The 253481-nt window shown below is 39.8% G+C and overlaps 1 protein-coding gene and 2 long non-coding RNA genes across 4 annotated transcripts; 1 reads left to right on the top strand and 2 right to left on the bottom strand.

Moving 5' to 3' along the window:
* Positions 1-72095: 72095 nt before the first annotated feature.
* LOC122875087 lies at positions 72096-78311 on the bottom strand. Its single transcript, XR_006377745.1, has 3 exons — positions 78204-78311; positions 76079-76165; positions 72096-72921 (listed from the first exon to the last, which is right to left on the bottom strand). It is a non-coding gene; the product is annotated as an uncharacterized LOC122875087 (long non-coding RNA).
* Positions 78312-83252: 4941 nt separating this feature from the next.
* On the top strand, positions 83253-246306 carry galnt18a (UDP-N-acetyl-alpha-D-galactosamine:polypeptide N-acetylgalactosaminyltransferase 18a). Of its 2 annotated transcripts, none has more exons than XM_044193845.1 (11): positions 83253-83911; positions 175655-175862; positions 176000-176166; positions 184169-184355; positions 197285-197482; positions 200960-201074; positions 207473-207658; positions 209936-210073; positions 218621-218716; positions 229327-229494; positions 241779-246306. In XM_044193845.1, exons 1-11 carry the CDS (start codon positions 83668-83670, stop codon positions 241923-241925), a joined length of 1854 nt encoding a protein of 617 aa, XP_044049780.1. In that variant the 5' UTR covers positions 83253-83667; the 3' UTR covers positions 241926-246306. The 2 variants fall into 2 exon arrangements, with proteins under 2 accessions (XP_044049780.1, XP_044049781.1); XM_044193846.1 differs by having other exon boundaries at positions 83254-83911; positions 229330-229494.
* On the bottom strand, positions 105957-126045 carry LOC122875085. Its single transcript, XR_006377744.1, has 2 exons — positions 125986-126045; positions 105957-106582 (listed from the first exon to the last, which is right to left on the bottom strand). It is a non-coding gene; the product is annotated as an uncharacterized LOC122875085 (long non-coding RNA).
* Positions 246307-253481: the final 7175 nt, after the last annotated feature.

Below are 253481 nucleotides of genomic sequence, written 5' to 3'. Positions count from 1 at the left end.
AGCAATATGCTGTCCTATTTTCCATAGACAGCACATGTTTTTCACTAAACATGTCATCAATTACACTACATCATAGAGATGGACCACACTGACAGGCCCATATGTGGGGTCTTCACAACACCCACATCATTTAAAGTGGTACTCCAGCAATTTAGCATTGCACTTCCACAAGAGACAGATCAAAAAACAAGTCAAAGCACATGGTCGAAGCAGCAGAAACCGAGATATCCTGACTTTTACTCTCTAGTATAGGTCAAGCTCCAAAAGCAGTTGAACAGTACAGTTACACAGTGTCCTTGATTACAATGAAAGATGTAGGCTCAATACTCTGAACTGCTTCTTCAGTTTTCAGACATTGTTAAATGATTAAACTAGTCTATTAACCCTGCAGCTGTGTGAGCCCTTGAGTTTAAGATTGAAGAATTGAATATGAAGTAGCTTGAAAACTTGTTGCTTGACCAGAAACAAACCAAGGACACAAACACTGTTGTCATCCTTAAACAGCTGCTTTTTTTTTACCATGCTTTATTTTTTTACCATGGGCTTTCTCTATGGTTGTTGTGTACTATTATGTTTTATGCAAATGTATGATCACTGCTGTATCCTTTCATGTTCAGCTAAAATGTAATGATGGCTCACACTTTGCTTAAAGCAGTACAAGCTGCTTAATTGTCCGAGACCTTAGTTTACACAGTCATTTACAACAATGCTTAACTAACACACACACACACACACACACACACACACACACACACACACACACCTGTGCATTACATCACAGCACCGAAAACAAAGCCACAGCTTCCAGATAATGGTGTGCACATACCCAGTTACTGCTTTCCATGAGTTAGTGTAAGCAGTGTGAAGAAAAGTATCTCCCACAAATGTTCTACACATTAACAGATATTATGAATGTATTGTAAACCCTTAAAGGGTCAGTTCACCCAAATGTATCAAAAAGAAACATTACCTCGCTTATTACACTGTTGGTTTATTTTTTTTTTAAGTTTAAGTTTAAGTTTTTAAGAGATTTTAAGTTATCTGCCATTGACTCTTGCCCCAAGGAAGGCTGTTTTTAAAACTCACAGCTTTGAATAACAAATGACATTTGAAAAACTGAAAAACACTATGCCTTTCACAAAAACAATGTCCTTCTTACAACACATGGACATATAGAGAATACACATAGTTTCAGAGCTTGAAACTGTAACATGTCTTTTTAACAGACTAGTGAATGCCAACTACACAATTTAAATGGCAGTTAGTGAATTCTGTGGCCAATTTGAAAATGTTTCCACTTTCCCCCCACTCCTGGTGATACAGCATTGCTGTCTTTTGGAAGTTAGAATAACTTTTTGCCCTTTAGCTTAAATACATTTTGATTCCAGCTATTTACACATAGCACAGCCCTCCACTAAGCATCTCTGAGGTACTGATTAACAACTGTCGAAATCACAACAGCTGTTTTGTGCTTGGGGTATAATAAAGAAAGCTAAAAAATAATCAGCTGTTCTAGGAACTCTACTCAGATACCAATTTGGGACTCAGGCTCAGGAGAGCCTGAGCAGATGTGGAATAATGTTGCACCAGATTGACTTCATGTTTCATGTCAATATCCATAAAAAACAAAAGAGCAGTCCTACTGTTGTTGGTTTATGTACAGTTAGTACACAGATGTGACATTGCAGAAGGTAACCTCAACAAACAAGTAATGGCGGCGATCCAAACAGCATGTAGTTGAATCCTTTGAAGTGCTCACACCTCACTCATGAGACTGCCTCGAACAGCAGGAGCTCCTTTGATCACTGATTCTTTTGAACATGCACTATTCTCTCATTTGCTTTCTTGCTGAGTTACATGAGAAGATCAGTACCACCCTTACGTTGGTACACTAAATATGAAACTTGAGCAAGCAGATGGTTAGCTTAGCTTATCATAAGGACTGGTCTACCAGCATCTCTAAAGCGCAATAATTAACATGCTGCATCTTATTTGTTCAATCAGTACAAAAATGGAAATGTAAAAACGACACGTGGTTTTAGTGGGGGTTACATGCTGGACTATATCCTCGCAAGGTGCAGTGACTCCGCTGGTTGCCTGGCAACCTCACAGTAATGACAAGACTCCAGGAAGTCACTGCGTTTGGCCAGGAAATTGGCCAGGATTTTCTCATCTAACTCTTGGCAACAAAAGGGAATATGTATTATGCATTTCCCAAAATGTCAAACCATTTCTTTAAACACCCTGACAGAAGTAGAGCAGGAATTTAATGAATCAAAGCAAGATGGACACAAGTGGAAAAATTAAACCAAGAGATCCAGATAAGTGGATGTATTAAATGGTCCAGTGTGTAACATTTAGGAGGATCTATTGGCAGAAATGGAATTTAATATTTATAAGTAGGTTTTCATTAGTATATAATCACCTGAAAATAAGAATCGTTGTGTTTTAGAATAAGCAGTTTTTATCTACATAGGGGGCGGGTCCCCTTCCACGGAGGCCGCCATGTTGCACCGCTATGTTTCTACAGTAGCCCAGAATGGACAAACCAAACGGCTCTAGATAGGGCTGTAGTTTCTCCTACATGCTTGGAAGGGGAGGGTGAGGCAAGCAGTATTCAAATGTTGCAATCTATGCAATCTACAGTTGCACTGCTAGATGCCACAAGTCCTACACACTGGACCTTTAAATGTTTCCACATTAAACAAGAACATTAAGGTAGGTCTGAAGAGTATACAGTAATAACCCACCTGTGCTCCCTCTCCCTGTGTCCGGTCTGCTTTACCCTGAAGGCTTCAAGACATCATTGATGCTGTGCACAGGAGCGTGATAAATGAGGTTGACAGGCTTTCCATTATTGCCAATCTTCTGGAAACATTGAGAATAGGATAGTTTTGGATAAACCTCTTGAGTAATCTGATACAGAGGACCTTACAGTGATGCGTTTTCCCATCAGAACAATATAACTTATTGACAGGATCAATTAGGTAGGACACAGTGAAGCTGGCTTTGCTAACAATGCATGCTGGGATGCTTGCGGCCTTGGATTGACTGGGCTCATATCCTTGTCAATGTTGTCACTGGTGATAGATGCATTGAGACACTGAGTGGGTCAGGGGAAGAGAAGAGACTTGGGTGGGTTGGCTTCTGAAGCTGGGAAGAAGGATTTTTCAGGATTTGGAATAGTGCTGATGCCACCTGGAACAACCTGCATTTTGTAGTCAGGTAAAGATAGACGATTGTGGTGAATTCAAAGAACCAGAGTCAGTACTAATTGGAGCAACACATGGTACAGGGTTAGTGTTTGATATTTGCTCAGGAGCAGCATGATCAGTTTGAGCCCAACTTCCCAAAGAAGTGGCATGTTGTGTTTCTTGACCTGAATAGTTACTGCCATAAGAATATTGACTGTAATGAGACTAATTTATCCTTTTAACAGAGATGGGATAGTTGTTCTCAATACTCTAGTCACTTGTACGCTGCTGTGGTTGCGTTTGGCCAACAAGATATTGTCGGTTACTGGGACTAAAAGCATCTAGCATTGTGTGGAAGGTAGATTCTGAGAATTGTTGTTGGCCAAAGTTTGTTTGAGCCAGCATTTGCTCCCACATGTGAAGCATAGTTAGCCTGTCCAGGAATAGGGTCAGAAGTCTATGTGCGTTCCATTTCCATTTGTTTTTGATGATTGGTCTACTCCACTGTCCATGCTAGGAGTTGGGTTGTAGACAGGCATGTAGGTCTCAGATTTGAGGATGAAAGGAGAAGCGGAAGAGAAATCCATCTGCACCACATTTCCTGTTAATAATTAGTGGTGACTATTAGTGATAACGTCCCTGTTATGATAGGCAAATGATGGAAGTTCATATAGGGACGGAGCAACAGTCGGAGATGAAGGGTATACTGGACTCAGATGAGGTTCAGTCTCCCCATTCTGCTTGTGACCAAAGGATGGTTTAATCTGGCTGTAGTTATACTATTCTGTTCTATACCAGACTCTGTTCGGTGGGGATTTTACCCTGGCTGATTTGTTCAATGTATTCTGGTTAGCATGCCCAGGTGAAAAGGTTGGCACATAAGTCTGGGGTTGTGTTTGTTGCTGCACAGTACTAGCAGAATTTAAGAAAACCCATTCTGATCCACTCTGGGTTGAACTTGATTGTGGCTCCATGTACAGTGGTGTGAAAAAGTGTTTGCCCCCTTCCTGATTTCTTTTTTTTTTTTGCATGTTTGTCACACTTAAATGTTTCTGATCATCAAACAAATTGAAATATTAGTCAAAGATAACACAAGTAAACACAAAATGCAGTTTTTAAATTAAGGTTGTTATTATTAAGAAAAAACAAAATCCAAACCTACATGGCCCTGTGTGAAATAGTGATTGAGTTTTGGAGATGGAATAGTAGGAGGAATAGGAAATAATAAGCTGAGTTGAAAGCTTGGCTTGGACTTGAACTTCATGGGCCTTTTGTTCTTCATTTGGGTAATTTCTGGAACCTTTGTCTGAAAAATCATCCAAACCAGAAGGGCTGTTGAAACCACTGTAGATCTGAACACTGTTTGGCCTGTATAATTGAGAATATTGACCAGCACCAGCACTCCCACCACTTTTCAAATCAGAGCCTCTTGTGGATGGACTGGTTTCTTTGTTTTGGCTCAGGAAGTTGGCAAAAGGAACTTTTAGGCTGAATTCAAAGCTTCTGGGCTTGGACAGTGGATGGTTTCTCTGCGGTGGAGGCTGGGGTGGGGACATTTCTTGTGTCCATTTGGTGGCAACATCAGACCATGGCTGATATAGGCTCTGGTAGTACAGACCGGATTGATTTTGTATCTGGGCATGGCTACAGACCCTCAAATAACTTCCCTGAGGCTTTTGCCAGGTTTGCCTGGCTGCAGCTTTCTGTGGGGCTACCTCAGAGCCTGGATGTACTGGAGAGGGCGATGATTCCCATAGCCATATCCCTCTTGTTGTTTCTCCCTTACACACTCTGGCCACCTTTTCAATGTAAGCCCAACAATCACTCTCACTTTACCAACTCCCGAAGGAAATATCTGGCGCTTCAGTTGCTAAATGCTCCACTTTCTTCATAACCTAGTCGCTAACTTTGACTGTCGTTTGGTGTTGGGAAGGTAGCATATAGCAAATTGTTAGAGCTGTTTTGCTGAAAACAACTGTATGTTGGGTCTGTAGCAGTGAGAGTGAATCAAAACAGTTAAGTTACGGCCTGTAAAACAATAGCAATGAACAGCTGCACCCCATGTTCAAGGCTGAGTCCAGCATTGGCTCCCACATCCCACATGCAGCAAAGGGTTCGACTCCAACCCTTTGCTGCATGTCATTCCCCCTCTCTCTAAAATAATAAAGCTTCAAAGAGCTGAGGGCAATGTGAGTATTTCGCACACTATTTATACACTTTGGTAAGACTGGCTGATTGGATCAGAAAATGTTCAACTTATTCAATACTATATAGCAATATGTGAATAAGACTTACCTTTTGGAAAGGCTGAGGAGTAGTGCAGCTCACTCAACAAGAAAAACACTAATATTCTGTGAAACACTTAATATCAAATATTTATTACAGTCAAGACACATAATATTGATATCTGATATTATTTAATAATATCATTTTGAATATAACTAATGAATATATTTTTTTGTATTTATTTTTATAATATATGCTTGTTTTTTTTAAATTGACTGTTCTCAGGATTTTTATTTCTAAAAATAATCTAATTTAATAACCCTTCTCCAGGCAAGTTGGCTTAGAAAACACACAAAATCTATCCAGAACCAAACTGAATGAGGAACAATTGTTATATTCATGTAAACATACACTAGATTTACAAACTAGTGATCAATACCTCAAGTATCTTGTTGTGAGTATCAATACTAGCATAAATAGGATCAATACAAAAAAAGAAAATCTGTCTCATCACATTCTGGGCACATGAACACTCTTCTCACTGTGTCTTTGCTTCTTTGCTGCTGTTGTGTGTATGTGTGCAGGGTTAGTTCACAGAAATCACACAAGTTTATTCGCAAGTTTATTCGCAATTCGCAAAACCGTCTTGTGTTTTAAAATGCTTGTGATTAAGTAATTAACAGATAGTAAAAAGAAATGCTCAGTGTTTGGCAAATCACTCAGTAGTAATAAACATTTGTTCAGAAGTACCCTATTAATGGTGCATTTATTCATAAATCATCACACATGACTCTGTCCTACAGAACATGATAGCACATTAGCTGTTTTAAATACTAACATGTATCTGTATTGATATCAGTGATTCTGGCCCTCTTATTACTCAGTAGCAGATTGGAACAAAATGTTGTGGTATCGCCCACCTCTAGTACAAACTAGCGGGACTATCTAATTCTGACCTGCAGCTCAATTTGCATAATCCATATCTCAAAGATAAAAAATACTGCTCAGCTTCCCTTTGGCTCCTTTTCTTGTGTCCATTCTCAGTGTCCATAATGTAGTTTACATTCACATACACCAGACATACTGGGATTCTGAGTCTGGAATCTTTTATTCAAAACCTCTGTGTGAAGCTTACTGACACCATCCACAAGAGTTTGGAAAACATTATTTCAGCTCTGCAGTATATTGTCACTTCAGTTATTTTCTAATGATGTTTCAGAGTGACAGGTTTGCATGCAGGGTACTGCTAGTGTTTCAAGAGAACATAATTTCAAAGCATTTAGAAGCCACTCAGCAGCCCTCACAGCTACCGGCCATTCCTTCAGATGTTGTAAAACTACATTTGCATGCAGTCTAACAGGCTGTGTTTAGTACACCAGTCACAACAAGCCAGTGAGCCAACAAGCCAGTGGAGCATTTAAGATTGAACCCTGGCCTTGGTCATGCTTTCTACCGCAATGAGCTGAGCAACAACTGTTCCAGCCTTATGATGATGGATCTCCTCAAGGTGTTCACTTATTTATTTTTACTTATTTATTTATTTGTCTGTTTATTTATTCCCAAGGGTGCGAGGCAGCGGTGTCGGTGGTGGTACGGGGATGACCTCTTGCTTGATTAATGAAATTGATTTGAACAAGCACAGCATCGTCTGTGTAGTTGCAGGTGAAACCTTAAGTACAGACCCCTCTGGATAATAAAAATGACAAATAGAGAAACTGCAGAAATGCATTTTGATAGACTGTACTACTTCCCTCCCATCAGAGCCTCATTGCAATTCCTCACACCAGTTAAAGTGTCTTTCATAAAAGTGTTAAGAAAGTGAAAGTAGTCAATATTTGGGAGCCCATTATTGCCGCGAAAAGAAGGAAAAAATAGATGAAATATTATGCATGATAAAAATAAAAATACACTACATACTTTTCCTCATTATGTTGATAAAAGAAAATGCAACAGGGCAGCATTATGTGTTTTTGCAATGTATCTGCTATTTGCTGTATGTAATATGTAATTTCCAGGAGACAGGGTTGGTTACTAAGTCACATTTATGAGATTTTAAGTCAAAATTCTGACTTTGTTTTTATTTCTTGATGTAAATAAGTAAAATAAACTGGACCTTTTGAATTAGCTGCAAGATTTCTTTTTATGTCATTAAAAGTAAGGAATTGTAATCTACAAATGTTTTATGCTATAAAAATATGGCTATCATCATACATAGCCAATGATTCACACAGGGTCGTCTATTGAGTTACTTCTTATATCCTCCAACTCAAGGGTCTGGTACTACCAGGGGATCAGTATGGTCTTTATGAGTTATGAATTTAAGAGTTAGCTTATTAAATGTGAAATTCACCCCAAAAACACAGATAAAATATTTTCCCGAAGATTTCATAATTTTGAGCTACTCAGTTAAAATGATGAGATAAAAATACAGTAAGTCATAATTTTGACTAACCATGGGTATTTTTATTTCATCATGCCTAACTTTTCATGTATTTGCTCATCTTTTTTTGGTGGAAATGGCCTTCCATATCAAGATAATAGATATGCAGGGTGTAAGAGAGCTTTAGAAATGGAGAGCTGACACCATGAATAACATCCAACTGTTCATTTAAATCTCAGCAGAGAAAAAGTGAAGGTGTAAAGAAGCTAATTTCCACCTTAAAGCTGCAGCATTGTGTGAGAGAATCCAATGCAGCTGAGTCTGAAGCTCTTTTTGTTGTTCACTTTATCTCACCATCAGCAATAGCTTAGTTTACTGCTGCAACAGTCATTGTTTGGCCTTTGCTCTACCTATATGTGTTACCCTCTCCTTCTCCTCCTGATTGATTTCCCTGTGCTTTGTGTCATCCTGCTGTGGATGAATGATGTTGTTTGCCTCTCTGACAACCAGTCAATACCTCATTTTGTTTCATTTTCAGGTGCCTCGTGCTGTGTGTGATGTGTGCTTTTGTGTGTTTTCTATTTAGATGTGTTTACATATTTTTGAAAAAGCGCTTATTGACTCCCTCGCTAATTGCCCCCCTGATTAGGACCTCATCCACAGGACAAACAATCCTGTGTGTGTGTGTGTGTGTGTGTGTGTGTGTGTGTGTGCTTCTATGTGCTTACGTGCGCTTCAGTACTCATGCCTTTATATATGTGCAGAGTTGTTACGAGCAGCAGCACAGCACAGTGAGTGGGTGTTACGCTGGAATAATGATGACAAAGAGCCACCTGTCAGAGCTCAGGCTCTTTCAGAATGTCATTTCACACTGAATGGATAATCAGGTCGGTGGTGTGTGAATTGGAAGGCTGCAGAATTAATGTCTTTAATGTCAAGTATCCTCTCCTAGAGGCGGAAGGCAGGAACACTTACATGGGGAAAATAATACGGTATGGGACACCTGTCTGAGAGAGGGAGACATTAGAATTATTATATTTAGTGCAGCACAAAGAGGTGTGTGTTGTAGAATAATGAGGCAGAAACAACTGGGAGACCAGATTTCTGTTCCTTGCAGATAAATTACTATTACTACCTCGTGACTGATGTGGTGCTGTCTATCTAGAGCCAAGTTAGACATGAATTAATGTGAAATCAAAAGATGCGCCAGATATGTCTGCCAGATGACCAGTCTAGCCCTGGTCCAAAGTGAAAAAATACCCCTACCAACACCTCTAAAGCTCACTAATCCTATACCTATAACTCATATTTAAACATAAATAGAAACACAACAATTTTCGGTTTTAGATGGAGTTAATTTCTGTTGAACAGATGTACAGATTAAACTAACAAGACATAAGCATGTTAATTAGTGAGCTTTGGAGTTGCTGGTAGCCTCATATTTAAACTTTGGACAGAGCTAGTCTAGCTGCATCCAGTCTTTATATGCTAAGCTAGGCTAACCACGTCCTGACTCCACCTATTTTATCAGGGACAGACATGAGGTTGATATCATCCTTCTCCCCTCTCTCTAAGAAATAAAGCAAATAAGTGTGTTTTCCTAAATGTCAAACCTTTCCTTTAAAAGGTGCTATGTGGAGTTTTCTTGTAAACAAAATCTCTTTTTACATTCAGTGTTCACCAAAACGCAATCAGTCTATTCTTGAGGTCTAACAAACATGTTGAATGCATTTCTTTCCTCATAAAACATTTGCTAAGCAGATTTTTCTTAAAAGTTTGAAACCTGCATTGTTTAAATCTGCATGTTTGTATATGTGCTTGCTAGCAGTGTTATATCCCTGCCTTTGCCGGCACATTGCTGCGTTTCTTGTTGCATTAGCGCCTCCTGCAGTTAAGTGGGAATGATTGGTGGGAATGCACATGGTGTCACTGGCTGGCGTGTGCATGTGCGTCCTCCTGCACATGCATGAGATTAAAAAAAACAGGGACCTACTCGTAAAAACATTCCTCCATGCGCAAGGTCAAAAACTCCACAGGGTACCTTTAAGCTCCATTTCCACTAATGACCACTAGATACTACAAGACAGGGCATCCTCATACAAAGTTCGTATGATATCTTACGAAATGTTATACACAACTTTTTTGATTCCAAAAGTTTTGCTTTTGAACCCAAAAGTTTTGCTTGCTGTTGAGCTGACACTCGTCAGCGGGACCTACGCTGAAAGATGTAAGACACTTTTCTATTGGCCAGTCTCGATTGGAGTGACAGCTTGGCAACATCCACTGTTAGTACATGGGACTTTTGAAGTCCATGGAGAAGACAGAGTGGGAGCAGAGAAGCCAGAAAATCAATTCACAGGTATCTTTACACATAACTTCGCCTTAGCAACATTGTTATGTTTGAACTGTTGCACGTAGATTGCTTTTGTTTAATGATCTGTGATATTGTAATGGGTTAAAAAATACATAGCCTATTATTTTGTCAGCCTGTAGCTTCTAGCTTAGCTCAGTAAGCTAGTCACTACCGTTACGTGCCCAGGCTGCCTATTAGCCATTGGAAAAAATTGGAAGCAAGGCTGAGCAGCGTATCCAGTTCTTATTATTCATCCTTGCATTATACCATTGCAGAGTAAGAGGGCACAACAAGATGACGTAATTGAATGAGAGCCAATCAAACCTCAAATGGTGAAAAAACAATGTAGAAAACACAATGGAAATTTGACATTTATGTTTGTTTCATGTATTAATGTGAGGAAGGTTACATTCTCCTCATAGGTCCACACAGATCTGACAGATCACAGGTCTGCCGCTATTATTAAAATCGAAATGCGCATAAAAACAGGTGGACAGAGATAGAAACCCAGACATCTCAGCTAGTTTGACACCTAAGATGAGAAAGTGACTAACAATAATTAAGCTGGCCGCAGGCTGAAAAAATAATGGAACACATCACAAATATAACATTAACTAACGTTAGATTGTTGAACACATTAAGTCCTGTTAACTAGTACCATTAGGGAGATAATAAGGCTTAAAGCCCCTACACACCTATGCTCTACCCACACAGGTGTTTTCACTTAAGCTGTCTGATTAGACATTCTCAGGACTTCACGGGTATGTACAAACTGAGGTTGATCAATCTTATTAGCACAGAGAGTTTGGCGACATCACGTAATTACCAGCAGATCTCCCACCCAGTTTACACTTGACTAGTGGTCTAATTGGCTATGCAAATTGAAAATTACCTGTGCGGGTGTGCAGGGCCTTTAAAATATGTTGTCTGCATGCTTCATCCCATTAACTGAATTTGCAGTTTCTGGCTCTAACCAAGAGAACGACAAGAGGAAAACCCAAATTCAAACTTTAAAATATAGCCTCAAGTGGCAATTCCGGTGTTCAAGCCAACACGGACCGTTAGAAGTTTAAAGCTTTTGAACTAGACCTAGTCATATGTGGCCTAAACGTGACAAAAGCAGTGAAATCTCCCTTTTTTGCATTTTCACAAATACAATGAAGAAAACAAACAATTTATGATTCATACTCTGATTTGTGTTATGCCACGCACATTTTTTGCCCCTTGTAGCGCCCCCTAGCGGTCAATTTGAAGAAAACTTTCAGGGCATGTTTTAGGTTCTTCTGTGGACATATCCTGGCAGTTTTGTGATGATTGGTCCAACGGTTGTTGACTTTGGTCTATTTATGTGCTAAGCCACGCCCCTTTTGAAGTTCATTGGTCAATATCTTGAAAACTAAATAAGATATCAACAAGTTTTATACCACTTTTGATCATCCAATGATGATCCACCGAAACTTTGGTAGCAATTGGACCTACGGTTTAGGAGGAGATGTCAAATTTGTCAATTTGTTTTTCAAAAAATTCAAAATGGCAGCTTGAACACCTAATAAATAATAATAAATAAACTGGCACAAACTTAAAAGGGTTTCAGTCCTTTCAGGACTTGAACCCCTAAATATCCTGTTGGCAACATGTGGTGACATCACAGATTACTTTTTTTCCTATATTCTGTGGAGTTGACCCCTTGTGACACTGTAACAATGTTAAATATACAGGTGTTAACGATGTACATAATTAGTAAGATAGTTTCTTATTATTTTCATTGCTCCTGTAGCTAACTGCAGTTGAGTTTGATTGCAGAAAATGTTTTAGTAATCCAAAACATAAACAGTAACTTGCAGAGTTTTGTGTCAGTACTGGGGCAGACTGTCATAGACTCTGTTTAAAAAAAAAGTTTTTAATGACCCCATTCAGAGCTTTGTGATCTGTTACCAGTAGCATGCAAAAAAATCTGCAACTCCACGTTGTTAGAACGTTGTCTGCCTGTGTGTGTCATAAATATCTACATTTTCTTTTTTTTTGGAAGGGAAACCTGTTAGCTAAATCTCTGTCTTGCATGTGGTTGAAATCCTTGCATCTCAGTGGTAATGAATAGTTTACGTGAAGCTGCCTAAAGGTCTCATATTTTCAAAAGGACAGTTTTTGCTTTTATCTCTTCACTTGTGCAGTATTACATTTAAACCCAGTTGCATCATTTTGCCCTGCATCTAAATGCAGTGAACATTTAAGGATGCAGTAATTAGCTCATTATTTTTTTATTGAAGCAGATTAAAGAATAGGTTGAAATTTGTCACAAGTTCTTAAAACACAACTTTGAATTGCTTTGTATCCACTGCCTGACCTGCTGTTTCCCATAGTAACCACTAGGAGGCAGAGGCTCAACACTGCTGAACTGCAGTCCTCAGCTGTGTGCAGGAGGGCCAACAGTCTATGTTTTCTCTCCAGCTGAACTACCGCAGCTGATTTCACTAACACTACACTTGTCACAGGTTCACAATTTGGTACAAAAAAGCCTGCAACTTTGCAAGATACCCACTTGATTTTATTTACTCTGACTGCTGAAGACTACAAAGCATTATTCAGATATACCTCAAATAAACTTTGGAATGTACTTTTGCACACGGATTTCCCCCCATCACTTACATTGGAGGTGCATTAGGAAAGTATCTCTTAAACATGTCTTCAAGTGAGGTGAAAATAATTTACTTTTCATGTGACATCCCTTGTTGTGCAGGAGTGACAACTCAAGCCATGCCAACAGGCAGTTAGTGAGTTACCCAACATGTGAATATGCCCCACTAACGTTACGATCCACATCATCTTCACACACCACCGAAAATACAGTCTGATAGCTGCTAGAATGTAACTTAGTTTTGTTGATAATGAGTTACAAATTGACGAGCTACTGAGAGACTGTAAACCATTGAAAGGCTGACAAATGAATGAAAGCAATTGGGATGCATCTGGCAATCTGTGCGGTCTCTATGACAAAAATAAACCTGCTCATGTTAGAATAAGAGGTAGTTTGTGAAACCCAGCTGTTGTTTCTCTTCTTTCCATTGTGTTACTGTTGGACCAACGGTTATTCTTGTCTTATACCACCGTTTGTCACTTTGTTTTTTGGCCTGCTGACAATGATCACATTCATCAAAATAAATTCATTTAAAAAAGCTGTTTATTTCACAAAGCACTTCTTCAGAATCTTCTCCCTCTGGTGCTTGTCTCAATGACGGTCGCTGGGGGAAAAAAGAATGAAAGTAACGTTAATGTTGTAATGAAGCCAGCTACCGGTGTTCACCTACCGAATGTTCATTTGACAGCTAGCTAGCAAGCGTTAGCTAATGTTACATTTGTTTACATTACTGATAAAACATTAGGCTATAATCCTATCCCCATACTGCCCCTTCCGTTCACGTTTGGTTTGTTCAGATTTTGTTCAATTTAACACTGTTTTACTCTTTACACCTTTAATAATATTTGAAAAATATAGCATGTGTGCTATTAAAGCTAAAGTTAGAACATTTATAATATTTATGTATGCTTTTAAAGAAACACTACTATACTTTTTAAAGTTCATGCTGTGCAAGCTAATTGCCAATTATTATGGAGGCACTGCAATTTATTGTAATGGTATTTATATGTTCTAACACAGAGCTTAAAATACCATAGTATTGTGGCACTGGCCACAAATATCCTCACACATAAATGACAAAATTTGCGGTTTGTCTGTGCCCTTACAGAACGACTAGTATGATGTGTGATGTGTAATCTGCCTGGAGTGTTAACACATGTGGACCCACATATGTAAACAACATCACAAAGAAATAAAAGAAATAAGATTTTTTTTTTTTAAGTTTTCTGTAGATATGCTGGCAAATATCCAGTGAAATTTCAGATAGAGTGTAGAGCTACTGTAGTCCAGTTGAGGTCTAAAGGCAAGATGCATTCAGTGACCCAAAGGAGGTCAAACTAAGTAACTCAAAGGACCAGAAACTGTACATGCGTGAGATTAGTGGTGGACCAAGGCTGCAAAACCTAGCAAGAAAGCAAAGGTAGCCATAACGCTGATTGAAGTAAGAAAACAGAAGTCACAGTCAGGGTTGTGACAAAAAGAAAACTGGACAGACTGGACACAGAGCAAAAACAGATGGAATATACTGATCTACAGTGCTGCCAAAGTCTTGAAAAATTCATATTTTTCTTTGCACAAGATAAGAATAAATACATCCTTTGGACTTCCAGGGCTCCACAGAGATCTGCGGCTTTCTGGACTGACAATTCAAAATAAAGAACAGTAAATTCAGACAGAAAATCCCAGTCTCCAAATATACAGTACCTACAGCAAACAAATAAAATCATCGCACGCACAAACTGCATCAGCAGTCTTTTGGTTTCTGCACAGAGACCAAATTACAGACCGAGGATTTAATATGTGGGTCTGAAGCCTCCCACTTTCCCCTCCACTATTGATGACATCCTCTCTGATCTGTCAAAAGCCAAGTGTTCACAGTCTGTGATGTTAAATATTGTTGCTGGCATGCTAAATGAGCGGAGAAATCAAGTCATCTAATCACCTTTATCATCTGGCAACTTATTGCGGCATATGATGCCTTCTGGGAATCAGCTTTGCAGCTGAGATTTGTCAAAGAAAGTTGACTCAAGAGCCAAAAGGCTCACCCGACACACTTATATGCAATTTCAGGTGACTTGTTGATTCCAGATGATGGTGGAACATTGAAGTAGTCAAACAGGGATGATGAGAAACAGTTCCTGAACACACTCAGGGAAAGAACATCAAGCTGAAAGCTGAGGAGTTCATGTTGTGTGAGCAGGAAGTGCCACCTGCTGACAGCACAGGGGCTGAGAATTGACCCTGGAAAGGTGCTGTCAACGAGCAGCCAAGACCAACAGATGTGAAAGGAATGCAGAGAGTTGTTTGTCAAAAAAAGTTGTATGATCACGACACATCAGATGTCTTGACAGCAGGGCATTGAGAAGGCACACACACACAAAGAGAATATGAGACTGGACGGAGCAAGAGAAAGTATTACTTTGGCTGAAAGACAACGTAGCAAAACCTCCCATACTGAAGTACAGCAGAAAATGAAGTGATACATCATAGTTACACTTCAGAAACAGAAGTAGCAGCTGTTGTGGCACAAGATGGCACAACTTTTAGGAACAGAGCATGAACACACAGAAAGTAGCAATGCCCAAATTGAACAGGGATGTTTAGCAATTGTGTTTAGCATGGCAAAGTTCCCTCGGTAGACTTAAGGGAGCGAGCTTCCGTCCCTGATGTTATTAGAGACATCATCTGCTGTATTCACTCCTCCAAGCTCATATCATGTGTTCCATGTGTTATTACAGTATGTTTAGGCTACTAAAACACTTGGTTAACACATCATGATTGAGCCAGTGGCCCACTGATGAAATCATATGAAAGTTCTTTGCAGTATTACGAACTGGGTGTCTATGGCGACATTCCCGGAAATAAAAAGCTGTATTAAGCTGTATTAAGTTACTGCCTGTGTTAGAAGTACCATAATTCAGCCATTAGTGTGCTTGTTCTTCATTTGATCAATATATGAAGACATTTTTATGAAAAGCTTTCTGTCAGTACTTCATCACAGTTATCAACATTTGATTGAGAAATCATTTAATTCATCTTGTGTGTCTGTACACTAAGATCTGCCATCATTTCAGACCCTGCTCTCCTTCTCCTGCCCACCAGTGTTCCTACCTTACGTCGCCTGACTTCATACCTGCCTGCAGACATGATCGTCATTACCCCATCATCCAAAGAGTTTATACTGTAGACCTGCACAGTAGCCTAGTCATTTGCCACACTGTGTATCATGTCTGCCTGTCGTAGCGTTGCAGCCCTTTTGTTTTGCCTCAATCTGCCTGCCTTGTGATTTTGAACTATGCTAGTTTTTTCGCTTTTTGCCTGCCTGCATTACCTTTGACCTGTTTAACCTGTTGGTGTCCTGGTGGCCTGCTGACAAAGTAAACTCTGTTTTTAATGCTCCTGCTTTTTGAGTCTGTGGGTCTGTCAAAATCCAGAGCCTTCACAATGCACTCAAACATGCGCATATTACACACACACACTTACACCTATACATACATTTTATACAGTGGTGAAAGAAGTGGTCAGACCTTAAGTAAGTAAAAGTAGCAATACTACAGTGTACAAATACTCTACAAGTAAACGTCCTGTATTAAAAATGTTAATTTTTTCATTAATTCATTCATTAATGTGTAGGCATCAATAATGTTGCAGGTGGTAAAGGTGGAGCAAATTTTGATTACTTTATATACTGCTGGATAGCTTAATCCATAAAAATATATCATGATTTATTCCTTGATTTATATTTTGTATCAATAATCTAAATCTGCAAAGTAAGTAGTAACTAATGTCGTCAAATAAATGTACTAACTATTCTGGCGAGGGATCTCGTGGAGGTTGATTGATGGGGGAACCTGGCGAGTCTGTAACATGTACTGGAGTTAAAAATACAATACTAGCTTCCAAAATGTAGGGGAGTAGAAGTATAAAATAGCATTAAATGGAAATAATCAAGTAAAGTTGTTATTACTTCTTAACTTATTTTTGCCCTTTGTGTATTTTATCATTCACTGTGGTATTTTATTTCTCTCTCTGTGAAGCACTTTGGACCTGGTCCGATGTGGTCGAGGCATGAAATCGCCCTTTTTTCATTTTCACAAATAGAATAAAGGTTTTACAAATTTAAAAGTGGGTTTCAGACAGCGTTAAGGCTTTACCAAAGATGCTCCCACAATGTCCAACAGGCTTTCACAACAGTAAGAGGTCCAAAAAAGCAAAGGATCGGTCGCACAGCACTGTAATATGAAGATTCCCTTAACTTTCCCCTTAACTGCCAAATTGGAAGCTAACTTCAGCTTCGTCTTCTCAGCGAGGTCCTTTCACCCCTCCCTGCTGTTTGCAGACCTTGTGCAGCATAAAATCAGATCACGGTTGCTCACAGAATGATGGAAAAAGGACAATTGCCTGACTTCCTTATTAAAACATCAATAGTTTGTTTTGCTGCCCCCAGAATTCTGTAACCTGTAGAATTAAACCGCATTTGCTGTTACCACCAGTAACTAGGTGTCGCCAAATCAACCAGGACTGAAATCTTAAGGATAACCACTTTAAGTAAAAGTAGCAATACCACACTGTGAAAATACTCCACTACAAGTAGTGTTGTCCTGCATTCAAAACCTTACTTAAGTTCTCATTGTGCAGTAAAATGTTCCCTGTCAGTGTTTTACTATATCTGATGTTTCTGGGTTGATATTACTGCTGCATTAATGTGTTGAATTATATTGCTTTAGATGTTTAAGGTTGAGCTCATTTTAACTACTTTATATACTGTTGGGTAGTTTAATCTACAGGAATGCATCATAATCTATAAGATCATCATATGTTTGTAGCATTGCTGTCCTGTGAGAACCACGTATCTTTAAAAAGTTCACTTTTCAGCTCTGTGACAATGCATGGTTCACTCTCACCACTCCCATCAACCCATGTATCCAGCAGCAGCAGGAAGCATTTTTACAGTTAATGATAAACCTGCTGTACACTACATGTCCACCACCAAAAGGCAGACAGACACAGCAGGTGAACATTGCGGAGCATTGTTAAGAGCCAGACAAGATAAGATAAGACGAGTGAATGTTGGATTTCATTTTAATAGACTGATATAGATTTTTTAAGGTGGGCCCTTTTTTAGGTGGCTAAAACACGTTCTGCTGCTGACCCTGTCCACAACTGTAGGTATGGACTAATACCTCATACAACCCCACAAAAATCCGGACAACCCCTTTAACCAAGTGCTTTAGGGTTGACTAAAGATAACCATAAAAACTATACTCAGACTTTAGTTGCCAGAAGCGAATACTGTAGGAAAACAAATAAAAGTACATTGTCAAGTATGTTGACAGTGAACCTTTTGCAGATTCATTCAGCATCAACATTTTACGGTGGCAGTGACTGTTTGCAGATTTGTCCAATATGAATGTTTCCTTGTTATGTTGATAAAAATATATAGTCTGGGCGGCATTAAGTTTCCTGCAAAATGTATTTTTGGTAATGCAAGTTTGTTGTACATGAATGGAATTTGGACAGAATTATTGTCTAATGTAAAACACCAAACCTGTGTGGTTGTGTGCATGGATGCTCTTGGACAAGCCAGGAACCTCACATGGTCATGTAGAGTTGCGTACAGGAGGTATTCTGAGCACTTGTCAAGTATCTAGGCTACCAGAAAATTCGTAAATGATTGAAACACATTTTAACATAGAACAGCGACTCACAGCACAATGTAAACATCAAATCTGGCCCCATGGTTGTAATGCTGAACCACCTGAATGACAGGTGCTCGGTGAGTGTTCAGTGACTGACACTGACAAGGTCACTGCACAAATGAGTGATATATTAGTGGTTAACAGACAGCACAAAGATACACTGACATGGTCATGTAGTTAAGGAGGGATAAAGATAATGGACAAGGGAAGAGAAGGAAGAGTTGCTGGGCTAGACTCTAGAGATCAAAATGTACCAATGTGAGACTGTTTAAAGTTTAGTTTAGTTTAGTCTTTACCTTGTTGTCCCCAAGACAGAACAGAATGAAACATGGTCTAAGTTCAAAATTGCAGCTTTGGGGATAAGCCTCTCCCGACAAGATTTAATTTGGGGGAGATGGCAAAGGGCACAATCAATACAGAGAGAATATATGGTAGCCAACTAATTTATTTGTATAGCTCTTAGTTACAGGTACATTCCCATAGGCCCACACAACGCCTGTGATACTATAATAAACTGTATTTTGTCTGGAAAAAACACCTTGACGTGATACATTTTAACTGAACAAAATGTAGCTGGTTTCACAAATCTTATATCAGCTCAATTAATTCAGGGTCAAGGTTATCAATCCTTTGAGAGTTCAGCATCAAAAAACAGACTGATGCAGTGGTAGAAAAAAGGTTTTGACCAAACTCACTGGCTGAAATTAAATATATCTTTAAAGCCCCTGAAAACACTAGCTACTTATGACTAAATAGGCAACATCCAAAGTTGAGGTTGAGGTTATATTTATTAAAAGTATATTTGATTCAACTAAATGCTAAATGCTGATTAGTGCATAAAATTATGTGACATCACCTTTTTCCAACTGAGCCACGACCACTTTAAACCACAGAGAAAAACACAAATACAGTAAAATGACTTAAACTGTTCCAAATGTGGCAGGAAATTGCGTGTTCATGTAAGACCTCATTACTTATAGTAAGAGGCTGATTGATAAAATAGATCTTTAGGGCCTTTAATGTGTTTTGTTGCTGTATCAGTTTTTGGGTCATGATTTTCGCTGCCATTTTCCTTGATGCAGGATTAAATGAAGTTATTGTCATGTTGCTGATGGTGGTTCAATGTTGGTTGAACTGCTAGTTTAGCTTAGGGAGGTTTCAGCAGATGCAGCAGTGGCAATGGAGACTGACAGAAAAGGGGATGTGAATGAGTGGTAGGGAGGATGTAAATTAGCCCCAAACACTAACTGATCCACACCACAGCTTACTAGTAGTAGTAATAGTAGTAGTATTTTCACTATTACTACTCTCAGTTGCACAGTTTCAATCTCTCCATGTCTTTGCATACTCCACAATCTCCATATTCCATATCACAGTTTATTTCTGTGTTTTTATGTCGTGGGCGGGGTGGGTGAGGCTGTGATGGGGATAAACGTGATAAATGTTTGCTTTGTAGTTCGGGGTGTGGTCATATAGAGGTTTATAGTGAGTTACAGCTCATTGTTTAGCTGTCCGGCCCGCAGCTTTACTGTTTTGGTTCCCCTTTAGTGCTCTCATACTTAATAAACATAATTTCCCTTTGCCATACACTGACCTTACAGCCATATCTGATGCATTTGTTATTCTTTTGGATTTGGTTCAGTAAGTGGCTTTTGACCCCTGTGATGTTCAAATAGATGATAAACTATTTGTAAATTCCTGTTGTGCTTTTTTCCTCAGAGCAAACAAACACTAACTAATATGCAGCAATTTTCTATCTGTGTTAATCAGTGTTCATTTTCAGTGGTAATTATTTATCACTGTCAACTGTTGATTAGAGCGTTGTTTGCTGAATCAGAGCTGATAATGCTCTGGGGCAGAAGTTCAAAACTAAAGTGTTGAATTAACTCTGGTGAACATGGCTTTATTTGAACACTGACTATGTTTCTTTCTCAGAAATAAACGCAGGAATTGTCCTCATTGACCAAACTGGGTGTGAATTCAGATCACTGCTGGTCAGACTGGAAGACCTAATTCCAAAGATCCCTGCTGCCCACTGATAGTCACACTTGATCGAGAAGTCACGGCTCAGAAACACCACTCTTTCTTGGCTGAAGCGGTGATTCCTTTATTTATCAGAAATGTGTGCCTCTGTAATAAATTACAACCTACAAGTGAGGTTTAAGGGATTTGAGGCAGAGCAGCACAGAAGCCTTACACACAGAGGGGGACCATAGTGCTAAAACAAAGTGAATTGAAACAGAGTGTGGCGAGCACTCAGGGCAGGCGAGACTAAGGATATGAAGAACAGGAGTAAGGCAAAACTCCACTCAGAAATTGAGCGATTTACATTTTTGTGTCCAACAGTAAGTAAGTAAGTATAAAGAAAAGTCTGATGGTGAAAATGTGAGGCAAAAATAAACCCAAACCTGAAATCCTGGCGTTTTTTTTGTCTTCTTTTTTTACTCCCTTTACTGCTTTCCTCCTCACTTTCACCTGCACAGATAGCACCACTTTGCTCAAGTGACATCTCAGGATAAAATGACTCCTTCCATCTGTTTTTGATTTATTTATTAACTCCCTCACTCACCCTCGCTATTACTTTTCAATCTCTTATTTGCCGTTGTCTCTTTTCAGCTTTTCACCTCCCCTTGCCTCTTACAAGTTGGAGTGCATGACAGAGTGCAGAGAGAAAGCATCTGCTGATGGTCTCATTCTGTGTGAATGGAGCCCTACACACTTCCAATCTGACTACCATTTATGAGCATTTAGTCTAGCTCAGGCATGCTTCTATCCACCAAAATAGTGCATTTGCAATGTGACAGCAGCCTTTTACACCTAATTTTTGTCTTCTTAACAAAGTGAAGATATTCAACATCCATTTTAAAGTATTCTCAGTGCTGTGACAAAATCAGGTGGAATTTGGTGAGCGCAAGTTGTAGCGAAAACCAAAATGGAAGAGATATCTGTAGCATTTAGATTCTCGGTTCTAGATTCTAGGCTGTCTCTGATTTTGGCTTCTTAAAGTGGTCATATTATGCTATTTGGCTTTTCCTTTTTCCTTTACTGTGTTATATATCATTTTGTGTGCATGTAATAGGTTTGAAAAGTGAAGAAGCCCAAAGTCCACCCTAAAGGGAGTTACCCTCTTCCACAGATAACACTGCTCCTAAACTGCCTGAAAACAGCTCGACTGTAGTTCGTAACATATCTACCTCACAATGTAATGCGCGTCATAATGCACAAATTGAGCAGTTTCCACAGGTACACCTAAATATGAAATTAAAATAACATTAGATACCCTCCAGGCAGTGAATGGGCATAAAGTTTTTACTGTGATGTAGAGACAGTGCACAGTTATAAATTAATAATTTACCACTCACACAAATGTCTTGCTCCAGTCTTGGTTGTGAAGCTGGTTTGGGTTGTTGGAACATGTACGGCTGAACCGTAACGGTTGAACCAAAGCCATACAGCTACCAGTTTTGTTTTGGATCACACTACCTTGCTTGTCAGGACCAGCCTCTCACTCTGACACAACCATGTTGCTCCTCTTGCCAGAAATGGAAATATCAGGTCGGGGTTACAAACAGGGTTAAAAAAAATCTTTGTCTGTTCTTGTGAAGATTAAATTAAGTTTCAGTTAGTATTGCTTTAACAGTTTTTTTAAATTGCTTTCTTCACGTTCTTTTATAAAGCAGAAAAATGAAGAAAAACATGGAAAGAGATGACAAATAAAAGGAGTACATACACTGACTGGACACAAGATCTCACAGTAGGAAATGAGAAAAGTCTCATAGTGACCTTGTCAGTCACGTAATGGATAAAGTTGCTGCTGTATCTGCAGAAACACAGAAAGTTTTATGGAAATGCTAATTGAAACATTAATGTCAATGTTCAAGTAGTTATGGATGTAAACTAGACTCCTCAGTGAGGTGGATTTAAACGTTTTTGGAGCACAACTACATCCCCATTGGATGTTATTTACACGGCGATAAACTTCCACTTCCACATCCTTACTTTTCACCTTGCTTTAAAAAGGGGAAAACTTCTTCCTTCCTTCCATTTGTACTGAATGTTGGCCTTAGACATAAATTGCCCCCCCCCCTGCAGAAACATCCATTTAGAACTTAATTCTTGGCTGTCTTAAAGAATGTCTCCAAAATGATGACTGATTACCTCTTTTCTGAGGCCATATGCAGGTGCCTGACTAAAATGCAACAGGTAAAATTTAGTATTAGGTTTTTATTTTTTATTATTACAAAAGGCGGAGCGGTAATTGTCATGATTCATAAACATAAACAACAGAGAGGACCCAAATGGAAATACAGAGACAGAGCAGGTTAAATTAAAGTGACAACAAAACAAAGCAAACAAAAAATATTAACTCGTTCCATTTATTAGCTTTCCCCAGAGCTTTTGACCACATCTTACATTCTTAGGTCACATCATCTCAATGACAACTGAGCAACTTTATCTGCTGATGAAGACCATGAGATACTGTTGAAAGCTCAAAAAAGCTACTTCTGGGACTTTGAATCAAGATTTTACTGTACAACTATTTCTGTCACAGTCTGTCTCTCCTCTCCAGCCACATTCCATATTTCCCCGACCCCTTCATTATCATTTTCCATCCATCCACCAGATTCCCTCGAACTTTCCCTTTCCCCTGTCTCTCTCTCTTCATCTCCTTGCAGTTATCATGCATTAGTTCTGTGTTGTTGACTGTTGTTGATGTGGCTGCATTGTCATGCAGTATGTTGGTGTTCAAGTTTAGGCTACTGTCTGCTGTAGTGTAAAACTATTAGATATAAGTTATCCTGGCCATTCAAATGAATACAAAAAAACCCCCCATGAATATCGCGCACCATTTAGTATGATATCATTATATAGACTAACCTTCTCTCAGCGCCCCTGCCTGTATTCCTTTTTTTATTTCCATTCCAACCTTGTTAATTAAGTAATATTTTCCCCGGGTTATCCATGTTTATATTGCCTATACAAAACAACAGTATAACGCACAGGGCGAAATAAGATGTGCTTTTTGTAGTCCATCTTCGGAGCACAATAGTTTATCCGTGGCAGACTTATGTCAATAACATCCACTGTCCCATAATTATGTCACCTAGTCTAAGTGCAGTCGGATTCTCTTAGGAAAAGACAACTGCAGTGCTAAGTCCGAATTCTCCTTCACATCTTTCCTTGACCTTATGACGTTTTCCATTGAGGTCAAGGAAAAGTGTTTAGGAAAAGACATAGGATGGACTTTTCAATTGCAGCCCTGTTCTCACTTCCCTCATGAATCACTCACTACATATACCAGCCTCGATCCTTTGCCAGTTAGTCCTAGTTACTATGTTGCTGTCTTGCCTTGTGTTTTTGCTTTCGAGCTTCTGCCACTCCAACCTGAACCTTCATACCTGCCTGCCCGAACCTGCCTGTCAGCTATTTTGGTCATTAAACCACTGAGCTCATTCTGCCACCTCGATTGTCTGCATTTGGGTCCTTCCCGTTTCCGAGGTCAAGAATGAACTTACACAGTTAGACAATGCCTGACAAAGATCTGTTAGATTGAAGCACTATTAAATAAAGTGTATTGGGAACCATCAGTACAGTGTGAGGCTGACTTCTGACTTCAGTTTGTGCTTTGATCCAGAATTAGTAAAAGTTTTTGGAAAAAAACACCCCCAAAAAAACAAAAATCAATCTTTTAATCCCTGCGGTCTGATAAATTGGAGATATATTTGCGAGTCATACAGTCCTTTTATATACTCATGCATGGGTCGCAAGTAAGCCTACGGTGTTTGTTTTGATTAGTTAAACGTGTCAAAATGAACCAAAGAGAAAATTATCTTGATCCTGAGATGGGCTTCTAATTGTGGTGAAACATGGGACATAGATCGCAAACCCCAATCTCCAGAGTCAGTGTACATGCTAATTCCCTTATTTGATCATTCCTCACATGACCCGGAAATCTTTCTGGCTCACCATCATGAAGGATGTTCCAATGGGCTTATTTCTGCTCTGAGGAGCGAGGAAGCTGCCCGGAAGCTGCCCAGGATACATGAGACCCGGACCAATACACCCTTTTATTAGAAATCTGTTAGTGATTGGACACAGCAGCAGTTGCACTTTTGATTACGATGTCCTCAAGTGGCATTTAGGTGATTGGACACAGCAGCTGAGTTTAGACTTAAAATCACAGATGTAAGAGACTACATGATTTTCTTCCAGACTTCACAGATTTAAATTCCTATTAAACATCAAACCCCACTTAAGCTAATGGCAGAGCTAAAAGACCCGAAGCACAACTTCCAAAAAAGTCCTTTTTGAGAGAGTGTGTAACAGCCTTCTGAGGTCCTACTCAGAGGTCTGAGTATCTTTAGCATCCGTTCAGGATGATTCCTCAGTCATTCTGAGATGCTTGATAAAGTCCAAAATCTCTTGTGCTGCTCCACGCCAGCTGGGAGAAATTACTCTGCTTCACCTCTGTTAATAAAACATTACTACTGCATAAGAAGCTCTGCTCCTTTCCGCCCATGCCCCCCACCATCATCATTATGTCCAATTATTATAAAAAGGATTGTAATAGGGCCAGTACTTTGCTAGAAAAGTCTTTTTTCAAACATGAAGCAGAATCAAGCCGTGCAGCGTGATCAGGCAAAGCTGTTAAGTTTCTGGTGTCAAGCAAGAGAGTAATAAGAAACAGGATCCAAAATGCAGACTAAGGAGGCAGACCAAGTGCAGAAAAACAGTTTAATAAAGCTTACAAGGGAAATCAGGCAGGGAGGGATCAAACCAGGTGAGCAGTCCAAACAGGAAAATAAATCCAAGGAGAGAAAAAACAAAATCCAAAGATCCAGAACCTACATGTATCTTTGGAATTGGTTCCAAAGATACATGTAGGTTCTGGATCAATGACTAGCGGGTATAGTACCAAGGAAGACACTTAAATACACACAGCTAGGGGAAACACAGGTGAAACTGATCAAGACACAGGTGAAAACAATCAAACTAATCAAAGTCAGGAAGCAAAACTAAAAAGACACATGAGGGAAGGGGACTATTTTAAAATAAAACAGGAAATGACTGAACACAAACCCAAACCTATGACAAACAGAGGAAATGCAGACAAACTTCAAATTATCTTCATGCAGGGATTTCTGCAACAGGTCATTTTTGGTCAAGTTTTGCAAAAGAAACAAAAATTAACTCTACATTTATTTCAAGCTGATACAGACACATCATGATGTTAAATTATTATTAAGGTTCAAATCTACCCGGAATTTGACTTTCCATCTGACTAAACAGTTCATCTATCTGAATATTTAATTCCAAAAGGTTCTTATACAAACACACACACATACACATAAGCAAAAACTACCATCTGAAGATTCAAAGATCATGAATATGTAGAGCTTTGTATTGCCGCGCTCACAAAATGCACCTTGTGAGCGATCTCAAAGGAGCAGATTAGGATTTGTTTACACACTTACACACACTTTGGCACCAAACTTCCCAACATCCAAATCAAATGTCATGTACTATATGGAGCACTTTATAAATACTCATCTGCATCCACCACAGTCAAGAAACTGTGTGTTTCAGCTTTGTTACCATGGTAACAGGTGCCTGTAATGACCTGTCAGGTTGAATTTACACAAAGTAGTTAAGTAGAAGGTGGGTATATTAGTTGCCTGAATGTAATTACGCTCTTAAGATTTAGAGAGGGAAAGGAAAACATCCATATAAACGGATGTGGCTAATTGTTGGAGGGGCCAGTCTACTGCACATCAGGATGAATTGTTTGGAAATTCTTCAGTACTGATGGAGGGCAGACGAAGGTCACAGCGACTGCTTCTGTTCCATAGCAAACACTGTGTGACCCAGTTATGAAGAGTTTTCCACATCAAGCTTGAAATGAAGAGATCAAGCAGACATTTCTAGTCGCTGGATTATGTTTCTATAACTTCCAAAAGGATCAGAAAAAGAACTGTTACAGAGAAACGCCTCAGGGAAACAATTAGAAATATTTTGATAGAAAAATTGCTTTTAGTGCTGCACTTTATTTATTAATTTTTGTCACTGCTTGTAATATATTTTTGGATTCCTTTCTTTATTAAATGAGAGCATGTTTCAGCATGCAGTGGATTAAATCTGCAAATCACTTGCAGGTGCAATTTGATTTCTAAATACAATTACACTACATTCAGCTGACTTTCTACAAAAAATTACCTTATTTGGGGAAACTGAGGTTCCCCTCTATGGGACCTTTCTTTCTTTTCTTTATTAGGATCAGCATTAGCACCAGCATAAGCATTGGCTTTTCTCCCTGGGGTCCACCACACATACAGTCATACACATGTGTACACGCTATAGCCACATAAACTCAACAAACAAAACTCTCATTGAATTAATTATGGAAGAGAAACAAAATTGTCATTTGTCAAAACTGACCAAACACACACAATTATAACTCACTCACAATTTCTCAAGAATTCATAGCAAACTTGATGTGTTTTCTTCTTCAGTAATTCTTAATAAACATAAACAAATCCTTTTTTGAATGACCTTCTTAAATCATATATTCATCCATCCTGTGCTTTCACACATTTAATTCCAAGAAATGATGGTATTAAAATACATTTCGCATTCTCTGCCTAGGGGGATTTCTAATTTCACCCAGGTTTACATTTTATTTCTTACACCATATTTTCCTAGTTTACACAAACAAAATTCAATTATGGTTCCTTAAGTATTTGGAGATGCTGTTTTAACAATGTTTTGAACCGATCTTTAGTATTCTCTTGAACAAATTGCACTGGCAATGAATTCCACCTGACCATGGCTCTGTACATGACTGTTTTCTATAGTACTTGTTACTTGTACTTATTTCCGCTTTAGGTAGCACAAACCTTCTTTCTGTTGCATATAGTGCTTGATAATTATGTTTAGCAAACTGAGAGAGTAACCTTTCATATATTTGGTGATCGTGTCACCAGCGCATTTCTGACTAAATTTAACAAAGCATCGGTGGATCTCTGACTGACAGTTAGCCAACTCAGACTGTCATGCATGTCTATTACATTAGTTCTGTAAGAACACTGTGTAGCACAATGTGCCACTTTTTTTGAGCTACTTTCATTTATGCACTAGACTAAATCACGAAACAGTAATCAAGCTGTGAAGAACTAAAGCATTTAGAACTTATGCGATGACATCTGGTGGCATAACTTTTAAAACTCTTCTTACAACAGACACACCCTTTCCCATTTTGCTCACAATGTTATCAGTTAGTTTAGACCATGATCATTTATGATCCATGGTTACACCCAGAAATCATACTGTTTCAGCTTATCTAACAACAAAGAATGATCTATAAAATCAAACGTGGAACTGAAATCAAGTAAAACTGCACCCACTAACTTCCTTTTATCTTGCTCACTTTGCCAATCATCATTTGTGTCAGAGCCCTGCATGTGGAATGACCAATCATTTGACTAATACTGCAATTAATTCCAATTTATAATAATTACTGTATATTCCATTTCTTCCTCTCCTTAATAGCATTATCACACCATGTTGCCTGTCAGATCTCAGTAATATGTCCATTCATTGTCAGTCACTTAACACCTCTATTCCAGCTTGAGCTGCAGGACTGATTACTTCTTTGTAACAATGTCTCAGCTTCACTGCAGTCAGGAAATAGTCTCGTTTGTCCATTCTAGGTAACAATAAGCATGGCGGGGAACAGTAATCCGTGCCTCACCTCAACCTTGCACAGCTTCATTCTGATGTCGTTGAATTGGGCTCTCTTCCTGACGAATTCAGGTGTCACATTGGGAAATATCTTCACTCACATGTCTCAAAAAATAACCTCTCTCCTGCTTCTTGCCAGCTTCAAGATTGCCTCTTTCGCCTGATTTACCTCTGCATTCTTGCAATCATAGGCCTGGATCTCAACCTGAGCACCGGACCAATTCTGTGTGCAATCTCTATGGCTGGTTCACATGTGAGCTCCCCTCGGAACACCTCCTTAAAAAAGTTTGTCAATCGGTTTCTGATATCTTCTGTATTATTAATATAATATTAATTAACATGGGACATGTGTATCAACCACGAATATATTTCGGAGCCTTGATTATCACCTGACTAACTAGCCTACAAAACCTCCATACAAAGTAGTTTTCAGGCTTAAAGGACAAGTTCAACATTATCTGGAAATATGCTCATTTGCTTTTTTGCAGAGTTAGCCTAGATGTCTTTAATGGAATGAAACTACATTTACTCAAGTACTGTAGCCTACATACGTACAAATTTGAGGTACTTGTACTTTACGTGAGTATTTCCTTTTCATACCACTTTATACTTCTACTCAACTACAATTTAGAGGGAAATATTGTACTTTACTGTAAAATGCTGCTTATATGTTAATGTATGTAGCATTTTCAGTGTATGACAATAAATATTTTTATACTGGTATATTATCTAAATAAACTTTCATGTCTGTACACAACATATTAAGCTACAGCCAGCTGCCGACTAGCTTAGCTTAGCATAAAGACTGGAAGCAGGCGGAAACAACTAGTTCCAGCATGTATCTCTCTCCGTAAAAACACAGATTATTGTTCTTGCAGTGAAAGGAAGCCAACCAATTGCACAACACCGCCTCTGACAATTCTTGCTCGTCGCTTTGAGTAGCTTGCTCGTTAGCAAACATTGTGTAACAGTGATGGCTGGTGACTGCTGAATTGTCAAACTGCAAAAAGCTGCTATGAAGGTAGGTATGTGACAACCCTATCTGCCTATTGTTGGTTTTGTGTCTGCTTTCCATGCAGGTGCTGGAGGTGGGCATGGCAGAGGGTCATCAGCAGCACTGGCAACACCTGGGCCTGTGTGCCAGTGCTCCTTCAAAAAACCCTCTTGGAGCTCAGATGCTGTGTGCTCTCCTCCCTAAGACACTTGTTTGGTTTGATTTATGTTGATTTATGTTGTTGCATCATACACCCACACACTTCTCCACTCTTGCACTTTTAGTTGAAGTTCTCCTCCAATGTTATTCCTCTTTTAATAAATCATTTGTTAATTGACTTTTATAATGACTGTGTGGCCCAGTTTGTGACAAGTGGGGGCTCGTCCGTCCAAATCGATTTGTTTGAGGTTGTTGTTTAGTGCCCTCATTGATGTAGGGTTTTATTAGCAAGTGTATGGGGAGCCTGTTGTGCGCAAAGATGGTGGTGGTAAGTCGCTTGTTCACTTTGGGGATTTTTCAGGTAACGGGTCCCGGGGAGTGCATGAAAAAGGAGAGAATGTGTGAATTACTGCTGAGAGGCAGTAATTCACACATGTCCAATAGTTAGCACTAGGAAGCAGCATGCTGGAGGCGGGTGTGTAAAACCTGGTGCACTGGCTGCAAGCATTCCTGGTCCTGTGGAGTGTGAGTGTGGCAAGGTAAGGCAAGGGCATGCAGAATCTGTCATGGCTGATGGCACCGGTGAGTCCGATCTGCCTTTTGTCACGGAGGGGTTTGTAACAGTAGTGACACTAAGGTGCCTGTTACAATTAAATACGGGTGCTTTCAGCTCCTATGTTCTGGATTCTATTTTGCTATTTTCTGAGAAATCTGATACTGGGGATAAAATCCTCATGCGAGGAATGGGGTTGAATGTGTTGCCTGCCCCGGTGCATAGGATGAACCTAGATTGTTACTTGGCCAATCCTTTGCACACAGTAAGTGCAAGGTCTGTGGTTAAGGCCCAGACGCAATTCATATATGTGTTTGGCATCCCCAGGGTCATCCAGAGTGACCAATGATCAAATTTTTTTCCACCTGTTTGCCCCAAGTGTTAAAACTACTAGGAGTCAGACATAACCAGTCATCAGCTTATCACGCACAGAGTCAAGGCGCGTTGGAGCGCTTTTACCAAACGCTCAAGTCTCTTTTGTGGGCACATTGTATGTAGATGGATGGGGACTGGGAAGAGGGTCTGCCATGGTTGCTTTTAGCTGCATGGGAGGTAGTGCAGTAAAGTACAGGATTTAGCCCAAATGATCTAGTGTTTGGCCACATTGTCCAGGGTCCACTGTCTGTGTTTAAGGATCCGTTGGTGAGTTCACCCTTCCAGGCAAAGTTTTCTGGTCCTTATAGAGTGGTTAAATGTATATCAGACCAGAATTATTCGATTTCAACTCATGGTCGTAGGAAGCCTGTGAAATTGTTCTATGTCAATTAGCTTAAACCCTATTACGCTCACTCTTCTAGTGAGTCCGGTGCTGTCCAGCAGGGATCAACAGCGGTGAGTCTTGCCATGGTGCCTGGTACGGTGGGGGTGGTTTCGGGTGATGATGCTATTCTTGAGCCTGTCCGTCAGCATTTTTAGTTTCTTCTGAGAAGCGTAAATATTTAGATGCTGAGATAGAGTACATGGTTGATAATGATGTTGTGGTTCTTTCATCATTAAGTTGGGCTTCTCCATGTTTGTTGGTGCCTAAAAGTGACAAAACACCCTGTACTCTTCGAAAATCTGAACGTTCTGTTCAGATTTTCGAAAGGTCAATAAGGGGACAAAGCCAGATTCTTTTCCATTGCCTCACATGGAGGATTGTGTAGACCAGGTTGGTGCCGCCAAGTATGTCAGCAAATCTGATCTGCTGAAGGGTTACTGGCAGGTGCCCTTTTCAAAAAGAGCACAGGAAGTGGCAGCTTTTATCACTCCATGTGGGCTGTATTCCTATAAAGTGATGCTGTTTGGGTTAAGGATTGCGCTGGCCAACTTTTTAGTGCCTGATGATTTGTGAGCTGGTTCATCACCAGTGCTGACTGCACCCCGTTTTGACCATCCTTTTGTGTTACAGGTTGATGCAATCAGATGAGCAGGGAGTTAACAGGCCAGTCAGTTTCTATTCTAAAGGTTCAATCGACATCATTTAAACTACTCTGTGGTTGACAAGGAGGCCCTTGCTTTGATCTGGGCACTGCAATATTTTGCAGTCTATGTGGGGTCTGGGGTGACACCAGTGGTGGTCTACACAGACTACAACCCACTGACCTTTCTGCACACCCAGCGATGCCCTAACCAGAGGCTGATTAGGTGGTCACTGTTCCTGCAGTCTTATGATCTGGACATCCGACACATTAAAGGCCATGATAATGTGGTAGCGGATGCACTGTTGCAGGCTCCAGTTTTGGAGTAATGGCTAGGAAGGTTATCTGTTAATCTCCTGTATTCCTCTGCATTCCTTTTTTGCTCCTGATGGGTGGATGAGTGGTTGCTGTGGGAATGGCTTGTGAACTGGTTGTGGGGGGTAAGTTGAACTGTTGGTTTTTATCTGCTTTCCTTGCAGGTGCTGGAGGTGGGCGTGGCAGAGGGTCATCAGAAACCTTCAACAACTCTCTTGGAGCTCAGTTGTGTGTGTGCTCTCTCCCCTGAGACACCCCTTTGTTTTTTGGTTAATGTTTGGTGTTGTGTTGTTGCACCATACAACATTGCACCCACACACTTCTCCACTCATGCACTCACCTCCACTGCTGATCTTACTGATTACACAAGCCACAAGTTCTCCTCCTATGTTATTCTTTTTTTAATAAATAATTTGTTAATTTGCTTGGTTGCGTGCGTCTCCCTCTTTTATCATGACCGTGCGGCCCAGTTTGTGACAAGTGTATATACTACATTAAGTGTAAAATCAGTATATAAGAGTCACAGAATTCAAAAGCTCATTATAAAATTCTGCATTTCCAGGCAATGTTAAAGATTCTATCTTGCACCCTGTTGCCCTATACTAGGTAATCCTCTCTAGGCTTCAGAGAAATCTGTGGACCATCTCTGTTAATCTCTCCACTGCTGTATGGCTGTGTACCCAAAGCTTTCCTTAAGCTTCCCACTGCAGATAAGTCCAGAGAGAAAACTTGGTGGAATGAAAATCATGCCTGTTCTATTATCATATTATCACATCCTCCAGGTTTAAATCCCGGAATTGCTCAAGTCTTCGATCACAGGGAACTTCACAGCAACAGTTGGAAACATGGAGAACTAGAGCTGAACTGGCTGGTGAAGATTGCCTCTGACAAGCTGAAGTCAGTGCAGAGAGAGACTAGAAAGTACTCCAGTGTGCATATCTTTGCAGAGGGTGCAACATCCTATCACTTTATTTCAATAAATAGAAAATGCTTAAAATTTTAATTCAGCATCAAAATACATGTAATGACATTCACGCTGGTAGCTGTTAATTTTGGAGAAAACCTAAATCCTGAACATATCAGGGCTTTGTCCATAGAGGAAATAAGTCCAATTCAAGCGATCAGAATAATGATCACTGTTATGGCCATTTCAATTTGAATTTACCATTAATATCACTTTAGCCTCACCTATGGGTAAAATGTGCCTGTGTCATTTATGTTTGGTTACAATTGCACAATGCATTCAATAGTTTACAAAAAACAATAACATCCTGACAAGAATTTGGCAACCTAAAATGGTATGGAATAACAACTGAGAAATCAAATTGTTTTTTTTTTTTCAAGCTTGAAAAGATTGGATTAAATTTATAGGAGGACTAGAGAAAAAACAACCTTGTCTTCTAAAAAATTACATTATTTACTACTCATTTGCAACAGCAATTAAGAGAGAGAGAGACGTTCATGAGTATGTTCGCTAGTGGGAAGTCTGCTGCAACCAGGCCTATATTCTCTACCACCCCACCTTGTTCCCTTCCTGTAGTGTCTACCTCCCTGTTCTCCTCCTGTGTTGTCCACCTCCCTGTTCTCCTCCTGTGCTGTCCACCTCCCTGTTCTCCTTCAGTGTTGTTGCGAAGTTTCACAGCGACAGACATAGAGTGTCCCGGTAACCATAGTAACTCACTCTCACTCCTGATTGTGTGTGCACGGTGCAGTGGAGAGAGAGAGACTCCTGTGCTGCTGCAAGAAGAGCGCTGCAGCATGCAGGGGAATAAATTACAATATAATAGATTTGTGTATATTTCTCACTTTCCCCCTGATGGTCCCCCTAAGAGGGTCTGAAAAGTCGTTAAGTCTAGCGAGAAAGTCACAGAGACTGCAATGAAAACTGTTTGTGTGTCAGGTACCCGCGTGTGTGAGGGGGCAGGGATAGCTATGTTTGCCACAAAAGATTCAGTTGTTGTATGAGCTCATAATTCATATATTAAATATTTTGGCAGTAAAAAAAGACCCGTGATTAAAAAAACAAGACCCGTGGCTATAGGCAGTCAGTGAACCAAACCACTGTGAGGCACATGAGGGGGGAAGATGTAATCTTTCAAAACTTAAAAACGCACTGGATTTGTAGTAGAGAACGAGAATGTTAACTGATTATGTACCACATACTAGGTACTGACGGACAACAGTGGTTATATTTAAATGTTTTGATCAAAATTGTTGCTAGGGACATTTCATTGTTCGCTGGATATTAGTAGGGACATGTCCCTACCGTCCCTACCCAATTCTACACTCTTGCTTTCAACCATAGAGGGTAGTGACACACTGCTGTTCAGCCTGGTCTTAAGTTACTCTTAAAGGCTGGGGAAAGATCAAGGTTTGGTTCAGGTTAGATTGTCTTCTGGTTGCATATTGAAAAAGTCAACCATAACATAGGATGTGTTGACTTTTTCAATATTTACCCCTAACCACCTTCTTTCCTTAAACATACCCAAACCACATATGAGACATGGACCTTGGTCTCAGTTATCAAAGTCTTGGACTTTGTGCACCCACCATCCATGCTGACTGCCCTCCTATGACGTCTGTGCGATACAAGAATGTAGCACTTTGTGGACTGAAGAAAAAGCTTTGCCAGGGTAAACAATGAATGCAGCAATTACGTTTCCTGTCAAAACAAATTAGGCAAAAGCATTAAGTAGCATATAAATGTATTTTTTAGGAGAAAAAAACTACCCCTTTTGAAAAAAAAGAAAAAAGAATGGATTTGTACTGAACTGAAAATGTCTTTGTAAATCTATTTTACTATAATTGTTTGTTGCCACTACAACCACAGACATAAGTCTATAATCAATATAAGTAACCCAAAAGTAACATTTAAGCCACATTAAACAATACAACATAACTCCTGGTGTTGTCAAAGTGTTGGATGTAATATAAATCCCACTGAGAATAAACTCCAAATGTTGCAGTTCTTTTCAGCTTTTGACTTATGCAGCTTTTGGTTCTGCAGTTCATATGGCTCAGTGCTTATAACTCTCATATACTGTAAAACTGTAGGCAACCGCTACTACAGATAACAGGCAAGTGAATATGAGTTTCGTACTGTAGCCAGAAACATGTTGCTTTATGTTTGCTGGATGGACAGTTAATCATTCATATCGGTCACATTAACCATAAACACTTGAAAATCCAACAGTATGCCAGGGCTGTGTCTCTGTGAGTGTGTTTTGAGTATTTTGACATTTTATGAATTAGTAGACAGTTGTCAGGGAACTGCTCATGTGTTTCTGGACTGGACACATTCAGCAGATTATAAACCACTGTAAAAATACCTGAAAGGTACTGAGCTATGACTGCAGTGTGGTGTGACTTTAAGGAGGACTGATTGATTTACAGGTGATGAAGATAGCGTGTGCTTAATAATCTGATGGAAACCATCAGCAGACCAAGATCTTTTCTCATAAAGGAATTTCAAATGAAGGTGGCAGGTGTCAGAATCATCACTTATTTTGCATTTCAGCTCCAATATCCAGCATTATATTAAATATATGTTATATATTATGCATACTTCCAATCTCAGCTCAGCCAGTGACATTTTGTCAGTCCATTAATGAGGCAATGTGCAAACTGACAACAGAACTGTCAGTGTTAACTGAACTCTGAGTGTAATATGAGTTAGAGCTTGCTCACCAGACCCAGAGTCACATTAGCTCTATGAGTTGTCAAACAACTTTCCAATCAACACTTCAACACTTCAACTCAAAATAATTAGCTCTGAATATCAACATGTATCAACATTGGAACATTTGCTGTGTATGACCTATAAATAAAATATTTAATTAAAAGTGTAATGTGCTCAAATTTTCCCCTCATTTAAATAAAGCTAAGAGGCTACAGCCCCACTAGCATTGTCATAAACCAAAGTATTGGACAAATTAAGATTTTGACCTGACTATGACACTAGATGAAAATTTAAGGGATGAAGGTGATTACAATTCATCCTGAGGTGAACATGAAATATCTGTAGCACATTTCATGGCAAATCAGCCAGTAGTTGCTGACACAGTTATGTCAACCCGATGATGGCACTAGAGGGAAAGTCAGGGGATCACCAAAGTCAGTAGGATTCGTCATCAGGGGACAATGAATGTGCGTAAAAAAATTGATGGCATCCAACTGTCACAGATACGCCAGGCTCCACCGTCTGTTAATCAAGCACACCTGCTCCCTATCACACTCCTGCTCCCCATCAGCACCTAATCATAGCCAGTATAAAAAGCCCAACACTCACCTCAGCCAGTTGGACTTTCCCATCTCTATACCTGCACACCTGTCTTTTCTGGCAGTAACCTAATAAATACCCATCTGTCTCATATCGGTGTCTCCTGCTTGTCTGTCCGTAACAGAAGGTCGGACCCCTACCGAAGGATTGCAGCCATGAGCTCCGTGGACCCCTTCCAGGACCTGGTGGATGGTCTCCGACGATATCTCTCCACCAATCCACTTCCAGCCACTCCAACCATCACTTCCGTCGTTTCTGCAGTCACTCCTTCACCCGGTATATTCTAGCTCCATGGCCAAACAAGCGCCCTTCTAGCGCTGCTCGCCTGCACCGCCGCCCAGCGACCCGCCAGCTCCATGGTATCCAGTTCCAACCACCTCCTTTTCCGGTTGGATCGCAGCACGGCGCAGAACGTCTGCTGGGTCGCAGCACGCCGCTGAATCGTCGGCTGGATCGCAGCTGCAGCTGTACCCTCCTTCTCTGATAGAGTGGCAGACTCCGGATTCCCAGACACCACTGGTCCAGCCCACTCCTCTACCAATCTTCCCTGTCGCCGGCTCCCTGTCCGGCTGCCCAGCCGCTGGCTTACTGTCTGGCTGTCCCGCCGCCGGCCTCCAGAGGGTCCCCACTTTCGCCTCAGGCCTCCAAAGGTTCCATTCCGTCAGCTCCGCACAAAGCCAGCCCTCGGGTCGTCCGCCCAAGGTCCTCAGCTCCACCCAGGTCCAGCTACCGAGTCGTCTGCCCAAGGTTCTCCGCAACACACAGGTCCGCAACACACAGGTCCAGCCCCATCTGTCTCCATATCGGTGTCTCCTGCCTGTCTGTCCATAACACCAACTAGTAGGTGTTGAGATATTTCAGTCTGGACCTAAGTGGCACACTTCTCATCTCATTTTCTCTTAAAAGCTGGTTCTCTGTTCCATCGTTCTTTCTTACATTGTTCATAAGTCACATTGCTCTTTTTTTTCAATTCATAGCTTCTGACTTCAGTCAGAAATAATACAACCTTTTTTTAAAATTTAAAATAATTTACAACTAATACCATATAAAAATTTAACAGTCTGAGGAGGAATGATCTAAAATGTCAAGTTTCAACTGACAATGACCTGAATTTGCTGCTTCACACACTCTGACATTTAAAAAAAAAACAACAACACAAACTTGTTTTATTATTGTATGCAACTATCAGGGACCACGTTACTGAGATTCAACCATTGGGGAAAATGCTAAACTAGTTGTAAAAATGCTTGGTTTGACCTTGACTTTTCAGGTCCATACCCATTAAAGTAATCACTGTCATGATGGACCCAAGGCTGGCTTGTCAATCTGTCAAAGTGAGCAGTGGGCCCCTGACCTGCAAGGGCCCCAAAGGCCACAAGGTTGCAGTTATTAGATTCATTGCAAATTTCTTAGGTCCCATCCACCACTAAAGCAAAGGAACAAATGAAACAATAAGGTCCTTAAGGCAGCTCCTGAATGCTACAGTAGGTTCACTAATTTGGTAGTTTTTGGTAATTTTATTCATTGTAACTTTGGGAATATGCACAGCTTCAGCAATGTTCAAGATCCAGCAATATCAGGACCTTGAGACCCTGTCATGAAGACAGAACTTGGTTCTAGTTTTAAGACTTAAATTATTTCAGCTCATGTCATATTTTGCTTAAAAGGTGCATATTCCTATAATTTGTGTTAAATCAAATTATCACATAAGACTTTTTAAGATGGCTTATTCATGACATCATGTTGCTTATGAGAGTATCCGCCAGCCCTCTGGACAAAATCCCAACTAGGTTTTTAATGGAAGTTATGGATTGTATTGCGCCCCTTTCTACTGGCTGCATCACTGATTACTTTAAAACTGCTTGTGTCCAGCCAGTGCTAAAAAAACCTGGGCTTGATCCCACCCTCCTGGATAACTATCACCCAATCTCCAAATTGCCTTTTATTTCGAAGATTCTTGAAAAACTTGTATCTAAGCAGCTTCTTGCTGCTGTGGAAAACAATAATACCTTTGAAAAGTTCCAATCTGGCTTTCGTCAACACCACAGCACTGAGACAGCCCTTCTCAAACTCACCAATGACCTTTTAATGAATACAGACGCAGGCATGTGTTCAATTCTTGTGCTGTTGGACTTAAGTGCTGCCTTTGACACAATTGATCATGGCATTCTTTTAGATAGACTGAGGCACTGGGTGGGCATATCTGGCACTGCACTAGACTGGTTCTCATCTTATCTGTCCAATAGGAAGTTCTGTGTCAGCATTAATAACTTCATGTCATCTTTTTCCCATATCAATCACGGTGTGCCTCAAGGTTCAATTCTGGGACCAATACTGTTCTCCTTATACATGCTTCCCTTGGGTGATGTCATCCGCAGACATGGTATTTCTTTTCATTGTTATGTGGATGACACAAAGTTAATATTGCAAAATCCGATCTATTTTAAATCTCAGTGATGCAGAAACTGTTGTACATGCTTTTATCTCCTCACGCCTTGATTATTGTAACAGCCTGTTCACTTGTCTTAATCAAAAAACGTTGACACGACTGTAGACTGTACAAAACTCAGCTGCTAGGCTGTTAACCAGACCAAGAAGTACGACCACATCACACCTGTTTTAGACTCTTTGCATTCGCTACCTGTTTGTTTTAGGATTGATTTTAAGATCTTATTGATTACTTTTAAGGCTCTTCATGGCCTGGCTCCAGACTATATTTTAGACCTTGTAATTATGAACCTTCACGTAGTTTGAAATCTTCGGGCAAGGGTTTTTTGTCTGTTCCTGAGTCCAGGATGAAAACTAAGGGGGACAGAACTTTTGCTATCAGGGCCCCGAGGCTCTGGAACAACTTGCCCGAAGAAATTAGGTTGTCTGAGTCAGTGTCTTGGTTTAAGTCTCTTCTCAAAACACATTTTTATCTGAAAGCATATCCTGATTTTACCTGAGCTGTCTGTTTATTTTCTTGCTTTTGTGTATTTTATTTCTTTACATTTTGTCATTCACTGTTTTATTTCTCTTGTTGTGAAGCACTTTGTACTTTGTACTAAAGTTTTATTATTATTATTAACTATCACAACAATGCACAGAGAGGGGGAGGAATGAGAGTTTAATAGGGGACCAACAACTCATTTTTTTTTACCCATGGTGCATCATGCTGCTGCCAGTGTTTAGTTAGCTCAACTGCATTTTGAATCAGGTCTCCCCAGGTCTTTTTGGACTATCCTCTGGTTCTTTTTGGATTGTGTCTCTTTTGAGAATTAATTTATGCACATCAGTTTCCAGGAGTGGGAGGAAGGGGGGGATCAAAAGGATACCCCATTAATCCCCCCCCGACGAAGCACTTCAGCAGAATCAGGTTTCACTGGAGCTTGAAATAGCAAAGCTTTGAAAATGATCAATACGATTTTAAACTGAATTCTACAACTAACAGGTCACCAGGGTGGAGATGCTAACATGGGATGATGTGTTCTCTGCTTTTTAGCGTCACTTAAAATCTTACATCAGCTGCTGAATTTAGAAAACTGGAGGAGTTAGAGACACTTTTGACTAAGGCAGGAATAGAAAGCTACAAGGAGATCAAATCCAGACAACCTTCTCCAGATCAGCAGAGGGTCGAAGCGCCTTCATTTTGGAGATGTTTCACAGTTGAAGGAAGGTTGAAGAAGACAGTTCAACCCTCTTGACCGATCTGTCAAAAAAAACTCTCACTGTCAAAACTCCTGACATCCTGTGTGGTTCAGCAACTACAGATGAAATGAATGACATGAAAAATAAAAAAGTTGGTAAACTTTCTGACTTTCACTTGAATTCCGAAAGGAGTGACACCTCTTACCTCTCTCACTTCCCTTCCAGTGCGTCCCTGTCACGATGCAGTAATTGCCGCATCTGTCCTGCAGGAGTGTCTGAAGTGGAGGATATCCTGTTCAGTGTGTGTGTGTGTGTGTGTGACTATGGGAATACACCCCTGTGTGAGAACTCATTTATTAATTACAAAGTGTCCTCAAATAGGAAATCCTGTCCTGTAAGTTCAAGATCCACAAGAGCAAATTATCAGCTTTGACAGCTACACAGTCGATTCCTGACCTAACAAAGGCGTCTTTTACTCTTCCCGTTGTTATGGCAGTGCCCAATGGCTTTTGTTTTCTTCTCCATAAACTGCAAGTTTCTCTGGATTTGAGTACCCATTAGCTGAGCTTCCATTCTTTCCTCTGTTAAAATCCTGACCAGATTGTCAGCAATCAAAGCCTTTCCTGTTTTGCAGCTCAGTCAGCTATGTTGTATTCCAAAATGTTCAGAGAGATTTTTATCCTCCCACTCTTATTTTTTAGCAAGACTTTGTGCAGTGCATGCAAACAGACAGTACAGAGCCTCGTGGGACAAATTTTAGACATGGTAGCGGTGTGGCTCTATGGATGGCAATGTCGGTCCACTATTTTGATTAGATTACCATGAAACTTGTACAGACATTCATGGTCCTCAGAGGATGAATCCTACTGACTTTGGTGATCCCCTAATTTTTCCTCTAGTGCCACCATGAGGTTGACATTTTTGGCTTTTATTGAAATGTCTTGACAACTGTTGGGTGGATTGCTGTAAAAATTGCTACAGATATCCCTACAGGATACATTCTACTGACTTTAGTAATCTCCTGACTTTTCCACTATAGCACCATGATGAGGTTGACATTTGTGGTTTTAAGTGAAATGTCTGGACAACTATTGGATGGATTGCCAGGAAATTTTGTACAAAGATGAATCCTTTGGTGATCCCCTGACTTTTCCTCTAGTGCCATCAGCGGGTTGACATATCTGGTTCAGTGTGAAATGTCTCAACAACTACTGGATGATTTGCCATGAAATGTGCTACAGATATTTTATGTTCACCTCAGGATGAATTGTAATCACCTTGGTGATCCCTTAAATTTTCATAATCAGGTCAAAATTATTGTCAAAATTTGTCCAATACTTTGGTTTATGACAATGCTAGCTGTAGACTCTTAGTCTTGTTTAAATGAGGGGAAAAGTTGTGCACATTACACTTTTAATTAAATATTTTATTTATAGGTCATACACAGCAAATGTTCCAATGTTGATACATGTTGATATTCAGAACTAATTATTTTGAGTCGACGTGTCGAAGTGTTGATTGGAAAGTTGTTTGACAACTCATAGAGCTGATGTGACTCTGGGTCTGGTGAGCAAGCTCTAACTCATATTACACTCAGAGTTCAGTTAACACTGACAGTTCTGCTGTCAGTTTACACATTGCCTCATTAATAAACTGACAAAATGTCACTGGCTGAGCTGAGATTGGAAGTATGCATCACCAAGCTTAATATAACACTGGATATTGGAGCTGAAATGCAAAATAATAATTTCAATTAATTTGTCCAGTACTTTAGTTTATGACCAAATACCTGCCAAACTAATGACATTCCTATCAGCCTCAGCTGCACTTTGGTTTTAGTGCTAAGTAGTAGTTTAAGTGTTGGCATGCTAATACACCAAACTAAGATGGTGAATATGGTAAACATTATCCTAAACATCAGCATGTTAGCATGCTGGCATTTAGCCACTGTAGAATGGCTGTAGACTCTTACTCTTGTTTTATCATTCCTGCACAAGAATAATGTACTTGAGTTTTATTTTCATTGCTCTGGCCATCAGTTCTGTCAGTTATAATTACATAATACTCACCAGACTATTTGCTGAGACACCACAACATAGCTTAAAATAGGTCCAACTGGGCGAAGAACACGAGTGGTCAGATGATCAGACAGGTTGTAAACAAGCCGAAAGTTTTGCCAGATTATCTAAATCACTTTATGTGGAGGTTAAACTGAAAGTGAGCACACCTGAAATTGGTTGGTAATTGCACAGGAAAAAACTATGTTAAGTTTGGTAGGTCAAAGTTGAACCATGAAGTCAGTCTGTAAACTGATGATGATGTTTACAACAGACAGTTTGGGTAATAATTTTACAACCTGTCTAATGGTCTTACTGCTCGTGTTTCTTGGAATGTATTCCCATAGCAAGAGCTATGAAAATAAAACCCAATTTGTAATAAACTGTTATCCTTTAATGACAGTGATTTGTGGGAATGGCTCACTGCAGTATTTGGACATCACACTTAAACAGAGCTGCTAGGCAACCTCTAACATTGTCCTCACAAGAAAAACATTAACATTTATCGTCTGGTCAAATGCTTAAAACAACCTATATTTACCTTACAAGGACCTCTAGTAAATTGTGGGTTAACAGAAAACGTGACTTTGTTACAGGAAACTGCTTTTCACCCTCCCCCCGGCAGTGGGGCAATTGGTGAAAGAACTGTCAAGCAAAGCCGACAATGATCCAACTCCAACTGCTCCAAACATCACAGGTACAAAAACAAAGACAAGAAAATTTGATGAGGCTCAATACAGACTTTGTTGTTGGAGAAAATGTGTCCAGCTGGTGATTATCAAACATTCACCCTGATGTCTGACCTGCCGCACTGTCTGCTCTCCACTCAGTGTTTTCTCTGACACATCCCCACCTGGCAGTGACTTACTGAGCCATTTGCCTCTACTTTCCCCAACTTGTAAAAAGTCATGTTTTATTTACATTGCAACATGCTACTCTGATTAATTACGGCAAAGTCAATCAATCACTGTCACCTGCTGAGCTGATTCACACAGATCATGATGCGTCTCATCTTGTCAATCAGTTAAGTTACTAGATTACATTGTTAACAGCTGCCTCATTAAATATACAGCCTTCGTTGTATGATACACCACCTCTTCTCGTTCTCCCTGAAGCTTGAAGTTAAATAAAAATACAATTATTTCTTATGACGTTAATGCACCAATTGACATTATTAATCTAAGGGACCAAGTCATTTGTACCCTTTCATTAGTTAATTTGTGTATGTGAATTGTTATTGAACAGAAGAAACCATGCCATTGTATTGCGGCTTGAAGATTGAAGAATTCAAAGTGAGGAGTGACACTCAAATCTCCTCCTCATATTTACAGTTTTAAACCTTTTGTCTCACAGGGATAACTCTAACCAAGCCCTACAATAGTATGGGTATATTTTATGGATTGTAATGTGGAAGAAAATGATCTTATATTTCTTGGATGTATGGTAGAGATTTACTACATAAGGCAGTATATGTGGTGAGGTTAAACCTTTATCGTTGACTCCTGGACATAGCTTTTAACTGTGGACAGTTTTTTGGCTGGTCTCAGTCCATTATGCTGGTCATTGTGACTGAAGTGGCCATTTCAGAGAGATAGTTGAAAGAAACTCTGGTTATTTCCTGCAAATACAATCAGGCCAACATATATTCTTATCAGAAGAAATACAAAATAGATATCTTTACATTAAAAAAACAGTTAATACATGTCAAAGTCAGAAATCCTAGTTTACTTCATCGGTAAGAGGCTGCTTGAAGGAGACAGTACTACAGTAGATAACTGATTTATTTATGTTTTTCCATTTTTTTAATGTATGATGATTAAACTTTGATGATTCACACTTCAATATGCTACATGACATAATTTCATTTGAATTTAAATATTCTTTCATTTTTCCTAAAGCATATACCATGGTGGCAGGGTGGGGTATAATGTTTTGCTTTTGCACTGCTGTCTTCTTTAGACTCACTTTCTCCAGCTAAAAGAGCACTAAGCAGGTTCTTCTTTACCCTAAAAAGCAACTGAAATGACTGAAATATCACTACAGTCCGAGCCATATCCATTATTGACACCTACAGGCCTTTTTCACAGAAGACATTTTGACATGTCACAGTAGGAGCACTGGTGTAAATAATAAAATTAATGATGGCTGTATTCCATTTAGGTGCTTCAGTTATAGGGTGCTGATATTGTACATGCTGGGCTGTCACACTGCCATGCCTACTGTGAAAAAAGGCTTATTAGCAAAAGAAATCACATCATTAACTGTGGAAATATGTCTCAGTTTGTTACCTAACCCAACAGGAAACAAACAAGTTTGCCGTCACTCTAAAAGTCTTAGGTGTTCATCTTCAGAGCTTTCCACCAGTGTTCACCATCATTTCAAGCTGTTGCAGTCTCCAAGTTTTTCTTCCACCTTTTCTGATCTTACTAGCCAGTAAACACTGCATGCAAATAAAGAAGCTTTTTTACCCTGACCTGACCTTCTGTCAACTAGGACTGTCGCCCATACGTTGATGATTCGAATCATCGGTCGAGAAGCCACAGAGTTCAATCTCGTGTTGTCAGTCGTATCATGGCAATTATGTTTTAGCAGTGTCATTCTACACAGAGCAATGCAGGATAACAGTATGGCAGGCTGTAAACTTGTAAACCAAGACTTGTTTCAAAATGACCTAGCCACAAACCTAACTGTGATGGAATCGGAGGGCAGAGCAGCGTGACTTGTTTCTGTTCACTGCTACTGTGCTGAATGTTAGCAAAGTCGGCCAAAGCACTTTTGAACCAGGTGCAGGTATAATCTCCTCTACTGGGCTGACAGTGCTTGAAATGTAGGCTGTCATAGAGTTTAGTGAAGGGTTGCTGCTCTGCAGGTGCTCTGGACTGTAGTTTAACTGGGTGGGGGCCATGAATAATATATTTCTCATAATCAAAGATAAGGTGTATTGAAGAAAACATCAGTAATAATCCCACCCCTCCTCATAATGTTCCTCACTCTCTTTTTAAAGTTTATACCGGACGGTAACAGCTAGCATTTTACTCATGCGACCCGACACTTTTTTTACCGACTGAAATTGAAAGCAGTGACTGTGACTTCTCCTTATTCTTGTGAGAATAATGAAGTTAAAAAACAAGTGGTTTAGTTGTCTTTAAATGTGAAGTTTATATAGAGAAGGAGTTGCTTCACCCATAAGAGGAATTGTCTTGGGGGAAAAAAACATTTGTTTTCTTTTTTTTTTCAGGAGGAAGATAAGCCACAAAAATTGCAGCACCTAATTAAAGATTTCAATGGAACAACTTGCCAAGCGATCTCTCTCCCTGGCTGTACCATAGAGATTTTGTAAGGGATGTGCAGAACACGACACATTCAGTTCGTACCTTCATCAGTACACATGCAGACTTCATCGACCTCAGGCTGAAATATAGCACGAGAATAAATGGAAAACAATAACAGCACAAGGGGACAAAACTTGATGGTAAGGTTAATTGATTGCCCTGAAATTCCCGAAGACATTGTGGGTGCAGTGCTACAGCTGAAACACAATGGAGCTTTAACTCAGGGCAGTTATCTTTTTTCATTTATTCTTGAACACATTACCTGCCCCAGTCAGTGTGGCTGTGTGCTCTTCTTTTTCTTTTAAACCTAAAATATATTTCTGACATGTAGCATCTGGAAGTGCTCCAGATCTGGATGGAGTGCTGCCTCCTCTCATCTTTCTCTTTCTCTGCCCAACAACTTTGAGTCACGCCCCGACTATAAATCCCTACTCAAGTCAAGGACAGCACTGTAATTAACACAAAGATTGGGAATGTGTGGGGAAAAGCATAAGGTCTGCGTGTTTATGTGCATGTGTGTGTCGAAGCATCACGCCAAAATAAGAACTGTCACATAAATACTCTCTGAGGATGAATAGATTGTCATAAAATGTGACGTATGAAGAATAAACACTCTGCTCAATGCCAGAGGTTGGCTGCTGCAGCAGCTGGAAATCCTTCACGCTGGTTTATAGTGTTTTGTTCTGCGGGATAATTCTTCCGACATATTGTCATCATTTCTGAAACTCGTCGGCTCATATGTATTTACCAGGCATTGCCCCAGAGCTATTATAACTAAAGAGTGATGTCCTTTCTGAAAAACAGGAAGCAGAAAAAATAGCAGCGGTGTCCTCAAATGGGGTCAATCTGTCTTGAGAAATAAAGGGTGCAGTCTTTGCCAGGTAGTGTTAGCTTCTTGAACATTTTATTTTGAGCTGTTTTTTTATGGTTTAGTGATTTCAGTGAAAAGGCATGCTTACAGTGACAGAATAAATGGCCCTGACCCTGCCTGCTGAATCAGCAGTAAAGGCCATTTTGAATTTTACTTGTTTGGTTATATTTCTCTGGGGATTCCGTACTTCTTTACAAAGTTTAGCCAAACAATCAACACTCATCTCCTATGTTATGTTATAATCCTTTCACCATGGTACATTGAATACACACTACAATACATGCTGTTCATACTGATCAATATGTAACGCAAATTGTACTCAAGCCGCCATTCAACAGATTGTAAACTGATTTCAAGATTCTCCACACCCAAACTGCTGTTTTCAATTGCTTGAAAACTTGTTTGTTCTCTCCGAGGTTTCTGCCTCTTAAAGGAAGTTTTTTCTTGCCACTGTCACCCAGGGCTTGCTCATGGTGAGATTTGTTGGGTCTCTGTAAATAATATTATAAAGAGTACAGTCTAGACCTGCTCTATAGGAAAAGTGCAATGAGATAACTTATGTTATGAATTGGCGCTATATAAATAAAATTGAATTCAATTTGATTAGATCTGAGGTCATCAGACTCCATTTACGAATAAAAATATGACTTTTCCTTTGCTGGTACCCCTAACCTCTAGGAGTCTCAGCATGTTGCCTAACAACTGCTTTGTCTGCAGTGAAGTCGATAAGTTTTCAACTATTTTTCACTCGTTAGCAACAAAACACATTTAACAAGTTGGTTACAATTGGCTTCCTAAAAACTTATGGCAAATTAACTTTCCAACACACACTATTGATGGACTTGAAGAAACTCGCTAGTCTAACAACATAAAAGAGTTCTCCACCGATTTAGCATTGTACTCCCATAACATTGTCTGACTCACAATGGACAGAAAATATCAAAATTGATACAGCTTGACCAGAGATATCATCTCTTTTGTTCCAAGTTTGATTAGAGATTTGGGTGTGTCATGTAGTAGTGACTAATGTGGCCTTTATGGAGTTCTTCTTTAAGGCTACAGCCAACCCCTAATGTAACACTACCTGTAGGAGCTGGTACTCTCCCCGTTCAGAAAGAATATCTGATGTGAATATCTAAATGTGTAGTACTTGAATATAATATGACATTTTTTCAAATGTAATATGAATTTAAAAAAATATCCTCTTATATTTGGGCCAATACGGTATACACAAATTCTCGGCAGGGTTTGAGTATAGTATGTTCACACTGGAAAAGTATACTTAAAAAATATATATATATCTGTATGCATTCTCTAAAACACTTAATTTTTGATTGTGTTGTTGGTGTAACTATTGTCCCACAATGAATGCAAAGTATATGGAGCTGGTCACAGCTGGAAAAAAAAAATTGCATCTAATTGAGGAAGGTGAAATAGCTCCAGGAACTCCTCAGAAAAACAAACAAATAAACAAACAAAACAAACACTGCACTGACCAACTAGTGGCAGTGTTCACAATGATATTCAACCTATCCCTGACACAGTGTCAAGCAGGGACCTCAGGAACACGAGGAAATAGGACCCAAGCGCAGACTAGGAGGCAGAGATGGTGCAGTAAAGATAATTTTAATGACAAAAGTGAAAATACAAAAAAGCTTACAGCATGGTGAGGCAAAGGTCAAAATCAGGCAAGCAGTCCAAAAAAACATAAAAAATCCAAGGAAACAGGCATGAATGGACAAAGGCTAATGGACACTGAGATAAGGGAACACACAGACTAAATACACAGGTAAGGGGAGGATAACTAGACACAGGTGAAACTAATTAGGGCAGGGCAGACAATCAAAACCGGCGAGACACACACAAAGACAGTAAGTGAAGTTACCAGACACATGCGGAGAAGTGAGTATAACAAAATAAAACAGGAAATAACTATACACAAACCCAAAACCATGACAATCCCTGGCTGAGTCTGTCATACCCACGTGCTTCATGAAGTCCACCATCATTCCCATGACCAAGAAACCAAGACCAGCCTGACCGAATGACTACTGCCCAGTGGCACTCACCCCTGTGGTGATGAAGTGCTTTGAGCGGCTGGTCAAGGACTACATCTGCTCCTCAGCATACTGGATCGGACAGTATGATCAACTGATCAACGGAAGACCCCATAGCCCTATCCCATCTGGGACAAGCGAGGGAGCTTTGTGAGATTGTTGTTCATTGACTTCAGTTCAGCATATAACACCACAGTCTCCTCCAGGCTTGTCACAAAGCTCAAGGTCTTGGGATTAAACACCTCTCAGGTGGGTCTGTGACAGGCAGACCCCAGGTGATAAGGATGAGTAGACAAACCTCATCCACCTTCATCCTTAACACTGGTGCACCCCAGGGCTGTGTTTTGAGCTCCCTGCTGTACTCCCCGTACACACACGACTGTGTAGCCCCTTTAGACTCCAACTCATCCGATCAATGACTCATCCGTCGTAAAGTTTGCTGACGACACAGCTGTGGTGGGCCTGATCACAGATAACAATGAAAAGGCCTACCTGAAGGAGGTAAAGGGCCTGACCCGCTGGTGTCAGGACAACAACCTACTCCTGAACGTCAGCAAGACTAAGGAGCTGATAGTGGACTGTGATAAGAAGCAGGGGAGGAACTACACGCCCCTTCTAACTGCAAAAACTGTATTATATAAAGATTAGTTAATACATACTGTATACTGTTAGTATATAGTATGGAATTGAGACACAACACTTGTTTTACTGAGCCATTACACGAGTGGTCATTGAGCATACGACATTGGATACTCACAGATTTTAAGTCTCTGCACATCCAAACAGGTGTTTTCAATTGCTTTGCCTGATTAGACCTCTGCCAACTCTGTAATGCTAATAAGAATGATAAAGGTATAGAGAAAAGTTCTAACTAGCCAAAATAATTGACTAGGAGTGTGCAGGGGCTTTGAAGGGCCTCAATGATGACACAATGTGTTATTTTGATTGATTAAACTGGCTCAGTGTTTGTGACAAGGAAGGGTAGTTCATATATTACAATAATATGAAATAAACAAAATTATTAAAACTAAAGTATTTCTAAATAGACACAATGTGTGGCAGTTATTAGTTTCAGTAGAAAATGGCCAGAAGCTGGCTAAAATATTCCGGATGGAAGCTGACCAGGTGCCATCAAATTACACCTTACAACCCTACCAACCCTGACTGCTGATCTGCTGTTTCCTAGTAGAACTGTTTTACAGTGGACATTTGAACATGGCCTAGCACAAAGAGCACAGGTGGAACTAATAACACTATTACATTTGAGTGTCCTAGTGTAGTGTGATAGAGATGGTGATGATGTGATGATGAAGAATTTGAAATCTCTCCAGAGAGTTGATAAACCTCTCCCAGGAACCTCTGCTGTCACATGACCTTTGAAGGACTAGGGAGCTCGCTAACGGAAAGCTAAATGACAATTTCTCGATTTACAACAGGCCTGTAAAACTCACGGAGCATGAATAACAAAGGTTGAGGGCCAGTTCTGACAACCTAAGCCATCTTAGTAAATTACAACTTGCTTTCCCTGACCGAGTACAGCACAACCTGACACCACCCTTTTCAAGGAACATCTCATGAACTCAGGACACAAAGGAGAGACTGACTTGAAATGTTCATTAATTGATATGTTTGGTGTTATTAACCATATATAAAAGAAGGTGACCTGCTGATTTGGATGCAGGGACAATAAACCCTGAACTAACAAGAACCATTTCTTTATGTGAAGAAATTATGATATTTTTTACAAGACATGTCTCACCATTTTGTTGTAATTGACACAAAACTAATTTTCAGTGACATTTTTGATAATTTGGGACAGCATGTTTGGTAATTGGGGACACAGTTTCATTAGTGTAGGCCCTTGCTTTCAACCCTAATGACATATTTCAAAGAACATTTTAAACTGATTTCTTATCCTTAACAGTTTTTTTAATCTTAAATATATGTCTAAGGTTTCTTGATGTTGTGTATTATCCTATTATGATGTGTTATGATAGCTTCATTCTGTCCTCAATCCACTTGTTGTAGCCTGGATGGAGTGTTTAGACTCTTTGAGTAGATAATGACGTGAAAGTTGGAAATATCTAACCAGAAAAGTGATCATAGCTTGTAATAAAAGAAAATGTAAGATTGAAGTTACAACTCTGCAGAGAAGACTGTATATAAAGATGGACGACATGACAGCTCCCCAAAAGTAAAACCAGAACATCTTGATCGCCCCCTGGTGGCTGGCTGCAGTACAGGTCATAAACCCCGCCCCCTCCATGTTAGCGGATGGGACGTGAGCCAAACTAAAAAATCAAAGTATATGTCAAATAAATTTTTCTCAAAGATGGTTTCTGTCATTTTGGGTAGTTCTTATTACACTGATGTATGTTCAAGTGTTCGTTTTTCAGTTTGGTTCTAATTAGTTATTTGATGCTATGAAAAGGGGGTTACACGTCATGACTGACAGCTGAGGCCGGTTCACGATTGAGTTGGCCGGGTGTATGGGCGGGACCTCGATACCACGGCTCCAACTCCAAACACTACTGTGCAGACTCTGGCTCCAAATGATGTCACCAGCGCAAGATGGCAGCTCCCGTATCCGGGATATTTAGGTTTAATTTTTGTACAGTGGGAGGAAGTGGAGACGTGTCTTCCATCTACAGTCTATGGGACACACAGAGGACTGTGTGTCTGCTGTTCCCCTCCTCTTCTCATCCCTCTCAGGGAAGAGATAAACAGACACATTCCTGGAATATAATGGACACTAACTTGTATTGATTTGATTCTTCTCATTAATGTGACTATACTTACTGTCTATATATAACAGATGCTGTACATGATGCCAGATATGACATTTATACCTGATAACATGTTTGTTACTCATTTATCACTAAGTAGATGATATTATGTTCATTCATAATGTGTGTAATGTGTGCTACCTGTCAGCAACTGAGAGTGCCACGCTTTTAAACATGGGAGAATTAGACATGTAATGAACTCTATCAATTCTGTATAAGAAATTAGAACAAATAAGGATTAAAATAGCTGAGGTATACACCGCTGCCCTTCTCACAAAAGACTTTAAAGCAAAAAGAAGATCACTTTCTGGTTTTTGTTCTCTGGTGTCACGTTGTTAACTTTGGCTCCTCTCCACAACTCTGCCGCCCGCTCTCTGGTCTGTGGGCCAGAGGGTGAGACAACGCCTGCCCGGAGACAAGCTTGCTTCTCCCACCTGGAACAGCTGAATCCCGAGCTGCACCGAAGTGCTGAAGGCTGCCGGCAGCCAGCCAACTCCGAGAGAAAGAAACCTGCTCCAGTCTGGCTTCTCAACACCTGCATTTCTAACATGACAAAAGTCAGGAAAGTCAGAACTGTGACAAACTGGCAAAAGCTGCCAATGCGTCTCCAGAACTCCCGAGTGGGATGTGTGAAGACGTCTTCACCCTGCCGCCTGCTGAGAGAGACAGACAGCAGACACAAGCCGTGTTGCTACGTGGGATCGAACACGCCCAAAGATGGCTGACAACTCCATGGGGTCCAGCGAGAAACAGCACTGTCCTCTGCCCTTCTAGAGCAATTACTTCCCTGTCATCTAAGTCACCAGGTGAAACTTTACTTTCCTGTGATATTGGGGTTGATGCTATAGCTTAATAAGAGCAATCAAGAAACGATCAAAATTAGGATCTTCCATCAATATAGTTATATCTAAATTGCTTCAGATGATTAATATTTCCTAATAATAGTTCCCAGTACTCTCCTTCCTCTTACCAAAGTTTAAGTAATTTGCTATAATCAATTCAATGCCTTTTAAACCATATATCGCTACACTAGTAAGCCAGCATGCCCAATAGCAGGGCTCTGGAACACCTCAACATAAAGCAGCCATCATTCATGTTATTAATTATACATGTGCCTTTCTTGCTATGACATCTCAGAATCTATCAATTCTTATTCAAAACTTCGTCCTCAGGAGGATGTGGCCCAAAAAGGTTTGTACACAAATCAGTTTAATATATGTATTGTATTATTGTATTAAGTATGTGATAATGGAGCAGTATACATACCCATACACAAAGAACCTACACTGCATTTCACCTCACATATGATGAGTGTAGTATGCCTGGTACCCAGTTTGGAATGTCTCATTTTTACTCGTATGCATGTTATGTCAGTGTGCAGTGTTTTGCAAGAACACCGTTGAGTGCCGTTCATTGAACGCGCTCATGTTTTTGGTGAACTGAACGTATCCGTTGAACATGAGCATTGTTAACTCTTGCTGGAGTGAACGACGCTCGTGCACTGTGTTTAAGGAACCCAGCCACAGAATCTGATGTGTCACAGATTTTTGAAATGACACATTGAGCTGAAGCATCTGATCAGTCTCTGGAAATAACTGCGAGTGAATGATGATCACAAGAAATCATTAAAGGGTAAGATCATGAGCCAACAGCCGCAAAGTTCTTCCACCCAAGTCAAACTCACAGCATTATGTATAGAAAAAAACTCAGAAGAAATGAACATGAACTAGTTAATTTTTTGGTACCGCCTACATTTAAGATTCAGTGCCACTGCTGGACAGTGATGGGGGAGGGTGTGGTTGGGGGTTACCCCTCGGCCTTCCTGGGGGTTGATACACCCTCTGTGAATGTTTCGTAACTGTAATAAAAAGGATGGAAGTTGTAATTGTGTATCCACTGGTGAGAGACCGGTGCAGTGTATGTTGTGTCAGGGAGGGTAAACTCGATTTTCTCAGCTGGTGCAGGGTTGGCGTTGGGGTTTTTGAGTAATCAGAGAGACATAACAGTTACCTATTTTCTGAAGTTTTTTTGAAAATAGCTAGCTAGCTCGCTAACGTTACATAACACTCATAGTCCCAGAAAGTCCCAGGCTCTCCTGTTCACAAATAGTTACAAAAATACAGAGAAATTTCCACAGTTCCAAGACAATAATACATTATTTAGGTAGAGTAAATGTAATAGCTACATAGCCTACTCCAAATATTTTACAAATACCAACCTGTCCAAGAGCAGTAACATGACATCTGTGTCTGCCCTCAGTCCCTTCTCTTCATTCAGCGCTCTCCAACGAGGAAAAGCTATAACGGTTATCCGTGTTTGTCCTCAATTAATCCCCATCGAGTACGTTGTAAAAAGTAAAATGTAAACTACAATGTTTCTCTCAGAACTATGGTGAAATAAATACATGTGTCACAAATATATGCTCAAGTAGAGTACAAGTTGAAACTGTACAAATTTGTGTATGCGATTACACAGATTTGTTCACTACATGTATGTTGTTTTCCTCTGTTGTGTTGTGGTTAAAAAGTTCCTACTTGGATGATTTGCATACTGAGGACAAAGTGACATTCTTAAAACTCTTTACCTTTTTAACATGCTGCGCACATGACCTATTATCACCAGTGTGTAATACTGTATGCAAACAAGTATGCTGACATGGAAATATTTGCTAATGAATGCATTAAGTTTCATTAATGACCTCATTTGGCTGGTTATGCTGAATATATCATGTTGAGTATTCTGGTACATCAGGCAGCTCAGCTGATTCTTTATAACCAATGTCAACTCAAATGTCAGATTATTGATACTTTCAGCAATATGAACAGCAGAGGCTGCTGTGATATCTGATATTAATTTGTATATCATATGAATGGAAATATCTTATTTTCTTACACTTCATCTTACCAATACTTCATTGCAATTTCACAGAATTTACTCATAGTGAGGAATATGGATGGTCTGTATCTTTACTTTTGAATTTGAGAGTTTGAAGGCTGTTGTTGTTTGACATTTTATCAATCTCTCGTGGTCCACTTGCTGCTCTGGTTTTCAGCATGGGATGGGATTGTTGGCTCTTTCTAGTCAAAGATATGGAAATTTCCCTGCCTGCCATACTGTATGTGACTTCTCATTCCAGTATCTGTAGTGTCTTTTGCACCTGCTTTGGAAAACATCTTTTCATATTTTGCTGTTGAATCCAGGATACAACATTTTAGCTTTTTTACATAAATTTTGATGATGATTTTTTTCTCAGCTTTCTCTTTGAAATACAGTATGTGTGTATGGTGGGCAAAGATATTAGTTATGGCATCAACCTAACCCATACTGACCGAAAGGTTTTTTCAGTAGTTTAATATTAGATTGAATGTTCATTCTTGACCTTGTAAACAGTAGTTAAACAAAATGGGGACGATCCTGGACAACAGACTGAATGAACACTGGAAACAGACATCAGCTGTCTGTGAACACCAGACCAGAAACCTTTCACAGCACCGACTGGGAAGGGGTCAAAGGTCATCCACCAGGAGAAAGTTGATGGCTGAAAAAAGAGCAAGGCGGGGATTTACATCCAATGCCAGAGACCATCTTTGAACAGAGGCACACCCCCATATACTACCAACCGTTATCACTTGACTGAAGGTCCTGACCTGTCATCTGATGAAAACTAAAGGCCAATTCATGGGTGCTGCATCTACGTGGCTGAAAGGGTCCATGTGAAATTTATTTCATCATCTGCCCATGTCTGTGAAGGTCTGTGTGGACCCCTGTTTGGACATCAGACTATAGGCATCGTGCCAGCTGTGCATGTGTTAGACAAGTAAACTGGACACTTGTTTCTGTTCACTGTTCGCGTGCAAGTCTGCAGCTGTCAGCGTCCGAATTGAATTAAAAGCTTAAGCCATTTCCAAGACAACTGAGCAAACACCATCCACTTTAGACCATTAGATGCATTTTAAAGTTCCAGAAAAATCTAGTCAGCGGACCTTGAGTTTTTTTTTCTCAAAGTAGTCTATAACTTCTCTTTGCTAGACCCTGATGACATCATCAGAGTTACTTTTTGAGACTTTATATGTTCCACCCAGAACCACAGAGGGCATTACACAACTGTTTTCACAGGCTGAGTAGTACTCCCTATGATGAGTAACCAGAACTTGATGTGTAAAAGATGTGTCAATCATGGTCAACCTTCACTGCATTTCAAATCTCATGGAATTCAATTACCCATCGCAAAGATGTCTGTCTGTTTAATGATAAAGGTTTTCAGTAGGATTGTTTAGACAGATTTTCTTAACACCAGGAAATAGGAGAGTTTAGATTTGTTTTTACGATAAGAGCCCTTGTTCCTAAGCCATAACTGTAAATCTAGAGGAAATAGCTTTTTATTGGAAACCCACTGGCTATTTTTGCAGGGTCAGGAAATTGATTAAACTTTCAATGAAGGATTTCTTTGAGTGTACAGTTGTTATGCCTTGGTGAAGATTTTGTACTTCCTGTTTTCTCACAGAAAATGTTTCTCGGGAGAAATAAAGCTAAATGAAAGCTTTCATTTTTAACAAAAGAATTGTAGTGAAAAGAATGGCCTGTTAAAAATACTTAAAGATAAATACTAACAAAACTGCAAATAAAGGATAAGGGCAAAATGGTAAAATTATAAAGATGGACATCAAACCAGCACTAAATAAAATCTGAACACAACAACATGGGATGGAAGCCTAGTTAACCTTAAAGATCTACGCCCCAGTGGCTTAGAAGTTAATATGCTGACCGTGAACTGCAATGTCCCCGGTTTGAGTCTGGCTGGGGACCTTCATTATATCGCTCTCTGCCTCGTTTCCTGTAGTCTCTGTATCGTCTGCAATAAAGGCTTAAGATGCCAGAAAAATAATAATAATAAAAAAAATGTAACCATTACAGGTACAGGAATAGTCAGTGGCAGACTCAAATAACATTTTTAAATCAGCCATTAAATTATTCCACCTGAGTGGAGAAAAACATTTAAAAGGCTTTATCACCAAGCTCTGTTTTGAATTTGGTAACCTCCAGAATGAGACACTCCTAAGAAGCAGTGAGTTTGCCTATTCTGAGGTGATGTAAGATATATAGTTTTCCTACAGGGGCTTTATAAATGTGTACAGTACTACAGAGTGCAGCTCTCTTCTGACAGACAGAAGGAGCTAACCTACACACCTGTACAAGCCACAGTGATGAGTTCTAAAGCCATCTCCTGATATTAATCTCTATGATACCAAACATCTAATGACTATATTGTAGTTCAGACAAGATTGTAGACTGAATTAATTGTTGCCTGAGGCTGTGCTCAGAGTAACTTTAGCCCTGTGTAAAAAAAATGGAGCCCTTTGATTAATTTGAATGGAGGCTACTGGCAGCTGGCTGTGTGGATGTATCAGTAGGTGCCAGAGTGTTGTTGGGCTGAGTGCAGAGCAGAGAGGTTGGGACAGAGACAAGGCAGGGGTTTGAGTCACTGGCAGGGAGAATCGGTGTCTCTGTACTTGTCATTGTGGGGACTGATGAGAGTTGGTCTTTCAGGTGTTGGATCTGCCTGGTGAAGTTCCCTTCTCTATTCTCAGCATCCTCCTTCACGTTGTCTAACTGAGCACACTGTTCTCCTGTTTGAGTGCCTCTAGACTTCCTCTGAGGTCAGATGCCTGTTGTCTCTCTTTAGCTGCTGGAGCTCTTCTTTAAGCTGCTGTAGCGTATTGTCTGGGTGGTCAGACAGGAGCAGAGATGGACAAGGTGGTGGGGTTCCCTAATGGGCTCTCATCTTCACTCAGAGGGGACATTGATCCTCTTGGTGTCCCCCTTAGCTTTCAACAGGGGAAATGCCTCTTGAAAGGACTCCAGGTGTGCTTCATTCCCTTGGACCATGACCTTTCCTTTGGTGTAGGATGTGATTGTAAGCAGAGGGTCATCCTTGTCAAGGTGTTTTAATTTGCCTCCTGACCTGATGCCCGCACTAGATACATACTGCACAGAGCATCTTTCCAGATGTAGATGGAATCAGTGAAGAATATGAGGTTGTTCTTCTTCCTTCCTTCTTTTTGTTGGGCGTAGTCAGTGAAGAGGACCTCTGGGTTTTCACAGAGTGTCTTCTCCTTGTGTTTCTCCCTAGCTGTTAAACTCTTAAATTTAGCAGGGTACAGAATGTCCTTGCTCTCTACTCTGAGAGCTGTGCTGTGCTGCCTTCTGATTGGTTTCCATTGCGACGACTTGTTTACTCCAATTACAACTGTTAACTACAACTACAATTTACTTTGCAAGCTTTTCTAGCCTACAAACACTGGCAAAAGAAAAACTGAACTATGCACAGTTTACCAGATATATTAATGTTACCAACAAGGATCCTTTAATTTTTCCTTCTTGTCTTTATAAGAGTATAGACCTATAGTATAGAACTTCTGTTAGCTTCTTTAGTGCACTTTCTCCTTTGGAATGTTGGTAATAGTAGCAGGTAGCAGTTAACAGTTGCTAGCTAGCTTGACAGTTAGCCAGTTGTTTTGATATATAAAAAAAAATCCAAAGATATTTCCTTTTCTGTTCTTGTTGATTAATGCAGTAACCTCTTCTTTAGCATCCTTTCTGAAGATTATTTGAAGGTAATTTTGCAAAATGTCTCACTTTTTTAGGTCCAAGTTTGAGTTGTATTCAGGAGCTCATGTTTTTGTGCAACTCCTCTCATGGAATATTCTCTCTCTCCATCACTGTGATGAGCAGATTCATTCAGCAATTTAGCTGCTGAATCTAATTATGTGTATTCATGCCAGCTGAGTCCTGACAACTCATTAAGTTAATTAAGAATGTCAGGTACCAGGCCTAGGATTAAGGATGTCTATTAACACAATAGCTTGTGCAGTTGCCACATGGGACATGCTCTAGCAAGAACAGGAGCATTCAAGACACAGGAGAGCATAACTGCAGCATCAATCCTGTGTTTACTAGAGGTGATCAAAAGACAAATCTAATGCTTTAACAGTATTTAAACTAACACATCACAAATACAGCAAACACATTGATAGCTGTAGGTTGTCTAATCAGACATTAGCATTTTGCCAAACATAGCTACAGTGCATGCACCAGCCTAGACGCAAAAGGTGGAATAGCTCACCCTGGTAGATGACAGAAAGAATACATCATAGCCTCAGAATTTGTTGTCTGTGTCAAACACATTTGCATTAAATATCATTGCTCTTTGGAGTCCTTAATGTAGGCACATCTGAATTACAAAGAAGAAAATAACGGGAACTCACACTTGTACTGTTTCTCTGCCATCTCGGTCAGAGTATTTATACGTAATGGCGTTCAGCTGAAAGTCTTCTGGGAAGGCTGCCCTCGTGTATTCTCGCTCATGGCTCCTCAGAGATCTCTCCTTGCTCCTCGGAGCAGAAATAAGAGCTTTGGGACAGCCTGCAAGATGGCGGACCAGAATGACTTCCGGTTCAAGCGAGGAAATAGCAAATAAGAGACTTGGGATGTACCCAGTATGTCTAGTTGTCTTGTTGCCTATTTTGTCCCCTGAAGACCTATTTTAATCCACTGGCTGGTCTTTCAGTGTTTACAGTGGAAAGGACACACTGATGATGTGTCAGCATTGTGTGTGCTCACAATCGGGGGGGGGGTTAAACTATAAAGAAACGTGTCATGCATTCAGAACCCATCAGTATCTGCATGGGAGGAGGACAGGAGGAGCCAATATGGACACTTCATGCAGCACAGCTGGCTAATACAGGTGATGGTTTGTGTAGTCTGTGAAGTTCATTGGTGTCATTGAGTCATTTGTGATGAAGAAAATGGTTTACTTTTTTCCTTCAACATGGCTTGTTTATCAGAATGCCTTTCATCAAAAACAATCTTGGCTGGATATATCTCCATATGAAGCCACATCATCTATGTTTGGATTTTCAGTTATTCACAGGAAAATGGACCTAGAATTGTAAAGAACATTGCCAATTGATTTTTAAGTGTCAAAGCAAGCTGAAAATTAGATTTAGGAATAAGAAGCAATTTCCTTTCACAGCATCCCCCCTTGTAAAATCTGGAAAGAAAATCAACATTTATATAGGACATTATGTGCCTTTTTATTCTCTTTTCTAAATTATTCCATCAAGGTACATTGTATATAATAAGCTGATTTTAATGAGAGTTTGTGTTTGTTTTTGTGTGGACCTCTTCAAGTAGCGACACTACAAGACATTAACACTAATCGTGAAATTTGTTAGACTGGTGTGGGGAGTTTTTAGAGAAGGTTTTTTTCACGGCAAGTTTTTAGCAAGTAATGCAGTGGAATGAAATCTTGCAGCGCTGATGGACCCTTAGAGTGATATACAGTGTTTGTGCAGAATTATCTGCTTCACCCTTTAAAAGATCTGGGGTCTCATTTATAAAACAGTGTTTAGGATCTATACTAAAAGTGTACATGAGCTCAAAAGCCAAAAATGGTGTGCGCCAAAAAAAAATTCTGATTTATAAAACCATGCATACACACACCTGCAGGCAACTTTCCCTTTATAAATCATAGTCCAAATGTGCAAATGTGTGCAGGTGGATCAGCCTCAACCGTAAATGGTCAATGCAAAGCACCACGTGAATATTCATGGCCGTCCATCAGCCAAGAGGAAGACGAAAAACACGACTTTTTCTGACACAGAAATCAAGGTGCTTATGAGGTGGAAGTTAGATGCAGCGAGTTTAACAGAATTACTGTATATGATTCCCAGCACGGCTCTAGGGAATCTTCAATGGCGTATTAGCCAGTCATCATCATGGGCCAGAAAATCTTCGTGGTCCCTGAACACTCATTCCAACTTAATCCTTCCGTTCACATTGTCCTCTGCAGTGCCAGCATTACGCATGAGTGTCACCGCAGTATATATGTTTACAGTAATCAGACTGATTACTTTACACCTTGCCAAAATCATCATGTCAATCAGTGGTTTCTCCCACCCTGGGATATCATTTGAAGGAGGAAGTTTGACAGGGGAACACATTTTTCGCCAAATGTGGGTTTTGTTATGCTTAGCCTGCATTATGATTATGACTTATAATGAGGATATGGAGTGTAGCCATTGTGCGGTGTCGCCAGTGCGCCTGACTGCACAGTCTGCAGCAATTTCACACACAAAAACTGTATGAAAACTAAAATCGTACTTAGTGATATATGCAGTATTCAAAGATATTATTAAAAACTAATGACACTCTGTTCTGCAATTCTTTAATGCAACGGTTATAAATGAGACCCCAGAATGGTGTGGTATGCAAAGAACTACCAAGCAATAGGATGCCCACAGTGTTGGGCAGTTAGTAAAGTATTATAGTAATGTGATTACTTTTTTAGGTAACAAACTCTGTAAGAAATTACGATTTGAAATTTGAAACAGTTACTCATCCCAGTAAATCTCTACTTAGTTACTGCATGCAGTCACCAGCGAAGCTAGCTGTTGATGGCTGGTAAATACCTCCAAACCATAGGTTGACTGCTTAGACACAATATCTCATTTACTTGTTTCTACAGTGACTGCAATGCGCTCCAACTACAAGGCAGGTTTTTTTTTTTTTTTTAAACGCAGGCTACAGGACACATTATTCATCCTAGCATGTTAGCAAAAAGGCTACAGGCTAAACATACCAAAGAAGTTTGATACTACAACCAAACAGAAGCTGTGAAATAGTCAAAGATTTTATAAGATGTTGTGAGTGATTGAATCATTTCTGGCAGACCCAGGTTCAGTTTGCTGTAAAACATTACTGACATCCTTAACATATAATGAATAATGAGGCTGGTTCAAAATCAGCACTGACGTTTCACTATTAAGGACAAAAAACTTAAACTGTGGCATGTTGAAATTATTGTACATTTAATAGGTTTTTAGAATTATTGATCATACAAAGGGCTACATTGGCCGACTAGTAACTACCACAAGGGTTGAAACAACAAATCTGCGGATGAGAAGCCAGGGAAGATATACTGCAGAGGATGCGTTGATTGGAGGCAGGTGTGTTGGTTGAGTGGGAGCATTAGAGTCAAAAGCAAGTGGAGGTAGATGGGAGGAGCAACACACACACACACACACACACACACACACACAGAGCGAGAGCCTGACAGGGGAGAGACAGGAGACACATGGCAGGGGAATAATGGCTGGAAACACTTAGGGAATGCAGACAAACTGTCACGGCCATAACAATTAGAGGCTATAAGAAAAACAGAACATGCAGTTGTTCTGCAGTCATAAAAAGTCTATTGAAAAAACCACATCCATTCATCTTCTACACTTGCCCATCTTGTTCATAAATGCAGGTAGACGGGAACCTATCCCACCTTGCAATGAGTGAGAGACAGTATGCACCCTGGACAGGTCATACACAGCACCATACCTCTATATACACTAAACTTTGTGTGTGTGTGTGTGTGTGTGTGTGTGTCTATGTGCAAATATGTATGTGTAGAGATTTATAAGTCAAACTTTCTCTCCTTCTCTCTCCTCATAATTAATTAGCAGTCTTCTAATTACAGAACCAGCAGCTCATGATCCCATGTGCATGAGTGCAACCCACAGATGCATTTGCTTAATCACACACACACACACACACACACACACACACACACACACACACACACACACACTAAGATTTGCCACTGCCATGGGTTACAGCACACTCATTTGAAGGACTGAGTCGATAAAATCAGTGACCTTCAAGGTTTTTTGTTTTTTGGGGTTTTTTTGTGTGTATGTGTGTGTGTGTGTGTGTCTGATTGATTTCAGGATTCAGAGTGCCAGAATGGGACAGTCAATATGTTTCCTATCAGACAATGAAGTACCCCTCTCTATCTCTCTCCCTCTGACTCAGGGATATGAAATCTACTATACAGAGCTTGTATATTATGGTGTTTGGGAATCTATGCCAGGTCACGCTGCATTCTGGGTATTTCAGAGGCTAATTCTGCATTTGACAGCATCTAGTGTTTGTGTACATTAGGGAGCAAATGATACAGGTGTTATTTTTGGTTACATTTTTCTACATGAAAATGTAGGGCTTAAAAGAGGAGGTAACATGCTTGGACGAATTGAAGACGGATGCAAAGGAACAGAATGGAATAATGGTAATTTTAGGAAGCCAAGAAACAGGCAGTATACAGTTAAAAATTTGTGTAAAGATGTGTTTCTTTAAATAAGTCATCTTTAATGCTATATAAACAGTTTTATATAGCAGTATATAATCTTTGTCCTTGTTTTTATATTAATGTTGTGATTTTCTGATGGTATGATGAAGGAGGAGAATATTGTAACATCAATTTCATCTGCATATTAGGGAAATTAGTTTTTTTTAAAAACATTCACTTATGTCAGACATTAGACAATAGACTACTAGAAATCCTGGTAGAATTAGCTTTCTGCTTTTGTGTTTTAAAGTAATTCTCCGCCCAAAATGTAACTTTGAAGTATCAAAGTACAAAAGTATGTTTTGTCCTTTATGGAGCATGGAGACTGTGGTCAACTGGAATTCAGGTTGGTTACAATAAATTCCAATGCTGCAATGACCAGTTTTTGTGACAGTAAAAGCATCTCTATCCATCCATGCTGTATGTTGAAAACATTGATTTGCAACCAAAATATGGCTAAATACACTGTCAAGCTTTGAAGCAGGAGTTTGCGTTGGTTTCTTTCTCCCATGAAAGACAAAAGAAACCAAAGTTCACTGCTGGAAAACAACAGGACACAAACCGTGGTCTTTGGTGTTAGACTTCAAAGTCATACAGTTTGTAGCCCAACCACTCACCCATACCTCCTCTCTAGCTTTTTAGAGGTGGTATAATGTCACACTAGTTCTGCCTAAAGAGGAAAGTAGTTCTTGCACAACAGTAAGAGGTCGCTTGTCAGGATATAGTTCATATAATTAGTTGTCGTAGAAAAGGTTTCAGTTGTAGTCATCTGGACACTGTTTTCAGAATCAGGACGCTCCCATCCGGAAGTCATTCTCAATTGTGAAAAATGGACTGGGAACTCACAATTCACAATGTTCACTTTGAATTCATGCCAGGAAGATTTAAAAAAGCCTTAAAGCTGCACTAATCAATATTCTTATGTTAACAATGGATCAAAATATTACAAGAAATGTGAAAGGAGTCATGAACCCTAAGAGAGTTATCACCGACACTACAGTTTCCTTAGTTCCACAGAGCCTTTAAGCGTCTTTCAGCTTTCTGTTTTGTTGTTGGCCTGCAACTTTACTGTTTGGCTTCAGTCTCATTGCTCTCATCAACCACATTTCAAGCAGCAGCAGGCAGCTAATAGAAAGCTCTGATAAACCCACTGTACATTCTCTGCTCAGCACCAAACAGCAGCTGGACAAAGTTAGCATCTAGCTGGAGCATTTAGCAGTTAAAGAGCCAGATAATTCCCTAAAAGCTGAGTGAATATTTAACTTACATTCATCAGGTGACCAGAAACGCAACCGCAAATGAATGCAAATGTTGGTTCGTGTTTTCTGGATGTGTAAATAGGCAACTGTTTGCTAACGTACAGCAGATGTAAAAGGTAAAGACATGTCCAATGCTCTTTCATGGCACACACAGTTGTTTCTGATCACCCACCAAGTCAAATCTAAAAATGCTGATAAAAGTACTGATCAGATTTGCGTCAGTCTACAGCCAGACACAGGGAGCGATAATCCAATATAGAACACAATACGTATTGATATAATAGCTAATCGGGTTTAGAGATGACAATAATAATGCTTTTCAAAATTCAAATAACAGTCCAAAAGTAAATAACTGAAAGAAGAAATAATCCAGAGGATAATGCAGCTGATTACAGTGTTTCACAGGTTATCAGAATTGTGTTACATCACATTTATACATCAGCCTACTCCATCCTCCTGGCACCCTTAGTTTCATTCTGCCTCTTCTTTCTTTTCATATCTAGTGTCATTTTCTAAATCAGATATGCCTTCTTCCTCTTCTTTCTTTTATATTTCCATTATTTGATTGATTGTCTGTCTCATCGTTGTGACATCTACTCTCGCTTTGAGTTTCCGACAAGATGAGGACTGGATTTTCCTTTTACACTTTGGCAGCACCAATTTTCCTCTCTGATGAGATGATGTGAAAGTAATTGCACATTTTCTCCCTCTCTGTGTGTGAATGTAATGCTTGGATGGAATAGTCAATAGGTAGCAGGAAGGGTTGATTGCCTTCAGTCTCTTCAAACAAGTCCCTGTTAAAGTTCCCCTGATCAACATTCAGAGAAAAATAATTTCTGGAACAACCCAGAGCAATAGAGACAGAGGGAAATTTGCAAAGCACTGAAATTATGAAAGGAATATCAAGTATTAAAGGGCCTTACTGGTAGTTTGGCATTTTGTAGCCCATTACCTACAAATCCTATACATTTTAAGTGATTGCCAACCATTTTCCAAAGCATGAGATTTTAAATTGATTTACTGAGAGGTGGGTAAATGGCTTCTACAGTCATCCTCCACTAAACCCCTGATCGCAGTTGTCACCTTCATATTTTTCTCAGACTTGTCTATTTAATGTTGTTTCAAAACATTAAAATTCATCTTTAATGTATTGTAAATGTAAAGGGGTACTCCAGCAATCTAGTATTGCACCCCCATAAAGTCGGGGGACTCACAAGAGGTAAAAAAGAATGGTCAAAATCGAAGCAACACAGGTCGAGATATCCTGACCCTAGTATGGGTGAAGCTCCAAAAAAACTGTTTCACACTACATTTCCCATTATGCAACCAATAGCATCATTTTGTGCTCCAAAGTGCCTCCATGCATGGTAAATGCCCGTCTTTCAAACTCCACACCCCAAGTCCAGACTTCAAGACATGAGAAGGAGGGAGAGGTGCGGGCTTGAGTGACTCAGCAACTGTCTATCACTCAGGGCTCACAATCACTGTGTTCTGTGAGCGAATCACTGAACATGCACCGTTCCCTCGCAGTGAAAGGATCAGAATACAGTCTCAGGCTCAGCCGACCATTTTTTCATATGGCCGGTTTCACCATGAAATATAATCCACAAAAGGTGGGGAGATTTTTTTAACAAATTCAGGGATTGTCAAACATAACCTAGCTCATTTTAAATAACGAATACAGATGCAGCAATTTTGTTTATGGACTCTACTATGATACTATGCCCCTCTCATATTGTGTCACAATTTGGTCTCAGGCAAGCAACACAACAATGAAAGCACTCTATAAGTAAACACTGAAGGTACTGGATAAAAAATCTGATTTTATAAATCCAAATAGCTATCCTCTTGTCAAATCAATAATGTTATGTGTGTGTTAGATGTTAAATATTAGCCCATGCATATATATTAATCTAGATAATGTTATATCTGGATTGTAGTCCAAGACCTATGTTACTGAATCATTGCAGCTAAATGTTAGCAACCTGAATCAGCTGTGTATTTGCTGTCTTGAACAGACCCAATTCCTCCTGCAAACAAATGACTCAGTGAGTGACCTGAGAGCTCAACTGAACTGACTGAGAAATGAACGGATCGTTTCAGGAAGTGATTCAGTTCAGTTCATTAACCCAGAGGATTTGTTCTTTTGTATGAAACGTTTGTGAACGACAGAACACTAGAAGACATTATTCAACAGTCTTCACAGGACAAGTAGTATTCCACTTGACTAGTAAACTAGCCTTTATGTGTAAAATCAGTGGAGTGCCCTGTTGATGTTAATTTTGTGCCATACATTTTCAAATCCTACATATAGTGGCTTTAACTTCTTTTTATTTTACATTTACAAACATGTTCAAATTGAAGAAAAAAGAATTTGAAACCATTTCCATCAAATCTATGCTAAAATGGGCAGTTGTGTCACAAATAGGATTCTTGTTGAGTTTCACCATATCTTAATTATCCAACATGCAACAATTTATGTGCATGTGGCTGTGAAAGTGTAGCTTGTAATTCAGTGATAAAATGTCATTGAGCTGCAACTGTGCGACTACTTCCTGGCTTCAGTTACTCTGTGGTGATTACTGTGGTTTGCAGTAAGTCACATTTTTCAAACAGCCAATAAAAGTTGTTTTATCCCGTGTGTATCCTAGCCACATGTTTACATTTGGTAAAACATGCTAATATTTGTTCCCACAATAATTTCTTTGGTAACATTTCTTAGCATTAATACACAAAAATAAACAAAAAATAAAATAAAAATACACAAAAAACACATTGAAAAAATGCACGTTAAAAACAGGAAAGTCATTTCAAAGTAGTGTTCTTAAGTTGGCCTGTATGTAAAGCAAGAACCCTGCTATGAAACAAGTTGCTGCGCTCCCAGAAAGAAAAGCCATACATGTCACATCAAATAGTATTGCCAAAAGATGTTTTATGAAGGCTGTTTTATAGACGTATCATGAATAAAGAGGATGCTGACTTTGGAATCAACTCAATCTTGTAAACTCTGTGTATTTTGAGAAAAAACAAAACTTATATAGTCAAGTCAAATCATTTCGAACAAAACCAAAGGAGAAGGAGTTTCCTGGACAAACAATGGGGATCAGTGATTTGTTGTTAGGCACGCACATTCCCAACACGTTTCTGCTGATTTGTCGACTAAACGTGCTGCTGCTGTCCTCCACTCACTGAACACAGTCAGTCCAGAGAGCCACATACACATGAGAGCACATTCACTGAGAAATAGTGACTCAAGAGAGAGTAGTTGGGTCTGCCCAAAAAGATGCTAGAAGATGCAGAGCAACAATGTCATTCATTTGGAGTTATGTTTCTGTCTACCAGATGAATGTAAGTCCAATATTCACTCTCATTTTAGCACTAGTCTGGTCTCCACCAACTGCTCAAAGAAATATGTGGCTCTGCCAAATGCTCCACTTTGTTCACCAGCTGGGGGAACGGCAGAGTTGGTGATAAATCGCACTATGAGCAACACCTGTCACATTACGCATAGTCATTTGACCCATTGTTTGTTTAATAATGATTAATGCAGCTTCTAAATGTTTCTGTATGTATGGTATGGAGTGCACATGACAGTCCTCAGCCTGCTACTTTATATGCACAGTAAACAGAGATTATCATTTCATTGCTGTGGATGTAAGGGTTTTATTAATTAGCATTCAGCATGTGCTCTGTAGATTAATTATTGTAATCCTTATTGTCTTAATGTAAACACTCACCTCTATGCTTCAGTTGTAGGACATGTGCAGGATTACACACATCATTGTGTGTGTATCCGTGTGTGTGTGTGATAGCTAAGAGTGACAAGGGTTGAAAAAGACATATGGGGTGAGAGAGAGAAAGAGAGTTTTATAGTTAACTCGGTCAATCTTTCTATGAGGTTCTAAAGTGTGTCTCCTCTGACTCATGACGGCTGCCAGTGTCAGAGCCTAGGGAACCAAACAAAGGACTCTTAGGTGTCTGACTGAGAATGAAGATGGAGACAGAATAGAGTTGTGTTGAGTATGAGTATGTGAGAGAGACAGTGATAGAATGATACAGTAGACAGAAAGAAAAAGGAGTCCCATGTGCAGCATTTCTCTTAGGTTGAGTTTGGATGAGACAGTTCGTCTGCAGGGAGAGTGCGAGGAGAGGAAAGGCAAAGCCAGTGGGACTTACACTGAGCTCAGCCAGTTGTGACACATTCAGAATAAGATTCATTATACTGAATACCGTCATGCAAATGAAGGACAGGTCAGCTGGGGCTATTGGCAGCGTACATTTGAGATTCTGCACTCGAGAGACGTGACATTCCCGATGGGTCTGCTCTGGGCATAATTTGTTGAAGAGTATGTTAACAGGGAGTTGTAACCACTTTCCCCCACACTTTTCACTCCAACTACATAATATATATATATTGAGTGTTTTGTGAATATTTCCCCACCTTGGTATGACCAACACTTATTTCATTTACAACGTTACCTGGTGCCATTCAAATCATCTGGGATGCATAGATGTTGCAGGGGTAAAGCTCCTGCCCACCTCTGAAGATTCCCAGTAGTACCTCTGGTGTGGTTGTGAGCTCCAGTGAATAAACTATGTTCATTTCATGGGTGGGAAGCTAGAGAGGGATGATGCACTTGTCGTTGCATAAGCAAGCGGGGGGTTCTGAAATTACGACTGTCGTTAGCATTTTTTAATTAGTTGAGGCTAGCTCGCTAATGAACACCAACTCAATGAGTTGGTTGAAAACTCCATCTCCAACTTACTTTTTATTTTTTCCAGCTGACTCTAAAACAAGAACCCTGTAAAAAGGTCTTAAATCGTTAGCCCTGGTATTATAGTACAGTATTAGAAATACAAATGTTACTGAAGTTATTCTTTCTAACATAATCCTGTTTGGTTGCTATAGGTTTGATTTATGCTTTACTGTTAATATAAAAGGCTTTGAGGATGAAGACTAAGATAATGTATTTTTAACTAACATCAGGAAATATTATGCTCCTTGGCTTTAAAAAAGGCTTTGTTAATACTGTAGGTAGTAAGCTAGTTAACCAGACATGCTAACCTTTGCAATTTATGTTAGATAATTTTGCTTTTGTGTTTTTGGAAATGCTAAAAAACGACACCACCCTCCAAACTCTTGCGATAATTAGCATCACTTTTACTACCGCCTCATACACACGCGCTTTCTGTACCTTTGCCTATAGCTGGCGCTCTATGTTCATGAACTTTATTCCCTTGTTTGATTTAGTTAAACCCTTATTCCTGTGTTTACATTTTGATATTAGTGTATTTTAATATCAAAGATCAATAACTATTTCCTCCCTTATTTTTGTTGCTTCACTGTGGATATGTTTATACCTAACATAAGTCACAGAACAACTACGTTCCCACAAATTAACTCTCTCCCACACAGATGTCTTATGATGTGTACAGAGACCAGATTTAAGATGTCATTAGCCTATAGACTATTTATCCTGCCTGTTCACATGTACATTTAATCCTCTGTGGCATCTGTTTAAAAATTAATTGATAACTAGACTTGACATTTTTTCACTACTTTGTCACAAAATGACCACCATGTGTTTTCAGGTGCTGTCATTGTACATTGTACTTTAAAAAAAATTCTGGTGTTTCTATCTTCTGGAGTAGCTACTTTAATCGCCATCTTGTGGGGCTTGCTTTTTTCCTGCTGCTTGCTGACCAGCAGGTGTTAGTAATTTGAGTAAGTAATGCCTGTTTTCTCTTGACATTTAGCTGAGGACGATCTTGTAGATCGAAACGTTGTTTTAAAAAATTTAATAAAACTGTTTATTTGGAGTCCATCAGACCTTTCTCCTTTGTGCCCTGCAGTGATATTTTTTGTCTTGCACCTGCTTATTTCTTCCTGTATGTGCGCACACCTGGTCCCTCCGCTAGTCACTGCTGCTCCTTGCTCAATCTAATGCACCTCGCTAGCTCCCGCCCCACAGCCAGTCACAATACAGGAAACCAACAGGCTGTTGCGTTAATGCGTAACGTATACAGGTCCTGGCAGATAGTCACGTCCTTGCAGATATGTGGCCTATGTTTGCAATAATAATGTGTTTAAGAACTGATGAGGAGAACCCAATTTCAAATTTTTTATGGGTACCCGATTCTTGGCATTTTGGATTCGGTTCTAATTTGGAACCGAATTTTGGTTCCCAACCCTAGAGAGGGGTCAAGCAAACGGTTGGAACGGGATAAAATGTCATTTATTGATTTTAATGCATTTCAACCTTTCAAAGAACAAGCCTGGACCTGTTGCATTTATCTGCAAGTTATAAGGTTTTATAATTATTTTCAATTAGATTATGGTGTCCTCAGTCATGTCATTCATTGGGTTGGGTTTTTTTTTCTACAAATCCTCATACCTACACGACAAAATGGGTAAATGGGTAATTTGTCAGTGCTTTCCAAAATATTACTCTTCGAAAAATATCTCATACAAGCATGTTTTGATCTGGTCTCAAGGTCCATTTAGTAGCTGTCTTCCTTAGCAGATTAAGTTTGTTTGGTTGTGATGGAAATGTTCTATGCATATGGTAGATGTGTATGGAAGCTTGAACATCTGCATTTCGATGACATTTGAGGAAAGTCAATTTGCTGATGAAGGTCATGTGATACAGTAAAATCCTCCAGAACAGCTACTAAATGGACCTTGATCTGAGATTGTTCTGTCAACTTCTTGGTTATGGTTTAAGAGAAAATTATCAGGAGAATATTGCCTTCATGGATTGAATCATACACCCCAACCTCCTTCTGAAGAGGTTTTGCGGTGGTAAAACATCAGGTTACTTCCACCTTTGTTACTTTGTTACTGAAACAGGACAGTCATTATTCATGTGATCACAAGAGGTCTGTAAAATGTATAAATATATATATTTAAGCGTTAGAACAAACCATCAATTTTGTTATTTTTCTGGTGAGGACAGTCAATGTCTTTTACAATTTCTGACTGTACAGAGTGACTTTCTGACATCAGGAGAATAAGGCAAGTACATCATTACTGAGACAACTTTTGTCTTCTTGTTTTCACAACACAAATCTCTCTGGACTGATGGAAAAGATGGAAGAGGCAATCCATTGTGGGTTTTTATAGAACACGTTGCTTTTTGTTGGTGATAGATGTGCACGGTGGGAGCATACTTGTACTTATACTGTATCTAATTAAAATGACACACAATAAGAGGTGTTGAATCATGCTTTTTCTTCTTTGGAAAAATGAAGCTGTAATGTAACACAAGCCTCTGTTGCTTTACTAGATTTTTTCCCTCTATGTTTTGACAGCTGAATAGAGAACAAGATTAAAATTTCCTAACAATATATCTTGAAATTCACTCTTTTTGTCAGAGATTTGTCTGCATAGCAAGGATCATATTTTAGCATGCACAAAAGCTTCTTTGAATCAGAATCAGATGATGACTTGTTTTAGCTGCCAAGTGAGAAAAATGACAATTGTGAAAGAAATTCAGGTAAAGAATTATTACAGGGTGGTATAATCAGAAAATACAAAGAGGCAGAACACACCAAAATTGATTATGTGCCATCATGTATCAATATACCAACATACATGCAGGACTACTGTGGACATACTGTGGACAAAGGATCATATACTATATCAGTAGTACCATGAAACAACAGCATTCTGAGCAATATGGAGCTTGGGCAAGGTTCCTTAGACATTATAAGTATTGAAAAACAGTGCCAGCGACACTTAAAATAGATTGGATGGACTAGCAGGAATCCAGCAACAGTTTTGGGTTTCCTGTCAGTCTCCAGGCTAGGCTGTGGATGCATCATGGTAGAGTCTTAGCAGGACTGGTTGAATAAGTTGACAGCTCTTGGGAGGAAGTAGATTATGGTCCTGTAGCATCTCCCAGGGAGAAGTTTCTTGAACAGGTTTTCTAGGTGTGCTGGAGATACAGCAATACTGCCAGCCATCGGCGTCGTGCAGCTCCTTCATGGAAACCATTTGACAGCCAATCACCTGCTCAGTGGTGCACACAATATGCCGGAGCTTAGCTTTGGTTTGTCAAGAGGCAGAGAACCAGCCTTTGATGAAAGCTACTGCTGCTTTTATTGACGTACTACCAGAAGTTGGACTCTTATTTAGCCTCAGCCACCTTAGGGTGAAGATGCTATGCTGGGCCTTCCTGATTAGAAAGCAAGGTTATCATCACATTAAATGGTGTTAGTAGAACAAATTCGTATACCTAAATGACAAAATAAGTTTTTTGTCTTTCCCTATCGGTAAGAACATGCCCAACAAATCCTCATACCTATAAACACACAATAGCATTAAGGTTTGGTTAAGTTTAAGTTTGGTGAAGTTAAAGCTGCTGTAATCAATAATTTTAAGATTAACAATGGGTCAGATGACTAGGTGTAATACGAAAGGGGTCTCTCGTAGTGACGAACCCAAAGATAATTATCACTTGACTCTGCAGTTCCCCTGAGCTCAGAGGAGCATTTTAGTATCTTTCAGCTCATTGTTTTGGTTTAACAACCCATAACTTTACTGTTCTGGTTCATTATCACTGCTCTTACCAGCATCGTTTTCAGCAGCAAGCAGCTGTTTCAAGTGAAAAAGCTCAGATAAGCCGACTATACTTTCCCAGCACCAAACAGCAGACAAAGTTCGCGACTAGCTGGTGTAATAAAACATGTAGGGAAACAACAGCAGTTTCAAGAATTCTCCACCATAATATGTAGTTAAAGTTTAGCTCCATTTTTGGGGAAATATAGTTAATCATCATTAGGCTATTACACAGAATCACTTTCACTATTAGCCCAGTGATATAATAACATCAGTGAGCTGTTTCTCTTGGTGATCAGTCAAGAGATAACAAACAAATTAGCTTTGAGAGGGAATTAACCTGAACTCAGGTAGCAAGAGGTAAAATAAGGAATGGATACATAAAGTGACTGAAATTTAGTTACAGAAAACAAAGGGGCAACGACTTTATACATAAAACATTTATTACTCTACTAACAACACACACATAACTGCTAGACACACAAATGAATGGATAAATGCAACCATGAGTAAATGTTATGAATACAGCGATGAACAATTAATAACTGAATGAGGACCAGTGTATACCAGATAAAGCGGAGAATGATGGTAAGATGTCTTAATTTGTGGAAGCATGTGACAGTGGATACAACTTTAATGATGACCAGTGAAATTCACCATAATGCATTGTTCAGCAGCTGAGAGGTTTTGGGAAGCACTTGTGAAATATTTTACGATTCCATATCGTGATTATATTGAAGGGAGATCTTACTCCTGGTCTAACGCTAAATTACTTTTTAGTACTTTGTAGCATCAAACTCAAATATCACAGAAAAAAAATTAAGTTTCACCTAGTGGTTTAGATAGCCTGAGGACAAGTTGAGCTGGAAGGGTAGGGCAGCGGATGATCTGTGTTCTCCTGTGTGGCCCGCTCAGTCCCACGTAGCAGCTTGGCTAGCTGATTTCCTTTCCTTCTTGTGGAGCTCCCAGGAGTTCGGGAAGTTTTGGGCATTGTCAGTCCCACGTGACGAATTCAGCTTGAGTCGGCCGTCTCACTCTCCCTGCAGACAAATCATCACACACCCCGTTTCTTCTGTTCTAACTTTTGTTGTATTAGAAAACAGACGTTGAGCAGGCTTCTTGTAGAAGGTTTCTTTCTCTCAGAGTTGGTTGGTTGTCACCGGCCTTCAGCAAGTTCTGGGAGGGAGAAGCGAGCTGGTCTCTGGATGGACGGGCTGGCATCCTGCCGTCCAGGTGAGGCACAAGAGCTTTGAAGTCAAAGGTCTGCACTGATGATGAGAAGAGGAAAGAGAAGAAAAGCTTGGGCTTACTCTTTGGTGGTCTTTGTTGTCTTCTGTCCAGGGGGGTGGCTGTGTCTGATGTCAATGGCTCAAAACTTTACCCCCACCTATACTGTTCCTGGCTTACTTCTTTACTTGCTTTCTAAAGAATTTATAAAGTTAGCATGTGTCTAATCATCTTTGAGTCCTCACAGAGCTTGTTTACAAGGCTAATTCTTTTATCAATAAAAGATACAAAATGTTCATCAGAATCTGCGTTGATCCACCCTACACTGGTGAACATAATGGAGAATTTAGCAGCCTAAGAACCAAATATTTAGCAGCAATGAAAAACAAGATAAATAAACAAGACTGAACTATGAACTATGATGAGGTAGCGTCCTCTGTCTATATATAATTATTAAAGGAGCTTGGATGAGGCAGGTAAGCAGTGACAGTGCTATATTGCAATATAAAAAGGTATTGGGGATTGCATGATGAATTAGGTATGTGTTATTACATCACTGATACAATGTAGTATGAAGATTTAATATTACAGATTTTAATATGTATTGTATGTAATAAAGTGTTGTGACTGCATTAGCAGCAGTTGGGGGGTGGGGTGGATGGATGGGAAAGGCTTACTTGGTAATATTTACAGTTTTCAGTCCTCAGTCCTCAACAGCTAAGGGAGGATGGGGGGTGATGGAGGCTACAGCTCTGGGGAAGAAGCTGTTCTTCAGTCTGTTAGATTTGGCTTTGATGGCTCGACATCTCTTCCCAGATGGCTAGGGGACAAACAGACTGTGACCTGGGTGGATTGGGTCCTTACTAATGTTGCAAGCCTTCTTGTGTAGACGGCTAGCATACACTGTGTCCAGGTTTGGGAGCACATTTCCCACAATCTTCTGTGCCGTTTTTACCACGCAGACCAAGTCCTTCTGGTTCTTGGCAGTGCAGCTAGCATGCCACATGTGGCACAGTGGCAGACGATATTTTACTCTGGAGTTAATGAAAATTAAAACAGATCTAAAAGGAGAATGAATATTGGACTTACATTCATCAGGTGGCCAGACACACAACTTCAAATAAGTGCTCATGTTGATCTGTGTGTTCTGAAAGTATAGATAGGCACTTGATTTCTAACACATTTGCCATTTCAACTCAAAGGGTATTTTTCAACCATCACCCGGGGCAATTGCGCACCGTCAATGTATGTTCACTAAAAGTGCTTGTTGCTAAAAGTGTCTGACAACATTTTGGAAAGGATCCCTACAGAGATAGACCTTTTCTTGTTTAACCACAAAAGCCGTATATCGCTCTCCTCAATGCCACCAGACTCCATTGACAAATACAGTAATTTCACCTAGCCTTTATGAAAATGATAATATGCCAATGTTGTGTTCACATGTTGTTGTGCTGCCCTCAAGTGGCCAAAAAATCTGTGAGGGGTGTAAGTTAAGGCAACTGAAACTACTTGGTTAAGGTTAGGGTGGGGAAAGAAGATGTCATGGTTAAAAGAAACCAATGTGATATGTTGGTAGGACCTGTGGCCTCTGTTGTCAAAGTCAAATGCTTTTTAGGTCCAACCATCCACCTCGACCTCTTCCCTAAGAGGTATTATGATACTATAAATATGTCAAACTACTTCGGCTTTTGCTTCTCACACATCCCTAAATGCTAACGTTTTCATAAAACTGAAATAAAGGTTGTTTAAAGCTGTAGAACAAATGACCAATGCTGTTGTTTTTGTGGTGTGGACAGTCTCTCTTGGTAACTGTTGGCCCAAATAATTGATTTGTGAGTACCCAAATAAGCCGTTAACCTCAAGAGCCAAAAGGCTGTGACTTATTTTAGACAACAGATGTCATCATATCTGTAGTTTGGAGCATGTTTAGATCCAAGCTGATGGTAAAATGTTCTACTTTATGGTTGCAGATGTCCCATGTACTCATGCCCAGGGGAGTGCTACTGCCTGCAAGCAATTTTACAGAGAGAGAACACAAATGGAGTATTGAAATATAATATATTTAATATAATAATAAGAGGTCACATGGCAGAAATAGCTGTCATTAAGCATTAGATGAAGTTACATGTTAGTTATGTTTCAACAGCAGATGATGGTAATGTTAAAGGTGTGAGGTTAGAAATAGTTGTGTTGAAGTATGAGCTTAGAGATGGTGAAGTCTAGGTGTTAGGAATGCAGAAGGGAATGGAAGCTGGAAGAGAAGTCCCTGTGGTGCACCGCCCTAAAGCATCTTATTTCAAAAACTCTATTTTTGCTCTCAGCTGTCAAAGGGTGTAAGGATGATTTGGCAACCAGTTAATGGAAGGCTACGAGGCTTGTCTTACAGTCTGTCTGTTCACTTGTACTGTACAATATTTGAGAAAAAGTGGTGACGACAGCAGTACTAATGGAGGCCTGATTCATAATAGGTGAAAGGCAATGATGATCACCACTGTGCCACTAGTCACATTACATCCACTGTAGCCAGCACATCATAGCAGATTTAAAGGCAAGGATGAATGGGCAGACGATGGGAACAGGTAAGCAGGCTGCAGCTTTAGTGGGGAGAGGCATGAAGGATGACACACACATACTAATGCACACACAGAAAGCTATAATGCCCTGCTCTCCCTACACCATCACTGCACACACACACACATGTTTGTTTCACTATGCTGAATGTGGTGATCCCACAACTTTTCCTGTAGTGCCACCACTAGGTCGAAACTTTCACTTATTCAGTGAAATGCAATGGATTCACCTTCCATGCCACTGCACAATTACCTCCATTCAAGACTATAAAAAGATCACCTCTCAACATCAAAAATGGTCTTTGTAATATATTAAAATAAATTAATAAATACAAATTTTAAAAATAAATTATTATACAATAACAATAAAGATTTGACATGTTATATAACATATTATTGTAAGACATTATTACCATATAATTTGAGTAATATAAATAAAGAATATACATTGCATCCTGATTAATTAACAGCAGTTCCTTGTTCTAAGACTCACAGTTATGGCATAAAATCCAAGTTTCCTGGGTAAACAAGTTATATTCTTGAAAAGTAATAAATTTAAAGCTAAAAGAAAACATTCAATTCAGGCACCTGATAGAGCACGTACCACATATCAAGGCTGAGTCCTTACCGCAGCGGCCCGGATTCGAATCCAGCCTGGGCCCTTTGCTGCACGCCATCCCCTGTCTCTCCCTTGTCTTTCCTGTCTCATACTGGCCTATTAAATAAAGCAGAAAAATGTCACCAAAAAAACCCCCCAAAGAAACATTCAATTGAATGAATGGAGAGGCCAGACTGGAGCACAGATTCACAGAAGGGGGCGCAAGGAAGGGCGGCACATTTGTAAAATGAGTAAAAATGTGTTAAGACTAAAATTTAAAAGGTACAATGTGTAGTTCTTGGCCACATGCTCCAAACAAATAGGGGGCAGCATTTCACCTCCTCCCACCCTCATCCTTAGTTAGTTAGCAAACTATGTAACTAAGCTGTAAGCTGTTTTCTTCAGTTGTTAGACTGACGACGACCATTTCACATCCAGTCTGCCCAGTCAGAGACAGGGAAGATCAAGTGGTGGCAGGAGACAAAGAACGAGAGGTCGAGGAGCACGAGGGAGAGCAGCTAGTGCTGCCCTACTTCTTCGTCCTCTCATGTTTATTCAGTGTATTAAATGAAAGCCAAATAAATAACTATAAATATTCTAATATGAAATCATATCAGACAATAATATGAATTAACAGCTGCTTTTTGTAACTCCAAATAGCCTACAGACATGAACAGATTATGACACAATGAGCCCCTGGACACAGACATGTAAAATGTCGCCCAACCCTTCCCACATTACACCAAGGGGAACCTGTGCCACCCCTCGCCACCTCTCTGGCCCTGCCTGTGATTCCACTTTGAATTGGGATCAGTGCTAAAGAGAAGAAGACGCATCTAATGAATAAGCAACCTGCTAGACTTGATATAAAGAAAAAATTATTTAATGGAAAAATAAAGAAGACAAACTGAAAAAAAATATTTCCCACCACTTTTCACCACTGCTATTTCTCTAGTGTGTCTGTGCCAGGAAGTCAAATATCAGCAGAGCAACATCATTCTGCTCCAATACAAATCAAGAGCTTTCCATTTCATTAGCCCCCCCTGACTGATTGTAGAACTTTCAGCTCCACAAATTACCCTACAGTATCTGGCAGAGACTCAGCGCTTATAAAACAAAGTTCCCTGCAATTCCTGAGGGTCCAATTTTAGAAAAAGCCTACACATTAACAAAAGTACAGCTGTCATCACTTATGACAAATGTGCCCTGGCAAATCTCTTCGATTTATTGAATGATATTTCAATTCGAAGTCTAAATTGTAAAAAATATGCAGATTATTTCAGAGCTGAATTTAATTTTAGAGTAGTTAATCACTCAAACAAGAGGGAGAATTTTTTGTTTGATATATTTAACATCAAGCAGTAACCATTTTAGAGATTAATGGGAAAACTGTAATATATCTGTGTGTGTGTGTGGAGATGAAGACATACTGAGATCAAGAGATTGATTAATTATTAACAATAAACTCGAGCGCTTTTGCTTTGTGACTGAATGACACTCATTAGCGCAGGTCATCATGTCTACTAGTGTTAATCAGGGTTAAAAGCTTGTATATTTGTTTTGCAGCCTATACTGGCAATAAACCAACCTCCCTGCATCCTCCCCAAGCTGCAATCCCATCTCGTTAAACATCAGAACATCAAAAAGATCAGGTCTTAGCTGACTGAGTATGCCACTGAGTTAGATAAGGTATGCTTGTACAGGCAGTGCTCATCTCACACCTTGACCAGTGTAATGCCTTCTGCATGCACAGTAAAACCTCAGCTCAAGTCACTCTACTTTTCATTACTCTCCACCGGCTCCGTTGCTGCTTGCACGAAGTTCAGGTTACTAAAGTTGGATCTATAGCGTGGCCGCTAGCAGGCCACCCACCTACCTGATTCACATTAATGATCCTTCTTGTTCTCTTTGATCTACCCATGAGCGATGGGTAGTCCTACTGCGAGTCAGGAAAAACAAACTCTTCTCCTGTGTGGTCCTTTGGTGAAAGAACGAGTTACCTAACTCGATTCGTTTCCTGTACAAATACTTGTTTATATCCATCATGTGACCTTTTCTTCTGAATGGACAGAAAGATGACAGTGTTTTGCTAGAAACAGGAGTAGACAGTCTTTATCTGAAACTTCAAGTATGAATCTAAGACTCTAAATATTACCTGACACCTGGTTTTGCCCTGAGGCCTTTGATGTTCACCATGAGACTCGGCAGGACCTCCACTTTCATTCCAACATCTTCTTGTAGAAAGCCTTGTCCTCCTTCTCAGGTAGCAGCACTGCCATTTAGAAGGAAAAGCTTTTTATCTCGCCTAAATGTAATGTGCAGCAGGTTACAAAGAAAAGCATCTTCTAAGTGCAATGGTGCTGCAGGTTAGGATGAAAGATATTTTTCTGAAAAGTGCTTTTCTGATAAAGCAGCTGCTTCATTGAAAACTCAAAGACATACCAGGCCTGTCTAAACCACTCCTGTCTTTAATCTTCATTTAACATTAAGCCTGTTTTGCACAGAAAGTCTTAAAAGATAAGCCAAAAAAGAAAAAGTCAAGTACTTAAAACAAGTAATGGCATTTCGAACCATTGTCCAACCTGTGCTGCTCGGCTTTCCTTATGCCATTTATTTGAGCTGATTGTGCTATTAGCTTGCAGCGCAGGGGGCCGCGGCTCTCATCCTTTCCGTCATAGCAAACACTTGTCAACACAGAGGGCTTTTCAATTGATCCACCACAAACTGATTTAATGAAGCCCTTGTTGCAGCCAGGCATGGGCCCACATAATCAGAAAGATGGTGTCCATCGAAAAACTAAGATGTTACGCCAAAATCACAAGGATATTTTGGCAGTGCTCCCCTGGCAGCCTTCTTTAAGTCTTCTCATGGTGAAGTGTGTCATGTCACAAGAGATCCAGATGTATGCTGCACTTGCCATGAGCTTAGTTTCAGTTTGTTTTAGCAGTCATTTCCTGTCTTAAACCTTGCAGCTTTAAAATACAATCTTATTAGACTGGAGATACTGAATCCACATGAAACTAATTCCCCCTGTAGGTGGGAGGATCTGCATGATTTTTCTCAACAAGCTAAAATCTCTGAACTGCTGTTACAGTAGTTGCATAATCAACTAGCAGTGTTTTAAGGGCGCTAAGGGTACAAACATGGTCCAAGCAAGTAAGTGAAAGCAAATGACAACGTATGGCCCAGCCAGCACAAACTGGTGAACGCACTCAACACATCTTACACACAGGTGGAGGTAACAAACGTCGGTCCTCAAGGGGAACTAAAGGTTAGAGAAGCGAGCTTGTGACCGTGAGGCTGTCGGTTCAATCCCTGGACTGGCAGGATAAATCTGGGTGGGGAAAGTGAAAAAGCAGCTCTTTCTCCTCCCTCATTACCACCACTGAGGTGCCCTCGAGCAAGGCCCTTAACCCCTAACTGCTCCAGTGGAGCTGCTCATTAGACTGTGGTTGTACTGGGCAGCTTCCAGGTGTGAATGTGTGTAACTGTGCAAATGTGATCAGGGCATTCCTGCAAAAGAGGTCAGTTTCCTCTCAACAAAATGTATAAAATGAATAAAAAAGGGGGGAAAAGAGCATTTTCCAAGACCACAGTATATATACTTTTTCAATTGCATTCCTGTCTGAATTAAAAGGCGGCGAAGTGTCATAAACATGCCTATGCATACAGTTCTCCTAAATACAGCCATGATACATACATGTTCAGCTTCGTCAAACTGGTCAGCCACGGTTGTTGTCAGCAGAAGTGAAATCTCACAGAAGGGGTCAGCTTTCTCTTAATGTTTCATGCTATAGCACCCCTAGCTGCGATGTTCAGACTGCACTTGCGTTGCATTAAGATTTTGTGGTGACACACTCCAGAACTCAACGACGTGTGAAATCGAGCTTGCGTAGCACAAAAGCGTCTGCGTTCGCGTACTTGCATTGAGCATGTTTGTGCCCTAACACATTCCATCATCATCATTTTCATTTTTTGTATTCAAGTACCTGTAGCTTGTAGACGTTATACCATAGGGAAGCAACAATCAGGTTTCCCCTCATTTGTTTTAAGTACATTTACGTAATTGAGTTTAGTAGCAAACAACTGTGCTTCTCCCAAGCGAACTGAAATGAGTGTGATTGGTTGCCGCTCCCACGTGTTAGCGGATATCTGCATAAAGTTTAAAACTTTCTCATCATCGACAGTGTGCCACTGCCATTAAATACTCAATGGCGCGACCTGGGGAAGTTGAGAAACTCCCCTTCGGGGCTCATCTCTATGTTCCCAGAGCAATAAGTAAGGCCTATTTTCACAGTTCAAAGTGCAACAAAAAAAACAAAGAAAGATTGACGTTTCAAATGCAGTTTGAATGGTAAAAATCAATTCAGCTGTCAAAAAACAAAAGACAAAAAAACTGTCTTGCCCGCAAATTTAAGCGCATAGGTTTCAAGGAGTATAACATAGGCTATAAGCTGTAGGTGTGTGATTTCAACATATTGACCCAGGGAAACATACACTGAACATTTGACCTAGGGAAAAAACACTGTTGAGAACATAGACCCTTTGAAAAGTCTCCTTAATGTGTCATATTAAGAGGATATTGAGCTGGGGAACATAGGACCCTGGGAACATAGATACGCTCCCACAGTTGTTTTCTACTCCAAATGGAAATGGAATTTTTTGCTATGTGCTGGTTGTTGTCGTCTATCATACTAGTTAAGTTTTGTTTATTTTTAGTTTTTGTGTATCGAGTGCTAGAGAGCTACTACTGAATGTATGATACCATGCAACTATGTCAACTACTGAGAACTATTGTTTTACTTTACATTTAGCCTGATGAAGTAAACACCACTTGTTAAACACTCCGGCGTTGTTTTATTCTTTAGCCCAAACACTGGTATAGTGGCAATGGGAGAAAAAAAAGTAGGGATGGGACATGGACACGGAAAGCGGGTGGGGGAAAAAAATAACGCAATGCAAACAAGTTAAGTTTCAAATTCTTCCAAAAAGCATCTTGGCAAATGCTTTATGAGGGACAAAATTTATTAGGCCTCTAGGATACACACAATGCGTTTGGATGAGAAACAGTGAATGAAAACACAACTTTTGTGTGTTTACAAGAACATCTCAAGGTATTTTTAAACCTGGAATAACTGATTTTTTTGTCACTTGGGGGCAGCAGAAAGTTGTGAACACAACATTAACATATCATCACTTTTAAATTGATATGGTGAACTTGTTAGCAAACAGTTGTTTATTTATACATTCAGCCGTTATGAGCAACATTTTGCCTCCTTTTTTGACCAAAATGAGAGAGAAGACAGATGGAAGTGAGACAGACAGACTGACAGATGGACAGACAGACAGTCAGTCAGACAAGATTGAAAGCAGCATAGAGCAGAAAGCTTTAATATTTCAGATCTAATGCATTATTTATACCCTGGGTGAGTCGGCTGAATCTGCCAGAGTGCTCTTGGGTGAATGGAGAGTTTTCGATTCGGCGCCACGTGTGTGTACGTGTGTATCTGTGCGAGTGTGTGTGTGTGTATGATTGGCAAAGCAGTGGATGAAAGACAAAGATGAAAGCGGCAGCCTAGAGGCTCTAACTGCTAGATCCATCTGTTGGTTGTGTGAAGCTCTGAAGATACTTTAACTCTCAGGTAGGCACCCTAGGTGGTCAGCGATCAGAGGTGTGTGTGATTATGTGTGTGTGTGTGTTCATAAGAAGTCAAGGAGGCGGGCGAGCGATGCAGATGAGAGGGTTTTGGACAAACCACCTGCTAGCAGCAAAATCAGGAGGCCATACGTCTTATTTATTGTACAGTATACAAACACATGCTCAGATGCTCTAACACACACACACACACACTTAAGGACTGTACAAAATTATTGGGGTGGGGAGGGGGGGCTGAAACTTATCTTTCACTTTTTAAAAAAGAAAGACCTCCCGCCGCGTTATTAATATTTTCTTTGAACTCTCCCCTTGACTTAGAAGAAAACTGCGACACCCTCAACCCACTATCTCAAAAATAATATATCAGTATTGAATCGCTACAATTCAGTTAACCATTAATAACTACAAGTGCATTAAGAATTTAAGATAGTGTACTCCTATTTCAACCTTAGTATGTTAATGGAACAGTCATTTTCACATAGTCACGAAGATGTACAATAGAAGTGAACTTAGCTAACGCCATAGTTATGGCAAACATAACAAAATGTGCGTCCTGTTTACTGAGCAGTCCAGCTACTCTATTTTTTAATGAAAAGTTAGTAAATTAATAAAGTTATTACGACTATCACTAAGCAAAGCTGGCACAGGTCTGAAGCAATTATTGTTGCCCTACCCCTGACTCCAAATATCAAAAACAAATTTGAAATCGGACGATGTTGTAGCCGAATAAAAAAAAGGACTAAAGTGGCCTACAAATCTGGGATTAGAAAAGTGGTTTAGTGTTAAATGTGGTTTAATGAGTTGTTCCATATGAAAGAAAATATGTACTGTATGATTTCAGGAAATCCCCAATTAATTCTAGAAAGTTAGGGGTCCCCTGTTAGATTTCATGGAAGAACCGAATCCAGTTGCTAAAATGGTGTGTTGAAAAAAAGGCATTAAGCTACTTTTGTGGTGTTTAGCTTTTTAAAAAATCATATTATAATTTTCTCCTACTTTCTGAGAGTGTGTTTGCTGTTGTTGGTATATTTATCTTCATCTTTTTGTTTGTTTGTTTTATTTTATTTAGCCTACTTTATTGTGCAGGGACAATGCACAATAATCAGCATCACTGTAAACATGCCAATGTTAGTTAGTCAGAAGGCTCATTTTCAACTGTTGGAAATAAAGGATACAAAGAAAAAGTTAAGACCCTCCCTTTCTCTCCCAAAAAGGTAAGACTCCCTCCAGCCAGAAGAAAAAATGCATAGCATGCTAATCATTTTAACCCTTTCCCTACAGTCCCTTAGAGGTGCGGCAGCTACGTCTGCTGTTCCACAACTGAATCCACAGTGTTTGAACACACTCACAAAACTACACGCACCTTCATACCACAGACAAACCTATACATCTGTACACGTGGTTTACATCACAAACACTAATTTACGCACGCGCACACACACACCCCCAAAGACACTGATGACACATAGTCCAGTCTTTACATAAACGCACCTGTTTCATTTCAATGACCTCACCGCGCCTATCCATCACTGTCCGGGTCGATGCAGTTTCAGCTTCCTCGCATTACCCCCACCCTCCTCCGTGTACTCTAGCTGCGAGGGAGCCCGCCTCCTGCCCTCCTATTGGGCTGTATGAGGACTACAGGCTGGCGGGCGGGGGGGTTGCAGCGCTGCGTCTGACAAATTTGCAGCGGCTGAGCGCAGCTTGATTCGCCGGCTGCTCAGCAGGGACTCTCCTTCTTAGTATTATTATCAGAAAAAATATTATTACGGCAGGGTAAAGCGCTTAAAACCTCCGGAGGATTTAGGAATGCCTCAGCCGGGACCTGAGAGCGCAGTGGCGGACTGACTCCACAGCATCTCATCGCTGTAGTTATATTTGGACACATTTCTCGAGTGCGTCTTCTCCTCAATCCACCTGCCTGCGCGCGTCGGGATCAAGGAGCCCATGGAGGGATGTCGCGATGCTGTGCACAAGGAGAACTAAAACTTTGGTGTCGACATGTGTGATCCTGAGCGGCATGACCAACATCGTGTGTCTCCTGTATGTCGGCTGGATCACCAACTATGTGGCCAACGGGGGTCCCAAAGTTGCGGAGAGCGGCGGCGAGGCGGAGAGAAAGTTGGAGGAGGACAGTAAAGGGGAAACCCTGAGGATTATCGAGAGGCTGGACCGGCTGGAGAGCGTCGTCAACGAGCACATCAAAGGTCAGCGCAGCACGGTGTTCTGGTGAAAGTTGTTCTCTAAAGTCATCACGTGGCAAAAGCAGACTGAACCAGAAAAGTAGGAGTAATAATAGCTATATAGTTTATTATAAACTCACTGTAGATCACCAACACCTCAACCTTAACTCCCTGTAGGAATATTATACACAGGCTAGGAATTTGTCAATTAGTCAATAATCGATTTATCTTTTAAAGATAGTATCAAGCAAAACATCCAAATGTAATCAGTTTTATAACACTGTAAGTTGAATACATTTTGCCGTACGACTGTTAGTCCTACAAAACAAGCTATTTGAAGTTGTCGCCCGGGGCTCTGGGAAGTTGTGATAGACGTTTTACACTATTTTCTGACGTCTGATACACTAAACGTTTAATCAGTCAATCGGAAAAATAATAAACAGTTGATCAAAATATTCGTTAATCAGCCCTGAATGTTTCCCCAATTCAGCACACGTGAACCCTAATTGTCCCATAATTAGTCCACTTCAGTTATTTGATATTACTGCTATTGAAGTGAAGTCTGCTTTTTGAAAAAGAATCCAACAAAACATGATTACTAATTAAAGTATATCATAGTAATACCACTGGAGTTAAAGATCCCCCCCAACATGCTTGAAGAGATATAAGATTGTACTGCTTTGAATAATAATTTGTGTCCGATGGATTTTCCATAAAAACAATTAAGTAGTTTAAACTTCTTAAAATTACATCCACCCTTTCTTCCTCATTGGAAAATCCTGAATTGATGAATATGAAAATATTGTTTCTTTCAAAAGTTTATATATGGGACACAATATGTGCACAGGAGGTTTCAAGTTGCATGCTGGACCACAATTTGCCTCCAGACTCGTTGTGATGTCACAAATCCTGCTTGTACTCCACTTCTTAAACTCTGATTTAATGTGATCACAGAGAAACTTTCCCCCTTCAGCAGAGGGATGTGAAAACAGCCTTCTAGTGTTCAGTTCTGCACATACATCATTCTGCACAGTGAAACATCCACATCGAGTAACAATAAGCAAATCATATTACACAAGAGCCAGATATTCTATTATTCCCTTTTATAGGGATTTTTCTGAGTGTAACATTCTGTATTTGGGCTGCAACCAGTGGGGAAGAAAGTAGCTAGGGGGCCCCTAGCTGGCCCTAATGCTAATGTAAAATGCATGATGTGGAAAAACATATATACTTGATCATATACTGTATATTACTGTTCCATTACATCATATTTCATTTTTAAAACATGATTTGGGGCATCTGACAATAGTTTGTATAGTTTGTAAACGTCTGTGTGGTGTATATGGAAAATCCAGGGCTTTCAGTGGACTTTTTAATGCTTACTGCACAACCGTCAAGTTGCTGCCACCGCTGTTTTCCGAAGTAGCCCGTCCAATGAGGATGTCCCCTTGTCTGTGCAATCAATGCAGTTCTTAATGTGTTTATCAATTATTTTGCTAATATTCAACACTGAAGACGACTCTCCGCTGTCTACTCGGCAGGACACAACCTCTCAGCTGAGAGCACACACACACACACACAGACATTCATGTAGAGCATGTGGAGGCGGGACTGATACAGCCAGATAGGCATGTATCTCCATCATCATGCTCACATTGTTGTGAAGCGGAGGCTGGTGGTCTAAAATGTTCACGCGTAGCGAATCGCAACTTGTTAATCAAAACTATTTTATTAGAATCCAAAATATACATAGAGTCTGTTTACAAGTCGTGGGAAGTACTACTGCCTATGTGAAAAAGTTCTCTAAAGCCTATTGTGTCTCCAGAGGGAGCTGTGTTATGTCTGATAAATCGCCTTAAGTGATGTGAAGAAGTGAGCTTACCAGACCTCTGTAGCCCGCTCCTCATCTCTGCTGGAGGCTAGCAGCTCAAGTCTACATTCGCCGCTACAAGCATAATACACCTGAATCTCTAAGTCTCTGTCGGCGGTCAAGTTGCATTGTGGGTAACATAGGTCCCAGAATGAGTGGAATAAAAATGACGATATCTCTGGTTCTGCTGCGTTGATCTCGATCGTCTTTTTAAACTGTCCCACGTGAGTCCCACAATGTAGGAGAGCAATGCTAAAGCAGCTGATAAATAATTGATTATCAAAACAGTTGCAGATTAATTTCCAGTCAGTCGACTACTGGATTACTCAACTAATTGTTTCAGCTATATACCACATAAAGTATTCACAGGACAAAAGAGGTGCACAAAAGTTTCCATAAGGTATGAGGAGGTCGCTGTAAGTGCCACGCAGACACACTTTGAGTTCGGCTGCTGGTTCTTGTTGTATTGGGGGACTGCTGTTTGTGATCATGCTCACAGTTACTGTGATAATTAGTTCATCATAATGCTAAATTAGGATTTTGAGTGACGTCTAAAGTGAGTAGAGCATCAAATCCATTGACAGTTCGTGTCCCATTTTAACTATTTGTATTTGCATCATCGCATCCCATTTATAGCCCTCTCTGGCCAACTCTTAAAGTCCAACCTAAATTCAGAAATCAGATTAGGTCATTTGTCTAACAACACTATTCAGCTCAGAGTTGCACAAACTTTTTCATGTCATTCAGAATTTGCAAACATCTTCCTCCAGACAGCAGATGTGCACTTGTGTTGGTCTGTTTACTATCAGTGGGAGAGGATGGTTTTGTTCATTGATAAAATGTTCCAGTGATATACACACAGGACTAGCATTCCCCCGGGTCCTCCATGTCTTAATTATCCTCCTCAGAGCTGTACATCAGTGAGTGAACACACATTAAGAAGTGGGACAAACTTTTCCTTTGTCCTCAGCTAAATGGGACAGTACACGACTGAACGTAGGATTCAGGAGGAATATGCACTCTGTCGCAGCGCCGAGATGATTAACACTGGAGTGCTCCGCGGCGAGAGCTCTTCTATAATGCCGACAGACAGCGAGAGAACGCCATTCCTTGGAAAGATAAGAGCCGTAATTTATCAAACATCTCCGAGAAAGACCATTGATCCAGGATTCATTTTCTGTTTCAGATGAGCTTGTTGAGAACACGCTGCTAATCAGAGAAGCTGAATTAATACTGTTGAGAGGGAAAACATCATTTCAGATGCAGAGATACACAACTGCTGACACTTACAGGCACAGATATAACTATTACACTTACAGTGAATGGGATTTGTGCATTATATTTTAACTTTGTACATAGATACAAAAAAGATAAGACTTTGCATCAGATATTTCAAGACAATAAACCTTGAAACATATCTTCTTTTTTTGTTGCCATTTTTGCCTTTGCATCAGTATTCCATGTCCAAACACTCTTAAATACATACTGTAAATAATTGGAAAAATGGATTAAATCTGAGACTTCAGACTGAGGATCACTAGTAATCCGGTGCTGATGCTCAATAGAATTCAACAAGTAATACTTGAGCAGTAATTTTACACAAAGTATGTTTAATATATGCAAATGAATGGACATTTCATTCCTCAAACAGACAGCAGCCGGGCTGCGAATGATATTTGCCTTTCATGTACTTATTAAACCTCTAGTCCTAATTAATTTAGATTTCTGTATGTGCCCAGCTTTTAAGATGCTAAATAATTAATTCAAGCAATGATGTTCACATGGAGCCAATCAGTTACTGCTCAAGTACCTGCATTCTATACTGTATACTATTGTATCAGTTGCTCAGGTAATAAAGGGAAGTAAAATCCACAGTTGTTAGATCACAGTGTCACCCTACAACAGGGGGCACTCTGTTTCCACTCCGGATGGGGTTTGTAACATCCCACTGATTCAGCATCAGTTTCTTACAAGTGGGAAAAGATGAATAGAAGACAATATCTTGTCCACTGTGGTAAAGGATGACATGCCAGTTTAAGAAGATGCAAACCTTTACACACAGCTGTCTGTGATTTACTACCGTCAGTATTTTCTAATGCAGCACTTTGGATCCTCCTAACAGTTCAAAGTGTTGTGTTGGTATGATACAAAACACACTCATCATTAACATGGAGAATGGCAGACTGATGGTGTACTGAACTGTTCAGAAGTGCTAATAGAATCTGCATAGGCTCCGGGGTTACAGCGGTCAGTAAATTTAGCCACCGGAGTGCTTGGCACACTCCTCTCCTCCACTCCACTAGGTCCTCGGAGCTGGTGCCAGATTACATTATCAGCCAGGGGCTGATGTGTTTATGTGTTTATGCTTTGTCACTGATACAAAAAGACCAGACTGCGGAACCGACTTGCAGGTCTGAATGAGGATAATACAACGTTAGGTAGGCAGCAGAGAAAATATAAAGTGTACATGGATTTAAAAAAACTTTTTCATTTACTGGCATTGAACTGGGCGCTGACTCAGTGGTATTCTAATATCTGAATGAGTGTTATATGAATCTATTGCTAATACTCTCAAGCACTAAATGTTCCTGTACTTCTATAAATGCAATGATGTTGTCACAATTCACTGCATTAGATCTATATCACTTCATGACCTCAGACTGACTGACAACGATCATAGAAGTATGTGTTCAATATTAAATTAATACTTATATGAATACTCATATGAATACTCATATGAATAAATGAGTAAGATATATAAAAAATCTAATAAATTGTGATAAATTGCGATGTAATTAGTTTTTTAAATTCAACTCATTATTATGAAACATCATTTCATCATTCTGATTTTTATTGGAGTTTGTTTTCTTATAGAAGTTTTATTTTAAAACTCCCCTTTTTCCAAAGGCTGTTTTTATTTCATAGTGACACTTTTCCTTAAAAGAAATAATTTATCACACAAAACTGCCTAGCTAGTTAGCTGGCTAGTTAGCTGGCTGTTTAGAGTGGAAGGGTTAAAGGAAGGGTTAGTTGCCGTGTTTGTTTTTATTTACAGCAGTAGCTAGTTGGTTGATTCAGAATTACTACATTGGCCTGAATATAAGACAACTCTGATTACAGTTACTCTTCTGTTTTTGGAAAAAGACTTCTTGAGGATACAAAACGGCTTCAGATGAATCCTGTTGGGAAATATATCCCGAGATACTATAAGTCCAAAGAGAATAGAGTCCTCAACCATGAAGCCTTTTCTCTTATAAAGTGAAACCTGAAATACTTCAGCAGAACCTAAATCCTACATACGTGTAGCTTGTCTGTCAGTCACATGCTCACACTCTCCTCTCAGAGTCTTCTGACTGTCAGAAGCGGTCAGAAGGATTTTCGCTGGTAACATTTTTCAGACTGTCTTTTATCTTTTTGAGGTCCTAAACCTCTGTGACACTGTCTGACTTGACAGTTTGACAGACTCGGTCCTTGGTCTGTTTCTGCAGTAAAGACATTCGAAGACAATTTCACCTCGTTTTCACTCGTCTGGAATTTATTTCCTCTAAAACACTTAAACTTGGCTAACTAAACACTTCAAAAGCTGACTAACTCTAACAGACTATAAACAGACTTTTTAAAACGTGCTAGTATAGCAACATTAAGGCTGCAAATGATAATTGAAAAGTCTCTGTAGTAGCCCGTGTTACACTGAATGTCTTCTGTTAATTATCTAGTTTTTCAAACGTAATTTCCAGAAGGAAATATTGTCTTGTAGTTGGAAATATACGGTAATGCCATTGTTGTTGTTCTAGCTAACATTAGCTAGCTGGCTGAATTTGGTAGCGGTTGTTGAGCTTGCTGGGAGAGGCTGAGGCGGTGGTGACTGGTGACAGCACCAGTGTCATGAAGAGTGACATCATGTAACATATAAAAGAAAAATGTCATTGGGGAAAAAACAACATTATGAAATAAAAACAGACTTTTGAAAAAGTAATTTTTCTATTCTATTTTTAATAATTTCATATATTATTTAATTTATTGGTTCATTTATATATTTGATTCTATTTATTCATATGATTATGTATTTCATAATGTATTTCATTTATTTACTATTGAACACTTTGGGGCTCCATATGGAACAACATGTCCAAATTCAGTTTTAAGGTGGATTTTCCATTTAGTTAGCTTAGCAGAAATGAGAAGGCCTGGCTCTGCTGAAGGTGTCAGGTGTCCCCTCTGCCTGGTGCCGTGTTACGTTGCTGAGGCAGAGGCTCAGTGAGGAGGAGATTCAGGTCATGAAGTGCATATTTGAACACATTTGTTTGCAGCCATTCATTTCCACACTGCAGGGCTGCTTAGATATGAGATACACCTGATTAAGTGTGAATAATTATATAATTATTAAGACACAAAATGGATTCTGTCTCTTAGTCTTATGTATCTTCAGAGGATCTGTCTCCTCACATGTGATGATGTGTTTTGATCCGTGTTCTGCATTGTTTGTTTCTATCTTGCCAAGTGCAAGTCTTATTTTTAGTTGTCTCTTTATGAGTCAATGCAAGCTGATCCGTGTTGACAGTGTGCTGAAGAGGAGGAGTGTGCAGCGTGCAGGGTGGACTTCTGAGTCTGTGTATGTTTGTGTGTGTGTCACAGTGTAACTCGTGTGTCTAGTGTGTCATCAAATATGCATGGCAGTGGCATGAGATCTGATGCGGATGTCACCGCCTGCCTATAGAGCCTGTGTATCGTTGCGTGAAGAATACTGTCACTGTAAACATCCTGACATCAGTCGGATGAGGCTGTCATGACACTGTAACACACAGTTGCACAGGGACGTTTCTACAGAGAAATCAATCCTTTTTTGGCTCTCTGCTCTGGATTTTCCCTGCCAGTTGTGCTCTAAGATGCCTGAGGATAATACAAAATAAAGCAATTTAGAGAAAGAGCAAGGAAGAACAAAAAACACTGATGCAGGTGGACATTGAAAACTGCTGGATCATCCCTAGAGGTAAAGGGGTTACATATTAAATCAAGAGTGACTTCTGTTCCTGTGAATGTTAAAGACCTCCCCTTCTTCACTCTCACTCTCACACCGCTGAAATTCAAAGGAAAGGTGCCAGGATGGGTGTCAAAATTTAGCGACAAATTCACCTCTATATTCTTGTTTTCATCTATCTGATGGAGGAGGTGCGACGCTCACAATTCTAGAAGTGTTACTTTCTTCAGATTAAAGCTCTATGACTTTGTTGCACCTCCTCTGTGTGGTTGCATTGATCCTTGACAGCGGTGTGCAGATTATTAAGTTATGTTTCTGAGGATCTCAGCCCAGTCACTGGATGTTGGAGATTTGTGAGGCAGGATCCAAAATGTACTTTTTGCCTCACCTGCCCAACTGATGACCTAGAAAAAGTAAAATTTTACTGGACAAAAATATAACTGTTTTAGACCCCTTGTCAACAATTCCATGTACCAAGGAGCCACAGGGACTAATCTCAGAAAGTCTCTTTTGTGCATTCCTGTTTCGTTTTGGCATTACTGCAAGCGTGGAACTTATCTAATCACTTAAGTAAATAAAAAATAAGGCAACAGATAGTAATTTATTGTACTAAGCCTATAAATTATTCCAGATACTGTAGTTGCCTCAGTGCACAGATATGTCTATTTTTATGCATGGACGGGAATTTCAGTGTTTTGTGAACCATTAATTCAATACAATAAATAACACTGTCACCTCCGCAGGTAAATCAATCTTGCTGTCAGGTGTGAGTGTTACCGTGCCATTTTTTTCCCCATCTCTTCCAGGTCACAGTTCATTTATTTCAACTTTGCCCTCTGCACCGCCTGCTATCTGTACCCGCTGGCTTTCCCTACGTGTTCCTTGAAAGTGATCCGCCGCTTCTAATAGAAAATGATTAAGAGCTAGCTCTGCCCAGTGTGCTGTATTTTGTGTGTTTCTGCCCTCAGGCTGCAAGAAACCACTGCCTCCTTTGTTAAGATTAGAAGTCTAGACTCCAACCATGGCCCTAGCCCTATACATTAAAGCTAGAGTGCGGGACTTTTACATATAAATGAACGTCCATTACATTCAAGCCCTTGTTGCCAAACGAGTTCACACAGTGCTGATAAACCACCAGGTAAATCTCTCTGTATTTTGTAGTATACTGAGTTTTTAAATCTGGTGTCTGTGGTGACATTCCCGCACTGGCGCATCGGTAATGATGCATTTCACACTAACCAGCTATGATTGGTTTGGTTTGCCAGAGCAGAATCGGAGAGCAACGCAGAGCCATGTAGAGAGCTCCACGATCTGCCATTGCTCTCCATTGGAGAGAACGTTTATTATTGAGCATTATTTATTATTTATTTTGTTTATTATGATTGTCTAGTTTGTGTTAATATGCTTTGGCAACATTGTATGCAGTCATGCCAAGAGTTGACGAAACTCTCTGTGCATGGCTCTGGAGCAACCGTAGTGACGGAGTAGGCTACAGCAACTAGGAGTAAAGGACTACAGTCAAAAAATGAAAGTGATCGACGGCGAGGACAAACATGCATAACCACTGGTGTAGCTTTAGCTTTTCCTTGTTGGAGAGCACTGAGAGAAGAGACTGAGGGCAGACACACATGTCACGTTACTGCTCTTGGACAGGTTGGTAAAATATTTGGAGTAGGCTCTGTAGCTATTACATTTCCTCTGCCTAAATAATGGATTATTGTCTTGGAACTGTGGAAATTTTTCTGTAACTGTTTCTGAACACAAGTCACTTTAGGCGTACAGCATCAGCATACGTCGACAGTGTTTGTGTAATTACTCTCACTGCCAGAAGGGGGAGACAAAAGTTTCGCACTCCAGCTTTAACCATCTGTAATTTAAAGTATTTGATTGGTAGAGCTTTATAGGGTGATATACAGGGAAGGGTGTGCTGAATGGGAGGCTCAGTTCAGACAAAAAAAATTTGAGTCAATTTTATTGACTCAATGTACAGTATTGATGGTGTCCAATAGGGACATTGAGAAGGAAGCCTGCAGTTGCCAGGAAGCCTACATGGATGACCATGATTATTACTCATAACCAACCCGACAATGCTGTACTGTACATGCAGTTTTTCCCAAAGCAAGAAATACAAGACTCAAGGCCAAGATGGATTCAGACAGGAGTTTGTGTCTCTGCTGCACTGAAACCAGACTAGAAAGCAGCTCTGTTGATTTTTCCAGGGGCATGGCTCAGAACTGTTGAAATGAAACTGCTTTTGAAACATTGTGTGGAAGTGGGTTTAAGGTCTCAGCAGCTGAATGTCCTTTTAAAAATGTTATGCCATACTGTGACATAAGGCAAACCAAAAGAATGTTTGTGCAAGAACATCAACAGCCTTCAATCTCAATTCTTGAATCACAAGACATTCATGAATAACAGCATCAGTTATTTAATTAACAGAGACATTATCAATTTAAATCTGATCACCAGAGACTGTGTACACTTTGGATAAACTTTCATTTAATATTAAGAAAGCTCATCTTTTATTTGGGCCAATATCGGAAACTATTCCTTCTTGTTTTGTATTCCTCAGAGATTTTTACAAAAAATGTCAATACATTTCTAACTGCTTGTATGGTTTTCTTTTTTTTATCTTTAATTGAATGGATTTATGCATAAACACAAACAATAGTACCATAGTTTTGGGGTTGCAAGATTTGATCTTGGATATAAAATGATCAGAAACTTATCAGTAGGAGACACACTATCCACCTCTTGGCATTTTGGCTCTGTAGACACATTTGGTACCTCTAAGTATTGTCTTTGTAAAAAAAATACATTAAATGTATCCAAAAAGGCTTTGTGGATGCAGCTGGCACAGCACAGATACCACAATTCCTCAGTTGCTTTTACATTATTTGTCCCATATGTTATTAGTTATCACAAACTTCATTTACTACTCTGAGTTTCAGTTTAGATTGTGTCAAAGCCCATTTAAGGCAACAGAAGTCCAGCCAGATTTTCTGAGATTAAATTCTTAAAAGTTCATTTGCAAGTTAACCATCATCAGGTTGTGTCAAAAGCTGCCAAAATCCACATTCATCCTTCTTGCTTGGTTGGTCACACCTGCTCAGTGTGTTAGAACAAAAGTTTCTTGCTCGCTGAGCTGAAGTCTGTCTCCAGTTAAGGTGTTTTTCTGTATTCATAGTCAGTTCAGCAATGTAAAACTGCCAGACGTAACTTAACTAATTCAATCAATAAAGTTAAAAAGCAGCTTAACACCCAATTTTAGCATGACCTTGCCCCTTCACATATAAAAAAATGCATTAAAATCTGTTCCACTGTAGTTTCAACCAGTACAGAGGTCTGTACTGGCCATGAAACGGTTCACAGGTCACTCGGTCCTGTGACCCAGCTCCTGTTGGTCGCACGCTTTTAAATTTCGATCGTCTTTTTGTATATATACTGTATATGTCTCGTAAAGGCGTGTCATTGGAGTGAACAGATTTGACGGTTTTTAAAAATGTATTTGTTTATTTAGCCTAGGGGACAAAAGTCAGTGTTAATGTCGTAACCAAAAGCTATGAGAGAAGAAATTTGTTGATGACCACTTTTCCACGACAAAACAAGACAAAAACTAAATGAACTGTGACTCAATAACTGAAAACTCCACAATAATGTAAAAGGATAGTTTTGCACTGATGTTATCTGACGTTTTAACCGTTCATCTCAAGCTAAAACCAGACAGTGAACTGTATTTTTGTGAACAGGTAAGTGAATCCAGCTTCTGAATGGTCACGCTGCTCTGTAGTAGAGAGCACAAGTAGCTACAATACAAAGGAAGCAAGAACAAGAGAGCGCGAGCAGCTCTGTTCAAACTGTTTGGGAATGACAACTGGATTGGCGAAGGAGAGTGAGCCTGTTGTATTACCGCAGAGATAATACGCATCAAAGATGGTGACAGCTGTTGTTGTATGCTAGTCAAGCCAGGGAATCAAGCAGGCGGGAGTAGGACCCAAATGCAGACGTCCAGACAGGGTGGGTACAATATAAGTAATTAAATAAAAGGGGACAGTGATACAGGCGGACAGGAGTCACACAAAAACAGATAAGCAGTCCAACTAAAGCAAACATAAATCCAAAAGAGAAACAGAGAAACACAAAACTAGACTAAAATGTCTATAGGTTTTGTTTACCAAAACTAGACTAAAATGAACAAAAATCAAAAAATCCGCTAACTCAGTGAATTAAATGTGTCTCCCATTAAAGTAATCAACATACAGTGCTCTTTTGGTAAATGCTTTTCCTCTATCGTCTACCATAAACTAAATATCAAAGCAAAGTATGCCACATATTTGAGTCTGCTTTATAACTTCGTTGGTAGCTGATTTGATTGTATGTTTAAAACATTAGAATTACACACAGGACTTGTCATGATTTAATAACATGTCGAACTGCATTAGCAGAATACTTCCTGCTTTTCAAAATAACTCTTCTTTTTAGTTGTCCATGTTAAACACATAGCGAGTCCATAAGTGCAGGTACTTTGGCTGGAAATGCAAAGCAGGCTTCTGAGCTCTTTGATGGTCCTGTGAGAGCTGCAAGCAGGGTGGTTCATTAAAAAGGGGGACTGTGCTTATATGGCAGTCAATAGCCACCCTGTCACTGTTCACACATGAACACACACCCACAGGAGATTCATAATGGGCTTAACCCTCACCACAGAGACTCCGTGCAGTGGTTTGTGGGTTTGACCTGACATACATGTGCAGACTGAAATATGAACAACTCATGCACACAGACACACGAGACATGACACACACACACACACACACACACACACACACATCTCTTCCAAATCCCAAACACAGCAAGCTGCTAATTCAGCCACTCATGCATACACTTGTCTCATCCCATAAGCAGGAAGTGTGTAAGAAGGTATGTGTGTGTGCTGTGCTCTTATGTGTGCCTTTGTGAAGTGGGTGTGTTTTGAAAACTGTGTGCGTGTTTGTGCTCACACACACAAGTTCTCCTCCAGTTTTTGCCTGGCTGCATACATGTCATCATTAGTACAAGATGACTTTCTCACGGCGGCAGCCTGTTCACATTTCACACACGATGTGTCCAACATGGAATCTAACACTCAGTGAAGTTGCCACTGTCACTCACTGTCTTCTAAATCGCACAGTGTATTTCCCTGAGGCTGCATTATGACACCACAGGGAGGCTTTCCTGGGTGCTGCCCCACAGCTACAGTCTTGGGGGGGCTTGGGGAAGAATATAAGGTTCATAAAGTTATCATCTGGGAGATGCAGAAAATGCCTGACACATTTGTTGTCAGGTCTCTTCTTAATGTAGGTGTTCTCAGGCATGGACAGGCTACAGGGATGTCAATGCCATATTGTAGATATAACTTGCAGAAGACGTATTACTAAGTTGAGTACAGGGAGGGAGTCGGGTGAATAATCAGCAGCTCATCTGCATTTTTCCCCATTTTTCTTTTCATTTTCTATAATGGAAACATTTTCTGGGTTGTGTGGTTACAAGAGAACCTGCTTTGCTATGAGTGGCTGTGATTAGGAGCCAGGTTTCCATCCAAATGTAGCGCAAATCTTTAACCGAATTTTCAGAAAAATAAAATTGATCAAAAATGTACCATAAAATCTTATGTGCGTTTCCATCCACTGCTGTTATTTGAATATTAGGTGCTGGTTCATTGAGATAAGGAGAAGGCCGCAGCGATATGACGTAGTTATCAGAGGGCTTTGAGTCAAACCTCAAATGGTTGGAAAAAATCTAGAAAACATGATGGAAATATGGCATTTATGTTTGTTTCATGTATTCATTTAAGGAACATTACAGTCTGGTCATCGCTCGTTTTTGTTTTTATGGCCCGCATTTTTATTGTCTCAGCATTCTCATCAACCCCATTTTCAGCAGCAGAAAGCAGCTGTTTTCAAAAAAGACATCCTGAGAAACCCACTGTATGCTACCTGCCAAGAGCCAAACGACAGACAGACAAAGTAAGTGAGTAGCAGGTGAACATTTAGCAGCTAAAGAGCCAGATATTTCCCTCAGGCATTGGCAGATATGACAACAAAGCTGAAAGAAGATTGAAAATTGGACTTTGATCTGCCATTTGGACAGAAACAGGAAATTAATGCTATTGTTGCTGGATGTGTAACATATTCACTGCATCAACTTTAGAAAGGTATAATATGTCAGTGTTGTGTTCAGAGCTTGTTCTGCTGTCCCCAAGTAGCAAAAAAGTTAGTACTGCTTTAAAGGTACCCTGTGGAGTTTTCTTTGTAAACAAGTTTTATATATAAGTTATATTTACATTCAGTGTTTCTCACCACAATGCATGGTGTTTGTCCTTGAATCCTAACAAACATTTATGTTCACATAAAACTTTTGTAAATATTTCGAAACCTGCTTTGTTTGCTAGTTAGCTGTCTTCTTCATTCTTCTTCTATATTACCACCACCTCTACAGTGGAACAGCATGGGCACTAGGAATGTGTATTGCATTGCCTGCAAGTGATACGAACAAAACAGTGTCCCGCTCACAAAAACATTGTTTCACAGTGCTACTCCACAGGGTACCTTTAAGGTGACAGAGTTGTGCACACAACCTTGTTTGATTTTTCTGATATTTTGCATGCAATAGAGTACAATCTCAGATTATGAAAATGTCCTTAACAGTTTTAGTTTTATGAATAAGTACAAAGGTGTTTTCATGCCAAAACCTAACATGGCAGCAGCGGATGGCCGCCCACCATTGAGTCTGGTTCTGTCCAAGGTTTCTGCCTGTTAAAAGGAAGTTTTTCCTTACCACTGTCGCCAAATGCTTGCTCATGGTGGGATTTGTTGGGTCTCTGTAAATAATATTATGAAGAGTATGGTCTAGACCTGCTCTATAGGAAAAGTGAAATGAATTGAATTGAATTGAACGTGGCAAGTGATGAACCTGACAGACAGTTGACCACTGAGATATACTTAGCTGTGTAAATGTCCAGTAAAAAGATATCTCTTCTTAGTCTGTGTTTGTATGTAGTTTGCTGTTGCTCACTGATCATATTGTTGAGCTTTGTTGCTGTATTTGAATTTCAGTGCACGATTTTATTTTTTAATCTGTGTGACTATGTGTAGATTGTGTGAATTTGGTGTCGGATGGGTTGATCTATGGTGGACTCTAAGCGTCTCATGAGGCAGCTGTGAACTGGTCCCAACAGGAAGTGTTTACTGTATGTATAAAAGTGTGTGAATAGGTGTGTTTTCATTCCAGCTCTAGTCTACACATGCATAATTCTAACAGTTTTATGCGTGTCTTAGTAAGAAAAACAGATCAGGTGCCATATGGTGTATTTTCATATATAAATAATATACTGTGTGTAGGTTTCATTGCATATACCATTGCATATATAATTCATCTTTTTCATCCACTGCCCCCTGCTGTTCCTAATTCTGCCACAGTTATTGTCTTTCCATCCTGCTAATATCATTGGAGATTCGCTGTCAGCTTCCCAGACTGTAGCTGCGCCTTCACTTCTGCTGCCCTGCAGCTAAATACCAGCTTCCAGCTCATAGGGAGGACACACACAGTCAGATTTCCCTCCACGCTGGGATAAAATCGTCACAGAGTGACAAGGGAAATGCAGCCAACTTTCTGAGCTCTAACTATTGTTGTCCACGTTGCACTGATGGAAACTTGGTGAAATGTACCCTGAGGCTTTTCTTCAAGCTCTCTGTGGGTTAGTTTTTTTAGTCATGTTTTACCCTTTAGTTATTTTATGACATTTCACCTTTGTTAAAAAATAAGTTTTTAAGAATTGAAAGTGTTTTTAAAGCATTTATAAATGTTTTTAAATCACATCTTGGTTGTGGTCGGGTGGTACCACAGCATTTAAAACGGCTAAATTTTGCAGCCAAATAAATTAATTGTAATAGAATTGCCTCAATTAGTGGATTAACTTGTATGGGCGAAGCAAATCTGCACACATTGTTCTCTGAATCTGCGCCGTTAACCAATAGCAGACCATCTTGACAGTGCTGACATTTTGAGAAAATGGAATGGAGGAAGCAATGGTAGCTTATAAACCGTATTGCACCATCCAGTGTTATTAAAACCAAAAGATAACCGAAAAGCAATGGTTTGCAGACAGTTACGAGACAGGAGTCGATGTACAAATACGTCTTTTGAATAAACAATCCGGAGAACAAAATGTCAGTTGTAGGTAAACAGCCCAGTACGGAAAGAAGCTCAGGGAGCTATTGTGAATGACTAGCGCTAGCATGTCCCGGTCCAATTATAGTTGCATTCTTTCTTACTTTACTCACTCGTTGTGTTTTCATTACCTTAGAATGAGCCGTTTATATCTACAGATGGAGTGGATCCCCTTCCACGGAGGCCGCCATGTTGCACCGCTATGTTTCCACAGTAGCCCAGAACCGACAAACCAAACACTGGCTCTAGATAGGGCTGTTCACTTTTTTACGCGAGTTTCCACCATAGTTTCTCCTACACGCTTGGAAGGGGAGGGTGAGGCTAGATGCCGCTAAATCCTACACACTGGACCTTTTAAGAGTGAAATCCAAACAGTCTCCTGAGCAGCAGTGAGCAGTGCTCCATCAGGTCATGCAGAGTGGCAGGGCTGGTGCGAGACAGCAAGTGTCTACAGCCACTGAGCCACCGACATGGCCTGCAGCATACATTCTCTGCTATTGTCCTGAAGATTTATTTTGAGAAGGGTTCATTTTTATGTTTCTCAAACAACAGGGGCCTGCTGGGCATGAAATGTACCATGACACAAATCTGCCTCTGGTCACTGGTCACCTTTGGTGCCTGAATCTGAGACTGATGTATCTTCCCCCTCAGGCTGTCCTGCAGAGAAAGAGGGCTTTGCTGCTGCCTCTGGACGGACAAAACTCACATCGAAAACATTTACTTTTGTTTTGGGAAGCAGTTATCCATGTACTTTTTGTTTTTATCATCATCATCTGCGCTAACAGCTCATCTCTGTTTTTGTGTTTAGGCTCTCCACTTTCCTGTCATAGCTGTGTGTTTTTCCTTTATTTGCGCATGTGTAGATGAAGCTGTGACATGGAGATAACGATGACTGTTTTGTCAATTTCTGTATTTTTACATTGTCACAGACTTAGTGACAGACAGACACATTTGTCACTGTCACTTAGTGTCTGTAGACCAGCAGACACCAGCAGCAGTAGTCTGCTCTTCAATCCCCTCAGGCTTAGTGTAAACTCTTTTGTAGGAGTGTGGACACAACTTTCTGATACTTTTGTTATGTGGCTCTGCTGCAGTGATTGTGGACTGATTGATTTGTTGTGATACACTGCTTTTCACATGCCAGTCACAAGGTAGGCATGGTTGAGCGACGATGGCTTGTCGGAACGGGGAATTTTCCAGCAGATGAATCTGTCTGTTTTACTCGCTGTTACCTCAGGTCTCCTGAATCTGTCATGTTTGCTCTCAGTCATATGAAGCATGCTGACTGCAGTCCTGCAGACAGCAGGAAGATGTACAGCCGTTAACCTCCTGCTAAATAGCTTCAGGTCACACGCAGGATCGCTTCCTGGTGGGAAAAGGTTATCATCGAGGTCATGGGAAAATGCCTGTATGGGTCTAGCCCGTAGTCTGCTGTTGCTCAAAATTGTACAAGTTGTACAGATACAAACCAGGACTAATCTCTGCCCTGAGGCTCTTCTCTACTAACACAGGCTCTTGTTGCCCTGTTGAGATAACCTGTACTTTGCGGATCACACAGCAGATTCGTGAGATTAGACTTGTATCTAATTGTTGATGTCTAGTGTATATGCTCTAACCAATAGGATTGGATTTATTTTTTCATACCTTCATGACATTTCACCAGGTACGGTATATGACGCTATTTGTGTAAAAAACAACAACAACAAAAATGTTAAAGCTGAGCTGCTGGTGATAGAAGTCATTGTTAACTGTAGCTAACTGTTAAGAAGCTCTAATGCTAGCTAACCAACCCTCTTGGTAGCAGTTTTATGTGTGTAAAAATGTGTGTTTAGACAAAGCCACCAAGTTAACTGGCTAACAGCATAATCTAGCTTTGAGACACAGGCCTCAGGTCCTGGTGATTCTTCATAGCAGTAGAAATGATTGGAAGATGCATGTAGTTTATTGGAGAATGCAGAGGGGCACTTTGACTACAATTGTCCTCTCCAGTTTACTCATTGATTTCATAACATTGAAGAAATTCATTTAACAGAAATTGCAATTGCATGCAAGCACAAAGAGATACTGAAGTTTAAATAAATGATGAGTGGTTATTATTAAAGATCTGAATTGAAGTGATCGAATCAATTTCTGTATTTTTTACTTTTTAATATCTTCAAATATGTGATCTGGGGCCAACCACTTCCTCTGGATGAAATTACAAAATTTACCCATAATTTTTCTCATGCTAGTATAGCCAGATAAATGTGTCAAACCACCCGTTGAAAGGCACCAGAATACAATAAATGACATCTACTCTGTTCTGGGGGAGGACCCCCAGACCCCTGTTAGATTGTCCCACCCACATTTTCAATGCTTCTTACGCCCATGCCTGTAACCACACCTAACAGTGATGTCACACCGTACTGACACATCCTGGAGTACACTTCTGCATCAAGGTGAGAAGCTGTAAAAGCTGTGATTTTTTTTTTAAAGCTGGAATAAGCAGATGTTAAAGCTTTTAGACCTTCTTGGTTTTTGTTGCATTTTGTCTAAGTTTAACAGGCATTATAATAATGCTCTCTGCTCTTGCATTTTGAGAAACATGCTCTTTAAAGAGGTTTCCAGTTTATTACAACTTGGATCTTGTTTTTGTAGTTTTTGCCATCATTCCTATCTGTTATGATAACATTCTACTCACAAAGTTAATTGCTGAGATCTGTAAACATGGTAATGTCGCTGAAAAGACAGGGCAAGAAACACAAGCAATCAGATGATCTGCTTCAAACAAACCCCCAAGTTAGAAAAACTTTCTTTCATTTTTCTGCAGTTCTATCAATCTAGCAGGTTATGGTGAAATTGGTGATTGTCATAATGATGGTAGTAAAACAAAAAATTATAAATCCTATGTAAATTACTGAATTATTAATGCACTAGCCCTATAATCATTCAAATCACTTTATTGCTGTGAATGCGCCTTAATCACTGAAGGCGACCCAGATGAGTGTATCAACATTTTGATCAGCTCCTCTCCTCTCTCATCTAGATTTTTTTTTGCATTTACTATAGAGCTAACAATAGAGAGATAAAAGTGAAAAGAACAACTCGGCAACAGTAGCTGACTAACTGAAAGAATCTTCTTTATTTCACTAACGTGTTTCGCCGCAGGTGATGAATGAACTAGTGTTGCCAAGTTGTTGAGGGATTATTACTGACATGTCAGGTGTGCTCACTTTCACTTTGACCTCCAACATTTTGATTCTGATTATCTGGCTAAACTGTTCATTTACAACCAGACAGGTCTTTTGACTGCTTGTGCTCCTGCCAAATCATACTTTGTGTAGCAATGTTGTCGCATTCCCAGATATCAGCAATTACTTTAGTGAGTGCAGTATAAGCATAACTCGTAGACACATGACCAAAACTCTAAATATAAGATCGAAGTTGTAATAACTATTTACCTCAATGATTATTTGTTATTGCTGACATGAATTGATCATAGTGGATTCACTGTAAATGATGTAGAAAACCTTGTAGGACTCAAAATTAACATTAGCAAACACAAGTAACTGCTGGCCCTGACCCAGATTTGAATGGCATTGATTTTCTTAACATTCAAAGAAAAATGTGAAGGAGCACCTGAGCTCATCCCAGCGTTGTGCCACTGCTGCTATCCACCACTTTTGTATTGGATAATCTCCCCCAAAGAGAAAAGCTGTCAGAGCTCTACACTACATGGCACAAATGCAGAAGGCGTTTTTCCAGACTAAAGACACTTGCCTTTTGCTTTGGGAAGATTATCTAAGATGTGTGAGTTTGCCACATACTGTCGCTCTTTGCCATCTGAGGCCTGCAGCAGCTTGCGGTCGCCCAAAGGCTGTTCAGCAACCCCTCCCTCCCTTCAGATCCTCCCAGCCTTTCTGTACCATCAAGTTTCAAAGAAGCGTTTGATTGTTCAATGCCTTTGGCCTGAAGGATATCCTACATCCCAATCTTTCAATGTACTGCTTATATCTTTATAGTGGCTCAGGCCTGAGCCTTTTGGAGGAGGCTGAGGATTTTTGCAGAGTGGAGGACAGGATGATGCTCTGCAGATTTTAAAAATGAATTCAGAAGAGGACACACAGCACTTCCTCTCATCAAAACAGCTCTGTCCTATAAAGTCAAACTGCTGTGACTACTTTTTTGTATTATAAAAGTAAAACACTGGACCGGGTTTTAGAATTTATATCAACATCAAATGTTGAATACAGCCATGCTAGTGACTCTGTGTTGCTTTGAGCTACATGCTAATGTCAGCTTGCTAACATGCTTATAATGGAAAGCTAACATACTGATGTTTACCATGTTCGCCATCTTATTTTTGCCTGTTTGCAACATTTGTTAATTAGCACCAAATACAAAGTACTAAGGCTAATGAGAATGACAATACTTGTACAGGTGTTTGGTCAAAAGTGTTGGACAATTTAAAATTTTGACCTGATGTTGGGGATAGATGAATAGTTTTGGCACCACCAAAGTTATTACAATTCATCCTGAGGGAATAGGAACCAAATTTCATAGCAATTCATTCAGTATTGAGATATTTCACTAAAAGCCAACAATGTCAAACAAATGGTGGCGCAAAGGAAAAAGACAGGAGATCACCAAAGTCATTAGTCTTCATCCTCTGTGGACCATGAATGTCTACAAATTGTGTATAAATTGTCATGCAATCCATCCAATAATTGTTGAAATATTTCAGTCTGGACCAAAGAGGATCGACTAACAAACATTACCTGTGCCTCAAGGTTCAATTCTGGGAGCAATGCTGTTCTCCTTATATATGCTCCCCTTGGGTGATGTCATTTGCAGACATGGTATTTCTTTTCACTGTTATGCAGATGACACAGTTGTACCTCCCTGTCCTTAGTACAGTACACTGAGTTCTCTGCAGGACTGCCTGTCTGACAAAAATTGGATGTCGATAAATTTTCTTCAGCTCAACTCCTGAAATCCTTGTTATTGGGCCCCAACATATCACAAAACAAAATACTGCCATCTACTAGCCACCTTTCACAACATATCAAGCCTCTTGCAAGAAATCTTGGTGTCCTTTTTGATAGCAATTTATGTTTTGAGAAACATATCACTAAGCTTGTCCAATCAGAGATTTTGTTATCAATTGGTTTATCAATTTAACATTTGTTACAACTTGGCTGAAGAAATTAGGTTGTCTAGTCAGTGTCTTCTATTAGACAAAATCTTCTCAAAACACATTTTTATCGGAAAGCATATCCTAATCTTACCTGAGCTGTCTGTTTATTTTATTGTTTTGTTTATGTATTTTATCATTCACTGTGGTATTTTATTTCTCTCTCTGTGAAGCATTTTGTACTTTGTTTTGATAAGTGCTCTATAAATAAATATACACTTTTATTTGTTATTTATTTATACTATCCATATAGCCATGCCACTGATGTGGCTACAATGTGATTCAAATAAATGAATTATCTGCTCAATTTTTATTTCAAATACTGAATCAGAAACGTCCCAGAAAAAGATGTCTTCTGCCACACCAACAATCGTAAACACAGGCAGTAATACGCTTGATAACTTTTTAGCTAGCCCCTAAGGAGGATTTGTTTTTACTAAAATGCTGCTGACTATATTGTTTACCTCAGTTCCTGGGTCAGTGTCATCCTTGTGAATTGAGTATTTTCAGTAACGCATGTCTCTGTAAGTAAACAGCACATAACTTCAGTAACCGGGAGGAGTTGGGGCCAGTTGGAAATAACATTTGCTGCTAACGCTATCTTGCTTTGTGTTGACTGTTCCTCCTGGTAACTTTGCTGTCAGCACGTGTGTTGCCTTCTTGAATTGGCAAGACTTGTGGTGTCTCCGGCAGAGATTATGATGCAATTACGTTTTTTGAAAACTGCAAATGTAAAGATTTCAGGCAGCACTGTACACGGTAGTCTAACATTCTCTCAGTATCAGTTAAGCAGGTATGCGATTGGGGAACATAGCTAGCTAGCAGGAGAGGATCAGAGGACAGAGAGATAGAGAATTACTTGGAAAGATTGGTTTTTGACAGCCATATTGATTTTATGTGTGTCTCTTACTCTTGTATTGGTTTTTCTATATGTATCGATTTTGCAGGTCTCATGTTCACATGTACAATCTATAGGTCTCATTCCTTCTCCATTATTAAATGGAGTTTCAATCATGTTCAAGGCCAAAAAATGATTAGTTAATTCAAATTTAATTTCTCCATCATGAGACATGTTTGGTACTCATGTATATTCTGTCGTAAATATCATTTGGCCATTCATTTTGACATGTATAATTTACCACTGGTAATTAATTTCCGAAGAAACTCTCAACATTGTAATTTGTTGCTATGTGTAATCGTGCATTCGTGTAAGTGATTTCAGGTAACCTGTGTTTAGTGGATCTCCCACAGGTGTTGACTGTCTCACTGTGCTCCAGTGAAGTGCTTTGTGCCCTCGGGTTGTTCTGTTCCAATGTGGAGAGCTTTCGGTGCTACAAAGCAGCTGCCCCTCAGCCAGACAAATGGCAGACTGCTGGGACAGCGAGGCCAGGGAACTTTTTCAGTTCAGCCTTTTACAGTATGTCTGGACCTACTATACCCAATCCTTTCTTAAGAGAACTATTTCCCTGAACATTTTCTATTATGTCCTGATCACATGTCTGTATGTTGTTTTTACCCACAAGGATTCTTTGTCCACATTCTGCATCAGATTTTAATGAGGAAGCACTCATTTCCATGAAACTACAGCAACTCCTTAGTACTTACGTTACAGAGCTAATCTAAATACCACCAATGAGTTATGTGCAGACATCGAAACATTTTCTAATTAGTGCATTAATTAGCTAAATGAATGACCTCATTAGCGGAGCTGGTTATGTTCAATATATTATGGTGATTATACTGGCATATTAGATAGCCTCAGTGCTTCTTGTTTAGAACAGACATGGAGAGCAAGTCAGGGAGCTATCCCAGACTTCCCAACTGAATAAAAAGGCCTCAATAGTCAAGTCAAGCCAATTTTATTCATATTGCCCCAAATCACAAATTTGCCTCTGAGTGTTTTACAATTTGTACAACACCTGTGACTCTTAATCCTGATGGAAAGGAAAAACTCAACTAAAATCCAAACTTTAATGGGTCAAGCTTCAGGAAGAGTAACAATGGAGAGCATCCTCTTCTAGGCTGCACAGACATACATTATCTGTCGTACATACAGAGTATGCAGAAATAGCAATTATAAAATTACAATGTGAAGAGATAGAATGACAAATTTTTGGTAAATAAAATGCAAACATATATGAAGACTATGGATCCGTGAAGATGTTAAGCAACTTCTAGGTGCCACCAAGCACTGTTAGGACCTGTGCCACAAAATCTCCTTTGTATCACCAATTTTAATACTCATACACAAAAGAGACAAGACTCAAGGATACCACTCCCACAGAGGGAGAAGAAACAAGAGATGCCAAGAGAGGATGAAGCAGTTCATTGCAGACAACATGTAAGAAGAGTTATGAACATAGTCAAATCAAACAATGGCTGAGTCTCTTGGAGGACGATGACCCGGATCAGACATCTGGATGACGCATCAACAGGAGCCAGTGACACAGCGTTATGGGTAAAGGAAGGCTAGAGAGGAAGAGAGAAAAAAAGAAAGGTGATGTACCGCAAATTATAAATGAATTTCCAGAAAATCGGCAAAAGAAAATGCGAATTAATGTGTTTCTATCCACTACTGTTATGCAAATATTAGGAGTTGAGCTGAGAACAGTTGGTGGCACTAATTCTCCAGTTGGGTGCCATCAAACCAGTGCAGAAGAAGAGGGCGCAACGAGATGACACAATTACGGGTGGCTGTGGCTTAGAGGTAGAGTTGGTCGTCCACTAATCGGAAGATCGATCCCGGCTTCCCCCAGCCCGCATATCGAAGTCTCCACGGGCAAGATACTGACCCCAAATTGTGTGAGTGTGCGTGAATGATTAGTTTCTTTGTTCTGATGAGCAGCTTGCACCTGCCATCAGTGTGTGAATGGAGGGAATGACATGTAGTTTAAAGCGCTTTGCGTGGTCGGAAGACTAGAAAGGTGCTGCACAATCACAGTCCATTTATCATTAAAAGTGTACCAGTCAAACTTCAAAAGGTGGAAAACAATGTAGAAAACATGATGGCAATATGACAATTATGTTTGTGTCATGTATTAAATTGAGGACGTTACAGTCTCCTCATTGCTCCACACAGATCTGATGTCTTCGTCTCTTCAGTGGAAGCTTGAGGGATGTTTAAAGCCATGTTTAGACCAAGCAATGCAGTTCAGTTCACGGTTATTTCCGTGTTTCCATTGACAAAAGTTGTGGATGACATAGAACCATCCCATTCCATCCTGTTTTTTTGTAACCCCTCTGTTGAGATTCCAAGAGAGCTGAGCCAATACTAAAAAATGGAGTTAAAACACTGCAGACCACTGATTGGTCAAAAAGGATTGGAGCAACCAGAGTCGTCTCGTTGTCTGCACTCTGATGTAGGATTTCCCACACCTCCTGTTATTTTCAGCAGACCTTTGTCTTGCTACCTGCAGCCTTTTTTAAACAAAGCTTGTCTCCTTGTTGTAGGCTAATAAACAACCACATATGTGCGTAGCAACTGTGTGGTTGAGCAAGTGAGACAGAGCAAGAAGCGAGTGAGAGAGAGCGAGCAGTGACAAGTGAGTGAACAAGTGACAGTGAATGGGGCAGAGGAAAAGGCTTGTTTCTTTTGCACTTTGTTGCATAATTTGCTTTTATTGATACATCGTTTTCACTTCAGTCAAGCATAAAAAGTTTTTGAAATATTTCAAGTTTTTCTTGAATTTCCAGCATTTCCACTCAGGTTTTTTATGCGTCCACTAACAAAGACCACACCAATTGTGCAGTATAAAAGGTAGTTTATTCAGATTGGCGAGAGGATTTGGGAAGGATAGAACAAAGGTCGTGTACCGTAGGATGATTAGGGGTCGAGGGGAGGGATGAAAGGGGTCAGGGGGTTAAGGGGGTCGATTGCATGGGGATGAATGGGGATTAGAGTCATGATGGCCTGGAACCCGGGGTTTGAGACGGGGGGGCACATCTCGATGAGCTTCTGCTTCATAATCCCCCTGTGGTTCATAGAAGAAGGGTTAGAAGGTTAGAAGGGTTACTTAGATGGAAGTATTAACCCTAACACGCATGTCTTTGATGGTGGGAGGAAACCGGAGCACCCGGTGGAAACCCACGAGAACATGCAAACTCCACACAGAAAGGACCTGGGATGGCCGAGGTTCAAACACAGGACCTTCTTGCTGTGAGGCAGTGCTGACCACTGAGCCACCGTGCTGTCAGCTTAGAGGGGAGAGAGGAGAAGAACGGGGTTGGAAGGGGAGGGTCGAGAGAACTGAGACAAACGGGAGAGAAAAAGGGTTAGACATGCTTATATAGGTATGTATGGGTGATTGGATTGGAGAGGAACGTGACTGAATTAGTGAGGCACAGGTAATGGATTAGTGAGAGAGAGGTGTGGTCTCGTTCCTGAACCTTCATTAAAATGGCACATTGGACACAAGCTTTGATTAATTATTTGATTAAGCACAACTTTATTTGGGAAAATGCACCACATGAGCACAAAATAAAATGTAATAATAATAACAGTAATAATGGTCTTAAAATTAGATTTTGACACAATGCTCATAATGAATAATGCAGGACCTGCCTTAGTTGATATTGTGCTTTTTTGGTGCAAATTCTCAAACAAGGTTGCAACTGTGGTTCAGCTTGTCCTGTCTACATGTTTAAGTGGCCTTTGACCAATTGACACGCAGAGAACTTGTAACTTTTGGGGTCCCTTAATTTGACATTTTCACAAAGGTGCCATACATGGATAGCCCTGGATGGGGCTTGTTTATTACTTACTGTGCATTTTCCCAAAATAAAAATGTGTAAGACTGTGTTGCATCTCATTATATTGCTGTGTATTATGGTTTTGAAACAGCAAGCAGGGAACACATACTGAGTGTGCTTAATTCCGCAGTAGAAAAGTTTCCATTCCTCCTTCCCACAGCTGAATTATGAATGATCTTAGCAAACCATTTGAGCGTACAGATTGCTGCGACTTTCACAGAAAAATGCACTTCTTCCACAGTGGGGATGATTGAATGTAATGGAACTGAAATGAAGCGAGGTGCGGCTATGTAAAGGCTATTGTTGCTGCAGCAACACTGCTCTGTGCTGCTTCTTCTATTTCAGCCTGACTAGCTGTCAGTCACTTGAAGAGATACAATGCAGTCTCTCTGCACACATGGATTTGGAATCGCTGCAGCTTTTCCGAGGTATGAGGTAGAGCCTCGTATGGGTGGCAAACTGAAGAGGTGAAGTGAAATTGAATTCTCCTCAAGGTGAATAGCGCAGAATAGGTCATAGCACAACACTGAATAGGTTTGGTTACTTGGAGTTGATCGGCTACTTTACATAGTAGCATTTCACATATGAAACAAGCCTGGAAACCTGTTGAGAGTGATTCTGCCTATTTCCTCTGATAGCAACCTGCAGCAGTCTGAGGGAACGAAATGGCAGCGGAGATTGCAGAATTATTTCAGTGATGGAAAATTCTCATCAGCAATCATCAAAACCACCAGGCCTTTCAAATACAATGATGAAAGAGAAGAGGAAGGAGAGGTGGAAGAGAGGAAGACACGAGGGACATCGGGAGGACGAGAGAAACAGGAATGTGGGAAGACAGGAGGCGGTATAGAAAGGAGTGGAAGTGTGTGTGTGTGTGTGTGTGTGTAAAGGACAGGGAGAATGAGTGTGTGTGTGCGCGCAGAGTGATGGAGAAAGGAGATAAAGAGAAAAAAGGGAGAATGGAGAAATTGAAAGAAAGAGAGAGTGGGAGAAAGAGTTTCAATCTGTCTCTGGAGAATTACCTTTCTTGTTGATGCTCGGGCTCGGAGATAATCAGGTGTTGCAATTCCACTTCCCCAAGGATCCCAAGAGCAGATTACAGAACAATAAGCCTCTCTCTCTCTGTCTCTCTCTCTCACACACACACACACACACACACCCTCCAAATCTGAGTGTTGTTTCCCTCCTTTTGTCCATATTAATGTCTCAAAATCTTTGGGGAGCATGTGAAAGAAGTCAGTGTATCTGTGTGTGTGTGTGTGTGTGTGTGTGTGTGTGTGTGTGTGTGTGTGTGTGTGCATCATGATTGCTCATGTGAAACATGTGAGTCCACACCTGGAGCACCATTATGCATACGTGTGTGTATGTGGGTGTGTGTGTGTTTGAAGCACAGGAGAAAGGAGTCAATCAGTGTTTTATGTCTTCAGGGAGAAAAATCCTGCCTGCTCAGCCAGGAAGAACACACACACACACACACACTTCCATACTTCCCCCTGGCTGCTTATGAGATGTGAACAGCAGGGTGTCTTTTCACCTCTGTAATGCATGTGTGTGAACATGTGTGAGTCTATGCACTGTAATGTGTGTGTGCGTGTATGATTTGGGCACAAAAGCTGTAATATTCCCAGAACTCTTTTGGTCTCCACTGATCACTGTGTTTTATTCCAGGTTAGAAAACTGCATTGCTTAAGCTCAGTAATGAACTGCTGTTACTTTAATGTTTGGCTGTTCGCCTTGAGGAAACACTTTCACTCCTCTGCCTCTTCTATGTTTTCTTACCGCCTTAATAGACCGGATAAACACTACACAATTTCCTGAATCCTCTTTGAAGCAATTATTTGAAAAAACTTGCAATCCATGATTATGTAGTATCTTGGGTTACAGTGACAAAAGTAAACCAGATTTTTGGGGGGCTTTTTGCCTTTTGTGAGCTCAGGATTCTGATTTTCTGTTTGACTGGAGTGCAGCTCTGAAAAGATTTTACATCACATCAGGCAAATCATTTGTGCTTTCTATAATTAAAAAAAATTAAACCACCACACATCTGTCTCAAATGTAACACCACATAAGCATAAAGTAACAAACACTTACTAATACATTATATAACGAATATGCAGATATTGAATTTTGATTGCAAAAATAGTTTGATACAATCTTTTAATTTCATGGTCAAAGTTTGTTTTACTACTCGAGCAGGAGAGCAGAAGTAAGAGAGAGAGAGAGAGGGAGAGACATTGATTTGTACCCAGGATGTCACAGTTAGATGCTTGGCGCGTGAATTAACTGAGCCACCATGACGCCCTTTAACTGGATCTTTGAGTTTTGTGGCTTAACTTGGATTTCACCTTGTAAAATTTTCAGCTCTGCAGGGCTTCACCGCACTATATCATCCAGGCTCCTTACAGATATTAAAATATTCTGAATATGAAATAAAGAAATAAAATCACTTCAAAGTCTTTATTGTCTTAAGTTGCCTAACTGTAAGTTAAAGGTGCACCAATAAATGTTTTTATATTAACGATGGATCAAATGACCATGGTGTTATAGAGAACCTGACTCTGCAGCTCTGCAGAGATTTGTAGTCTCTTTTAATACTTCATCATCAAATTCCCCCCTCATCATGTCTGTTCTCAGCCACAGCAGACAGATGTATTCAGCAAAACAGATCTGATAAACCCACTGCCTTCCCAGCACCAAATGGCAGACAAAGCTAGCAACTAGCTGGTGAAGAAAGTTAAACATTAAGCAGCTAAAGAGCCCGATATTTACCACAGAAGCTGGTGGAGACCATAATAGAGGTAAAAGAAGAGTGAATATTTGACTTGGCCAGAAACACGACTCCAAAAGAATGCTAATGCTCCATAACAACAATGCAGCGTTAACAACTGAATCTACTGAGTTTTATATATAAAGGCCATGAGGCTTGAATGAGGTGAGTGTGGTTTTACATTTATGAATAGATTCCAGGCTTTCCAACAGATTTTGGGACTATATTTCTTCCACAATTGGTCAGTTTTTAATCAGAACTCATAGTCCCACAATCTCTCATATTAGCACCCAAGAATAATTGGAATATGTGCGAAAACACTGCTGTCTCTGTACAAACCCGAACAGCAGAGTGAAATCACACTTGTCAGTGGGCTGAAATAAGGGATGTGTTCATAAAAAAGAAAGATGGCTAACTCATCATCTCAATCATCTCCACAGATGGTGCTGTCTTTTTCCCTTAAAGAGTTTCTCATCTTTCTAAGACATAAATCCATGTGAGGAGACCATCCATCTCTCCATTTTTCACCCGGTGCGCCTGCTGCTAAGGTCAAACCCTCCTGATGCTAATCTGTCTGCCTACATGCCGTCTGGCTGCCTGTTGGTGGAATCTGCCGTGGCCTCTATTTCCTCCACCTGACAGACAGTATATTGTGTGGAGCAGCAGTGGTTTATGCGTATGAAATTGGCCAGATATGGCTGGGAATATGATTTTAAGGGGCATTTTAGGTCATTCGAGTCTTTCAGATTTAATAGTCTTTCAGATTTAAAGTGCCAGAGGAGGAAACTTAAGTCATATGATTCAGCTGTGCAAACTGCACTAACTGAGAGCTCTTCTAGGTGAATGGCCAATCCAGAGCTCTCATATTCTTTACAGTTTAGTAAATGGAGGAAAGAAAAAGGATGATGTATTTAATTTATGATGAATTTTTTCGAGAGCTTCATCTCTCTTAGCTATGTCCCTTAAACATACGGAACAAAAAAAAAACTTGTTCCTCTAAAGTGGTTTCTTAATGGTAGGCTCAGGGTTTCTCTGTCTACCAGACTAGCACAAATCTCTGCAACGTCCACATTCTTCACACTTCAGAGCCGGAATCCACTGTGACTGGATAACACAATTTCCAAAGACATCTTAAGCATCTATGGAGATGGCATGCCTCAAAACATCACATCAGCATGCACACACCTCACTGAGAGCCGTCATATAAGACTGAATATCCCCCCCTTTACTTTGCTCCTGTGTGGAACCTAATGAGGCAGGGAGAATGAGGGTGACTGACAGAGACAATGGGACCACAGCACACACGGGATCAGTGTTCTTATTAAAGAGGCATTATAGGGTACTAGCTTAAAGCTTTAAGCAAAGTCATATACAGGGATATAAGGGTTTTTCCAGCCGCACAGCCTAAAGTGAGTACTTCAGACATGGCTAGTCGCAGTCTCAATAGCTTGGTAGGGAGCAGGAAAACTGTATAGTTAGCATTAGCTTTCTTTCCGAGAGCGAGATGAGAAGATTGATACCACTCTCATGTCTGTGTGTTAAGTACAAAGGTGAAGTCAAGATGTGTTTAGCCTAGCTTAGCATACAACTAGCCTGGCTCTGTCCAAAGTGAAACCTACCAATGCCTCCAAAGCTTGTCGGATTTACACATGTATTTTGTTTGTTTAACCTGTACATGAACAGAAATGTGTGATTTTAGGGGCAGTCACGTGTCTATTTCTTAAGGAACAACAGTTTGTCCAGATGCCCAGCACTTCTGTGCAGTGTCTTTAGCTAGCCAGATAGGGTCACAAGTTTTGGTTTTGCTTGCTGTACATGCACGATGCCACCAAACCTGGCAACCTCATTGTGACGTCAAGACCTCAGGAAGAGGAGATATTTGCCTGGCTATTTGCCAAAAAATAGTTCATGTTCGTAACTTCCACTAAAACCATACATTCTTGTTTTTTCTGATTATATAAAGCCACATATTTTACATTTACATCGACTACTGTGTATATACAGGTAATTAGTGAGCTTTATAGTTGTTAGTGGGTGTATTTTTCACTTTGGTTAGATGCTAGCGTTTTTCCCTCCACTCCATCTCTGTGAATGTTTGGATCTCAGTCAACTTAAACCAGAAACTTTACATTTCTAAAAGATTGTGCTGAAATTCATACATTTCTTCCTCTTCCTCATCCTCTCCCTCCTGATTTGCAGTGAGGGACAGCAGTTCGCTAAACTCCATATCTCACTACTCCTGAAGGATTTGATCAAATCCTAAAGCTAAAGACACTCTTAACTGCCGTTTCACTGTGACACATGAAGATCTATGAAGGGCCAAGGCACCAGTGACCCCGGTTTCCATCCAGAGGGTCAGTGTGGACATGGTAGAGGATTACAAGTACCTGGGAGTACACATGGACAATAAACTGGACTGGGCTAAGAACACTCAAGCTCTTTACAGGAAGGGCCAGAGCCGCCACTATTTTCTGAGGAGGCTGAGGTCCTTCAACATCTGCCAGACAATGCTGAGGATGTTTTATGAGTCTGTGGTGGCCAGTGCTATCCCATATACTGTTGCATGCTGGGGCAGCAGGTTGAGGGTAGCGGACGCTTATTTTCTGACCTGTATTATAGTGTATTATATTTTTTGCTAGTACTTCTATTCCTGTGTGCACTGACGTAAAGGTGAGCCGCTGTAACAAAAGAGTTTCCCCTCGGGGATCAATTAAGTATTTCTGATTCTGATTCTGATTCTGATCATCTCATCTCACTTTAGAAAGAAATCGTATTTCCCAAAATGTTGAATTCCTTTTCGCTACATGTCGGCATTGCTCCTGCTGAAGTGTTCCTTAGCATGAATTTAACAAACAGGATACATAATGTGTCATTTTGTTATTATTAGGAAAATTGGTTAAAGCAACAAAAGGACAGACACCCAAGACGTTCTGCATGGGCGGTGAGGAGAAGTCATTAAATGCACTCTAACACAAACAAGCATAACATTTTAACATAATGTTATAACTGTATAAGACAAATTCATAGCTTGTGAACTGTTAAAATTTAATTTCATTATTTTACACAAGTTTTCTGTTTGAGGCTGTTCTCTTATTCTCTATTCATTGTTTCTTTGAGGTCGATATAAAAATGACTGAATGAAGAATTTCTTCAGACAGAGTGATGTATTGATATTGTTTTCATTTTCTTAGAAATAACTTTGACTCTCCTTGATTGATTTTAAGGTTGACCTGAGATTCTATGTGGACAAATGATACATTCGATCAGCTAAATTGGACTTTTATATTTAAAGGCATATTATACTGAACAAACTGTGAGCACATCTTGCATAGTCCCAGTCTAGTCTGGCTGACACTAATCACTCTCTCCTAACCAGAGGAAATGAGAAGCTAAATCCTGCTTAGTGACATATTTCCTTTTGTGGAGGAAATATGATCTCCTGTATGAAATTCTCCCTGGAAATATGAATCCTCTTAATGCTCTTTTAATATCTCACACATTGATTTTTGAGTCATGCTCCTTTCATTCCTGTATCAGTTTCTTATTTTAAACAGCATTTTGATATCACATATACTATAAAGGACCCTCAACAGAGCCCACTATGTAATGTACTTGTGAGGCCTAGATTTGTGAGTGTCCAATATAAATTTCTCTTTCTAGAGGATGTATTTTTTAACAGAGCCACAGTGGCTCAGTCATTAGCTCTGCAGCAGGAATGTCTCAGGGTTCATTTAGTGTAAAGAATTTGTTTTATTTTCCCAACATTTTTATTTAAATATTCTTCTGTGGACTGTAATCTTACAGTAATTGTACACTTTACAGACGTGTAGTTCATGAAGAGTTGGGACCGTAGGTACGAAAGGAAGTTTGTGTTCAACTGTGGCTAATTGGCAGCATTACTTTTACTTCTCATTGGATATATGAATTCCTCTTAGTGAACTCTGTTATCTCAAGTGTTTAGTTAATTCCGGAGCTTGGGAATAGTAGTTAGATGAAAAAATCTTAACTCATTTGCTGTTTCAAGGCTTTCAACCACATTTCACTGTCTTCATCCGCAAATTAACAAATATAAATTAAATGTATTGTCACTTAGGTCCTGTGACAACTGAGCCAACTGAGTGCACCTTGAGTTCTGATTATTTTAAGACACAGATACACATTCTCTACTGTACATACATGTGGGTTTAATGTTAACAACATATTATTCAGTGTAAATAAAAAACAGAAAAGATTTTGTTAAGTTTACCTCAGTACAGTTGAGTAATTACAGCTCAGCTGCCCGTCCCAATAAATGACTGTTTTGTAAGAGCTATTATATGAATCATTTTTTTCATGCTGCTCAGCACACACTAAACTAACCACTGGCACCCAGGAAAAAAATCAGCCCAAAATAATATTTCTAAATCAGAATGAGGTGAGGTTCTCTTATGTTAGAGCAATGTATTTTTTTCAGAAAAAAAATGTACATAACAGGACTAATAATGTGCATTCACAGTAGCCTTATGTTGTATTACAAAATGCTAAAGCGTTAAGTGTAGCACACTCAAAAGACAGGTGATGCAATAAAAAAGTTGCAAACTTGCTTGCTGTTTAATCAGAGTAGACCAGCAGACATGTTTTGGTGTTAGGACTGCCAGCAGCAGCAGGAAGCACAGCTTTCCTCCAGCAATGCTTGCAGCAGACTTTAAGACTTTCAGCCCTCATAATGTAATAAATGTTCAAACCAAAACCATGTAGAGTATTTATGCTGATCTTGATACATCTGGTGTGAAGTGTTGGAACAATCAAAAAATGAAAGCTATATATATCATAAGGAACACAAGTCTCTACAAACATTAAAAGAGTACTCAATTCACTATTGCACTTCCATTAAGTTGGGGCACTTACAAGACACAGATTAAAATTTTTTTTTATCGATGGAGCAGAGGCAGAAGTATTAGTCTACAGTATGGGTCAGACTCGAGCGGAAACCTCCGGGGCTGAAAAATGAAGTGCCCAAAACTGCAGTTGCTCGAATGGCCACTTGAGACTGGCTCCAAAAGCGAGCCAATCTCCGTAGAATTTTGAATGAATGACTTCCCATCTCTGTCAGTGTTGTGCTCAAATCGTTACTTAGTCATTAATAGCTTCTGCCTCCTTGCATGTTAGAGTGAAATTTCTTACATATATACATATATACACATATATATATATATATACATACATATATATATATATATATATACACAGTATATATTAGTTATTTCCTTTTTTAAAGTTTTCATCTAGCCAACACTCAAGCCTAGCTGAAGAAGTTAGTGTAGCCAGATAAATTGTACTCGACCTTTTCCAACTTTGAAAGTAAAAAATTCTGAAAGAAGCCTGCTCGGCATCTGTGTTCTAACACAACAAAAGTTAGAACTGAGGGAACTTTGAATCCTGCATCTCCCTGAGAACTGTGCCAGCGACGTCTTGGCCCGGTCCTTTGCCATCTGACTTAAAACGAGACTGCCAGACTGGCTGGGACACCTCATCCGCTCGGTGACCATTTGCTTTCACGGAGTCACCTAGGAGTGTATCCTGCAGCACACAAATCACAGGCAGACAGGCATGCACCTCCCGCTGCACGGCGGACCCAACCCTGCGCACAAAGCCAGAAAGCCAGTGGGAACATCTCGTCTCTGCCAGCTCTTCAAAACAGTACACTAAACCACAGTTTTTGCTGTGATAAATGGTTGGTGTCGATTAAAATAAATTAATTCCCATTTTGATAAGTTTTGTTTTAATAATCAAACCACATACCTCACCTCACTATTGCCAATAACTTATGGTTGACCTCATCATTCAATATCTTCATCTGTTTGTTTATTCTTTTTATCATATTGTAAGTTGTCTGTGTTTTCTTTGAAACAGAAAACAAAGGTCAATCTCTTGAAAAGAATTAAATTCCTTCTTAAGAGACTGATCAATTTATTATTATTATTATTATTATTATTAATTATTAATTAATTTGGTTGATTTGTTTTCCCTGTTTCCAGGGTGGTTCCCCATTGAACTAGTGTAATTATTTAATATTAAAGTAGTTGTTCCCCTACACCCTCTGTGAAGCACCACTTATCGATACATTTTCTTTTAACCACACTTCCCCCGTGCTCTTCATTTTTCCTTTCAGGTTGATCTACTCCGGCAATGTGCCGCGACATACTTGCAGACTCTCTTTGCGGTTTGTGTGAAATTCTCCTCTGTGTTACTTTAATTGAGTCGGGTAGCTAGCTAGATAAAGTAAGCGTAACCGTAGTAAGGGTGGACAGCGAGGGGTCAATCAAGAATTGTGGTACAATTATACGTTGCATGCCGCCGCCAGTGTGCAGCATCGATGCAAAACAAAACATGGCCAATCAACTTATGTGTTGATTGAGCAACCCTCCAATGGCGGCTGACCTCATTTATTTTATTCACCAACGTAGATTTTTACTCACATTTGGCAGGTGGCAGGTGCTAATTTTGGACCCTGATGTAAGCCAGTATTTTCTCACAGCCCGTAATGATAAATGCATCAAGAGTTACAATAAAGGTTCGAGCCTCAATAAAGTCTTCTCTGTCCAGTAGTCATGTTCCCAGTCTGCAGTGTGTCTCTGCACTCTGCTGTATGGTTTGATCCTACTTCTGATGGATTTTTCCATATTAAAATGTAACAAGATTGTTTAAAAGGTAATTAGTTTTCCTCTGTTGGTCATCCATGATGGACTCTTGTTTTTGATGTTCAAGTGTTCATATCGCAGAGTTCATAATGTGTTCTTCTCATACACCATCATGGGTCACTGCTCAAGCTCATCTGCATGTTGTTTTGTCTGCCTCTGAAATGGATTTCACACTGTGAAAACAGCAAGATAATAATGTGATATGCACGACTTGGAAGATGCTAATGTTGTTTGATCTGTCGAAGTGTGTCATTCCACTGTATCGTGTTTCTATACAAATTAATATCCATGCTGGGTAATGTATATGTACATTGTCAGCAATGGGCTTTGAATTTCATGCTTGGGTGAAATTCAGACCGTAATGACAAATGAGATTTTTTTTCTTTCTTATCAAAATAAGCTAGATGTAGATGAACTGCACAGGCAGTGTCCATCCTTACAGTTTCCTGATTGCTTTCACACAGTAGTGGTATAATAATAATAATAATATTTAATTTTTTTTTTTTATGTCCGACAGTTGGAAAGTGATACTCAGAGTGTTGCTTCTCATTCAAAGTTTTTTTTTTTTTAATGTTACACTTTCTGGCCCCACAGAAAACCTGCAGCCCTGAAAAATCTGTAGAGAAAAACTGGTTGATTTTCTCTCTGTGAACCCTATGCATTTTTTGACATTTCACAATGCATTATTAATGCTCAAGGTCAAGAGAGATCTGCAACCAGTTACAGTAAAAAAAGAAACAAGGAAACACAACATTGTCAACGCAAAGTCTACAACCAAGGTCCGTGGCTACAGCATATGGGTACAGTAAAAAAGGGTGGAACATAGATGGAAAAATATGAGTCTTTACTGCACATGTATTATCAAGAGATAAAAATATTACGAATATCTTCAAACAAGCTTTTCAGGTCTGCTACAGCAAGTATTTTTCTTATTAAACAAGCACTGTCTTACAACCTTCAACTTTATGGTCTGAATGATTTGACGAACGTGTCTGGGGAGAGCGACTTCTGGACTTCTGGACTTCTGTTGCCACCGCGACCAGGCTAAGCAGAAGAAAAGGGATGGGTGGATGGATGATATGATGTGAACATGGCAAGCCCAGCTTCAAAATCATGTATGTAAGGTAGAGGATAGCCTCCTCCTTTAACCTCCAGCACTTGCGCCAAGCTAACATTAACAAGTCCCACATCAGTTTTTCCTCTGTACACAGAAATGAATTCAGCCATCCCATTAAACTCCTGGTAAGAGAGCAAGCCAACAACAAAAATCTCAAAGCAAATTCTATTCACGTCAGACCCTCCAAATTTCTCTTAGAACTGCATTTTAGATGCTTTCTATAGTGAAAATTATATACTGGCTTTGCTCCTGATCATTTCAAAAATGCCAGCCACTGATCAAAAGAATCTGGTTTGCAACAATTACAGAATGGAATCCAAACCACTATTCATTGCAAAAATCCTACACAAGATTGACTCATTTTTTGGCAGCCTTGAGAAATAAGTTTAATCTTTTTTCTCCTTGCTTTCAAGTCCTTTACACTTCTCAAAGTCACAAATGACCTTTTAACTATCACAGATGCCAAATTCTAATTCTAAAATTCTAGTTTTGTGGAGGTTTTTATCATATTTGGCAATTTTTTTTTATTTGTTTATCTCCAAGGCTACATTAACTCCCCTTCAGCACTTTTAACTTGTGGAGCGCCACACGGGTGAGTTCTAGGGTCAGTCTTATTTTATTTGTATACTGTATGCTTCCCCTTGGTTCACATTAGATTAGATAAGGTTAGATTCAACTTTATTGTCATTGCACAAGAGCTGAGACAACGAAATGCAGTTTAGCATATAAGCAGAAGTGCAAAAAGGGTTGGGGGCTATCATTATATATTTTGAAATGGCATTTCAATTAATTGTTACAAGGACTGAGATGTTACAAAACCATGATCTTCATATCAACATCACAGTAACAGCCACTATAAAACAACCAGAGTGCTAACACTGCCACCATCACCATTATGTGATGTCATAGATACAAGACAAAAAAAGATGTAGCAAAACTATAATGTATGCCATTCAACCGCTAGTGATGCAGGAAGTCAGGATGAGTGATGGAGTGAAATAGAAAGAGAGAGAGATCACACAGCTTTAGCCTGTCCTATAATCGACATTTTGGTAATAGCAGTACTGTAGCTATAACGTCTTCAGTGACAACAAGAATGTTTCTGCAAATTCTAAAAAAAAAAAATTCTTTAGGAAGCTCTATTCAGTTTCACAAATCCACATCACAACCCAGAGGAACGGTGACGCAATAACAATAACATTGTACAACGGTATAATTTTATTGTTTTGACCCACAGCTGTCCAGCAGTTACTTTCCACTAGAATTTTATTTTTCAGAGCAGGGAAGGAATATGGTTAGTGTTGGTGCAGTTTATGGTGATCATAGTTAGCAGGCTTGCTCTGGCATACACGGTGAAGATATGCTGACACATATACTAAACCAATAGAACAGAGTGGTGACACTATTGTGTTCAGTACATTGTGATTGAATCAGCCAGTTAGGTTGTTTATTGAAGTTTTTATCTGTTTACACCCTTACTTTATCCATCCATTACCTGCTTATCCACCTGGACAGGAGGCAGGGTACACCCACACAGGATCGCCAGTCTACCACAGGTCATGTGTACTGAAATGTGTTAACAAGTTTGAAAAAACTCCCTCAATTTTCATAATTCCTTGAGTCCTGCTGATGTATATATATTCATAGCTCGTTACATTTTGCATCGCTTTTTTAAATTTGCCATGACATTTGTTCAGGTAGCATGGGAGAGCGAGTCAGACCCTGACACCTCAGCTCTGTAATGAACTGCCTGAGGATCTCAGGCTCACCACATCACTACCTCCTTCTAAATCACTTCTCAGAACTTTTTATCGACTGGCCGTTCATTCATTTTTAATTTGATGCCTGATCCTTCAATGTGTTTTATATATTTATATACCTTATGCCTACCTTTAACCTGTTTCTTATGATCCCAATATGACACAAATTGATTGAAACATGCACAGTTGATTTTTTTCTATAAAATGTGCAACTACTATACATTTCCCTAAACCTTTCTGTCTCTTCACACTGTATAATATCTAATAAAGGATAAAGTACTAAAACATCATCCTTTAAAAGAGAACAGGCTGGGGTGATGAAGAGTCAGGCAAGGCTGATCCCAGCCAACTTAACACCCATATTTTTCCCTATGTTCAGATCTTTGCTTAAATAGATCAAATACTGCCACATTCAGTCTGGTTTAATAATGTATGAACTTCACTAAGGTGTTGTTGAGAGATGTGTACGATATCTGCATTTTTAACAATACTTTTGTAATTTTTCATGTCTGGGAGTGATAAAAAACTGAGGTGTCAGCATGCTGTGATTTATTTGGTAAATGTCATCTTACAACAGTGGTGCGCTTTAAACTTAGTATAGATTTTATAGTATAGATTTTATAAAGATGATGAAATAAATCATAAACACACACAAAATATTTTTCTTCATTTGCCTAGGCTGTTATGTTATTTATCCTTCATAGAAAAAGTGTGAATTAAAGTTAATATGACTCTACAGGTGACAGGCAGTTTTTGGAAATGCTGTGCCTTGAGTAATGCTATTTTTAGCCATACAAGCTGTGTGGCTCCAGGGATGACAGCGCTGGTCTGTCAGTTGGTCCACCACTGTGGTCCAGACTGAAATATCTCAATGACTATTGCATGGATTTCCTTGAAATTTTGTACCGAAATTCATGGTCCCCACAAGGGATCCTACTGACTGAGGTGATGCCCCGATTTTCCATTTCTGCCACCATGTCCCATGATATTTTTGGTTTTAAAAGTGAAAATTCTTGACAACTATTGGATGGACTGCCATGACATTTGGTGCAGATATTTATGTCTCCCTCAAGATTAATTGTAATCACTTTGGTGATCCCCTGACTTTTCATCTAACACCACCAATCAAAATTTTTATTTGTCCAATTCTTTAACTAATTACTTTGGTTTTTGACCAAATACCTGCAAAAAACCTGCAATAATGACATTCCCATCAGCCTCAGCTGTACCTTGTGTTTAGTGCTAATTATCAAATGTTAGCATGCTAACATGCCCAACTAAAATGGTGAACATGTAAAACTTATGTGCTAAACATCAGCATGTTAGCATTGTCATTGTGAGCATGTTAGCGTGCTGACATTAGCATTCAGTAGCTACAGCCTTACAGAGGCTATTTTTTCTTTTTCAAGTCAGTGTGACTGATTTTGTATCAGTTGTACTGATAAAACTCTTTCAGCTCATTAACTTTTTTGGCCAAAAAATACTGGTCATCTATCAGTTTGCATCAGCCGAACATAAACCAATGCTGTGATGATTAATTTCTATTTACAAATATTCTATTTACAACCCCATTACAATTTTACCCTAAATCTTTGGTGATGTGTAAAGTCTGAAGAACTCTTATTGAGTATGTGTGGATGTGTACTTTGGTTCCTGTGAGTCCAGTGACTGAAGTTTGTGTCCAAAGCAGATGAATGCCAAGAAGATGAGGATGATGTAAGTTTACTTGCAAGGATGGTGATCTGGCATGTTAGAATGAATGGGAGCCCCAAGATTCATTCTGTGAATAACCCATCATGCTCAAACAGCACTATGATCTGTAGTACAGCTCTGGTCGAAATACATGGAGAAAATGAACAGCTGTGTGTGTCTTAATTGATGGAGCAACATCAAAGACACAGTCCATCTCAGACGGTAAGCATGCTCCACTGTGCTTTTGAGACTTTACAGAAGTTTGTTTTCCCCAATACACCTAGTGAAGAACTTTTTGCAGCAGTATTGACTTGGCATTCTTGGATTTGATAACCTCCTCTGGGCTCCAGTAGTTTCTCAGCTCAGAGTGTTTTTTAATCTCAGTCCTGCTGTATAGACAGACTGTTGCATCTAAATGCATGACTTGTTTCACTAGTCCAAGATTTTATAAAGCAGTGAAAACTGACTTTTTGACATGAGGTGCACAACATAGCTTGCACTGTGTTCTCGGATCCAGCTGAGGAGCTTTTCTAGTGTAAATCTGCAGATGTAAAGTGTCAAGTGAAGCTGAAATCTCTTGAAAACAGTCTTTAAGTTCATAATTAGGTCTTTCATGATAATAGCGAGTTCTTACATTGACACTGATGTATGCTGAGTTGTTTCTCAGCTGTTTACACTGATTTAAAAGTCACTTCATTCTTGGGATGATGAAAATACTTTCCTTCAACAGCTTATATTTTCCTGCTCAGATTGGTGTTAACCTGATAAGATAAAAAAGGCTACTATTATATTTATTTTACTCATTTGTAGCCACATTAGAACTGCTGGCTTTAGGGGTGTCCAGTGGCCTGTTGTTTGACATGCATACCGCATGACTGCCAAGTCCCTCATCTGATTCCAGCCAGGAAAAACCTTTGTTGCAGGTCATACCCCTCTCTCTCTTCCCACATTCCTTGTCTGAATCTACACTGTCACTATCAAATAAAGGTCAGGTCCAGAATAAAATATATCTCAACAAATATTTGAGTTTGGATATGCCGAACATTTTGGTGCATACATTTTGATGATCACTTTGATGATCCCCTGACTTTTATTTTAGTGCCACCAAGTCCAAATGTTCACTTATCCAACAGTTCATAACAGGATAAACCTCTAAACCTCATGACTGAATTCCAGTCTATGTTGAAAGTTTAGCCAAGTGTGATAATGCAGAGCTGACCCTGATGAGCTCAGTCTGAAAAATTCCAAAAAGGCCAATATACAGAGGATAAAGCCTTTTGTTGTCTCACCATATTATTCATCCATCCAATGATTTTGTCTTTTGGTGTGTGTAATTTAGCATTAAATCTCATGGGGCTGGTAGCATAGATACTGTAGATGGTTTTCCTGTTTCAAAACAGTCAAAGATGCACACACACCTGGGGTATGATATGACACTTTCAGTATTTATAAATAAAGCAACTTGCTGAAAAAAACAATAAAGTTAAAATTATAGTTGACAAAACATGTCCACTCAAGGTCCACATCGACAGTATCACACGGTCTTCTTCAGGAAATTTGCAGTTGTCATGTAACTATAGAAAAATAAAAAAACATTTAGGGCTGAACCAAATACTTCAAAGCTTCTACTGTTGCCATGATAATCAACGTCCAAATCAGTATTCCAATACTGCGTTTTTTAATTATTATGATATATGCATAACCCCAAAAATCCCAAATAGCCCATGAAATAAGAAATAGTAATCTAACATTATTAACATTTAACGGTAGCACAAGAGGGGGGACAGGACTCCATCAGCAACTTCATTCATACGTCACCATCACTGGTTCATTCATAAGCTGTTTAGTTACCAGCTGACTAGTAACGTCACATCCAAGCGGCAACCGCTTGAAAATATCTGAGAATAATATGGCTTGTAGACAGCTGTCCTAAATATCGGCAGGTTGATTTCAGTGATTGAAGCAAATAAAAGCCCAGGCTATTAATTGAAGTTTTACAGTACATACCCTATGTACACTTGATAGAGAAAGTCTGTCTACTAAAGAGAGCCTGGCTGCTTTTAAATCACTTGATGCATATAATTATGTCCTCTGGGCTGCAGAGGGATGTTAATCCCTCCTGCGATATTAAACATTTTCCACCCATCACTTTTGTGATTCATGCAGTTTTACCAGATGACATCTCCTCCCAAACTCCTCTCACCATTGCTCTTTGCAATACTGTTTCCTGCCCCTGACTGTATGAGCAGATCAAAAGGATTTTGCCGCATAGATTTTTAGTCTTGTTATTCACATATGCATTATCTGCATCAGCTGTTACTCCTGACCAGAGGGAGTTGTACTGAAACAGATTGTATAATAATAATAATAATAATAATAATAATAATAATAATAGTGGGATTGTTTTTTAAATAGTATTGAACAAAATCTCGCAAGAATCAATTTTAAGATTTTAAGTACATATTTAACAGTGTTTTAAAGTGTTGTAGCAAGTGAAAGGTCACAGACTGTTCACCAAAGACTGTCACCAATAAATTAACTCAGCTGTAGCTGAGTAAAAAATCAGAACCTGATTAATATGCTCTCTCTCTCTCTGCATGCGACATATTGCCTGAACATGGTTTTGTGGAAGAAGATTCACTATTCACCATTATTTTTATGTTTAAGGAGAGGGTTGTGTCTTTTTGTTGTTCCTAAAAGACCATGAAAGTGGCTTGTTTTTTCTCTATAATCAAGCTATTCTAGATGATCACCTCACATCAATTTTAGACCATTATCTAGCAGGTAGCAGCAGTTGTTGAGTGTAAAAAAAAACAGGTTGGACACAGCTGTCGCTATTTCCCATTAAACTTTTAAGCACACAATATTATATTTTAAGCTTATTATCCTCTTATTCAGAATCTGGCTAATGTTAACATTAGCATAAGCAGCTAAGTGAAGAGCTGTCAACACTTTCATTACAGGAGTCATCAGTGTTTATATTTACTTTTTTTAATAGACATGGTCTATTATACACATGCATATGATTTGCTGATTTATTTGACAAATCATAATATAATATAGGAGACAAAATGCAAAGAATTGCTTTTAAAAAATTGTTTACTTACTGGTGTACTTAATAGCCCCAGTGGATGCACGGTCACTCGCCGGCGGGGGTGGTGAGAAGGCTCCGGTGAGTTCGACTCCACGCCAACCGGAGCACTGGACTGTAGCCTGTAAGGACAGACATGGTGCAAAGCGCCCAACTCCTCCACCTTCACATCGGGACCTCCCGCTGGCCAACAGGTTTGACATCCTGGACACGCAGGACTTTCCTCCACTGGAGGGACGCCCCCATCTTCCAGCAGCCAAGTCTTCCTCCTCCTCTCGCCGCAAGTTACTGAAAGAGGCCGTGATCAGGAGAAGCTCTGGAGGTCTCATTCGTCCTGAGACGGCAGCGAACACCTCTGCTGAGGAGGACGCCGCCCCCTCGCCGCAGCAGTCCCCGGCCACAACTATCCCAGGAACGGCTGATGGGACTCGGCGGGCTCCGCGATCATCGACTCTGCCTCCTCTCATCCCCCCAACCACGCTGATCGTTGGAGACTCCATAGTGAGGAATATCCGCTTCGCTAATGCGCTCACACGCTGCTTTCCCGAGCAACGACCCCGACATCCTCGAAAAGCTCCCGGACTTCTGGCTGCACTCCCGATGACTATCACGAAAATCATAGTCCATGTCGGCACAAATGACACCGCCCGTCAGCAATCGGAGCTGACGAAAGCAGACTTCATCCGCCTCTTTGACCTGCTCAACAGCACCGAAAGCATGCTTTCATTTCGGGTCCAATTCCTACACTGGGTCGGGGAATTGGCCGTTTTAGCAGGATCCTCAGCCTTCATACCTGGCTCCAGTCTGTCTGCAGCACCCATGACGTTGGTTTTATTCACAACTTTAACTTATTCTGGGATCGTTCTTCCTTGTTTGCACGAGATGGTCTTCACCCAAACAAGTCAGGTAGTCGCATGCTAGCGGCTAACCTGCAGCACGCTGTGCTGTCCTCCTCACGTAGTTGACTATTTACATCACCTGTTTCCCCTCGCTCTTCTTCTTCCTCTACTCTGCCCACAATAAACAGCCACGTACTCTCTGCTGTCACTACCGCCCCTTGTGGACTGATCATAGTGCTGCTATCTGGAGCCCGGCTGCCTCTAGTGCCACCTTTAACATTCCTGTGGTAATTTCGGACAGGTCCTTAGTGCGAAACAGACACAACCGACACAGCGACAATAATAACTTAATAAAGATCCGGGCCAGAACCCGACCTCCAGTCTCAACATCAAATCTGAACCAGCACAGACTTTTTAAGATGGCTCTCCTGAATGTAAGATCCCTCTCTAACAAAACGTTTATTTTAAATGACTTTATCTCTTCCACTGAGTTAGACTTTATGTTTTTAACTGAATCCTGGCTACATCCTGGTGATCACAGTCAACTGGCTGAATTGTGCCCTCCTGATTATGACTGCTTTAGTTGCCCTAGGGTCTGTGGTCGAGGTGGGGGCCTTGTTACTGTCTATAGGAAGCATTTTAAGTGTGACCTCATAGCTTGCAATGATGTTTCCTCCTTTGAAGTGCTCATGTTTAAACTTGGTGGCCCCCTCCCAGTCATATTTGCTATTATATATCGCCCCCCTAAACCAGCTGGCTCCTTCTTGTTGGAACTCCCTGAGTTTTTATCCAGTCTTGTGTTAAATTATGATAGAATTGTTCTTTGTGGTGACTTTAATATTCACGTTGATGACTCCTCTAATGCCCTTGCTGCTGATTTTTAAATATCACTAACTCTTTCAACTTACAACAACATGTGTCTGGCCAAACTCATTCCCGTGGCCACACCTTAGACCTAGTCTTTACTTTGGGCCTGAAAACCCCATCTGTGGAAACCAGGGACATGTTTGTATCTGATCACCTATGCATTGTTTTCAATTGTGAATTAGAGGCTGCCAGTTCTGTCTTATCCCGCTCTAAGTACACACGCGTCCTTAATGAGCATAGTGCCTTAAAATTCTGTACACGGTTCAATCCTCCGGGCAGTGTGTTTCCCGATTCCTCCAACACCAACGATTTGGTTGATTATTTTAACTACCAGTGTTCTTCAACCTTAGATCTCATAGCTCCTCTTAAAAATAGACAAAACTCAAAGACTAGAAAACAGCCATGGTTAAATGACAGTATTCGAAGCTGTAAAAAGAATTGCAGAAGAGCAGAACGCAGATGGAAGAAATCACGTCTCCAGGTCCACTTTGTGGCCATGAAAGAGTTATTACGCCTTTATAATAGGATGCAAGAACATGCCATTTCTCTGCACTTATCTCTGCCCATCAGCACAACCCCAGATTCCTGTTTAAGACTGTGGATCAGTTAGTTAACCCTGCCTCTCCTTGTGCCCCTGCTGAGTGTGATGCTGATTGTGAAAAGTTTCTTTTGCACTTTGCTGGTAAGGTGGAGTTAATAAGATCTGATATCACCCCCAATCCTGCCTTTTTAGATGTGGATCACCCGCTCAGGGATTCTTTGAGCAATTTTTCTGCTGTTACTCTGCCTGAACTCGCAGACATCATGTCTCTTATGAGAGTATCCTCCAGCCCTCTGGACAAAATCCCAACTAGGTTTCTATTGGAAGTTATGGATTGTATTGCGCCCCTTTTACAAATTATTTTTAACAGCTCGCTGTCTACTGGCTGCGTCCTGATTTCTTTAAAACAGCTTGTGTCCAGCCAGTCTTAAAAAAACCTGGGCTTGATCCCACCCTCCTGGATAACTACCGCCCAATATCCAAATTGCCTTTTATTTAGAAGATTCTCGAAAAACTTGTATCTAAGCAGCTCCTTGCTGCTGTGGAAAACAATAATACCTTTGAAAAGTTCCAATCTGGCTTTCGTCAACACCACAGCACTGAGACAGCCCTTCTCAAAGTCACTAATGACCTTTTAATGAATGCAGACGCAGGCATGTGTTCAATTCTTGTGCTGTTGGACATAAGTGCTGCCTTTGATACAATTGATCATGGCATTCTTTTAGACAGACTGAGGCACTGGGTGGGCATATCTGGAACTGCACTAGACTGGTTCGCATCTTACCTGTCCAATAGGAAATTCTGTGTTAGCATTAATAACTTCAAGTCATCCTTTTCCCATATCAAGTATGGTGTGCCTCAAGGTTCAATTCTGGGACCAATACTGTTCTCCTTATACATGCTTCCCTTGGGTGATGTAATCCGCAGACATGGTATTTCTTTTCATTGTTATGCGGATGACACACAGTTGTACCTCCCTGTCAAGCCCACTGACCTTAGTATGCTGAGTTCTCTGCAGGACTGCCTGTCTGACATAAAAATTGGATGTCGATAAATTTTCTTCAGCTCAACTCAAATAAAACTGAAATCCTTGTTATTGGGCCCCAACACATCACTAAACAAATACTGCCATCCACTGGTAACCTGTCACAACATATCAAGCCTGTTGCACGAAATCTTGGTGTCCTGTTTGATAGCAATTTATGTTTTGAGCAACATATCACTGAGCTTGTCCAATCATGCTTCTATCACCTCAGAAACATTGCAAAAATACGATCTATTTTAAATCTTAGTGATGCAGAAACTGTTGTGCATGCTTTTATCTCCTCACGCCTTGATTATTGTAACAGCCTGTTCACTTGTCTAAATCAAAAAGCTCTGACACGACTGCAGACTGTACAAAACTCAGCTGCTAGGCTGTTAACCAGGACCAAGAAGTATGACCACATAACACCTGTTTTAGCCTCTTTACACTGGCTCCCTGTTGGTTTTAGGATTGATTTTAAGATCTTGTTGATTACTTTTAAGGCTCTTCATGGCCTGGCCCCAGATTACATTTTAGACCTTGTAATCCCTTATGAACCTTCACGTAGTTTGAGATCTTCGGGCAGGGGTCTCCTGTCTGTTCCTGAGTCCAGGATGAAAACTAAGGGGGACAGAGCTTTTGCTATCAGGGCCCCGAGGCTCTGGAACAACTTGCTCGAAGAAATGAGATTATCTGAGTCAGTGTCTTCGTTTAAATCTCGTCTCAAAACACATTTTTATCTGAAAGCATATCCTGATTTTACGTGAACTGGCTGTTTATTTTACTGTTTATTTTATTGCTTTTCTGTATTTCATGTGTTTTATTTCTTTATATTTCGTCATTCACTGTGTTATTTTATTTTTCTTGTTGTGAAGCACTTTGTACTTTGTTTTGATACGTGCTCTATAAATAAAGTTTTATTATTTATTATTATTATTATAATATTAATGTAATATTTTGTGATCACACTTGAGAGATACAGACTGGGAATATTGCCCTGGTGTATATGGGGCAGGTTATCTAATCCGGAGATTCATCACAAATAAATACATAATAGTGTATGTTCACTTCTTTACCTTTACCTGAGGAAGACTGTCTGTGGTTGAAGCAGTAACGCCATTTCTAAATTTCATGATTATATTTAAACTAAAATCAAAACAATTTAAATTGAGAGTGAATAGTTTTATTGTGTACGTAGTTGTAGTTTTATTACTTTTGAGGTCTTTAATTCTTTTAATTCTGGTGAATTTTTGTTCACAATTGTTGAAATGAAAATAATTCCATAGCGTAACTCTGTCCATTAGCATGTTTAGCAGGTTCAACAGCTATTCCTACAGTCAAGTGAAATGTGAGTGATCGCATCACTTTGAGTTCATTTTGAGTTAGTCTCAATGTTGCTATATTGAGATGTTGAGGCATTATATAAGGAATCTGCCACAGAGAATATTATCTATGCTTGCTGCATCTCCACAGTAAAAAATTGGTTCTCGTTGGCTGGATATGGTATGATATGGTATATGGTATGGAAACGATCATAGCTGATGACAAGTGTGTTTGTGTGTGTGCAGCTAGAAGGCTCAGAGGCATGGATAGGTTTGGCACGGTTCCCTAAGATCATGTCCAGCATATCAGCTGTCAGTGTTTCAGCTTTCATATAACTCAAGAGCAGATGGCTCCTGACACGAAACTGAGATTGTGAACCTTCACTAGGCTCAGGAGCTCTGCATATTTCTTTGACTGGAGATAAACAAGGGTGAGGTAGTAGGAAGCTAAGGAAGATGACTAGGGAAAATTGAAGATGGCATGTTTGCTGGAATATGAAGCACAGTGGGATAGATCTGGCTGAGCAGGATGAGGTCTTCACACGCTCCGACATGTGCAATTGGTCAAATATATCATATGATAGGTTGTGTTGCTGTGTAAAAAAAGATGTCCACATGTGTTTGTAATTCATTACCTCCTCTTCATGGTCACTGATGAGATTAGATCAATACTGTATATCAATCTTGTTGTATTACAGCTCAATATTCCCTTTAATTAAAAGTCATATACCATCAACCTCCATCAACTGATTAAATATTTAGCGTTGAATTGATTAGTATTATTTTATGATTGTCTATCGGAAGAGTATAACCTCAAATTAATTCTAATGATTTATGTTAATCCAATATTAATAGACAGAAGTATAGATGAATTTGTTCAATATTTACTGAATTAATAATGTTTTACTGTCTCATGGTCAAAAAGCAGTACTAGTACTAGTAATTTTAACATTGTTAACAACCGCTCAATTTTTAAACATCTGGCAGATGTGGAGTAACATTATCATTTACAGGATTTGAAGTTTAGCTCTTTAGCTGCTAAATGCTCCACTATCTTCACCAGCTACTCGCTAACTTTGTGTGTTTCCTGTTTGGTGCTGGGCAGGTAGCAAAAAGATGGTTCATCAAAGCTTTTTATTCTTAAAGCAGCTGCCTCCTGTGGATGGAAACAAGGGTGACAACCAAAATAGTAAAGTTGTGGGCCTTAAGAAAAACAATGACTTAAAAGATGCTATAAAGCTTTGTAAAGCTGAGTGGAACTGCAGAGTTGGGTGATAATTCTCTGTAGGTTTGACGCTACTAGTTATACTATACTACTGTAGGCAGCTTCAGTCTAAGAATAGCAGTACTGGCAGAAGAATTCCAGGTATGACAAAGAGTAAAGGACAGAGATGGGGGGTTGGAGACCAAAAAACCCCCAGAAAGACAAAGATTGACTATAACAAAGATTGAGCTCCCTCTAGGTGAAGAATATTCTCGTTGTGACTGGCTAATGAAAAAGGACTCAGGCTTGTGATATTGGATGATGTGATGTTTCATTTCTCCTGGGCATACCTTTTGATATTCCTCTATCAATATCTGCATTGTATACAGTAGTATACAGAGGGTTGTGATATCTAATCCATATTTTATTTGTTATTGCCATTGCATTGTTATTGTGGACACAGTCCTCTACAGGGAAACAGAGCAAAGACTGAGATTATAAAATATGACAACAAGAGGTAAAAAAGACTATGGAAAGAAACAGCTGCCTGATAAAAGTCCCAAATTTAAATCATTCAGGAATTACAGTAGGAAAAATAGCCTTGGTCTTAGATTGTCAATCACATTCCTTTATAAAAAATATATCATAAAGTTAAGCGTTTTGAATGTGTTTCTTTTGTAATGAATTCTGCAGTGCACGGAGGAAGAAGTAAACTTCAACTAGAAAGACTAGAAAGAAGTTGTAGTCACAAGGTTTTCACATGACTGCAGTGCTTCCAACTGACTACACAGGACTTGGTTCACCTACACAATTTAATCGTCCACACAAGGTAGAGGAATTACAAATTAAATAAAATGGATTTACAATTAACTGCTTTGAAATCGGGAAATACATTTCAGTTTAATGATTTACCTCAAAGAACGTGGTAAGCAGATTACAGTATTACAGTAGTGAAAAGGGCCTTTAAGGTTGTAACATCCTGGAGATAGTAACATAAATGATAACAGCAGTGTTTTTGTTCCTTCTAGTGGCAGAGCCTAATAATAGTGATGTTGCTTGTTGAAACCACCCAACACTTGAACCCTAATGTGTTTGAAAAGCCTCTAATCTTTCCTCTAGAGCCACAATGAAGCAAGTTTCCACTTGTACACATGATCTATCAAAATCTAATGGACAGGTTGCTGCAAAATGTCACAAGCTTAGATTACATATATTTTAGCCACAATACTAGTTTAGCTCTAAAAATGGCAAAATAATCTACACCTTGGTATGGTAGTATGCAATGAACACCTATAGGGACCACAAGCAGAGCTTTAGACTTCATCAAATTGTGAGTGTTACACTGGAAGTAGGTCTTTTTCACAGAAGATATTTTGACTGGTCAAAAGCAGGTGTAAATGGACTGTACTTGTATAGCGTCTTTCTAGTCTTCCGACCACTCAAAGCGCTTCACACACTACATATCACATTCACACACTGATGGCAGGTGCCAACTGCTCATCAGTCTAAAGAAACGAACTCATTCACATTGACTATGGTGGCTGGACAGTAAGAAAACAATTTTCAGAGAAACTGTGGTAAGAAAATCACCAAAAGTGAGGCGTACAAAAATAGGATTTTGAAAAGTGGTAATTACGCCCATGCACCTGTGCTTTACTCATATGACGACTCACGATATCTGCTGTGAGAAAGGGCTTTTGGAACAGATGAAACTATTCTGTCATGAATAATGATTTGACACTAATTCAAAGTTTTGAAATCACATGTTGCTGTGCTGGAAGTGAGATGATTGTACAATTTTAACAGAATGAAATCACAGCGGTATTGTGTTCTGTTTCTCTGACCTTGGCTTTGAGCTGATGAGGCGCATATCTGTTCATGAATATGTGTGTGTGTGTGTGTGTGTGTGTGTGTGTGTGTGTGGGTGTTGGACCGTTCACCCATCTGTGCATTCCAGATTACTGACCGTAATCTTAATCCCTCTGCAGATAAGCAAATACTGACCCAGTATCTCTCTCTATCCCCCCAGCCCTCTTTGCCTGCATTTTTCATTCATGTTTTCTCATCACTACAGTGCTGTCATTGTCACAGACTGAGTGCGCTGCAGTAAAGTGAGTGCTGTTTCAGTGGAAAATATGGCAATCACAAACTAACAGAAAGTAAGACGGTGTAGTCCCTCATTCGTCCAGGAGTGTTCTATCGTAGAAAAGGTTTCAGTCGTAGTCATCTGGACACTGTTTTCAGAATCAAGACGTTTGGCTCCCGGAAGTCATTCTCAGTGAAAAAAATAAATAAAAAAATGGGACGGGAACTAGTCCATTTTTTTCACAATAGAGAATGACTTCCGGATGGGAGCCGAAACGTCTTGATTCTGAAAACAGTGTCCAGATGACTACGACTGAAACGTTTTCTATCACAGAAAGTACGTACACATACTCGTATAGGGACAGATGCATGTACACACAAACTGAAGAAAACCAACTTTCCTGAGCAATCATCCATTTTCACAGCAGTTTCTCCAGAATTAAATAATATGTCATTTTCCAGTGTAGGCTGCTGTGGGCAAGTGGTAAAGTTTGCTCATGCCCTGAAATATGACCCAACAAAAATTTTTAAGTGAAGAGAAACTCACTTCATTAAGTGGCGCTGGGGTCATTTAGAAGTAGAAATGAGCCTCCAAAAGCCTCAGGCAGATGGGCAGAGGAGGCACTGATGATAAACTCCTCATGGAACTGGCTTGTAACTCAATCACACACTCAATGTATGCTATGGCCTTCACATTTACCAGATGTTAAACAAGTTTAACGCACATGGGAGATTTTCAGAGCATCGTGTTAGACAGAGCTCTCCACCACCATCCTCAAAACACGAAATGAGGGAATAATTTATCTAAAAATAGTATTCTTCAATGATCTTCAATCATGATGAGTCTGATGTGACTGGCTTAAAGCAGTTTCTGAATAAGGTGTGTGGGGGGGGGGTTGGCACCCATGACAAAATCAGGAGCAGGGATTTATTATGTAAACAGAAATATTTAACACATTTCTTGTCTCTAACTATAGCTGCAGTACTAGCCAAATCTGCATCAAGCACAACAGTTCTGATAGAAATATTAATTTAACCACCCTGATATTCCACCACACTCATGTAGTTCTGCCCTAGGTTGTAGAGATGACCACATGTAGCAGTTGTGCTTTTATATTTTCTATTTAAAGATTTCAAAGATTTTCTAATCTTTGTTTTATGACATTTATTACATGATATGGTGTGAAATCATGCTAAATCTATAAAGAAGAAGTGGATATAGCTAACCCTACTGCCAGAAAATTACACTGATATTTGGCGATTCTGCAAAACCACAATGTTGAATGTTTTTTTAGCGTCCATTACCACCCTTTTTTAAAATTACTCCCTACCACAATATCTGTGTATGGCAACTACAGTATAGTTAAAACTGCTCTAACCATTTATTTATATTAACAATGTATCAAATGTAAAGAAACAAACCAAATTAACTCTGCAATTCCTCTCAGTTCCTTTTTAGCATTTTTCAGCTTTCAACAAACTCTGTTGTCATTCGCCTTCTTTCCAGCAGCTTTTTTCAGTGAAAAAGCTCTGATAAACCCACTGTATGCTACCTGCTGACAGAAAATGTTAGCAACTAGCTGGTAACATAGTGGAGCATTTAGCAGCTAAAGAGCCAGCAGTGACTTCCTGGAGTCTTTGGAGACAACAAGTCTCTGGGAAGTCACTAAGCCATGAATTGTTCATGTGGTTTTTACACTCCAGTTTTTGTATGGATAAAACAAACGTAGATACAACATGCTAACTAGTGCGCTAACTAGTTAGAGGTGCTGGTAGGTGAATTTTTTTTATCTATCCAGGCTAGTTGTTTTCTCCTGCTTCTAATCTGCAAGCATAGGCTACAGGAGAACCATATATCTGTTTTTAAGCAGCTAGTGCTAATTGTTAGCATCAACTACATTGCTAAAAAAAGGAAAAGCTTATTAAGCTTTGATTAATGTTGATGTCAATATTGGGGTCAACTGCCATTTTGTCTAAGGCTTGAAAGAGAAGAAGATAATTAGGAGAAAATACATTAGATCTGATGAATATTCTGCTAATACTGTTAAATTCCTTGTTCTTTGGTTTGTTTTTGTTTTAACTTTATTGTTGTTTGGGTTTAGCACTTACCTTCAGAGCAGTGGCAGGACAGATGGCTTCTGCTAGCTGCAAAAAGATAATGTTATTGCAATTTAAGAGCATTAACACTAATTAGCAACAAATGATGCAGCTAGATTAGATAGATGTTCATTCTAATACCACCCAACACAAGAGGCTCTAATGAAGGTAACATTATTAACTTCTACCTTACTTTATAACGTACAACAGTTAAGAGACTTAAGTTTCTTCTTTATCTTCTGACTCTGACCTATCTGGATTCTTCATCTTTCTTTAGGCTTCTGAGATGTGGGTGTTTTTAAATGAAATGTTTTTTTGTGCAGCCAACACCTCTACGTGCATGTTTGGATCCCAGGTTGTTTCTGCTTGAGTAGCACTGATGTTGCTTTATAGGTGAATTTCTCAGGGTTTTTTCTGCCTTTTAGAGGCAGCCGAGAGACAAATTTGGAAGAAGACCGTGTCAAGCACAGTGGAGCAAACACTTAGAAACCACTCAGCAACCAAGGCGAACCCCAAGGTTGTGTCAGAGGGATGAAATGTCGATTTTCATTTACAGAAAATATGAATGATGTGCCCGAGCTGTCCTTTCTTCAAATAAAGTCAAGAAGCAAAGACATTCTTGTAATGATTTATGGCTCTGTCCCTGACTGGGACTCTCAGAACTAAACCAACACTGGGTTACTGTTGCTATACGCATCCAGTACACACACACAAGCACACACACCTGTTCAAATACAATCCCCAGATGCACACACAGACATCCTCATAGAGAAATAAAAATAGTATCAGACACACACACACACACACACTGCAATTACTTGCTGGATCTCAAACATGTGTAGTCTGCATAAATAAGCATTCACCACATACCACCTGTCTTTAGTAATCTAACCGCAAATACATCACTCGCTTTGTGTGTGTGTGTAAGCGTGTGTAGACAAACCTAATGTCGTTTGCGACTGGGTAAGTGAAGCCCCCCAGCACACACACACACACAAAGGAGAGAGTGTGTATGTTTCCTTTTCGCTTCCACACATTATTTTGGTTACTATCTGATTCTGCTATATTGTATTTTACATACCCCAACTTACACACACATAACATAGACAGCTCTTTGTAACGTTCTAAATGTTTGTTGCTCCAGTATAAGTTCTTGGGTCGCCTTTGTGTCCCTGTTGTGTTGCACAAACCACTCAGTTCCCCTTCAGATCCCAACAATTCTCTCAGCATATGCCCTAAGGTTGTTGTTTAGACTATATATAGGACAACATGAATCACCAACAATTGTGCAGCACACAGCTCCATTTGGTTTTCATCTGTAGTTTGTATGGGAATGGTGTTGTCCAGTTGGCCTGCCTTTAAATATAGGGAAAGAAATGGAGCTAAAGACCCCAACTATGCCTGGTATTAATGCAATCTGCATCTGGCTATTTTGTGAGTATTATTTAGTGAGGATATCTTGATATGGAAAAATGCACAATAATGCAGGTGGAAATGCATGCACAACGCATTGCATTTGGAACACAATCTGATTGACCAGACCACTTCTGGAGACTGTCTAGCTCAAATTGTGGTAAAGATGGAAAAGTAGAACCCATATAGCAAAATCGATTCGGAAAGACTCTCAAGACACAACTATATGCAAGAAGATAGTCATGTTACCAATAGGGCTAGCCAAGCTAGCACTACTACTAGCAAGCATCTGCACTGGCACTGCATTACTGATACTGTATAAGTAAGGTTAGCCAAGTTGGCAAGGCTACTGAAAACTAGCCTTTAGAAGTTAGGTGACCCTCACCTGTTATTACATGTTATTACAGCCCCTCAAGAGTATTCCACATCACTTTCCTTGACCCAGTATGTGACATGTTTGTTGATCAGTGTGCCCGCCCTGCTTACCCAATTTGCATAATGAGATCTGTTCACAATGTGGGTAGAATCAAGATAACAAGAATGCGTATCAATACCAGGTGTAAATGCAAAGGCCTATGAGAATATGTCATTATCCAGAAATATCCAGATGTATCGAGATACAGATTACATGTTAAAGCCAGAGTATGTAACTTTTGAAAGAAGAAATAACATAATACATACATAAATAAATAACATAATCATCCTCTCTCTAAGTAATAGTTTAAACACTCCATTCAGTACATTCAGGGGTTTTGTTGCCACAGCCTTACTTGGTCTGTTATGAACTGTAACTTATGTTGGCTAATGTTAGCTAATGTTTTTCCACAGATGTTCACATTTTAGACATTGTTGTATAACTTAAATTACAGTCAGTCCACTTTTGATTTAGCGTTACAATATCCCGTTATTGCCTCTTGTGGCCATTAATAATGGCCAGTGGCCATTATTCAGCATAAGTTACAGTACATAGGCTTGCTTTATTACCAGATTAGAGGAAAAACCTGTGTGAACTAGGGCTGGGCAATATGGACAAATCTAATCCTGTCAATTTAGTACTTGACAAGTCAAGGTAGTTGCACATTGACTGCAATGGCCTAATACAACCAGAGATAAATGGCATAAAGGGGGAGCTACCATGGTATAGGTATGGAAAAAACGGTCCCTTCACTCCATATTCCCCTTTGCAAGACTACATTTCCCATAAACCCTGTTGCCTCCTGTCAAAAAGAGAATATTTTTTCTTCTCTTTTTTGTCACTTAGTTTGTTTTGGAAAGGACAAAAGTGTGGAAGCAATCTGCCAATCAGATCTACTAGACGTTTGCATTGTCATTATACTAAAATCTTGAAATTAGTGTGAAAGATACCTTTAATCACCATCAGCCAACTCTTCATAAATTATGCTAGTAGTGCTTTTTCTGTCTATTCCTCTAATCCCCATCCCTCTATCCCCCCCTCCCTCCAGGGGGTTATGGGTTGCCATCTGCCCAGGCCAGGTTGTTCTCTGCTGGGCCTGCTCCTCTTCCTTGAGCCCCCCCCCCCCTCTTTGGAGAGGGGGCAAAGGAGGTTAATTGGCCATAATAGCTACCTCCAGCACAGATGAGGTGAAGTTAACACCATTCGTGCGCTCTGCTGCTGTGGAGAGATTTGCTGAAGATATGTACAATGAGTTGCACTCAGCTTTCTAATTGTGTGAATCCAGTTGTAGCTATATATTAGCTTATATATACTAATAAAGATAAAAACCTTAATGTTAGATTAGATTTGCACTTTATTAGAGCACCTGCTTATTTTACAATGCAGACATACTGTATGCACTGAGCTGATTCATCAAGTAAAATGCCAAAGAGGGCTTTGTCACTCCCACACAATGACACATATGCCAACAAAGGTTCTTTTATGTGTGTATTTATGTGTAAGTATTTTTCTCCAAAAGGCAGGGAAAAAGACGAGGTAAAAGAGGAGGTGAAAAGAAAAGCAGACAGATGAAGTGCAAGAAGAAAGAAGATAGGGAGGAAGCAAAGCTTTATGTTGACACTGAGTTGGCAGTGCGAGGAAGAAAGTAAGAGGCGAGAAAGGAGAAGCAAGAGGGAGACTGAAGCCAGTGAGATGCTGAGCAGACAGGGCTTGTCTTGAAGGTATTACAGCTGATTGATAGAATGAGAGCTTGTCTGGAAATCCAAGGCAGGGTGTCATGTCACTGAATGAGAATAGGAGACTGGAGAGGGAGGCCACAGAGGGCTAGTCAAACACGAGGTGTGTGTAAGTGTGTGTGTGTGTGTGTGTGTGTGTGTGTGTGTGTGTGTGTGTGTGTGTGCCTATCTTTCTCATTGTCTGCTAGGCTGTCAACACATTACATGTGTGTCTGTGCACTGTGCGTCTGTCAGCTGATCTTTCTGCCTGTTTGTCAGGGATGGTGGAAGGTGATTAAGTCTACACATATGTAGTGATGTTCATTTTCTTTCCATTAATCTGAATGGCTAGGATCATTTATATGTACATTAACTACTATTGACAACAATGTACAGCCTTTGAGTGGTTTGCACCACTTGGTTCCCAACCATTTTTGGTTTTTGACGCCTTAAAATACAATAGTGTCTACTTGTGACCACTGAAGAGTATTTCCTGCTGTAATATAGTGTCATTTGAATACTTTTGGGGAAAGAAAATATCCCAAAAAAAATTAATAGTTCTTTCACACATTTTGCAATCCACTTGACCACATCATCATCATCATTGTGATGTTACCTGGGGTCATCAGGTGTTTTGGGTCTTTCGACACCCTTGTCCAGGAGACCCAGCCAGGATTGATTAGGCCCCAGCTTGTATCCAAATAGCGTGTGTGGTCCAAGGGTCGCCCTCTTGATCCACAGCCAACTTGGCACCATTTCTGCAGCATTAGTAATGTTACTGATGGCTCTCTTCCTGTGGAGTCCCGTGATGCCAAGGAGCTTGAAGGCTCTTCATAGGAACTAGCCAGCAAAGGCTCTGCAGCCAACCTCAATGAGCATACATTGTGCACGCCATCCTCGGCTCCGGCATCTGCCTACCAGGTCTGCATACTCTTTTAGAGGAACTCCTCCATCCGGTCTTCCCAAGGGACAGTCAATTCCAGCAGGACCACTTGCCTTGCTGTTTTGTACATCAGGACCATGTCTGGTCTGAGTGCAGTGCCAAAAAGGTTCATCCCAGCAAGACCCCCTAGACATCAACTGATCTCAAGTGGTACAAACAAACCACTGGACCTTTTCAAGCTGTTTTTCAGCAATGACACAGCTCAAACAATTTGTCAAAACACAAATAAACAAGCTGCTAAAAACATTGCAAAAGGCAAAACAATATTCATGGACTGACATCAACATCCAGGAGTTTTTCAGATATGTGGGACTGATTTTCTTTTTTGCACTGGTTATCTGTTGTACTGGGTACATCCAGGATTACTGGAAAAAGAAGACCATTTTCAGTGTGCCATTTCCAGCCAACATCATGCCATGGGACAGTTACCAGGTGATATCTTGGAACATCCACATGAGTTATCCTGAGAAAGATGTTGAGAATGACAGAAAGAAGGTGACACCAGATCATGATCGCCTGTTTCGAATGAAGCCCCTTCCGGACACCATCAAGCATGCTTGCAAAGCATTTTACCCCCGCAGGCAGAACCTTTCATTCGATGAGAGGATGGTGGCGGCAAAGGCTCATACTGGAATGACCCAATACATGAAAGCGAAGCCTACCAAGTGGGGTTTGAAACTCTTTGTTTTGGCTGACAGCAGCAGTGGCACCTCAGACTTTGCTTTGTACACTGCAAAGTCACAGTTTGCCTCAGGCGTTGGACTTGCATATGACTCTGTCATGTCCCTGATAAAGCCAGCTAATCAGTGGCTTTTATCTGTACAGGATAATTTCTACACCAGACCAAGACTCTTCAAGGATCTTTTTAGCCTGCATATCGGAGCATGTGGCACATACAGAGACAATGGAAGAGAATGCCCTCGCATACACTCAAATGCTCGGAAGAAAAAGGATCCTAGAGGCTCCATCAGGTGGATCCGTGACAACCCACTGTTTTTTGTGAAGTACACGCAAGGTCTCTGTCTGCTCTACAATCCACCACGCATTCTCTGGAAGCACAGTGCAGAGGAGAGTCAAAACTCAGAATGGCAACTGGTCCACCAAATCCATTCCAACACTTGTCATGGAATATAACAAGCACATGGGAGGTATCGATCTGTCAGACTAACTGATCCAGTACTACTACAGTACACCACAAGAGCATGCGCTGGTACCGAACATTGTTCTTCCACTTCCTGCAGCCATGAACAGCTTCCTCCTTCACAAGGAGCTCTGCAGAGAGAAGCAGGAGGAACCCATGACCCATAGGGCCTTCCTGGAGGAGCTGACAGCCCAGTTGTGGGGTGTCACAGTTGCGGTCCCTCCTGCCAAGGCACAGTGGCCACTTACCCGTGGCAATCTCCAACCAACTCAATACAAGCAGGAAGGCCTTGTATGGACGCAATACATGTGTACACTGTAGGCAGACCCCCTGGAAGTGTAGGGAGTCTGATGTGGCCCTCTGCCTCATTGCAGACAGGAACTGCTTTGTGTCATGGGACGTCTAATGTTTTGGAGAAAAACAGATGGAAAAGCAGAAGGACTTCTCTGGAAAAAAAATGTAAATAGTTTTGGATGTGTGTTGGTTAGAATGTAAATTTTTTTCCCCCAAGACCTTGGAGAACAATTTTCAAAAACCAAAAATCTTGTTCATTATTATTCTCTGTGTGATTTGAATAAAGTTCTCTGAAATTCAATTTCCGTTTTATATTTTATTTTGTCTTTATGTTCATTCATGTGACATCACTGCAGCATACATATTCTGATAGCCTAGGTTGTCCTGAAAAAAAGATGTGTATAACTTGATTGTGCATTATGGGGTTGAGGTTATACAAGTATTATTACACAAGGAGACCAGCCAAACCTAAAATAAAAAAAGGCTTAGACCTGAGGGGGTTAAACTTGAGAGTAAAATTTCCCACCTTGGGTCTCTTATAAAAAAAGAGCTACAACCAAGTCATCGCATCTTAAAGAACAAAGAGTCTGTAAATGATCACTGAGTAGCAGCAGAAGGTAGATGTCTGCTCCGGAGTGATGCTAATAAACTCGTGACAGCCTGAATGTCAGTATCATCCAAAATGTCATTATGGACAGATGAGTTAATCTCCTCTGACAGAGTGTTGCCGAGCCATGCTTTCTTGTCTGACGATGCAGTAGTCACAGCAGGTAAACACCAGCACAGCTGGATCACACTTCCCACCTCACTGAAGAGTCCTTTTGCTTTGTGGATGCAAGTTTGACACAAACACTCCAATTTCACAAACCGTGCAGAGCCTTTCAGGTTCGGTAAGGTCACCCAGCGTTGTCAGATGTAGGGGTAGAGACGCTTCATCCATGTTGCTTGAACACTAAACTAGCTCAGGTCTGCCACTGCTCTTGAAAAAAAACTTTTAGATGATTAAATTCAGCTCTAAAACTGTCCAAGTGATGGAATTACTCCAACTTTGTGGAAGCATGTTAACAACTGTGACATTGCAAAAGGAAATTAAATTATATACATAGTATATGTGAGTCATGCATATATGTGAGTCTACAGTAATATACATTTTGTGCACAAATAGATAAATAAGTCTAAACTAAAAGCTCTTCCACAAACACTCATTCTGATTTTATAATGTCTGACAGTAGGGGGTGCTGCACCACCTTTCACTAGAGTTCACTAGTTTTGCTCAGGCCTAAAATTGAGCCCTGAACCCTGAAGCCTGTACCCACTTCTTTAAACCCCTGCACCTGACTGATACTGTCAAGTTTGAGACCTGAACCCTACCTGAGACCCAAGGCTTTTTTTTTTTTTTGCTTCTATCTAATGCCTTACTGAACATTAACTCAAAATGCTAACTCAACACATTGACTATATCTGCCTCATCTCTCTTCCCTCTGGGCATTGTGTATTCACTTGTAACAAATGACACACATGGACACACACAGTTGGCACAGTCAGAGAGCGAAAGACAGAAATTTCTTAATAAACTGCATTTGGAAATGGTGGGTTCTGATATTTTAGTCTAAATATCATTTAAATGTAGCTGTTTCTGGATTAAAATTGCTTTCTGGATTCTGAGTTTCTGGATTACAATTAAATTCAGTCAAATTCAGATTCTGTGAAATAAAAGCATTTAGCATTTTTCCGCCAGAATTATTATATATTCATGGCTGGATAAGGAAGGTTTTGAAATGTTTAGACCATCGTGTAGGGATATTAACCAAAAGTATAATTGCACAGTAAAATGTTTAATTAAATGTGAAAAAATTAATTATAAATTATAATAAGTCCTGGCTATGTCCCTGGCCCAAACCCAATATTGCATTATTTATTGCTGTCAACATCTTATTACGTATTATTATTGAAATAACAAAATAACTGTGTTTTAATAATATATGTGGATTTATTTTGCAAGAGAAGAAGCAGTAAGTATTAAAATTACACATTCAATCTTATGATAGTCACAGGCTGTAATAACAAGCATTCTGTTGTAGTCTGTCCTTTGGTTTTTGACAACCTTTAGTAATGACTCAGATCACTGTAGAGCATGTTTTAGACCTTGGAGCCTTCATCAGGTTCAACTCATGTAAATGTGAAAACCTCTCAGAGTCAACAGATTGGTGAGAGCCGGAGGCTTTATGGGTCAGGGGGGATTACATCTGCACTCTGTTCTCTCCTCCTTCCTCACTGCTTCATCCTTCTCACTACCCTCTTTCACTGTCCACTCATCCCTTCATCCCTTATTCTCCTCCTGTGTCTCCAGCCTCATCTCCTCCCCCCACCACCCTCTTGCAGTCTTTGGCGTGCTGCCTCGTTCATGCCACCGGTAGGTCACGGCTGACAGATGGCGAGGGCCGAGGCTATAAGACATTGGGCAGAATGAAACAGGATGGGCCACATACATTATCAGGACTCAAGGCTGTGTCTCATTTTTAACCTTTATTTTCCCGGAGCAGGCTGACAGAGAACACTCTCTACAAACAAAACCCTGCGCTTCTTTGCTTTAGAAGTTCCGTGACATTTTGAATTCCTTCATGCTCTTTCTCTTCAGCAGGGCACTTGTCACATTTTGGAAAGGGGAAATACCATCACAGGAACTTGTGTTTTTTCCCCCAATTTTCTGACAAGTGCCTGCTGAGGAAATAGACCCTAATTCAAAATGTCATCACATCCTATGAAACAAGATTGTTGCTGCGATGTGGCCTACGTTCTCAGTACTCCCTTAGACAAAATATAATCCTTGTTACCACAAGAACCATTTCATAGCGCCTCTGTCAACAGAAAAATAAGAATTTCACAAAGTCAAAAAGATATCTGAGGAGTTTTTCTCAGTTTCCTGGCCTAATTGAGAGAAACATCTGCAATATGATGTGCCCCCTTGATAAAACTCCTCAGTTGACCCAGTAACATTTAGATTAGGTGGCTGGTAAATGTTTCTTTCTGTCTGATTGTCTTTAAGCAGATCATTCTTAGGCATCTATAAGTTACTGTATGAATGTTCAACCTGCTGTATGCTGTAAAGAAACACAACACCCTATATAGTGTACTGGCAAATGGAAATACAGTAATACTATTGAGCCTCATTATCCTGATTTTCTAGTAGCTTTGAAACTACGCAGTCCACATTATGATCCCTAATTTTTGCTTGAAAGACATTACTCCATGGCTGCTCTTAGCTCTATCTCCCATTACAGTTACCCTACCCATCAGCCACTCTCAGCTGTAGACAAAGTAGACCAGTCATGCAGTCATAATCCAGTCCAGACTCCAGCCTGAATCTTTTCCCCCAGCCCCAATCTGTCCCTTTCATGCACAACACCAGAAGCTACGTTCACATGCACAGCCGCTAGTTAAAGTGAGACTATGTAACTTTTAACAATAAAAATAACACAAACTTCAAAAACACATCACAAACATCTTACAAATGAGTGGTGAATTCAAACTGTATTGCTGTTTAAAGGTGAAACTGAGAACATGACTCTGGTGTTGTACTGGTGGAATTAGTGCTGGGGACATTATCCTGAATTTACCCGCCAGTACTCGGACATCGAACACAGGCTTTTATATGAGAATTTACAGTATAGTGTCTGGCTTATTAGCTTGTTATCTGCTCCTTTATGTTCACTTGCTAGTTGCAAACTTTGTCTTCTGATGTTCAGGCTGGGAAGGTATCATACAGTGGGTTCCTTAAAACTTTTTTTTGTGAACAAGTCTGATGAGAGCAAAATTTAGAAAACCAAAACAATGAGCTAAAATAAGATAAATTGCTCTCCAGAGCAAAGGGGAACTGCAGAGTCAAGTGATAATTTTCTGTGGGTTTGTCACTACGCGTGATCATTTCACGAGTCTTCCTGTTGACTAAACTACCAGAATACTCTCATCACTAGTTTGTAATCCCCTGTTCTCTTGTCTATGAATAAGCAACATCACGTTAGCTGTAATAGATGAGGAAATGAGGATTTCTGTGCCATCTTCTTGACACGTCGAACTAATTTCCTGATGTTACAGGCCATTATAATTTTCAGTTTAATGAATCCTGGATGTCAGACACCAGGTTGTAGCTGCTGGAGATGCACTCCGCCCTGGAAATGTGCTGATGGTGCCAGGACTGGGATCATAAATATACCACCAGGCCTGTCAGGACTGCTGGGAGAGAGAGTGTTTGAGTTTACAGATGTAGAAGGTTTGGATGTCCCCTGCCTCATTTGCCATGATGTGCGGCATCACGGGGCCTGTAATGCCATCCCACTCACACACACACCTACTGTACTGTACATCACTTGCTATGAAAGTTACACTTGTCTTAATTAAGTCAGGGAGATGTGGGGGGCATCATGTCGATGCCAGCCAATTCATAACGCTGTGTGAGTCTGAAGCTCTGCAGATGGTGAAAACCAAAAGAGACAGCAGTACAGTATGTTTTCATGCCACCGTTTATTATGGAAGTGGGCTAGCTTCTTAAGCATGTTTCTTTTAATTGTAGTAGCTTAGTCAGATTTTTCTGACTCAGTCCTGATCCAGGTTACTTAAGTAAGCGGGTTAAGAAGCACATTCTCTGTGGATGCAAACAGGATTCTCCTGGTAGCAAATTAAGTTGCCACAACTACTGCCTAAAAGGACTGCATTAGTGTCAGTTTCAGTGGAGTTTTGTACGGTTAAGTTGCTGTGTTGATCCATTTTTTATTCAATATAGTTTAAAAACAGCCTTTTTCAACCAGGTTAAAATCCCTCCACATACATACATTATACCTAATTTAACACCTCACTCTTTTTCACAGGCATCAAAAACTGCATGATGCAGTTTGTTAAAGAGTTGGTACATTCCAAATACAACAAACATATTTTCTTACATAACTTTAGTGGAATCTAGCCATGTATTTCTTTTTTTGTCCAGGTTGTGAGATATGTGTCTGAGGTTTCTGCTTCCACACCTATTGAGATCCTGCAGTGATGTCACCATCCTGCACCATGAGCCATATTGCAGGGCAAAATCAGTGCACTGTTCCATAAACAACCGTGGCTAAATCATTGTTTTTTATGAATCAATTATGAAATGGGGCCAGTTTCCATCCTCTCACTTGTCTCACACACAGTGGTAAAATAACAATGAGGCCAGTCAGGCTCTTGATTAGCTAAACTGACAAAGGTTAAGAGAAGACTTCATATGACAATAACATGGCTTAAGTGACAACGACACAGCTCAAATGCACTATTCAGCCTAATCACACTTGAAAAGGATAGGTATATGAAAATAACCATAACAGATTCTGTTTGGATCATATATGAACTGAAGTTAGGATAGTAATTTCAGGAGTAGCCTGTTTCCTAACTCAGTGCACTACACAGACAGTCAAATCCAAATGCTGTTTCTCAAACAGGGTCTACAGTTAACTTTATAGGTATAGTTTTGTTCCTTCATTAAATCCTTGTGCAACAAAAATGGTCTACATTGGTGGTTAGTCTCTAATTTGTTAATGCTAAGTACTATCTTGTCAATAATCATTACCATTCATGCATAACAATGAGGTCAACATTTTGAAAGTTTACTATAGCACATCAACCTTTTTTTAACATCCTGCCCCATCCAGGCTGTTATTGGTTGGTTCACAAAAAGTGACATTGATGAGCGCATCGACTTTATGGAACGTAGAACATGTTTCAACAAAAGGCACCCAATATAGCTAAATAGCCAGCCAACCCAAACCTTATCTTATCCCTATTGTCTTCTGTCTTACCACTTCAGCTGCAGAACCTTGACTAACAGCTGAACTGGTATCGCTGGGCTCACTGAGCTGCTCTCTCTGCTCTCTGCTGCCAGTGCCTTCAGGCTCACTAGACTGAGATGACTGGTAACAGCGCCAAATGAATAATTTGTTATTTTAAAACATTTGGATGCATCAGCCTCAAGGGATTTCAGCCTCTTCTCGCTCAGCTTTTCAGCACCACCTTTACATTTTTTCTCTTTTTATTTGTCCATCTTACTCCACTCCACTATTTATCCAAATGTCACCACTTACCAGAGATGGGAAAGGGGTGGGGGCCAGGTAAAGTTAAAATGAACTGGACCAAAAGTAATTGGCTCGGAGAGAGAGCCTGACAGATGTAATACCCAACCGCAGTGGGCCAGCAGCCCACTCGCCTGGGCCAGTCAGCCACACTGGTGCATAATCACAGTGGGCCAATCACGCATCTCTCTCGCTCTTGTTTTTGTTTTATCACTGCAATGATGACCCATTCTGAGCGGCCCAAAGATTTCCAGATGGCCAATCCATCACTGGCTTGGTCCTTGTTCTGTTTGTGCAGTTTTGTTTTTTTACACAACCTGTGTCTTGTGTAGTGGATAATAGTGTTAAACTTTGCTGCATGTCATCCCCTCACGCTCTCACCCTCTGTCTATCTTCAACTGCACTATCAGGCAAAAAATAAATAAAATAAAAACAAAACTGCTTGATTCCACTGGGCACGGCTGCCTCACGTTCCGGATGCGACGTGGCTGCCAGAGCTGATCGCTGCCATTCTAGACAATGCTTGAGAATATGCGGCTAGTCTATTTTTGATGGAAGCCGCTTCAAGCACTACAAAGCATATCGAACCGGGCAGGAAGTCAGACACGGACACGGCACAGAGCCTCCGGTCAATTTTCAAAACAAAACAAACTGTGCAGACTCCCAATCGTATATCAACAGTAAACACAATTAAAACACACAAAAAAAGAAACCATTTAACTACGTGCCTACTTACCCATGGTGTAAGCACAAAAATCAAGGAAGAAAGACCAAATCAACAAAACCAGGCAAAACCCTCAGCTTCTGAAACGCTCCCGGTAGGGTATGAAGCTGTGTGGAGGAACCGCGTCGCAGATGCGACATTATAGAGCCGTGCCCGGTGGAATCAAGGCGTAAGGCAGTTTACAACAGATACAAGTTTGTCCCCTTCCCTTGCTTGTTGCTAGATGTAGCATGCTGATTGGTCAATGAACGTGACACGATCACAAATGTAATAAGTAGCGATTCCACGAGAGTTAGTTAGTTGAGGTTGAACAGTGTTCACGGCTCATCACATGGACAGTGCTAGCTTGTTGTGCTCGAGCTAGAGTCCACATCCCAGCATAACTGCCTGCAATGATGTAAACAGCTGTATGTTCTGTAGTTGCCTGCCGAAGTTAAGTAAAGCTCAGAAATTGAAGATTCCTTGTTGTGTGAAATAATTTCCACCCACGCTCATACAGGCGAAGTAGCCTAGCTTACTTCAAAAGCCCCAAAATCTATCTCATGTGAAACTAGCTACCTCAGCAGTCAGTGTATCTACATGCGAGCAGGACTGTGTTCTGCCTGCCAGTATGTCAGCTGTCAGATGCTAGGACGTCCACCGCAGGACTTCAATACAATGGAGGTGAATGGAATTTCATTTCTAGCGCTCACAGCATTGAAAAATTTTAACAGCAACATCTCTTTCCAAGAACAATGTCTGGATTACACTGGATAATCCATAGAATACACAGTTTTTAGTGGAACAACTTTCTGCAGAAGAAATTGTTCCAGATATCTGAAAACCTGGGCAAATAAAACCAAAAGGGCAAAGTAAAACAATAAGGGTTCTTTTTTAATCCAATTTGGATGAATAGACCTTTTAATATTCAAATAATCTTTTAACACCTTCGAATCTCTATCTGTACTTCTGCGACACCTTTTTTTTATAAATAAATCAACCTGTCCCAACTGAGACCTTTCCCCCTCAGAGACCAGCAGTAAATGTGTCCAGCACCAGAAATAAATAATTATTCCCTCTGGAATGTGAGGAAGCTGCCTGATTGTATGCGTCTCTCTCTCTTTCTCTCAGAATCTATTTTATGTATGTTCATGTGTGTGAGTGTGTGTGTGTGTGTGTGTGTGTGTGTGTGTGTGTGTGTGTGTGTGAGTTTGTATTGACTGTCCAGTCACATCCTCTCTTCCTGCTATTGGTACTGCTGAGGTCATCTGTGTGTGTGCTCCCCCAGGTCAACATATTATCTAAATGATTTAATATCACTGCAGCCGCCCCGACCCTCTCCTGTCATTGTGCTGTGGAGCGGGGAGACTAAACACTCTAGGATGAATACTGAATACTTAACAGTATTTTTCATTGCTGTAGTAACAAAGGTATGATGTATTACACAGATCATCAACTCATTCTCTGTGTAGTTATATATTTAATATCTGCAGTTTTGTCAGAATACCAGGGACACAAATGGAATTCAGCTGAAGTGCTGTAGAGTATGTTTGGGAAGTCTTATGTGACTTTGGCACAAGGATTTTATTTAAGCTTGATCCACCAATGTCGCAGTGTGATATACATATGATAAATGAATATGAACCTATACAACCCTGTTCTCAAGATGGGAATCAGAGAGTGTCTGAATTTTTATTTCCAAATTACTTTGTGGAACAAAAGTGTACCTCAGACCCTGGGGAATAACTGAATGCTCGCAGTCTTCTGTTCCCTATTTTCTTATTCATTATATTCAGCTTTGTATTGATTCAACGTCACAGAGCAGCGACTGGCATAAGTCCTTGTGTTTGCTGTTTGGTTTTCAGGAGTCTGAACACTCAGGTATAAAATTGAATATACTTTGGAACAGGGACTGCAACAGCTTAAACATGGAGAGATTAATTAAAGTCCCAATTTATAGATGTCTGCTTTGCTCTTATTATTTATCTATTTATTCTATTCTAATTTTAAATATTTGTATATATGTTCTGTATGTGTAGCGTGGAGGGGGCTACAGCTTTAATGTCATTGTGCAGGCCTGTGTTGTAGAATGACAAATACATGTACCTCGAACCTTGCCACTCTATTACAGAATGTTATAATGCTGCAGTGATTCAGCCTATAGCCAACTGTTTGAAACAGTCTGTGTCCTTTCAGTTTGTTGGAATAAATCATGGCTGTCAATGTTGTTACATTGGATTAATTAATAATGGATCCTACTGCATACATTTCTTATAGTACAATTAATAAGATTTCTATTTTGGCTGCACCAACCATCCTCTATGAGGATTCTGCTGTAGCAGAATTTATCAAAGGGAAATATTATTAAAGGAGTACTGCAGCAATTTAGACTTCCATAGAGTTGGGGGACTTGACAGATTTAAATAAGATTAAGCATCTACAGCCATGCTAGCAGCTCTGTGAGGTTGTACTTAGGCACAGTGGTGCTTTAAGCTAAATGGTAACATCACCTTGCTCACAGTGACAATGTTAACATACTGATGTTTAGCAGGTATAATGTTTACCATGTTCACATCTTAATAATAATAATAACTTTATTTGTATAGCACATTTCATGCAAAGATGCAGCCCAAAATGCTTTACAAGACATTTCATATCAATAATGCAACTCAGTAACATGTTTTATTACACCTGGTAAATGTCCATGGCTGTTTTTGAATTGCAACCTAACATACTATTCATACTAAGTATGACATCAAATCGAGTATTCAGTGTGTTCCAACATATACTGTATATGTATGTATACTAGTACTACTACTAGTAGATTACCAAGAATTGCCAAGAGTATGTGCCGTGAGCTTACTGCTCCAACAGCTCCAGTTTGTAACGCAATGTTTCTGTTATAAATTTGCAGTCTTTAAGACCAAGTAGAGATAAATGTTAAATGGACTGTACTTGTATAGTGCCTTTCTAGTCTTCCGACCACTCAAAGCGCTTCACACACTACATATCGACACAAGATAACCCTGATGACACCACTGTGACATCGTCAGGGTTATATTCTCAGATTCGACAAAGTTTCTCCAGCGCCACAGAAGACGATGTAAAATGAGCGCATCTTCAATGAAAAAAACTACTAAACAACTGCCTGGTACCAGGTTTGCTGTGTGGTCATTTGATTAAACAAGATTTGAAAACTCTATACCTTAATGTTGATGAAACTTTTAGTTTATATATTTAATTTAAGCAAGAAATAATATATACTGTTGTTAAAATACTAAGTTATCATATTAGTTTAGACTATTTTTGGTGAATATGTTTTGGTTGCATTTACATGCTGAGGTTAAGGATATATTACAAATGATTTTCTGTCAATAGATCATTTCTGTAGAAATTAGAAATCTAGTTGTTGTGTACGTTTTCTAATTAACATTGCATGCAATCAAATGTGACATTAATTGCAATCAAGGGTGTTAGAATACGACTAAAAGTGAGGTCAAAAGATTCTGCTGGGTAAAGAGAGCTAGGTTGGTAGGGGTTAAGAAGCCCTTTTTATCTTCTAAATTAAAATTTAATTGAGGACCCAATATTATAAAGTGCAAATGCTGGGCTTGTTGTATGACCCTAGATTGCACTTAGGTTTATAAATGAATTGCATCTGTGTGTGAAAAATGGAATGAACATGAAAAAATATCAAGGACGTGACTGTTTTGTCTTTGGTGGTAGATGCAGCTCTGAGTGCAATTACTGTAAATACGGACATGCTGAGATTACTCACAATTCAAACTGATCGTTTGATAGCTTTAGAATAAAGAAGGACAGGGTTGTTAGCAGGAGCAGTAGCCTAGATGAACAGAGAAGTGCCACTCAAAAGAAACTCAAACATGTGAGTCCAAAACCTTTTTGTATTGCGGTCAGAAACAGCAGAGGAAAGCTCACAGAAAAAGCAGACACTTTCAATTTGCAGAGCCCACCATCTCCTCTCCTCTGTCATTTAGGTGTAGCTCGTCTGTTAGTGTGGTGGCAAAGTGTGTGTGGGGGTCACATGCTGCTATGAGTAGACTAATCACAGTGCTCTGAATGCATCAGAATTGTAATCGGTTCCATAATTAACAATACAATAAACCACCAATATTATGGAACATTGCTCTAAAGTGCCTTTCTACACTGTGCTTTCATTTCTTACTGTGTTCAGACAGAATGCAAAGCAAATTTTAGAGGCGGCGCAATTACACACAAAAGTCAATGGAAAGCCTTGAGTGGGCGCGAATTCACCTGGGGCGGCGCGTTGAAAAAGTTTCACTTGAGGGAAAAGTTAACGCGTACCCCGGGGCTTTGTGAGTCTGCATCATGAATGTACAGACATCAGAGGAAAAAGGAGAGAGGCTGAGGGAAATAAGAGTTTCTGGTGAGTTCTGAGGTCAGTCAGAGGCTGAGCTGAGCACAGGCACACTACCACACACACGGTCAGTGCGCCCGTTGCTAGCACGCTAAGGTCTGTACAGTTGGTACATTAGCTGTTTGGGGCGAATAAACACAAACGGTCCAGTGATCAAATTCTAATTCAAGGCAACAATTCGCTTTGCGTTCTGTCTACACACCTTTACAATTTATAAATTCATAATATTAAGTGAGTGATGATAACCCGAGTAAATGGGTGATGGTTTGTCTTAAAAGAATAGTTCAGCATTTTGGGAAATACACTTATATGCTTTCTTGCAGAGGTATCAATGAGAAGACACCACTCTCACGTCTGTGTGTTTCTTTTGGAGCTTTGAGCCACCGGCGAGGACAAAATGTTGAAATATTCCTTTAAAGTATAATTCTAGTTCATTTCAACCTTGGTCTCATGTTTGTAGTTTTGGTTATGATAACATTGTACTCACCAAAGTAATTTAGTCTAATTTACTGTCATGTTTCTTCCCAGGTCAAACTTCTTTGTAGTAATGCTGCCATGTTCACAGACCTTAATAATTGCTTGGTGAGTACAATGTTAATGAAATTGGATAGGAATGATCCTTTAGTAAATGTGACAGTTCCAGCATATTAAATGAATGCATTATCCTTATATTACATTTCATTTTATTAATTTGATTAGGCTTGGGTATATAGCCTGTCAGAATCCACCAAATTACAGGAAATTAACTTCCTCAATAGCAAAACTTTCAAATTAAAATTCAGCTGCTGAATACCAGGATAATAATTATTTAACAGCAAACACAGAGACACATTTTCCATTTCTAAAAGACATTGCAGGGCTTGTGTAACGGAACTGTAAATTAATTTAGTCATAGTATATCTGGGAAACCGTGCCAGTGCATTCAAAGTTAAAGCAGTGGAGACACAATGTTTTACATTCACAAGCTCCGAGTTTGTTAACGAAGCCTGTCTGCTTGTTTTTGGTGGTTTCAGCCAAGGACACTGTGCTGCCTGGAGCGTTTTCCCCTCACCAGCCCACAGCTCCCTCCTCCACCCTCTGTCTCACACACACAAACACAACATGTTCACATACACGGAGCAGAGCACCAGTCCACTGACCCGCAGTGGCTGTCAAATATTCCCTGCTGTCTCTCATGCAGATGAATCAGAGCGTGAGAGAATGAGGAAGGACAGGGACAAGTGACAAGACTATTTGAGTAGACAAGACTTGTTTGGGGTTTTTTTTTTTTTTTTTCTGAATGGTTAGAACAAAAACTGCTGTGGGTACTGAGGGATATATGTAGGCTCGCCGGAAAATCTGGAAAACAGAAGTATACTTCTACCTTAGATTGGTGATCAGAGCGGAAGACGAACAACTAGACAAACCAGCAAACTGAAGAACAGCCTGGAGGATCAGCTGTGACAGGAAGGAAAGAAGAAAAGAAAATTGTTGTTCAGAAGTAATGAAATGTCTGCAGTAATGAGGAGATTTTATTTTCTGAAGGCCAGTAGCAGTCACCTTGTCATTGTGCATTATATTGCTGCCTAACATTACCCTTTTAGCGACCACTTACAGCACCAAGGGACCCAACACAAGCAAACAGAATGCCCTTCACATACTCTGCATCCCCTTCATGTATTCAGCTCTAAGAAATAACACCATGATTCAGCAACAGCAAGCACATGAGACATCGCTGGGTGTCTGGGTTCATGCGTCACTGTCCATGCTAAAATGTAAAGAATATTTCTAACGGACAGGATGGACCTTGGATTTGTGCACAGCTCTGCATTTTGAAAAGCCTCAGCAGGACTTGTTTGGATGCCCTGGCTAGTTAATGTCACAGCTTGCGTGCGACTGAAAACCGAAGCAGCTGTCGTCAGCGCCACATGAGAAAACCTACTCGGAGCACCAAACAGAAGAGTGATATTCAGATCACAGCAGGCGCAGATCATTGTGATGTTACAATGCCCAGAACCCACCATGGCATTTTCATTGAAAGCTAAAAAAAATAAAAAAATAAGGCACTGCAAATGTCAAAGGGGCATAGTGTGCTCTATAACCTTTATCCAACTCTGTCTGCAAACAGTAGGACGTGCAACAACATTGAAATTCCTCCTTCTGCACAAGTGCCTTCGACACACCTTCACCTGTGGCTTGTTATCGACACTAATAAAAAAGTCACATTCGTGCCTCAGTGTAAGCTAGATAATGACAGCAGAATACAACACATACAGTTCCATTAATGAAGTTAACTTGTTAACTTAGGTTCGGGAGCAGGGCCACGCCTCAACCACAGCTCTAATCACCTGTCAAGCCTACTTATACCAGATCTACCCTTCCTACCCTGTTTGTCTCAGATTTCTTGACCCACCCTCCCTTACCTTCATCCATCCACCTTCCTACCTCATCCCTCCCTCTTTCATCCCTACCCACATCCCTTCATCCTCTCTCCTCTCCTCCCCTCATCCATTCCTATGCAATCCGGTGCACACCTCTCTCACATCTCACTCTAGGTACCGTCTGGGGACCTGTAATCAGCTCACCGCCCGGTCTTCAATACATCCTCCCAGACCAGTCTAACAGACGACATGCCTCTTCCTTTACATCCATATTTATCTGTCCTCAACATCCAATACCTTCTGAATGTCCATTAAACCTTTAAATGACATATTGTTGTGGCGTGGTCCTCGCTAGTGAACTACACTACAATACTACAGTACCACTTTATCATCAGGTTTGAGAGCATCAGCTTCAATATCTGCAGGTTAAGTGGGCTTTGGGGTTCAATAGCATTTTATCACATTTGAATCCAACGTTGAATCCACTCATTGAATCCAAATCCTTTTGAATCCTGTATCAAATCTATTTAGGTTCAAGTTAAAGCTAAATAACTCCAACTCAAAGATTCAGTTGAGATCTACCGTGTGGTTGGCTGAAAAGGCAGAAACACCATATACACTATATTTGTGACGTATAACGTAACATTCACCAGCTGTAGCTACAACCTGTAAATGAAATGCGCAGCTTGAGATATGAAATATTGATTAAACATTCATTTGACACATTTTTGGAGCCTATTTTTTCACGATTTATTTTTCACGAGCAACTTGCTCCAAATACTGGAGGTCCTGACTGAGAACTATTAAGTTGATAAGCTTGAATTATTGAAATTATAGAAATGAAAGTTTAACAAGGAGATTCCAACTACTAACACTGATGAGATGCAGTTGATGAGTCACCGCTCTGTTGGTCATGCTGAGCTGCAAAAGCACACAGTCCACGTTTGATCATAGAGGGATGTTACAAAGCGGAGTTTCTTTCAAGGAATTTTAGAGGCATTGCAACTGCAAATAATGTCAATAAAAAGATGCAGACGCAAAAAAATATCCATGAATTTGACCTGGGTAGTGCATACTGAGGAGAAGACACGCCCACATGAGTTGCAGTTTCAACTTGAGGGGAAAATGTATGTTCATCATGAGGCTTTGTGACTCAAGAAAACAAAACAAGAAAAAATGGGATAGGTCTGAAGGTAAATACTTACACACACACACAAGTGGTTGGCCCAAAAAGTCTAGCTGTCAGTGTATGCCAGAAACACTAGGTGAAAATACTTTGTGTTCAGTCTGAACTCACCTTAACAAATGATTTTTGAAGTCTGGACACCAGCTTGCAGAAAGCTCAGTAACAAACAAGTTTCATTTTGTTTTCACTTTTGTGGTCAAGTTACTGAAGTAATTAGCATTAATTAACTACAGCTGATATACTCGGCCATATGCACAGGTGTTACTGAAAACATTAACCATAGCTACTAAATGTCCCAGTAAGCCATCCTTCTGTGACATGTCAAAAAGTGTGTCGTGAAAAAGGCAGATGTTTGTCATTTTAACCAGCAAAGGTGATGGCTACTAGCTAAAGACGACAAGCCTGTTTTGTACATTGCTCATTGATAAGAAAAAATGGCAAGGAGAAATAAAAGATATTAGAGATTTGTTAGCCTCTGAGCTTAGCGCATCGGGGTATTTTACCAACCTGGAACCAGATCCAAAAATGGAACCAGCTATTGGATCCCAGCCTTAGTTGTCACTCATTCTTAGCAACGTCATATATCACTGGACAGTTTGAAAATGCAAATAAGTTGTTACGGAACAGACCAACCCGGAGACACAGGTAAGGTGATTTCGAGGGTTTATTGATTACAGAGATAATATGAGAGCTGATAAGAGCAGAGAAGATACCGTCCCTTGGATCACTGATGGGAGTGAAGTGCAGGAGCTGGATAGCTGCACACGAGGCGACGGGAACTGGATTCACACACACTGGTGACGGAAGACACTCTGGAGCCGGATGAACACTTATCCACAGGAGACTGGAGTCGAGTGAAGGTTTAGCAGCTCTTGGATGACTGAGAACTATGACTAGCGTCGTAGTAGAGTCCATGGTAAACTGAAGGTAGGAGGCGTAGCTCTGTCCTTCTAGCGAACGAGACCGGACACTGACTGAGGTGAGGAGCTGGGTATATATAGGGAGTAGAGTGGCTGATTATGTGCAGGTGTGCGATGGGTGACAGGTGCTGGGAATTAATAATCAGGTGAGGGAGTGCAGAGTGAAGGGGAGTCTGAAGTGCGAAGTGACAGGACGAGAACAAGACAGACTGTGACATAAGTAGTGGGGAATCCAGTCAGTGTGAAGTTTTGGTTCCAATCTAAGTGAGCTCTGAAAGCCAGTAAACCCAGCACCTCAAGTATCAGTGACTCACAGATATTGATCGGCCCCCTATAGATTTAATATGGTCATTTTGTGCCATGGAGAAATGAGCAGCTTCATTTACATCCGTCAAGCATTAGCTCCCAGGAATTAAATCATATACTACCTTTGATTTATGTGCTTGTGTTGTGTGTGTGTGTGTGGCAGCTGAAATGAGAGTGGGTGTGAGTCATGTTGGCACCTTATCGGTGTGATTAGCATGACTATGAGACGCTGTGATGGATATTAGCTTGGAGCTAAACACACAAACCTCGTCAGTGCACACTGAGAGCCTCGCTGGATATGTGATTGATCTGCAAAATCAAAGGAGAAATATTTTCATTTACCAGCAAATGGCATGCCTGTTTGTGGAAGAGATATTAATTTCATCTCAGACTCAAACTCCTGGCCATGCATTGTGTGCAAGTGGGTACATAGCATTATTTCATTCATTTCAAGTCAGTATCAGAGTCTGAAATGCTGCCAGTTGGTTTGCTGGTTACACTTAGGCTGCAGAATGAAACAGCTCTTGGACATATTTCTAACAGAAGAGCCTTTGACACAGTTAGTTTGGGTTCTTATGTCCTTTTGTTACACACCCATGTGAGAATGTTGGTCTCACCCCAGAGCTGTGACTTATTTTACTAAATTAGTACTCTTATGATGTGGGAACCAACCAGGAATAAGCCCATTGTGAGCTTAATAAACCAGGACATTGAAAAGACAGCAGAAATTAATTTTGGCAGGTTCTCAGGACAAAAGTGCTGCGTTGGCTTCAGCCTCAACAATGAGCAGAGGCATACTGACTGAACTAGTTGAGTTTTTTTAGCTCACTAGCACCATTGCCAACTCCTTACAAGCAAAGTGGCCATCAGAAACTTAAAAAACAAGTAGTGAAGTAGTGTGAAATAACTGAACACTTGTGTGACCCTTAGCACTGTCTACTTGTAACCCTTTGTCAGTGCCCATTTCACACTAAATCTGCAAGCGTGCATACTTTGCATAGGCTAAATCGCATTAAGCTTTGTTTTTGTAAAGCATTACCTATCCTCCAAAGCAGTTAACTCGGACACTACAATATTAACATTATCAATCAATATTAATTTTCTAACTTGGTATCCTCGTCTTCTGTAATATTTTCTGCCATGCTTGAGATTTTAAACCACGGTGGCGGTGTGGCTCTAGGGATGGCAATGTCATCAGTCATTCCACCACTTTGGTCCATACTGAACTATCTCAACACCTATCTGATAGATTGCCATTACATTTGGTCCAGATATTAAAGGTGCTGAGAGGATGAGACGTACTCATTTTGTTGATCCCCTGACTTCTCTTCTAGCGCCACCATGAGGTTGCCATTTTTGGGTTTTAGTGAAATGTCTAGACAACTATTAGATGTATTGTCATGGCATTTGGACATTCGTGTCTTACTTGGGGTAAATTGTAATAACTTTGATGATCCTTTTACTTCTCATATAGCACCATCATCAGGTCAAAATTTTAAATTGTCCAGTACTTTGGTTTATGATCAGATAGGGGTGGCAGCAGCTCAGCCCGTAGGTTCAAGTCCAGCACGGACCACAAAACGGGGTGTGAACTGGTAGCTGGAGAAATGCCAGTTCACCCCAGTGAACCCCTAGCTCGGGGCGCCGTCCTATGAGGCAACCCCCTCGCTCTGGCATCTCTCCATACATTAATGCATGTGTATAGGTCCTGTTTATGCATGTGCTTGAAAAAATTGAATTTCCCTAGAGGGATTAATAAAGTATGCCTTCTTCTTATTTTTTTCTCATAATCAATACAATTTCTAGATTTGTTACCTGTCGCATTTGAGAAATAAAGTCACTAGGAGGGTCCTAAATATCTAAAATCATCTTATAAACAGAACGAGTCATAAACAGATCGTCTTCATTAAACATCCTTTAATTGGTTGTGTTGCCTTGTGAAGAAACATCTCTATCCCTCCTCTGGTTCTCTGCCTTTGTGTACATGCAGTATCTGTGCCAGTGCCTTGTGGTCAGCTCTTTCAGTATGAATGGTTTCAGGGTCTCGGCTGGCTAAGCATTGTAGATGATTCCTGCACCTCTGTGACAGACTAACAGCTCCTAAATCCTCTGATTCCCCCAGCTGTCTTTGATGCTGTTTGCCTTTGTTGTTGTTGTTGCTCTCTGAGTTTTTGTCACCGCTATTTCCACTTTCCCCAGGTTATGAACACCTCTGTACAATACTAAACCATAGTGTGACTTGTATGTGGTTCAAATGTGTCTCTATTTTGAGCAAATTGCACTTCATTGTTAGCACTGACAGCTAAAAGGAACAGTTCTCCCCAAAATTAAAAATACATATTTTTCCTCTTACCTGTAGTGCTATTTATCCATCTAGATTGTTTTGGTGGGAGTTTTGGAGATATCGGTCATAGAGATGTTTGCCTGTGGATTATCTTGAGTAACCGGGTCATGATTTCTGGAAAGAGACATTGCTGTTGTTAAGAAAAATTGCTGCCAAAACAATCTAGATGGATAAATAGCACTACAGGTAAGAGGACAAATATGTATTTTTGATTTTGGGGTGAACTGTCCCTTAAGTCTTTACTTTACAGAGAATATACTGTATATGATGTGGTTTGGATTGAAAGGTATTAAATTCTCTCCTCTTCCTCTCTCTGTTCTCACCTCTCCTCTTCTCTCTTCACAACAAACCAGCTGTTCTCCTGCTGTGTCCTAATTGGTTTCCCCAAGCACCAGTAACAGGTTTTTCCTCCCAGTGTCAGTTTTTTTTTTAGAGAACATGCATGCCCTTCTGTTCCTCTGATTATGCCCCCAGAAGTCAAGCATATTGTGTTGTTTGAGTAAACAGGCTGCCGCAAATGCAAATCTCTTCTATGGAGGAAAAAACCTTTCCAATCTGTTTTGATGCATATTTTAAACAACTGCATAGCAGCACATGCTGATGTATATTTCAAGTGAGAGACGCCGGATGGCATTGTTCTGGGGAAAGTAATTCATTTGCATAAAGATGACATCTCTCTGCATCTAATTCATTCATCCCTTTCAACCAGAAGTATTGTTGTGTAAGAGGTCACAGAGGAGAACACGTAAGGTACTTTGTGGTTTTCCCAGAGCAGTTTTTATCACCTGCTCTCTTCCCCTGAACAGAGTCGTGACTTGCACTCACTTTGCTCAACTTTACTGTACTTGAATCTATCTGTATTAACTTATATTTATTGATGTTTTATTGTTAAATGAAAATACATTTTTTACAACCTTGGTCCAACTCTGAATCACTGGTAGGGTTAGGTTCCGTTCACATTTGAACCAATACCAGTACAGTACCGGTAGTTGGAATTCGGTACCTTTTTCGGTACTCTGTCAACAAAAATTCAGTTGTAAAAGTCCAAACTTCTCAATTTGAACATTATTATTTATTTATAACATATAACGGCCCGCAGCCCGCGTGAGTCACAGAACTTTGTTAAGGGTCTACAAAGTGTTGAAGAGAAGAGACGCTTGAAGCGCAGAGAAGACTAGACTGTTTGGGCTTTCTCTGGGGGCGGCGATGTGATGTCATCGGCACAACGCTTCACTCCCACCCCAGATCTGTTCTGTCTGAATTATTTTGCTGTACTAATTTCTTCCTAAACAATTAATTGTTTGTTACCAATTTAATGCTTCCATGTTACAACTCTCATCAGTTGCAGAAAGACACTAAACATATTATATGAATACTCATAAGGATGACATCCTGTCAGCCTTATGAGTATTAGACTGGTAATGACAATCATGTTACATCTGTTATTATTAATACACATATATATGTTCATATATATATATATATATATATATATATATATATATATATATATATATATATATATATATATATATATATATGCATACATATACTTATAACAGCAAATGAGAAAGTAAAATAAAATCAATACAGGTCAGTGTTACGTCCATATTTTTCACAGGGATGTCTTATTTTTGTCTCTGAGAGGTATGCAGAAGAAGAGGGAAGAACCAACCCTCTGGCAGGCACACATTAAGTGTGACATTCAACATTCCCTTTTACATCTCCTTTCTGGATTCAGTTCCTGTATCAAAATCAGTATGTTGAAATATAACTTTGCATTCTTCCTATAACATTAATTAAACATTGTGTATCAATTCATGTACATTTGACTCTGAATTGCAAAGTTGGTTTCTTTTGGTCCTTGTTCCCTTCATTGATGAAGTCCAGATATCATCCTGAGGGGGGATTAGTGAGGGTCATAAATTGGCTCACTGTCACTCAACTTTTATTGGCGTCCTCTCTGAGTCCTGGCAGAGTTTATCTTTGAATTCTCACTGAGCTTGTTTATGAGTCAGAGGCAGGCTGTTTAGGAGAGGGCATCAGTTTTCTGTGGAATAGTTAAATTGTTCATCATCATCATCATCACCACCATAATCCTACACACTGAACCAAACAACACCAGCATTATGCTGCCCCAGTGTGTGATTTAGTACCCACTCAACGTAGGCAGAGCTGATCATCATAGCGAAGATACTCCAGCAGTTAGGAAACAACACACAGGAGAAGCTGCAGCCTTTGTTCACTGACAAACTGTAACCTACACTGAACATTTTCTACCAAATTGACAACTTCACTGCTCACCTTTTCCGCTGCAACACTCGTATTCAACGCCACTCTCTGCCGCTCGCTCTCTCCTGCTCACCATGCACACACGTGTCTCTGTGACTTGAACAAGCAGCAAGGGTGACGTAGTCTCGCTCGCTCTCTTTCTCTCTATACTTTACTCTCTCACCCAGATGCGCTCTCACCGAAATTTGGCACAGCAATTCGGTCGGTACCCTTAAAAGTACTGAGGTCAGTGGGGGTGTCATCATCATTAAAAGCTAGCTAGCTACAAACTAACCTAACCTAAGGTGATCCCCTGACCTTTCCTCTAGCACCACCATGAAGTTGACATTTGTGGTTTTGAGTGAAATGTCTCAACAAGATTGCCACGAAATTTGGGAACAAACCTTGATCAAATTGGGAACATGGACAGATGTTCCATCAAAGTTATCCAGATAAATAAGTAAACATGCATCTTGAAACAAGGTTTATGAAAATGTAGTAAAAACAAATCCTACACCAAGTAATTTTTCAACCAGTAAAACACATCACGCATTTTTGTTTAATCCCAGCGCTCCAATCACGTAAATTGGCTTTCCTCTCTAACTTTTTTACTAACCAATATCACACTGGTTTATTTTTTGAGAGATCCCTGTCAGTGTTCCACAGCTCCAATATAATGTTTCAGCAGGGGCTTCATTTCAATAAATTAATGGGAAAAGGCCCTCAAAATGGTTTTTAATTGAGCCGTACATCGTGCAGTTGTCACGCTATCATCACACCATGAAAGGGATGCGGCCTTTTTTCTGAGAATGAGCAAATTACGTAGAATGAGATTGAAGAACTTAATATCATTTGTGTCTGATAAGAAAATCTCTTTTCTTTTTCTTTTTACATCCCTCTTTCCAAGAAATGCCTTTTACATCAGTTACATTGTCCTGCCAATCTGCTTGTATGAGACAATGAAACCTTATCAGTAGTGCTGTAATGTAATTAGTGGTGCAGTGGAGCCGTCTGTTGCAGCAAAGAGCCATATGGACTTACAGGAAGACCCACTCAGTCTGTATTGATTTCTGGAAGTGGACGACTTGGAGAATCCAGACTGCAGTCAAGCTGCAATCAAGACATAGATTACCCTCCCATCATGTATGCTCCCCATGGTGTGCGTGTGTGTGTGTGTGTGTGTGTGTGTGTGTGTGTGTGTGTGTGTTGTCAGTGCTTCATCCAGTATGAGTATGTAAGTGTGTGTGCGGGCATATGTGTGTGAATCTCATGAGAGCCATGAGGGATAATGTTTCTGGCCAAGCTGCAGAGGGAAGCGATCAATTGTCTTCACACACACACACACACACACACACACACACAGTACTGAGAGAGAGACAGGCAGGCAGAAGGACTGCCATCACACTATGACGACAGAAAGATGGGGAGAAAATGATGGCTGATAGTTTTAAAAGGCTGTTAGTGTGGTAAAGGAGGGAAATGACTTGATAATGGAATCTGCCTCTTTGATCTTTAATCTGCAGCCTGTCAAGCTTTGTGTTGGAGAGAGAAGAGCGAGAGGAGAAAACACTCTGCATTATTCCGCTCAGTAAACAACGAGGTGAGGGTTATCAAAGCGAGGGAGTACAAATTTAGATAAGTCGGCTTGCACAAGGAAATTGCAGATAGGAATTTCAGTGCTGTGGTGTATCTTCTCTGTTCTTTTGGAGATCTCAGTAGAGAGCTGAATAACAGTTACTGCTGTAGATGAGATAGATGGTGTCAGATCAGTCTACTTTTCAGTTTCATTTAATTTATTCATTTCTCCTGGTGGAGCAGGACGAAAGAGTAAGAGTAGTTTTTGGCCATAACTCTGTTCTGTCCAAGGTTTCTGCCTCTTAAAGGCAGTTTTTCCTTGCCACTGTTGCCAAATGCTTGCTCATGGTGGCATTTGTTGGGTCTCTGTAATTAATATTATAAAGAGTACGGTCTATAGAGTCTGCTCTATATGAAAAGTGCAATGAGATAACTTTTGTTATGAATTGGCGCTATATAAATAAAATTGAATTGAATTGAAGATTGAACAGATGTTTAATGGAATACAGCGATGAAGTGATACAATTTTTCACCCAAAAGGTCAAAGGTCAACTTCACTGTGACATCATAATGTCCTGGAAAAACACTTTTTTGGCCATTATTCATCACCATGACTCAGGAACAGAAGGGGAGATTGTGACCATATTTCACAGCTGGTCGGACACTAAATAGGTGACACTTCTGACTCAAAGGTCAAAGGTCATTGTGACCTCTAAATAGGTTTTTAGCCAGAATTTAAGAATGAATTGAGTGATTCCAGATTTCACACACACATGTTGACTGGGACGACACAATGAGTAAACAATAATGAGCACAGTACGGGCTTTCCTCTAATACACTTTATACCTTTTATTCAATTCCTTACAAATATTCACTACATTTATCTGGACAGACCACTCAGATGGATGTAAACTGCAACTTGAGAGGAGAGATAGTGTACCAGGAATATAAGAACCATGTCTATGGCACATTCTGAGCCTTAGTACTGTCAAAACAATATGTTGATAATGCAACATGAAAAACACTATTAATGGATTCTGTCACTCCTATTAATATTCTTTGTGTGACTTCTATTTGGGGGATAATCATGCTCTAAGTTTTGAAACTATAGTTTCCATAATTTGGGGGATGTAAAGAGGAAGTATAACGTTGCCATGGAGTCAGTTAGTTACGCTGTGGGCTATAACTTGAGGCCTATATTTGCAATCGGCACTGTTAAAAGTATACCGAATTTGCTATTAGCAGTTCCTGGTTGCAGTGTACCCATGAACGTACAGAGAGCTGTCATTGGATGACTTTGATACTGAAGAAAACATAAACTTCTCAGGCAAGTTCTGGAGTTATAAGGAGCGTCTTTTTTATTTGCTTTCTAATCGTATTTAATGCCGTTTATTCAAGCCAGACATCAGAGATTAAAAAGTGTAAGTCACACTGAATCTAAAAATATGTGTATCATGTCTGTGTGTTCAGATTTGTTATGTTATGGCTCTGAGAAGGAGTACGAATGTTGATGCAAACTGCAGCAATACTAAGATTAATTCTATATTCCATATAATAAATGAGCAAATGAATGAGAAAATATGAAGGGATCCACAAGTGAAAAGCGGGGAAAGAAACCAAATTCCCAAATGTCGAACTATTCTTCTGGAATCTATCAGTGATACCTGTGAGAGAACAGAAAACACTCCTCTTTCTTCACATCATTGTTTTCCAACTCACCCCCAGTTCTCCAGGAGTACCACCACTCCCTCTAGCACACAAGGTGCCAAATATAAAGCGGCATTCAGGTCTATCTGTAACAGTCCTGTCATGTTTGAATAAAGCCATTGTGGAGCTTTGCCATAATGGAGACCTAATTTTCAATGCCAAACAAACCCTGACTTTAACAGATAGATGAAGCCAGCAAAGTTACAATTCCACATCTTAAAGTGCTAATGCATCTCAGTTCTGGTTTCCTGTGTGTCCCTGTCTCGCTCTGTCTCTCTGGTTACACTGTAAGTATAGATTTGACTTGTCCAGGTGTGATCCATTAAACACATTACTCATACCTGAGGAGAGAGGAGGAAGACAGAAATCACCATCTGCTCACTGCTTGATTAAATTAATCATGTGTGAACTTTTGCACAAGGCTGCCTCTCTCTCTCTCTCTCTCTCTCTCTGTCACATACACACACACACTCTCTCTCTCTCTTTCTGTCAGTATGTGTGTGTCATTGTACCATAAAAGGCAGCAGCACACAATGTGCAAAAACTAGCTTCCTTCACTTGGGCGATGTGCAGATGGGCTCGCTTTTTGCCCAAGCTGGGAGCAGCACCACATTTTGCAAATTACTCTTGTGTGAGCGTGCTCCTGGCAACGCAATCAAACACATTGCAAACAATTGAAAAGACACTTTTTGTGAGTCATCGCTCGCTGTGATATGAAAGGAAGCCGTTGTGTGATTTGAAGGGGCTCGGAGTCAGTACAAAAGGCAAATGAATTGCCTGTGTTTTCCCTTTTGCCTCTTTAAATATTGGAACACAAAAAGCTTTCGGAGTGAGATAATGTTGCAGGGCTTGCAGAGCAAATGAGATTCTCTCCACGAAAACAAATTCTCTCAAATCCTCGGGTGTGAGTGGGTGTGTGTTTGTGCAAAGCCTGCTGGGATAGGTTCCTGCGAAGCAGCAGCCACAGCAAGCGTTTCAATGCGGGGCTGATGAGCAACTTGAAAGTACACGGAGGAGGCACGGAAGTCTAATTGAGTGTTTTTACATCCACGCACTGTGTTTTGCAAATCGGGCTCATGTCCCATTTAAGGTCTTGATCAATTTAAGCTGTTTATGCTTGTGTTTATATCCCACACACAAATCAATGGGGCTGAATAAACAGAAGATGCCTGATTTTACAATGTGATTTAATGCGGAGGATAAACACGATCTAGACGGGTGAGTCAGAAACACTTTCACTCCGTCAAAATAAGAGCTGATTGCAAACAGGATATGAACTCCAAATCCTGACAACATTCAATTTCCCTGAACTGATGTGCTAGAATGTGGGCATATTGTATGTAGAGTATTTTGCGGTGAGTCTTTAGAAACTAGCTGAATTGAGGCCAACATCATTACAAAAAGGTGAAAAGGTTTCAAAAAAGAATAAGTAGACGCTGGAAGCATCTGTTACGCTGACTCACAGACAGCAGAGCAGGAATTCTAAACAAGATCCGGCCCTGAATCATCGTCACAACCCTCTAGCATTTCCTCTCCACACTGACAGGCCAGTACTTACATGTTAATAATGTCGACTCCAGGGGCTCCCCCGGTAGCTCACCTGGTAGAGCGCGCATCACGTATCAAGGCTGAGTCCTTACTGCAGCGGTTGGAGTCCGGCCCGGCCCTTTGCTGCATGTCATCCCCTCTCTCTCCCCTGAATTTCCTGTCTCTCTTTTACTGTAACTATCACATCTGGCTTAAATATGCATCTTGTACCAAGACTCTGTGGAGCTTTGATTATCCTGGATTTTGTTCACAGTTCGGTTTAGACTTTAATATTATTTTGGTTTCTCTTTTTCCCTCCAACTGCCTCTTACTTCCTGCTGTAAAATTGCCATCCAGCACTTCATCTCATCGTCTACCAGTTGACTGTCAATCAAAACTCAGCTTACAGCCAAGCTGCCGAGCTGTTACCTAGCGAGCATTTGATATGCAGGGGGTGGTCTGGTTTCACATCAAACCAAACAAAAGTGATTTTTTACATGACATGTAAATCAAAAGAAAAATATCCCGCAGAAAAGAATTTCTGACTTGTTTTTAAAAATGGTGCAGGTAGTCTAAGAAAGGCATTTTAGAAACTTAGAAATTCCAGTTCTCAAAGCTACAATCTACTTTTCCACACATGGAAAATACAGTGAAGGTGATGGAGAATGTTGTACAGTGTTTGTTAGTCCGCAGTGAAAACTAACTGTGTTGGTGACGTGTATGTAAATATATTTAAAGCAGCTATAAGCAATATTTTTATAATAGCAATGTATCAAATGACAACGTGTAATGTGACATGCAGCTAAAGAACCAGATATTGGTAGATACCAAAAACTGAGCTAAAAGAGAGTGAATATTGGACTTACATTTGTCAGGTGGCCAGAAACACAACTCCAAATGAATCCGTAACTGCTGGATGTGTAAATAAGCAACTGTCTGCTAACAAGTTCGCTATATGAACTTAAAAGGTGATGACATGTCAGTGTTTTCTTCATAACTTGTTTCTGCTGCCCCCATGTGGCCACAAATCTGTTATTGCAGGTTTAATGAATGGTGACTCTAGAGTCCCGCCTGTGGTAAGGTTTAGACAACAAAAGCACTTTGGTTAGGATTAGGAATAGATGGTGGTTAAATGTTAATTATTACTTTGTGTTTCGTGATTCAAGTCACTTTTTCTGTATTAATATAAGACCATGATCTTTCCCTAACCATAACCAACTGCTTCCAGTGCCTAAACATAAGCATAAAGTTAAATAATGTAGTTGTTTCGAGCTGGTATTGTATTGCAAGATCTGATATTTTGGTGGAAAACAAATGAAATATGTTGTGCAGTGTCAACATTTCCTCATTATATTAAAAGAAAATGTTGTATATAAACATCGTTTCTAGAAGAAAGGGTTGTATCAGCAGTAAGATTGTTCCTCAATCATTCTCAATAAACGTCAGAATGGTAATCAATAATGATTTCGATTATAGCACCAGAGTTTACAAAGTGCTTCACAATAAGGTAGAAGGTGGAAATGATGAAACACGGGAATACACTAAAAGCAAAACTGAGCACAAAACAGTCATTGAAATAAATGTATAGCATCATTTTGAACAAATAACGTTGCACATCAGATTTGGTTTTCTGTTTCCACTTGACTATCTCACACTGAACTCGCTCTAGAAAACCCGGTGGTCTGGAGTATGAGAGTGGGGCGCACATTCTCACCACACATTCTGTTTTCATAAATACCAGTTTATATGTACTGTAGGGAATGGCACATGTACTGAACTGTATGCCTAACCCTTCCATTGTTGTCCCTGGTGTTTTCAAAGTCCATCAGTCTGGGCTGGTATTCCATGTCTGCCCAAATATTTGACACTAAGAACAAGCAAAAAAAATTGCGCAAACTCCATAAAAGACTGCAAGACAATCACATTTTGTTCAGTTGTCTAGTAGCTGCAGTTTAACAAACCAAATCACCATTTCTGAAGAGCAAAACATGTAGCTTGTATCCAAGTACAGTAAATGTTTATGAGTTTCACCACCCTCTAACTTACAGATGCTAATATGGTATATTAATTCAAAAGCATCACATATTTCAGCTTTACATTCTTCTTCTTACACTCGTCTACATTTCAATTTGTACATTTGTACTTCAGTCACAAAAGCAGATGCAATTGGATTTCAGAGTGAAAAGCATTTACAGCCGCAGGTCCACATTTTTCCCTTTCTCCACAGTACAAACAATGAAAGAAATTGGCTTAGTGTATGTTGTGTAATTGTCTTAAACCTTTTACCTTAACCCTAAACTCACCGTTGCTAGTCTGGAATAGTGCTGGTGTCAGACTTGACTGAACCAGATCTCGGCTCTGACTGCACTGGTCCCGACCGCAGCTCTGTCACAGTGTGTGCTGGGGGTTGAGATCTGGTCCGCAGCGTGCAGCGTCCGGCCTGCTGAGCCAACAGCACGCCACTTCTGCGTGAAGTGACTGGAGGACAAGGTGAGACACTTTGTCACCCAGCAGAGCTGCCCGTTCCTAATCCATTAGTTTATGAGGAGTCTGGGCCTGATGCCGTGTGTGTGTGTGTGTGTGGACAGGGAGCTGTCTCAGTGTCTGAGCCAATAAAAGAGTGTGTGTCTGCGAGCTGATGTGACGGAGCTCAGGGTCGCCTAGTTTACAAATGCCCAGGGATGAATACCTGCTGTCACAAACCCTTTATTCTCTTGTTCTGCTCATCACTGTATCTGCCTCTCGTCCTCCTGATCACTCTCTCATACCACGCACCACATCCTGTCAGCACTTTTATTTTGTCACTCTCCTAACTCCTCTGGCTTTTTCTCGTCCTCTTCCATCTCTCTCGCTCTTCACTAGTTTTCTGTCTTTTGTGCTCTCTCTCTTGCATTTTATGAGAAAGTTTTTCTTGAACGTCTTAATGTTTTAAAACCTTATTTTCAATGCAGCAAATAAAAATAAATATGTCCACCTCGTTCTTTCTTTCTGAACTGTTCTTGTCTGCGTGTGTGCATTATGTATGTTTGTGTTTGTGTGTTTGAGTGTGTGTGTGTTTTGTGTGTAATCACAGCTGAGCAGACACTGACAGGCAGCCAAGTTCCTTTCCCCAACAAGGGTATCACAGCACAGAGTTCCACTGTTTACTGTCACAATGCAGACCTGGATGCTGCCAGACTAAACAGTGAGTAGCACATGTAGGGGTTGACCTCTGACCCCCAAGGTGCTCTGTGTGTGCACTACCAGCTGATCTGTCAGGTTAGGATAAGAGGACATATAAATTAAGAGGAACTGTGAGTGGTTCGTGTGATGGAGTAAATAAAAGTGTAAGTCATAAAACATAGATTCATGTGGAGCTGTGGCAAAACGTGAGCCCATTCACAGTTAATGTTTTCCATTCTGCCCTGTATAATCTGGAAATATTTAAGAAAAGGAAGTGGGGAGTTAAAGATCTAGAGGTAAGGAATAGGTCATTTGGTCAACTCAGGGTGAAGTTTAATGACCCTCTAGTGACTTTCTAGCACCACCATCAGGCCTAAATGTCCACCTGTAAGCAAGAACTATCAAAATCTAATAGTCAGGCATAAAATTACTTAACAGTCATGCTCCCCAGAGGATGAACTCTTTCCGTATTTGACACACTCCATGAGCTTTCCTATAGCCCCACCCTTAGGACAAAATGTCATCTGTCAAATATCATTTCAGTTGTTCTAGTTCACATTTATTTGTAGAGCACAACAGAAATGTAGGAATAGTTTAACATTTTGGCAAATAAACTCACTGTCCCCATGTTAAGAATGGAGCTGGAGTCCGAATATCAGCACCTCTAAAGCTCACTGATTAAACCATCTGGTTTGTTTAACTATTAATAATAGTGGTATTAGGGAGAACTACGCGCTGGAGCTAATACTTTTTCCAGGATTCTTGCAAAGAATGCAAATAACCATCTTTTCATCTTTTCCTAAATGAATAAACCTTTAAAGGTCCAGTGTGTAACATTAGGGAGGAGCTATTGGCAGAAATGGAATATAATCTTTATAAGTATGTTTTCATTAGTGTATAATCATCTGAAAATAACAATCCTTGTGTTGTCATTACTTTAGAATAAGCAGTTTATATCTACAGAGGGAGCGGGTCCCCTTGTTGCCATGTCGCCATGTTTCTACAGTAGCCCAGAATGGACAAACCAAACACTGGCTCTAGATAGGGCCTTTCACGTTCATCGCGAGTTTCGCGGTCACCGTAGTTTCTCCTTCACGCTTGGAACAGGAGGGTGAGAGAGCGGTATTCAAATGGTTGCAAACTGCAATTTCAACGCTAGATGCCACTAAATCCTACATACTGGACCTTTAATCACAGCAAAATATGAGCTAAACAAAATATCTTGAATTTATTCTTAAAGCAGTAATAATTGATTTTTTTGGCCACTTTGGGGGAATCGAAAAAATCTATAAACACAACATTAACATGTTAGCAAACAGCTGCCAATTTGTACATCCAGCAGACACGGAGCAACATTGTATTCATTTCAAGTCCAATATTCACTTAGATTTTGCTCTGTTTTGATACTGAGAACTACTGAGAAAAATATCTGGCTCTTTAGTTGAAATACTCTTTAAATGCTCCACTATGTTCACCAGCTAGTTGCTAACTTTGTTTTTCTGCTGTGGGAAGGAAGCATACAGTTCTTTACAGTAGAGTTTGTGGGCCAGAAAACCAAAATAACGAGCTGAAAGATGCAAAAACTCTCCGTAGAGCTCCGTAGAACCGCACAGTTAGGTGATAATTCTCTGTGGATGTTCACTGCACGTGACCACTTTCACATTAAACATAGTCATTTGATCCATTGTTACAGGCGCAAACAGACGCTCAATGGCCTATAGAATTATTGGCAAATTTTGAATGAACTGTGAGGATTTGAGGGAAACAGCTGTCATGATTGTTGCCATGAAATTTGCTGAGCACATTAATGCTTCAAAGGCAAAAGACACATGCAAAATTCCCACTTTCACATTTTAACTGAAATTTTCACTTTTTTCCCAAAAATGACACATTGACATGAAGAGAGTAACTAGTATGCAACGGCTGGGGGAAACAAAATGTTCACATGTTGAAATAAGTAAATGATGATTGATTTTGATTTTAACATTTTATGTACTCCCTGGTTAAGATATAATATGTAAAAATATAATGTGAAAAAAAATCACTATCAAGTACTGTGCTTTGCATTCAGATGTGAGTGTTCACATGACCTTTCAGTAAGAACAAAACACACACACATATATCTAATGTTGAATCTATCTGCTGTTGTGCTCCTTAGTTGGAATTTGATATTCTGTGACGGTCCACAGTAAAGCACACACATGCAGAGCATAAATTAAGACAAACATTCTCCGATGCACTTAGCACTCAGTCCCTATTGCACATACAAGAACTAGTGGACATACACTACTGTAGGTACTGTAAGAATGGTTGTAAGATGGCGCCGTAGGAGGAGGGCAACTTGCTGGGAGCCCCACACTAGTGTAAATACACACAGACACCCACACACATGTGTGCAATATATAGATATAATATGGATTATTGATTATATGTATCCCTTACTACTTTTAAACCTTTTATTGCTGTTATACTTTATTGCTTTTTATATTCTGTTTTCATATTTATATGCCTTATATACATCCTTCATATATCTTTATTTATATATCTTTTATTTTTTTTATCTTTATCTTATATATATCCTTTCTGTAACGGAGCCTCTCAGCCAAATCATTTCACACGAGTGTTCTTGTACAGCTGGAGTGACAATAAAACGCTTGAATCTTGAGTCTGTTACATACACACACTCACATTCTCACCACTGTTCCACTGGATTCACACTGACTTCTCCTACTGAGGTACACTAGGTACGTCCTACTAAATTAATAATGAAATTTGTCGGACACAATGCAGGGCAGGACGCAACACACTCCCTCTGTTCGTCTGTTCTCGACTCGAACATCAAGAAACCTACACGGGTGCAGTTGCCCTTTTCCCTCGTGAGAATTTGGCTACACTGAGAAACCTTTCAAAGGTACACACTCTCATTCCTTCTGTCCTCCAGTGCTAAAGCACAATGTATTTGTGGCCAAGAAAAGTGTATCAGTTGCAGTGCTTTTAGGGTGCTTATTATGAGGCTCTGAGGGGACTTGAAGGGAGGTTCCATGCACGAGAGCATTAAGCATGTTATTGCCAAAAGGTGAAGTACTGCTCTTCAAACTAATAAGAAAACCCATTCAGCTTAGGAAGGAGAGAAGGCCTGTCTGGAGGTCAGAAGAGGAAAAAAAGTGAAGTATATATGTACAGTATATATATACAGTATATATGTGTGTGTGTGTGTGTGTGTGTGTTTTGACTTGTGTACTCATTTGGTCAAAGTTGTAATTACCAAAAAGAAGTTAAGTTTTACCCTTTTTTTCTAAAAATGTTTATAAAACACTATATACATATGTAAATAGGCCTATAGTTGAGCTAATGATAAAGCCTGAGTCAGTTAAATTTAGCTTGACTTCTTCGAGCAGGCTTTAGGTACATTCCATTTAAAATAGTTGGGGACCAACGTTGTTAGCCGTTGCTTAGTCCCACCTGTGACATGAGCACTACTTGTGTTACTCTTTGTCATATTGTGAGTTTTGACAGTCTGGTCATTTCAACTGGACCCATGAAAGAGAGCCAGCTGGTGCTAGCCAGACTTCCTATATATCTATAATTTGGACCGAACACAACACTGAGAGTGCAGGAGCTGCTGATGACACAGCGGGTTTTAAAATAACAATATAAAATAATTTAATAATAATAAAAGTAAGAACAGTCTAGTGGGAATCAGCACTAAAGTTAGCAAGCTCGGCCAACTAACCTCCACTTTCTGAGTGGAAGCTAGTGGAAGCTGTTGGCCTAGCTTTCAGAGTGGAATACAAACAACAGTATGATGGGTCAGACCCGTCGGTCAATTTTCTCAGTCAGCGGGAGAGCGCTCATCAATTGAGACGCATAAACAGTGAACTGAGAACAGAGATACTGTAACCAAGCAGACGTTTCTGGTTTAAGGTGACAGGTCAGGCTGTGTTTACGGCTGGTTTAGTTATGTGACAGATTTCACACACGTGAATATTTCACTCTCTCAGTTGATCCCCATCTTCCAGTGACCCTGACAAACACATGCTGCTGCTCCTTTGCCCCAAATCTGCCACACAGTGAGAACAGGTGACAGGGAGGCTGCAAAGCATCACTCTACATCTGTGTTTCGAATCATGACGAGCTAAAATGAGTGCAGCCTCTTGGTCTGTTTGCACGCTATAATTAACATGAAATATAAATATTTCAGACCACCAAGTTGTCACAGCCTGTCATGTTCTCACCAGCCAGTAGTCACACTCACCTGTCATTAACCACACACATCGCACTCCCTCATCTGAGCACTAATCCCAGTCACCTGTCACTCTTACACACCTGCACCTAATCATCACTCCACTCCCCTATAAAACACCATCCCTCACCTCAGTCGGTGTCTGGTCTTGTTCGGAAAAGGACAGATCATTATTTCAAGACGCCTTGTGCCTTCCAACGCTCCCGATCTTGGTTCCACGTATATCCGGTCTCCTGTGAGTGTCTTCTCAGCCCCAAACCTCCACACTCCTGTGTTCGCCTCCCCAGCCCGAGATCCACAGTCTCCCGTGTTTGTGTCTGCAGCCTCCGAACTCCAGTTCATCCAGTCAAAGGACAGTATCCGTGTCATCTCCTATTCTGCCTATCAATTACTTGTACAATAAAACCTCCTGTTCCTTACTGTTGTCTCCGGCCTGCTCTGTCCGTAACACAAGTATATTTTCTGTTGCTTGCAAATGTTTTTTTTTTTTTCCTAACGGGCCTCAAGCATGCTTTCGACTCTCATTGTTTTCCACCATGCATGGGAAGTGGCCCGGTGTTTCCTTAGGCATGTTAGCAGATTTGTGTCCACCTCTGCAGAAACGGATCGGCGTGGCTGCCAGAATGAGTTATTTGTAATGACAATGAAAATCCCTGTTATTGCACATCACATTTGTGTTCCATCCTTTTCCCCTGTGCTGCTGAAATGATTCTTTCAGCCCTCAGCAAACAATTTTTGTTTGATAACCATACAGCATACTTAGCATCGGTCAGAGTCATTTTTCCTGCAAAGCTGGTGAATAGAGCTGAAGGAAGTTAATTTGTCATTAAATTTCTCCACAGTGTAACATTAGGTAGCTGTCACAGCATCTGGCAGCACAGTGGTTAGTGATGGGTCTAGGAGAAAACTGTTGGAGAAAAATTGAAAATACTGAAATATGTGTACTCCAAAAAGCTGTTTGCATCAACCTCTCTCCCTCTCTGTCCACAGATGCCCCTCAGAAGGACGGTGAAGACGCTGCGTCCTCGTCAGACTCAGCCTCAGACTCCGCCTCCTCGCTGTTCGACCACTGGGGTCACGACCTGGGCCCCGAGAGTCGAAGGGTCGCCCTCAGGAAGTTCCGTTACTATGGCTACAACGGTTACCTTAGCGACCGCATCTCCCTCACCCGGCCAATCCCAGATTTACGACCGGACGGGTCAGTCAGTTCATCGATGTGTGCACTGTTAATTGATTAACTGATCAAGATGTATGATGCTGGTATTTGCCTGTATGGATTCCACCTTTAATGGAGTCACCAAAGAAAGTCTCTGTTTATCCCCCCCCCCCCTCCAGGTGCAGAAACATGTCATATTCATCGGATCTTCCTCAGCTCAGCGTCATCTTCATCTTTGTCAACGAGGCCTTGTCGGTGTTACTGCGCTCCGTCCACACAGCCATCCAGAGGACTCCATCACACCTGCTCAAAGAGATCATACTGGTCGATGACCACAGCAGCAGCCGTAAGCTTCCTCGTGATTTCGCTTTTTATATGATATGTTTATGCTCTTGTTTTGATGCAACCTCGTTCAGAGAGGTGGACTGCATTTTCTTAGACCACCTTTTCAAGCTTAGCCTCTTACACTCATTTATACCTCCATCCATCCACAAGGAGCAATCAATTTGAGGTGGGATTAAAAGGTGTATCCCATTTGGATATCTCTCTTGGCAGCAATATTTTTTCTTGAAAGCAATCACCTCTTGGCCGTAGACTTTCAGGGGGGATTTTATAGTCTCATCTATATATTCGCCCATTGATTGATTTTTCTGCATACTTTTGTGTAGTGGGTCATAGAGGATGTCTTTCGAGAAAGAATTTACTGTACTTACAGGCACATAACGAACCAACTTTAACCCGCTGTTAATAGATATCTTCAAACAATCTCCAGAGAACGCATGTAGAGGAAGCATAATCTGCCCTTTGTGCTTGAGAAGTGTAGTTTGGAGACCGACTTGACTGTTTATATGCACAAACCACATGTGTGGCACATGAGTGGGACCTACATTGAGTGGAGAGTAAGTTATTCTCCCTGTAGTTTTATTATAACGCTAGGCTCTTGCTCCATACCTAACACACAGACATGAGAGTGGTATCCAACTTCTTACCTCACTCTTTTCCCAAGAAAGCAAATAAGTGTGATTTCAAAAATGTCAAGCTATTCCTTTAAGTCATAAACCCTACCGCTTACATATAAGTCCATGTAGGAATATTATAGAAATATTAAACAGGGCTTAAAATACTAAAGTAAGTGAACTAGTGCTCCAGTTTTTTAGTATTTCTTGATAGTGTGCATACTGCTCACACTTTTCATGTAGTATTGTTATTACCTCTGCTGCTTTCATGGCATAGAAATATAATATATGGCACAATCAATAACACCTTCTCACATTAGGTTGGTTGTTATTTTGTGTGGACACAGAAAGGAAATTGATTGAATTAGCCACCACATTATTTTGAATTTGCTCCACCTTTTTCAGTCTTGTTACCACCTGCCTTGCACATACCACCGCACCACACTGTCATGAAACGAGAGCCTCTCGAGTGGGACTTACAGTTACTGCTTTGAATTCGTGTTGGTGGAGCCATAGCGATAGCAGGTTTACTGAGCTTACCGCGCAGGCGGGACAGGCCTACTGAACTTTGTTGGCCCTCCTCCCCAGTCACTGAATAATATAATCAGTAATATTGTTCCCAGACACAGTGTAGACATTGCCAGTGGTAAGCCTACTGACTCATAAAAAAAATCGTAACACAAGTTCACAGTTTATCATTTGAATGTATTTATGTATGTACAGTATAATATTACTATAATATCTCTAACATATATGGTACAATTTAGTAACTTACAATGAGCCTAAAATACTGTACTACTTAAAATACCTCATTCTAGAATGTAATTTCTAATATCACTTTAAAGTCTTCACATAATATTATAAAGACTATGGTAATGGACTGCTCTGTAGGAAAAGTGCAATGAGATAATTTGTGTTATGAATTGGCGCTTTATAAATAAAATGAAATTGAATTGAATCGAATAGTCTACTAACATGATTTTGCTCTGTTGTATAATAATAAAGTGAATAAAAAATACATGTTAAAATAAGTGCTTTTGCATCGAGTCTCTCCAGGTAACGTGAAGCGATACGTCTGCCAGTCACAGGTGCTGCTGCAGCAGCCAAAGCTGAACAGATAAAGTGGAATATTCAAACAACACCCACATCAGCATCACCACACCCAGCCCGGTGTTAATGGCCTTTACTACCAGTTTGCCACTGAGAAACAAGCAACCATGGGAGGCAGTAATCCACACAGCAATCTGCCAAACGGCAACAACATCAACATCACTTACAGAGGAAAGGGCACGCCATGAGTCTGACTTCCTCCATTAACAAGATTTTACTATGCAGCAACATAAAATACCATCATCACAATAACAGTTTGATTAAGGTATTAATTAAATAAGCGGTATTACTGACTTATCTACTACGACAAGATTGGCAGAACAATTTGTAGCCACATATCCACCACACTCAATTATTTCTCCAATACTATCACTCTCGCAAACTCAGAAACAACTTACAAAGCTCTGTGTTTCTCAAAGACACCTGGTTCAACTCCAAGATAATAAATGATTCAGTTAACAAAGTTAACAAATACAAGTTAATGTCCAGCTTGAGATGTCCATCCTTCTGTTTCAAACCAGCAATCCTGCCAATGACTCTGAAACAATTAGACAAACTGAAGCTTCTCTTCCATAACACGTCTGTGCAGCAGATTTTGGTTTTCTCTCCATTTTTGCAGTAGCTTAGCCCTTGTAGACTGTAGCACAGTGGAACCTCTTATCTGAAAAAGAATCCTGGCTGCACTAATTCAAAATGGGACACAGATTTACATCAAGTGTATTCTGAAACTTATATAATATAACCTACTCATTGATATCTACCGGTAAGTTAATTATGAAACTAAGCATTTTTGAAAAATCACTCAGTGTTTTGAAAATTAGTTTTAAAGACTAAATTACCAATTACCAATACAGCAAAGCAAAACGATGGCCAGGGGGTTCCTTCTAGGAACACCACAATGCCACCAGAATAGTGAGGTACAGGAAAAGTAGCAGATGCACAGCCCACTGCATGATACTACTTAGGGTGTGATCTTATGGGCTCATATATTGGGCCACTTGGTGAGTGTGGGCCCTTGGTCAGCTGCCCCCTCATGAAACCCACTACTGGCTACTGACTATGTATGTACTACAAGCCTATGTAACTTTCTCTATGCAGCAGCCACTGCAGTAACAGTGGGATTAAACTAAATGCTAAACTACTGTTTAGCATTCATGTTTTGGCTTCACTTCTGGGGAGCTGTCATGTCGTCCATCTTTGTATACAGTCAATAACTGGCACCAAATGGTAGAAAAGATTTTAATTTGAACTTGAAGGACTAACCTGCTGCTCTGACAACACTGTAGCCAAATAAAAAGTTTAATTCACACCAGTTTGATTAAGAGTTTTTCCTCACATTATAGGGCAAAGATCTAGAGTTGAATAATTACAGTAAGTACTGACTCCTGTAGGTGAGCTGCAGCCTAGACTGTCTATATTTTATGTCCCACATATTTTATATTCTGTGTTGGATGGTGCACAAAGATCAGGACATGTGCAGGCATTAGCTGCATCAGTGGTGTATGAAAACAGATTAAAACTTATTACAGCAGTCACAGGCGAGGCCCGGGTGCGACTTGTCTGTTAAAGGACCGGTGTTAATAATTGCATCACGTACTATGTAACATATTTCACTGCTGCCAAATCTATAATTACCATTATGAGAAATCTGTGTCTGCTACCGTCGCCTGCAGATTTTATGGGTCTCTCACTGCTCCTCTGTTCTTCAATAATACAGTATATCAGAGTTCAGTTATGGTAGCTGCACGGGGGTGAATGCTGATTAGTGGAGCAACCAGGGGGATAAATATATTCAGCATTTACCACAGATTATTCCCTCCTAATGCATTACCACTGTTCAAGTTAACAATTCTCTGGGAAATATGATTGAATGCTTTTGCTTTGGTGCTAATTCATAATGAAGGTAATTGATGGAAGTGCACGATTATTACTTTAGCTTATTGATTGTGCATGAGGCTATATGAAGGCAAAAGTGGAAATGCAGTCACACTCTATGCGTTGACAGCAGAATAGTGAATTAGCAGAGACATCAGGGGTTTTATTCATAAAGCCTCAAAGCGCTGATCAAAGATCACTGAGCCTTGCAAACCCCATTAATGTCACAACGACATTACTTTGAATTACTTTGCCTCACTGTTAGCCAAATCTCTATTATAACTTATACCAATTCAACAATTCAATAACAATTAGGGCTGCAAGTAACCATTATTTCTACTATCATTTGATCCAACAAATGTCTTTTGAATTAACTAATTAATTGTTTGGTCTGTAAAATGTCAGACAATTCTGAAAAAAGCCCATAACAATTTCCCTGTATATTTTCAGCTCTTTTGGCCCAGACTGAATCTCAAAATATTTGGATGAATTGCCATGAAATTTTGTAGACACTGTATCCTAATGACTCTGGTGATACTCCAACCTCTCCTTTAGCGCCACCATGAGGTTGCCTTTTTTTGTTTTTTAGTGAAATGTCTCGACAACGATGGGATGGATTTCCATCAAATTTGGTGCATATATTTATGTTACAGGACGAATTGTAATAACGTCAGTGACTCCCTGACTTTTCAACTGGTGCCATCAGGTCAAATTTAATTTAATTTGTCCAATACTTTGGATTATGACTCAATACATGCAAAAACTAGAAGGGCACTCGGAGAATGCAGATCTCCGCCAAGGCCAAAAGTCCAGTCTTCTATGATATGCAAATCTGCAAGTGCAACCACTATACAGTATATGTCTGGATGTGTTTCAAAACTATTAGAATTACAGTGTGTCAAAATATGGTTGTGCCTAGCTGAAGCCTCATCATCTCAGCTCACAATTGACCTATCTCGCAATGTTAACGAAAGGGAAAAATAATTTGGGTATCCACCCTGTGATTTGGATCCGCTCCAAAATTGATTGGGTTCTTCCTTGGCCCATGCTACACCCTTCCACCAGGTTTCATGAAAATCGGCCCAGTTGTTTTTCTGTAATCCTGCTGACAGACAAACACAAACAAACAAACAGCATACCTTACTGGTGGAGAGCCGAGAGAAAAAGGAGAGATTCTGGAATGAAATTATCGAAAGAAGAGTTACCCGTGAATTCTGAGTTCAGTCAGAGTCTGAGCTGAACACAAACACACACAGGAACACTCCCACACACACAGTTGGTGCGTCCATCTTAAGCTAGCATACAGCTAACGTACAGTTGGTACATTGGCTTGCCAGGGCAAGTAAACACAAATGGCCCAGCAGCTAAATTCGCACAAACTACTCAAGGCAGAAATTCGCTTCGCTTTCTGTTTAAAATAAACCTTTAGCTTTGTTAGAAAAAAGTACAGCGTAGATGAAAGTTGAGCTAAGTCTGACAATGTAGAGCTGAGCCTGACAAGTTGAGTTTGAGATGTTATAAAATAAAATAATCAAAAATAAAATAATCATTGTACAGATTAACCCTTTTGACTTAACAAGGCTTTTCCTTTGGCACCACCTTCAGGCTGAACTGGGCATTGTTTTTCCCCACTAGTAAAGATTGAACTCTTGATTTTGATTTTTCATTCATCCAACAATTTTGTTTTCTTTGTAATGAGCATTATAGCCTCACAGGGCAGCTAGTGTGGCTTAGTGGTGTTACTTTTTACTATTGCTGAAACAATTAGTTGATTAGTATTTGATTATCGACCAACAGAAAATTAACCAACAATAATTTTTATAGTCGATTATCAAGTAATTTATCAAGCAAAAATGCCAAGCAGTTTGCTGTTTCCAGTTTCTCAGAGCTGCAGCTTTTTTGTTTTAAGTCATTATATATTGAATGTCTTTGGGTTTTGGACTGTTGTTCAGACAAAAAACTGTTAATGTCACCAGTTTCCTTTTTCATTAACAACATGGTAGTTCAAAATGATATAAAAAAGACTAAGACAAAGGATCTGATGAGTTGTCAGCATGAGGTTATACACAAGTAAGTACCATTTTATTTCTTCAGATAGTAAGAATGAATCAATCTATTTTCCACTGAGAGTCTTCTGACCATCTTCCTTGGTCAGACTGAGTCCAGCAGTTTTCAGATGACATTTTTTAATGGACAGAAGGCAAACTAGGGCTCCTGTTGTTCAGACTGTCAGCTACATTTGGGTAAAAACATATTTCACAGTGTGGACCAGATGTCTGAAAATTAATTGGGTAACTGGAGGTGCACTTCATTTAATGACTAGATTTTTTATGTTTGGAAGTAATCTCACATGGATGTGTAACACAATAAGGTGCTCTTCAAATACTCCCAACTCCAGTTTTAAATGAGCCCATCTTTCTTCCAGGTCAGCAGCAAACTGTGGCTCATTAAAGGAAAACAGAGAGACTAGAGAATTCAGGCTGATGGTAATAATGAATAGAGAGGGAAGGCAGCAGCCATAGCCTGCAGGCAGGATTACAACACAGAGAAATCATGAGGAAATGAAGATGTTCGCTGTTCCACTGTGGGCAGTCTGTGTGTGTGAGTGTGTGTGTGTCTGAATCAGTTTCTGTGTGTCTGTCTGTCTACCAGAATGTGTGCATATATACAAAATCACTCATGAAGAAAGACAGAAGCAACACAAGGAAAAAAACCCAAAAAACGCCAAATTCAAAGTGTGTACCATATCTGTGGGTTGATTATCTGACAGCATTTCAGTTTTTATTTTTCAATATGAACCCTTTAGGCCTCTCACATCCTCTGCTGACTGTTTCCGTAGCAAAAAAACAAACATAATGAAAGTGTTTAGTTATATTTCTACACTTAGAACAGATTGAAAATGTTACAAAATCAGGGGCTTCATACAATAGTTTTTGGAAGTACTTTTTTGCCTTTTTATAGAGCTCTAGGGATGGCAATGTTGGTTGGTTGGTAAGTTGGTTGCTCCATATGTTTGGTCCAGCCTTAAAAATCCCAACAACTATTGGATGGATTGGGTTTTAATTGAGTTTTTCTCTGGCGTCATCATTGTGTCAAAATCTGAACCAATTACTACCAAATAGCTATGAAGCTAATGACATTACCATCAGCCTCAGCTGCACTTTGTGTTTCACTGCTAATTAGCAGATGTTAGCATGCTACTAAACTAAGAAGATGACCAGAGTTAACATTATACCTGCAAAAAATTAGCATCTTAGCAATGTAATTGTGTTAGCATGCTGACGTTAGCATTTAGCTTTTAAACACAAATTTACATTTATGTAAATTTGCGCTCACCAAGATATCCTAGAATATACAATCTCCTGTATAGCGTAAACGAAGCTGGTATAGTCTTCAATAATTCAGTGTTTTCTCGTTAATTTTCTGTTAAAGAAAAATTCCATGTTTTTATCAACTGGATTATATTTTTGTAGCTTTGTTGTGTACCATTATTGTAGGCTTGCACGAGACACATGAAAGAATGGTCAAAACTGGTACAACAGAGGCTGAGATATCCTGACTTTTTGTCTTAAGTATGGGTCAAGCTCCAAACACGCTTGATCCTACATTTCCTATAATTCAACACATTAGCATTTTTGTTGGACTCCCCGTGCCTGGGAAATTCCTACATCTTTCAAACGCCACACACCAAATTTGTAGTATACAAGCCCAAGCAGTGATACCTCTGATGACATCATCAGGGTTATTTTCTCAGCTCAAAATTCCTTCCAGAGCCACAGAAGAAATTAAAAGCTGTTTTCACAGGCTGAGTAGTATTCCCCATGACAAGTAAACTACACGTCGTGTGTAAAATCGGTGAAGTCCCCCTTTAAGATTTCCCTAAATTAGAAATAAGGAGAAAGCCCAAACAATGACAAAGCCCCCAAACTACACAACATATTTAGACAGGGTTGTCCACATACTTTTGGCCATACAGTGTATCTCAACTACAAATTTGGAAGTGTAAACATTTGCTAGATCTTGCAGGGCTAAACCTCCTTGTTCAACCTATTCCTGCACAGTCTGGCCAGCACTCCATCCTTGCTGCTACACCACTCCCTGCTGCTCAGCCTCCCCCTGCACCAGCATTTCTAGCATTTGGATTTATGTAAATTCAGCATGTTTGTCTATTCAATATGGGCTTATGTTCATTTAATTGCTGTGTATCCCAGGCTCTGCCAAGAGGTTCATGAAATGTCAACGTATGTTATTGTCGCAACATATGGAAAACATCCAAATGAAATGTAAAATGTTAAAAGGAAGGATAATCAAAGCTTATGCTGTGAAAACAAGGAATTCTCCTTCAACAGGCTTCTGTGGGTTTGCTTTAACATCCACGTGTGTTTGTGTGTCGCTGTCTCTCTCCAGTGGAGCTGAAAGAGCACCTGCAGAACTTTGTGGAGGAGACCAACGCTCAGCACAGCCCAGGGTTCATCAAGGTGGTCCACCATGACAAGCAGGAAGGACTGATCAGGTCCCGAGTCAGTGGATGGAGGGCTGCCTCCGCTCCCGTTGTCGCTCTGTTCGATGCACACGTGGAGTTCAACACTGGATGGTGAGCAGCTGGCTTCAGTTCACACTGTATACTGTAACTACAGCAGTGTATGCAATAAAATTACAAGTTAAAACTACATCAAGCAGTTACACACCCTCTGGTCCCAGATGGCAACAAGTGGTGACAGAAAATTTCAATAACCAGAAATCTTGAAAGGTGACCTCATTAACATGCTCATGTTCACCTGGTGACAGCCGAGGAATCTAGCTTCCTTGCTCCCTGATGTTAAAAGATAAGTCTGGTCATTCTACGTTTTTCTCATTGTCAACAAATCTCATGAAAAGACCAAAAGTAACAATGAATGTATCTTCTAACAAGTACTGTGTGTGTATCCAAAGCCTGATATATCTTAGAGCTCCATTGTTGTCCAAATACATCAATGAGCCACACTGTTGATGTTGATGACATGCTCCTTGCTTCATTGACATGCTTCATTACCATGAACACACACACTTTATTTTGTTTATTTTGACTCAGTCAGACATCCACTGTCCTGCTGCTGTAAATACCCACTAGAGCACCAAATGTGGATTAATCCACCACTGAAAATAGTCCCCAATTCACTATATACTTCTGTTTGAGTCATATTTTTAAAACTACAGTGGCCAGCTGTTTTAGGCAGTTACTGAGCCTCCTTTTGTGAAAATGAAATAAATATTTGTGACCCCCTTTTTAAAGAGTTACATCTTCAGTAGGAATGAATGGGCTTGGGACTGAGTGGCACTGACAGGGTAGTAAGGATGGGCGATACCATGAAATTTGGTTCCAATCCGATGCCAAGTACAACCAGAGCCAGAATTATTGATATGGCAACTGTGTCTCCTAGAAATTGTGTTCATAGACATCTAATTTGCAAAAGCAAATATGTATTTATGTTTTTAACAACATAATAAGGAAATTATGTTAATTAACGTATCTAGCATGTCTCAAAAATCTTGATACTGAATGTATCAGTAAAATGTTCGCTGATAACATATTTCATTTGTTTTCTGCCAGATATCCGATCTTGCTATACAAAATCTGCTCGTAGTGACTACAGCATTATTACACTTTTTTATGACTATATTTAGGCTCTGGCAGCACTTGGTTAGGGAAACATTATAGTCTTGGTTTAACACAGAAAATGTCTGCAGGGACTTGAAGCACAAGACACAACGTGTTAATTAACATGTAACCAAAACCACAATCTTTTCCTAACCTTAACCAAAGGGCTTGTAAAATTACAAATGATGAATAACAAACATTTTTGTTGTGTGAATTCTTTGAAATAACAAAGTGTTGCACAGACATTTTGTTATGTTTTGACACATTTCTTTGTACATGTGACTCTGGGCCTCTCCAGTTTGGGTTTTCTCTTTCAAGTCTTAATTTATCTCCTTCAATCAGTCCAGATGCGATTAAACCAGACACCAAAATGTAATTTGTGCAAACAGGTAGAATCTATGACACCTCAATTAGGAGGGCATTGAATGTTGTGCACTGCTGCACGTGTATTTTACACGAATTCCTCCTTGTCTCGTGCAGCTGTAACCAGCTACCAGCTTACAAAGAAAAAGAGAAGAAAACTGAGATAAGAATGAAATGCTGAATGTTAGCATTTATTCAGCAGCCGCTTAGTTTGAAAGGTGGCTGATTAAATCAGAAAAGAGGCATCATTTCACTCTGTGGCATTTGTTTTTCCTCAGGACACATCATTTTATCAGGCAGACCAGCAGTGAAGGATTTTAACGCTGAATGGCACGAAACAATCTATTTATAAGCTGCTTCATGAAGGGATCATTCCATTGTCCCCCTCTTTTTGAGTACTATTAGGAAGTACTATTAGTAGCTATAACCCACTTGTGAATGCATCTTTTTCGAATGTGTAAACCTTCAGCTCCAGAGAGCCACAGAGGCAGCTGTGACATATTTATATGTCAGTATTTTGAGTCACAGAGTAAGTTGATTATGTGAGAGGCTGGCAATGAAGTGATTTAATTCCAGAGAGAAGTTTTGTATGTGGTTTTGTATTTTGTTAAGTAGTTAAGGTTGTTGTGGTCCGGTAAGGCCTAATTAAACCTGCAGTCCTGTGGTTATTCTCTTTGACTGTCTTTGCTTGGGGCAGCAAGCTGCAGCCTCAGTGACTGCATCACAAAAACACTCCTGATCGAGGTGTGAATGGATGCTCATTAAACTGAGATCTGGACTTGCTAAAAGACAAATTTTGCCACTTTGACAATATTTAAAGGAGATCTCAACATCTCGATTTTTAACATTTGCCATTGAATATTACAGCCTACACCAAAACGCTAAAATGAGAGTTGATGCTGTGATCTTTCATAGCTGCTACCTCCAAGGTTTCCTAACAATTAGACCCCAAATATTTTTCTGATCTCAGCTTAAAACAAATATTAACAAAACAAACCTATGGCTTGGTTTGTTTTATTTTAAAGTCTTATTCTCATGTAGGTTGACATTGCACCTACATGAGCCTACGCCAACTTTACACCCCATTTTAGCTTGAACACGGCCCCAAAGTTCCTCTATCTCCCACTCTCTAAACCAACACATTTTAGCTGTTTTCAGACACTAACTCTTGTTTTAGCTTCTATACTGTCCTAGAAAGGCTCACGTTACACTCACACGAGCCGAAGCTTCTTTTTCACGGGCCAAAATTGAAAGTAGTGACCGTGACTTCAGCCCCCCCCCGAGTCTCCACTGGAGGGGCCGACTAACTGATGTACTTCAGAGCCGTTTAAACTGCTAGCTAGTTAGCTTTGCAGGCTTCAGCAGACAGAATGGGCCCCAAACACTGATCATCACTGTAAACTACTAACTTACTGTACAAGTAGTAGTTGTATTTGTACTACGACAGTATTTCTACAACTACCAGGGGCACAGGACTGAGGGGGACAAAGGGGAATGAGTATGCAGGGGCCTCATGTGAGGAGGGCCCACAAAGATACTAGAAAACATTAAAAAAAATGTAAATCAAGTCACAAGCAAATCCACACATGATGGTGTGCTGACTGATATGGAGCTCTGTATTTAAAATAAATTAAATCAGAGACAGAACAAAGCCTTGAGGAGTACTAGTGACCATCAAATCCAACAATTGCTCACCTACTTTCACTTGTATGTGTCAGAAAATCTGCATAATAGGAAAACTGAACGGGGGCTAACACATGTTGTCTTTGACATTCTCTATTGGACATCAAATGTTTTTTGTGTGTGTGGGGGGTTCTGCATAATTTGGTAGTTGTCTGGTGACAATTAATAACTGTGGTAAAAGGTGAAACAGCTCAAGACATATGCAGAGTATCAGGCAAAAGTGTAGTGAAGTCCTCACAGTAATGTTATATATTGCTGGAATTCCTCACATGTTGGATGGTGAGAAGCAAGAAAAGTGTCACAGAAATTAGTTCGGTATTTTCCTGTGATTTACAAGAGGAAAGGTAACAAGTGATGCCTGATGCTGTTTAAAGAATTACAAATAAGAACAGAGTGGTTTAACGGTTCATTGAGCAGGTTTGTACAATAAGTCCAGGTCTCATCTGCTGTTATTCTGTTCCATGGGTTTTCAGCTACTTTGCCTTGGAGCGGACTCAGGTGTGTGATGTGTTTTTTTTATTCAACCATTCAGGAAAAAAAGCTGAGACAAAAACATTGTCCGAACCTTATTAAAATTAATCATTCATACCGGCTTAGGCATCACGTATTTTCTAAAGGGTTTTTACTTTGTGACACCATCATCATGACTGAAAATAATGGAATGTCAATAACTTGCAGTGTGTTGTGTTTTTTTTTTTTTTAGTCACACTGCACAGCCAACATTAATAATGTCAAAAGCTGCTTCTTTCATCAAAACAGTGATGGGACGGGCTGCTCTCATTTTAGATCAATTTACTGTTTCGCTGTGCTCTGAAGAGTGATTACTGTTGAAAATTACAGTGGACAGTCCAATCTGCTGTAGAGTACAGTGTTGCAACAGGGACAGCATACTGTGGCTCATGTAGTTTAATCAATCCTGCACTCCCTGAAAGAAACTGAATGGACTAAATCTATTCAAGCTACATTTTAGAGCTTCAGGGGCTTTTTTGACACTGCAACAGATTTTTTCCCTCCTCACATGAGATAGATCTGATGTTTACGTGTCAGTGGCAACTAAGTTAGCTTGATAAGCAACATTTTTCCTGTAGATCAGAAGACATATGCTATGATTTGAGATGTTAGCTCCCCAGATTTTAGATTTCAGGAGGTGAATATCAGAGTTAAGTCCCAGACAAGTTTATGTGGTTCTTCAGGGACTGCATGCAGCATCTCAACAGTCTTGTTATCATAGTGATGTTTTTATCTTAATAAATAAAAGCATTGTAGCTACAAGAGTTAGCACCTTCTTCTTCATTTTCTCATACTGTGGCAGATTTGCACACTGTTGCAACTCGACCAAGAACAAAACTCTTGGTGAATAGCTTGCCAGCTAACAAGATAAGCATGTAAAAAGTCCACCACTTTGGTCCAGATTGAAATGTCTCAGCAATGCTGGATGGAATACCTGAAATTTGTACAGACATTAATGATCCCAGAGGATGAATTGTAATAATTTTTGTGATCCCCGGAATTTTCATGTAGCGTAATCATCAGGTCAAAATTTATAATTTGTCCAAAACTAATGTAATTCCCTATGATAATTAGCAAATGCTAGTATGCTGACATGCTAAACTTGAACATGGCAAATATTATTAGCTAAACATTCCAAGGAGGGATTTATAGTCGACGTAAGGGGTTAAAGGGAGCCCCGTAGGTATCAATGGCGTAGGTTTTGATTTATGGTTGAGCGTCAGATTTCACCTTATTTTTTCCCCACCCTTTTTACATCCAGTCCTGCCCTACTGTCCTCTGATTGGCTAGTACTCCTTACTTTCGTTAAGATAATAAGCATTGCCTTTTCCTTCCTTGCTTTAATTTTAAATCATTCTGCCTATTTTGTTATCTTATACAGTTATCTAACCTTTTGTTTTTCTCGATGGCAACACATGGTTCAAGATTGAGTGCAATATGTTCATTGAATAAAGTTATGGTTATGAATACATGATAGAGTTAAACCCCCTCTGTAAATAAAAGGATTTCAAATATATTTATATTTGTTATCTACAACGTCAGTAGTGTCACTAGTGTTGATAGCACGAATTGCTGAAAATTCAGACAGAAAAACCAGTGGCTCTAGCATCCAATCACAAGGTTGCGTCAGTGTAACGTGTACTAGCCAATCAGAGCCCAGTAGGGCGACGACTTGCTGCAAAACGGGTGGGGAAAAAAAGTATTGCATCCCCACCACAACGCTAGGTGCACTTACATGATCAGGCCGTATCAGGCTGTAATTAGAACTTTTTTACATTGTTTAATTTACTCAGTGATACAGAGCGACTGTGGGCTACACGCACACAGTTACTGTACTTATAGAACTGGAGTTACATCAGGTAACGCCGTGTCTTGTTACTGAACATGACTAATTGCTGTGTTTATTCCTTCATACAGAGTGGTGAGCATAAGGTCTGCAGTGTAATCGCTTTGTAAGATTTTTGTTACTGAACTTTAACTTCCCTAATGTTGTCTTCACTCTCAACAATCTCCAGCGGCATCAGAAACATTCTGGCAGTCCCCACATGGTATCTCCATCGATGCAGGAGCCCCGATGCGTAGTTACATTTTTGAGGAGGAGCACATCAGCTACATCGTAGCCTATGGCATAACCTCAGAGCCTACACATGTAGCCTCCGTAGGTTTGGTGTAGCCCCTTAACACAGAAGTATAAATCCAGTTTTAGTCTTGCTTCACATTTAATGGAGGCTAACGGTTTTCCTCTGCTTCCAGTTTTCTAGCTAAGGTAGGCTAAAGATAACACAAAAAGAAAAACTGACACAAAAAGGTGGACTTGTTATTAATCCTTTCCTCTGACTCTGGGTTAGATGGCAAATAAGCATGTTTCAAAACTGTTGGAGTGTTGCTCTAAGGCTAAAGAACAGTATATTTACCAGAGGTTACTATTTTTTTGTGTTTACATTCTTCCACCATATTACATAGGCCATGTTGGTCCTGCCTGAGTTTCGTGATGAAACTTTCATTTTTAGACTACGTTTCGTCTTTACAGCAGATGATCTTAAGTTTTTGAGTTTCATGTTGCATTCACTTGCATTTATTTTATAGCTCTCACTCCTAACCTTTCTGGTGATGGAGTTTATATGAATACCAACCGTGTTATGTCAAGACAAGTGTGTTGACACACAGTAAAAATGTTTCCTAATGATTCCATTAAGCACTGTAAGTAATGGGAGCAGTAGTTAATTACTGAACTTATTAGCATAGCTGGTTATGTTTAATCTATCAAAGAGATGAAGCAGCTAAGGATCATAACACGTTATCTTTCGCAACACTTAAACTTTTCTGACAGAAATCAAGTGCTGTTTTCTTTTAAACACAAACTCAATGTCAGTCTCTTTGAGCCGCGGACACTTCATCACCTCAGGGTCCCCTCTTTAAAACACTCTTGTACAACAGCACTGCTGTGTACCTGTTAATCATTTTGACAGGCTGAAAAATATCACACACACACACAAGTATGATACCAATTCACAGGCAGGTAACACATTTGTGCATGCTGTCTTTCTTGCTCTTCTACACAAACGCACACACGCATGCACGCACACACACACATAATGATTGGGTTTGATCCAAAATAACGTTTGTTGCTGCTGTGTTCCAGATTAGACAAGAGACACTTACAAGGTTCTTCACCCCTCTACCCACCCACTCCAACCCCATCTCTCTCTCTCTCTCTACACACACACACACACACACAAAGCCCACACAAACCTCCCACATATTGCCACAGAGGGGGTATTGGTCTATGACTAATGAAATCATTCTTGGCAGAGATACAAAAGTGCTCAGCTGGAGATAAACACTTTTTTGTCTACTCTCTTTCAACACACGCACATTTTCAACATTTTTATTGGTGTTTAAATGTTTCTTGGTCTGGTGCTACATCGATGTGATAAGTTGATGTTGTGTTTGTGCCAGTGTTATTAGCACTCTCCGTAAGCTGATTTCACACATAGTAATCAACAAACTGTGTACACGCCTCTTTCCTTTCTTCTTCATCTTCTCTCCCATTCCTTTGTCTTCCTCTACCAACACCTTCCTCTTAATCCTCCTTCCTCTGTGCACCTTCCTGTGCTCTAAAACTCGCCCACCCTCTCACACATTATATATATATTTTTTTTTTTTGTAGAAATTGAGAAATTACTGTATAATTACCAACAAAGCGCTGACTGCTGCTGACTATATAATTGTCTCTACCATACATTGCAATTATCTGCTATTTTGAGTCAAACACAAGTAATTATAGGGTGTTTTATGTTACAAAGATTGTCTGACTGTAATCGCAATAATCCTCAATCATCTCCACCTACTGTATATGTGCTGTCATCTCCATGTACATGGAGAACACCTACAATAGCATAATTACATGATGAGATATACATGTCAGTGTGTAGGGGTCCAAATTTACAGACTACTCTCGAATAGTTGCCTAAGAAAGCAATTTTAGTCTCATCTCTCATGAAGATGGTCCACTGAGCCAACATAGCAACTGCAGTGTAAACAAGCACTGAAGCAAATACTTCACATTAAAGTAACATAATCATTGCCATTTGAAAATAAATCTGACATTATTAGGATTATTAGAATCAGCCAATACCAGCATGTAAGACAAGGTAAAGCTGAGTGGTCGCAGGATGATTAAAGCTGCACTAATGAATATTTTGATATTAACAATTAATGAAATTACTATGTGTAATGCTAAAGGTGTTGCTTTTAGTGACAAACACCCAACGAATTATCACCCAACTCTGCAGTTCCCCTCAGCTTCACAGAGCTATTTAGCATCTTTCAACTTTACTGTTTTGGTCTCACAACTCTTCTAAACGTTGTTTTTAGTGGGGAAATAAAACTCCGATAAACCCAGTGTACGATACCTGCCTATCACCGAGCTAGTTAGGAACTAGCTGATGAACATAGTGGAGCATTTAGCTGCTAAAGAGCCATATAATTTTCTCAGGAGTGGGTGGAGACCAAATCGGGGCTAAAAAGAGAGTGAATATTGGACTTCCTTCATCAGGTGGCCAGAAAAACAACTCCAAATAAATGTTAATGTTGCTCCATATCTGCTGGCTGTGTAAGTAGCCAATAGTTTAGCTCTATAAAGCCCCCCCCCACGACAGTCATTTACAAGCTAAAATGTTTGGGAGCCACTGGGGGTGGCTATGTTTGTGGATTCATTTAAACTTCATGCATCTTCACACTACAGCATAAATAAAGGAGCATGTAGTGTGTCATTAGGGAAGTTGAATTTTGTGAAGATGCATCAACTGATTGTTGGTATGGCATGATATTGCCATCTGTTATTAACAGGACAGAGACTGCGCTGCCTCTAATGTGAGATCTCCCAACATGTTTTAGTATTCAGCTGTGAGAAAAACAATTTCTTCTATGGCATGAAGTCTCACTGTGTGAACACTGTAACCTGTACCTCGACTACTTGCGGTTTCTTTGATGTGGAGGTCACACTAATTGGGCAAATACATTTTTTCTCCAATAACTAGATTTCAGGGTGTTCTGGGTGGGCTCACTGTGTGTATTAATGTGTTTCAGTGTTTATGTGTGGTCATAGAACTGTGAAAAGTAAGCCAGAGGCAAGATTCACTCCTCTCTGATGTTGGGACTCTGTGATGTTATTATCATATACCTCTGTGGGGCTGAACTGATAAAACATGAATGATTGTGAGGTACGGTGCCTCGTTTGTGTTTTCTCTCTCGTGGGACAGTCAGGGGTAGTTTGCATTTAAATGACAGCCTTTGGCAGTTTGTCCCACGACACTAAGAATGTAAAGAAATTATTTTTCTCATGTCTCCTCCAGATCAATAGTATCATTTTGAACCAGATGAATAGTTGTTTTGAGTGCAATGATGTAAATTCTCTTAGACAGCAAAGAGATTTCACCGTGCTGGTCAAGTGAGGGATTTTCAGGATTTTAATACACTGAGAATAAACTTTTTGATTGCCATTTTGATTGGTGTGCACATTTCTGTCACAGAGCTTTTGTCTAATCCTGAACCTTTCTCAATGAATACAATTAAATATGCTAATATGTGAAATGCAATTCTTTCATTTTCTACCAAATTAAACTTATATTCAAGGTGTACAAGGACAAACAAAACAAAACAAAACAAAAAAGGCATTTTAATGGGACATGTGAGCCTGAAGATAGAGCACAACCTGCAGGTCTGACTCCTCTGACAGGTGCTTTCTGGTCTTGGTTTCATGTAGGCCTGTACTAGGAATGAGAGAGCCAGGTCATGCATGATGTTGGGAACGTGCAATACCACAGAGAATGTGCTATCGGACAATAAAAGATATCCGTCTTCCACAAGCAGCCAAAACCTGTCCGTTAAGCCGTTAGCTGAATAGTGTTGGGTCTGATTTGAGTTGTGTTGGTCAGCTCAGTTTCCGTCCTGTCAGCCGGTACTGAGGGCTGAGATCTATCAGCATTTCTTTGAGCTCTGTTTACTGTGTCAGATCTTTCTATCGCTGTTCCAATTGTCACTATTTTTCTGACTGCTGAGCTCCTGAAAATTCCTGAGCCAGAAAGCGTGTTACGTTATTTTGTCAGCCAGCATCCAGGAGTTATCATGTCATTAGCGGCGTAACTGCATATGAAATAGAGTTTTAATACTAATCTAATGCTTAAAGACTTAATGCTTAAATTCTAAATACTTAAGATTTAAAGTTTTCAGGGGCTTTAAAAAAGAACACATTTGAGAAAGATATATTGTTTACATAAACATAGTATTCTCAGAAGAATTTCAGCTGTACTGAAAATCAGTGGATGAATCAATGTGGTTTAGGTGGTAGATAAAGTTACTCTGAAGCACGTGTTTTGGACACCCAACACCCAGAACCACAGAGCATAACAGCATATCTGCTTGCATACAGCTGTTATCTGTGGTTGAATGTCAAACCACCTGCTCGATCTCCTTGACATGAAGTGCTCCTCTCCACTGGCACCCCCGCCTTCAGCAACACCTCTGTGATTACTGCCCAGGCTGCCAACAAGCCTCAGTGAATCTTAAGAGACGTCTGACGTGCAAGGCCATCATCACAGCCACAGTCCTGCAGCTTTGCCTTCAACATCCACTGAATCTGATATTACCTGATCAAGGACTGCGTTTAGTTTGTAGTCCAGGCTCTAGTCGACTCCTATTTGGACTCCAGAGTTCTAGAGGGGCTCTCTGTTGGCCCTCTCAACTCCTCGAGCCGCAGCCAACCTCGCCCTTGTGAGCAGTGAATTCTAACACCACTTCCTGTACTTCCTCTCGAACTAGACCCTGGGAATGGTTTACAAGACTAAGCAGGGTGCGCTCCGATCTCTCCAGGACTTTCCATGCCAGCCAGTACCTTACTACTCTCACAAATTCTGCTCTGCCTTCCCTGAGGAGCCCTGGCCAACACTCTCTTAGTCCTTGATTCAGCTCCATCCTGACTCCTCACTGGTGGATTGACCTTCCTAATCCAGTCAGGACTGCAGACTCACTCCCTAGATTCCAGAATGGACTGACAATCCCTCACACCTCCTTTTTTCTTCCTCTTTTCATCCGGATGATCTTGCTCTTGTAGTATTTACCATAGTTTACATATTTGTCTTATTCTTTTTTCTTTCTTTTGATGAAGGAATTTACTCTCATTCTACTGTTATACTTACCACAAGTCAGTAAAAAAAGTCTGTGTGTAATTTTCATTAATCAACTTTTGGCCTAAACTGAAATAATCAAAACCAGCAGAGAGATACACAACCACCACCCTATCACCCTATGGCTTGTAAAGGTTATGGCAAACGCTTGCCAACACAGAGCAACAATATTATTCATGACAAATGTCAGAGATAAAAGGAGGATTTATTTAGTCTTATTTGGTGTCTCCACCAACATCTGGGTCTTTTCAACTTTCTTCAGCAGCTGTCCGTCTGCAGTTTAGTGCTTGGCTGGTAGTGTACAGTGCCTACAACTGCCTACTCCTGCTTGAAACAGAGTTGATGTCCCATTGAAAAATGCAGACTCAAACACCACTAATTATGAATGAAACCTCTACATGCTGGCACCATCCACCGCAACGCACAGACTCAAAAGGGAAGTGGAGAAAGGCTCAACTGTATGCAAACATCCTCTAACATGCACTGTCACTGCCAGTCATGCTAGGTTTGATTCCCTTGTGAAACGGAAGGACACAATTATTTTTCTACTACAGTCATTTTCATGAAAGTACTCAAAACAAAATAGTTGCTGTCAAAAGCTTCCCACTTCTCTTCAATAACTTCATCATATGACAAAACAAAAAAAAAGAATCACTTTATTGTGCACCGCTGGTATAGTGGCAATTAAAGAAAATTGAGTATGTAAAATGACATTAACCCAAATACACCCACAAGCTTCAGGTTTGTGAGAGGCAAGAGAGAGCCTGTTGCTTTATATCTGTATGTGTAAATGAACCATGAGACAGTGAGACTGCAACATAGAGTCAATGTGTTGTAAAACAAAATAAGGAGCTAAAAGAGGCTAAAAAGCGAGCTGCAGAGTTAACATAAAGATATTGGCTATGTTATTTTTGAAGTTATTATTCCAATAATAAATTATATTTTATTATTTATTATATTATATTAGTGGACAGTGCGTCGTTGGGAGAAAAGGTAATGTCACATACTTCCATGCACCAATCAGGATTTAGCAACGTTTGAATGAGAATCTGATTACAGTTGGTGGGTTGTTTGGTTACTGACAACCAAATCTGATCAAACTGCACCCTTACTGTCCAGCCCTCAGGAGCTTTTCTGCTACCTTTATTTCACTATTATTTCCCGTTAACCTGACAAGCCTATTCCTTGGGCCATCACAAGTTGATAAGGAGCACCCCTAACTTGTTCCGTCTCAGGGGGCGTTGAATTAATAGTCATACAAGTCTGAAATGTAGCAGGGAGTGTCCTGAAACAAAGGGTAAAGTAGCAAAATAAGATTCTGGGAATTACTGCCATTCTATTTTAAAATATCACCCACAACCCAGAACTTTATGGCAAGTAGTGTACAGTTGCTTGTACTAGCATGACAACCATGTGATCAAGAAGCCAACCATCAATAGTTATGAATATTGAAAATCAAGTATCTAAGTACTTAACATTTAACAATAGACTTAAATAAACACACTAAATACAACCAAATGGAGAAACAACAGAACAAGACAAAGACAAGGGAGCATCAAAGTCCCTGGTGTCCACCTTTAACCCTTTCAAATCACCATTTTTAAAAAATGTATCATTGGCATACCCAAATAAAAAAGCTTGTAACAAAATGCATGTATGAGGACTCATTTTCACATTTTCACAAAATGTGCTTATTTAGTATGGGGCTAAAACAGCCCCATACATCAGCTCAAACATGAAGGAAACATTTTTTTTTGGTTCTCGTCTTCTGACTCTGACAGTTTTGAGCTCCAGTGCTCGAGAAGTAAATGAGTGATTTCTTGTTTTCATCACTTTTAAGGAAAGCTTTCTAATCTGCAGGTTGATGAACATTCAGACCATTAACTATAAACTGTTCGCCACAAAGATGCGCTCTGATACAGTCGTCATTGTGTGGGGCACATTGTTTATATAAAATGAGGAGTTCCCATTTTGAATGATACCACATTGGCTAGGAGAGTTGTAATGTTATAATGATCACTTATCAAAGTGTATTCTAGAGCGTTGGCTTGGAGCTCTGAAGCCAACAATGGACCACTGACTCATGGATTCATTTGTTGTCATCTCTTAAACACATTCTGTCTGTGCTCTGTTGTCCCACAGGGCAGAACCTATTCTGCAGCGAATAAAGGAGGACCGGACCCGGGTGGTGTCTCCCTCTTTTGACAACATCAAGTACGACACCTTTGAGATCGAGGAGTACCCGCTGTCTGCTCAGGGCTTTGACTGGGAGCTGTGGTGTCGATACCTCAACCCGCCAAAGTCCTGGTGGATACAACGCAACCACACGGCCCCCATCAGGTAAATACAAGAAAAGCTGAAAGGCTTTTGTTTTTAATCTTAACAAGAGGAATTCAAAAATAAAAAAAAGATAGAAACCTTCTAGACACTTTTGTTTTATTGAAGAAACTGTCTTGTTATCGTGAAAGTGAGGCACCAGCAAAATAATCTGCCAGTGCAGTATTAATTATTAAAAATTTGACTTGAAGCATATTGAAGTAGGTTTGATAAGATCACTTACTAAGCTCATTATTTTTACATTATAATTTCTTGAACACTAATCCCCGTGAATAATTATGTATGTAAATTCTGGTAAGTGTAGTGTCAATATTCTAACCCATATAAAACCTGGGGGACGCAACACAGCCAAAAGCACATCAAGTGTAACACATAAAAACTGGAGTCTCATCAGAGGCAGTGGGCAGTTACACATATTTAAAAAGGAAAGCAGGTCATTTTTGTCACCACTATTACAGCACATTTGAAGCGACCTACATCGTGTACAGACTTTGTACATACTCTGAAATGGATATAATGATCCAGTTCTTCAATACCGTTGGCCAGGAAAACACTGCCAATATGACAGGTAAAAACTGCTTAGACAAACTGCAGAGGCTCCAACAGAAAAACAGCCCAGCAACAAGAGCAAATACTCACGTTCATGGCAAACAAATCAATGATGCAGTGTTTATAGATTTGGACAAAGACAAGAGGGTGTATTCTGCTCAATATTGTAATGGAGGAAGATGAATTCCCCCAATTATTTTTTTTTCTATCTGCAAAAGTACTTTTTCTCAAGCGAGTTGTCACTGGCTTTGCTCATTGTTTAATCACTTTCAAGGCAGTTTAGAAAAAGAAATGACTAATTACTGAAGTAGATATGTGTTTAATTTCATTTGACTTTTTCTGATTTTCTAATTTTGAGAAATACATTGGGAATTTGCACCACTAAAGTATTGTATCAATTAAGATGAGCCCTGCATTATTGGCTATTATCTGGCCCTGTCTATTAGAGGGGCCCTGAGACCTGGCTGGATGAGACTGGTAACAAAGAGTTGAAAGAAACCTGAAAATTTCTACTTTGTATCTTGAGCAAGATGCAATAGGAAGGGCAGGCGTTGCTACCCTCTATGCTGATCATTTAAAGGGGCAATGTGTAATTACTGGCCACATGCTTCAAACAAATAGGGGGCATCATTTCACCTCCTCGCCTTTAGCCATCAGCTATGTTTACAAGAATATGCCAGATTTTAAGATACGTGGCAAACTAAGCTTAACAGTTAGACTAACAACACATACAGACAGCTTTCATTTTAGCTTGTAACAATTCTCTATTAGCCGAGCTAGCGTACTGTGCTTGTGTACATAGAGAGACTGTGGACAGAGCAGATTAAAATATCGCTGTTTACATGTTTATGCTTATTGAACAGGTGTATTGATTAAGTATTTTGCATTTTACTCCCAAAGGTTTTATTGCATTTATTGTGTGTGTAATGTTATGTGGAGGAGCCCCTGACACAGAGAGCAGGGAACAGGCTGTGCTGCTGTGGAGTGACAATAAATCACACCAAAACGTTAAAAAGTACCGATAGAAGAAGAAAGAAAGAAAGAACCGGTAACATCGGAGCTTATCAATACTACAATCAGTGGTAGCAGTAGATAAATAGTGATAGCGGAGCGGAACAACAGGTCGAGGAGTGCGAGGAAGAGCAGCCAGCTAACTTAGTGCAGCAGCATCAAGAGCTCGGGGGAGCTCTACTTCTTCATCCTTTCATGTATCCATGAGGAAAAAAATGACAAATTAGCCACTACGTCATGACGTCACACAAAAAAACGAACATATTACTCCTATATTTAGATCACTTTACTGGCTTCCGATAAAATACGGAACTGATTTCAAAATATTGCTTACTGTTCACAAATCACTTAATGGTCTAGCTCCTAAATACATCTCTGATCTGCTCACTACTTTCAAACCCTCCAGAACTCTCAGATCATCAGACACTGGTCTCCTAACTGTACCCGTGATCAGTAGTAGATCTGGTGAAGGTGCGTTCAGTTGCCTCCGTCTCTCTGTCTGTCTCTCTCTCGCTCTCTCACTCCCTCTCTCTTTGGGTATGTACAGGTAGGTGGGTATGTTTATGTTGGTGGGTGGGCAGGGCAATTCTTTTTTTATGATTTTTTTCTTTTATTATATGTATTCATGTTTTATTTTATTTCACATTTGTTGTATGTGAAGCACATTGAGCTTACATTGTATGAAATGTGCTATATAAATAAATGTGACTTGACATCCCATTTCCTAAGCAAACCTTAAGAGTAAAATCAAAACATTATTTAAGATAAAATGTTTGCCCAGGGAGAAACCAACATTTATATAAAATATTTCCAAAGACTGTACCAGCCATTGGTACAGCCTGAGCAGCAGACATAAGGTAGGTCAAGCAGAGTGGCACAATCTGTGGAAATCTCTGATATAAACGCAGGTTTCGTAAACAATTTATCATTTCAGGCAGAAAGCTGTTACATTTTTTTCACAAAATAACTTTGGAGATGCAACCTGTTGCTGGGTAACGGTAAAAATAATGTTACTAGATGTTTAAAACATTAATAAGCCGTACATTGTAGCTTCTTGGCTAAGTGGAGGTCAATACCACAGTTTCATATATCCTGCTGGAAAAAGAAATATTAATGAATTATTCTTTTTTGTTTGTGACGTGTGTTATGGAGCAAACAATGCATATTCATTTTATGAACCTGAAGCTAAACATTTTGTTGGCTCCATAGCTTTTTATCTCACACACTTTGTAATGTGCTATAGAAATGATATTGTTGAGATTGAACAGTACAAAATACATAACTATACATACATGATATTTGATATATTAATTGTGATTTTATTGTGCTGTTATCTGGAGGCTGTAGCGAAAGGAATATGCTCAGAGCTAGTACTGGGAGGGCCTTGTTTCTATTAGCATTTTGGGTTTCAGAGTTTCTGGTTGTTTGCCAATCTGTGCATCCACAGGGAACAGAAATTCACCCAAACAAGCTGTTTTTGCAGCGGTGCTGTATTTCATATTGATACGAGGCGATGTGTGAGACTGACATCATGAATACTAATAGGAGTTATTTTTCACTCCTGTTGATTCAGTTTGATGTTGATGAAAGATGTGTTTGCTTTTTCCCCTCGATTTCCTCAAAATGTCCTGAATTTGTTGTGTTAGGCGAAGGCATCATTTTGACAGCTGGATCATTTGTAAGTATAATGTACAGCATAGGTTTATCATGAAAGGCTAAGGCATCAAATGTGCAGCATACTTGAAAAATGGATCTTCAGGGTCTTGGTGCCCAGTGTGGGGCTGAGTGTGGGTTAGGGCTGTGCTTGTGTGTGTCTTGAGGAATATTTTGCATTGAATGCATTTTTCTCAATGCAAAACATGTTTCACCTCTTTCTTTTCTCTGACCTCCTCTGTTTCCTCCCTTCATCCTCTGTTTTAGGAGCCCCGCTCTGATTGGCTGCTTTGTGGTCGACAGGAAATACTTTGAGGAGATTGGCCTGTTAGATGAAGGCATGGAAATTTACGGTGGAGAGAATGTGGAGCTCGGTATCAGGGTGAGTCGGCTTTACAACCTGTATCTTATTAGCTGCACACCACATGCCAACACTGTACATTTCTGCACCCCAGCATACAGCCCTCTATACACTAAAAATATCTGTAACAGTGTAATTTGTGTCCCGTATACCGTAGAGGCGTCTGCCATTGTCACTGTCCAAATTGAAATATCCTGAATAGCAGACATGTCCAGCATACAGAAAAAGAAGAATGACCTTTCGTTTGACAGAATGGGGGCTTTATCAGTCATTCACATTATTCATTCAGTCTGACTCAAGCAAACTGAGCTGATTACTAAAGATGTAACAACTGCCAGATAACATTGTGACTTAATGTTTTAAAATTACATTCAGAATGAGTTTTATAAAATGCAACTACATTACCTGACATTTATTACATCATGATGAATGTGATTTTTCTATTATTTCAATTTTGTTGCAGATTCTGACAGTATTTAGCATTAACATGTTTTAAATCATCAGCAGCAGCAGCAAGCTTAAGTTATAATGTTATAACAGTTACAGCAGGGATTTTATCTCTAAGCTGAGTCTCTCCAGAGGCAGAGGGCTCTGCAAAAGCACCGTCCACCTGAGACTGCAAATCAGTCCCAAGAGCAACTGTTGGAACAGCTTCGAGACTGAGCGGACATGGGAGACATCCGAGGGAAACTGTTGACTCAGGCACAGTGCAGAGTGATTTACAGTGTAGTGTCAGTGAAGCACAGGTTTGATTATCAGCCCAGGCCTGACTTACACTGATCCAAGCCACTGGGTTAAGAACAAATCACACTCTGAAAAATTCTCTCATGCTTGACCATGTCAGGTTCAGATCTAGTGGACAGCTGTGGACAATCGATGATAAGAGAGCTTGAAGAGAAGATGGCTGGATGATTATTGTACTGTGCCCTGCAATGCATCCACCCTGTCATTAACTTTCCGATTATTGTGTCCACTTGTGAGGTATTGATAGTTGTTGCTGCCACACACCACCTTCCCCCATTCCATTCTTCTAATCCTCTCCAATAAAAGAAATTCACACTGGTAGCCATCAATACACTGTAGAAAATTATGAAGGATGTGCATGGAGCCAGAAAATCAAAATTTAGGGAAAGGAGGATGAAGCTTGCATTGAGCTAAGGTGGGACAATCTAGCAGCAAATTCTAGACCTCACTATTTTTGTGACTTAGACACCTGACAGTCAAGCAGACACGCTCTCCAAATTGAATATTTTACTCCTAATAATGATTCTATTGACCTACTGTGACCCTAACTTCTTGTGTGGAAAAAAAATTATTATATACTACAGTGCAATCCACCCCAGCAGCATTTGCTGAAGTATTTCTGGAGCATTTTTGACAGTCATCACTAGTCCATCAAATGAAATATAATTCCATTCTTAAAATGGAACGATCTACTCCGACTCAGAGAGGCATATGTCAAGACAGTTTTTTTTCCAACTCTATCACCAGACAAAAACATTGACATTGGATGATTAAATGTTTGATTAAAAATGTTTTTCAAACTCTCGCTTTCTACAACATCTGCACATGGCAGCAACAATATGGTTAAGGTTGGGGAATGATTGTGGTTATGGCAAATAAACTATGGTTAAGGTATGGGTAGGATCAATGTTAGGGGTAACAATAATATATTACTTTTAGCAGTAACAAAGTAATATAAGGCATTACTAATAGGATTTTGGTAATATTATTACATTTACCATGTCAAGTAACGCGTTACCACCCGAAATGAATTGCTGAAATTCGATGGCTGCGGAGTCAGACTCTACATTTTCAAAATGTGTATACTCCCGTTACTTTCAGTTTATCAAATAAAAGGACAAGAACATAGTCAAGTGCAATCTATGTCTAGGGAAGCTGAGGGAACTCTCTATAGTGAGAAATAGCACAAGTAACCTGAAAAATATTTATCCCTATCTTGTAATTTATCAGACTTTGATCATTTGTCTGCCTGCCCATCCCTGTGTCCAAGGCTATTCATTTATTTAAAAAGGTCTAGGCTGTTTAATTGTTCTATATCATCACACTATTGTTAATATAAGAGGGCTATTTTAATACAAAGTGGTAACTATCCACCCCCCTTAATGCAGATTGCCCTCAGCTGTGAGTGTGACTTCATACGCAGTGACACTGTAGTGAAGGGTTAGTGAGTAGGAATCAGTTTGGGTCAGTCATGTTGTAGTGAAAGCAGGAGCTGGCTAGGTTCAGCTTCAGATCAAACAAGCAAAGGATACTCATAATATGAATTATGGCACACTAAATATTCCCTTTAAAATGGCTTTGACCTGATATCATAAACATTATATGATGTCATGAATATAAATAACTGAATCTGCCAAAGGCTTAAAATGTCCTGTTGTTTCTGCACATTGTAGGTCATTGGCAGTAATGTGTCTTTCTCTGGCTCATAAAAAGCTTTTGTGCAGGGCTCGGCCTTGACTTTCTCCATAGGAGGCTTGAATGTCAGACCTCTACAGCCAAGTATTACGAGTCCAGGAAAATGGCTTTCTCCATAGTTCCTCGCAGTGCAGTGACCATGAGTGCTTCTGAAACATCCAGAGAGGTTATTCTCTATTATAGAGCTCTTTTGGCATATAATTCTTCAGTATAAGCCCCTACTGTAGAGACAAATTGCTTGAACACCTGTTGACATTAGCACAAGGGGAGACTTGGATGGCCTATTCAGCATAGCATAAGCAGCAAGGCCACAAACAGCTGGTCTCTCTGCGGGAGGTGATCTCACCATCACCGCCTCAACCCCAGCAGTCTGTGTTTTTCTGACCCACATCAGATGCTCCCTCCAGCTGTTGGCAGCTCTGCCCACATTACATGTTAGCCTATGCACCAAAAGAGGGCCAGGAGTCACGCACAGTGCTGCAAATCAGTTGCCCTGTGTCGCTATGACAACAAACAATGAACTTAAATGAACCCGTTTTGGTGAAGAGACACTTCAGAGCTGCTGTTGAGCTTGTTGTGTGGTTGTTCACACATCAGGGTTGGTTCAGAGCAGGCTAGAGCTGGACAGATTTACCCCCGTCTGCATCTATCTGTATGTGAGGTTTTTGAACGGTTTGAAAGGCAACGAAAGGTTAGCAAGAACATCAGCCAGAGTATTGACATTTCTTTTCTACAGCACACACTTCCAGTGCCACAGGGGTATTTGAAGTCAGAACCTGACATCAAATGTAGCGCCAACAAGCCCGCCTAGACACACACAAACACATCATCATTGTCAGTTATTTCATACCACATACTTTTGACTATAAACACATGAAGAATGACAAGAAAAAGTCAATATTTCCATTTTCCCCTGCAGATCCCTTTGCAGATCAATGATTATGTAAATCAGCAGTGATATTTTGACAGAATCAGTTCTGCATGCATGTCTCAAGGGCATTGCTCTTACTCTAACTAATTCATCATGTGTTGAGTTGAACCCAAGGTTTAAGTCAGAAAACAGCCAGTTTGTTCTATTTCTATCTCCCTCATACCAAACACAGGCGCCTTTTGTTATCAGCGATGTGATTTTTTTTTCCCCAGTTTCTGCAGAAGTGCTCCGTATCTCTGGCATGCACGCTCCTATTGTGATAAAGATTGCTTTTATGAAGCTTCATCTGCGCCATGGCGTAATATTGTGCATATTTAGTGCTCATTGTCTCATGCAGTCTTTTTTATCACAATGGGCGGTCGTCCTCAGCATCATTTATAATTCACCACTACATTTGTTGTTGCCTTTCGCCTCTCATTTTCTCATTAAAACTTTTAAAAACACAAGACCACGAGCAAGATTTGTTCCACGTTAAACCAAAGAGGACAGACTGAGAGACAATTAGGGATGTAAATGTGTTGCGTTTTGTCTGCGTGACACACATACAAATCAGCCAGACATAAGTTCCAGACGTTGGATGACAACGCACACACATCAACTGTGAAAACTCAATGTCACAATGATGTTTTGTAATGTTTTCTGGGTAATAGTTGCCACATGGCCGTGTTTTATCCCACGGGAGAAGGCTTTTTATTTAGAGAGAAGATAGCAAAACAAAAAAAGGAAAGGCTTTTGGAAAGGATGATTCAAGAAGACGAGGAGAAGCTGTTTTTCTCTCTCCCCCTCTATTTCACTTTCTTTATCTTCTCCTTATATTTCCCACTATCTCCTTTCACTTCACCTTCTCTGTTCTATGTTTCACTCTTTCTGAATCTCTCCTCTTTCTCTTTCTCTTGACTGTCCGCTTTTTTTCTCATGTCTTTCTCTATCTCGCTCTGCATACCCACACGCTCAGACATAGATTGTTATGCTCGAAGAACAGCTCCTTATAGTCTAACCCCGTGTTGTAAATCCTTTATAAAGAACGTTGAGGTATTTCTGAGGGAAGCGTGTATTATCTCAGAATTTGGCTCTAGTTTGTGCTCCTGCCTGGGCACCGGGCCAGTGCGACAGTTTTACTGTTGTTCTGCAGCAGCTCTTTGCTTTGGAAGGATACAGGGAAGGAGGCTACCCGGCAGGAGGGATTATAACCCAAACACACAAACAAAGTGCAGGACTGGAATATAGAGAACAGGCGTTTCTATTTAAATCAGTATATTCTCCTGCGCTTGTTTGGTCGGTACACTGAACTCCTAAGGTGCATGCTGCAGAATTTTAGCAGTGCTATCATGGAAATAACATTAAACATTTGACAGTATTACGAATGTTTGGAACATAAGGGAGGATGAATTTTCAGCATTATAAAATGGTAATTACCAATTTTGACTTCCAATCATTTTCATGTGATTTTGAAGGTATTATGCTGATAGTAGCCTATAATATTGTGAAAACATCAACCTATATTTCCTCATAATTATCAGGTTATTACCCCATGAATGTCACCATATTGCTATTTTTTAATCCAAATATTGTACTGATATAACCATTTTATTGTTACAAGGTTACCATAATGTCACCAAAATATTACTATAATATTACTAAATAGTTTTGCCTCGTTGCTATCTTTCTCCTCTGTCTCCCCATCATTACCCTTTGTTTTTGGCCCCTTATTACCCTGTTACATAAATTTCAGTCTAATATTACTCGATATACCCATTGTTAATACCAAGCTATTACCTGGTTATTACTTTGGTAATTACATGGTATTACTTAATTCCTCCTTTATATTATCAAACTATTACCCCCCTATTATCATGTTATTAGCGAGCAGTCATATAAAGGGCAACTTCTTTTTCTACATTTTCAGTGCCGAGATACCTTAATATTATTGACCCGCAACAGTTTGTATTACAAGCGGCACGTGGGTATAAAATCGAAAACAAATCGTGCGAAAATGAAACATAGTATCCTATCTGTCATGTTTATTGTTTTGCTGTGGATTGTATAGACCATTGTGTAGGATTTGTTGTTCTGATGATTTTCAGGAACAATCAGCTGTTCTCAAGGACCGCTTCAGAAAAAGGGGCTATAGGGAGGAGTGGATCACAGATGCAGCTACACAGTTTGACAGCATGTCTCAAACTGAATGTCTAAACAGAAAAAAAATCAAAGGAACCTGATTCCAGAATTACCTATTGTACAAGTTATAAAGAAATACTGGTACATCTCGGATACAGACCCTTCATTGAGAGGATGTTTCAATAACCCTCCTCGTGTTGTGTATAAAAGACCACCTAATCTTTGCAATATGCTTCTCTCCCCCCCCCCATGAGGATTTTAATATCAAACCATTCTTGTGATGTGGATGTATAAAGGGTAACATAAATGACTCTATGGACTTGATCAGATCATTTTGGTGAAGTTGGTGGACTTTTGGTGGACTCATCTGTCAATTCATAAGCTTGTCTTGCAGTTGAAAACAGTTGAAATTTCCATTGAAACGGTGAAAGATTTGAATGCCGGATGGTGCCTTGGCACATGGAGCTCATATACCTGTAACATACCCATGCTTATATACCTGTAATATAGCACAACTAAAATGAACATAGGCCTAATATAGATACAACTTTCAAAGCATGCCAGAGGGCTGCACACTTGTGTTGCATTCATGGTGAACCAAATTCAAATATTTATTTCATATTTCATGGGCCTGTCATGATGTTAGCTAGGTCTGTGTAGTTATATTTGACAGGTTCCACTGTCAACAAACTGCAAAATGGTAAAAATAGCAAGAACCTGAGTGGGCATTCTCAGTGTGCTCCTGTGATACCTTTCTGTTCATACTAATTCTATCAAGCAGGCTCACTCGCAGCAAGGATTTAATCCCCTATTTAAAAGATAGAGGTTTAACCATGTACCTGGCAGGTACTGAAAATATCTATACCTTTATTTTGGAAGTCCCTGCAGTCACTAATGTGTGTACATTTTTGTGTGTGTGTGTGTAACAAAGGTGTGGCAGTGTGGCGGCAGTGTAGAGGTCCTGCCCTGTTCCAGGATTGCACACATCGAGCGTGCCCACAAACCCTACACAGAGAACCTGACAGTCCACGTGCGTCGTAACGCTCTGAGGGTGGCTGAGGTCTGGATGGACCAGTACAAGAGTCACGTCTACATGGCCTGGAATGTTCCACTACAGGTAAAGAGACAGTACATGTGTATTTTGGGAGTTTGATACTGTACTTTTTCTCTGTGTGTGGGACGGTGTGTGTGGGCGTAATTGTGTAAATGCTTATTTGTGTTCAGAAGTCGTGACACAAATCTCCTAGCAACCATAGTGCCATCATGGAGGTCCATTGTAGAATCAGTTGTGTATAAATAAGGCCTGAATACAACTGTGGAAGAGAGTTACAGTTAGTGTGGGTACAAGTCATTTTATTAATATTATCAGTCAAAGTGAATATTGTATGTAGATTTGATTTTAAAATGTGGTTACTATGACACACTAAGCTGGTCTTTTAGACCCATTTGCCCATTTCAGGGTTGCCAGGTCCAGCAAAACTGTCCGGCTTAAGGCTAATATGTGTAGATTTTTGATGTGATTATAAAATATTTCAAATTATGCTACAGTTTTTGTCTGCACAAAGATATCGTGGTGAAAATTGGTTCAGTCTGTTGCTTTTAGTCCTTCATTCTTAGTGTTCCATAGGTGGATACCTAAGGGAAAAGGTAACCCGGCTGACTGCCACAGTGTCTTATTTAATACTATTTCAGTGGCCAGAGTCAGAAAAAAAAACACGAGATCACTCCTTTACAAGGAGAAAATCTTGATCGTCATTTATAATACAATAAAACAATGAATCATCAATTTAGTCTCTGTCTGAAGGTTGTCTCAGGACAGTGACCGGAATATTTCATACACTAAAACCACGTAGGTTTTTATAGAAGTTCTTTGGATGTATAAAACCTATGACAGCCACAGTAGTGCTGCTTTTTATTCCACAATCGAATATTAATCTAACAGAGTTTCTTTCCTTGAGAGTTAAGTCTTTGAGTCTCTTTCGCTCCGTCTCTCTATCGCTCTCTATTTCTCCTTCTCTGTACCACGTGGCTGGTGCATAGGGCCTGAGGTTTCTTCTTTTTTAACTTTGTCATGTTAGATCTCAGAAATGGCACAGGCTCCTTTTAGCAGGCTTCTTTCTTTCAGAGTTGTTGATATCTGCATGTTTCCAACATGTTCTGTGCGCCTTTGGTTCCTCTGCCGGTCGGTCGAAGTCAGCAGGCCTCTGGTTGAAATCAGTGAGCCTCGGACAGAATCATCTGTAACATCAAGTAACCTTAGACATGTTTAATTGATTAATATTAAGGTTAAGACAAAAAGACTCAGTTCAAAATATTCTTTGAAATATGTCATTAGAGTTGCAAGAAAGGACTTACACTACTGAAACTTTATCCCAAATGATCACACATGCTGTCCCAAATTATTATGGATGTCCTCAAGGAATAGTTTTGTTAATACAGAAAACCTAGTCCAGGTCATTTTGTATAATTTAATAACACTCTATATGTCTCCTTTCTTTCTCTCTGTATCTTCTTTGCTGAAACTCTCTCTTCACTGGTCCTCCTTCTAGTCCTGCATGTCTCTAATTCTTCTCTGTTAACTATATCTATTCAATTCTGTGAGACAGCTGAGATATACCTTTTAGAAATGATGCGCACAGCTGCTGTTACCTAATGTAGAGCTTCAAATAACTATTTTCATTATTGACAAGTCTGTTGATTATTCTTTTCTATTAACCAATTTGTTTGATATTCTATTAAATGTCTGCAAATAGTGGAAAATGCCCTCCACAGTTCCCCATGTAGTGTTAAATTGTTTGTTGTATCCAGCCAATATTAACCAGATTTACAGTGATTCAAAACAGAGAAAAGCAGCAGATTCTCAAATTTGAGAAACTGGAACTAGCAAATGTTTGTAATTTTGCTTTGACTTAAACGATTAATCGATAATAATTTTTCTGATTATATTTGTCAGCAGTAGCCCAAAACCCGAGTCCAAAGTCCAAATATGTTTCACATCACCTGAAACCCCTCTCTACTGTATATATATACATGTACTGCCTCCCCATCTCTATAACTTTATTTTATTTTCCATTGTAGGCTGAAAACTCTTCTTTTCAAAACATTTCCTCATTTCAGCCTCTCTTCACTGAATGACATCCATTACTTTCTCCCTGTGATTGCTCTTTAAACATTTATTGCTGTCCTCCTCAATTATTGCAAGCTCTTACATTGTCATTCTAAGGACACAGTAGCATTGAAATGACCCTGAGGCCCTGAATTCTGCACTTGTTATTTTTTATTTCTCGCAACATTGGAAGTTGAAGCTTTTTGGACTGCATATAGTATAGCGCAAGGTTATAGCATAAGTACACAAAATGTGAACTCAGATGTTTGCATTTATGTCCTTCTCTAGAACTCAGGAATAGACATTGGGGACATTGCTGAGAGAAAAGCCCTGCGATCCAGACTCCAGTGCCGACCATTCAGCTGGTTCCTCTCCAACATCTACCCCGAGCTCCGATCCTACAGCGACACAGTTGCTTACGGAGTGGTGAGTTCAACTTTTTCGTTTGTGCTCAGGATTCCTAAACATTTCCAGTCTGCAACCTTGATTTAAGTAAATTCATTTAACATTACATTGTGAGATGGGGTTGTTAATTAAAGTACAGTGCTATTCATCCGATAGGAGCCCACAGGAACAAGTCAACAAAGTCTGGATGCCAGCCCACAGTTTGAGAAACACTACACTATATACTGTACTTCCACACTCAGTCCCCACTGGTTGCTACAAATACAGAAACTCCTCAAAGCAGAACATAAAGTATTCAGGAGTATTTGAATTCATTATGAAATAGGAACAAGACACTCCTTTAGCTTTATCAAAAATTAATATCCTTTGTTGTGGCAGCTTACCAGTAAGGAATTTTACAAACGTGTGAACATATTTTCATTTGTCTTTTCTCTTGTTCAGCCAAAAGGCAACAATATTTTCAAAGACCCTTAATTTAACCCTCAGTTATGGGGTTTTTTTTGTTTGGGGTTTATTTAAGCCTGCATTAACTGTTTGTTTGTTTTTGGCCACTTGGGGGCAGTAATACACAACACTGACATTATCATATTATGAAGTTGTTAAGTGGAACCTGTTAGCAAGCAGTTGCCTATTTACACATCCAGTAGACACAACATAATATAATAAAATAACCATTTATTTGGAGTCGTGTTTGAGTCCACCTGATGAATGTAAGTCCAACATTAATTCATTCATTAACATTAAACATTCATAAATTATTCTGTGGCACTTACACCATTTAAATAAATAATTTGCTATGCATGATGTCAGGTGTTTCTAATGTCTTTCTACACCATACAGGCATTAAAAAATTTAATGCGCGTGCTGGGGGCTAGAGGAGAACAATATGAACTGATGAAGGTTGGGATAGTAGCAAGAACTTTCACCCATGGTTTCCACCAACTCCTGAGGGAAATATCTGGCTCTGCTAAATGCTCCATTAAGTTACCAGCAGTAAGCTAAAAGGCACAGAACCACTCCACAGAGCTCATGGAGACTGCAGGTTTCCAGCCAAACACTGAATTGTATAGAAACCATGCAAAAATCGTTCAGCTATAGTTGTGTCCTAAACACCAAGACAACATAAAGACCTCCTCATGACTAAACATTTCCATTAAAACATAACTTTTACAACAATTTTCCAAGCTGTAAAGCCTTAAATTTTCCATTAATGCTGAGGCTAAATATTTTCAACCTGGACCCTATTTTCCCATGTTTTTGTGTCTAAGTGACTAATGGGGGACAGCAATTTTTAAAAGTATTGAGCAAGAGGGCTGCTCAGTAAAATTAAATAAATAGCTAAATGAACAGCAGTACTGTATGTTGAGTATCAGTCAATTGCTAACCATTTGAATGAATAATAAATAAAAATAAAATAAACAGCTAAATAAAAATCAGTACTGTTCAGTATCAGTCAATTGCAATTGAGTAAAGTACAAGTACTTCTAAATTGTACTAAAGTACAATGTATCCTACTTAGTTACATTCCACCACTGCTCTCTACTAAACCACATATTCTCTACTCTATCAAGCTCTGAGATTCATGCTACAGCTTTGTTTCAATTCTGAACCATTATTTCAATGGATTGAACTCCAATCAGAAACACTTTTTTTCTTGCTTATCAAAACATCTGTAGCAATATTTCACTGTTAATGTATAACAGTCACTAACATTAACTCATGGTTCACTGCTGATTTTGTTTATGTATAAGTGTATAAGTGTTTTATTGTGTGACCAGAAAATTGTATAGAAACCAACCAAAAAGTCTCTAGGGTATAGTCATGTGAAAAGTACTGAAATAGCATAAACACCTCCTCATGACTAAACATTTCCATTAAACTTAACTTTTACAAGTATTTTGAGCTGTAAAACTTTAACTTTTCCATTAACGCTGAGTCTAATTGCACGCACAACATGGAACATATGCTTCTGTGCTGTAAGAGCTCACTTCAAATCACAGCAGCGGGGTATTGAAAGGGTGAACCTTTTTACGCCACTTAATTTCTGCATGGCTATTCCTCTCTTCAGTTAAAGGCTGTAGGAGGATTTTGCATAATTGAAAAATGACAGTAATCTGTTGAAAGCTGAGCAGAATTATCCAACCGCCCTGACTGCTCCTGCTGATAGAGGAAAAATGAGTACTTCTTGGCAGAGCCCAAGTACTAATAATTTATCAGTTTAATTTCTGATTGTGATTTTTGATTGCGACCTCATTTTAACCTTTTAAACTTATAACTTGAGTGCAGATATAGTTTGAGTCATCTGTCTTCTGCAAGCTTGAATGTAGTCTAAAAATTACCATCACTCCGAACCTATTTCCTTCAGGTTGAAAAGGTCTTTCAGATTTATTGACTCTGCATGATTTCAAGTCTGCCACTGAAGAGAGAGAAAAAAGTTATGAATCGAGTTATGAAAAAGGCTGGTATGGGTCTACTGAGACATTAGCAGCTGCAACTGAGTCTCTAGCTCTGAAAACCACCCCTGTGCCACCTCTTGTGTTTGTTGTTCGATAAACACTTCAATCACAGTGTGTGCTGGATGGAGTTATTTGTTGACACTATTGAGCATGTACAGGGGCTCGCCTTTGAGTGCGTGAGATGAAAGTGTTGCCAAAGTGACATCTGATAGATGTAGATATGAAGTTTATATATGTGACAAAAACAAACTCTCACAGGAGAGAGGAGCAGTTGGAGAGAGCAAATGTGTTCTGGTGTGATGCCATCTGTGGTGTTTATTCACTCATCTCTTATTAGCTGGAAGAATGCACTGCTCACACAAGGTAAACATAGAACAAAGAGGAGATATTATATTAAGATTAGTTTTAAATGAAACAGTCACACAGTGTCATGAACTTGAACTGTTTCACCAGGTTGACATTGGGTTGGTTGGTGTTTTCAGGTAGACAGATTTTTAGAAATTCGGATGCGACCAATGCTGCCTCCCACCTCAGTAGACATTAATCTAATTTAATTAATTTAATAGTTCAATTATTATTATATTTTCTATAACTTTTTCCCCAACACAAAGGTCCCCAAAGGTTGCTAAAAAATCCCCAAAGCAAATAGATAGGACATGAGGTCAAGCCTGTCTCCTAGAAATGACGTGTTTGTATTACTAATTTGCAGCACCAAATACATTTTCAGAGCCACGTAATGCCACCTGAATCATGTTTTTTATCAACACAATGAGGAAACATTTTCAGCGGCATGGCTCTAGGGGTGGTGAAGTTGGTCTGTTGGTCGGTCAGTCCACCACTTGGGTCCAGACTGAAATATCTCAACAACTACTGGACAGATTGCCATGAAATTGTTGAAATTTGTACAGACAATCATGGTCTCCAGAGGATGAATCTTAATGACTTTGTTGATCCCATGACTTTTCTTCTAGCGCCACCATGAAATGAAATATCTCAACAACTACTGGATGGATTACCATGAAATTTGGTTCATACATTTATGTTCCCCTGAGGATGAATTGTAATAACTTTGGAGATCCCCTGACTTTTCGTTCGCACCACCATCAGATCAAAAGTTTTATTTGTTCAATACTTTGGTTTATGACCAAATACCTGCAAAACCACTAATTAGCAAATGTTTAGCATGCTAGCATGCCAAACTAAGATGGTGAACAAGATAAACAGTATTGTTAAACTGTTAAAGCTACTTATTCCATTTGTTTTTCTTCAATACTCGCTCTTGTAGTACAGTATCTGAATGAATGAGTAATGACTTTTATAGTTATGTTTAGGCCCTCAAAACACTTAGGGAAATTAGGGAAATATTAGGGAAATATCGTTGTTTTGGTTAAATATTGAAAAAGTCAAAATTTATGTAACATGTAACCAAAACCAAAGTGCTTTTGTTGCATAAACCCAACCACACGCATTATTCAGGAAGCCAAGCCTGGCCTCCCCACTGTCAAAGTCTTGCCCTTTGTATGCCCACTAGCCACCCTGACCACCTCACTACTATCTTTCAAGGCATATTTGGCAAAAGAAATTAATAATATATCAGAATAATTTTCCTTTGAAGGACCCTGGTTCAAGCCTTTGTTTTGAGAAGCATTTACCTTACTGTTACTGTATCCTTGAGCAAGATATTAAACCCCTACCAGCTCCAGGGCTGCTGCTGTATAGCTAAGCCTGACCTCTGATCTCTCTGTGAAATGGAGCAAGAGGAAAGAAAAATTTCCCCTGGGGATCAATAAAATATTAGATTATTGAACCACTGTAACAAGTGTGACAGCAACATGAGATATTGTAAAATATATAGCTCAGCTCGACCCTTAATAGAGCATCAAGAACTGTGCGGAGACCCCCACTGGACTTTATGTGATGTGACTACAAAGGGGCAGGAAGAGGTGGTGGGATGCAGCAAGTGAACTGAGGTAGAGATGTAGTCAGTGATCTATCTAAACAGCATGTGGGATGACTGGGCACTTGAATGAGACCAACTATTCAGCAGATGGAGTAAAAAAGCTTTTGCGAGCTGTATGTAAAAGAGATTAGTACAAATGAAGGTCTTCCCCCCGGTTCACTCATCATAAACTCCAAATATTGCACCTTTGGGGAGATGCAGCCAATAAGCCTTCTCATTCATCTTCACATATTAATGTTTATATTTTGCTAAAGTTTATAAGGAAAAGCAAACCTAGGCTCAGACCAAAGAGCTTGAATAGATAAAGAGGCATTCTATTCAAATCAACACTTTTTAAAGGTCACTTGAATGGCAGACTTAAGATGGCCGCCACAGAATGTTTACAATGCTGTGGAAGTAAAATTGGAAAACGTGAGTGCTGAACTTTTATCACAACAGATCCTGAACATTTCAAAGGCAGCTATAACATTCCAGCTGTCTGTATGTGTGCATTAAAGTAACTGTTGTCACTGAAATAGCATTTCAGTGGCGAAACACAAGTTGACTTTTATTTTGAAGTAGTCATAGGAAATGCAATGTGTTTGTCAGTGAACTTGACACTGACTGCTATCATTCATCAAAAATACATCTACAAAATAAGACAACAGTCATTTTTGGCATTTTTTGACAGCGGATTAGTTTGAAATACTGCAGGGAGTAATGAAACAGTCAGGAGCAGCCACAGTGAGCTGTTAGATGAAGAGCTGCAGGCTACAATCTGCACACCTCCAACTTCTCAGCCAGGTACAAAAGGGTCCAACTGCAGCACTTCAGACCTCCCTCCTCAGGCCCCTCTCATGCAGGTATTATTCCCCCCGCTGGTCGTTTTTAGATATCTAATTTGCAAGATAGCACAGGCTGAGATACCACAGGCTGTATGCAGTAAACTGCAAGCTAATATTGGCAAACTCGCTAACCTCTATGGGCGTTTATTCTGAATACAAATATGAACACATTATCAGCATTATTGTAATATTTGATGACATAAAAGTAGCTTTGCTGCTTTGCTTCGGTGTCCCCCACAAGCTTAAAGCACGGCCAAGAAAGCAGTGGCAACCAGCAGTGCAGCAGTGCCCTCACCTTACGAAAGTCAGAGCACACTTTTAAATTAGGCCTTGTAGATCTGATATGAGTGAAGACTGAGCTACTGGATTGCTTATTTCTCACCTCAAATTTGTTCAGAAACAGATTTTGGTGGACTGTTGAGGTGAAATAAGTGAAAGTTTATGTATCCTACTACTCATGCTCAACCCCCATTGATCACAGAACTAGGGGCCTCAGGAGGGAAGACTGCAGTTGGACCCTTCTCACTGTTCACAGACTCATGCCATGTGCAGCATAAAATCAGATCATAGTTAGAATGATGGAAAAAGGCCAATTATTGCCTGACTTCTTTATTAAAACATGAATAGTTTGTTTTGTTGCACCCCGAATTCTGTAACCTGTAGTATTAAACCTGTAGTATTAAACCGCATTTGCTGTTACCACCAGTAACTATGTGTTGCCAAATCAACCAGGACTGAAATCTTAAGGATAGCCATTGAGAGAAATTAGTTGTTGTAATGTGAAAGGGGTCACTGGCAGTGACAAATCCACAGAGAATTATCTCCCAACGGAAGCTCTACTGACCTTTTTAGCCTCTTTTATTTCATGGTTTTGGCTTTGCAGCACATTTACTGTTTGGTTCAGTGTGACCGCTTTCATCACCTTCCAGCAGCAGCAAGTAACTGTTTTCAGGAAGAAAAAAAAGCTGTGATAAACCCACTGAACAGTACCTGTTTCAGATTTGTCTGCCTGAGTTATTGGTGCTGGGCAGGTAGCGTACATTGCTTATTAGCTTTTTTGCAAAAAACTGTTACCTGCTGGGTCTGGACACTGATGAGGGGGATGCGATTGGTCCCAAACAGTAAAGTTGTGGACCAGAAAACCAAAAGAACGACCTAAAAGAAGCTATAAAACTCCATAGGTAATTCGCTGTGGGGTTGTCACTACAAACCCTTTCACACAGAAGTAGTATGATCCTTTGTCAATATAGAAATATTGATTATGGCCGCTTTAACAACATACATCACATATTTTTACTCTTGGTTCTCATTTCCATGCAACCTTCTAAATGTCAGAGACAAACTGTTGCTCTACTACACTACAGAACCAAAGTAAACATGAAATCATAACAAGTTCAAATTCAACATTTTAAATAACTAGTAATAATTCAGCAGAATCAGGTAATAACACATTGAAAACATTCAAGTTTAAGTCATTCACACACTACAACTGTCACAGTTGCCCCAAACCAGAACTGACTTGGTCTGATTATGAATGTCAGCCTTTACCTAAAAGTGTGTCTAGAAGGAATTTGTGGTGAATCACAAAAGTGATTCCACTTCTTCCATTCTAACTGTAGTGTGTACAATGCATCATAATTTTTTCATGGCAGACTTCTTCGCATTCACCTCAAGCAGCATTTGTGGCATCTGACCTTCTCTTTTAACTGCATGACACAACCTGCAGAGAGAGACAATGATGGAAAAGACTCTGCCGTGGGCCGAACAGATACAAGATTCTTGTGTGCCACAATGTTCCTAAATCAGATTCTTATTCTGCCTTCTCTGTCTGTTTTTCAAATACATAATTTATTTGAGGGTGGAAAGGTTTCTCCAAGCTGAATGTTTTTTTACTTCATGGTACAATAATTCTTTTTTGTATATGCCAGGCTTTATAATACGAACACCACAAGAACAACAGATATTTTTCAGCATGGCCCTTTCTTGGAAATGTTTGATGGAACAAGGACAAACTGAAGTATGTTGATTGTCCTGTGTTAATTAATACATATTGTACAATTTGTCTTTAATTCTCAGTGGAATATAGCCAAATTATAGGGGTAACCTGCAATCCAAAAAGTACAGATGGTTTTTCTTTTTGAAATATTACTACAGCTGCCAAAAAAAGGTGAAGGTTAGTGTAAAGAGTTTGTATGACTTTCTCCTGGCAGGCAATAATTAGCCTGCAGTGGTTCCATTTGTCATCACTTTAGTCACACAACTAAAGCCGTGTAGTGCAGCACTCTGTTATAATGGAGTAATTAATAATGTAGCTACAGAGAGAAAGACAGAGAGAGGGGAGAGAGAAGGATGCGGGGAGAAAGAGAAAGACAGACTTGTATAGACAATAAAGACAGTAAAGACAGTATATAAAGTATTGAAAAAGACCAGATGAGAAGAATGATATCCTTCTTGTGTCTGTGCGGTGAATACAGAGCTGGAGTCAAGATGTGTTTAGCCTAGCTTAGCAAAAATACTATAAGCGGGGAAACAGTTAGCCTGGCTCTGTCCAAAGTAAAAGAAAAAAACGCTTACTAACACCTCTAGGCTGACTTATTTCCCCTAACTACCCCTAAAATTGTTGTTTCTACATTGTTTATGTATGGGTTAAATAAAAAATGAGATACAACATGTGAATTACGCAGTTTTAAAGTTGATGGTAGGTGTGTTTTAGCAGCTAGCATAGGTGTTCTCCGTGCCTCTATTGTTTATGCTAACACAGGCTAAACATTTCCTGACTCCAGCTCCTAACTGAACGCACAGACATGAGACTGATGTTGATCTTTTCATCTCACTAGACAGAAAGCTAATAAGTGTATTTCCAAAAATACTGGACTATTCCTTCAAAGAAATCGAAAGAAATCATAACTCTAGTTTCTATTAGTCTAAATCTAAAAAACAGCATTGGGAACCACAAAGGTTTTATTGAGGTCCTTCACAAGAGAAAAACAAAATAAGACTGAAGATGACCTGTTTTTCTTCTTTCCCATGTTTTTGTGATAAAATCAAAGGCTGCCAAGCTCTGATAGCCAGAAATTGTGTTAAGTGAGGAGAACAATTTGTTTAATAGTGCTGGAAATTTGATGACTAAATGTGTGTATGAGAGAGGTGTCCTCCTCCTCTTCCTTTTTCTTTTGTGTTCTACCATCATTATTCATATGCAAACCCATTAAAACCCATCTACTCAGAGTTTTATCATACTTGGAGATACATAAGATCACTTTTTCATTTTCACTTTCTCTCACTCCCCCTCTTTTTCACCTGTTTTATCTTTCTCTCATTTTTCCAGTTGAAGAACAGTCTAAGAGACAATCTGTGTTTGGACCAGGGACCTGACACTGACAATGTTCCCATCATGTACCTCTGTCATGGTATGACACCGCAGGTCAGTGGGCACTCATTCTATTCTATTCTGTGCAATTCTTTATGTTCTATCTGTTCAAATACATGAAAAACCAAAAAAAATACTGATCACAGAGAGATCTTACAATTGGAGAGGTTGTCAGCAGTAAATAATTGGTCTCCTTCAAAGTTTTTGTCATTTTAAATGAGGGATTTAGAGAGAGCAACCATTGCATAAAGTTGCATTATAGTAGCAGAGCTGGGTGAGTGACATCTCTTTATTCTCTATAAAACAAAAAGGCTGTGTAAAAATACATTCAGTATTTTGTCCTAGTTTTAAACATCTATCCACAAAAATATTGTGACATATATGACATTATGAACATCATTAAAGCTGCATGAATTGATTTTTTGTTGGTGTTGTTTGTTTATTTGTTTTGTGGCCACTTGGGGGGCAGCAGAACCAGCTGGAAACACCACATTGACATATTATCACTGAGTAAAGTTTTTATTGTGAATGTTGCCTATTTGTTTATTTATTTATTATTTATGCATCCAGCAGATACAGAGCAACATTTGCATTCATTTCAAGTTGTGTTTGTGTCTACCTGATGAATGAAATTCTAATATTCACTCTGTTTATAGCTCTGTTTTGGTCTCTCTAAACTCTGGGATATACCTGGCTTTTTAGCTGTTAAATGCTCCAATATGTTCACCAGCTAGGTGCTAACTTACTGGTTGGATACAGTTGGTTTATCAGAGCTTTTTTGCTGAAAAAAAGGCTGCCTGCTGCTGGAAACTGGAGTTGCTGGAGTTGTGGGCCAGAAAACCAAAATAATGAGCTTAAAGATGCTAAAATGCACTGTAGAGCTACAAGGAACTGCATAGTTGGTAGTAATTCTCTGTAGGTTCATCACCACAAGCATCTACTTTTGCATTGCACGTAGGGTTGGGTGATGCCATTGTCCACTGAACCCTCTACCATCGTAACATTGTGATTTATCACATGGGCAAACTGTGACCTACACATATACATTTACTGCCACTAGACAACTTCACTGCATGTAGTTATTTGAACCATTTATGTAAAAATATTGATGAGTGCAGCTTTAAACATTCCCAAGTCAAGAGGAAATTGCATTGTTTGTAGCTAGAGTTAATAAAGTAGAGTAGTTTTAAGAAATTATAGTGACTTTCTGCATATTATGTTGAGCTACGGGGTCCTGTAGTTTACATAAATGAAAAAGTCACATTTCCATAATGAGTAAGCTGCATAATGAGAGCAGAGATCTAGAAGGAAATACTAGCAAAGAGCTAATATTTCACCATGCTATAATAATGCTGCTTTGTCATGTGCTGTTTTGCTTGTAGCTGAAATATCTGAAAAGTAATCTTCGAGTCACTGAGGCCAATCAACAACTCTATCAGCCTTCTGCAGATTTAAGGCCATTTAATTCTAAGGGCCAGTAAAGGCTGCACTTTTTGCCACTTTAATGGAGGCACTGAAAAACACTTTAAACACCAACGGAGTCAGACTATGTATTTCCACTTTTCACCACTTTGAAATTCTTTGTAGCTTGACAAAATTAAAAATTTATATTTTACTGTCTGCATTATATCCTGGCTGCCATAAAGAGGCTCGCATAATCAGAACGAGACTTCACTGCGTACCCAGCCCGGCATCTAGAAGAGCTTTCTGAGGACACTCCAAGCCTCGCCTCCATTGTCAGTAAAGTTAATAGCTTTGACTGGCGCCTTGACGTCGGAAACATCCAACTTTCTATCTGGTTGTACTCAGCAATACAGCATCAGCTGCTGAAACAGCTGTGTTGGCGTTTCTCTGTGTCTCTTCTGTCTTTTTGCCTTTCACATTTTCTCTCTCCTGGAGACAGCATAATCAGCAGGTGCTGACAAAGAAATTGAGTTGTATTAGTACATTTTTATCACCATCACTGTCTTTATTTATTTATTTAAGCACTACAAATTGAGATGGGCAAGGCTGCAATTGAGCTTATTCTGTTCACCAAAAAAAAGCATAATTCTGAGTGGGTAGTGGCTAGTTTTGCTTAAAATGAACGCAAAGCTTAAGAGACACTTTCTGAAAAGTTTTCACATTCACAACATGAATTTGGCAGATAGGACCGAAAGATAGCAGGTAAATGTATTCAGCCTGTGGCAGAGCAGATTGCCCTCAGTCCCAGCCAGCACTGCCCAGAGTGAGGCCTGTGGGATGCAGAATGATGCAGTATTATTCATCTGGCCTATATAATGCTAATTCATTCAAATCTGAGGGGTTGTGTCTTAAAACACAAGCAAGTTCAAAGCCAGCCATGTACTTCTGTAGTTGATGTTAGTGAACAGATATTTAGCTGCAATGGAGTTATTTTGAGGTATTATAGGCAGAGCAAATGAACAGATAATTTGTTCTCTCATATTTGTGGAGCAATTTCAGCTTACCAAAAAGAAAAATGACTTCTAGCAAGCCATAATTTACCCACTGCACTGTAACATGTCTCCAGATAACAGGGATATTTTGGGGCTTTACTAGGATAAGTCAAGATAGCAGCAGAATAACATTACACAGTACAGGATCAGCAAGGGGAACTAATCACTTTATAGACTGGAGATATTTGGGCTTTTAGAATCAGAGGTGCATATACATACATTACACTGCACTTAAAATGAAATGGAAGTGATTATCTATCCTGTACCTGCTGCAGTAATCAAAGAGGGATTAGAGAATGTTAGTATATAATGGATAAATCCATAATCTTTCTGTTAATGGATATTCCCACACACATTTATGCATAAATGACCTCTCCTTGCATTAGCCTAATGAAATTTCAGGCCTCAGTGACTAACCCTGCTCAAACTGACACTTGATAAAACAATACTAAACCTATTTCCACTACATATTGATCTTGAAATCATTGGTGAACGCCAAAAAGATGCCATGTTTAAGTGTTCTGAGACATCAGTGATAAGCAGCCTGAGGAGGCAGAGCGAATAGCAGATAGCAGCAGGAACCGTTTCATAGCCAACATCAAAGACTCAAATATTTCTCTGGTCTTCTATCAAGCTTTTATCACTTTTCATTCTTTATTCTTTATTCATGTGGAGTATCTTTTGTGATGTTATTCCCCCCAGTCCTTCTTATTCCCCATTCAGATCCATTTATTCTGATTCGTCCAATCCTTTAGATTACCTCTGAGTCATCTTCCTTCTGAACAGAATCACTCACTTTCTGTGTGTGTGTGTGTGTGTGTGTGTGTGTGTGTGTGTGTGTGTGTGTGTGTGTGTGTGTCAACAGGATGGATGGATATGGCTTTGAATACCTGATGAACTGTTGAATGTCAACGATGCATAACCAGCCACTTGACAGAGATGAGGGAGGGAAGCCTGGAAGGGTATGCAGAGGAGGACGAGGGAGAGAGAGAGAGAGAGAGAGATAGATATCACAGTGGGGATTTCATTGCACTTAAGCACTTCTTTGCATATGGCAGTAAATGACCACAGCTATCGACCTCATGCCACATTCATGTCACGTCAGCTTTACTGTAAATAGAACCTGCCCACTGGAAAAGGATTCACCTCAAAGTCCTGGTGGTGATTACAAGTTAAGCTTGGGACAAACTTAAAGACTAGCTGGAACCTACAAAGACTGGACGAACCACACAGAAAGCCTGCCTCCACCACACCAATCTTCTAGTCTTTGACAGTCACACTAGACGCTACACTAGACAACACACTGAACAACTGGTCAGTAACGACAGTAGTGTTCTGGCGGTAGACGACCTATCAAAATCCTGTGAGATTCCAATTGTTGCGTGTTGTTGCACCGAAACAAACATGGATGGCAACCAGCAACTTGCACTGTTAGTATGCAGTGACATTTGTGCTGAAAAGGCCAAAAAAGTAGTAAGTATTTTTCTGATTTAATGTTGTAGAGGCATTCATTCTCTTGCCTCAGTTCAGTTTTTCCTCCATTTCAGTTTGTCCAGTTCACTCTCACACCACAAACCTTTTTCCTCAAAATTCTTCTTCTTCTTTTGTTTATTTACCGGTGTTGTGTCGAAATCAGTTTCCCTATCAATATGCGTTTCCCCTCACCTGAATCTGAACCAAAACTTAAATCTTACCCCAACCAGTCGTCTTCTGACATGCTTAACCTGACCCCAACCAAAGCCCTAACCCCAGCTATGGAGGGGGGCACAACAGGAAACATCATTATAACGGGAGGGAAACACTTTTCAAAGGGGGAACAGGCTCACTAAGTTGCAATACAACAATGTAAAAACACTGTATTACAAGTAACTGTCCTGCATTCAAAATATTACTATTACTATTAATAAAAGTACATAAGTATTATTAGTAGAATATATTTTGCATGCGTTTGCTAGCAACCTAGCTTTAATTGTCCAGTTTCACCTGACCAGCATAGTAAGTGTCCCATTTAGAGCTAGGTAGGAAAAGCCATCGCTGTACTTTAAGCTGTTATCTTGCTTTGGTGGCCTTTTTTCACCACAACAGCTAACTTATTGGTGTGGTCCAGCTACTAGTCACCATTTCTCACAGCTGTCAGTTGTCTCTCAACATGCAGCATGTTGTAAACAAGTTGTAGAAAAGAAAATATCCCATACAAATGTATCTTTAGAAAACTATTTTCATTGGTTTCCAGCAAGTTGCATTATTTCAAAATGCTGAAAATGTCTGTAATAAGCTATCATGACAATATGTTTTCTGCCCCCTGGCTGCGCGCACATCCTTGACTGTTTATAAACAGGAAACCAGTCTCTACATCACATTTGGCCATTTTCGCAAATTAATGTGGCTGTTGAATCAGGGGCTAATTTCAGGCCAGTGCAAGAGGTGTGGATGACAATATTTATTTGACAAAATACTGAGAAATTGCAGTGGAAGCTAAGCAGGTAATAGAAATCTGATCTGTTCCTCATTATTGGTGTGGCCTTGCAAAGAAGATTGGTTTGTGGCTGGATCAATAAAGTCTGAAAATTACCTATTTGACTCTTGCAAAGTTAGGACACTCACTAGTCCTCACAGGTTATTTTAGGACTTGAGTTTACGGTTAAGGCATGTCATGCTGATATGCTGTCGAAGATTAGAACTATGGATTGATGCAGTGGAGTTCTCTCAAGTATAGTAATATAGTGTGTGCACTGGTGAGCCTGTGTGGGTGGGTGGGCGAGTGGGTCTCGACACATCCAAAATGACCAGGATATTGAACTTGTAAGTAAGTTTAGGCAGAAATGAAGGCAGAATTTGATGTTTATAAGAGGCTGAAAAAAACAGCCAGGCCTTGATAAAGAGAAACCAAGAGTCACAACAAATTTAATCAAAGATTAAACATTGAAGCACAACCTTGCCACTCGGGACAGAGAAAAAGCTTTTCTACAACAGTGACTTTTTTTACTTTTAAGAGACTTAAGAAGACATTGATTTATCATTTTGGGGAAAGTTGGTAGTGTATGATTTAAAATAGAGTTGTTTCACCAGGGAGTCAGTTTGATACAAAAAAAGGCAAACCAATTACCAGACTTTAAAAACTTTTGACAAATAGTATGTTGTGTGTTTGTCAGAGAAACCCAATTACTGGACTTTTTAAAAACTTTAACCTTTTAAAAAATATATCTGTGAACGTGTTTGTCGGTGTCTATTCATCAGCAGGAAAGAAAAACATTCCCAACCTCCCTGTGGGATCAAATCCCATCTTACTTCTGTACAGAATCTTATTTCAAGGTGTGAATTTCCAACAAGCTTTTACCTTCACTGGAAAAAATTGCAAATGCAAAAGGCACCACAAGCAGTAGAATATAGAAGAGTCTGCGGTACATTTTTTGGGTCATTAAAGGTGGTTATAAAATGGAGATATTGAAATGGTTGTCATTACACTGAAGTAATCCATTTTCAAAATGACTGTGTCTGTAAGCCTATTAAAACTGGGGACCAATCTGATCAGTGTACAATACCGTAAAGAGCTCTCTCTCTCTCTTTGTGTGTATGTGTGTGTGAGCTGCACAGTAATAGGAACAAGGAAGTTTTTTTTTAAGTCAGTTCATTATCTGTATCTATAAATAACAGCTTTTCTAACCTCATTGTTTGCTCTCTCTCTTAAACTCTCCTCCTCTACCTCTTTCTGTTCCACTCATCTGAATGAACCTCTTCATTATGTACTGAGACAACTTTGCAGCTGTTGTGTGCTGTGTGTGTGTGTTTGTTTGTGTTGTCTTCTCGCCACCAAAGCAGATGGCTGAGGAAAACACCATGATTAGCACGTCTAACTGCATCTCTAGCTGTCAGTAATAAGCTCACCAGGAGCATCAGTAAGAGCGTATGGTCATTTTCATGCTGAAAAAAAGACGTCCAGGTAGCAAACAAGTGGGTCTGTCTGTTGTCATTATCTTTGGAATGTCAGTTCAGAAAGCTTTGCAGTGAACTTTTTATAAATGATGACTTTTATATTTCAAAAGTTAACTGTACCTATCTATCTAATGTTGATTCTCACAATTCATTAGATGAGTTACAAACATACAGTGGTGTGAAAGAAGTGTTTGCCCCCTTCCTGATTTCTTATTTTTTTGCATGTTTGTCACACTTAAATGTTTCAGATCATCAAACAAATTTAAATATTAGTCAAAGATAACACAAGTAAACACAAAATGCAGTTTTCAAATGAAGGTTGTTATTATTAAGGGAAAGCAAAATCCAAACCTACATGGCCCTGTGTGAAAAAGTGATTGCCCCACCTGTTAGAACATAACTTAACTGTGGTTTATCACACCTGAGTTCAATTTCTCTAGCCACACCCAGGCCTGATTACTGCCACACCTGCTCTCAATCAAGAAATCACTTAAATAGGACCTGCCTGACAAAGTGAAGCAGACCAAAAGATCTTCAAAAGCTAGACATCATGCCGAGATCCAAAGAAATTCAGGAACAAATGAGCAAGAAAGTAATTGAGATCTATCAGTCTGGAAAAGGTTATAAAGCCATTTCTAAAGCTTTGGGACTCCAGCAAACCACAGTGAAAGCCATTATCCACGAATCGCGAAAACATGGAACAGTGGTGAACCTTCCCAGGAGTGGCCGGCTGACCAAAATTACCCCAAGAGCGCAGCAACGACTTATCCAAGAGGTCACAAAAGACCCCACAACAATATCCAAAGAACTGCAGGCCTCACTTGCCTCAGTTAAGATCAGTGTTCATGACTCCACCATAAGAAAGAGACTGGGCAAAAATGGTCTGCATGACAGAGTTCCAAGAGGAAAACCACTGCTTAGCAAATAGAACATTAAGGCTCATCTCATTTTTGCCAGAAAACATCTTGATGATCCCCAAGACGTTTAGGAAAATACTCTGTGGACTGACGAGACAAAAGTTAAACTTTTTGGAAGGTGTGTGTCCCAACAGCTGGTCCAGGGTTTTGTGTAACATCTGTGATAAATACTGAGTAGAGCAATGACAGGACTGAGAACACTGAAGTAAAAGGAAAAGTATAACGCTTTCTTTTTCTTTTTCACTCCATTTTATTGATGTATTCAATCATATTTTTGACTCGTTTGATAACTTTTTACCGCCTCTTGTACAATAACTATAGTATATCAAGATCAAGATAATAGAACAGTATTAACTTAGTGATATTATTTTATTTTAAAAAGATAATTAAAAGAACAAAATAATTTTATTAAAAGAACATAAATCGTTAATCACTTATTTAAAAGATATCTAAATATTTCTTTGCCTTCCACAGTTGAGTATTCAATTATTTTTGGTTATTCTTTCCATCCATTTAACACTTTGCTTGGAACAAGATATCTTAACAGCTACAGGCCAGACTGACATGAAATGTGCTGGATATTTATAGTCTCCAAAAGGGTGATTCCTAATGTTTTTGTTCTCCAAATTAAACAACAAAATACGTTGTTGGTCCATGCGTTTTCTGATCTGACGCCACCATCGACAGAACAACATTGCCATTTCAAATTTCAATTGCAAATTAAATTGTTTTCTGATCTTACAATGCTATGGTTACGGTTTTCTTAGGTTTACGCACCAAAATTACTTGGTTAAGTGCAGGGGGAAATTATGGTTTGGGTTCAAATAACTACTTCGTTCAGGTTAGGGAACCTTCGTCATCATGGTTACAATAATAAACACTTGATTGCGGTCAAGGAACGGCCGCAGCCTTGGTTAAAAGAAACCGTTGACTGTCGGTAGGAAACGGGACACAAACAGTGGCCTCCTGTGTTGAAGTCCAGCGTTATTTTATATCGAAAATATATCATATAGCACTTGACAGATTTGATCACTAAACAGCAAGTTTTTTTGTTTGACTTCACAAAGATTTTGCTCAGATCGAAATGTCATCCGCTAAAGGTAGACTTTAAACACCAGAAAATCAGCCTAGCTTACAGGCTTTCTTCTGTCCATGCTTGTTAATGTGTACATCTGTCAGGAGAGATTGCTATCTGTCTAACACAGCACTGTGCTAATCCTTCTATTAGAGGTTTTAAGAAGCCGTGACAGGAGAGGAGATAGCATTAAGCCCTCTGTTGGCAACTGAGCATCAATCTATTGACAGATGCAAGTTTAATCGCTCTTATTAGTGCACATGCACAGAGAAACCAATCCTCACAAGTATTCGCACACACTCAACACACTCATACACATATGCACGCGCATGCACACATCAATCTGTGCTGTTGTCTGCCTCCGGGTGTTTTTTAAACAGTAGCTTAAAAGCTCTGTGGCTAGTTCACAGTATGATAATGGCTCCTATCAAGACATGTCCTGTTCCAGCAAGACGGTCATCATTCTCATCAATTATCTTCCACACACTCCTCTGGAAACACACACACTTACAGAGTCTGAGCACACAGCCGTACAGTGTTCTGAGCAGCGCTGTTTCTTTTGTTACGCCTTGTTCTCAACTTTTTCTGCGTGTTTGGATTTCACTTCGACCTTGATCCTTCTCATTTGCTTTACTCATGTCAGGTTGTCTGTGATTCTTTGTTTCATCTTCTGCTGTTCTGTCAGACTCGGGGAAATGCATGTTTCACTTTATGTTTTGAATTTTTTAACTACATAAGGTGTGTTTGATTTACCTTGGTAGACATTTTGCAGACTTCAAAACTGGGCCAACATTTGCATTCATTACCATGTCCTTGTGTTTTGTTTTTTGTTTTTTTGAGGTATATGCAAAATTTCCTCAGCTAATATTTAGCCACAATCTACTTTTCCTTCCCTGACCTCTCTTCTCTCTTCACCCTCCTTCATCACTTGCCACTGATTATTTCCTCCTCTTTTTCTTTCTTCCTCTCTGTTTTTCTTCTTAATTAGATCAGTTGCATGTGGTCTATTTATTTCTCGCAACATTAAAGAGAGAATGTTGTTTAGAGACCTGGCAAATTTTGCAGGTGAGGTAAAAAAATACATTTAACATTCAAAAATTTGCCTACTTACAGTACTCCCTGCTGCTAATGACCAAACTGTCTGTGATTACAGGCTACAGCTTGGCATTTGCAAAGGTGCATTATTATAAAATGCAGAAGTATCTGTTGTCTCAGTTTTGGTTCTGTATATTCAGTATTTAACTAATGTAATGTTTGAAAAAATAAATAGCACATTCTTTCTCTTACAAATGAAGAGTTGAATTCATAAACAATAAAACACACCATTGCTCAACTCACTACACTCAGGGGTTTAGCAGGTATAGCCTTACTTGGTATTGTATGACCAATAGCTAATGTTTATGTAGCTTTTATGTAGCTAATGTTAGGTAATGTTAGCAAACTTTAGACAGAAATTGCTCTGTAACTGACTCTACTGAATAAGTTTGCATACTTAATTACTCTGTGTTACTGTTACATACACTACAGCATGTCATAGATAAACATTTCATTGGCTTTATCTCAAGTAAAACAAGAAGTAAACACTGTACCTCACCTGGAGACATGTTTGTTGGTTTCCTCCAGTGGTAATTAATGGAAATACAATGTGCCGTTATCCTGTTATTACCACTTGCATAATTTACATAGTCTCACTTTAATGTCTATTATGCTGACAACACAGTTTTGTATCCCTCTGGTTCTACTCAAATCCTAGCTCTTACTTTGGTCCTTTCCAAATATCACTTCTCAGTCATGTTGTAGGCATATGCTGAGTCACGAAAATACATTCTAGACTTTCTCTATATGATGTAACACTGTCATCTATAAAGCTCTACTGTTCAGGCATCGTTTGGCTCATGCAAATCTTGTAACAGTACATGATCCAATAACTACTTAACTATAGATATCCCACATGTACACACCAACCTTGGCAGGCTCTATGCACCTTTTAAATGGAATGGAAAATTATGATATGATCTCTATCACAATGTTACAAATGTTACTAATTACAAGCATAGATATATAAAATACGAATGGAAAATGAAAAATCACTGTATGAACTACATATATGAAAGTAGACTGAGGTATGTCTGAAGTTTGAGGTATATAATAATAGTGCAGCTACAGTGATGGATACGCTGCAAACATACAATACAGTATGTGTAGTACCCAGAGGCTCTTGAAGGCCTTCATCAAACACATTTGGAAAGTCCTCCCTTCTTAGTCCGTGTTTCTGTTTTCCAGCAGAATGTCTACTACACCAGCTCTCAGCAGCTTCACCTGGGAGTGCTGAGTCCGACGATCGACGATGACGACAACAAGTGTCTGGTGGACGTGAACAGCAGACCCAGGCTGCTGGAGTGCAGCTACGCAGCTACCAAACACATGAAGCTCACCTGGACGTTCACTCAGGTAATCCACACTCAAACAAAGGACCACAGTTGTATGTGTACAATGCAGTCTTTGCAGCCAGACCCTCCATGCTGTGGGCATGTTTTACCCATTTCAGGTCTGCTTAGATGCACCTTTTATCTTATTGGTTTGCTAATTGGTATTCTGTATGTAGCTGTAACTTCCTGATGTTTCTTGTCTGCTGGACCAAAGCTCCATGGTTTTAGAGCTTTTTTTTCAATTCAACTGAGTGGGATTTGTTCTTCTTCCTCTCCACTTTGTTTCAGACTCTAAAAGGCAACTCTTCTGGTTTTGTTAGAGCATGGATCATTCTTTTGCTATTTTATGCAATAGGCCTTTTAAAAGCACATCTACTTTGGTTGGATAATGAGCTTTCACACATCCACAGTTTCTGACTTTTAACAACCCTCTGTCTTATTTTTAATCTTCACACTTTTAATGTTGTCTTAAAATGTGACAGATAAGTAGAGGGAGTTGGATAATTAGTTTAAAGAAGACACTACTGTATTCGTGCCCTAGGCATCTCTGGTTTGTGTGTGTGCATTTGTACGCTTGTGTGCGTGTGTGATGTTTTTGTGCCAGACATCAGACTGAATAAGAGGCTTACTTAACTATCATTCAGATCCTTCCTCTCTCTCTACCCCATCGTCCAGTGTCCTCAGAGAACAATACCTTACCATCCCTTCAACTCTCCAGTTTCCTCAGTATCTGCAGCTACTGGGCACACTTTCTGCCTCTAATTAGCATAGGCCAGAATCAGAAATCTCACTTCTAAGTTATGTCAGAAGTCAGAGAGATGAAACCCATTAGGCACATCCCCATAGGGTTTTGAAAAGAGAAGCCCATTTTCTTCGTAAAAAGTTTGTTGGAGAAGTCAAATAAATGTTGAACATTTGATCCCATTTCTCAGGTCAAACTTTTAAGATTAAAAGCTAAAGTTACTGAGTCGATAGAGTGTGCATACCAAATGGCAGCATAGGGTTGAACCCTGGATCATTCTATACTGTTGTTTCTTCTCTTTTTCTATCCATCACCAGTGATACACCAAATCAGTATCTGCACCAATACCACCCTTATTAAAAGCTGGGTAGATATAGCCAAAAGTGATCAACTTCTTAATTCCTATCATTATACAATTGCAGCATTTAAACATTTTAAAGCTTTTAGAACAATTTGCATGTCTAAAAAGCTAGTTTGTATATAAACATCTCCACTTAAAAAGCAATGTGTAGTTACAGTCTCGTGAATTCTTATGAACAGGGGAATAATCCCAATCACTATCACATAAGTGATAGCACTAGTATCAGATCTGTGCTCGCTATCAGCCAGAACTCTGACTTTAGGTGTCAGAACTGGTATCAAGAAAGAAAAAGTGGGATCAGTGCATCCCTATTGATGTAAAAGGTTAAATTGTAAATACGCCTCAATGAAAACAAATCTTTCAGCAAAAGCCATAGTGATGATGCATGTAGTATTTTTTTAAAGCTGCATCAATTGATTATTTTTGCCACTCAGGGACAGCAGAACAAGCTCAAAACAAGAGCTGAGGGGGACTGCAGAGTTGGGTGATAATTCTCTTTCACATTACACATAATAATTAGATCAACTGCTAATATAAAGAATTTGAATTAGTGCAGCTTTAACTTCAGTTTTACAGTACGTACACTCTATTTTACTTTTTGTAGTTTTTACTCACACTGTTAACATCACTAATGACTCTCAGGCACATCCACTGATTTATGCTAGCCATTGTAGAGGTATCATATGCAATGTAATTTATGCCAATCGAGATGCTAGCAGCCTAAGCAAACATGAACAGCGGTCAGATCAAACACACAACAGTACATGCATTGTCTTACCATGTGCTTCACTACATGAGTATTAGTATTAGTATTAGTATAGTAATTTTCACGCCAACCGTCAACCCTCTTATCATCAACTTTGTTACTGGCCTTTAACAGGGTGGACACTAATGCAGATTAGCCTTTGCATTGACCTAACAATTATGGTTATATTTCAAATTTAATTATATGGATGGTTTCAAAAGTAATTTAATGCCAAAGAACTAGTTGTAATTATTCCAATCATAGCAGCAGAAATACAGAGGCAGTGCCCAGAGGGGCTGACACTGTTAGCCTACAACAAGACAGTGATGGTTCGCAAACCAGACACGATGGTTAGCTAACCAAGCAACTGAAATTATCCACAGACAAAATCAATAATGTGACTCAGTAAAAAAACAATAAGATTCCAGTCTAAAGCAGCAGAAATGATTACAAATAGAGATTTCTTGTTGGCTAACTAACTGCAGATATGTGTGTTTGTATTTTGTGTTTATGTATGCATCTATATTTATATAGCATTTTAGATGTTAGTGTAGAAAGGCCATGAAGAGTGTATGTTGAGGAGCTGACACACAGATGGAGAGAGATGAGAGATGAGAGAGGAAGGAGCAGAAAGAAGAAACATACAGGTGGAGACAGACAAAGAAGAAAGGTGTAGAGATACAGGCAGAAGAAGACAGAGGGAAGAAAGAGATGAGGGCCAGAGAAAGGCAGGGTGAGAGAATAAAAGGAAAGAACAACAAAGGAGTATAAAAAAAAGGGACGCGTCAGAGAGAGGCAGTGCTGGAAAGAAGTGAAGCGAACAAGAGAAGTAGAGACAGAGGAAGAGCGTTTCATGTGAAGTAGGCAGTCAGTATTTGTGAATTATTGATAAGTAGATCTTTTACAATATTGAACTGAGCTTGACCCTAAGGGAACGGCCATCAATAGAGAGAAAGAGAGAAGGAGAGTGGAAGAAGGAAAGCCAGGGAAGGAAAAAATTGCCTCACAAAAATCTGCCCGAGAGCAGGTAGTGTTTTCTGACATTAGTGGATTTTCTTACATCACCTTTTTATTTTGTTGGTCTGCATTTATCTGTCCCTTGCTGGAAAGATGAACCACCTACCTCAAGTTTCATTTCGCAAACGCTGAGCACATCGGCACTGTTCATTAGATTCACTACAGAACACAACACAAGTGCAAAGAGCATGCGTACTCACAGAGCTTGCTGAGCGAGAATGGTTTGCTTGCAGATGCGATCAAAGTTGAGACATCAAGAGAAACAGCATTTCTTAGTATCGATCACAAATAACTGTACAAATCCAAACACTGTATCCAAGCACTGAAAATAACGGCCATAGTTATTTGATGTAGCTTGCATTATTTATGCACTTCTCTGGTGTTGTATGTTACTGTTTTTTCCATGTATCATGTTGATAATCATGTATTCGTAGTACAGGATAGATGCTAGTGAAACCACCCTATTTATGAGAGCTCTCAGTGTAGTTTCACTGTTGTTGGATCATGTTCAATTCATTATAATCAGTAATTTATAACTGCTCCCAGACGAGCTGCTACTTTCTAAGAGATTGTGAACACTGCAAATACCAGCTCATGTTTTTTTTACACTCTGCACACACAGCTGTGGCTTAAGTCAATAACATTTTGGAAACTTTTAATTGGAAGGTTGTGTCTGACTTTGCTATCAAATTGAAGTTATTGACATATTTGTGAACTGTAAATATTACTTTCTGTGTGTGTAGTGTTATATGAAAGAACCTTTTGTGTTTAAATATTTAGAAGGTACATAACTGTTTTGCCATCTGGTTTGTTAAATCTTTGAAGTTTAATATCTTAGAACTGCATTCTCTGCAGAATAAGTCTCATATTTTCCAACCTCATATTTCTTAAAGTGTACCAATTACCTTGCCAAGAGGCATTTTGCAGCTGAATACAGTGCACAGACTACATAATTCATGGGTATAATACATGTCATCTTTAAGGTCAATAAAAAAATCTATGGAGAAAAATATTTACAGTAGGTAGGAGGGGATCAATGAATACATACGATCCCAGAGGCCACGTACAATTATATAGACTGTATACAGTGGTACAAACAGTACGTTTGGCTTAAATGTGGGTGGGAACAATTCAACAAATGTAGTTACATTTGTTATAATTAAATGAAGGTTGAAATTCCTGCACCACTCCAATGCCTTGTGAAAGTGAAGTAGAAGCTGCAAAGGTGCTCTTGTCAACAACATCCTACTATCAGCAAGCCTGTGTTTTAATTATGTAGTGGTTAACTCACACAATGTCTGCACAGGCTGTTTAATGAAAGCAGCACGTTATCAGAGCAGCAGCAGCTTCAGTCTTCCATCTGTATCTACACAGGATGCGTTCAGGCACAGTATTACTGCACTTTGGCAGTGCTCAAAGCCCAATACACAATAACTGTGGTTACACGTGTAAAACTGAAAAAAATAGACTTGAAGCGTAAAAATACCGTATGCCTAGGGTTCGGGTTAGGGTGAAGTGTAAAGCATGAGGAACACATTACTCGGCCTGTGTATACAGCTGTATTAAAATACTGTAGAAGAAGAAGAAGGTCGCCAAAAAACCTCTGTGGAATTGTGTAGACAAGCCATGACATTAGTTAGCATAACTGAAAAGTCATCACAATAGATATCGCATGCAAGTGTCACATATATGGACACTTGCGTAAAGATGAACTTCACCTGAAAACTAGCTTGTATGCATCTCCTTGGAGTAGAAAGGTCAGTCAAGCCGAGTTCTGTGGCCCCTCCTCAACAATGACAAAATAGTGAAGACTCTGAGGTATATTTCTTTCGTTGTCGCTATCTATGCCAGCTAACAGGGACCGGTGCAGTAGTCAAGGTGTCTGTGTACTAAATAAAATGTTGGCCAGTGGCACAGTTAAGCCCTGATAAAACAGAGGGGTGTACTTTATGTATAGTTCTCACAGTGTAGTTCATATCCTTCTCCAATCAAGCAGTGATCTCTTAGGAAAGTACTAAAGGGCACATTTGAGCCCCTCCCTAATAATCCTGGCTCCAACACTTTATTATGTGTCTTAAAAATAAATATACCTATAATTTTCTTCAAGGAAAAAAACTTTTTATTTGGACCCCAACTCAGGGGCTGTGTTTTGATTTGTAGTTTTGTTATTATCTATAGATGGAGAATTATATGTTATATTATTCATTCAGAATTTAATTATGGTAAATAAAGGGAATCAATGACGCCTCAGTTATTAGGGAGCGGAGGTGCTTCACTGTTGCAGTCCCACTTGTGTAAAGATAAAATCGTGTATTTCAGCGTGAAAACTTCAAGTTTAGCTTTTACATGAATCATATCTGCACAAGCACTTCATGCTTTCTGCTCCAGTCTTCTATGCTCTTTGTCTCTGTGCAGTTCTTTTACTCACCACATCCTTCCAGGTGAACGACTTGGTGATTGAGCATCTGGCTGACAGATTGCCTGACTTGCCGGCCAACCGTCTTACTGACTGTCTGATGGCTTTCTGGCTGACTGGCTGTCTGACCGACTGATTAACTAGTGTTCCCGCCTTAATAGCAGGGAATCAATAGTGTGATCCAACTCTGCACTCAGCAGAATGACAGACGGGCTCACTGCTGAACTGAGGACAAGGTGCTGGACAAATGCCAAATATTTGTCTGTGTGTATATGTGTATGTGTGCATGTGTAAAAGATTGCGTGAACAAGAATTTGTGTGTGCTTGTATATGCTCTAAGTCAGCTTCTGTACACTTAGTCTAAGCTGTGCTCCTCAGGGAAGCCAAGAGGTAGAGCACAGACTTTTAAGTACCCTTGTTGGAAGTCACTCAGGAGGTCGTACACTTAGAGAAAGCAAATTGACTAGTTTTCAGTGGAGGAGGTAAGAAAGATTATTGTGATTACTTTAATGGATCTTAAGTACTTCTACTGTACCATATACAGTAAGAGCCATCAGCGAAGTCCACTGTGAGTCCCTCCTACTATAATGTCCCCTTAGCAGCCCACTGCAGCAGGCAGTGTAAAAGTTGAAAATGTCAAACTCAGTACTGCAGAAGTCGTGCTGCTTCTAAAAGCAAAAATTGTGGAGGATTAGTGTATTTTGTGCAATGCAGTAAAATAAGGACATTAAGGCAATGGCCTTAAGCTGATATGCATGGAATGCATGTATCTTCTCACATAGCTTTTACAATAGACATAAAGTCTGGTCCACACTGTTCTTTAACGCCGGGGACACACAGGAGGCGGAAGCACTGTGAAGTGCAACCCGCTTCCTTTTGGCACCCATTATAAACTATATAAATTATATATATGATATAAATGATCTGATTTTGATAAATGATGAAATATGCATCCCATTCTTGCAAGCCCTTTTGATTTTCCTGCCCCTCTCCACCCACACGATGAAATATCAAAATCTGCCCATCCACTATATTTATTAGAAATAGTATCACTGCTGTTTGTGATTTTGTTTTTTTTAAATTACGTACTTATTCTACATATTTGTCAGTTGTGTCTAAACAGAGAGCAACAGAGGCAAGCAGACACACACACACACACACACAGAGGTAGGAGAGACGCCCCTCCCCGCAAATCATCACACAAGGCAATCCTTTTAACTTCATTGTTGCAGAAGAAGCGACACCCTGCTTATTCAGGAACACATAAAAAGCTTTACATTATAAGGAGATATATATCTCAGGAGATATATAAACAAGTGATTTGAAGGTGTGTAGATACACTGTAACTGACATTACAATAGCAAATAGTTAATCAAAGTGTGTAAACCGGACCTCTGGTCTTGAGATCAGACTTATACCTGCATCAGTTGATTGTTTTGGCTACTTGAGAGCAGCGCAACAAGCTGTAAACACAATATTGATAAAATGTTAGGAGTTTACAGTTGGGTTCGTCAGAGCTTTTTGACAGCTGCCTCCTGCTTCTAGATGATGAGAGCTGTGAGACTGAACCAAAACAGTAAAGTTGCAGGCCGTAAAACCAAACAATGAGTTGAAAGACACTAAAAGGCTCCATGGAGCTGAGGGGAACTGCAGAGTTGGGTGGTTCTTTGTGGGTTTGTGACTACAAGCCACACCTTTCACATTACACGTAGTTATTTCATCCATTGTAAATGTAAAATATTGATTAGTGCAGCTTTAACGTCTGGCCTCAGATGACTAATGATAATTGGGGCTTATTTAAGTATTATCTAAATGGTGAATAACTAGAACCCCATATTACCAAGTTGATGTAATTGTCAACTTCCTAATGTTTGTCCAGGATCTCAACTTCACCTCTAACAGGGTGATTCTGTCACTCATTGATGAAGTTTCTTACTCAAATAAGCACTTTTTGAGAAACAGTTGCTGTCAGAAATGTCTGCAGCAAAATAATTTGCCTGATTGTGTTTTAGAAACCCCATTAGCTAATGTGATGTCTGACAAAGTATTTTGTCCCCAGATGCAGACGAAGAAGACGTAAAATATAAAGAGGCAAATGCTAAAACAATAGTAATCGTTAACAATATGGAACAGACCACAATACAGTCAATTTTTACGGATAATAAACAGGCAATTTCAGTTGTTGAAACTCTCATTAGATCTATGTTTTTCATTTCTTGTTAAAGAGGCTCCCTCATACATCTCTAAAAAAGATAATTTACTTGCTGATTGGATTTTGAGAGGCATCATATTCTACCTGCCTCACATGAAAGTGCTCTTTATAAAGACTTGAACTTTGTAAACGCGGTTCAACTGGCCGATCATTAGAAATCAAATCAGATTTAACTCAGTTCCTAACACGGCGTGGTCTAGTAATTCACTGATTAGCCCGGGATCAATGTAAATAGAGGTTAACTGTTGTAAATCCAATATGTGAATCTCAGATAGATTCCCTCTCCTTTCTGTCCCTTTCTCTGTGAGTGTGTGCGAGAGAATGTACATGTGTGTATATGCTGTATGTGTGAGTGTGGACACTTTGTTCTATCAAGTGATCACACCCACACATGTGGGCAAACTGCTCAGTGCAGAGGCAGCTGTACACACAGACTGGCAAGCTGAGAGAATCGATATCTCCTCAGAGAGCTGGAAGCCTCAAGGAGAGTGTGACTATGTTACTGTTCACAGGTCTGCTTTTTTATTGTATTTGTAGTGTAATCAACCATTCTCATAGAGAATGTAGAGTTAGCAGCAATATTCAGTGTGTTTAGAAACACTACAACAATGTGGTACACTCAGTTCTCCTGTCAGGCCTCTACTGACGGTCATTCCTCTGTGGGTGTGTTTTTGTGGGAGATGTAAAGCATATTGATTTTAAAGCAAAGCAACCTTCCTAACGCACACAGCGAGTTTGACACAAATGTGTTTAGTCTCCTCTCTCCCAGAGCTCAGGCTCATTAAAACATATTACTGTTCTTGCCATATAACTAAGGACCTACTTTGGGTGCCAGGCTATTGTTCAAGAAACTAAGATGTACACACAAACGCACACAGTCACGCACATATTTTGCATTCCTGCACCTGCGTCTCTCTCAATTTACTTCAATCTGCTTTATTGGCACAAATATCAGATCAGCAGTATTGCCAAAAAATCTAAATACCCATGAATGAAATAATACAATACCCAGTGTATAATAAAAGACCAAGAGAAATATTCGCTTCTTTGTAAATTTACAATGTTACCAAAAACAATCTCTATATATATGTTACATGATCATTGCTAATAGGACATAACCATGAACATGTTGTATGTAACTTGTCCAGTAGGGATGCACAGACAAGGGCTTCATGGGTCAGTTTTTAGTTTGGTCTAGTTTATTTGACTTATGAGAAGGACGACATTAAATCACACATCGACTGCAAAAATGTGAGACAATAATGTCCAATACTTATTTCTGTTGTGGTTCATAAAAGATGCAGGAGTCCAGGGGTCTATTCCAGAGAGCAGGTTCAACAAACCCTGAACTGCTGATGAACCCTGAGATGGGAAGCTTAGTTTTCGGTTCCACAACAGCTGATCTGAGTTAGTTCAATCAACTCTGAGTATGTTCACTCTGAGTTAAGCACATGCGTCAGGACTATAAAAAGCCATCATCAATGGAGCTCTGATACTATGATTCACCATGGCAACCAGCGAGAAAAAGAGGTTGTCATACTTCACCACACTGGAATTAGAAGTTTTAATACGTGCTTATCCATAGCAAAGGAGAGAGAGTTGGCGTGGGAGAAAATTGCTGCCGTAGTTAGTGCGTAAGTTTGAATGCAGTAGTCTATTAATTTAACATTTTACCACACTTGTCTTTTAATTTTCTTTCTTAAATTAACAACACACGGCACAATAATGTCACATACCCTCTCTGGGGTTACCCTGAGTCTACGTGGGCTTTGAGCATGCCTATTGTCATCTCAACCTGGGCTCTAGTCCTGCAGTGGGCCATACTGAAACGCTGTTGAGGTCAGGGTCAGGGTAAAGGGTCAACAGAGAAGGCTGGCATGGGTACCCTCTGTCACCAAGCAGGTGGCCATCAAACTCTCCTGTAATTAGTGAATACATTTTGTGTATGTTAAAAGTGGGAGACAAGGGACTGATATTTGGACAAAACTTGACTTACCATGTGCAAATCTGTTGCTCACGATACATTCGTGAGTCATGCACAGAGCCGGGCCACTTGGCTTCAACATCATGTGTGCTGCATCGCATGTGATCTTGACAGCGCAGAGACTGAGAGATATTAGTTGCAGTATATTGTGATGTATAGTCTTTGTTATTGTAAGACAGTAGTCAGTGTACCTGCACGTTAATGCTGTGGAAAGACTTCCTATTCACATAGTCTCCGTCATTAACTTGATGTTGATGTGTGCCATCGATGCAGCCTATCACATTGGGAAACCATGCAAAATAAAGGATAATTACTCATCCCAGTCGGAGGTCGCAGCAGAATGTCATTAACAGAGTATAATTTAAAGTATCGCCATTAACTTCACCTGCAATCCTGTGGAATTCCTCTTTGATGGTCCTTGTGCCCAGGGAACACTACTAAAATGTGCAGAAGGCGTTTAAGTGCAAGGGACACTTTGCTTAAGGCTCTACAAACAGTTTCTTTTCCGGTATGTTCTGCCTCGCCAATGTTATAAAGTAAACTCAAGAAAACGAAGAGAAACGCAAAGAATTTGCTGTGATGTGAGAGTAATATTAGAGATGTGAGGCCGGCGAATGTTGTTCAGATAATTTATGGAGTGTGATGATTAACGGGAACGTTCCATTAGGTAGTCGTCAGGGAACAATAACACATCTAATCGGGGTCTCTCCTGACGTAAGGCTATGCAAATTAATTCTACTATATATATATAATGTCCATTATAATTTCCCAGAGCCCATGTTGACATTTTAACTGACCAACAGTGCAGAACCCAAATACATTCAATTTAATATGATATAAAATAGACAAAAGCAGCAAACGTTACATTACATTGGATAAGCTGGAACCAGTGGATGTTTGACATTTTAGCTTGAAACAACAATGAATCGATTATAAGACTAATTGTTTCAGGTCTAATCATCATCAGTAAAATCACTCAAACTAAAACATCAAATCATGTATATAATAAATTACACACAAGTTATAACTAGAATGATAAATTTACAGTTTCAAGTTCCTGAGAAGCCATAATTTGTCATTCTTTTTAAGGATGTGGTGGTTTCATATTACTTTAATGTGAAAAGGTAACATATTCCAATTCTTGGCACCACAGAACCTCAAAGATGCTATAATCAATATTTTTCTATTTACACTGGATCACATGACTACTTCTGTGTGAAAGGGTTCGCTCAACTCTGTTGAGCTGTTCAGATCCAATCACTAAAGTTATGTATTTTACCCAGATGTTCCAGAAAACAAAGACGGATTATGTAAAAGAACACAGCATCAAAATGTGATTTTTAAGAGCCTGCATCTATTTGATGAGTGAGAAGTAGGACCTGGAAAGTCCATTCTGCCATGGCTGACAGATGATATGTCTGTGCAGCTTTGCTGTAAACTGGCTCATCATTTTTACAGCATACCTCCAGCAGCTGGTAGGATGCATGCTGTAAAAGATCCAGAGACTCAAACTTTAGTTAAAAAGGTTATTGGCTGTTAAACCATGAGAATACTGACGGGCTGGCAACGTCTGTTGAAACTGTATATCTGGTGTTTGATGTAGTGCACTTAATATGTAGTCTGTTCCAACATACTTTTCTGTGTGGCTGTATTTAGATGTATTCATTTATTCTTTATATAAGTTGATGTTTTTTTGTGTTTGTCTACATTTTGTGTTAGGGTTCTGTAGCCAATAGTGTTTTAATTGAACTGAGGTTTTTCTATTTCCCAAGGTCTAAAGCTGTGTTTGTGTAGGCTGTTTGTGTAGGACACCTCAAACATAAACTCTGTTTGGGAAAGCATTTACAGTTACCACCGTGCGGAAAAACATTGTTTTACTGACCTCTACTGAACCAAGAACTTCAACCACTATAGGTTAGAAAAAAAGGGTAGGGAGTCGCTCTTCCTCTTGTTCTTCTTTTTATAAAAGATCAGAATCTAAGCCTAACCCTTGCTGGACGACAGATTAAAGAATTCAAACAAAAATTCTATGATCATTTGGAAAGTTAGCTATATTGAAGGGATCCTTTTAAGTGATAACGTACTGCTTTGTCAAAACTAAATAGAGTAGAGAAACATAGCAGGTTGATTACGTAACTTTAAACTACCTTATTCCCTTTGCAGTAGAGAGTTGTAATAATTTTACATTTATGTTATGCACTTTCTCAATGATTCCCTTCATACTGTACAAGTAGATAAACTAGCAATGCTACCAAAAAGTAGCCTACTGATGTCTTCTTTCTCAGTCTGTCACATGACCATCGCCTTGCAGGTCATAGCAATCCCTCAAGATTCTCCAACTCAAATATACTCATAACTAATTCTGCTTTGAGATATCATAAAATATATTTTCCTCAGCTTCACCATGGCCAACATTATTTAGGTCCTCTATGAAAGTCCTCTTTCCTCACAAATTCACCCAAATATCAAACACATTTTAAATTAAATTTGCGTGGTTCTCACTGAGAAGCTCTTTGATGGTTACATAAATAACCCGTCCTTAGCAAAGCCTCGCTGTTGCTGTCTTTACCTACAGTTTAAATTTGGCGCATTCATTTAGAACTGCAAACAAGAATCCAGAAGCCAGCATTTTCAGTGGCCGTGGTATAAATGCAATAATGCACTCAGATGTGTCTCAATATCTGAAAATAATAATTTGGCAGATGGAACACAACATCAAATGGAGCGGCATTCTTGTCTCATCCATTATTTTTCTATAACAGCGCCACCTTGTGCAGTACTGTTTGCATACTGTAAATCTCACTCACCTCGCTCTCTCTTTCCCTTTAGGGTGGCTCCATCCAGAACATGGAGTCTCAGCGTTGTCTGGAGCTGGTGGAGAGCCGACAGTCAGCGTTCCCTTTCCAGCTGGCCATTCAGGACTGCACGGATCAGAAATGGACCATCACTAACATACTGACTGTCCTGCCACAGTGAACACACTGACACCCGTCAGCTACCAGAACACCTTTGTTGTGACGGACTAATCTAGTAAGCGAGGAAGTTCGTGCGAGGAACTCCCGCGCTTCAAACCGACCCAGACCCAAGATTGACCGCTACAAAGTTCTGGTGCACATAAAAAAAAATTTGAGTCTAGTTAGAAATGGACCAACATGCTGACCTAAGCAGCGAACTAAGTGTCCAAAAAATGAGCTTCAATACCAGAACTATTTTTAACGAGAGTCTGCACAGGAAAAGATGTGCTTCAATCAGACACGGACCATCAGTAACCTAATAACTGTTTTATACCAGTGACCTGAGAGAAGAGACGCTCACAGATGGAGCCGGGGCTCTTAAAACTTCCCACTCTGCAATCCAAATGAGAAATATAGCCGCTTGTTCCAAGGGACAGGCTCGTGAAATCATGTAAGCACTCTGGTTATTGCAGGAGCAGGCCTGCGATGTATTTTGCATCCCCATCCGCAGTTTAAGATAGGGCCTGTACTCCCTCAGTCTCATCGCACAATCAGCATAACAAACTGAGTGAGCATGGTTTCAATATCTGTGTGTGCAGGGGGAGAAATGCAAGGTGAGCGACTGCACGTGTTCCAGAAACATCTAGCAATTTTACAAAACAAACTGGCAGATTGTTATACAAATGATGTGGAGGGGGCAGGTTTTGAGTTATTACCGTTACACGCTACTTGACTCTGAGTGGAGGCAAGACAGATGCTGTAGACTCCCTCTGCATCACAACAAAGTGAGAAAGTGCAATGGAGAATAACCACCGAATAACTCTATCCCTCTGAAGTGCGTGCTTTGGAATTAATTTGATCGGAAGCAGAGCCGGCGATCATGCTGGAAGGAGCCATATATGTGGGTTAAGAGACAGAGCAGGAGATTCATCCGGAAAAGAAGATTGTAGACTTCCTAGCTCCTGTAACACCAGCACGTAACACGACTCTGGCTCATGCAGCATTAATATATCTTAAGCAGACCTAGGTGAAAGAAGGAAAGTGGTGTGGAAACTGTTGGGGTTGGAGAAGATGACACACACCTCAAGAAGCCCTGCCCAGGTCTGATTTCAAGGCAAGTACATCAGTCCAATGAAACCAGACAAAGAGCTCTCAAACAGGTGATCTCAGAGCAGAGGGTCAGCGATGTGAAAGCTGCTACATCAAATCTCACGTTCTGATATGACAAATAAGAAGTTAAAGGAGAAATCCACCCTAGAATACTCAAGCCACACTGGGGTTTTTAGTTATTTTGGCCAATTTAAAGGTTTTATGTTTAAATGTTTCACGTTGAGTTTACCAAACGCTATATATTCAAAAGAATCAAAGCTGTAGTTGTCCTGCCATAACAGGTATATTAAAACTGACCCAAGAAGATGTCAATTTAACACAGCCTGTATACTTCCACACAGTTCTGAGAAGATGTCTAATCGGGCAAAATAACCTGCGTGGGTGTGCAAGGAGCTTTAACAGATATTCACTGTCCTATTTCAGGGGTCTCCTCCTTCAAAGTCCTCCTTTTGAATTTCAAGACCTAAGGCTGACCCCGTCCATCACCTCAGCTAAGAAATGCATCATTCCTTTGCCTTAATCACCGCACTCACTTTGCTACATCGATGGATAACGATCACGTAACTAAGTCATGTTAACAAAGAAGCTACGAAAAAGCCATTGCAAAGTCTAACAATTAACACCAGGCGTAAACACTGATGTTTGTCCTTGTCAGCAGCCTGAACATGTTGTTCATCACTACATGTAGAATGCTCCAATGACTTGCACACATTATAATTTAAGTTAATGTTAAAGTTATGTTGATACATTAACTGAATATATTGTTTGCCAGTAAATTTAAAGGATAATTCTGGTTTATTACAACTCGGGTCTTGTTTTTGTAGTTGTGGCCATAATTTCTATCAGTTATAGTAACATTGCACTAACCAAGTTAACTGGTGACAAATAACTGGAACACAGCGATACTGCTAAACATGAGCAGTCAGATAATCAAACACCCAGGTTAGTCAGACTTATTTGGATGAGAAAATGAAGGCAAACTGTGGGTTGTAATCTAGGGAGGACTGGGTGGTGAAACGATTGGCGTAGCGGCCATTCATGTGTATAGGAAGCCAGCACGAAGTTTGCCAGCTCAGCCAGAGCTTCCATCTTGGAACATGGTATCTCTTCATTTTAATATATCTGGTTGTAAACATCTATCACAGTTAACAGATCGACTTCCTGGTTCAGATTTGACCTACCATACTGAAAGGGGAGATTCTTTTGTCTTATCCGATGAAGTTGGACAAGGATTAAAAGACACAAAATTAAAACATAACACATACAATGCTAACGGCAAAGGCCATCACAGTTTGTTTATAACCTCTCTCATCATTGGACCACTCAGGTTTCCTGCCCGACAGGCTTCTTTATGGCAATGACGCCATGTCATGTTCCCAGCTCTCAGCAATGACTTCAGTGAGTAAAATGTTTGTACAACGGACAAAAACATTGGCCAAAATTACGAATACAAGGCCCAGGTTGTAATAAACCAAATTATACTTTAAGCATCACAACTCATAAACTCTAGTATCATGGAAATTGGCTGAGTTTACCACTGTTTTTTACTGCTTCGTTGTCTGACTGCAACTTTTTGGTGGTAAACTAATTTCTGACTTTTTGAGACGTTGAGGACAGCCAGAATGCACCGATAGTTTGGGGGAAGACCTCGCAGTGGCACTGAGATGAATCCTCTATCATTTCAGGAGGAGGTGCGGGTACAGCCCACTAGCCTTCAGTCCTCCCACGGATACGTCTTCTTAGGACGCGGCCCCTGAAATGGGGCCCAGGTTGTCATTACATTCTCCACCTACACAGCTGCAACAATGTCAAGCCCCATCTGTATGGGTTGTTAAACGGTATTCTGGGAAATGTAGGACATCACTACTGAATTAGAATCAGATGATGAGTAACATAAAAAGAATGGATTGAACACAACAGATGGACGTTATATCATCCATAACAGATGGATGGTATCTGACAGTGGACGAGCATCCAAGGAGCGATGTTTTCCTTTACAATTCTGCTGCTGCGTACTCAAACCAGTAAATACACTGGTGTGTGTATGTGTGTGAATGTGTGTGTGCCCTATTATTTGTTTTGTTCTATAAATGCTTTGTCCCCTTAAAGCTCTGAATCATGGGTATTCACCCGGGAAGAATTCAACAAAGGAGATTGTGAGCAGTCATTTCTACGCATCTCAAATGTACAGCTAACCACGGGGAGCATGCAGAAACGTGCGCTAGCAAAGAAGTGTACCTTCTTCTCCTCATTAGTTCATCATCAAGAAATGTTGCACCCAAAGACATGTAATTAAAAAAAAGTCAATATTAGAGACATGTATGTGGGTCTTACTTATGGAGTTTAATCAATTCTGTGCGCATAATGGGACAATTTTAGCACAGACAAATATATTTTGGAGAGAAATTATCTCACAAAGAATATCTTCACATGATAATTTCTTCACAAAATATAATTTATGTGCAAGCAAAGACATGTAATTAATCAATATTAGAGACATGTATGTGGGTCTCACTCATGGAGTTAAATATGTGCCTCGTTTCTGAGCATGTAATGGAAAAAATTTAGCACGAAAAATATATTTTGTAGAGAAATTATTACCATAAAAAGAATAATTTCTTTATTTGATAATTTCTCCACAAAATGTAGTTTATGTGCATGCATATATTTCTGTGCTTAAAGTCCCATTGCTTGCACAGATATAACGCCATACAGACTGGGCATTTGTGACTGAGGTATTGGAGTGTCTGGATGTATGTTTTATGTATGGGAATTATGCTTTTGCTGATTTGACATTTGCATATACTACTGCTAAACCATTTGCTCTACATTTACAGATCTCCAAAAGTTACACACTGTCATAAAGCTTTTAATTAAATATAACTGCTTTGCAATTAATCTCCCAATTATTCAAAGCCCCAGCCTGCAACAGTCTTTATCAATAATTCAACACAAAAACAGGATGAACCTATTCATTATTAATCTGGCTATTATGTATTCAAAAGTTTTTTCAATCACAGCCCACTGAGGTACCAATAACAGAGTGCTAACGCAGTGGTAACTTGTGGAACTGTATGTCTTCTAACGGCTACTGTGTAGCATCTGTTACCAGACCTTCTGTTGACCTTCTGTTGTTTTTGTGGCTCAGGTTTGTAGATCCTGAAATTTTAAAAGTATCTCAATTTTTGGGAAGCAGTTAATATATCAAGTCATGAAAATGTCCAGGCTATTTTATTAGTGTATTTAAACTGGATATTTATAAGTACCAACAGTAAAAAATGATAATGGCTAAACTTGTCCTGTCCTCTTTTCACCTCTGCTAACAATGAATATTCAACACATTTGACACTGCGGGTGTTGGTGTGGCACACTAAAATATATCTGTCCATCTGTCCTCTTCTAGTGGATTAGCAACTGTCTTACAGACATGTAGTGTTGCAAATTAAAGGCCTATCATGGAAGAAGTAATCGCATTCTCTATGTAAGTAAAAGTAGCAATACCACAATACAGTAACCAGTAAACACAATACTGACGTCTTATCACCTTCAAGTTATATGGTGAATGTGTAACAACAGTTGCCAATTTACACATCCAGGAGACACTATGATGCAATATTAGCATTCTTAAGCTGATACATGTCCGTCTTTCTTCACCAGCTATTTGTGTGCCTGCTGTTTAGTACTCAGCAGGTAGTGCACAGTGGGTTAATCGGAGCTGCCTGCTGCCACTGGAATTGAGCTTGATGAGAGCTGTGAGACTCAACCAAAACAGTAAAGCTGCTGACGTAAAACCAATCCTGAGCTGAAAGACGCTAACACGCTCCTTAGAGCTGAGGGGGACTGCAGCGTCCGGTGATGATTCACGTCAGTTGATCTATTGTTCATATAAACATATTGATGAGTGCAGCTTGAAAGTATCAAAAATGAAAGTAAGAAAATTGGTTTCTTGAAGGGTTATATATCACATTATTGGATTATTATTATTACTCATGCATTCTGTCATCAGACTTTTTATCATGATGATTTGAAAAACTTTTATCATGATGATTTGAAAACTTTGACGGATTTCAGCATTTTTGGTCAATGCCTTTAACTATTTTCAACTGCAGTGGAAACGGAATGAAAGCAATTACTTCATTCATTTTGATGTTTGATAACTCATACATGTGTAAATTAAAATCGCAACTATACAAAAATACTTGATAATTGTATCATCCTCTTGTTTGTAAAAGAAATAAATGACATTTCTCCTACAACCACCTTGTAGTCCCATAGACCATCTCACAAGTCAGGAAGTAACTCTTCCGTTTAAGCAGGTGAAGAGAAAAAATATTGTACAGTGCATGTAATCAACATGAAATCTAAAATGATTGACGTCTCATTCAACCTGTCTCCTAACAGAGTTATGTGCCTGCATCTACTAAATTTTATATTAGCTTCAAAGATGCAGGTTGCTTAATAGGAGTACAGGCATTTTCCTGAGTGTCTGCGTCTCTGCTCAACTTGGAGTTTGGCATCATGAAACATGTATGAGATGGCACTCTGAGCACCGCTAACATCAGTCCCAGTAATGCTGCTGTTTACTCTCCCACTGGCTCATAAAAGCCGCCATTTGCATGCACACACACATACACATACAGACGTGCGCACATTTCACAATTTCTGTCACTATTTTACCACAAGGAAATGAAACATGAGTGGATGCTAAGTATGATTCATGATTTCCGAGGCGCTAACGGTGTTGAGGGCAAAGCATTCTATGTAATGGATTTACAGTAATCTCGTTATAAGAAGGTGGATGTGTTCCACCATGTTACAGATTAAACTGCACACATTCAGATAGCTTTTAATAACCATGACTTTCTCATTTTAATGTTATTTTTATATATTTGTGGGTAACAAAAACGGCTGGATGCTCATTCATTTGATTTTTTGTCCGTCTGATATCAAATTCTTATATCACAAATGGATTAGTACTGTAGATTTGCAGATATATCGGTAAGAATATTGGGCAAATATTTATTAGAAAAGCCATTGATGTGTTTTACTACTAATATTGTTGAGATGTCTCCCTAAACAGAACTACAGAAAAAGTCTATGAAGCTTTTAATTACAATTTGTTTCCTGTACACATTAAAACATTTTAGAAGGCATATAACATCAGTTATTGCTTTAAAGGCACATGTGTACACTCGAGTCAGACTGAAGTCACAAAACTGAAGACTTGAGACTGAACTTGGACTTCACCGCTGTGAGACTCGACTTAAGGCTTGTCTCGCTAAAGACTTGACACTGGAAAACAACAACATTCCAGTGTCAAGTTTTTAAACTGTTAAATCCCGGAACAATAAAATATAAATGAGGCAGAGACAGACAGACATTGCCAAACACTTTATATTTAATTATTAAAAGGATTTAACGGATCTGGATTTAACAATATTCACTGAGTTTTGAAAGGAAAATTATGTGTCATTTTAATGGTCAGCATTTGAGACCTGAAAAACTTTCAGCTGACTTGTGACTTGACTTCTCTCAATCGAGACTTGATCTGACAACACTCGGGACTTGGTTTGAGCCTTGCTTTGACAAGACTTGGGAATTGACTTGGATTTGTCTTTGTCAGCTTGAGACTTGACTTGGACTCGCTCCAAAGGACTTCAAAACAGTTCTGTTTCAAGGTCTCCTTTACCCCTGAAGTTTCCCAGAATATGTGCATGACTCACTTAGCCTTAAAGAGCAGTTAACCATGTAAAACAAACATCACTCATCTGGGTTTCAGTGGAGGATTTTAGCTTCTCATGATGGTCTGAATGCTCTGAAGATTTTCCACTCTGACAAAGATAAAACTGGAAAAAAACACTACAGACCAAAGAACAAAATAGTAAACTTTTACTTGTGCAGTTTGTCTACTGTAGTTCAGCTAAACTGGGGGCAGATGTGTGGGCCTCTGCAGCCTCACAGCCTCTGAGGATACACTAATTATCACCTCCAGGCAACATCCCACTCTCTCGTTAGCCCACTAAGGAGCTGGACGGACTCTCTTTCTCTCAGTCCCACTCATTCACTCTGCCATTATCCTCTCTGCTGTCCTCCCTCTTCCTCCTCGCTCAGACCTCTTCCTTCCCTCTCTTTAATTCACTTTTCCCCCGCTGCCTCCCCCTCTTTTAATAGATACCATTATAGAGAGGATGCGTCTTCACTGAAGAGAAATCCATCCTTTAACACAGTGCCTTCTTAAAGGATTACAGTGATGCATGAGTATGCCCAGGCATCAAAACAGCTTTACGCTTTGTCTCTATGTAAGCGATAAAGCATTTCCATGGATGACTTGCCATAAAAGATGAAACCCTGCACCTATATTGTTTGGGGGAGTTACCATGAACACCTCATAAACAAGTCTCAGAGGCTCTCATAACATCAATGGTATTGTAAACCTAGCACGTCCAATGAGCCGTGAGCATGCACAGTAATAAACACACACACATCCACGCAACAATGCAGCACTTAACAGCGACTCAGTGATTAAAGCCAGCGAGGCACTCTGGGGCCTTGAAGGGAGCGGTAATGATGCAGCGTCAACCTTTGCTCACGCCTCATTGGCTCACGCTTCTGCTGAGACTTAATTGAAGGGTACACTTCGTTAACACTGTTGCCAGGTGACCACAGAGGCCTAATTGAAGGGCAACGCTTCATTGGATCTGTGCCTGTCCATCAATCAGGTGCATTAGCTAGAGCTTAGCTTTTTAAAGTTGTTGGCAGTGGAGTGCGTTGACTGGAAGAGGGAAGAAGTGCGGGAGGAAAAGAGAGGGGAGGGTAATGGAGGGGAAGAAAAGTAGAAACGGGGGAAGAGAGAGGAGGGGAGGGCATGAGAGGGGGGGATTAAGAGTCCGTGGGAGACAAGAAAGGCGGGAGGGGAAGGGAGTCTTTGGGGATCTGATTATCAGATTAAGTCGCAAATGCTACATCAGCAACATTTCAGCATGGAAATGAAAGCTCTCCTGGCAGGAAAAAAGCCTAATCTCCTGTTTCTAATTGGATGAAAACCTACGCTCAGCAAGGAAACCATCAAAACTCAAACTCAGAATGGAATGACATTGAATTCTTGTGCGCCATTCAATTTCACAAAAAATATTCTCATTTTGTGGGATAACTTCCTGCGGGCCTATATATAGGAACTCAAGAATACATTATATTAACATTTTTTATTTTAATTCTGTGTGTAGCGTAGAGATAAGTTATCATTGCAGTTAGGCAAACATAACTTCAGCTTGCTTAGTCCTGGGGCAGGTATGAAATGGACTTACAAACAAAATGAGATAATGAAATGTGGAAATTAAGGCTTTTACTTTGTTAATATAGGGGAAACTGGGGAGGGATAATTTGGCATTACCATAAACTCTGTATATGGGTCAATGGTAATTAGACTAATGAGTGAAAATTCTATTATGCAGTGAAAGCCTGTGCAAAGGTGTGCAGCCTTGAGGGATTCACTCAATCATTATAACACACAGAATCCTGTCCGTTCACCATGACAGTTGCCTGGGGGAAAAATAAAAGGAGCAGCAAATATCAGCACAAGGCTGTGAAAGCTCTGTCGAGTCTGTCACTGTTACTGACTCTTGAAGACGTCTCCTCAATACAAACCAGGAGAGCAAACCTGAAAAACACAGCAGCCTGTCGCAGAAGTCATCGCCGAGAACGGCTCTGAGAAGGTCAGCAGAGGTGTGGAAGTGATGAGAGCTCTGTCAAATATCACCAGGAGTAGTGGGCTTGATGAAGAACACCAATCATGCTACAACCCCCCACACACACACACACACACACACACACAAACACACTCTGCTGCTGCTGAGTGAGCGACGCCTGCACTGCTGCCTTCCAAGCACGGCTCCTTCTCCCACTTGCAGGGAACTACAGAGAAGCATGAAAAGAAGCTGCTGAATTGTGCATCGCTTCACTGTCTCTGAGGATCTCCTGCACGCAGAAAACACACCATGGGCGGAAAATATAACACATAAACAATCTCCCAAACTGGGACACGGGGCCTTGTGCACACATCCATGAAGGTCTGATGCCAATTTAAGGCAACATTGGTGGTGAAGTGCAGAGTAGCATTCGTGTTGATGGCAGAGAGTTTATGAGAGATCCTTTTCTCTGCCCAGAAAGCTTAGAAGTTATTAGTGTTGTAACAACCCTGGCAGGGACCCGCTAACTTCCCTGCCAAGTCCGAGCCGCCTGTTGGTGAGGGGGCTGTGCTGTCACCGGGGAAGCGTGAAGTCTTTTTGGATCGGACTTCCTGTCGAGTTTTTTATATTTTTGAGATATTAGTCAGGACACTGTGACCGATGGTTTGAAACCAGGACCGTCCACAGTTACCATACTCTGATATGTGTCATTGACATCAACCCATCAGACCAAAGCAGTGATTTACACAGTCATACTCGAGTCAGCATCCACCCAACATGTGCAGCAAAATGATTCTGGCAAACACAGCATCACACTGTGTGCTACATAGACCTCATTTCCATTGCAGTTATTGGCCTTCCGCAGAATCCCCAGTGCGTATGTAGAGCAGAAGACTTATAGAAGGAAGGTGCAAGCTGCAATGGAATAGAGACGTGAAGTCCTGACGTTACCCCCGGGCTAGCCTCTTCCACTAGCTTCTCTAACTCAATACTATCTCTAATTGGGGGCTTCTTTCATCGGCCTTTCTGAAAAAATGAAATGTTTCTGCAGGTTTACTATATTCTAAGATAAATGAGCATCAACTACAGCACTTGCTATTGCTACCCTTTGTGACTTTAAACCTGCATTAACTGATTTTTTGACCACATGGGCGCAGTGCTACAGTCCATTGCTTCACTTAAAAAAACACATGAGAAGCGTTTGACATGATGCTAGACAGCTGCTTCACTTGAAAACATAAAACATTTGACTATACATATAATAGTGATAATATTTGGATTTTATTAAGATGAGCCTGCCACCGATTTTGCCATCGGTTGTCAAGTGGGAGATATTGTAGCTGATAATTATAAAATATTGTAGCTGCTTGTCATTGCGGTCTGAACATTATGACGTGAACACGGCAATATCCGTGATATCCAACAACGCCCTCTTCTAATGTCATCTTTTAAACTTTTTAGCTTTTTCTACTGTCTAAAAGCATAAACGTCTTCTGACAACTTGGTGACATTTAAACCACAAAGGTCTTGGGCTTGTGGGAAATGGTGTTTGTTAAAAGCCGCTAAAAACAGAATTATTAAATAAGCAATGATATTAGATTTCAAAAAATGTACTCTCCTTATCTGGACATTGTGTGGTTCACACACCACACTTCATACTGTTGAAGGAGGTTATGCTCCAAGACTGAATTCTGGACTGAATTCATGTTATTACAAATATCAGTGTGATTTTGAATGAGGGTTTCTTACTTCTGAAACTAAAGTTCCTGTATCTCTTTGTCTCACTATATGAAAAATGACTTTAAAATGACAGCTATCCAGTCTTAGCTCTCTTGGCATAGATAATGTTCCTTCCTAATATCTCTCTCATCATCTTTCAAGAGCAATGTTGTGTTAAATTAGATCAGAGCATCAGGACTTTCAGTGGCTGACTGGTCATGTGCAGATGTTCCTCAGAATACATAAGACTTTTTTGCCTGCAATTTGCTCTAGTATGATCTGACTTGTGTGTTACAACAACTATGTGATTTTGATCTGCAGAAAATAATACTGTTTTTATGGCTTTGCTGTTATAACTGTTTACTGTTGCACTAATTGTAAATCGAAAGCATCTTGTATGTAATTTTATTTTAAAGGTGACTACTTCGGTTTAGTCCACTTAAACAGCACTTTTTTTCTACAGTACATCGCAGTACATTTTGACCTGAACACATGTCGTCCTCTTTCAGTATTATTTCAGCCCCAGTGCTCAGTGGAATATGTCAGAGACGATGGATACCTCTCATGAGTAAACAGACCCAACGAAAAAAGGTACACAGCTACAGCTCTACACTAAGAAAAAAAATTTTTATTAGCAGGTCTGTCATGTACCAAGCAGTGGGATATATTACAGCTAGAAGCGGTTTTAAAACAAGTTGGGGCCCTGCCAAGAAAGTCTCAGAGCAATATCTTCAGCCATATGGATAGGGGAATGCATTCTGCTCTGGCTGGCACGGGGGCTCTCTGACAATATTTAATATTGTATAGATATAACCTTCTGGGAAATCATGTTCAGGATGTCTATGGGGCTTACAGTTCAAACAGTGACTGATGTAAATATGTACCTCCATTAGTTTCTTCCACTTAATACAACTGATCTGGTATAGTGATTTTATTATTCTGAGTGCAATGTATTAATGAAAGCAGTGGATGGAAGCAATGTAGTGTCTACTGCAGTCTAGCTGACCAAATTAATGCAATTCATATTGTTTTAATGTTCTTTTTCCATATTCTGGTCAAATCAC

This window comes from Siniperca chuatsi, linkage group LG4 (genome assembly GCF_020085105.1).
Source record: "Siniperca chuatsi isolate FFG_IHB_CAS linkage group LG4, ASM2008510v1, whole genome shotgun sequence".
NCBI classification, from domain to species: domain Eukaryota; kingdom Metazoa; phylum Chordata; class Actinopteri; order Centrarchiformes; family Sinipercidae; genus Siniperca; species Siniperca chuatsi.
This window is presented reverse-complemented; position numbering and strand designations above follow the sequence as displayed.

Excerpts from the sequence above, each read along its gene's own strand:
- galnt18a (XM_044193845.1), top strand. The coding sequence starts at position 83,668 with ATGCTGTGCACAAGGAGAACTAAAACTTTGGTGTCGACATGTGTGATC. Across the intron at positions 83,912-175,654 it reads CGTCAACGAGCACATCAAAG|ATGCCCCTCAGAAGGACGGT; the intron begins GTCAGCGCAGCA and ends CTCTGTCCACAG. Across the intron at positions 176,167-184,168 it reads CGATGACCACAGCAGCAGCC|TGGAGCTGAAAGAGCACCTG; the intron begins GTAAGCTTCCTC and ends GTCTCTCTCCAG.